At 39.2% G+C, this 288,358-nt stretch overlaps 8 protein-coding genes, 2 long non-coding RNA genes and 1 pseudogene across 21 annotated transcripts in view; 7 read left to right on the forward strand and 4 right to left on the reverse strand.

The window, feature by feature from the left end:
• Positions 1-517: 517 nt before the first annotated feature.
• Positions 518-1,436, forward strand: LOC108430619 (annotated as a pseudogene).
• A 22,996-nt stretch (positions 1,437-24,432) lies between these two features.
• LOC108430633 lies at positions 24,433-30,052 on the reverse strand. The gene is made up of 3 exons (XR_001858089.2): positions 29,973-30,052; positions 24,725-24,812; positions 24,433-24,541 (listed from the first exon to the last, which is right to left on the reverse strand). It is a non-coding gene; the product is annotated as an uncharacterized LOC108430633 (long non-coding RNA).
• Positions 30,053-49,348: 19,296 nt separating this feature from the next.
• On the reverse strand, positions 49,349-59,116 carry LOC108430626. Its single transcript, XR_001858088.2, has 3 exons — positions 59,030-59,116; positions 56,298-56,448; positions 49,349-49,643 (listed from the first exon to the last, which is right to left on the reverse strand). It is a non-coding gene; the product is annotated as an uncharacterized LOC108430626 (long non-coding RNA).
• A 129-nt stretch (positions 59,117-59,245) lies between these two features.
• gchfr (GTP cyclohydrolase I feedback regulator) lies at positions 59,246-65,652 on the forward strand. Of its 2 annotated transcripts, none has more exons than XM_017703270.2 (3): positions 59,246-59,403; positions 62,150-62,244; positions 64,103-65,652. In XM_017703270.2, exons 1-3 carry the CDS (start codon positions 59,368-59,370, stop codon positions 64,236-64,238), a joined length of 267 nt encoding a protein of 88 aa, XP_017558759.1. In that variant the 5' UTR covers positions 59,246-59,367; the 3' UTR covers positions 64,239-65,652. The 2 variants fall into 2 exon arrangements, with proteins under 2 accessions (XP_017558759.1, XP_017558760.1); XM_017703271.2 differs by having other exon boundaries at positions 59,248-59,403; positions 62,153-62,244.
• Positions 65,653-80,833: 15,181 nt separating this feature from the next.
• Positions 80,834-158,597, reverse strand: dnajc17 (DnaJ (Hsp40) homolog, subfamily C, member 17). Its single transcript, XM_017703265.2, has 11 exons — positions 158,433-158,597; positions 147,716-147,785; positions 138,891-138,949; positions 136,575-136,662; positions 136,301-136,383; positions 133,623-133,728; positions 130,793-130,836; positions 123,253-123,330; positions 117,025-117,105; positions 115,462-115,584; positions 80,834-81,067 (listed from the first exon to the last, which is right to left on the reverse strand). The coding sequence occupies exons 1-11, from the start codon at positions 158,508-158,510 to the stop codon at positions 80,942-80,944; spliced, it is 936 nt and encodes a 311-aa protein (XP_017558754.1). The 5' UTR covers positions 158,511-158,597; the 3' UTR covers positions 80,834-80,941.
• LOC108430652 (cdc42 effector protein 3) lies at positions 98,441-104,497 on the forward strand. Of its 3 annotated transcripts, none has more exons than XM_017703269.2 (3): positions 98,441-98,965; positions 101,513-101,910; positions 102,769-104,497. In XM_017703269.2, exons 2-3 carry the CDS (start codon positions 101,616-101,618, stop codon positions 103,065-103,067), a joined length of 594 nt encoding a protein of 197 aa, XP_017558758.1. In that variant the 5' UTR covers positions 98,441-98,965; positions 101,513-101,615; the 3' UTR covers positions 103,068-104,497. The 3 variants fall into 3 exon arrangements, with proteins under 3 accessions (XP_017558758.1, XP_017558756.1, XP_017558757.1); XM_017703267.2 differs by having other exon boundaries at positions 98,541-98,965; positions 101,513-101,916; XM_017703268.2 differs by lacking the exon at positions 98,441-98,965 and adding an exon at positions 99,308-99,446 and having other exon boundaries at positions 101,513-101,916.
• A 6,618-nt stretch (positions 158,598-165,215) lies between the features above and the next one.
• inf2 (inverted formin 2) lies at positions 165,216-212,819 on the forward strand. 6 transcript variants are annotated; one of them, XM_017703260.2, is made up of 23 exons: positions 165,223-165,396; positions 188,700-189,132; positions 191,504-191,623; positions 192,012-192,167; positions 193,467-193,500; positions 193,607-193,748; positions 195,768-195,900; positions 196,257-196,979; positions 197,407-197,549; positions 197,643-197,704; positions 197,814-197,916; positions 198,036-198,121; positions 198,363-198,463; positions 199,292-199,362; positions 199,591-199,698; positions 201,454-201,524; positions 201,601-201,721; positions 201,950-202,114; positions 202,329-202,431; positions 204,922-205,074; positions 208,133-208,939; positions 209,332-209,388; positions 211,830-212,819. In XM_017703260.2, the coding sequence occupies exons 2-22, from the start codon at positions 188,733-188,735 to the stop codon at positions 209,385-209,387; spliced, it is 3,858 nt and encodes a 1,285-aa protein (XP_017558749.1). In that variant the 5' UTR covers positions 165,223-165,396; positions 188,700-188,732; the 3' UTR covers position 209,388; positions 211,830-212,819. The 6 variants fall into 6 exon arrangements, with proteins under 6 accessions (XP_037397593.1, XP_017558752.1, XP_017558753.1 ...); XM_017703261.2 differs by having other exon boundaries at positions 208,136-208,939; XM_017703262.2 differs by lacking the exon at positions 209,332-209,388.
• A 4,681-nt stretch (positions 212,820-217,500) lies between these two features.
• adss1 (adenylosuccinate synthase 1) lies at positions 217,501-227,706 on the forward strand. The gene is made up of 13 exons (XM_017703259.2): positions 217,501-217,730; positions 218,801-218,903; positions 220,416-220,478; positions 220,834-220,884; positions 220,969-221,035; positions 221,138-221,245; positions 221,344-221,425; positions 221,517-221,643; positions 221,729-221,883; positions 223,622-223,746; positions 223,921-224,018; positions 225,419-225,568; positions 226,190-227,706. The coding sequence occupies exons 1-13, from the start codon at positions 217,542-217,544 to the stop codon at positions 226,240-226,242; spliced, it is 1,371 nt and encodes a 456-aa protein (XP_017558748.1). The 5' UTR covers positions 217,501-217,541; the 3' UTR covers positions 226,243-227,706.
• A 4,084-nt stretch (positions 227,707-231,790) lies between these two features.
• On the forward strand, positions 231,791-234,958 carry siva1 (SIVA1, apoptosis-inducing factor). The gene is made up of 4 exons (XM_017703223.2): positions 231,791-232,026; positions 233,162-233,362; positions 233,664-233,817; positions 234,697-234,958. The coding sequence occupies exons 1-4, from the start codon at positions 231,906-231,908 to the stop codon at positions 234,743-234,745; spliced, it is 525 nt and encodes a 174-aa protein (XP_017558712.1). The 5' UTR covers positions 231,791-231,905; the 3' UTR covers positions 234,746-234,958.
• Positions 234,959-250,373: 15,415 nt separating this feature from the next.
• zbtb42 (zinc finger and BTB domain containing 42) lies at positions 250,374-258,326 on the reverse strand. Of its 2 annotated transcripts, XM_017703258.2 has the most exons (3): positions 258,295-258,326; positions 257,716-257,998; positions 250,374-256,318 (listed from the first exon to the last, which is right to left on the reverse strand). In XM_017703258.2, exon 3 carries the CDS (start codon positions 256,302-256,304, stop codon positions 254,670-254,672), a length of 1,635 nt encoding a protein of 544 aa, XP_017558747.1. In that variant the 5' UTR covers positions 256,305-256,318; positions 257,716-257,998; positions 258,295-258,326; the 3' UTR covers positions 250,374-254,669. The 2 variants fall into 2 exon arrangements, with proteins under 2 accessions (XP_017558747.1, XP_037398164.1); XM_037542267.1 differs by lacking the exons at positions 257,716-257,998; positions 258,295-258,326 and adding an exon at positions 256,777-256,945.
• Positions 258,327-271,992: 13,666 nt separating this feature from the next.
• Positions 271,993-288,358, forward strand: part of akt1 (v-akt murine thymoma viral oncogene homolog 1) — a 71,635-nt gene continuing 55,269 nt past the window's right edge. The window contains exons 1-2 of one of the 3 annotated variants that reach the window (XM_017703256.2): positions 271,993-272,156; positions 279,831-279,990. In XM_017703256.2, coding sequence (XP_017558745.1) covers positions 279,945-279,990 — 46 coding nt within the window. In that variant the 5' untranslated portion in view covers positions 271,993-272,156; positions 279,831-279,944. Of the gene's footprint in view, positions 272,157-275,506; positions 275,527-276,546; positions 276,566-279,830; positions 279,991-288,358 lie in introns of those variants that run through there. The other 2 variants (XM_017703257.2, XM_037542116.1) reach the window with 2 other exon arrangements.

Genomic DNA, 288,358 nt, shown 5'->3' on the forward strand with positions numbered 1-288,358 from the left:
TCATAGGCTGCCTCCTTCATTCAAATTATGACATTATTTTTCTAGCGCTAAGTGGGTATTACATGGTGGAAAAAGAGCACATACAGCAATTGCCTCAAATATGTAATTATATCTGATAATATATGGAATAATCATAAAAACTTTGTAAACAAAAGCCTAATATTTTAGCATTTCTAATCAGACTAATAAGCAACTGCTATTTAACAAAATTAATAACAGCATCCATGTAAAAACAAAAATATGAACTATCCTAAAGTGAATCATGCCTCTTCTTTAGCTAATATTGTTTTACATACTGTATCTGATACAAACAAGGACATTCAAATAATCTGCTGTATTTTGAAGTTCAGGCTTTTCTGGGCATTTCATGAATAAGCAAATTCGAAAGTGTTCAAAAGTCATTTATAAATAGCACCAAATAAAGCTATTTTTGTTAATTCAACCTCATTTTAACTCAACAGCCTCTGGCTGACACTGCTGTGGTTTTGATGTATGAAGAGATCCAGATGTTTATGGCATGATAAGTAAGCAATCGTTGGGGGCCACATAGTAGAGAGGCTTTAGATTTGAAAAAAACAATTGAGATACTAAACTCTGAGGGGTAGTGTTTCAATCCTGTGCATGAGCTGATGACCTGGAGTTCAGGACCGTGCTGGGGAGGGTGGTTAAACTTCGCGAAATGCTAGGAGCTTGGTGGATGTCATGTCTTAGCTTCAGTACTTCCCCAGTCCGGCACGAAGCATTATCCAAGCCTTCTTCAGATTTTTCAGCTTTGTGATAAACAAAGTTAAAGAGCACAGAAGGACATACGACCCAGAGGTTATAAGGGACAGGAGCGATGTCTTTATTAGTGTGGTAGGTCATGCAGATGAGGACACAGGTTTGACAGAGGCACATGCTGAAAGCACTGTGGCTGATATCATTGGTGCAGGCATAGATACAGTCTCTACTTCTCTACACTGGACGTTGTTTCTTTTAGTTAAACATCTAGACATGCAGGCCAAGCTCCAGGAGCAGGTCAATAAAGTGGTGGGCCATCACAGACTGCCTTCAATGAAGGACAAGGCCAATCTGGCTTTGTGCTTCGTGGCCATGACCATCCCTCACTCCACCACCTCAGATGTGATCATCGAGGGTCTACTGGTGTTCATCAACCTGTGGTCCATCAACCACAATCTTCAGAAGCAGCAGGATCCACATGTTTTCAATCCATCAAGGTTCCTGGATTAAAATGGAGACTTTAATAAGGATCTGGCCAACAGCATGATGATATTGTCTGTTGGGAACAGGAGGTGCATTGGTGAACAAATTGCTAATGTGGAAGTGTTGCTGTTAGCTATAAAAGTGGTCAAGAGTGCTCGTATGGTTTGATCCTGAATCCATTTAACTGCACAATTGCTGCAAAACCCAGGGGAGAATTACTTAATGCAGCATAAAATCATAAATGAGTTTTAAACCCCATGCCAGTGTCAGGCTTGCCACCCCTTTGAGAGATTAAACTTGCTGCTTGTAGTAGCAGAGTGTGTTATGCACTGTGAAGTGTGTACTTATCTGTAAATGTCTGTTTTCTGTACACAAAAGGGTTTCAAAGAAGAAAAAATGCGACGTAGCAAGCAAGTCATACAAATTATTCCATTATTATCTTTATATTTTAAACAAAAGAGCAGATAATTATGCATTTAACTTACAATAAGCCATAAAAAGAAAATACTTTTATAAGACAAAAGAGAGTGATACTTTCCAAAACTTTGAAGTGGAACCCGTAAACCATAGCAACCAATAAACCTAAACTACATATTGTTGGATATTTTTAGCTATTTCTCTTGACTGCGCCAGATTGGCATCGTAGTGGTCATGAAAACAGACATTTAAGTTGCTGTTATCTCTTGTCTAAGAATAGATATTTGAAACATTAAGTTTATTGTTGTTGGGTCTCTTTTCTGTTTTTTGTTTGTTTGTTAGTTTGTTTTTTGTTCCTGCATATGTTTCACAATATATTTCTTTGAATTATTTGGAAATAAGCAAAATAAACAAAGTTTTTTGAAGGGTATTTCAAAATTTCTGCATAATTACATCATTAAGATGTAAACACAGTATATTATGAGGATGTAAACAAAGCCATTCAGAGTGTTTTGGGGTGAAATGAACTGTGAGACATATTCACTATTCACAGTAGTGGTGATAGGAACCAGACATCTGAGGAGTGAAAAGCCAACTCACTACATGAAATGGTTATGGATATATGTTTTTCTTTACTTATTGTGGTAAGGTTTCCGTCTATAAAATTACACACACACACACACACACACACACACACACACACACACACACACACACACACACACACACACACACACATACATATATATATATATATATATCAACATTGCAATTAAACATGACATGTATGTTCACTGGTCATTGCAGACAAAATGACTGTTTGTATTATAGACATTGCAATATTATTGTTAATAAACCCTTTCAGATCAAACCACCCTTAACTAAATCTTAATGATTGCATTACACAGAAATTTTGAAAAATGAGTAGAATTCCTCTTTAAGATGTAACTCATGGTGTAAGTTAATGCAAGTTATTGTTGTTGAACAGAAAAAAAACAGTCTTTCCATCTGTAAATCTAGGTGCCTCTGGTAAATTTAGATGGGCCAGCATAAAGCAATATAGAGCTGTTTGGCAGAGTTTTAATGAGCAAAGTGCACCGAAGGCTGTTGACTTAGCAATACAGCACTCAAGATTACAATGTTCTTACGTTTTCCTGTAATGCTGCTCTGTAGCTGAATAACTGTGGTAGGGGACAGATTTTCAAGAACGCTACAAACGTCCTGATTGGTGTTCCTCTGTCTCACCGCACATACATTTCCCTGTAAGCTTGCTGCACCGTAGTTTCTAAACTACTGCATTGCCTCCATTTGTAGGAAATATAAAAAATGTTGTAGCAAGTGTTGTAGAACCTTTTAACCCTCCTTATCATGACTACATCTGTAAAGAAATCAGATATTTTGCAAAGTTCTCTACAATGCAATATTTCAAAACTCTCTGAATGACTTTGTTTACAACTGTAACATTGAATTACGCAGAAAAACAAAACAATGGAATTTCCCTCTAAGTCATTGGAACTCACTGTTTTTGGCATGCACTCTGGGTCTAGAATCTAAACAGATATCAAAACTGTTGCTAGAGACCTGCACAGGCAACATCACAACCAGTGGCTCAAAGAAAAGTTCTACTTCAAGCTCTCATATTTCTGACCAGTGGGTAATTAGTAGAGTTGAGTAATAGTGTTCCTGGCCTTTTTATAATGTTATTGTGAGCTAAAGTGTAAATTCATGCACATAAGCACGAGAACGCTCAGACAAACTATAAATGTTACATGCAAGTGTACATCTGCAGTATTTTAGTTAAACCAGCAGCACCCACCTCTAGTCTTGTTCAGTGGCTATAGATCAGATTAAGCTGAAACTTTGTATTATTATTTCCCTTTAAACCTTATTTTTGGGTGCTGGTGTGTAATTGCTGCACTATTTAAAGCAGAATGAAAATTCAAATAAGAAGATAACATCAGCCTCAAGAGATATCAAGAGCATGTCAAATTTAGTGTCATTTTGCACTGACTGCGACAACTTTTTTACAGTTATCATTCACAAATCATGTGAAGTTGGACAGCAGCAGCAAAAACTGCAAGAAACAATAGCTACTAATGCAATAGCAAAATGCAATAGCTACTTTAGGAGGATGAGAACATAGTTGAGCAGGTGGGCAGTGAGAAAAGCTGAATTTAACTTGTTCAGCTGGCATTGGTTTGTAGTATTATGACTGTCATGATCATGATACATATAAAACAAAGGTTTACACCCAGTCTCATGTCATGTGTGTGTGTGTGGCAGAAGAAATATATTAGAGTTTGTTGTGGGTTGGACTGCATCATGTAACTCCCACTCCCACTCCGACACTGTTCCTGACCGCTTCAGAATGGATTAAACAGAGGGGCTGTATTTTCAAATTATATCCAGAATACACAAGCATGTGAAGAACCCGAAGCAACAGCCCTTTCAGTGTCAAAAAGAAGGCAAAGTTTTCCAATAATAACCACTAGACACTTTACAGATCTAAACGAAGCAGTACACAGTTAGCTCTGCACCCATTGTGATATATAGTGCAATTAGAGTTTGTTTAGATTAAAAAGAATGTGGGTTGTACTGATCCAGGTTCTGAAACAGCAGGAGCTAGAGATGTCTGTGTTGTCTGAAAAAGACCAATTGAAAACACTGCCTGTATCAACAGGTCATCCAATAAAATGACATGTTTCAAACTTGTGTCCTGTCAGGCTAACAGACCTCAACTTTCAGGCCAAACCCCCAATATAGTTGTGACCCCACTCCTTGTGAATGTCCCACTGACATGTGAAAACACTATATCAGTGATAGTGTCAGGCTCCAATGTTCTTTCCATTTTCAGCTATAGCAATGGAGCTTGATCATTTTCTTGGCAAACACCTTTGTTTGAAACATCCTTTCACCTTTACCAGAGTAGATAAGTTGTTGTTGATAAGTGCTGTTTTTGGTGTTGGAATAGTAATTGGATATATACAATGAACCGTTTTTAGAAGTTCTTCAAAATAAATGAGTAGTATCATAGAACAACTACTTTTAGTTCCCTAAGGTACCTTTCAATATATGGTTCTTGTGGTGTAAAGTTTTAAGTGTAAAGAACATTTTAAAACAGCCTCTTTCTGCAGGCCCCCTAGTGGCTATTCTCCCGGTGGAATGGAAATAGACTCTGATATATTTAATTAATATAATCATATTTGTAAAAATTCCTGATTACTCTGTTGTCGCTAACTAGTCAGGACACTGTATATGTGTCTGTGTGTGAAATACTGTGACTGTGTTGAGGTGCTAGTGAGCAAAGAGGGTTTGAAAAAGACGGCCATGCCAAGGTAAGACAGCCCCACTATACCTTTCCTAATATAAAAAATTGTATACAACTGTCACAGTAAAAAAAAATAGGATGAGTCTTGACTGGCTTGCCCATGAAGACAAAAATCCAGAGAGAGATAGAAGCCATATATGAAATGTGTGGCTTTAGGAAACATGTATGACAACCAAAACCCTGGACTGTTGAACAGCTGAGGTTTTATATCAAGCAAAAATGAGAAAAAAATGACACTTTTACAACTACAACTGTTGTCCTAAGTTAACTGATTTATTAAAAGGAGGTGATGTAACACAATGACAAACGTGCTTCTGTCCTAACTTTTTGGAACATGTTGCAGGCAATTTAGAATAAATGTAAACGTACAAAAAAATTTGTTAATGAAAACAATAAATGTCTTTGCACTTTTTTTCAGTTGAATACAGGGCCAAATGGATTTGCGGATAATTGCTCTCTGTATTTATTCATATTTTTCTTACAGTATATTCCCTTAAAGTTACAGAAGAAAAATAAAAGAAACATGTTTACTTCAGCTGAGAAACCTCCTACAAAACAGGCAGAAATTTCATTTAGTGGCTTTTGTAAAAAGTGGAAAAAGAATCTCCAAATACTGTAAAAGTATTTAATTGAGTTTTTTTTTTTATATGACCGTACATCCAGGCCAAGAACCATTTTAAACAGTGGGTTACTCTAATTTTGTAACGTAACGCCCTAGCAAAGGGGTACAGTTCATGCTATGTGGTCACTGGCATTCTGCCAGAATAAACACACTGTCAAAATACCGATCAGTATTTATGTGTACATGAATCCTAAATGTACTTACTAAGTTGATATTTCAACCCCCCCAAAACACACACCCTTTATCCTTAACGCACACACACATACATACACACAGAGTCGGCATGTGGTGCAGGCCTCATGCAGAAAGCAGCAGTGATGGGAGACTCTGAGGGAGTCTTGTTTTCACACCAGCTAATTCGGAACAGGCCACACACTGTTATTCCCTCTCTCTCTCTTCCTGTCCTGACACTGCAGCGCTCTGGGGGTCAGGGTGATGATACAGGCCGTTCAGAGAGTGGCTACAGTACACATACAGTTCACAAACCCCTCTGACAAGCCCCTGCTGAAAAATGGTCTTTCTGGCAGCTTTCATCAATGCGTCTGCCATGCGGGATACATTTTATAGATGATACTGAACCTTTTTGGACAAAATAAATATTTATGTCTTCCTCCATTTATGTTTCTATTGATTTCTTTTAACAAAATTTAGTTTAATTAGTTATTATTGCTGGCATATCAAAAACTCATATCTTATATATTTTCTGTTTTTATTAGTCATGCACTGATAAACCAGCCATTAGGGGTGTACTTTGTGTACTTCTGGTGCTGGTCCCAAGCCCGGATAAATGGTGAGGGTTGCGTCAGGAAGGGCATCCGGCGTATCATGCGGATCACAAATATGATTGCCATACCGGATCGGTCGAGGACCGGGTCTCCGGTGCTGTTGACCAGCAGGGTGCCAGTGGAAATTGGACTACTGTAGGTCGAAGACCATCAAAGAGGAGAGGAGGAAGGCGGGTTAGAAGGCAGCGAGAGAGAAGGAAAGGCAGGAGTGTGGAGGTTAGAGTAGGGACTCTGAACATAGGGACAATGACTGGTAAAGGCAGAGAGCTTGCAGACCTGATGGAGAGAAGGAAGGTAGATATTCTGTGTGTCCAGGGGACCAGATGGAAAGGAAGCAAGGCCAGGAACATTGGAGGTGGATTCAAACTGTTCTATCATGGTGTAGAGAAAGAGAAATGGAGTAAGGATAATCCTAAAGGAACAGCTTGGGAAAAGTGTTCTGGATGTAAAGAGACAGACAGACAGTGTCAGACAGGATCGTGAGCCTGAAGTTGGAGGTTGATGGTGTAATTTTGAATGTGGTCAGTTCATATGCACCACAGGTTGGGTGTCAGTTAGAGGAGAAAGAGGAATTTTGGAGTAAGATGGATGAAGTGGTAGATGGTGTCCCTAGAGAGGAGAGATTAGTGATTGGTGCAGACTTCAATGGACATGTTGGTGAAGGGAACAGAGGGGGTGAAGAGGTGCTGGGTATGTATGGTGTGAAAGACAGAAATGCGGAAGGTAAGATTGTTGTAGATTTTGCAAAGAGAATGGAAATGGCTGTGGTGAACACGTATTTTCAGAAGAGGGAAGAACACAGGGTTACATGAGTGGAGGGAGGTGCACATAGGTGGATTATATCCTTAGCAGGAGATGCCACCTAAAGGAGATTGGAGATTGTAAAGTGGTACCAGGGGAAAGTGCAGTAGCAAGGCAGCATAAGGTGGTTGTCTGTAGAATGAGATTAGAAACAAAGAAGAGGAAGAGAGTGAAGACAGAGCCAAATATTAGATGGTGGAAGCTGCAGGAGGAGGATGGTTGCAGGCAGTTCAAGGAAAAATTGCAACAGGCCCTTGGGGGCAGTGAGGAGCTACCTGAGGACTTGGAAACTACAGCTAAGGTGGTGAGAGAAACTAGCAAAAATGTGTTGGGTGTTTCGTCTGGTCAGAGGAAAGAAGACAAGGAAAGTTGGTGATGAATGAGGAAGTCCAGGAGAGTATTCAGAAGAAGAAGGCAGCTAAGAAAAAGTTGGATAACCAGAGAGATGAAGGAAGTAGGCAGGAGTACTGTGAGGCTAGTCGCATAACGAAAAGAATGGTGGCAAAGGCAAAGGCTCAGGCCTATGATGAGCTGTATGAGAGCCTGGACAGTAAAGAAGGAGTAAAGGACTTGAATCGCTTGGCTAAACAGAGAGATAGAGCTGGAAATGATGTACAGCAGGTTACGCTGATAAAGGATAGAGAGGGAAATGTACTAGTGAGTGAATAGAGAGTGATGAGTAGATGGAAGGAATACTTTGAAGAACTAATGAATGAGGAAAACGAGAGAGAGAGGAGGACAACGGGGGGAGAGATAGTGGATCAGGAAGTGCAGAGAATTAGTAAGGTGGAAGTGAGGGCAGCTTTAAAAAGGATGAAGAATGGAATGATGACATACCTGTGGAGGTATGGAGATGTTTAGGAGAGAAGGCAGTGGACTTTTTAACCAGGTTGTTTAACAAAATCCTGGAGAGTGAGAGGATGCCTGATGAGTGGAGAAGCAGTGTACTGGTCCCCATTTTTAAGAACAAGGGTGATGTGCAGAGCTGCAGTAACTACAGAGGTATAAAGTTGATGAGCCACACCATGAAGGTATGGGAAAGAGTTGTTGAAGCAAGGCTAAGGCGAGAGGTTCAGATCAGTGAGCAGCAGCTTGGTTTCATGGCCAGAAAGAGTACCACAGATGCAATTTTTGCGTTGAGAGTGTTGGTAGAGAAGTACAGAGAAGGTCAGAAGGAGCTACATTGTGTCTTTGTGGATCTAGAGAAGGCATATGATAGGGTGCCAAGTGAGGAACTGTGGTACTGTATGAGGAAGTCAGGTGTAGCTGAAAAGTATGTTAGGGTGGTGCAGGACATGTATCAGGATAGTGAGACAGTGGTGAGGTGTGCAGTTGGAGTGACAAATGGTTTCAAGGTGAAGGTAGGGTTACATCAGGGATCAGCTTTGAGCCCCTTCTTGTTTGCAATGGTGATGGAAAGATTGACAGATGAGGTCAGGCAGGAGGCTCCATGGACCATGATGTTTGCAGATGACATTGTAATCTGTGGTGGGAGTAGAGAGCAGGTGGAAGAGAATCTGGAGAGGTGGAGGTTTGCACTGGAGAGGAGAGGAATGAAGGTCAGTAGAGACAAGATGGAATACATGTGTGTGAATGAGAGGGAGGCAGGTGGAAAGGTGAAGATGCAAGGAGTAGAGGTCGTAAAGGTGGATGACTTCAAATATCTTGGGTCAACCATCCAGAGCAATGGACAGTGTAGAAAAGAGGTGAAGAAGAGGGTGCAGGCAGGATGGAGTGGGTGGAGACGGGTAGACCTCAGAGAAGGTTTATGGATGTAGTGAAGGTGGTTGGTGTAAAAGTAGAGGAGGCAGTAGATAGGGCAAGATGGAGGCAGATGATCCGCCGTGGCAACCCCTAAAGGGAGCAGCCGAAAGAAGAAGAAGAAGAAGATTAGTGATGCACTGATCTGATACACTGGATTGATATTGGCCCCCATACTGACCTGGATAAACAGATGAGATATCAGGCACAGTGGTAGACAAGGTACAAAAAACTTGTACCTGAGTGATTTTAAGTATTGATTTATTTATTTTGAACAGAGGAGCCATTATTTATAGTCTGCCACTGGACAAATTTGAGCAATCCACATTTACTGCTATTTCTTAGTCAGTTTAAAAAATATATCACAATCCTAAAAAAGAATGTTGATATATAACTGACTGTCTAAGTATATATGATGATTCTTTGCTACTACAAAAAAAAATGCCTTATTGAGCGCTGACATTGGATTGGTTCTCTGTACTGGCCAGTGAGCTCAGATATCAGAATTGGTCACAGAAGAGAGTGCTGCATTGGAGCATTCCAAAGGGCCAGCCGACTTTTACATTGTGTGAACACTTCATGACAAACTGATCAACAGAAATAGTCTAAAATTATTTGGAATCATTACATGTACACTAAAGTTTTTACATTTTGTTAACACTTTGGAGTTTTTCCACATGACAAGCAAATATACTTAAACATATTCTAAAATGTTGTTACATATATTTCAGACATATCTGTATGCTTAACACCATTAGATATATTTAATCTACATATATTAAATATATTGGCATATATTTAAAGCTTATAAAATGAGGTCCTGTCTGAAGTGGTAGTTACTTTATTTTATTTATTTACTGCATGTATTTAAAGGGGACTGTTAACTTATAAAATCTTTTTTTTTAAATAAAATAAAGGCTCATTTTCTTTAACCTGATGTTTACTTGATAGCTTAATTATGCAGATTATAATTAAACTTGATTAGCATGTTGATGTCTCTGATAACACAAATTAATATTTTGTTGTCACTTATATGGACTTGATACGCCATTTCTTTGTTTGGAGTTTAGTGCTGAGATGTAGTACTGGCATATAATGCACAAATATTTTGGATGTAAAGAAAACCATGTACGTTGGTTTTGTTCCATAAAGGTTATGACACAGCAGCAACATTATACAGGGATATTAAAATTATTTATTCCACTTGTATATCATTACAGAACAACACAGTAAATGGTAAATGTGAGCATAAAGTTTATGATGTAATTTCACAAGTTCTCAATATCACCTCCTCCAGCTGTACGGACAACACCAACGCAATAGTCAAATTCTTTTTCAATGTCATTTTGAAAATCATCCAGTGTCGTGGAAACAAAGGCAAATGCTCTGAGCTGTTTAAGTTTCACTGCTGATGAAAATCATATTGCAGTTATGACAGATTCACTCTCATGGAGTGAAGTGGAGAACACTAAATGCTTTCTGCTCAGGGGTCGCCATCTTCCGGTGACAGTCAGACACTCTATGACCACCTCTTTCAATTGGTTTGTGATTGGTTCCTAGGCACCTCACGGTTGAATCACCTGGTACTTACATACAGTATAAACATTATACAGTATACAATGTGTACCCTATCCAATATTGGGCCTCATTCATCAATATTTTCCTATGTTGTTTTCTTACTTTAGTTCTTGAGAAAGGTCCTAAGTCAGATTCATGGCGCGTTCTTTAACTGCATTAATGTTCTCACCTTTCTACTCTTCAGTGTGTAGATTCTGTTCTTACTTAAGAACATATCCCAAATAAGAAAACATTGGTGAATGTCAGAATCTTCATCAAAACTGCATAAGTTGGTCTATGTAACTTTGACATGCCTTGTATGCTTTTGTAATGGAATAATTTCCCTCTGGAATTAACAAATAACTCAGTCTATCTTTCTTCTCTTGGATGGCCCCTCTGTTCCAGCCCTCCTCAGTTTTCACTCCATCAATTTCCCTGTCCTTTTTTCTACCTCCAACGTAGTTCCTCCTCCAGCTGCTTTAAAGCATGATATTGGGAGTAAATCAGAGGAGGACGTCATGTACATCTCGTTAAGTTATACAAACAAATCGGTGAGTGTGTCTGACTAGAAGGAGACTCTGAAAAGGGGGGAGTGATACATTTCTGGCCCTTGAAGACATTTGTTTCTGACAGAGACCATCCACTAGAAGAAGTCTCCTCCAACTTTCGTCCCACTCTTCACACGCGAACCACTAGCGCAATGTAGTGCTTGGTGTCTGCATGCAGCTTCCTGGGTCTGGGACTCATTTTAGCATTATTACCAACAATCTAGTGCTTGCCACAGTTATACCCTGATGATCGCTATGTACACTAAAGACTTCAGAAGCACTGGCTAACAGAAAGACACGTGAGAAAAAAAAGAAAAAGAAATGGTCTCCAGGCTTGGAGATAAACAATAGCAAACAAATAGACTTGCATATTTAGTCCTGACAAAGAGACAACTGAAACCACATGCCAAGAAGGGATGGATGGTATGCATGCTTCTGTCCTGAACGGCTGTCCACAATTGAATCATCTCATAGCGAATCTTGTTGTGAAGTTAGCGAGCTAGCAACTGTGCTTCTGAGCACACTCTGACGGAACATCTGCTCTGGGCTATAGCCAGGGCCAGCTCTACAAATTAATCTGTGAATGAACCTTTAAGCAATCACACCTCATTATCACTGCCTATTTAGAAACTGTTTGCTTACCAAAAATGTGTGGGTTACAACTTCAATTTGAAGATTAGGAATGAATGGCTTGCCAACAGCAAACAAAAGGACTTCTGTGTATAAACCAGGAACAGTTTCAGAAATCAATTGCACGGTATACTTTTTGACTGGTTTTGATGTGGTAATAATGTAAGTATAGTATACTGTAATTAACAAACTGTGAAAAAATACAGAATATTTGTCCCAAATAATTTCTACTCCTCTGAGATTGTTATGTGGTCTGAACATATCTAGACAATGCCCCCATGTTAGCATTCCAATACATGAGACATGCATAAATACTTCAGTTAAATGAAACCACATAAGATCAGCCAGATCTTTCGACCGCTAAATAGTTCATCAGCCCAAGAACTTAACTGTGCACATTATGAAAGCACAAGTTATTTGAAAGCTAACTTAATTCAATTTAGTAGTTCTGTGAGGGTTCCTCAGCTGCTCTGGTCAACCCAAAAATGTTTTCCCTCTCTCTGAAACCCCTGTGGAATTATGTCATGATCAGAAACATTGCACACGACTTACCATATCATTCCAACTGTCATTACAATAACAGCATAGCCACCTTCTTCACAAATGTCCTTATTACTGTTGTTTATGTTGACGTAAAACAAACTGTTCAGAAGAACAATACTGTGCTTTTAAAAAACTTAAATGAACTTTAAGCAAACACAAATCTTTTCCCATAATTGCTTCAATTACCTAATTTTAGATAACTTTGTTGCAGCATTTGTCATTTTGAGTCTTTTTCATGTAATTTGCCTTTCATGTAATTTGCCTCTAAGAGGTTAGCTAACCAGATGAACCAGACGCTGTAGATTTAGTTATATATTTGCAGTAGGCTAAGTTAGCTCTCCAATTGGTTAGGACATCAAGAGCTAAGTAGAAGGCCTAACATGTTAGATTAACCATCAGCATAATGAGGAAGTGACAGCAGAATTAACCAATCATGTTTTGATTTCCAGGCACAATTCTGTGAGAAAAATATCCCTCTAGAAGTCTTATATATTAAACCAGTGTATGTGTGGGGCAATCTAATCAATGGGTTGTTAGAAATGGAAAACAGCAGTAACTCTATGCAAGACCTCTCTACTGAAAGAGTGACTGTGAAACTGCTACAGGGTAAATTACTAATTTACTAAATTGCTAATTTATCTGTCATTTGTAATCTAGAACTGGCAAATATGTTCATGCAAAGCAGCATTAGCATAGCACTTTAGCTTAGACACTAGAAGAAGGAAGCATTATTGTAGAGGTGTTTTGAACCAGTTTTGACATTTATGGCATGAATTGAAGACCTAGCTCTAACAGTCACGGTTTGCCACTGGATCTGTTTCACACTAATAATATTGTTATATATTGTATTATGTAATATACTTATAATAGTGGAACCCTTTTTGTTGCAATATAAAAGAATTTTAAAAGTGTTTGTTAAAGGAACATATAGTTCTTTTTTCATCCTAGAGAACCATGCAATGACCATTTATGCATTTATTACCTAAAGATTAATTTATTAAAGAGGTTTTGAAGAACCATAATTATGAAAAAAATATAAAACTTTGAAGTGCCATAAATGGTGCTCATTCAACAAATATTAAACAATCCACATTTTCACCAACACCAACACCATGGTTCTCTCCTGTTCTGATTCTACACCTGCTCACTATCACCTATATCTAAATCTTGTTTTTGGACATATTAGGGCCCATAAATAATACTGTTTTTGTGGCAGTTCTTCCTAATGGCTTGCATGTGTTTTCAGTAATACCAGACATATTTCTAGTTTTCTGGATATGTATCTCTGTTCTGATCCAGGATCAGTTTTTGTGACATGTCTGTCATAAATACAGGATGGATCTGATCAGAGATCTGCTTTGTGGATAGCACTGTTTAATTCTGTTCTCTGTTTCCATTTGTTGCCATTCCTAGCCTGTTTTGTAATTTCTGATATGGATTCATTTTCCTGTGATAATTCAGACTCCTGTTAAAGCTCCCAAAAAGCTACTGTATGTATCAAATACTCTTGTTCCCCTTTATTACAAAGACCTGGCATACAACATCCTATGGCATGAGACATTAATGTTGCAAAATCAGCATTTTTAAAAGAATTTGAGAGTATTTGGTAATTAATTTAATAAACGATAAATATTTCTTTTTTAAGGTTATATGATACATATTAATTACAATAAATTATGTTTGATCCATGGTAGTAACTTCAAATTGAACGCTCTTGTGTTTGCACTATAAGGCTTAAGACACAGTAGCCAGGCTAACGTCCTTGATAATCTCAGGGTGCTAGAAATCTGTTTGAGAGATGTATTGCAATTAGGAAAGATGTTGGGTAACTAAATTATAATAAATCCCGCAGAAATACAAAAAAGGATGATTCATACAAAATTGCATATATCTAAAAAGTAAATCTCCAAATTTTGTAAGCTGTAAAATACCCTGCAACCTACATTCATTATATAACCCAAACTGCTCTGCCAAATGACATCTTGTCATATAAATGGGTAAATAAATGACAGAGAAACACATGGGCACTGAGGTTCGTCTGTGGATCTGGGTAGACACACACAAGTGCTGAAACCAGACAAAACAATAACCCAACTGAGCACACAAGATAGGAGTTATGTAAGTCAAACTGACGGGCCACTGCTTCTAATTACCCACTTTCAGCTATCCTTACAATTCCCTGAAAAGAAAAGTTACTTTATATAAGGCATTACTGTGAAACCATAAATAATGTTTTCAATCTGTCAGTTTACCATACTGTATTCAGATTTTTTGTTCTTTTCTGATGAGCGCTACAGGTCTAATGAATAATTCAACAAACTGAGGGGTCATGAATATTTATAATATGCCAGTGGGATTGGTACCTGTACAGTGAGTTCAGTTGCTTGTCATGCTGTGCTCATGATTAATTCATATCTCATTAGCTTTGTGGCAGCACACTGTGTATCAGCAGGCCACCATGCAAAGAGACAAGGAGGTCAGGCCGGGCAAACGCACAGTCTGGAAGTAATGTACATGCTATATGTTATGGTGGGGGTGGTAATGTATAATAAAACACATGGCTATGTGCAACGATACGTGATTGAATAGGACAAAAATGATTACACAACAGTGTGAGTTTGGTGATAATAATTTCACTACACTTTAATTCCCAAGAGCATAAATGCTAACCATACCAGATTCACCATACCAGCAACAATCACTGGTGTCATTTGTTAGATTTGTGATAGTTATTCTGCACCCAACATTTTAAAATTTATTCTTGTCCAGTATTAAAACATTGACCTAGACATGATACTAATATGAGAATATGATTATATTGGGGTTGCATGATGGGGACAACATAGCACATATATCGTATTGCAGTTATAATGTTATAAAAGACAATTCACCTTTTCAAAATAATGACTGACACACATCTCAACCAGTGACAACTATTGTCGAGTAGTTCTTTCCTCGATCAAGCAAAGAAAAAACTCAGACACAACTTCTCAGAACAAACTTGCAGTGAGTATGGCATTGACAGTACATTCATTAGAATTGATAGGCCAAATGTGTTGCTGGGAAATGATTAAGTAATTAATTTTTTTCCACTGAGCAGTCCAGTATAGCAAGGTACAGTTGCTAATCTGAACTCAGAACATAAACTAGAGAAGGTTTTGCTCTACTCTTTGGTCATCTGAAGGGGTAGACCCCCTTATTAGTCATGAAAACCTGCTACTTTAAAGTCCAGAGACTGAAAGATTTCTCTCTTGTCTTGTTTGATTAATGTAAATATAGTTTCAAGAACATTTTTTATGATTTCTTGCTTTGGACAAGTTGGCCAAATTGGCTAAACTGCCACATTTACATAAATGTTTATTAATGTGTATTGCCTCTGCAAATCTAAATGGAATAAACAAAGGTAAATCATATTTTACATGTACAGCTGTGCTGAACCAGTGCTACAGATGCTACCAGATGGCCTAAGCTGAAGGTTTGTTGGACACAACAACTAAAGGAGACAGTCCCAGTGGGGTGGTAGGCACAGTGCTAATATCTGGGTCAAGAGAGGGTGTAAAACTAAATATATAGCATTTACTCTCTTGACTTGCACTCATCTGTGTTCTTAATTCTTTAAAATTCCAGGCTAATTGCATACCAATGCTTATTATTCAGTAACTACAAGAACTTCCGTGCAAAGCAGTTTGGCTGTTATTAGGTTATAGAATTGTATAATAAACCTTTGGGCCTGCTGGCAGGCTGTGGCTTGTTAAGGGGTTAAGACGTCTAAACCTCACAGGCTTTTAAGATGTGGACACATTTCAATGGTTTCTGTTTACAAAAACAACTACCATTGTTACAGGGACATAAACAATTGTAGTCTATTGATTTCAGGTAATAGAGAAGGAAATCAGCTATATTTTGGTATAAGTGATTCAAAAGCCTGTAATAAGCAGTCCTTGTTGGACATCAAGAGTTTGTGTCCAAACATGGCTGGGGGTGGTTGGCACATGTGCCTATATCAAGTCAAATCATCAAATCAAATTCATTTGTGTAGCGCTTTTTACAACTGATGTTGTCACAAAGCAGCTTCACAGAATTCCAGAAAAGTTTTACCATGAATGTAAAAAACCCCAGGTGAGCAAGCCAGGGGCCACAGTGGCAAGGAAAAAGTCCCTCAGAGCTAAGGAAGAAATCTTTGGAGGAACCAAGGCTCACAAGAGGGGACCCATCCTCCTCTGGACAAACTACCTACAAATGATTATAAAACTAATATTAATAGCAGTAGTATTAGTAGTAGTAATAGCTATGAGTCTATAAAAACTTCAATGTAGGGTGGGCAGCTAGTCCAAGGCAGGTGGCGGTAGCTGGGGCATGGGCAGGTGGTCTGAAGTGGGTAGCAGGAGAGCTTGACAGTCAGTCATCCTTCAGTGTCCGGCCAGACATGTGGGCGGTCATTTACTCAGAAAAAGGCAGGGAGATGGAATTAGTATTATTCTTTTTGTTCATAAAACAGGGAATGTGAACCTATATGTATTCTATAAGCAGAGAATGAAAACAGATAAACAAGCATTATATTGTGCATAACCAGTTTATGGCACACATGATGTGATATTTCACAAAATCAATCCCAGAGAGCTGCTTCACCACAAAGATATTCTGGAAAGTTCAGAGAAGGTGCCGGAAGATGTGCTAAGCCATAGCGGAGGAGCGGATCATGAAGAATAACAGTGCAGGGATGAAAGGCATTTAACCAAATTCTCTAACTAACAGAAGGTTGCAGAGACATGGTTTACTCAGCCTGTTGATATTACAGACCTTTGACTGCAGTTCCTACACCAAGCCTAAGGACTTAGGAGACTGGCAATGCAAGACCTTTTTTTTTGTTTTACAGTTTTTAAGTATTACTGAGTTAATGTTCTCCATAGATGCAGAGGTCATTCTATGGCAAAATGAAACACACAAGAAGGGAACAATATGACTAATTAGGATTCCCTGCGGCCTACTGTCCAAATCCTTTGGTATCTAGATATTAAATCACTTTAAAAGAGAAGCAATTCATGGCTTTTATATAGTGCTACACCACAAATATGAGAAAATATGTTTCAGCATGACTTGTAGTTTAATGGGCAACACATCTGTACCACATAATAATATTTTGTTCACATAATACTATATCTGTTTTTATTTCATTTGACTCATACATATCTCAACCAGAGTAAGCATTATGTAACTCTTGCATGCAACACTCTTATTTCTTCTCTTCAGTCTAAGCCAGGGTTTAGAACAAACCAAATTACAGTAAGAGGGTCCAAAAAAGGTCATGTTATCCAAAATAAATCACTGCCATCCTCTGAAGAAAAAACAATAAAAAAATCTTTGATATATTAAATGAAAGATGGAGAACAATAAAACACTTGATTGAATAATACTCAGGCTACATCATGTACACCATAGACTTACATCAGCCTCAGACTTTGTTTATATGCACAATTGTGTATGTTCTGTAATAATGTAATAAGACAGAGCCTGCAGTACAAAAAAACCCTTTATAGCTACCAGAAAACAACCACCAAAAAACACATTTTCAAATATATACATACAAACATTACATTGTTAAGATATACACAAAAGACCTGGATTGGTGGACATGGATAGAGTCTAGTCCTTGACTAAGCTGCAGTGTCAGTGGTGTTTCACCCTTAAATATCCTATTTAAGCCTAGCCTAAGCATAGACTTGAAATCAAACCTGAAATCAAAATGAATCTTGTTAATTCATGCCCTTGTTCATATTAATATAATTTAAAGGGCCTATATAAGGGTCTTTTTTAAGTAAAAGAGTTTGATGTTGTATGTAAACACTGCTAAAAGCATGCTATTATCTCCTTACCATACATATATAGAAACTAAGTTGAAACAACAACCTGTTTTGAATTTATTGCTTCTGTGATATCACAAAAAGCAACACACTTATGTAGAGCCACCTATTCAGCCTATAGCAGTTTAGCTCTGCCAACTCATGTTGAAGTCATAAGGAGTGTTTCAGCCTGGGCATTTGAATGAGGCACAATACAGGACAATCAGAACAGAGCTCATTTACATCAGTGTTACAGGCAAAATGGCTATGTAAAAAGAATTATGACCACCAGTGGACCACAAAGTATAAAATAATGAAATGCAAGAAAAATGTAGAATACAGGCTCTTTTTGTTGTTTTCCCTTAATCTTCATTCACAATGTAATGACATTTGCCCACCTATAAAATGCCTTCGCAGATTTGATTATGTAATAATGTGGTGTCGGGCCACAGGCCCCACTACTGTAGGAGCGTGGGCGGTTTGACCGTGCTAAGTGGAGGTGCAAAGAGGCTTTGTTCTTCAGTCTAAGACGTGCACATGTTATTCGTGCTATTCTGTGCTGGGCTGTGGGGTAGTTGACGTCAGTGTCAGTGCCTACCGTGAAGAGAAAGTGAATAGCTGCTCAATAAAAAAAAAGGCCTTTGCCTGCATGCGCAGTGTTTCCCTCTGGTTCTTCTTCACTCATGTCCCCTGAGTTCTGAACACAACCCAGAAGTGCAATTTCTGTACTCATTTAGATGGGACACTCTGAGTCATCATTGAAGAACAGCAGCAGCTCCTCTACATTCGGCTTCACAGATTGCAGCATCAGATACACAGCAACGCTCAAAGGACATAACCTTAGCAGAGATGACAAAAAAGTAAACGTCTAAGTGCAAAAGAACATTTTGTTTTTCCAACCCAAGCCAATCTAACTTGCAAAACCTACAATGTGGCACTGCCCACACCTACTTCATATTTCAAACTTTTGATTCAGAATTAACTCGTGGTCAAATATGTATGTACAAATGTCCATCAGCCTAAAAAGCAGAAGTAAAGATAGATGTTCTCTATACAACTATAAAAGTCAAAAAACCATAAAAGGTTCTTCAGACGCATGAAGATTGTGTTGTATATGGTTCTGTATTGTATCAAAAAGGGTTCTGCTATTATTATAATATCACACTTGTAACTATATCTTAATATTATATATATTTTGACTGCTTATTCATAATTTGCTGATGCAATGTCAGCAATATGGCAGAGGGATGCCTTTTCTGGGATTTGTGATTATTGTCTAGTAGGTTCCCAGGCTAGAATATTCGCTATGTTAAAGTTAACAGGATACATTAACTAGCAACAGGCTGTATTCGCTAGCTACATTAGCAATGCTTCGATTTTCAAATCAACAAAAGAAAATAGTAAAACAATACAAGAGCTATTTAGCTAAGACTAGTTAGGCAGTGTCCTAGCTAATGAGCTAGTTAAACAGTTGTGCAAACTGAAGACGTTTTACTTTGTAATGAATGTTACAAGAATAAACTCGGGTAAAAGTAAAATAATGCAGTTATATTTAAAAAGTATCATCTGGACAAATGTGGTACTGGGAGTTTCACTTCTGTTGGTGGACAGTGATGCTGTTACAGGTCTACCACTAAGTCTCCTTTTCATCTGCGATGACTTCTTGCAGGTAGCAGCATCTGGTAGCAGTTTCTGCATGACACATGAGGTCACTCAGCTGATGCTGAAAATTCTGAACGGTGCTCATGCACCTCAGAGAAGGGAAGTTTGTAGATGTCTGGGCTTGACTCCAGGCTGTCTGCTACAGGTGACAAACAGCTGGTGCTTGTTGCAGGGCTACTTTGGGCCTGAAGTTTTTGACATGGAGCACCAGCTAAATATAGTGTCCTCAAAACCACTTATACTGCAGCTCTTTCTGTTTACTTCTACCAATTATATACAAACACTTGTGTATGTACAAACACAAAACACAGCACAGTTCAAACATTTAGAATCAGTTTATAAAGTCAAATTGGTCATTTCTGCCATTTTATACATGACAGAAACTTGTATAGTGCTAATTTAAACATTGTACATTTTATTAGATGTTTTATGCAATGTTTAAAGTGTTGTGAAACAAGAAGTGAAAAAAAATACTGTAATGGTGTATTTACAGCAAATTTTATCAAGATATGCTTTGATCACTGCATTTAAAATCCAAGGCATTCTGAATGTTATCATTATTATATTAAAAAGTTGTGAAGTTGTGCTAAGCCAACATATTGAATGATTTTATACATTAATCTGTAACCATGTTATTGAAAACATTGATCCAGTTCAAATTGATTGAAACTGATCATTGATTTCAAACTACATTTTTTTATCAGTGGTTAATATACTTTATTTTAGAGGAGCTAGAATTGTTCATAGTGGTGATAGAAGCCAAACATCTGAAGAGTTTAATGCCTCTAAAGGCTACATCACAGAAAGTGATTATATGAAATACTGTAGTTATGAATATGCTGCCTCGTTTTACAATAACTTTTTTTTTTTTACAAAAGTATTTGGCTTAAAATCTAATTTTTTGTACTTTTTCTGCTTTATTATTATTTTACCTTTATCACCATTACATAAGAAAACTCACAATAGACAAACGTAGGTTGACTGGCAAATAAAATATCTGAGTTGTAGTTTCCTATTGCTAACACTGTAAATAAAATCAGTGAGTAAGATTCTCAACAATTACAGTTTGAATGACACATCTTTGGTTGCATCTCAACAAGTAATTCAAACAGAATGTCTGTCAAAATTATTCCAGTGCACTGGAACTCTCGTTCTCTGAAACTTCCTAAATTGCACAGTAAAAAGTATAGTGAGAATTGTTCACTTTGCTCCTTGACTGGAAATAGCGTCACTTCAGCTTGCCTTTCGGAAACTTTAAAAATGGAGGACTAAAACTGTATGCCATTTCACTTCCCCCGTTTTAAATTAAACTTTTATTTATTTATTTATTTATTTTTATTTTGTATTCCAAAAATAAAAGTTTTGGTTTAGTAAGACACTTCAGACTGTTTCTCATTTCTTTCTCTTCTGTTCACAGCAACCTACCAGCAACACAGTTGCATTTATCCATGATTTAACTTCACTTTTACAAAATAATTTTACACACTATATTTAGCACAATAATACAATACAGCATGATATATTTTACAAGTATTTCACTGTCTTTATTTCATGAACCAAATATGATATTGAAGTAGACTCACCTGCTTACAGGCCCCTTCATAGGTTTTAATCTTTACTGAAAGGATTAGATACAATGATGCTGAAATGTTAAGTGAATGTCTCTTCAGTCATCAGTTGACTGTGTTTTATCTGCAGCTGCTATAAATTGCTGAGGTAAACAATGGGTTAGCCTCGTGCTAGCAATATTAACATAAATTTTCGTTTGTGCTAGTGGTGTTAATTGCATAAAGAAAGGCTTACTTGCTATGTGATTAAACTTTGCTATGTGTGACTGACACAGCTGTGTAAACAAAATAAGAATGTTTCTGAAACAACTGAAATATTCAATCCTATAACAGACAGTATGCCTAAGTACAGCAGTCAGTGCTGTTGGTACTACCTCCACATCCATGGCACATGTAATGGAATTGTCAGTGTCCCAAAGTTTCCACATTTGTATTCACTATGTACTGATTCACTACATGTGGAACTATTGATGAAATCGGGAAAAAAAAACTAGTGTAGAGCACTCTTTAAATTAGTTTATATTAGAATACAATAGTTGTAGAGGTGTAGTTGCTAAAATGGCATTGTTGACGATACCATTGAAGCACAGGTAGCTCATACTGCCTAATGACACCACAGTGTGTGCTGGGGGGACGGAGGTAAAGACACATATGTACACACACTCAGAACTTCTGTTTGCCTTTCATATTAAAGTTGCCACACAGAGTTAGAGCTGCGAGGACAGGAGACAGGGTGTCTGCTGCAATTCTCTGAGCTGGGAGAAAGCAGCAGACGAGGAGCCATTAAAGCAAGCCTGCACTTTGGCTGACTTTCCAGCAGTGAAGGCCCCCTTTTCCCTTCTAAATCCTCCCTTTTTTACTTCCACCTTTTCTCCCCAGCCCCTTCTTCTCCTCCCTCCAGGCTGCCAGGGGGTAAGATATATAGTCCTGAGCACCTCATCACCTCCAAGGTAGCATTAAGCCACAGTGCCAGTAAAAATAAATAGCCCTGCTCCTCTCTGCTGTAACCCAGTGCACCAGCACTACATCACACAGCAGCAGCAGTCTGCCAAATGCAGCATTCAACTTTGTTGGGCCTTTTTATATTTCCTTCAAGTGGAGGTGATACAGTAGTTTAGAAACTACCTCATGAAAATAGAAGTGGTGTGGCAAGCTTACAGGGAAATTTATGTGCGGTTAGACAGAGAGCAGAACACTGGTTAAGACACTTGTAGCAGTTTTATTGTCGATTCTTGAAAATCCCGCCGCAGTTACGCAGTTACAGAGCAGCATTACGGGAAAAAGTATTACAACTTTGAGCTCTGTAGCACTGCATCAATAGCCTTGTGCACTCACTAAAACTCTGCCATACAGTTTTATGCTGTTTTATATAGACTGGTCTATGCACACCTATCTCTTCAAAACATCTTAATAAAATAGCATTTTTTTTCCGTTTTGGGAACTTGGAGACATCTCTGGTGGAAATGTGTAATTGCATGCAGCATGTGGAAGAACATTTCACATTTGCAGTGCTTCAGACCCCTTCCCCAAGCTGATGAATCTGAAGATTGTGAGCAGTGTGCAGGAGTATTCAAAGAAAACTCAGTCAAAGCTTGGTGAAGGACGCATCACCAAGGGAGTAAGTGAATTATCTATTAACTATTGTCTTCATATCTTCATCAGTATAATGTTGATTTTCCATATGAGGCCTAAACATCAAGCAAGACCTTTTTGAGCCTATATGTGAGTTTTATACATAAAGACGTATGATGTGGTCTGAAAAACTCACAGAAATGGTTATAACACTTGTTAATATGTATGGTAAACCTGGGGGTGGGCAATCTGATGATATTGCGTTGTTATCGTGACATTTTTGTTAGTATTACACATAAAATGCAATTCTGAGCATGATGTTAATATCATCATCAGTACTAAAGAAGATTTGTCAACTGTATGTTTCAAAATGAGAGCATTAGACCCATTTAACTGGACTTAGTGCAGTATAATCTGAGAAATGGTGAATAAAAAACAATGCATTCATAGCTTTTGATAGCAGGTTTTAAATGTGACACTGCTGGTGCATTTTGTCCATGTGTCAAGACGTCATGATATGTATTGTGTCTTTCTTTACTTCTTCTTACTGTACTTCTGTAAGTATGGCAATATACTATTTTTCCAAGCAGCCCACCCCTAGGTAAATGAATGCAAAGCAAACATAATTAATTCAAAACAGTTCTATGTTGTTTAAGCCAGTAGAGCTTTTCAAATGAAATACATGAAAATATGTGTATCAAAATAAATGAAAAGAGAATCAAGACTAGCAAATTTATTTTTGGCTTCAAACAAAAGAGTAAATATCAGCATGATAAAAAGTCAGCTAAATCTGTGCATTAAAAAATCATACTTATTTTGCATCAACAAAACTTTTGCAAGTTTTTTTTATTTAATTAAAAAGTAGGTATGGCCAGGTAAACTATAATGGTGCTAAACCAGCTTGGAAATATCAGCACAGTAAAATGCAAGTACAATATACATTTGATAAATCTGAGCATACAAAATCATTTTAAAAAATTAACTGGTTTTGATATAATGATATAGCTCATATCTCATAGTTTATTAGGAGAGGTTTAGTTAGGTTTAGACTCCACTGTATGGAGGCTGTACTTTAGCCTTGCTAGCTCTCACCTGAGCTGATTAAATGCTTCAAAATCTTGCTATAAAAATAACATACAATCATATATGAACGTTTTGGACAAGTTACACAAGTTAACATGTGTTAAATAAGTTGACCTTATTTTTCCAGTATGTAAAAATGAAAAGTTATAGCATAGTTGTATGTTTTAAGGTTTTTTTTTTCAAAATATTTAACTCAACAACTAAATAAAAAATGTGCAGTAAAATTTAATTAAAAATAAAAAAGAAAAATATCATATTTAAGTGTTTTCCTTGTAGAGAGTGTGTTAACTTGTTTTCACTATTTTCACGTTAACTTAATTTCACAAAACATGTCATTTAACAGGGTTTGAAACTTTTGCATATGACTGTAGATGTGAATTCTGTGAAGTAGACAAACAAATCAGTTATTTAAAAAACTGAATGAAAAAAGTTTTTTATTGTCTTCAGTGTGAATCTTAAGAAATATCTGTCAGAATTTTCTAATAATGTTTATCATGATTACCTGAATAAACTACATTCTACTTGGACATGCTTAAATACATGATATATCCATGTTCCTCTTCACCCTTCATTCATTTGTGCCCTGCTCTCCCCCCACAATCTTGGCAATGATGTGAATCCCTGTCAAAAAAGAAAAGAAAAAAACATTATCAAATCTTCATATCAACTTCATACCAAGGAGGACACACTGATGAGTTAGAAAGTGTTAGAAAACAACTGTTTTGCATTAACAAAACATTTGCAGTTTTTTTTCTATTTAACTAAAGGTAAAAGGTAATAAAAGAAAGCAATGTGTCTCCAAACCTGAGGTGTGCAGTTAATATCAACCATACTGAAGAAAGGATGAGCTTGTCAGCCACCTTGGACTACACATCCAATGGCATGGAGCTGTCTGGATGAGATATAATGATAACTAAACCAACTGAATATGTGACAGTAGTCAAATGACAGTTAGGTTGCTTTTAATGAATTTTAGTGTAAGCATTGCTATGCTAGTTGTTTCACTGCAACGATATGAGAATGGCAAACTGTAGATGTATTTAAGTTACAGTAAACACTCGTATGCATGAGTTTGAACACCTCAGTCAAATTACGCTGACTTTCTAAGTGAACACATTCTCTACAGGGAACAAACTTAAATATGATTTTTTTTTGTTTTTTAAATATTAGTGTACAATTTTGTACATATTTGTAGAGTTTAAAATATTGAGGGGAAAAAACATAAAATGTTGCATTACTTTTGCACAGATCACATCTTATGCTTTAACATTTCATTTAAAATCATAAATGTTAAATTTAGCAAGTAAACAGTCATTATTTTCCTTTAGAAAATCAACAAAACATGTCACTTGATGGGTGCCTAAACTTTTGCACATGACCGTACTTCACATTGCAGAAACGGCATATTGTTGCTGTGAAACATATGTAAAGTTTAACATTAATGTCTTTCATTAAAAGATTTCTTAAGTCATTTTTAACCATTTGTATCAATCCTTTAATCATCTCATTAAACATAGTGAAAATCATGAAATTAACGAATGTTAATACAATTTTTTAAAGCAAAGTTTGCTCAAGCGCAAAAATTTCAAAAGTACAGCACCTCAGCAACCCTATGACCAGATGATGCTAGTGGAGAGCATGGTAAACATTCCTTCACAGTTGTGGAGATGCAGCTGTGTGAAGGCTTCACAGCTGCAGAAGCCAAAAATTAGTAAAATTAGTAAAGCCTGTTTAGACAACCAGGAACAAGTTTCAAGAAAGAATTATGCCAAATTATAAATATTTACTAATATTCCTGTGGCCAATGTCATAACAAGACCTTATCTCAAAATGATACGTTTACAGGAGAAGCAAAAAAGATTCTTAAAGGGGAAATCCACTGATTTTCTTTGACATCTCTGCATTACTTCAGTAGCTAAGATGTAAACAGTCTTTGAGAGGGCTTGATGTGAAATAGTTTGTTGTAGAGTAAATTACTGACTTTGATTTCATTAAAGTAGTGGTGATAGGAACCAAAGGTCCTGATGCCTACAACACATCTACAGTGGTAAAATAGTGGCCCTGTGTGTAGCTCTCCACATGAATCCATTTTAAAAAGTTCTATTTTAGGCCAAAACCTTATTAAATCTATAATATACTAATCATAAAAAATGCCCATATGGAAAAATGCACATTTAAGTAATGATTTCTAAAATGGGATTTTGGGGTAAAACACACAGAGACTGATGAAGGAATGTGTTTTAAGTTAGAGGTGCTGACGTTTTAAGCATCCCTAGCATATCCACATATCAGAAGCAGCATATCCACAATATCCCTGCACTCCTTGGTATTTTGAGAGATTTATTGACAGAACTGACAGAAAAGCGTAAAGAGATGACATGTCAAACGTTCATAACGTCCTAACATGAAAGGTGGGAATAGATAAAAATATTGATAATATTTACTGTTGCGATGTTTGAATACTCATGTGCTGATGTTTGAATCAATCAATCTGTCATCTGACACCTGAACCTGGATGAGAGAATCACGAGACTCAATTTATAGCTTACACCAATTATTCACTCTAATGAAGTCATTACACTGAGAGTCAGGTACAGACCGAAAGCCATAAAGCAAGGTTTTTACACAGCAATGTCTAATGTTGAAATCTGATTTTCGTTAATGTTGCTCTTGTATTCACCGTGGTCTGTTAGTGTTAAGGTAGCAGGACTAGCATGGTGCTATAAGTGATTTTGATGTCAGCTTTTCGGTTTAAATCAATATGTTTGAAGCTTGTAAGAGACATGCAAGTGACAATCTTACTTAATATGTAAGTTTAAGTAACTCTTTCTTTAAAAACTTTAACTTCAAGTATGTCTTTTGTTATTGTAGCATTAACCAGTTGGCCTGCTCAGCCTACTGTAGTGAGGGCAGAATATATCCAGTTACAGAGAATATAAAGCACAAACCAGTAAAACAGAGTCTGTCGGCAGCAATTAATGAAGTTCAGCTCGTAGTTTAACAACTAAGTTTTTTCAAGGAGTCATTATGAAGCCACGTTATGCATCTGCTGAAGCTCTGCACTCTTTACACACTCTTAACATTTCTGTTCCTGCTATATTTTCATATCACTCAGCTGTAGTGAGAGCCACAAACTGCACATTGTCCCAGAGCGCATCTGAAACATTTAGGCAAAAAGTAGAATAAAGTAGAATGAAGTAGAATAAAGTAGAATGAAGTAGAATAAAGTAGGCACACATTCTTTAACTTTACAAAAAATGGTGATAAATACTTCCATTCCAACTCTCACTCTAAAACTCCAGAGGGTGCCTTCGAGTGAGTGCTCAATGAACAGGAGTGAACAGAGCTAAATGGCTAAAAACAAAATATTTTAATAGTTTTTAACTATTTATTCAGATCCTTTTTAATTTTGGAAAGTAAAAAGATGCATTCCTTTAAAAATGAAGAAGACGACATGGTGTCTGATTTTCCACAGCAAACATGATTTGGGCTGTAGCACCTAGCATTACTGCTACTGAGTGCTAACAGTTAGCATTACTGCTACTGAGTGCTAACAGTTAGCATTACTGCTACTGAGTCCTGATTGACTGGCGAACAGAGCAGCTCATCCGCTGAGAAAAACAGTTTGTGATCACTGATAGTGCTGTGATCAAGTTCTATATGTAGAATTCAGAAGTGCTAAAATATTTTATGCTGTTCTAAAAAATGTTTAAGACTCTGCACAAAAGCTCATGAATGCATTCATTTTAGACTTGCTCAGGAGCACCTGCTAGTGTCTGACAAAGCAGAAGATACTAATGAGCAATTCTCCTCATTACAAAGGAAGAACACTGATTACTAAAGCTGAAGGCATTTTTAGATTAACATACAAAGCTCTCTCCCAGTATGTGAATGCATCTATAAGCAAATCAATAGATGCTTTTTAGTTTCTTTATGGAAAGATAAGGTTCTGTTGTTATGAATGCGGTAGTGTTGGTCTTAATATTCTCGTTTTCACCTCCTTAAATCATACATTTAACATCACGTGGTTCATATATTTCCTTGGGTTTCACAAAATCTGTGAAGGGAGAGAAAAATAATATTTTTTGACCAACCTTATACGTTCTGAAAAGTTTCAGTTTCTCAAAAGTAAAATTAGCAACAAGCAATCTATTTTTGAACAAGAAATGAAACAATATCTACAGAGTATTTTTGCATCCAGCAAAGCAAAAACATTAAAGATTCGTTGAAAGATTTCCATTAAAGATTGTTTTTAAAGTTTTTACTTATGAATTATTTCAGCCCCAAGAACGTTTTTGTTTGTTTGTGTGCGTGTTTGTGTTTTCATTGTATAACCATATGAGCATTTCATTCTATGCATGAGCAAAAATTTTTTTTTCAATTCTTCTTACTACACATTCTTTGGATATGTGACGTAAATGCTGATGTCATGCAAGATGATGTGTTTCTTTCTTTTTTTGATTATCTACATCCAACAGAATGTGTCATAATGTGCTATAATTTGACGAGAGAGCAATATACACATAAACCTGAGACATGAAACCTTGAATGTTCACCTTTCACTTTGCTCTTTCTTTCTGGATGAGCTTTATGCAAATGAGCTGCAGCAACCAATCAGATTGTTGATATAATCGATTGTGCTCTCTGTAGACAGACTCAAGAGGAGAGCCGCATTTATACCAAGTCATCGAACGTTCACTTCTAGGACACAGATTCATTTTTTCTGTCTTTCATATCATTGTTTGTGCAGCTGTCTGTAGCAGCAGGCGGCAAAAGTAATCAAAGTGAAAGAAGACTTTGTGTGCGCCTCTGCATCAGTTTCACTTTGAATACTTTTGCCAACTGCATTAACATGCACAATAGCAGTAAGTTATGCTGGCCTGGCTACCCTAACATATTTCACTAGATTTACTTTGTAAGAAATCTGGCCTACTTCACTCAAAAGTCAGTTGAAAAATAACTTAGAACACGATAAATGATCATTCATATCAGATAATTCATATCAGATAATTCATATCAAGCAGCTCTGCTGAAGGCATACTGAGCACAGTGGCACTTCCAGCGATGTAGGTCTATATTCTTGTTGACTGTTTTAAGTTATTAGATATTAGATATTGGGACATTACGTTTTCATAGCACCCCAAGTGATGTGGTGATTTTTTTATAAGGTGTGGCCACAAATTAATATTGTATCAGTTTTTCAGAGGAAAAAGCAGAAACCTTGCACAAATGAACAAATGCTCTTTTCTTTCAAACAGGCAGTTCAACAGGCAGCAAGAAACTTAGCTTAGCACTACAACCATAACACGGGAGGGCACAACATCTGAGGAGGGTAGACTCTTCCAAAACACTGTAATCTAACCTCCTCGGTTACAGTTACACTAACTACAAACTAAACCACCCAGTGACAACAATAGCACCAAACTGACCATTTTAACCAGGAGTACGGTGCGTAGAGAGTCACTTTGCATGGCCACACCCCCTAAGCGCCTCTCAGCCATGCTGTGTCTGTGGTGGACACCACAATATATTGAGGCCAAGTTAACTCAGTCAAACAGAGTAGAGTCAGCATATGCAGACTTTGTGAGCAAATGTCGACTTTTTTGCCTCCTTTTTGATAACATGTCTCCACCTGTCTCATTGAAATGGTTGTGATTGCATTTGTGTATTTAAAAAAATCACATTCCCTGTATGCCTGGCAGGAATGGGCCAAGGTACAATTTTAAAAGTAATCAGCTACTTTGAGCTCAGCTGCCATGGAGTCACTTCTCTTTAAGAACAGACCCTCTATCACTCTCAGTTTGATTCAGTTGTTCATTAGCAGGGTAATATACACATGGTATCAGCTGGTATCAGATGTTGATATCATTGAATTTTAAAGCATACGAATGCATGAGCACTGTATCAGACCCATACCAGTATCAGTACTGATGCATCTCCATATGTAACTTAATTAAAACATGGTTTTAACATGGTTTGAAAATCTCATCCTAAATAACAGAATGTAGGCTTCTGGTTCCTTACAATACAAAATAACCATTGCAGATATTACCTGTAGCTGTGTGTGAGTTTGCGCAGTTCTCACAAATTCATGCAGGCTGTTGCAGGGAACTCTCTCTTTCTCCTGTAAAGCAGCTGTGAAAACATTCAGATTGACACACTGTGACTCATATTTGACACATTACACTCCCACTTCTCCTCCGGAGACTGACCTCACACAAACAGCACACATGAGCCACTATTTTACATTACACAATATTATGTCTTCCCACTCAGGATGACCCATCCTCCGCAGCAGACGAGCATGCCTGTCCAATCTCCCCTTCGTAAGGAGAGGGGAATTCTGAACTCAGCCTAAAATAATATTTAGATTCTGTGTGAGTGAGTTTTCACACACACTAATAGCACAGTCATAATTTGACTTTCACAGTTATCTGATTTTTCAAGAATTAATGTAAACGGCTTGCTGCAAATCTATATATTGAATTTAAACTGTAAAGCATCTTGATTTTAGCCCTATAATCAGGCTATTCAGGTTGTGTGTATGGTTAATCTGGTGTCTTAAAGGCAGGACCTGATCCAGAAGCAGTACACAAGCTCCAACAAGTCATTTTAATTCTCATTTATTTGGGTTTTTTTTTATAATTGACTAACAAATAAATATTTCCCAGTAAAATACTGTAAATTGTCTTAGTGTTTTTATTGGCAGGTTGCAAAGCAACTGTAGCAGTGAACATGAAATGTAAAAGTAAAATTCTGCAGTTTTTTCTAAACTTCTGCATAGTTATAGTCAAGGCCAGAAATATTGACAGTTTTTCTTCCAAATAACCCACAAATTGCTATAAAATAACTTAATGCAGTTCAAAAGCAGCTGAAGTTGTCAAAAGTAGCTTTCTGCAATCTTGTAGCAATATTAAAGTACTTTCTTTGTCCACTCAGAATGTAATACATCCATTCAAATAAAACAAATTACTGCCACCTAAATATTTGGTAACACTTCCTTTTGAAAGAATAACAGAAATCAAGAGGTTCCTATAGCCACTTTTGGAATTTCTGTCCACTCTTCTTTTGTAATCTGCTGCAGGTCTCTCAGATTTCCCAGATTGCATTTATATGGGATTGAGGTCTGGACTTCAGAACAATCCAGTGCTTTGTCTTAACCCATTTTTGGGTGCTTTTTGATGTATGCTTTGGACCGTTGTCCTGATGAAAGACCCATAACCTACAACTGAGACCCACCTTACTGACACTGTGCCTTATGTTGCACTCTAAAATTCTTTGATAGTGTTTATATTTCATAATGCTATCAAGGCACGCAGTGACAGAAGGTGCAAAGCAACACCAGAACATGTGTGAACTTCCTCCGTGTTTGACCAGTTATTTTCTTTAAAGGCCTCATTTCATTTTCTGTATACAGAACAATGATGTGATTTTCCAAAAAAGATCTATTTTGGTCACGTCTGTCACCCACAAGGATTATGGCTTCACAAAGTAAGTTTTTTCAGTTTTTTTGTTGCACATGTGAATAACACCTGGATGAATTGGTGCATAATCTGGAAAAAACGCCGGAGTTCAAGTATTTCTGGCCACTCATTCAGGGTGGTCTGATTTGAAATGTGTTGTAGAAATCTTCTGGAGTGGTGATGGTGGTGAGAAGAACCAGACATCCGAAGTGTTTAATGTCTCTAAAAGTTAGCTGATGCCTGAGATATTTTATTATAGTTTGAGAGAAGATCCTGGACTAAAATATACTTACTGTAATAATACCTAGGGCATATATTAAGATATATAGTCTGGAAAACATTTTTTGAAAGACTTAACATTAGATATAAAAACCTAAAAGACACATATAGATTATCCTGTGGTTTTGGATAGTAAATAATATTATAGTAAATATATTTATATATTTGTGTTGTAGACAGCACAAGCCCTGGTTCATATCACCAGCAGTGTAAGAAATACAAGTCAGTAAGTTTCTCTACAATGAATCATGGGGAAAATGTAGAAGCTGGAGGCTGCCATGAGAGAGAGAGGGAATGGCTGCTTGGAGAGAGCACATGGATATGTGGATCCAGAAGCTTCTGGAGAACGAGAACACCATGGAAATGATGAGAGAAGAGAAAGAAAAAATGTACAGAAAGGTGTGCCAGCTGGAGAAGAACGAGAATTTGGAAGTGAAAACTGAACTGAAAAGGACAAAAGGAGAGCAGGACAAAAGTGGAGAAACTTAAAGAAAGCCTTTCAAAGGAAGCAAGAAGCTGAATGGTTCCCCAGACTGAACGGTAAACAGGAGCTCCACATGGAAAAGCTGGAATAAGCCTGAGCCCAGGTGAAAAAGAAAAAAAAAACACAGATCCAGGCTGGAGAGAGAAATAAAAGAAGAGATGGAGGCTTTGGTTTCAGGCTGAAATGGACAGCATGGTCTTGGAGTTTGAGTTTGAGAGAGAGAAAGAGAATGTGGCCAAAGAGAAGCAGATGAGGGATACCATAGTAACCGTTGTCCAGCCAATATCCACTCAATATCCACTCAGATGTTCCTCAAGTTTTTTTTAAATGATACATTTCATGCATTCAAATGTTCTTTTCTCTGTTTGCTCATGATATGAAGAAGAAAGCTGATGTCTAGTACTGGTGATGGACGGACTAATTGGCTATGTATGGGTATTCACCGATTTTTAACCCAAAGATGCAATCTCCGATCAGCTGATATTTCTCTCCCTTAGCTGATTCTGAGAGCTGACCAGTGGCATAAAACATATAAGCCATGTTTCGCTTCAGGCACCAAAATGTAACTGCTGCACCATTAAGGTGGCATAGGAAAATTCAAACAAGACGCAGCCAAATAAGAAGCCATCTCATCATAACTATTTCACTAATGAATATCTTTCCTGATATAATATAGTTGGCCCCTATTTTGTTGTAATTAACACAGTTTGTTCTTAAAGTTGTCAGAGCATGTTGGCATCTGAGCACTAATTACAGCTTATCTTACACTGCATTAGCTTCATTACCGACAGCTTTGGCATGGGATCAAAATAAAAAACAAGAAGCTGATGAAAAAGAAGCTGACTACATAGATGAAAGGCGTGAAAAAGGATGAGGATGTTCTGTTTCTGCCTGACAAGTGGGTAACATTCACTCATTTGGCTTTTTCACAGCGTCAATAGGTCAGTACTGTCTTGTCCCATTTGTTAATGTTTGTGACAGCTAATCACAACTCATTGGCTTTGTAGTAGCAATTGTAGCAACAATTTGCTAACCCACGGCCTAGTTAATTTTACATTACTTACATTACTCTGATGTGTGGTTGTTCATTCTAATGTTATATCAGGCCATTTGTCCATATAACATTTGCAAAAGGTTTTATGGCCACTAGGATCTAAAAAAAGTAGGGCATTTTTGAAGGAGCACTGAAAGGAGGAGTGTATTTGTTTTGCTATTGAGTTGCATGACTAGTCAACAGTCTTTCTCCAGCCCCTCCATCTATCAGTATCAACCTATTGTCCTAAGTTGGTCAGTCCACTTCTATCTAGCATATATGAAAAAATGCCCATAAAGTGACAAATTAAGATAATAGCAGCAAAAATAACATATGCTTATATATGTATATGTATAGTGTAAGCAAAGTATGTTACATTATGGCAGTAGCATTAAAAGACATTCTGAGAGAGGTGTTTTGAGAATGAACAACTGCTTGTTTAGTAGCCTATAGCCTGCAAGCACAACCGGCTCTTAAGCTTATTAGTCTATCAGGTAGTCTATCCAGGCTCAGGTGCCACCTATCAGATGGCAACCAGGTAAACGACCCGCTTGCTGGGTGAATGTGATCCACTGTGACTTTGTGAGCATTACTCAGGCATTGTGACTAGTCAAAGACCCGTAATGCTTAAGCTCTGCTGTTCTCACCACTTTCTGGAGAGCTTTGCAGTCTCTGAGGGAGCAGCTGTTGGACCAGACATTGATGCAGCCAGTCTTGATGCTCTCTATGGTGCTTCTATACAAGCTGGTGAGTATGTTAAGCACCAGGCCAAACGTCTTGAACCTCCACAGGAAGTAGAATTATCCAGGATTAACATAGTGATGATGGCTCTGGAACACCATGAACAGATTTTTCCTGGATGCATTGATGGAACAAAATTTGTCCTGCTCGTAACTTCTACAGCTCTAGAGAGGAAGTAACACAGAAGTAATGAGTAATTGGATTCCTTTTGTTTTTGCAAAGTAATAAGTAACATAATCCCATTACATTTTGAGAGAAGTAATTTGAGAGAACGAACGTTTTTACATTGAGTAATTGAAGCTAGCTAAGAAATGTAAGATGGCAGCACATGCACACACTGCGGCTTCTCTCCCTCCTAACAAAATGAGGTTTACGCTAATGCCAGCATACAGACCACTGGTTAACGTCACCAAACCAGCTTGGAAGCAGGTACAAATGTGGCTGGAAGGGTCTTCAGAGACACTTCAAGACTGTTGAAACAAGCAGCGACCTGCAACAACACCACAGATCTCCAGGAGTATGCTGACACAGTCACTGGCTACATTTCCAAGTGCAGTGAGGTTGTAACTGTTCTCAAGACCATCACGATTCAGGCAAATCAGAAGCCATGGCTGACAGGGGAGGTCTACAGGCTACTGAAGGCTAGGAATGAGCTTCTGAGCAGGAGCAACCTGTCCCATGGCAGAAAGGCAAAGAAGCAATACTCCAGGAGGACAGCCTATTGCTTCAGTGACAGCAGAGATACATGGAGCTTGTCGAAGGGGAAACAGACCATCACAGACCACAAGCCCCCACTGCAGACCTGTGACAACTCCAACTCTCTGAGCTTAACAACTTCTTCGCCCGGTTTGAGGCATACAACATGCCTGCACAGAAGAAATCATTCAGGAAATCATTCAGAAGGATCAAGCTCGAAATGCTCCTGGTCTTGACAACATACCCAGTCGTGTGCTGAGGGACTGTGCTGGGGAGCTCACAGATGTCTTTACAGATATCTTTAACATTTATCTGAGTCAGGCTGTTGTCCCCACATGCCTGAAAGCCACCACCATCATCCCTGTCCCAAAGAAAGCGTCACCCTCCTGTTTCAATGGGACCCCCAAAGACGCGCATGTCACAGAGGACCTCTCCTGTGCCAAAAAAACAGCATCACTGGCCAGAAAGGCTCAGCAGTGCCTCTACTTCCTCCACAAACTGAGAAGAGCCAGAGCCCCAGCCAGCATCATGTGCATACAGAGGCACCATCAAAAGCATCTTGACCAGCTGCATCACCATGTGGTATGGCGCCTGCACTGTGTCCTGCTGCAAGCACTCCAGCGCATCGTGAGAGCTGCTGAAAAGATCATTGCCACCTCCCTCCCCTCTATCCAAGAAATATACAGCTCCAATAGTTCAAAAAGTGAGGGGCACAAATTTTCTCTGAGAAATAGGAGGGATGTCAGGAGGCTAAAACTTACATTCAAATGTAACACTGTGCAAACAAAGTATGCTTACCAAATATCATTAACAGGAAAAAAGATATGCATATTTAGTTTAGACATTCAGTTTTACAATGACATTTTTTCTTTTCATTGTGTCGCTAAAATTCTGAGACTGACCTGCTTTGTGTGTGATCTGCCCATGTCTTCTACTCCCACCCCCCCAAATTTGCACAAGTGCTTAAAGATTATGGAAAAACTGCCTATATTCACTGAGCAAAAACATTCAGCTAGCTCAGAGAGCCTCCCTAATACCAAGTTTCTCTGTAAATAAGTCATTTTACAATGCACGATTTCAGATTCCCTCTAAATGTTCACAAGTTCACAGTGGTGCATTTGGCCTGTCATACATTTTTTTCTGAACATTCTTAAGTCAGCATTAACACCTTGCTGTTGGAAAATGTTTTTGCCTAAAAGGCGTAAAATACAAAGAGAGAGGCCTTTAGAAAAATATACAAAAAACTGTAAATATGTATATATTTGAAGAGCATCGCATAACAGGTAAGAGTGCATCTTTAACATAATAAATCTAAATACAGGGCTCAGCTGATTAAGTGAATCAGGCACTTTAAAATGGAGAAAACACTAAACTGCACATTAATGTGGCCATCAGAACTGGACTTTGACACCTTGATCTAAGCATCTAACAAAGCTTTTTTGGGACTTTTTTTTTTGGACTAGTTCAAAACATGCTTGGTTTTGCAACAACAGCTGAAGGGAACTGATCTACGCTCCAAAATTTCCATTGGAGAGCTGGGAACCTTCTTCATTTGCACAAAGGAGGATTAAATACACAACAAGCTGGACTAAGGACAGAGGATAGAGCCAGCAGAGAGCACGATTCATGATATGCCTCAAGCACAGCCAGAAAAAGACAAAAGGGTTTTACTTATTCTACATTCAGAGTAGTCACGGGTCACGTCTGTTTCCAAAAAATACACAAGCTCCACTCTTACCTAAGAGGTTATATGGATATTAGAAGAATCAGTTTCAGTTCCCAAAATCTCATGCCTTTTGAAAAACCTTTGCAAATGTTGCCATTGTGCACATTATCTGACTTTACAGCAGTTTACTGTGGAAATGTGGCAGAAGATCTGACCTTACACTAAGCTAAACAGCATTTATTTATTGCAGTGTTCAATCACTTGCTCCACTAGTTTCCTTTACCATAAAGGATGCTGTTAAAGGCGCAGGGCTACCAGCCAGTTCAACATGGTTTAAGTTGCTGAGAAAAAGATGAAGGGAAAATAATGATCTGAAATTTATCAGCCTATGGAGCCCAACAAAGCATGGTTAAGTCAGTGACCACCCAAAAAGAACAGTTATAAGCACAATAAAAAAAAATCTTAATTTTTATAGCTTAGAAGTATTTTATCACTAGGCAATACTTTGAGATACATGTCTTGAGATAACCTCTTGACATACAAGCATCATCATATAAGCACTACAGTAGCAGGTTTAGTCTTATTAGAGAAGGCTCTGTAATGTAATTTCTAAGAATTTTGATTGGCAGATTCATCCAGAGTCATATAGTAATTTTCTCAAAGTATCCCAGACAGCCTGGATTTAAATTTCACAGCCCAGATGATAAAGTCAGCATTACTGTGTCAGATGTAACACTGAAGGACAATAACAACATGGTTTACAGCTATTAACATATAATTCACTGTTTAATTATTAGTTCACAGACCTGTAAAAACTACAGTTAGCGAACAATTTGAGCTGGATTAAAATGATGGATTTCAGTAATTATTTAAACTAAAGGAAGATTTAAGTTGGTGACACTTTATTGTTAGTGGTCCTTTCTTAAATGAAACAAACACTCAACAGATTCTGCAGACTCTGCCAAACATTTTTTTTGTTTTTTAGGGGTGATTCCTTACTTTTGAGACACTCTGTACTATTACATCATGGCTGAGTTTTGTTGGTAACATAAGAGTTAAATCCAATCAGAAATGTAATTTTGGTGGTATTTAGGTAGGTATGTGAGGTCTCCCACTGATCAGACTTTTAGGAGGTGGACTGAAGTACGTTCACGTTAGATTACTGATTCATTCCATGCAATCGGACATCTTACTTTGATTTCTTTCTAGTTGGGAACAAACAGAGGAATCAAGTAATCATGTTTTGATTTACAATGGGTGGAACCAATTTTGCGAGAAAAAACATAGTTCCAGACTCTAGACACATCTGGAAGTCAGGTTTGTCAGTGCCTGGGAATACAAGCAGTAGTTTAACCAGAACCTGTCTAAGAGAAGGCTGGCCACTTCCTATTTCTTCTGTTATATCAAAAACATGACTGGAAAATGCCAGAGGGTACTCACAAGCAAGTCTGTAATGAATGGGGACTGAGTGGAGCAAATTGGCTAAAAATGAAAAAAATTAACTTGTTTCTAACAATTTGTGCAGAACCTTCCTTAAACTTTGGAAAGTAGAAGAGTGTATTACATCCTAAAAATTAAAGGAAAGGACTCTGTATTGTAGTAATCAGGTTTTGGGCAGTAGGAGGTGAGCATTAACACTACAGAGATGAGTGTTTGGTAAATGGATCAGCTCATGGGCTGAGTGAAGCAGTTTGAGCTGATCCGTTTACCAAACAATCAATTTTTTAAATGCTAGAGAACACTCCCGAGGGCACTCCCGAGTAAGTCCAAAATCTTTTTGACTCTGTTCATTTTGGACCTGCTCGGGAGTGTCCTGTAGCATTTGACAAACTAATTTTGAGATATTTCTGAGCAACAGTTTCCTTCACTAGACATCCTGTGGTCGAGGCAGGTTTCAGTCAGTTGTTAATAATGGAAAGCAGCAGCGGCAGCTCTAAAACAGGTCTCTTTACTGAAGGACTCACTGTGTGGCTATGTACAAGGTAAAACATATATTAATGTCTTTTCCATGCTTAAAATGTGTGTGAACAACCAAAAACATTTACAGGCATTGATGCTATGTTAATGCTAATGCCCTTCAGTGATTCCAAAAGGTCCGCAACAGAAATTCAGAATTATCCTAAATGTTTTTCCCTCATTTATTGACTGAGTTTTGACATTTATGTCCTAAACTGAAGGCTTAGCTCTGACACAAGCCACACTCACAGCCAGTATAGGGTTAACAGTGCCACACAATTATTTACACAAGTTAATAGAACAGTACAGAGCCTCACAATCCAATTTTCAGGACAATTTTCCTACTGGACCATAGCAACACCAGGAGGTTGGTAAAGGGTCATTTGAACCAAAGGACAGATTTCAGGGGGGCAGGGTATGAACATGTGTTTTGAAACGGCAGGTTTCATTCACTTTCAACCAAACATCCAATTGTACCTGAGGTTGGCAAGATGTAGTCGCTTCCTTCAGAAAAAGCAGTGCGGAGGCAGCTGACCATAACACACGGCATAGGCCGTGAGAGTTCAGCATGAGGCTGGAGAGAGAGCGTTCCCTGTGTAGTTGTGGGCAAGCTGCCAAAGCAAACAGAGCTGGGATTGGGGGGTCAAAGCTTCAGCCACTGGGGCTCTCTTGCTTTGGAAGTATTGGGCTCCTTACATGGAGGGAGGTAAAGAGATGTTGTTACTAGAGCATAATAAGGGGATTGGAGGACAAAAGTAAGGGATAGTTGGGGTAAAGAGTATCCCGCTCCAGAGGCCTGTGACTCCGGTTACACACTGATGTAAGGACACCTGTTTAATAGCTGAACCTCTACACACACACACAGTGGTGCTGTGCAGTTTAGGTGAGCTGCCAAGTTGTACAGCTTGAGCAACATGGAGGTCCAGAAGTCCCCTTAGGGGGAGAGGCATACGTGACAGACTGCAGGCTGCAGCGGAGAGGGGAGGAGAGAGAACACTGGCCCAGAGTGGGGAGGAGATGTCATTACATCACAAAAGTGCAATAATAGAAACATACAAGTAGGGCTGTAGTCAAGACCACCTTTCCAAAGTCCAAGACAAGTCTAAGACCATGACAAGATGAGACTGAGTCAAGAAAGATTTTATCGTCTTCCAGTAAATCACTGGAAAAAAGAAGGACTTGTGTTTCCACAAAACGAAAACTGTATGTAAGTACATCTCCGTCAAATTCAAACCATGATAAAATACCTTCTCTTCTACGAACAAACACACATGTGGTATGGATTGAAAGTTTTTTTGCATTCATTGTTCACTCTGAATGACTCCAACCAATGCCCACTATCGGTTTCCCCATTCAATGGACACATTAAATAAATCCAACCAGTACCCACTCGGAATTCTCGGAATTAATGCAACTAATCCTCACAACAGTCTACTTGTTTTTGTCTTGATGGCTTATTAGGCCAGTTAATTTACTTGGTGATCCTTGTTCGTCAGTTTTGAAATCAAAATTATATCAAGATATTTTCTGATTCCTCTCTGTTTGGATCATCTGGCCCTTGTTTTAAGAGCGTACGAGATAATACAGTAGAACAGAGGTTTTATAAAAAACTTGTGAAATGGTTCACCTCTGTAAAACACAAAAAGAGAGAAGGGTCTGGTTGCAGTAGAATCACAAAGCCCCGTAAATGCACTCTCAAGCCCCCAAACGTCAGTGGCAATTACTTTTTGGGCATGGTCATGCTGGAACATATGACATTTACACTTGATGGTGCAGGTGTGCAGAAGTTTGAACGCTTTATGAGAAGAGTCTTATGTGATTGTAACCAAGTGAAATTAGATGCCACAAATGATTGACATGTTTACAGATATACACTCACGCTAGCTAGCAACTGTAAGTGATGATCATGTAGTTTGTGCACACTGGACAGCGTAAGGGTCATCGGATCTTCAGAAGAGCATTGGAGGTAATAATCCTAATAGACTACACATACATGGTGGTGTGTCTATATTATTAAACACAGCAAAAATGCTTATGTTATTTTCCACCTCGGGCTGATAGTAGAACTTGTATTTTGTATACATTTTGTATAAATGGCTTTTAAAAGACTTAAAGATTTTACTTAAGGATTCTTGTTATCAAATTGAGACATCTAGTAACACGCACACACACACATCTTCTAAGCTGCTTCTTCTTCTGGGTCATGGGAGGAGCTGGAGCCTATCCTAGCGGTCATCGGGCGGAAGGCAGGATACCCCCTGGACAGGTCACGTCTAGTAACATAACCTATTACATTAAATAGATGAAATAAAATAGACAGCTTTCACCTAAACTGACTGAATAACAGGGTAGAAACCTGGGTAACAGGGTTGAATGCAGAGATCATATTCCCAATTCAGTTGATATTAATGCAGTAAAAACATCTAAAGTACCCAACACAGAGGAGAGTGGAAATTTCTATTAAAATCTTAGTTTCAAGCCATTTCCATTTTATTTTCATTTAAATAATTAAAAGTTAAAAGGGGGTTGTGAAATTAGGCTAAAATAAGCATTCAGGAGTGGTTCGTATGACAGGGTGCACTTCTCGCAAGCTAACTACTCACTACTGTTAACCACATAGCTATACACTGATGAGGCTTAACACTGTGACCACCTCCTTGTTTCTATGCTCATTGTCCATTTTATCAGCTCCATTTACTATATAGGTGCACTTTGTAGTTCTACAATTACAGACTGCAGTCCATCTGTTTCTCTGCATAGTTTGTTAGCCCCCTTTTACCCTGTTCTTCAGTGGTCAAGAGCCCCATGGACCCTCACAGAGCAGGTACTATTTGGGTGGTGGATCATTCACACTGCAGTAATGTGGGTATGGTGGTGGTGCTGTGTTAGTGTGTGTTGCACTGGTCTGAGTGAATCAGACAGCACTTTTTTTGTCAAATGAAACAGATGAATAAGGAAAAATAATATTTTAACACTAAATAGCTAGGAACTTGGTGATGAAATTCCTGTTTAAAAAATGGCAGCAGTACCCCTTGAAGTCTGTATTTGGCATATTTCTATTTTTACAGCAGTGTGTTATACAGAGCCAGAAACCACATAAGCAAGTCTATTTGTGATTTCTCAAAAACTCAGTGTGGTTTGAGTGCAATGTTTTTCGCATGTAATTGATTCGGAGTTTTGTAATGTTTTCATTGTAATGTTGTAAAGTACTGGTAAATGGTGATAAAATGGCTAACTGATAGCATATAGGCTTCCATTACTACCTTTAGTATGTTTGCCTTATAGCTCCAGTGCAAAGCTAAAGAAGTGAACTAATGCCAGGATTTCAGTGACATCAGCTACTTGGTAAATATATTAAAAAGTAAAATGAAAATTTACGTCTAGCACCTTCTCTTATAGAACTACTATAGCGTTCTGTTGATCACCATCTATTAAACTTTATCAGTGGATTTTGTCAGTGACCATTAAGGAGTTGTGGCCCTGATTTTCTTGGTGTGTAGAAACACTCAGTTTCACCCTACCAGTTCACCTCCTATCATTGCACACAACACACAACCCACAATAAGTGTTTTGGAATGCACAGCTGTGAAAAAGAGAGGTAGGAGTAATTCTTTGGAACTGTCTAACAGCCTCCCTCAGAACTTCACTCTTTAAGAATTCAAGTTATTCAAGAGTTTTATTGTCATATGCACAGCAGATCAGGCAGTTATACTGTACAATATTCTTACTTTGCTGTTCCTCCATTCACCAAGTATAATATATCTTAATATAATCTTAGAATAGAAAAAATAGAAAATATAAGAATAAAACTAAAAACAACAGTAAAAACAAAAAAAGCTACATCTGCATATGTGCAAGTATGTAGAGCTGCTGTTCATAAAATGCATGTTGCAAGCAACAGATATAAACAGTAGTATTCTGACAACAGTGGTACAGTGTATGTACAGTGTATGTACGGTGTAGTTATTGAGTGCAAGGTTGGCCAAATGTGCACCCTGAGTTTGATAGAGTGTATCTTCCTGTGAACCATAAATTGAATAAGATATTTAAAACGTGTAGTAAGAAATTATTGTGAATGTAGTCATTTAGGAGAAAAGGAGATTCTTTTAATGTTTAAATTAAGTCTTTGGCTCCAACCACACACACACATTTTCTCTTTTTTTTTGATCAATTATTTATTTATTTTCATTATTTTCCACCTATAAGCAATAACATACATTACAGTATAAAATCAAGAATGGGGGTGATTGTGTACACCTCCCACGAACTCCCACCCCCCCTCCCCAAGGCTCACACACACATTTTCTAAACAGCTTGTCCTGCTGGGTCGCAGAGCATGATGGCAGACATACAGATATATACATGGACAGACATATTCAGACCTCGAGGCAATTTAGCATCTCCAATTTGCCCAACTGCATGTCTTTGGACTGCAGAGGGAAGCTGGATTAACTGGAGGTACATGCAGACACAGGGAGAGCATGCAGGCTGAATAGGGTGGGGAAGGGGGTGACCCTGGTCCACCAGCTGGGGAATCAAGCACAGGCCTTTCTTGCTGTGAAGCGACAGTGCTGCCCACTGTGCCCAAATTCCACCCCCTCCAGCCACTAAATTAGTGAAATGACAAAAGTTTAAAAGGGGAATCCATGACATAGTACACTCTGAAATGTGGTGTTTTAGTGATAAGAAATGGAGAAAACTGATCAATTTCTTTACAGTGGTGGTAACAGGAACTAGGGGTCATGATGTCTATGCTGCCGCTAGTGAACCTACACGTCTTCTGAGTTCTTATATGTAATGTTTATGATGGTAGAATAGTGGTACACTTAAAACTGTCCTCCTTACTGCTCGCTACTCTTCTCCTTCAAAGTGTTAGGTCTTATTTCCCTCCCCCTATTTGTAAAGCGCCCTTGAGTTTGTGAAAATCATTTACATTTACAAATATATTTACAGCATTTAGCAGATGCTCTTATCCAGAGCGACTTACAACAAGTGCTTTGTCTATCTAGAGAAGGTATCTTTGCTAGTTGCTAATAGAATAGAGAGGCAGATAGTCCTGAGCTCAGATACTGTTAGAAACAAAAAGTCACTGTTGATACCTACAGAAAAATTACAATCAATACTTAATTCAGTGCTCATTTAAGTGCTGTATAAAGAGATGTGTCTTCAGTCTGCGTTTGAAGACAGCAAGAAACTCTGCTGTACGGACAGCCAGTGGGAGTTTGTTCCACCACCTGGGTGCCAGAACAGAGAACAGTCTCGATGCTTGTCTTCCACGCACCTTGAAGGATGGCAGGTCAAGCTGAGCTGAAATCAAATCTCGAAGGGTCGTGGTACAGTTCGAGATTTCACCATTGCCATCATGTAGGTAGGGGCTGGTCCATTTTTGATTTGTAGGCAAGCATTAGGGTTTTAAATCTGATGCGTGCATCTACAGGAGGCCAGTGAAGGGAGCGCAGCAGTGGGGTGACGTGGCTGAACTTGGGGAGATTGAAGACGAGCTGTGCTGCTACATTCTGGATAAGTTGCAGAGGCTTGATGGCCTGCATGGGAAGACCAGCTAAGAGCGAGCTGCAGTAGTCAAGTCTTGAGATGACAAGAGACTGCACTTGGATTGAGCTTCAGGTGATGAGCTGCCATCCATAAAGAGATGTCAGACAGACATGCCGGGATGCGACTGGAAACCTGTGTGTCAGAGGGTGAGAAAAAAAGCATTAGTTGAGTAATCAGCATAACAATGATAAGAGAAGCCATGGGATGATATAACATCACCAAGAGAACTAGTGTAAAGAGAAAAGGGAAGAGGACCCAGCACCAAGCCTTGTGGGACAACGGGGGAGAGCATGCATGGAGAGGATGTAGACCCTCTCCATGTTACCTGATAAGAGCGATCCTCCAGATAGGACTTGAACACTTCCACGCATAGCCAGAGATTCCAAGGTTGGTGAGGATGTCCAGAAGGATTGTATGGTTGACCATGTCAAAAGCTGCTGGGAGGCCAAGAAGAATCAGGACAGATGACAGTTTGGCTGATCTTGCTGACTGGAGCTTCTCAGTCATTGCTATAAGAGCAGTTTCTGCTGAGTGCGCTGGTTTGAAGACTGGTTGGGGTCCTGGAGCTGGTTCTGTGTGAGAAAGAGAGACAGTTGATTATAGACTGCACGTTCAAGAATTTTTTTAAAGGAAAGAAAGGAGTGATACCGCTCTGTAGTTGTTGACATTAGAGCTGTCAAGCATGGGTTTCTTCAGGATGGGAAGTACTCCTGCAGTCTTGAAAGTTGAAGGAACTTCACCTGATGACAAGGCCTTGTTAATGAGAAAAGTGATGAAGGGCAGTAGGTCCTTGAAGATTGACTGGAATAATGCAGATGGGAAAGGATCCAGTGGGCAGGTGGTTGGGTTACTGAATTTGACCCGTTGAAGTTCAGCATCTGTGGAAAGAGAAGAAAAAAAGTTCGTGATTGAGAATGAGAGGAAGAGGTCTAGAGGAAGGAGTGGGGACAGAGGGAAAAGACTGGTGGATTCTATCAACCTTCTCCTCAAAGAAGGTGACAAAATCCTCAGGGGTGAGAGAAGAGGGTGGAGGGGGAGGATGAAGGTTGAGGAGAAAGGAGAAAATGCTGAAGAGCTTGCATGGATCAGATGCTGACTTTTCCAGTTTCCCTCTCTAGAAAGATGACTTTGCAGCAGTAACTTCGAGTGAGAACTTAGAAAGGAGAAATTGGTAGGAGTGAAGATCGAAGTCGAGCTGAGATTTCCTCCACCTTCTTTCAGCCTTCCTTAGTTCTTGCCGGTTGCTGCACAGGACACCTGTCAGCCAGGAGACACCTGTCAGCCAGGGGGGAGATCTTGCTGGCTTGGAGGAGAGAGGACACACAAAGTTAATTGCAGATGAGAGTGAAGAAAGGAAAGCATCTGTAGCTGTGTTCAGTGAGAGAGAAGAAAATGGATCAGGATGGAGAAGGGTGGTCAGGATACTTGAAGCGAAAGACAGAAACAAGGAAGCAAAATCCGAATCATTTGTCCCGCTCCTGACCGCAACCAAGCTATTAAGTCCCGCTTCCACCTGAGCAGTTCTGTCAAGACAAACTAGCAGCCAAAATCTGACAAAATCTGTCTATTCACGAATGCTGAAATAACATGGCAGTCATGGTCATCAGGCTTACTGTGAAATAATTTCACCAAGCGCCATTTATTTACAGTAAACACAAAGCAGGAATTAAACCTCTGAGCGGTTGTTTTGCTGGGCAGCTGTGGCCATTGGACTGAAGGCTCTGTCGTCTTTGTGCACTATGTGAATTTGTATGTTGTTCACATGATTGGCTGCTTCGCTACTCTTTAGAAAGACTTCATTTATTTGAACTCTTTTACTCTTCATCAATCAGTTTGTATTGTTTATATTTATGATTTAGTGATTGTTCAACTTTTTTAGGAATTTCTCTTCATGTGTGCTTTGGCCTGCTCCCAGCGCACAACACTGAAAATTAGTCTCACACTGGAAGATATTGTGGTGGGTCCTGTATGCTCCACAGTGCAGACCTCTAGTCTAAAACTCTAAAAACTACCCCACTAATCACATTTTACATCTATTACTCTCACAACGCTATTTGTAAAGCGTCCTTGGGTTTGTGAAAGGCACTATAGAAATAAAATGTATTATTATTTTAGAGGCATGGCAGCAGGTCTGGTTGCTATCACCACCACTGAGTTCCTGTAGAACAAAGCATTTCACATCAAATCACTCAGAACAACTTAGTTTACCTCTAAAACATTTATTTATGCAGCCGTGTGGAAAATCAGTACCATTCCCCTATGACATGAAAAAAGAAAGCAATCAGAAAAGACCCAAAGTGCTAAGCTCCCAGAAGGGCTCTGTCTCAATAAGTACACAATGGCTAATACATTTTCACAGTGTATTGTGCAATGACTAGGCAGTATTTGACCAAGAACAAGCTATGCAGAGCATTTTAACCACATTCTGTAGATAAAAAACAGAGACAGATAGCACCCGAGTCTGTGTCGGGACAGCTTTATTCTCACACTTCAATCAGTGAGGCTCTGAGAGCAGCTCCATGGCTGGAAGAAACATAGATCATTGGCTATGAATTGGTTGAGTTGAATGGACTGGAGGGCCATGCGGTGAGTGTGTGGTCTAACACTAGCAGTGAGGGAGAGTTAGGAGATCAACAGGGAGCTCAGAGATTCCATAGTGATTCCAGTATAAACAGATTTTAACACCAGTAGTTGTTTTGGCAAGTCAAGGTCAAGAAAAATTGTGAGTACGTTGTTTAAAGCTGACCAGAGATTAGCAAATATTCAAGGTTATTCAAGGTTAAGCCATATATTACAACATAAAAGGGAAAATGTTATTAATTTGTAAAGTTTTCTCATCTTAATTAGCATTATTACTGGACTGGAATTCTTGTTTTTGTTCTAATCTTACATCAAAATATAATGCCATTTGCCCACCTCTGAATCAACTTTTGATTTTTGGGGCCCCTTATGACATTTGTGTGTTTCTCTACCAAAAACAATAAGAATTCATTTTTACATGGCAGTTTTTGTTACTGTGCTGTTAAATGGGTTCTATTCTGACTTGCTACCCTCTATTTGTTTTTTCATGACATCATAGAAACAGTTTGTTTAAAACAAGCTGTTTTTGAGGCTTAGTGTCCATATATGGACTGTATGAACTGGGGAGCAAACGATAATTTTTTTATGATTTTTGATGATTTTTGATGTTTAGTATAAAACAAGGCAAAACAATAACTTTTCATCAAATTCAAATAACAATAAATTCTCTCTTCTTCCACTTATGACACAGATTTGGAATAGATTTTTTTGGATTGAAAGGTAATGTTTCTATGAATGACTAAGAAATAATTTTAACTTACACCATACTTGTATTGATAACTGTGACTTCTGAAGATTAAAAGAGGTTTAAAAAAAACAAACCACGCTCCATAATACATTTGTGTCATGACCACCTATGAGCACTAGTCCTTTGTTGATATACATCACTCCCAGAGCCTCGGGAGGCCACAACACCACCAACAGATCTCTCTGTCCATGTTCTGCTGAGCTTTAATCGAGTTTTGATTGAGGTAAAGGAGAGATTGGGGGGGGGGGGGGTTTACTGGTCCATTGAGATCCAAGGCATATGGTTCTAATCAAAGTTAGTAGTTCAATTACATCACTGTCACTTAATTGACTTCACCTTGTCTCTCCGCTCCACTTCATGTGTTTGTCTGCATTACTGAAGATAAGTGGCAGTTAAAAGTGAGGTAACTTATCCTATTATTTTTCTTCAGTGCTCCAAACAGGAGTTGCTCTGTTTGTGGCTTCAGGAGGTCACGTATCAAGAATCAGGCTTTAAACAAAACTGTTTTCCTGTGTTTCTTGAAGTGGGCAGTAAATCTGGGTTTTTGAAGACCAGCTGTTTCATTAAGCTGTAGCCCCTAGCCAGCAAGAACACCGTCAGCTTCTTGTATTCAGTTTCCATCCAGTGGTGTGACAGCCAGGTCAGTCCTGACCTCAGTTTTCAGTCAGAGTCCTCCCAGAAGTTAACGTGCCCTGGATCTTCATCTGTTGATGTGAAATTACAGTATGTTCTTAAAGATGAACACTGGGTTAAGTTTAGACTCCTTGGAAACACTATGTCCATCGCCTCCAACAGCCAGAGTGGTTCCAGCTGCTTTCCTCATGATGTGTTGCTGTGTAGCAATCTGAGTGATGCAGATTAACAAAACTAATCTCTGCAGAATAATTTTATGTAGACATGCTCTGCAAAATTATTGTAATATAATTAAATAGCAGCCCCTAGCAGAATTGCTGCCCCTAGTTGGGCCTTTTGTGTATAATATGATGATGCAGCCCTCTTGGCAAATGCCAGATATCCTACAAAATCATTTTAATATGTAACAATAGCACAAAGACATCTGTGTTTTAACTTTTCAGGAATAACTCTAACATGAAGCTTGGGGTGCTTGGATGGACACTTGATGGAAGTGTCTAGTATGTTTATCTGGCACTTCCAATAATTGTCACTAAGGAGTTAGGGTTGTCTACTGTCCGGTTGGTGCCGTCAACCAGATGTTACATGTCACGTCATGTCTCACTCTGAATGCCTTCCACGTGCTGAAGAACAGAAAATGATGTTCCAGCCCTGTCATTGCGTCATATGCACAGGGGTCTCAGATGCAGGGTGGGTGCATTCTGCTGCTGTGTCTCAAGCCACATAAATAGCATGCCACTAATGGTGCTGTTTCTATTTTGAATGATGCTGTATTACCATTTAGTAGGGTAGTATGTGGGTTGAGACACAGCTAAAGTTAGGCAAAGTTAGGCTGTGTCATGACGGGTTTAGAATAATTACTCAAATTTAGCCTACAGAAGACTCACTAGGCTGTTTTATTTGTGTATCAAAATGCCAGAACAAAAGTATTGTAACCTAAAATTTACCTTATAGAAAATGTATATTCATTATAGAAAATACAAAGAACGAGGTAAAAACAAACAAACCAGAAATGACAGAAAAGACAAAATGAAGAACATGATAAAATACGTAGTGTTTGCTTGCTGAACCCACCCTCCCACGACAGGGCCCAGATTATCCAGCTTTACCACAGTTGAAATCTGACAACCCTTGAACAGGATTTTTGTAAATAGTCAGTCAGCATAAAGTTGATAATAATCTTAGTACATCAGTTGAATTTTGTATTAATACTGAAATTTGTTGGATGCTGTTCATGGAATAAGCTTGCCTAGCACTCATAGCCTAAAGTTAGGCAATGTTTGACTAAAGAATTCTTCAATGTGATCATTAATAATATGTTTACCTATGACCTTGCCATGGTAAACTTGCTGTAATGCTAGGTATGGACTGAACTGTACTGTCCAAAACCAAAGACCATTTATTTAATTACTCATTTAATTTCAAGGCATTTAGTAATTTTTCAGCATCAGTAAAAAGACAGAAAACTATATTTCTGAAGTTTCTTTATTTGATTTGCAAATTAGAAGGATGGACAGAAACACTGTGGATTTTTCAGATCCAAAGCAAGAGTGGAGCTTGATTTTCTCTCAACTTCTCTTAAAGATGAAAGCTTTTAGTATCTGATGATGACAGGGTTGGTGGTCTACCAGGTCTTGCACAGTTGTTTAGAGTCCCATTTTCTGTATATCTTTAGCATTTTTTGAACTCCAGTTTGGGAAATGTCTGTTTTTTCACTTAATTTCCTTTAAATCCCCCTTCCTCATGCCAGTGGAGATATACAATATATAAACATTGGATATTTAAAAGATGAGGGACTGCAAGGAACTGTATGTGCCAAACTAGACACCGGTGGAAGCAATCATCAAGGGAGTAGCCAAAGGCTTCCACGTAGGAGAGAAGGCACACGTCCCTGTAATATTAAAATAAAAGCATTATCAGTTCTCCATTGTAGAGCTAAAAATGTCCAAAGTAAACAGCTGTACATAGTCTGCTATACTGAATACTCTACATGAGTGATGTGTACACAGTGCTTAAATGATGTATTGAATACCTGTGCGTTTAGTGGTCAGATGAGAACTTTTAACTCAGTAGATCCATCTATCAACCATTGTTCAAAACATCTTACAGCTTATGTCCCATCACAACAGCAGAAATTGTCTTTACTCAAACCACCTTTACATCCATTAATCCTATTTCTTTACCTCTCCAGTACTGGGTATCACTAAGTATCTTCAGGTTATAGCCTAAAGATGTTCCATTTCCAATAGAGGTGCAAAAACGGAAACCAACCCACTGATCGAATAACAAGCACCTAAATTCATTTTTCCAAAGTGGTTCAGGCCACAAGGAAATGTTTACTTTAAAGTAATTACTCGACCTACTTTTGTTTACTCTTTTTCCTGATCTGTTCAAACTCAGCATGCACAAAGTCTGGTTTGTTTTATAACATGTAATTTCATAGATGATATTCGCCATTTGCAAGGCAACTCCCTCACTGTTCTCTCAGGGGAGCATAAAAAGTAATGAACGTGTCGTGGCAGTGACCAGGGCCACGCTGCAGCGGATAGACCTCTCGGGTGCAGGATATGAGGTGGTGTGTTCTGGTCTCACAAGCATTCAGAAGACCCTGCAGCCAGCAGACTGTTGATAATTAATCAAAGTGAATACAGACAGCCCTCCGCTTCCCTTGGCTTGCCTCCGCCAAGCCAGCCAGGCAGCTCACAGCTGGGTCCACCAGGAACGGAAATGCGAGGCAAGCTTTTTAAAATGAAATAATCTGTTACATTAGTAACCCTGTCATGTAAGTGTGAACTTTTTGTATTACATAACAATTTGCCATGAACAATGGTTAAAGCGAGAAATCAAACTGACAATTTTTCTTTTATCAAACTTGTGGTTACTCAGCCATTTCATGGTTGGTGTCCGAAAATTGGCTTCATTAGTTCTGAACTTGAGCTAAAAGTCTAATGGATCAAACGGAATACCTAGGAAACAATGGTGAAAGTACAGATAAATTTGAGGCTTCAAGATGGCCAAACTGTAACTTTAATGATCCAGAAGTATAAGCTACCACGGAGAAGGGTAATTGCTTCTCAGCGATAGGTGTTTAAATACCCATTTAGTCAGGCCAACCATGACTATAAGAGCTAGGCCTTTGATTTGGGCCTTAATTGTCAAAGCTAGGTCAAAACATGAGTAAAAAACCCACCTCAATGATAATGCTAACTTCTACTAGTGTCCTGGTTTCTAGTGGTTTGTTAGCACTAAGCTAACTGCGATTCACATGAACACTTCCTTGATGAGGATGAATTTATCTTCCCATTCCAATTTTCCTTTCCACCTTTCCACCAAACACACTTAGGCACCAGAATGTAACCAGTGCAGCACTGAAGGTGGAACAGAAAATTTGTTACCACCAAGTTGTAACTGCTGCATCATTTAAGGAGGGATGAAAAATTTAAAAACCCAGTCAGTTCTGGGATTTGAACCTGCAACTTTCTTGTTGTTGGCTCACCTCAGGCTTGATTAAACACACATTTGAAGCTTCTAAAAGAAATTCCATTGTTTATTTGAAGCTTGTGAAAGACATATTAGCATATATTTTATCTTGTAGCACTTTCACATAGAGAGGCTGGTACAGAGCTGCAGGGGCTGTCATCCATTTCAAACAACCCACTGATCAGACTGCTGCTCGTATTCATGGTCAGGGACATATCTGGGATTTTACAAGGCCTAGAGTACCATCCATCCATCCATCCATTTTCCAAGCCACTTCTCTGTCAGGGTCACAGGCGAGTGCTGGAGCCTGGAACACCCCCACCGGGAGGTGTCCAGGGGGCATCCGGATCAGATGCCCGAACCACCTCAGCTAGCTCCTCTCAATGCGTAGGAGTACCGGCTCTACTCTGAGCTCCTTCCGGATGACCGAGCTCCTCACTCTATCGCATAGCGTGTAGCCCGCCACCCGACGAAGAAAGCTCATTTCCGCCGCTTGTATTCGCGATCTCGTTCTTTCGATCATTACCCACAGCTCATGACCATAGGTGAGGGTTGGGATGTAGATCGACCGGTAAACAGAGAGCTTCGCCTTTTGGCTCAACTCCCTCTTCATCACTACAGTCCGGTACAGTGACCGCATTACTGCTGCCGCCTGTCCCAGCCTACGGCCGATCTCACGATCCCTCTTCCCATCACTCGTGAACAAGACCCCAAGATACTTAAACTCCTCCACCTGGAGCAGGTCCTTTCCCCTTACCTGGAGTGGGCATGCCATCCTCAATCAAACCATGATATGTTCATTCCTCAGTCGCTTTGTGAGTATGCTGATAGTTAATCTAATGTGTTAGGCTTTCTCTTCAACTCTTAAAGTCCTAACCAACAGGAGAGCTTGCTTAGCTACATCTACCTAGATACCACTGTTCCTGACTGGCCAATTTTCTGCTGTGCATTTCAAGAATTTAACCCTTTTTGTTTCCATCCAAACCTGACAAAGAAACAAGAGTAGTACTGTAATACTTGCAGAGTTTAAATAAAAGCATAATTCTACTGAATAAAAATGAACTAGTCATGCACTTTTAGTTTCCAGTTATTATGAGGCCTTCTCTGAAGTCCTATAAGGCCCTGAGTGTGACAATCAGTAGATAGTTAACCAAGAAATTAAACAGCAATATTGCTACGAATCTCCTTTAGCTAGTCCACTGTTATGTTATACCTTTACTGATCCTGAGCAATTACGTTTTGCTGCCTAACTATGCCCAGTCTGGGAGCAGCACAACATCGCCAGCAGATCAGAGCTATAGGGAACAGTTGAGGGGTTGAGTGCCAAAGGCACAACGAGAAATACCCTATTTACCCTGTTTACCTAATGATAGATAGATAGAACTTTATTGATACCAGAGGGAAATTGCAGACTCAAAAAGCAGTTAATAAATATAAAGATTTAAATGACATGAAAATATACAAGTTCCTGTTAGGCAGCTAATTCAGCTCGTGTTGTTCACAGTAAAGTAATGGGCTATCACTCGGGGTGAGCGATATGGCAGAAATTTTCTGTGTCTTCAAGTGTAACTATTCACAGAAGGCATGAGTTGACAGCAAGGTGACGATAGACGATCATCACTGGGCTCTGGATAGTGCTATTACTTCAACATCAGCTTTGTTATGGCAGGCATATTTCTCACCATAGGTGATATTAGACCCCCTTCAGTCAGTTCTAAATCAAAAGAATATCTGATCTTCAACCAGTGCTCTAAGGGTCTTAGTGGTTATGGCCAGAGTCTGTTATGAGATGGCAGCATGCCTGTAGCATCTGTTCCTTTTCCTGACTCCCCCATCCTTCCTCTAAGCAACTGCCTGACAGTGTGTTCACGCTTTGAGGTCAGACTAGCCAAAGGCTTTCATCTCCTCTACAGCCTCTATGCAGTACTGTGTCATCTGATTAGCAGCCCATGCGGAACAAGCCTCTTTCTGACTGTAAATATGTATCTGCTGATGTGACTGTCAATGAGCAAAAGGACGGAAAACTCACAATGAAAATGGATCACAAAGGAAAGAAAACAAGCAACTAAGACATGTTTTGGTGTGTTGCTAAAAGCCATGACACACAGCTTCAACTGCAACCAGGTGCCTAAAGATGATGCAAGAGGCAAGTTTATCACAGTTGGTCAAACTTGATGCTTTGCAATACACCAAACTAATGTGGTGTTAGCTGCTCAGTGCTATGCGAACACTGATGAGCTGTCTGGTGTGAACATAACAGCAAAGTGTTTACAGCTTCAGCAAACTGGGCGTGCACACCAAACCAAAGTTGTCAGTGGGTTTGCTGGAATCACGCTGCTTTGTGAAGGGCTTAAGATGCTCATGAAGGCTCCCAAGTGGCGCAACCATGGGTGGCTCACCCATTTAAGCAACTTAAGCGCTGTGTATTAAAATGTAAAATAAAGAAAAATAGTAAAACAAATTCATGTTTGAATTATAACTCATGGACAGTAACTTATTTATAACACGTGTTTTGTCTTTCTCTATATTTGACTGGCCTAAATAATACGGTTTTCTTCCTTGTATGATTTGCACACCATACTGCATCATACATACAAGCATCATGCTTAAATACAGAAAAAAAACTCCTCTTGGATGGCTTACAATGTTTATGTAGATTGATATTCATATTAAATATGTAGAGTTTTCCATTGAAAATTGTGACTTTCTCAGTACATCTGAAAGAAGCAATTCATGGGCCGCTCTAGCAGCTTAGGTTTGTATGTCACGAATGAGCTTGAACCCATCACGGTCCAAAATACTAACATTTGCTAATGAGAGGATTATGATGTGGTGACAGAAAACTTGCTTACAGCTACAGAACATGCCATGCCACTTGTTTGAAATGCCTGGCCTGTGCAGTTAACTGTTAACAAAAATAAAGAAATTATGTTGGTATTTAAAATTACGACAAATTGTATGTCAAATATGTCAAATTTAAATGCCACGTCTATCTAATAAACTGTCAAACGTGGTGTTTAGAGCCAGCAGGCAGCACAGCACAGGTTCACCACAGCTTCATTGATGCTTGTACATCTGAGCGTGTAAACCTGCCTTTTTGTGTGTGCCACTGTTAAATTAAGTTGCTTTTAATTAATATCCTCACTGGCACCAGAGGCTAATGTTAGCTTAGCAAAAAGGCTAAAACCGATACAACCACACAGGTTCATTCTGGCTCATTGACGCAGCACTGATGCATGTTTAGGGGATAAAAGCGCGTGAGTGAAATCGAGTGAAGGTGCTGGGCTGGCAATTTATTGCCTCGTCTCATAAAACATACAAGCTGGGTCCCAATTCAGGGGCTGCATCCTTCGGAGGCTGCATTTGAAGGCTGACGACATCACACCGGTGCACCCAGGCCGCCCCATTTCAAAGGCTCCTTCATATGTAGCCGAGAAATGTGTCCTTCTTTTCCATGGCAACGAAGAATGCTATGGTGTCAGCAGAGGAGCAAAGGGCAGCTGCGGAGTACACTTTTTTAAACGTAAGTATTGGGTTTAAACTAAGCCTGGGTCTAAGCAGCTTTCGAAGGATGCAGACTACAAAGGCATGTGCTTCGAAGGATGCACAACTGCAGACAGCCTACAGGGTTGTGTAGGAAAGGGGTGAGGTTTAGAAATAGGGAGGCAAGTGTGGGATTATTTACTATCTGCACAATCATGCATATTCATAAATCTTCACATCTTAAAGAGTGTTGAGCTTTTTTTTTGCAACCCTATGCCATTTTCAGTGGTTCTTGGGCATAACAATAATAGATAAAATAGTACACAATTTATTATTTAATATACATACAATTCATTATTCTATATACATACAAAACACCTCAGGTCAAGCCTGCAGTGATAAAGGTGGTAGCGGTAAATTAGTCAAAATTATTAGGCCAAGAGATGTGTAAAGGTGTTACTGAGGACATTTCAATTCACACACACACTATCCTGATCATCTGGAGAGTGCTGCTGGTTTTATTTCATTCCTGAAGCTGAAAACTTTGCAGAAGACCACACTACAGCTCAATGTCACTAGAACAAGCAGCCAAACAAGGTAAGTTAAACTTTATTTAGTTCACTACACTTGATAACATTCATTTTAATATCATGATTAATGATGAACAATGTTAAGATCGTTAGCCATGTGTATAAAATTATTCTCCTCAGCATAATGTTGCAATGACTAACTATTGTTAAATTCAGCTTAACTGAAGGAGCAGTTTCTATCACAAAAAGCCTTCTCACCTGATATGATAACCTGGTGTCAACATCTAGTGGCTAAAAGATTTCTGATTTTATTCATGTTAACATGGTTTTCACAATTCTTTTAGATTTAAACTGGCTTATATTTACTGCCTCAATTCTCAGATGTATATATAAGCACTGAAAATGGTCTTTTTTATGTGCCTCCTTGTTGCTGCTGAAGCTTTCCCCCGCCACAGCGCTTAATACCCAAATTTAAACACCAGCTGCCACTAGCGCGCCCGTCTAAGCACTGATCGGGAGTGTCCAACAGAGAATAATAGGTTCTTTTAACAAGAAATGTTCATATGTAAACAGTAAAACAAATTCTGGTCCTGCTTTATGGACAATTATAAACCTCAGAAATACTTGCATCACTTCAGCTTATCATGAAAAGATATGTCACTTCCTCTTTGTCAAAAATTGTTCCTTCACAGCTATCAGGCTATGATAACATCAGACAACAATCTACAGAGAGATAAAACCATGGATATGTGAAAATAGCAAGATGAGCCAGGTTAGCTGGACATACTGAAACAAGAAACTAATTGACAAATCCACACATGCCGGCATGGGGGTATATCTTGTAGTCATGGTTTGTCATGCCAATGTACATGTTTTCCACAATCACTGGCTTCAGTGAACCGAAAGCTACTCCCCACTGAGTACTTGCTCTCTCAAATATTGACTGCTTTACAGTGGAAACATGAAAACTGTTCCACTGAAAGCAGCTGGGAACAGCACCAGCACCAAGTGTGAAATGCCTTCAGAGTAATATTACTTTTATTTCTTTGTACCTCTTAATTGCAGAAACTCATCGTCATCAGCTGAGAAGTCATCGGAACTGAGATAAGATTTTTTGCTTGTTGAACACTCTTATTCTTGGACTTGGTTGTAGTTTTCATGGAAGCAGCATAGCCCAGCAACAAGTACTTCCAGCAGAAAAACCTGGAAATATGGAAAGGACTCTTTGGATGGGTAAGGTCACTCAACACTATGTCAGCCAACACAGGGACTGTTAGCTAACATGAAAGAATTGGCAGTTAACATTCTCTTCCAAGTGCAGTGATCTCTCTAATGATATCGGGTTACTGGCAGTTTGAAAACAAGTGATGTCTGTCTTTATGTGACTCAACAGAAGCACAAGCTAGCCTTCACCAATACCCAGCTTGGAAGCACTGTGTGATAAGGGGAAACCAACTCAGGGATGGAACTGGCCTTAACTAAATTAAAGGAAAAAGAATTAGGCAAAACACTCGTGAAGAGCTCAATCCCACTGAACTTCACTCCCATCAAGCAAATATAAGCTAAAATATGAATTGTGCATTAATTTTATTTCCCATAATGGTGTGAAACGGCATAGAGACAATGAATTATTTCTTCTGGTGTGGATACCAGAGCCATATTGCTGATTTTATCAAGCCCGCTCCCATTGTTCAGACGGCTCTTTTTATTTACCCAGCAGTCCCGAGCTCATGTAAGAGTGATTAGAACAGCTTTGAGAAGGAAATTAACAATTTACCCGAAAGGAAATTAAAAGCCCAGCCACCAAGGCTGAGGATTGAGGATCCTTAAGAAATCAAACACTAAAAACCCTCTATCACATTTCACACCTAAACCAAATCTGTTTTTGCTTTACAGACTCACTTCACATAATATGTGGAACAGAGCATTACATTGTTAGCGTAAAGCCAGGTGAAACTCTAAATACAAGGCTAGAAATCATTTGAATTAATTATTTCAGCTTCAGGTACATGCAATTCTAGACTGACATAAATAAAGCTGCAACCTGATAACTGATCCAAACAATACCCAAGCGCTCATGTCTAATGTTGTATGATCTCTGTCTTTCACAAACCATTTTATATCTGTAATGCATAGAATTGCTGCAGGTGGTTGATTAAACTAAATTTAACTTCACACATTATTAAGCCTATGAATAGAGTGCAAATCACAACTCTACTCTCTCCTAACACTGCTACAATAATTTGCTTTGAGTGTTTGGCAGTGCTCTTAAACAAACAGTTCAAACTGACTGACAGCTACTAAAGGGACCATGCTGTGAGTTTGTGAACTTGTTTATGGCTCACTTAATGCACAGCAAGGCAGAAAGACGTCTAACATTAGCTCCATCTGAAAAGCTGAAGACTCACTCCCATCCTACATCTGTGATCAAAGGCAGTTTAAATGTTTTACTTCCAAACCACAGAATTAGGCCTATAAAAGTCTAAAGTACTTTAGTAAATGTTTACACCTTCTCAATGTAGACTGAAACATGCAGTTATGCATTACACTGAGGCAATGTAATCATATTCTTTCTGCTGTGTGGCTAACCATTCAAAATGACTATCCTCTTTCTTTGTCAAACTAGTTTATATAAATATGGTTCACACTGACCGAGTTTTTTATTCCTTGGACGGAAGCTGGTTTAAGCGACTTTTTGCCACTGACTACTTTGAATAAGCTTAGTATCACTGCCAAATAGCGAGCCTATTCATTCATTAGAACCACACAGTGAGCTATGGTTACTGTATTCATAAGCATTAGCTTAAGAAAAAAAATATGGTTCGACTCCTAGTTCAAGTCAAAATGTATGAGTTGCATTTTTAGACCAGCAGATCCTTTAATTATAGAACATACTGATTTATGGATCCAATACAAAGCACAGTATACCCACCTATATAGTGTCACCAGAATAGCAAACTAATTACACTGCAAGGCAAATCCTCCAGCAGTCGACTATCCATCTGCATCCCACAGACTACGAGACACTTCATGGCTGGTCATTTGTAAGTATATGTACATTGTACATGTCAAATCAATATATCTAAACGGTTCATACATACACTGGGTGTGTTGTGCAGTTTCCTATTCATTAGGCTGAAGCCCGTTTTAGGGGGCATTCCTAATACTGATGTTTAATATTATTTGTTATGTTATATATTATTCTGCAGCAGAACATTATATCCTGCAGCCCTGCATGCTGTAGAACAGCATTACATCCTTCAGCCCATGTTTGACAGAATTCATCATTTTATTTTCTAGTTGTTTTTGTTCATCAGTGTTCTACTACAATACCCAGCATGCATTTGGCAAACACATAGCATTAGCTCGTTGCTCTACTGTAAGATCATTTTAATACTGTCACTGCAGTTATACAGCTGCAATAACATACTAAGCCTTCGTAGAAATAATATTAGCTATCTAGCTTTCTTCTACAGCCACCAGCTAATGGAAAGTTTCTAAACGATACATCACCAGAAGGGGGGGGGGGGTTCCTAGGCTTTAAACAGAGAAATCCAACCTTAAAACTACTGCGGCTCTGCTATAGGTTGTGAGTAGGCATATTCACAAAAGACTTTGCTTAAAATTTCCATTCAGGGCAAAACGTCTCTCTCAGTGTTTCTAGCCTCGCGTTCTGTTCGTTTTCGCCATTCTCTACTTAACATTTGCTCTCGAATCGGTGCATTTTGGTGGGATCATTTCGTCCCCCTCTTTTTGAAAGTCTCCCTGTTTCTGAGGGCTTAACCTGTGCGAGGGCTCGGCGGAGTTCGTCTGGGTGCGTTAATGAATCTCACCGCCGCCTCTCTTTCCTTGAAGAAGTAATGTAGTTACAGTCACGGTCGCGCGCCGGACAGGCTGTGTTTATAGGCTCCGAGGACTCTGATTGGTCCGCAGCGGAGGGTGTTTGTCGTTTACGCGCCTGTGACGATTCTGATTGGTCCGACGCGATGGGTGTTGTTACCGCATTCCGCCGTGAGAGCGAGTGTAGAGCGGGGGGAGGGGGAAGGGCTGTCGCCTCCGAGCAATAGGAACTGCAATCTTCTGGACAGCTGTCGCCCTGTAGGTCAGCGACGACAGTCCAGGATGCCTTACATTCTCATCAGCACACAGATCCGGCTGGTGTGTATTTCTTTTACTCTATCTGAACAAAACTGTTTTTCCCTTTAGGCGTGTTGGGAACCTGACAGCGGTGGCAGTTTGCAGATGGCAGTCCAGCACAGATTATAGCTTTAGGGTTTACTGAGGCATTAGTGTCACTGTAGTCCCGCATCGCTGTGTGGATGGTGCACTAACTTCAGCAGTGGGTTGTAGCCTATATACATTAGCCGATAGCTTGGCGCTGAGGAGAAACCACATGGATTCGTAACTGAAAGCTGTTTCTCTGTAGACTCTTCATTAGCGTGTCATCTTAGTGTGATTGTACATTGGCAGCCTTGCTCAGACTACTGGTCATTAATCAATTCTACTGCTGTTAATCATACGTCATTGCAAGCCAAGAGAGGAGTTTGAGGGGTGAAACAGACTTTGGCCTATTAGGTAGATGTTTGGCCTACAACATGTAAGCTGTGCTTGCTTAAAGGGGAATTTCAGCATTTTTTTTTAGTTTTCGAATAATTCAGTCTGAGACAAAGTCATTCACAGTTGTTTGATGTGGAATGGTTTATTGTAGAGAAACTTTTATTCCTTTACAGAGGTGGTGATGATCGGAGTCAGAGGGCACAATGTCTACAACACATAGCCATTTTGTTTACTATCCAAAAGTACCAGTGATCCTAGACATGCCTTCTGAGTGTTTATATGTAATGTTGATGATGGTAAATTAGTGGTAAAAAAAAAAAGGTTTGTTTGGGGACTGTGTTGCCTTAGGATACCCTGTAATTACCCATCCACCATGAATGTATTAAAATAAATAGATTAAATTCATTTTATGCCAAAAGTTAATAACAGAAACGTGTCGGACATGAGGCAGCATATTTGGAACCAATTCAGTGTAATAGCTTTCTGTGAGGGAGCTTTCAGAGGCACAAAACTCAGATGTCTGGATCGTATCACCACCACTGTGAACAAGTCTGACTTGGCAAGTTTCTCAAGAATAGTGCTTTTCACATCAATCACTCCCCTTTAGCACTGTGCAATAATAAAATTATGAAGAGATGTCAACAAATTCTAAACAAGCAAAACATTCTTGAATAAAGAAAGTAATAGGCCAAGAATGCATAATCTCAGAAGCACTTTTTGAACCTTTAGCATATTGTGAGATGGAGATCTTTTTGCTATTTTGGTGTGTGTGTGTGTGTGTGTGTGAGAGAGAGAGAGAGAGACAGAGACTTTATTAACGTTGGCTTCTTTTCACTACATGGCAATAGATGTACTGTTTACTAGGTCAAATTGATCAATGCCATCTACATTACCAGAACAGTGAGACAATTTATTTTCAAAATAGCTAACATACCTTTTCATTTTCTGGATTATTTGCAATCTAAGCAAGTGTCTCTGAAATGGTAACTTCTCAGGAGAGGGCAAAATGTTCATTTACAAAGGAAGTTAATGGAAAAAGATTTTTTTCCAAGCAGTTTTTGAGAATTAATTTTGATCCATTCATCAAAAATTTCACACAATATAAAAGGCAGGTGCTGAGCAAATGATGTAGACAAATAAAAATCATAAAAAATGGATACCTGGGTATTTTGTTTGTTTGTTTGTTTTCTATGGGGGCATGTATGTATATATATATATATATATATATATATATATATATGTATGTGTGTGTGTGTGTGTGTGTGTGTGTGTGTGTGTGTGTGTGTGTGTTTGTGATTATCTTCCTTTTTACTGACATTTCAGCACAAGAATCCTACAGGATGCATCTTTACACTGATTAAGTTTGGTAGCTGCACATTTGGCCTAACACTTTTCATCATTTAATGTCGTGCACACTAATAGCTCAGCGCGTTCCTTCAGCACTAGCTTCTCATTCACCTGTTACACTAAATTACTCAAGTTAGAAAAAGTTTCATAGTACTTTTTGTACTGTAAAAGTGCATAGTACTAATTTTTATCTAACACAATTTGAGAACTTAGCAAATTACTAGATCAACAACGTAGATCTACCTTCTAGATCAAATTACTAAAAAAAAAAATGCAGTCAAAACAGCATGGCGTTTTGTGTGAAAACTCATAGTTGACAAACTTACAGAGGATTATGGTGATATATGTGGAAGGTGATGCTTGGGACATTGTGCTGCCCAGCACTCCAGTACAGTCTTATTCTTGTGCTTGGAATTCCACTTAATTTTTAAAAATTCTGAATTCTAATTAAATCATTTTGAAGTAAACAAAGACATACAGAATGGTTTGTTTTAAAGTGCTGCATTCTATAAAAACTTAGTCAGAATCGTTTGCAATGGAGATGAATGGAACCAGCTGTTCAAAGCATTTAATCCCTCTTAAAGATATGTTATGGAGTTCTTACATTTACATGGTTAGGGATATGCAGCCTGATGCCTGATGTATTTTATAATAGTACCGAGAGCTTTTGACCTAATACATATTTTTAAAAATCCTTTCATGGTGAAGAGGTACATGCAGAGCATGGTAAGGCAAAATAACAAAGAATAAGTTCTTAAAAAATGTATTTTTGAATTTGTCAGTATTTTACTAGGAGTTGCTTACCTTATAAAAACTCAGAAGACGTGTAGCTGCATTAGTCATTTTGGATAGTAAATAAATGCCTATATTTTTGTTATAGACATCTCAGCCCCTGGTTCCGATCACCACCACTGTAAAGACATTTTTCCGCAATGCTAATGTCAAACAACATATTTGACCAATGAGCGCAGTGCTAGTGGACAAACTGTGTGTTTTTCAGGAGACTGGGCCCACCATGGTAGGAGACGAGTACTCAGATCCTGCCATCATGAGCTATTTGGGAGCCAGGAAAACAACCATGCTGGGGAACAATTTGTAAGTGTTCAGAAGCACCTGACATGACAATTGCCCGTTCAGTGCAGTTACTCTTAGTTGTTCTTATTCTTTAACAATAGCAATCCTCCAAAGAGCATCTGATGATTATAAGCTGCCAAACAGGCCGGCAGACTGCTGAATTTGACAAGAATGTGTGTCACGAGGAAGCTAAAAAAGTTTCCTTAAACAAGGGTTAAGGATTCTTAAACAATAATATCACCAATTAAAAGAGATGATTTACATGCAAATGTTACCACATAATTACTGATTGCACTCAAAACTGATCTAATATGTTGAGGAGAACATGTACTAAGGAGTTTTAGACATTCTTGCATAGGTATACACACATGTACTTATGTCCCCTGAGTTTGTCTTGAGTAATTCTGTACCATTTTTATTAGCCCATGTGTTCACACAATGTAAAGGCCTGCTGAGGTTTTCAAATAGTATTAAAAAGATATTTTAATGGAACTGTTGTCCTTCCACAGTCCAAAGACATGCAGTCAGTCCAATTGTGCTAAATTGCCCCAGGTGTGTCTGCCCTGCAGTAAACTGTCAGTATAGATTATGAGCTTTAATGTGTCATACTTAATTAAAATACTGTATAATTATTGAGTTCATGTGTTTTAGCCACATCATGTTAACAAATAAATCAAGCACATGGCCATGCAGTCACCACAGACAAACACGGGCAGTAAAATGAGTAAAACTGAAGAGCTCAGTGACTTTAAGTGTGATATGCCACCTTTGTCAGAAGTCAGTTTGTGAAATTTCTGCTTGGCTAAATCTGTAGGTCGCAAACTCGCACTGAGTGCTGAAACACAGCACTCAAAATGCATCACACACTACAAAGTTTCAAACTGCATCTGGAAGCAACAGCAACACCAGAATAGTGCATCAGGAGCTTCACGAAAAGGATTTCCATAACCAAACAACTGCACACAAGCCTAGGATCACAATGTGTATGCAGAGCGCTGGCTGTAGTGGTGTACCTAACGGAATACGAAGTATCCACAGTAAAGTTTGGTGGAGGAAGGATAATGCTCTGGGGTTGTTTTTCAGGGCTTGGCCTAGGCCCTTAGTTCCAGTGGAGGGAAATCTTAATGCTTCAACAGACCAAGACATTTTGGACCATTGTATGCTTCCAACTTTGTGGGAACAGTTTGGGGATGGCCCTTTCCTGTTCTGCACAGAGCCCTGACCTCAACCCCACTGTACTCCTTTTTTATGAATTGAAACAACTTTACAAGCCAGGTCTTCTCATCCAACATCAGTGTATGACCTCACAAATGCTCTTTTGACTGAATGGGCACAAATTCCCGCAGACACATTCCAAAATCTTGTGGAAAGTCTTTCCAGAACAGTGGAGGTTGTTATAGCTACAGAAAGGGGCCACCTCCATATTAATGTCCATGGTTTTTAGAATGTGATGTCCAACAGGTGTGACAGTCAGGTCTTCTGTCAGCTCAGGGAATCGAACCAGCGACCTTCCGGCTGGTTCCCTAACCTCCAGCCCATGACTGCCCCACATTTAAACATGTAATCAAAAATATGACCAATGTATAGCTGCCAATTTTCCATGTTATTGATTTCAGGCTTCCTGACGTTAGATCTCCATTAGTGAGCCAACAGATCTGTTCCCATAAGTAATTCTTATAAGGTTTCCGTTCAGCCACCAGCTATCTTTTTTCCTGTCCTGGACAGCTAGCAGGGGCAGAGCTAAACTTTCATTCTTTATAAAGTTACAACATGAGCCTTCATGTTTAGGGAATTATGGGAAGCTTTTGCTTGAAATAAGGTCGTTTTGTCCATCTTTGTGTCTGACTGATACGACTGATACGACGTGTTTTTTTTGCAGTTCAGAATACCACGTGGATGAACCTCCTCGATTGGTCCTAGATAAGCTTGAGAAGCTCGGCTATAAAGTTGTGACCATGACGGGTGTTGGTCAGACTCTGGTGTGGTGCCTTCACAAAGATGCCAATGACCTCTGAACACATCCAGTAGATCACTCATTTTAGCACTTTGTTTTGTAATTAAGGTTACATAGTGTTTACAATTCCAGATGAAGTTATAATGTCATATTCCATGTTTTAGTCCAGTGATTCTCCATCCTGTTCCTGAAGTATCACTGTTCTGCTTGTTTAGTGTTTTCGCTGCTCAAACACACCAGCTTCAATTCAGGAAGTACTTGTTGATGGGGTGTTCCACTGATTTTTAAAAATTTTAGCCTAATTCAAAGATTAAACAAAGTCATTCCGAGTGGTTTGATATGATATGGTACATTGTGGAAAATCTTACTCACTCAGATGTCTTTACAGTGGTGGTGACAGGAACCAGCAATCACAGTGTCTGCAAACCAAATATAGACATTTTATTTACCATTCAAAATGACCTGCAAACGCATGTTCTGAGTTTTTATATGTGATGTTGATGGAAGTAAAATAGTGTTAGATCCAAAAAAACAGAAGGATTTTTTTTGGGTCCTATTTTGCCTCACGACACACTGCATGTCTCTCTCTGCCAATCACAGTTTAAAAAATAGGTTTTACACAAACCTCATCTCCAAACTGGTTTCTATCACCACCAATGTAAACAATTCTGATTCTAGAATGGAACATTTCACATCGCCCTCTGAATGATTGTTTAGGGTTTATCAGGTGTGTTGGGAGCAGGGGAAGCTCTAAAATGTGCATAGCTGTGATACTCCAGGACTAGGATTGTGAACCACTGTTCTAGACTATTATCTGTTCAGTGATCACAAATGAGAAATACTGTCCAAGACAAGCTCTCCTAACAAATCTGCCTCTAGCAGATTCAAGCAGTGTTGGCAGGGGACCTCTTGTGTAAGTGTGATGGTTAATTTCTTTTGTGCAAAACAGTCTTGCAACCAAAACTGAGAACTTTTTTTTTCATGCTAAAGCTGCACATTAAGCCTGCCATATTATATAAATGCCACCAAGAATGATGGAAATCCAGTGTTTCACATTCCATAAGAAGTCAATATCTAAGTCCTGTTTAGATTCTGCATTCTTCTTTTTTTCAAATAAACTATGGCATGAATAACGGCCATAAAGTGGTATTATGAATTCTCATGTTTTATTAATTGCATCATATAAAGTCTCTGTCAATAGATATTTTGCTGCAATTTAAGTGAAAGATTCCTCATTTTATACCAGAGAATTGAAGAAGGTATTGTTGAAAGAGTTAAACTTCTGTTTTATTGAAACGGGTCCATTTAAATAATGTTTAGTTTATTGGTGTTTTTTAAAATGTAGCTTTCTCACTTCTCTGTTGTGTTCATTCTGTTTTTCTGCTAAACTGAAAGAACTATATGTTTGGTTATGACCATGATATTACAGTGAGAATGAAATAAATAAAGGTTTAAATTCAAGAAATTGACTGAAACTGTTGCTGTTTTACTTGGTGGGTATTTGAGTTTCTTCATTTCCACCATGTTGATCATACAGTTGCACACAAACCCCTAGTCAAATGATCTTGTGCAGAGTTTCCAAGCAAAAAAAAAAAAAGGTAACACATCCTCTACAGAGAACACATGTATGCACATTTTAATGTACAATTACTGCTTATTAGCTCAATTTAAGATCTGGTGGAAAAAAAAGAAACATGTGGCCTGTGCAGTTTTTATGGCACTTTTTTATATTTTATATCTTCTTTTTTCCAATATGTTCAAGTGATTTGTGCACCAAAGTTGCAGAAGAATTCCATATTAAAGTTTGCTCCCTGTAGAATGTGTGTTTACTTGATTTCACTTAGAAAACCAACAATGTTCAAACTTTTGCATATGAATGTAGCTCCACTACTGTGTCCTCATCAAAGGGTGCACAGAGGGTGCTCATGAGCAGTGCCTTGAATGCTGAAATAAGATATGAGACACCCCATAGCCTTGTGGTCTCTGTGTGCATCGGTAGTCGAGAACCACAAGTGCCGATTGGGACAGGGCCAAAGCCCTGCAGGTTTTATGGTGGAAAGTGATTATCATTTATATTAGTAGCTAAATTACAATAATAAAATGAAAAGGTTGCACTGCAAAATACTTTAAATATTGTTGGGAGTGGACTTTTTACATCTAAAATATTAATGCTATGTTACAATTAATACTATCTGTATTATTATTTGTTATGCTCAGTGTATGCAGAGCTAACCTACAATTGCTGCCCCAACTCACCCCCATCCAAAAAAGCCTTTTTTGGCTATTCTTTTTTCTTTCAAACACAGCAACTGTCCTGTACAATGTGTGAAAATTTCATGATTACTTGGAATAAAACCTCTTTACATCGACTTACATAAGAGTTTTTGCCTTCTTCAGTAAAATTTCTATTCTGGGAATATATGACTTTCTTTGGACAGTGACAATATGCTGCTAATGTGATTCAGAAATGGTTTGGACTGGTGTATACATTTATTAAAAATTAACATGAGTGCAATTTAAGTTTCATTCTTTCACACAATGTATATCAATTCATGGCAGTTTTGGATATAGTGAGTTTTTGAAAAGAATAACAGCTGATGTACAATAGAACATATTTTATTTCTCTAATAAAGGTGGTATTAATTGTGATATAGCATTAATATATCTGGTATGTATTCCACTCCGAACAGCATATAATGCGTTTTGCAACAAGTCTTCAATTCTAGCAAGCAAGCAAAGTTTGTTTATATAGCACTTTTTACAACAGGTGTTGTCACAAAGCAGCTTTACGGAACAATCAGCAGAAAGAAAATATGGGTCCAAGACCCCATGAGGAAGCCAGTGGCGACAGTGGCAAGGAAAAACTCTCTAGGGTGAGGACTGTGCAGCGTTGTACAACATAAAGCTCAATGGTGGTCAAGAAGGCTGGCAAGCAGTGGGTACCCAATGAAGGCAGAAGAAACAACAGCATCAGACACACAGGATGGGCAGCTTTTCAACCTGACAAAGAAGGGAAAAAACATAGAGTCAGTTCTGTAAAGAGTGACTGATCACAGATTACAGTCTTAACAGACAGCAGAGACTCTGTCAGGTCTAGATCTGACAGGGAAGACTAATTACCAAAGGCCTGATTATACAAGTTTTTAGCCTAGACTTAAAGACTGAGGCTGTGTCTGACTCCCGAACATTAACAGGAAGATTAATCCAAAGCGGCCTGTCCAGGGTGTATCCTGCGTTCTGCCCGATGACAGCTGGCTTCAGCACCCCCACCGTGACCCTGAGGGAGAAGCAGCTTCGAAAATGTGTGTATAAATCATTAAGATGTAAAGAAAGTCAATAAAAGTGTTTTAATTTGAAAAATACTCCGTTCTAGAGAAGCTCAATCGGAATCATACCTTAAAGCTCCCATACCGAAAGTAGTTACATGAAATTACAAATACACTTCCAGATTCCTGAGACACAGGGTGAGAGAACCCATAGAAACTCTTTAGAATTGCTACTATTTTACCATCATCAATGTTACATATTAAAACTCAAAAGATACACTTGGGTTCACTGATTGTTTTGGATAGTAAATGAAATGGCTATATTTTTTGCTATAGACATAGTGACCTCTGGTTCCTATCACCACACCAGGAAGCCTGAGTCGCTACGTTTCTCTACAATAAAGCATTTTACAGCAAACCACCCTGAATGACTTTGTTTACATCTCAATGATTGTATTATGTAGATCAAAAAAATTTAAGTCCCCTTTAAAAGTCAAGTTATTTAATGTCAAACCCATTAGCATTTCAGTGTCTGCATTAATGACATGATGATCATGTGCATTCCTTAATTCCTATCAAAGTCTTCAGTAAATGCAGGAGAGGACCATTCTGCAGCAATGTCAAGACTGAATTATGCTATCATACAATATTTTAAACTGAGGCATTGTAGCTATTGACACAGATTAAATCATTGTGACAGGGCTGTTTAAAAAGAAATGACACATTTCACTTGTCTCCATAGCTATAGCATGATTAGTGAAAAAGCTACTGAGCTCAAGTATGCCAATGAAGCCCCTGCTGAGAAACAAACCTCCACCAAAGCAGAGACCAAAAGAACAGCCAAAAGCAGACAAGCCAGATACCATAATAAGCAGCGGAGAAGAGCTGGTCCTATGGGAGATTTGGTCTGGAGGGCAACTTGTCAACTCTTCAAACATTCCATTAAAGGCTCATTCAGGCTCACATTGGAGCTGTAAGTCACGGTTGAAAACAGGGTTATAATTCATTAAGTGCCTCCCTGAGGAAAGTAAGCCCTACATATTGATTTTAGGCCTGAAGATGCAGATTCATGTGAAGTTACCTATAAGCCACAAAAATAACGTAAGAAAATAGTTTAATAGTTGGAATAGTAGGAATAGTTGGATAAGATGGCTAAATTCAATTCAATTCAATTCAAGTTTATTTGTATAGCGCTTTTTACGACAATGTTGTCACAAAGCAGCTTTACAGAAGTTTGAAAACATACAGTTATAACATATCCCCCAGTGAGCAAGCCAGCGGCGACGGTGGCAAGGAAAAACTCCCTCAGTTTGGAGGAAGAAACCTTGGGAGGAACCAAAATTCACAAGGGGAGACCCATTTTCCTCTGGTCAAACAGTATGTACAATTTAATAAGGTAAATATCAAATAGAAGCTAAGGTGATCTCTGTTTCAAGACTGGATGGTAAAGCTTTAGAAGCTGCACTAGTAGAGGCAGTCTCTGACTGAGTCTTTATGAAAAGTGGGAGTGAGCTGAAACAGTCCCATCCTATCTCAATGCTGGTACATCTGGATGGCACAGTGATGTAATGAGGGTGTTGCAGTTGGCACAAATGAACAGGACAGCGGGTTGGTGATGGTGAGGGGGAGGCCCTGATGGTCAGTCTTCCAACAGTGTTCAGCAGGATGGGAGGGCAGTCATTATCTCAGGAAGAGTAAAGAGACAAAATTAGTTCTGCTCAGAAGTGTGATTGTAATAAATATGATTTCCCCCAGAGTGTGGCTGGTGACTCCGGCAGATCTAACTATAACAGCATCAACTAAAAGGAGAGAACCAGAAGGTAACATAGATATGAGAGTACCCTGAGACACTGGGATCCCCCCACTCCACCGTCAACAAACCTGTGTGATCACATGAAGTGGTGGGTCAACAGCACCAACATCTCAGTTTACCATAGGCCTCTGTGTCCATGAACCCCTGGATCTCCTGCCTTTATCTAAAGGGGAAGGCTAATTATCAAAAGCTAAACTAAACAAATATGTTTTCAGTCTAGACTTAAAGGTTGAGACTGTGTCAGAGGCCCGAACATTAACTGGGAGATTATTCCACAATTTGGGGGCTTTGTAAGAAAAAGCTCTTTCCCCCATTGAAGTCTTTTGAATTTTAGGAACCAGTAGAAAACCAGCATCCTGTGATCTGAGAAAACGAGGCGGTTCATAATGGGAAATAAGATCTTGCAGGTACTCCGGTGAGAGACCATGCAGGGCTTTATATGTCAATAAGAGAATTTTATAGTCAATATGGAATTTGATACAGTGTAATGCTGATAAAACTGGGCTGATGTGATCAAATTTCCTGGTTTTAGTGAGAACTTTAGCTGCACCATTCTGAACTAATTGAAGTTTATTTAGGTTCCAATTGGAGCATCCTGACAACAATGCATTACAGTAATCTAGCCTTGAAGTTATAAAGGCTTGTACCAATGTTTCAGCGTCATGTAGGTATAACGCATTTCTTAACTTTGAAATGTTTCAGAGGTGAAGAAACGCTGTCCTTGTAATATTACCTATGTGTTTATTAAACGTTAGATCTGAATCAGTTGTCACACCAAGATCTAAACCCTTCATGTCAAAGGTTTGGCAATTAGCAGAGTTAAATCAGACATGACAAATTGAGAGTTTTCCTCACTCTGTGTTAAGCAACAGATCTCTAGTGCTGGGATCAGGAATCTAATAAATAGTAAACATAAACATTAGCACATAATTAAGCAAATACAGAGCAAATATGACTCTTGTGCCAGTGTTCAGAGATGGTGGAAGATACGGAAGGATACTGGTACCTATTCTACATAAAATAAAGTAAAATAATATAGTTCCTCGATAGTAGATCACTAAGGTGTTGATATTTTTCATTATTTGGTAGTATTGCAGTATTTCACATGGTACTTAAAACCCAGTCCTGGTCCTATGCATATAGAGCGAGTTGCAATGTGAGGTCTCTTATGAAAAGTGACCAGGTGCCCGGGTTCTCTGTACATTCAAAAAATGAACCAATAGTGTTGTTGAACAGACAACCCTGAAAATATATTGACACTGGATAAATTACTTGTGGGGTCTTTAAATAATTGGTTAATGTAAAATGGACAAAAATGAACAAAAAGTTTATTTCAGGGAATGAAAACTGTATATGTTGAGCCAAATAGAACTTTGTTCCAACTCAAATAAATTCCACTGAAATTACTTTTTTTTGTTTCATCAGCAATTGAATTTTATATGGATGTAACAAATTCCTTCTATATTGTCTTTAGAAACAGAAATCAGTGGCATCTTGAATGTAGTCATTGTCCAGATTGGAGGGTTGTGAAGAGTCCATGTGAAGGATAAGAGATATCCTTATTTATACACCGTTCAATGGTGTATAAACAGGAAATTTTGCACATTTTATATTTGACTTTCCTCCCCTCAGTATATTAAATTCAGCAAACAAACAGTCAGAAGTGCAGTGCAGAAGTGCATGTTCTGTAGAGTTCATATTAATTGATATTGATTTAAAAGAAAAAGGGGACCAGGGGTGGCCAAATTTTGCAAAGTACTGTATCTTGAACCCTTGGTTGATGTTGTCCAGTCATCTTCAATTTAGTCAGTAGAATTAAGCTTTATAATGTTTGAGAGACTAGTCATACATGTATTGACAGTGATCAAACTGTAAAAAAATACATTCAAGAGGGATGGTGGGTTTAAATTATATTGGGATGGTGGGTGCTGTACTCGCTTACTTTTTTATACATGAGAATTTTTTGTTATATTGAGATTAGGATGACCATTTGCTTATATATAAGAAAGTATATATAAGAAAATATGCATATTGTACAAAAGAATAAAATCAAAGCCAACTTTACTGTCATTCTTTCTTACTACAGACAAATAGTAAGGAACACAACATAGTTCCTCTGGAACACAGTGCAGTTTTAACATAGAACAGCAGCAGGCAACAGTACAAACAAACAATGAATTAAATAAATATAAATGGTTGACTGGTTCATGACTCCTCTAATTGTAACCGTCTTGTTGCTGGTTGTTGTCTCTCTCTTTCCAAAAAAGCTGGGATGCTGTGCAAAATGTAAATAAAAACAGAATACAATGATGTGCAAATCATTTACACACTATACTTGACTGTACATAGTACAAAGACAACATATTAAATGTTGAAAATAAGAAAACTTACTGTTTATTGAAAATATATATTTTGAATTTGATGCCAGCAACACATTTAAAAAAGTTGGGACAGGGGCATGTTTACCACTGTGTTGCATCACCTCTTCACACTCCCTAAGCATTTGGGAACTGAGGAGGCCAATTGCTGTAGATTTGAAAGTAAAATGTCTTGCCGTTTTTGATTGATATAGGATTTCAGCTGCTCAACAGTTTGGGGGTTCATTTGTCTTATTTTTCACTTCATAATGCGCCAAATGTTTTCATGGCTGGCAGCTCATACCATCATGGATGCTGACTTTAGAACTGTGCGCTGATCATACACTGGATAGTCCCTCTTTAGCCTGGAGGATGCAGTATGCATGATTTCCAAAAAGAATTTCAAATATTGATTCATCAGACCACAGAACAGTTTTCCAATGTGACTCAGTCCCAGTAAATGAGTTCAGGCCCAGAGAAGGTGGCAGCATTTCTGGATCCTGTTTATGTATGAGTTTTAACTTGTATTTGTGGATGCAGTGACAAACTGTGTTCACAGACAATGCTTTTCTGAAGTGTTCCTTAGCCCATGAAGTGATTTCCACTACAGAATTGTGTTATTAATGCAGTGCCAGGGCTCAAAGATCTCAGAAAGCCAATATTAGTTTTAGGCTTTGTCCTGCATACAAAGATTTCTTCAAATTATCTGAATCTTTTAATGATATTATGTTCTGTAAATGATGAAATCCTCAAGTTCTTTGCTATTTTACTTCGAGTAACCTTTCTTGAATTGTTGCACTCTTTGTCTACAGTTTTTCACAGAGTTGTAAACCCCTCCCCATCTTTACTTCTGACAGACTCCAAGGTTAGGTTGCCAATCATAATGAGTTGTTAGATGTCCCACCAGGTGTTTCTTTTATAAAAAATTTTATCACATATTTTCCAAAAAAGAACAATATCTCTCTGTCTGAACATTTGATATGCTCTATTTGTACTATTTTCAAATAAATATAGGGTTTCTATTTTTTGCACATCATTGCAACTTTTTGGGAAACAGCGTTGTACTTTCAAAAACTTCCAAGCATAATATTCTTTTTCTCTGAACTGGTTCTAGCCAGAAAATATCCAAAATAAGATTCAGTTTGGTTATCTGGGCTTCAAGGGAGAGGCTTGATGAGGTCAAGCATTCATCTGTTGTTTTTTTTTTCTTTGCCATCCAAGGTCCTCTCAAAAATCTTCACCAACACCAAAGTTTAAAGGCATCTGTATTTTTCCTGTCTTCCTTGTTTGTTGTCCAGCTTTCACATTCAGAAAGAAAAACCATAGCCTGAACAGCAAGAAATCGTTTTATTTATGTGTAATTTGCAGCAAAGTGTGAACATTTTTGGGAGTAGAGAGAGAGTGGAGAGTCTGCAGCTGCTATTGAATTTTATTATCTGCTCTTGGTTTTTATCTTTAGGAAAATGTTTTGTTGTAAGATTTCCTCATCATCTTTTTCTCAATCCATTTAAAATCACACTCCGAAAGGATTTTTCAAGCCCAAATTACAATGAATGGGTCTTTTGAATACATTTCTAAATTTTGATCTTAGTGAATTTTGATCTTGATCTTGCTGAAGTAAATTACCCAGTAAAGCTTATTATAGTGATGGAAGAGTGACGGAATTACTAACACAAATAAGGGAGACATTTTTTGAGCCTTAAGACTGATGTGCTGTGGGCTTGGACCACAGTAGGTGCTTCCATTAGGCACTCTTTCCCTTGTTGTAACTTTTCCAAGTCTTTAAGCCAGGCTCTCTTCACTTGGCTCACTTGTACCTGCACCGTGACTTGGCCTCCAGTTTTGTTCCTCAAACATCAAAACAGCTGGTAATTTTCAAGGAGTGTGCCTGGAAGATTCCACTGAGTTCTGTTTCTTAACGTCTAAGGAGCTGGTGGCTTGGCAGAAACATCTGAGGAGGACTGAAAAGCTACAACAACAAAAAAAAAGATCAGTCAAGTGAATGCAGGAAGAATGGAGGTGATGACTGAGGAAGTGGACACATGGAGTTGGTAGCAGCATATGTGTCCTTGTCTGCGATTACAAAACATTTGTGGGATTCCTCTTCCTTCCTTAGCACGCAGCACGTGCTGGCCTGGCTTGTCACTCCGGCAGGATGTAAGTGTCTGGAGGGGCTGGGGCTGTAATTGGGTTTCCTGTGTTGTAATTTGGAAGCTTCTTTCCAGGGATGAGAAAGAGCCGAGCAAGTAAACAGAACCATGTGATTGGAACTAGAGAGCAAGAGAAAGATGGTTCCATGATGGGTATTGCATAACATGGATAGATTGTTGGGGTTTTGGATAAAGTGGTGACCCTGACAGTAGTTAAGAGGCCACAAAACCACAGATTAATATACTATAATAGTTTTGCTGTGTTTTCTTGTAGTTACTTGGAATAAAGAGGATTGCAAAACTTTCCTTTAGAAGAGGGTACCATATTTAAGTGCAAGGCAAGGGAAGCTTAAGAATATATCTAGGACATATAGTGTGTAAGGCTCCTCCTCTTTTGATTCTGCACTCCATTTAGGGTTCCAACATGTCCTAGAAAAACTGGAAGTCTGGTTTTCCAGTCATGGTAAAACCATGGTAAATTTCTAAAATGTTCTGGGGTTATTATTAATGAGGTCTTGGAAAAGCACAAAGCCTAACATTAGTCAACATGATGTCGCTTTCATCAAAGGAAATCCAGTTTATTCAACCTCTTCAGTTCCCAAGACAATTTTTGTTTTCAACCATGTTCTCTGCTACAACTTAAATAACATATTCAGTGTCCGGTATGCTGGATATTTGGAGTTAGGCAGCTGGAATGGGAGAGTTTCTGAAAAATGAACATATTTCTTATCACTAACATAAGAAGACACAATAAGAAGACACAAGTACAGTTACATTGGGTCTGTTATCCCAAAGATGATCAATATGTTTAAGTTTACATTTACATTTACAGCATTTAGCAGACGCTCTTATCCAGAGCGACTTACAAGAAGTGCTTTGTCTATCTAGAGAAAGTATCTTTGCTAGTTACCAATAGGTTAGAGAGAAAGATAGTCCTGAGTTCAGATACTGCTAGAAACAAAAAGTCACTGTAGATACCCAGAAAAAAGGAACAGAGTTGAACACAGAACAGTGAAATGCAATACACTACAATACATAAGTGTAGTGTAATCATTACAATCAATACTTAATTCAGTGCTCATTTAAGTGCTGTATAAAGAGATGTGTCTTCAGTCTGCATTTAAAGAAAGCAAGAGGTTCTGCTGTACGGACAGCCAGTGGGAGATCGTTCCACCACCTGGGTGCCAGAACAGAGAACAGTCTTGATGCTTGTCTTCCATGTGCCTTGAAGGATGGCAGGTCAAGCCAAGTTGTACTTGAAGCTCAAAGGGCTCATAGTACAGTTCAAGATTTCACCATTACCATTAAGTAGCTAGGGGTTGGTCCATTTTTGGCTTTGAAGGCAAGCATTAGGGTTTTAAATCTGATGCATGCAGCTACAGGAGGCCAGTGAAGGGAGCACAGCAGTGGCGTGACGTGGCTGAACTTGGGGAGATTGAAGACGAGCCGTGCTGCTGCATTCTGGAGAAGTTGCAGAGGCTTGATGGCCTGCATGGGAAGACCAGCCAAGAGCGAGTTGCAGTAGTCAAGCCTTGAGATGACAAGAGACTGAACTAGCACTTGGGCGGCCTCTTGAGTGAGAAAAGGTCGGACCCTCCGGATGTTGTACAGGAGGAACCTGCATGACAGAGTCAGGTTCACGATGTGAGTCGAGAACGATAACTGGCCATCCAGAGTCACACCAAGACTTCTTGCCTCTACATGTTCATTTTTCAAAATTTCATTAGCCTAATACTGGAGAGTGAAATCCATTGGAATTGTTAAAAACATTATTATGCCCAAATACATGGATCATCATCTACTGTCCCACAAACACACATTAGAATCTTTCAATCTTTCTTTAAATAAACAAAAATTATGAGTGATTGTATTTTATAATGCAGATGTTTGCTATACTTTTCAAAGCATGATTTCCAAATGGCTAGATTACTAGACATCAAAAAATGGGCCTTCTGGAAGGACATAAATACAGGATCATTCAGAAACTGTGTATAATTTGGTCCTGGAGGCAGTGAGTGTCTCTCACCAGCTGTCATTTTTATTTTGTTCATAACAAGAAATAATTCTACTAAATGATCAACCAATACAAAGATGAAGTTCTGTAGAAACACATAAAAGAGGTGCAATGCTTAAGAACAAAATGTCCAGCATCCTGGATGTTTGAAATGAGGAGGATATAGGATGTCTTAGTTTCTTGGTTATAGACTGGCTTACATCATTTCTAAGCTGGCTTGGACAGAGTAAAATCACCACTAGGGATGAACATTTGGTCTGTTTTATCACATTTCATGTTCTATCATGTTTAACAGCCAGAAAATTGCTCACAAAAGCTGTTAAATTAACAGTCAAATAGTTTATAATGAATAATTCATAAAAGCGTTTCCCATCAGGGGCACTCTGTCCTTCTTGCTATTTGGATATGAATTTCCAAATTAAAACATACTTTTAAACAAACAGTATATAAATACTTTAGTAAATATTTTTAACTCAAAGGCTAACTCATAGTATTGTGTTACAATCAGGTCTGGTTAAATATTTCAAACTCTTATACAAAATGAAATCTTACAAACTGTTGATGTTTGTCTATATATATATATTTGCCTTGAGATTTGATCTCCAGTTTTGAAACATGATGAATTCCAGATATTAATTTAATTAGCTTTTTTAACTTCAGCCCATGAGTTCTATTCTCAGAATGAGACTGAGACTTTACGCTTTTTGGAACTGATCCGAAAGAACAGTAGAGGCAATTATTATATGCAACAACCAAGAGGGGACTTTTACAATCTAAGCTGTGGGGTCTATCTGTTGGATGTGCCTGTCAGTAAGACCTCAGATTAACCACAAGACACACGTTACTGGTGTCAGGAAGAGAAAGGTTGTGTTACACTACCCAAAAGACTTTTAATGCATGGATTCTGAAGTTTAATCTGAAGCAGATATCAGAGCACATGTTTCTTCCTTAACGTTATGTATTTCAGAGTGAAACAGGATATTCAAGTAGGATATAATTGTGGACTCGACAAGATTTTATTCTTCAGGATTTGACTGTATCATGAAAAACAGGCTTTGTATTGGGCGTGAAGTCAGCTTCTGATGGTCAGCAGAATTTGTCAACCTCTTAATTCTACACTTCAAACAAAGATTATGAAAAAACAAGAACTGTGTCTCTTGCATGATTAAGACTCAATGGATTGTGCTGATGAACAAGGACATGACCTACCAAATAAAAAAAGGTCCATTTTGATTTCAGGTTGACTTTAAAGAAGCATCTTAACTGTTCAAATCCAACCCAATGGTGGAAAACTCAACGAATGGTGCTTCACACAGCAGCAAAACAATGAATGACCAAAACTATACTACTAAAGCTGTGGAGGCTGTGTAACACCAGAAAGTGGGCTGGCTTTGAACCCAACTGTGGATGCATTTTATTTGAGAAAGGCAAAAAAACTCACAAAACAAGCAGGAACTGATAATGCTGCAGAACAGCCCTGGCATCATCAGGGGTTGTTTCTGACTCTGTAGTTTCAGTACCACATTTACACATTGTATAGAGTGGCATCTGGTTATGGCTCCCATTGCATGTCTGAGAGGAAAATGCCCACTCAACCAGCCAGTCCATCAAAAAGTGCTAGCAGCAAGAGGTGCCAACCAAACTAGCAACATTTACTGATGTTGATAATATGTAATAGAGAATGAATTTGAGGTTTTTCTTTCCATGGTAGATCAGGTTTGTTTAGTTGACTAAAAAATGATTCAGTGCTATTATGTAAGGTTACTGATTTTCAATCAAAGCGTAACCTACTTGATCTGAAAAGTCCTAAAACAGATCTGGGCCACTTCCAGCAGAAACATGGCAGTATGTTGGTGTACATTTTATTCATTTTATTACCTGAAAAAAAAGGTAGTAATATAATCTATGTCAATACTAGGAACACTACTAAGTATCCTAGTTTTATTTAATTAGTTCAATGATTAATGGTTGACATAAAATTTTATGTTCATTTGACATCAAACAGTTAATGCTCCAGCACCCAGATTCAGATGACGTCCTCGCCGCTGCGATATTTGGACCAGATAAAAATAATAAAATACAACTGGGACACAACGCTTTAGCCATCTGACCAGTTTGACCAAGCTGGTGTATCAACCTAGTCCAGCTGGTCAACCTTAGACCAGCAAGAATCTTGCTAATGACTCTAAGATACTGCTTCAGCAGGGACAGTAGATACATGTTTTTTGGGTGCAGAACGTGCTGTATTGTAGTTGAGGCCTAAGAGTCATAAACTTCAGGCAGTCACTGCCTGGATGCTGCAGCAGCCAATATGCATCTGCATGCCCCCTACCCATCAGGTGCTTGGCAGGGAGTAATAAATGAATCCATGTGTAGATGAATTAAGATGCTTAATTGTCATTATTAAGGCCTTTGTTTTCAAGAAATGCCCTGCGATTTAACAACCTCAGTTTTACAGCTCATCCAATAGAACAGTGCTCCCATCCAAAGCAATCCTACCTGATCCATAATCATCACTTCCTTCAGCAGCAGCCTAGATGTTCTCAGGTTTCCCATCCAAATATGAGCCAGAGCTCAGTCTGCTAAACTTCTGTGGAATGCCACTGCACTTCTACTTTTCAGAAAATGTCACAGAACAAGACTTAAGTGTGGAAAGATAATATACTGCATTTAGATATATCAGCCACCATTTAAATCAACATATGAAATATGTGCCGTCTTCATGACTTTTCGAAGGTCAAACTGAATGTGACACGTTATATGTCCCAAAGTTAGCAGAAACCAAGGGCATTAAAAGGGGGTGTGTCTCTATTCAGCTACAAGAGCATCAGTTAGGTCAGATAGTGATGTTGGATGCTTAGTTCTGGGTCACACACGTCTCTTTAAGTCATCCTAACAGTATTGCTCCATAGCCCAGTGCTGGGGGGATTTATACCTTTAGCCAGCGCTTGATTTTGGGCACGGTGATCTTCAGCTCATGCTGCTCCTCCAGAGTGTCCCATTCTTCCATGCTACTGCAATTTTTTTTTTAGTTTATTCAATCTGTGTGTGCAATCGAACCCCAATGTCAGCAATGTTTGCACCGCAACAGGCACTTTTCAAAATTCAGCATAATTCAGATGTTGAGAAAGTCATTCAGAGCAGCTTGTTGTGAAATGGTTTACTGCAGAGAAATTTACTGACTCGGATAGCTTTACAATAGTGGTCACAGGATCCAGGGGTTGTGATGTCTACAAAGCAAATGCAGGCATGTATTTACTATCCAAAACCACCAGTGAACCTACATGTGCTTTCTGAGTTTTATATGTACTAAGTGTATTTTGGGTACTGTCTTTCCTCACAATGCCCTGCATGTTTCTCTGCCTTGAGCAGATTAAAAAAAATATATTCTCAGGGCTCCTGAGTGGTGCAACCATCTAAGCGATGCCCCTCTCCTCGGGAGGTCGCTAGTTCGATCCCTAGTGATGCTAAAGCCATTTGTAGCTGGGAGTTCAATTGGCCTTGCTCTCTGGGTGGGTAGGATGGCCCCCCCTTCTCAACCATCACTTTACGCGATGTTAATCAGGGCAGTTGTCTGTTAGCTGGTGCTTTCACTTAGCTAGCCTTCAGCTGTCCAGTGACGTTGCATGAGTGGCAGTCTGAAAAGATGCAGTGGCGCCCTCCAAGTGTTGGTAGTATCGTGTGATTGGGGGAGTCCTAACTAGCAACTAAACTGGAGGGAAAATTGGATAAAAATAAAATGTAAAAAATTCTCTCTCTCCATATTATAGATAGATAGATAGATAGATAGATAGATAGATAGATAGATAGATAGATAGATAGATAGATAGATAGATAGATAGATAGACGTCTATCTATCCGAACATTCAGAACACGTGAACATTCAGATAATCTGAAATGTTTAGAAAAGTATGTGGATTTGCCCTTTAAAGTAGCTGAACTCACAAATTAGAATGAGTGTCTGGATATTTTTGGTCATAAATTGTGTGTTCCCTTCTGAGTGAAAAGCTGTGGTTAGAGGTAATTTATTTGCCTTTGCCAAGTTCTTTTCATGTTCTGAATGGCTGTTTTTGTTGTAGCTTGGTTATAAAAAAAAAAAATTCTAAACCGCAATAACAATAAGCAATAAGCATTTTTTAATGCACTTTCACATTCTCTCCTCTGGTTGTAGATAGACAAATGTTTGGTGATGTTATGTAAGTTTTTAATCAACACCAGGAGTTCTCAAACCAGTCCTCTGGGCTCTCCGTTCATATTTTAGTTCTGCTCCAATCACTGATGCACCAGTGGGATGTAATCATTCCGTAGCACTTAATTACCTGGATCAGGTATGTCAGGAATTGAAACAAAACAAAGATGTTAACTGGTTTGAGGCCCCTTAAGAATGAAAGAGAATATCTGGGCTTTGTTAAAGGAACAAATGTTCCAATACACCAACAAACATCTATCAGCATCCAAGGGACAGAATACGAGAGCATACAAGAGATACTTAGAATTAACGCTATTAAAAATGAATTCAAATCCAATAAAGCTAAAAAGTCTTTATTATTCCAGGGAATTAAATGCTGCCAAGAGAAAATTTCTCTGTTGCTAGAAGGTGTAAGAAAACAAGGCCGGGACCCAAAACACAGACTTTCATCATGGACTTTGGCCTTGAAACTCCATGTGTGCCCTCAGCAAGGTTGGCCACAGCCTCCAATACACAAAGTCTGAAGAGCAATCATCATAACCACCACAATTATTACAGAGAGGCTGGAGCCTCCCCTCACCTTTCATCATGTCGACCAGTGCTGTTCCCATGAAAGCCCCATGTTTACTTCACCCCATAGAACCGGCTCATGCCATTGTCTACAAAGCAGCACTAATTGACTTCAGTACTGGACAAGAATGAGTTCTGCGTCCAAAAAGTTACCCTGAGAGACATGGTCAGCGGTTTCGGGCTGTCTGCCGACTGATTGAAGCCATTCACAGGCTAGGCTGCACGCTTCCTTAATGTAAATTATTTTCTCTGCCAAGACACACCCTCGGAGCACATCGAGTTACGTGAGCCCAACTCTCAGCTTTTACCAAAGAAAATACTTTATTGATTTGTGAGGACTTGAATTACTGTCAAAATAAAGACAGAAATTAAAGAGCAGTAATGAAGGATCCTTTAATGATGCGGTCAGGTTTTCGCTGCCTCCTCCTCATCCTCCTTCTGCATTTGCTCAATCAGCCTCTGTCGTTCCGCTGCCTGCCTCATGCGCATCAGCACCAGGCTCTCATAATCCCGCTCGCTGCTCAGAGAGTTCTGCAAAAGCACAAACACAGAAAGTGAATGTGTTTGTAACAAATGGCAAAACATATGACGATGTGAAATCTGGTACCGTTTGTTGGGAAGGGCAGCCACATTCTAAAAAAAATTCTTTTTTTGCTTTGCAATTTAAAGGTACTGGAGCTAAATTGATCATTTTGTTTGCAACTTACACATCTCTGTTACAAATTAAAACATATTACCGCTGTCTGAAGAAAAACAAGTATCTCCAAAATAGCAATAGCAGATAGCAATGTTCTTAACTTTACTGTAAGTTAATGTTAAAAAGATTTAATTTCAAGTGACTTTGATGCATTTCTATTGGTCCATTCATCATGAATTTTTCACACAATGTTTAATGTACAGGACAGCTGCTGTGTTGGAAAAGCTGTGTTGAACGAGGGGGAAAAATGAAACCTGACAAAAATGCTTTTTTGGACAGCAGTGATATACTTATGAACAATACAGCCGAGTACAAATGTAACAGATGGAGTGGCTCATTATAACAATTACTAAAAAGTCTGGTAAAACTGATGCAAAACACAAGGAATTCAGTACCATTTTGTTGCATCTTTCCAACATAAATACATAAAAATTACATTCATATAGATATCAATAAATATTAATTTGCCCTCATTTAGTCCTGACACATCAATGAATGTTAATGAAAAAAGGCTGCTTAATGTGGCAAATGTTTGATCACAAAGTATTTATATAATATCTAAAGCACATTTTTGATTAATCTGTACATAAAAACCTCCAACAATTAAACTATTTCGATTCTATATGGGATGATATGGGCTACTCTCATTGTTTATTTTATTAGCCTGGCTAGTTCTCATTGTGAGGTGTTTGGTGGCTTTAACACACTGTTATGGAAGAGAGTGATTAAAATATAGGTGTGAATTATGTAACTTAAACACAGAACACTGTAATCAAAAAATCATTGGGATTGAAAAAGTTACTTTTATGGTATAAAAACAGTCTGAAGAAACATCTGTCTGATTCCCTCAAACTTCAGAGATGACGCTGCTGTGGAAAAACGAGGACATGACTAGAAGCATGTTCGGTTTTAACCAATTTAACTAGAGAAAATTACAGTTACATTTTACCCTGTGTTAGTCTGCATGGCTACCACCAGACTTTTTGCCCTCTATCTGATGTGTCCACAATAAAAAATAATTCAGCTGTAAGACTTAATCAGAAGTGATGTAAAAGACACCATATCTGAGTAATTTGCCCTCATTTAGCCCCAACACAAAGTATGGCTGTGTCTTTTAAGTCAACAAGCCAACTGATCAATCACAATGTTCAATAAGAAAGAGACCATCCGTTAAAAGGTTTAGAAATTTCACACTCAATTTGTTCCCACCCACATTTAACCCCAAATTTCCCAAGGTTGCCCCCAGATGTTCTTTTACCTTTTACGAGATCATGTCTGTCCCTGCAAGACTACAAGAGTGTGGCTTGCAAGACTGAGAACCAAAAAAAATAAGCCTGGAGGCAACTACAGAACTGTAGTACTACAGTAAAGGAAACTAAACACAACAGAGAAAGAATGAAACAAACCTGAGTCTCAATGAACAGTTCAGGGCTAAAGATGCATCCACTTAACAAGACAGTGAGCTGGGAGGAAGGCGTGGGTTCATCTTGGCGTGTGTGTGTGTGTGTGTGTGTGTGAAGACTTGGAAAGGCAGAAGATACAAAGAGTTTCTGTAAGGTAAACCATCTGGAAGAGATGATTGGGGTCTCCTGCATTCTGCTGAGTGATGTGCAAATGGAGGGAAAAAAATGAAGAGGGAATAAAGAGAAGAGATGGGATAAGAGAAAGAGAAAGAGAGAGAGAGAGAGAGAGAGAGAGAGAGAGAGAGAGAGAGAGAGAAAATAATGTGCTTGGTGCGGGGCAGCATGCAGGAAGGAGTGAGCTGCCATTAGCATTCCTCTCGTGTGAGCTCAAGCCTCTTGTCCACCGCCTAACCACCAAACATCACGCAAGCTCAATTAAGTAAATAAACAACTGTTGCATCTTCAATTAAACCCAACAAAAGCACACATTGCCAACATTTTTCCCCTCTCCACATTTCATCTTCACTATCCTCACAGTTCCGCTGCGCCCTCTTGTGGACATGCAGTGACCTCGATCTTCAGAGATTTACATACAGAACAGGTGTGCATGCTGAAGCCTGATGACACCTTGAGGTGTTTCACACTGACAATGTGTTTGCTCATCATGTTTTGAAACACATGAATCAGAATGGAACCCAATGTCAAATACAGACAAAGGTGGGCAGCCAGAGTCAAGCTGAAAAACCACACGAACACAAACCTCACCGGCCACAGCAGAAAGACAAAACCAGTCCGAGTGGCACGGCTGAGCTCATCAGTCCACGCTGTCATAGGCTTGGGTTATAAACAGCGATGATGTCAGTCATCACCCCCAGGGCTTTCCCCTGCCTTTCTCCCCTAGACTGTAGTTAGCTTCTGCGCTAACTCAGAATGGGTCAAGAGGCAGCATTTTTGCATGTGTTTGTGATATAGAGCTGTGTCTGTATGACTAATTGCTGAATCACTGAATCAATTCTGTTTTATCTCGTTCTTCATTTTTAAACCCTTGCACTGATATTTACGTAATTATCTGTGAGTTCATATCCACTGCTGTATATCAATATATATCCATAGATCAAGGGGGGCCTGGGGTGGGCAGAACAAATTTGTACTGGCCACACCAATAAATCTTGTAGCGAAAAATGAAAAATTTGTGGGCAGAACAATGTTAATCATGTCACTATCCAAAAACAAAGCTCAGCAGTTGTCCTTAACATTGTGCAAAAATTTCATTATGAATGGACCAATAAAAATGCTCCAAAATTGCTTGTAATTAAATTTCTTCAGATTAACTTGCATTAAAAGTTAAGAATGGTTTTGCCTTCTCCTGCAAAGTTCCCATTTTGGAGATGCTTGTTTTTCTTTGGACAGCACCAATACCTACAGGCTATTTAGAATAGCAAATATAATTCAGAAACTAAAACAGTTAAGTGTACCCTAAATAAGTCATCCACATTCACTCCATTTTTCCCCCATTATACCAGTCAAACCAGTGAATGGTGTGAAGAAATCAATGTTTTTAATGATATAGTCAGCCAGTTTAAACATTATTACTGAAACCTGCAGATGCGCCTCAAGTCCCGCTTTTGAATGTTGTGCTCCCTAAACTCCCAGTAAAGAATAAACTTGTGCTTTGTGCCTGTCAGAAACTGATGATACATGCACAACAGAACATCACATGCTTCTCAAAACCATCCTCCAGCCAGACAAATTCATACAATACTTTGTCTGATTTGAGGAAATTAGCTAATTAGTGCCCAAGCAAACACTCAGGCCACAGACTCTGCACTTTTAGTGAGCGAAATGTGAAATACTGTGGTCAAAGGCACCAGGCAATACACAGTGTTCACCCACTGGCAGGAGCTATAAAAACCCATTAAATATTGTAAGGTTTCTTCAACAGCAGTGGTTTGCACAATATACTCCACAGTGGGCACAACTTCGACCTTCATCTGGCAGGCAAGAATGTTATCAGAAATGGATATTGTCTTTTGTTTGTATAACACTGTATTCTGAATGTTTGTGGTAGTGATCTGGAACACAGCCTATATTCTGGCATTTTATAGTGGTTGAACAAAACTTTTTATGAGGCAACACTGTTCATGCTTATAAGCCTACTCAATGTTTGTGTAATACCAGGATAATATAATATAGTGCAAAATAAAACCTCTCCTTTATTCCTGGGTTAATGACTTGCTTTAACTTGATGCTATCAATCTGTTAAAGGTACTACTCACAACTTACTGGGCTAACTAGGCAACTGTTTTCTAGCTAAGCTAAATCTTCAAGGCTCTCAAGGGCACCTAAATTCAGCTTTGGTTTTGGGTCCACAGTACGTGTTCTCCATGTGTTCTCCAACTGTATTCTCTCACTGACACTCTTTAAAAGCCAGTTAAAAGCTTGATTGAAATGGCTGCACTTGCAGATTCTATCAAAGCAATATGCAGCATGTGAGCAGCTGAGCTTTAACCTGGAACTACAGGTGGTCTGAAGGGTTAAACTAGGAAAATGTGTTAGAAGCATTGATAATTTATCACGAATAACAAGCCAAACCAAGTACTGAAGATAACTACAATAAATTACATATGTAAAATAACTTCTTATTATATGAATGTTATTTAAATTAGATGTGTTTTTCCAGCAGAAATAAATGCTTACTGCTCAGATAAACAGTTTTTTTAATTCTCAGGTCCCTAAAGCTTTTGCCAGAGGCTCCAAAATATGAGAACATGCCTGCAGACAACTGTTTTACTGTTCTATACAACAAGCTCCCACAGCATTCAAGATTTATTAAGAAAACCAACTCTTATGGATTCCGTATCAGATATCTTGTTTCCTTTTGAGCTTTAACTATCGTGATAGTAAACTGTCATATTGTGACAATATGGACAAAATCAATTGCAAAAAAAAGTTGGGAGCAGAAAACTGTAAATAAAAACAGACAACAGTGATTTCTATTTTTACCTTTATTATTTATATATATATATATATATATATATATATATATATATATATATATATATATATATATGTGTGTGTATATATATATATATATATATATATTTATTTACTTATATGTACCTATATTATATATTACACACACACACTTACTACCATGTTACATCACAACATTACATCATGAGGCATTTCATCATCATGAGATCATGAGTAATTATATTCATTACTGAACAATGTTAGTTTTAATGCAATGCCACCTGAGTGGGTAAAGGTCAAATAAACAGATTTCTCTAGATTCTCTGAATCTTTTAATAATGTTATGGACTGTCGATGATGAAATAAAATTCTAAAATCCTAAATTCTTTGCCACCGTGTTTTGGTTATGATTGTTCTTAAAATGCTGGACCATTTCCTCATGCAGTTTTTCAAAAGGGAGCCTTTAGTGAATGCTTCTTCTACAGTAAATCTTGATAGCGTCACCTGTTACTTGTAGAAAGTTCCAAAACAGGTGCTTTGATCATTCCACAAACATCCCATACACTGCTCCTGTCCCAACTTTTTGGATAGTGTTGGAGGCATTAAATTTGGAATTAATATATATTTACAAGAAATAATACCACTGACACGGTGAATGATTAAATATGTATTCTTTGTGTTGTTTTCAATTAAATACTTCGGGGAAAAAAAACCCAACAATTCACAAATCACCGCTTTCTGTTTTCCTCTGCATTTTCTCTACAGTGCCAGCTTTTTTGGAATTGCGTTTGTATATTTAAACATGACACATGCGTTGTCATTAGTATCATATCATGAGCTCAGCGGCAAAAACCTAACCCTGGTACAGAGTGTGTTCAGCCTCAGGGTGTTAGTGCTGAAAGTGTGGTGGGTTCCATATGGAAGAGGAACGCTTGTGCCTGAGGCTTGCTTCATAATGCTTACGTCAGACGAAGGATGTTTCAAGGCTGAAACACTCTTCATTCAGACTCAAGTCTCTGTCTCTCTGGATGAGTCACACAGCTTGTTTAGATTAATGATAAAGCAGAGACTGAGGCCTTCTCACACAAACACACATACACATGCACTCTTATCTCCAGACAGCAGCACACAGCTCACACAGAGGATGGACTGGAACCCATCAAACCGCAGCCCTCCGTGCAGCCTCAAATGTGTGCATAGGTGTGTGTACTACAGCTGACAAACTAAGAGCAGCAGAAACTTTGCTTTTAGAGCACGAGGCAATGATTCGAGAAGATGACTACCAGAACATCCTCAGACCTTTCACCATATTTCATCATTTTCTCATCTACTTAAAGTGAGAAAAGGCTAAAGTGCTCCAGAATGAAGAGGGTTATTTTTCTCCTCATAAATAATCACATGTCTGAAGATAACTTCACAGACAGGGCCCCCTACATGAGGCACTCTCATGCACATGTATTTAAATACGGTCACTCTATCATAGCAACTGCTGCTGCTTTTAGAGGTGAAATCTAGGCCACCCTTATTGGCCACACCTTTAAAGTAATATTTCTGCAAACAAATTTTCAGGGGTTGTTAATTTTTTATGCTAAATGAATAAATAAATACATACAATATCACAAGTGCATATTTGTTTGAATAGTTAATACAGAATAATCAGACTGCTATACGTACTCAAATCTGACTCGAAAGACCCCCCCCCCCTCTAAAATCACTCAGTTAAAGTATGAGTGTCTGAGTAGGCAAAATGTATCTGTATGTTTTTCTTTCTTTCAGTAATTCAATAACATTACTTTCATCATGTGAACACAGGGCTCAGATGAAGCTGAACATGAAAATCACATGCAACAGTTTCCAATCACAGACGTCCACTGACAGCAAGAGTGACCTCATGTTTCGAAAATGTAATGTTTGTGGTGGGCAAAGGACAGAACTGAAGTTTTCCACCATGCTGCTGATTTGTCCATAGGTATTTGCCCAATGTAGTCTGACTGCTTTAAAAGACTACTTTAAAAATGTTGCTAAGACTGTTTGTCTTGACATGCAGCGTGCGGTTTTAGCCTGCACTACTACTGATGTTTTAAAGGTATCTTAGTGTTAAAAATGTATTAGTATAAATATTTAGACACATCATTTATCATGATGATGACAGCTATATGACAGCCCCTTACTCCCAACATAGACGAGCTGCCTATTTCACTTCTTTATATTTACATTTGATCTGTGAAGCTAATGTAGCTAATGGGCTGTGGGCTGAATCCACCCCCCAAAATATTACATAGGTAAAAATCTAACAATTAGCATATGATTTCAATTATCGTAAAAGTAAGAAATAATGAAGAAAATTGCTGTGCATTTCCTTCTCTTTCCTGCACCAGTCAGCTCAGACCAAACAAACAATTTAAGACATTAAACAAGCAATTTGTAATCATTGTTCACCCTACATATTAAGAGGCAGTACAACACCTGAGAACTTCTTGAGAGTACCGCATTCTACTCTATATGCAGAACATAGCAAAACAACAGAAGAAGTCCCTAGGGTACGCCAGTGCTATCTATGCCTCAGTTTTTGTAACGATGAAAAAAAAAGTTCCTAAACAAGGGTGTAAAAGTGCAAAGTATAACAAAAAAAAAAAAAATCAAGAAATCCATTTCTTTGGATGACCAACTGTTCTGTTATTGAGGACGCTGGATTTTACACATACTGATGTTATACATACTGTAGTCTACAAACTGTAATAACTTTGCCTTGTAGTTTTTACATTTAGTACATTTATGTCAAAGCATTTTTTAAAATAAACTTCTGGTTTTCAGCTAAGCTAATTTTCATTTTGGTGCACGACTAGATTTTATGATAAAAAAAGGAACTTTTAACCAAAGACACATCTCTGCAAACACAGGTTTCTGCTCCATCAGCTCCACTCCAGCCTGTAGATCTGCTTTCTTCATTTTGTTCTTGGTTTCTCTCATTCTTTAATGTCAGCAGGATGTGGCTGACTTGATTAATGACAGCCAAACACTTATTTAGAGATCATTAAGTGAGAGTGTTATGTACAAGAGAAGTGTGCGCCCCAGTCTCCTCACTAACTCAAACAAACACCAGTTCCAGGCAACCACATGCTGGAGAACAGCACCAACTCAAAGCCTGCAATGAGAGAAATGCAAGCTTTCTAGAATCAGTAAAGACTACAGTGACTATGGGGAGAGACGAGGTGCCTGTGAGCTCTTTTAAAGTGGTGTTCTTCACTATGTGGCTCAAAACACAACTTCCTAATATTGTGTTTGCTTTGCGTTTGTTCGTAGGAGAAGACTAACTTCCTCCACTTTGTTGAGGAACAAAGCCAGAAGCCAAAGCCCGGGAGGCAGGGATTAGCATGTTCTATTCTTGTAAAGCGTCTGATGATGTGAATGAAGAGTGCAACGTATAGAAGGGACCGAGAAAGAAAAAAAAAAAAAAACACTGTACAATACAATATACACTCTGCACAGTGAAGGCTAAAGCTGGATGACCATATGACTGCATTGGTGTTAAGATGGTGTTAAATGGTTATCAGATTTAACTCAAAACTAATTTTAACATGAAAAGAGAATGTCCCTCTTTACTGCTGTAGGTGATAAGACAAGAACCGTTTGATGTCTAAAGTTTTTTTTTTTTATTTAGTTTACCACCAGGATAATGTAGCTAAATAATTTATTCACAGTACTATACATTTTAAAGTGTCACGAAAAAAGCAGAAAAAACAGAACAACTAAATTTAATATACAATTCTCAGCATTTAGTGTTCACTATTTGCCATTATTGCTGCTTCTGCTCTTCTCAGGACAACAGATTTAAGTTTTACAAAGAAATCTGCAGGGAAATTTTTCCACAGCTCCAAAGTTCAGTCTTAGACATTGGTTACATTGTCTGCTTCTCACAATCCTAGTAATCCCAAACACATTCAATAATGTTGAGATCTGGACTGAGGTGGTCAGAGAACATCAGCAGGTTCTTTACTTCATTCACTTTTCCTCAGTAATGGCTTCCTTTCTCACATTCTTTCAATTAATATGTCTGATTCCTAACCTGAGCTAGATGGGGCCTAATAAAATATAGGTGTTCGGGCCAGGTTTGGGTCTGTTTTCTAATGAGTCGTTTTTGTTTTTAGTGTAGAAGATTTGTAAATAAATACACTAAACAAAATTAGTGGTCTGTCTTTCTTACACACGCCTTTAGTTTGCACTTGAATTCATGCATTTGGAACAGCCAAAGTCAGTAATCATCAGTTACAATCACATCACAGATGATATGTTATATATACACATTTTATATAAGTGCTGGAGAGATTTCCAAGTTGCTTGCTAAGCTTGCCGAAGTGTGTTAAGCCTGACAAAGCAGCAATAGGTGCACACTGTTTTCTGCCAGGTATGACTGACAATGCCATTAAATGTACTGACAATCTATACTGTTAGTGTATCACAAATGTGTAAGATACTAGTTTATTCCACCAACTCAAGTGCTCATTAACAAAGCAAATCACTGTAAAACTGTCTTTGTGATTATACATTTGTTTGCATCATTTAAGGACAAATAGAAACCCGCCATTAGGGGTGTACTTTGTGTACTTCTGGTGCCGGTCCCAAGCCCGGATAAATGGTGAGGGTTGCGTCAGGAAGGGCATCCGGCGTAAAACTTGTGCCAAAACTATCATGCGGATCACAAATATGATTGCCCGGGTTCACAACGCCTCCAGTGCTGTTGACCAGCAGGGTGCCGGTGGAAATTGGACTACTGTAGGTCGAAGACCATCAAAGAGGAGAGGAGGAAGGCGGGTTAGAAGGCAGCGAGAGAGAAGGAAAGGCAGGAGTGTGGAGGTTAGAGTAGGAACTCTGAACATAGGTAGAATGACTGGTAAAGGCAGAGAGCTTGCAGACATGATGGAGAGAAGGAAGGTAGATATTCTGTGTGTCCAGGAGACCAGATGGAAAGGAAGCAAGGCCAGGAACATTGGAGGTGGATTCAAACTGTTCTATCATGGTGTAGAGAGGAAGAGAAACAGAGTAGAGATAATCCTAAAGGAACAGCTTATGAAAAGTGTTCTGGATGTAAAAAGAGTGTCGGACAGGATCATGAGCCTGAAGTTGGAGGTTGATGGTGTAATTTTGAATGTGGTCAGTTCATATGCACCACAGGTTGGTTGTAAGTTAGAGGAGAAAGAGGAATTTTAGAGTAAGATGGATGAAGTGGTAGATGGTGTCCCTAGAGAGGAGAGATTGGTGATTGGTGCAGACTTTAATGGGCATGTTGGTGAAGGGAACAGAGAGGATGAAGAGGTGCTGGGTATGTATGGTGTGAAAGACATAAATGCGGAAGGTCAGATGGTTGTAGATTTTGCAAAGAGAATGGAAATGGCTGTGGTGGACACGTATTTTCAGAAGAGGGAAGAACACAGGGTGACATACAAGAGTGGAGGGAGGTGCACACAGGTGGATTATATCCTTAGCAGGAGATGCCACCTAAAGGAAATTGGAGATTGTAAAGTGGTACCAGGGGAAAGTGGTTGTCTGTAGAATGAGATTAGAAACAAAGAAGAGGAAGAGAGTGAAGACAGAGCCAAAGATTAGATGGTGGAAGCTGAAGGAGGAGGATGGTTGCAGGCAGTTCAGGGAAAAACTGCAACAGGCCCTTGGGGGCAGTGAGGAGCTACCTGAGGACTTGGAAACTACAGCTAAGGTGGTGAGAGAAACTGGCAAAAATGTGTTGGGTGTTTCGTCTGGTCAGAGGAAAGAAGACAAGGAAAGTTGGTGGTGGAATGAGGAAGTCCAGGAGAGTATTCAGAAGAAGAAGGCAGCTAAGAAAAAGTTGGATAACCAGAGAGATGAAGGAAGTAGGCAGGAGTACTGTGAGGCTAGTCGCATAACGAAAAGAATGGTGGCAAAGGCAAAGGCTCAGGCCTATGATGAGCTGTATGAGAGGCTGGACAGTAAAGAAGGAGTAAAGGACTTGTATCGTTTGGCTAAACAGAGAGATAGAGCTGGAAAGGACAGCAGGTTACGCTGATAAAGGATAGAGAGGGAAATGTACTAGTGAGTGAACAGAGAGTGATGAGTAGATGGAAGGAGTACTTTGAAGAACTAATGAATGAGGAAAACAAGAGAGAGAGGAGGACAACGGGGGGAGAGATAGTGGATCAGGAAGTGCAGAGAATTAGTAAGGTGGAAGTGAGGGCAGCTTTAAAAAGGATGAAGAATGGAAAGGCAGTTGGTCCAGATGACATACCTGTGGAGGTATGGAGATGTTTAGGAGAGAAGGCAGTGGACTTTTTATCCAGGTTGTTTAACAAAATCCTGGAGAGTGAGAGGATGCCTGATGAGTGGAGAAGCAGTGTACTGGTCCCCATTTTTAAGAACAAGGGTGATGTGCAGAGCTGCAGTAACTACAGAGGTATAAAGTTGATGAGCCACACCAAGAAGGTATGGGAAAGAGTTGTTGAAGCAAGGCTAAGGAGAGAGGTTCAGATCAGTGAGCAACAGTCTGGTTTCATGCCCAGAAAGAGTACCACAGATGCAATTTTTGCGTTGAGAGTGTTGGTAGAGAAGTACAGATAAGGTCAGAAGGAGCTACATTGTGTCTTTGTGGATCTAGGGAAGGCATATGATAGGGTGCCAAGACAGGAACTGTGGTACTGTATGAGGAAGTCAGGTGTAGCTGAAAAGTATGTTAGAGTGGTGCAGGACATGTATGAGGATAGTGAGACAGTGGTGACGTGTGCAGTTGGAGTGACAAATGGTTTCAAGGTGAAGGTAGGGTTACATCAGGGATCATCTTTGAGCCCCTTCTTGCTTGCAATGGTGATGGAAAGGTTGACAGATGAGGTCAGGCAGGAGGCTCCATGGACCATGATGTTTGCAGATGACATTGTAATCTGTGGTGAGAGTAGAGAGCTGGTGGAAGAGAATCTGGAGAGGTGGAGGTTTGCACTGGAGAGGAGAGGAATGAAGGTCAGTAGAGACAAGACGGAATACATGTGTGTGAATGAGAGGGAGGCAGGTGGAAAGGTGAAGATGCAAGGAGTAGAGGTCCATAAAGGTGACTTCAAATATCTTGGGTCAACCATCCAGAGCAATGGACAGTGCAAAAAAGAGGTGAGGAAGAGGATGCAGGCAGGATGGAGTGGGTGGAGACGGATGTCAGGGCTGATGTGTGACAGAAGGATAGCAGCAAGAGTGAAAGGGAAGGTTTACAAGACAGTAGTGCGTCCTGCTATGATGTATGGCTAGAGACTGTGGCTCTCTAAAAGACAGGAGGCTGAGCTGGAGGTGGCAGAGATGAAGATGCTGAGATTTTCATTGGGAGTGACAAGGCTGCATAAGATTAGAAATGAGCAGATCAGAGGGACAGTGAAGATGGAGCAGTTTGGAGATAAAGCCAGAGAGGCCAGGTTGAGATGGTTTGGACATGTGTTGAGGAGGAATAGTGGATATATTGGGCTAAGAATGTTGGAGATGGAGCTGCCGGGTAGAAGGAGAAGAGGTAGACCTCAGAGAAGGTTTATGGATGTAGTGAAGGTGGACATGGAGATGGTTGGTGTGAAAGTAGAGGAGGCAATGGATAGGGCAAGATGGAGGCAGATGATCCGCTATGGCAACCCCTAAAGGGAGCAGCCAAAAGAAGAAGATGTAAGGACAAATAGAAATTTGAATGCAAGCAAATAAGAAGTGTGTCCATGTGAGCCTGGGACTTGTTTAGAGGACCTGATCTGGTCAGGCTTCAAGACTGCAGGAATGAGTCAGGTTTGGGCTTCAACTTCATGTCCTTAGAGACCTCTATTTCCGACCCATATTGCCGAGTTGTGTTCTCACAGTGGACGGATGGACCGAAACTACTGTGGATATTTTAAGATCTGAAGGAGACAAACCTGACTTTCTTTTCCCTCTCAAATGTCAAAGCTTTAAATGCTTGTTATATGATGGTGTCAGTTTTGGTGGTCTACCATGTCTTGCACAGTTGTTTGGAGGCCAATTTTGTTTAAATCTTGAAACTCCTGTTTTGTCACTTATTTTCTTTTGACATTCTTCTTCCTTGTGCAAGTGGATTATCTTATGTGTGATCTCCTCAGAAATATCTTCTGAATAATAAATATTTTATGTTTAATAGCCATTTTGACTGGATATTGAACAGATGAAGGGCGGTCTCTGACTTCTACTGTACTTCACACCTCTAGTGCAAAATAAAAAAAACACCACACAGGTCTTTGCCATTGAACTGCATTTGGAAGGGAAAAATGTACATTTAAGTACATTTAATTTGCCAATATACATCATTAAGATTGAGTTATTGAATGTTTTTAAATCAAAGTGAAGGGGAAGGATTACAGAGCTACCATACCTACAAGTGTACATCCATCACACAAGTGGGTGTGATGGAGACCTTGTTGAGCTTGAAGGCAAAAAAAAAAAAAGAAAATCTCCAGGCAGAGAAGAAAAAGAGAGGGGAGTGAAAAATGGACATTTGGAATGATCCTGAGGATGCTTGGCAAATTCCTCCAAAGATCTATTAAGGGAAGCAAATAAACAATATGAACGAAAGACAGGGCCAAAGCCAGGGACTCCCCATTCCTCCCCTTCTGCTGGATGTGCTCAGTCTCACCCTGACAGAAAAAAGTCAAAATAGCCAAGCTTCTCCTCAGTTTCTTACAGCATATGTAATGTTCAACACATTTCCAAAACAAATCTTCATACATTTATTTTGGGGGTGCAAAGGAGAGGCAGCACTGTTTCTTTTCACTACTGCTTTTTCATACCAACATGCTCCAGATGAAAAGTTGTACAAATACAAAGTGAGCATATTTGGAAAGCTTTTGTGAAGAGCTTACATGGACACCACAATCTACATTCAACAATGTGTGAAGCCTAATTAAGACTGATTTCAATCCTAGACATCTCGGTTATGGGAGCCTTAGGTGTAACCAGTGAACAATACAAAAGAATGCAGTTTAATGTAATTAAAACACTGATATGCATGTTTGCCACCAAGCTATCAGGTATTCGGCCTGTACTTACCATGTCTAAATTTGTCTCAAGAAGTGTAAACAAGCTCGTATTTCATTGATGTGGTTAACAAACACGTAGTGGAATGCAGATTGCCATAAGCATTCAGACCTTTTAACATTTTAACTTTTAACAGCGTGGACTGAACCAGACCTACACACAGTCCCCTTCTAACCCGTAGGGAAGCTTAGTGGTGCTAGTGGGTGGGTCGGGGGGGGTCTTGTCTCCAAATAGTGAAGTAATTGGACAGCTTCCAATTAATATAGCCTCATTTGCTAGCTCTTCACCTCATAGCAATCAATGTCTTGTTTTCTGGGTTTGCATACACAATAAATCGATTATTAATGTTGTCATTTTTGACTTCACTTATGTCAACACTTAAATCAGCCAACAGCAACCTACACTCATGAGGCCATACAGAGACCTGACATAGGCTGATATGTTTAAAATGGCATAAAATTGAAATCTATGAAGGCTTATTAAGACTTACATAAAATAATGTTGTTACATCTATATATTAAATAATGTAATTATATGCCTACATTAATAACATAACAGTTGGAATTCAGCACTTACTGCTGGATTTTTACTAAGAGATCCAAGGTGAAGGTGTGAAAGCTCTACTCTAGACTGTTGCAATAAAATTTGGAAAAAAATCACAAAAATTATGAAGACTATAAAATGCTGTTTTATATCACACTGACATGGCTGACAAAAGTAGTAGTGAAATGTATTAACTCTGTTACACTTCATTTAAACAGTCTTCATAGGGCCAAATGTTATTTCTCAATTTTATATGCGCAAAGACTGCCACACATCTTAGTTTAAGTGCCATTAAACTAGACAATGATTCATGATACTACAGATGGTAGAAGAAAACTGAGCTGTCTTGACATTAACTTACAGAGACATGAAGAAATCAAAGGGAACGCAGAGGATGCAGACGTAAGCAGACAAAGCAGTTGTCATTTTGTTTGTATTTACTAGGCCATTAGAATCAAATCTGCAAGAAACACACGAATGAATATAAACAAAAGGCCCCAACTCAGGACTCAAAGGCTGCCCAAAGCCAGATCTGGAAATACTTTTCCCCAAGCAACTGGGATTCTGTGTCCTGGTGTTTGAGACAAAGCCATACCAAACGTGAAACCAACGACAGCCTGAGCTTGGCAAAGATCTCACTCCACAATCCATGCGCCTCATAAGTAAGGGCCAGAGTAATCAAGCCAGACTCCAAGAGGCATACCAGAAAACACAGGAAAGCAGCTCCACCTTGCCTCCTGGTGAAACCCCAAGCTTGGTGTGGTCACATGGCCCCAGATATAAAAAAAAAAAAGCCTCATCATTTTGTTGATGATCTACTTGCATGAAAAGCAGAGCTTAACAAGGAGAAGGTAGGGAGGGCTGGAGGAAGAGAAACGAGAGCTGTTGAAATGTGCAGTTCCAGTCGTGGGTAAATGTTATGATGAGGGCCGATGTTGTTTCGTTTGCATGAGCAACTGCATCTGGGAAGGAAGACCTACTCCCTTTGAAGGAGATGAGGGAAGGGCAACTGTTTATTGGACAAGTATGAAAGCTCTTTTGGGCTGAAAGACAATCACGGAGACAGTTCAGCTCCCGCACTCCAGAAGACTCCCTTCGAGAAAATCTGGACCATGTCCTCAAACAAGCTATGCAGAACAGAAGAGCTATTTTATGTCATTTCTAAGTTTTGGAAGTACTATATTATTGAGAAGACCTAAGTGGTTCCTCTCATTTGTCCCAGCCCTAGGTCATCCTAGAGTCATTACACTGAGTGGAAGCATGACTAGTGTTTGACAAGCAGCTGACAGATGTCTGGCCCCAGGTTAATGATGGAATGTGTTTTCTTAAAACCTAGCAGCATGCCGTTGCCCTCTTTGTTGATCTTTCATTTAGTATTGCATATGGTGGAACAGTCATCATTACTGACTAGACAGTCCTCGATTGGATTGGGTCAAAAAGCTGAGTTTATTACCGGGACAAGTAATGCACCATTTCTGACGACTGATGGGGTATGACTGTTTCAATTTCAGGAACTATTACTATTATGGAAGAAAGTACTACTGATTGCCAAATAAAGAGTACTGTTGTTCATTTCAATGGGACTCCTTTCATAATAATACTTTAAAAAATATTTCTGGGCTATATCAAACTGGGATTTGGAGAACAAACAAGAGGTTTGTTTCTTCTTTTTTTCTCTCCAACTACTGTCACTGGATGTCTGAGCTGCTGGACAGTCTGCCCAAGTAAAATAAATTCTTTCTGCACAATTTGTTGGTTAAGTTATCTAGGTAACTGTCAAATGCTCACATTGCTTGAATGATTCACATCCATCACACAGCCACAGGGATATACTTTACCAAATTCATACTTGAATTAGTCAGTAACACTACCATGATCACTGTATTTACTCATAGTTTAATGTATCTTTTGCCTCTAATACAGACTGAAAATCTGAACTCAGAATATAAATGCTTAAAAAAAAAAAAAACAGAAAATAAAAGCTTTAAAAAACACAAAAATGACAGCTGCCATTGGGTTTTTTTCACCCCTGTCAATCACCACACAGTCTGAAATGACCACTCAGTCCTAATCAGACAGATAAGTTCAATTTTTCATGTTTTACTTCCATTTAAATTACTATTTTAAATTACTATTATTCAGATTTGGATCATTGCCATCATGTTGACACTCTTAGCCCAATAACTCCTTTCCACAGAGGAATTTAATTCATTTTCTTGTTTTCTTAGACTATTAGACTGACCATCAACAACACACAGTCAAACAATGAAACTGTGCCATCTTTACCACTACCAAGAAATAATGTGATCGTCACAAACACATTTGACTAAAAAAACCCTAGAGAGAACTCCGCATGCCTCTGTGTTAAACTACAGATCTGCCTTAAATCTTTATTTTATAGCTATCACTGAGAAAGTTGTTTTCAATCATCTCAGCATTTTTAAAATTCAAGCAGTTATTCTGACAAATTTCAATCAGGCTTCTGATCTCACCAATATACCAAAACTGCTCTTATAAAAGTGCTGAATTATATAAGGCTGAATACTGACAAAGGCTGGAGTTATTGTCAGCAGGGGCAGTTATGATTCTGAGAAGGTGGCTATGACAAGCGGGGTCTCCCAGGGTTCAGTTCTCAGTCCTCTTTTATTCAAGCTATATGTGCCACCTTTGGGCCAAATTCTACTGAACAACATTGATTCCCACAGTTGTGCAGGCAATATACATTTATATCTGGCTCTCACACCAAATGACAACAGCTCAACAGATTCACTGTGTCAATGTTTGAAGCATATAAATAACTGGATGAGCCAAATTTCCTTCAGTTAAATTACTCACTGGTGAACATTTTGAAAGACAAAAACAAACAAGCTACTCGAGAGATTTACAAAACAAATACATTTTATCAAAATAAATAAATAAATAAAAATTCATCTCTCCGGTACTTTTTAAAGTGCATTTAAAACCAGCAGTTTTCCACAGTAGTAGTTTCCAGTGTTATTTAAATTCCTTTCACTTTAAGTCAGGGAACAGAAAGAAATGGTGAGGTGTACATAAGTGTGTGGGCGTGGGAGTTGGAATAGCAACGTTACTGGAAAAGCTACTTGTGCAACTTCAGCCAGCCCGTACATGTCCCTTTGCCAGTGTCTGCCTTCATTCCAAACCTGTGTGCATCCTCCTCCATTCAGCTAGAAACTGCTGAAGCTCAGGGCAGGGAGGGCTTTAGCAAAGCTCACACAGCACAGGAAATCAGCAGAGACGGACAATGACACAGAGATTAGTAATCGTTTAACCCTCTCAGTCTTTCTCGTGGTTCAGCCAAATGGAGAGAGATGCGGTACTCTTCCCAGCGGCCACAACTTCCACAGGAGTCTGACACAATCACATTAGTTGAGAGGTGGTGGGGGAGAGAGAGAGGGAGAGTGAGAGGGAGAGACAAAGGCTTGGGCAGGCAGACCTAAGGTAAAGGTACAGTCGACAGGGTTTACAGTCTTGGACGGCAGAGGATGTGATGTCATACAGCAAACAAATTCTGACCCAAGAGCTCTGGAAAAAAAGCAGGGAGCAAAGACGAAACAAATCACTCCACCTGCTCTCGCAGACACGCCTTCTATTCAGACCTCACCTTAGTAACTGTCACACAATACAGTCAACCGTCACACCTGACTTTGGACCTTACCACTTCAAATCCAGGGTGGACTATGAACTGTGGAGATATTGTACTGTGTCTAAAGTGCACACGAACTGTAACCCTCATTTCTTGAAAAGATTTCTTTAAGGATCAAGGTAAGAATTTATGCTGTTGTTGCTCTCTCTTACTGCAGTCAGAAACCGCTAGTTTACAAAAATGCTATAATGTTAATGAGCTTGACAACATTGGACTGTGTTAATATTCACTGTTGGGTTGGTGTGGGTATTTGACATTGTTCTAATATTCTGTTAAGGTGTCATTAAAACGAACCAAATGCAGATATGATGGTGGGAAAATCAGGTTCCAGATAGTAGACCAAACATGGAAAGTTCTTCAAGAACACATGCAAAATTCACTCTAAAAGACTGATTCACTGATGTTTTGGTAACGCTTCCTGGGACAGGATATCCATTACAGTCGAAGGATTCTCCCTCTCTGTTTTCCCATGCTTTATAGTTGAACAAGCCCTGTCATGTAATCAGAAACACTTCAAATATCTGCTGGTTTCAGCGTTGTCCAACTTGATCACAAGTGTGGGTGTGGGGAAAATGGCCTAACGCACACAAACTGTTTAAGGTAAGAGTTGGGCTAAATTAGCAAGTTTTTAGCTTGTAAATGGTGACCTTGAGTCTATCAAAGTTTCTGACAGTCAGTTCTAACATTTCTGAAGAAATTCAACATAAAATGCATAAAGTATAAGCAAACACTTCACAAAACTGAGAGAAGAGAGAGAGATTACAGGAAAGTGATGGAATAGTGTGTATTTTTAATTAAAACTGGGAGGTGTCCTGGCAGAGTGTGGTGGGCTCAGGCCTTCATTAATTTAGATATGGAAGATGAGCATTTCCTTAAAGCTTCCTTAAATTGAGCCATACTGCTCCCTCCCTTATTCTTACATGTTTGAAAAGGAATGCTGTTATGTCCACGCTCCCTCATCTCCCGCTGCTGCTAAAGTGCCGATAAAAACCTTTATTGCCAACAAAACATGTTTTCTCTCGTGCCGTACACATTTGCACAGTAAGTGTTTTGACTCACGAAAACGGATCCAATGTGCGCAAGCCAGCAGGAGATCAGTAACACATAAAACCTCAAGCCCACAGAACTGTCCACTGGCTAACCACTGCCAAGTTATTTTCCTGTCACTTAATTTTTCTGTAGCATTTTATTCTGCATACACTAAAGTGACAGAAAAATCTTATGATTTTGATTTAATTTTATTTAGATTGATTTGATTTAGATTGCTTAAAACTATTACAGATCACAAATGATCAATTTGAAATTTAAACAATCTGAAAGCTAATGACAGAGTTGCATGCAAAAGTTTTGGTACTCCTTACAAATGACATGTTTTGTTGATTTTCTAAGTGAAAATAAGTACACATCCTCTACAGAGAACACATATCTGTACATTTTAATACACAAACACTGTTTATTTGTTGAGTTTAACATATTGGGGGAATAATAAAACATAAAATGTGGCCTGTGCAAAAGTCTAGGCAGATTCATTTTATATGCTATATTTTGTTTCATTTTTTCCAGGAAATAAACACAATTACTGCAAAAAAATTGCAGAAAATGTCCTGTTTAAGCTTGTTCTCTATACAGGACATGTTGACTTATTTTTAGAAGATCAACAAAACATGTAATTTACCCAGGGGTGTTCAAACTTTTGCATATGACTGTATGAGGAGGATTCTTAACATGCACCGTGTAACTACCACAGCTCAACTTGTCCCAGAGCTCAGCTCAGGCTGTGACAGCATTTACAGGGAGTGAATATATAAAGTCAGAAAAGCCACAACTCACTTTTTCACTGAAGCCCCAGATGTTTCCCCATAACTGTGCTGTTTTAACCATATCTTCTTTACATTTCAGCACATTTTAATTTGTGACAACTTTGAAAAATTCCAAAAGGAAAAAATATTTAATAATGCTAGAAATAAGCCTAACACACAGTGTCACTGACGCAACGCATCACTCTGCCCATTTGGTCATCTCCAGAACCTAAACATTCACTTTAAAAGCAGCCTTTGTATATCAGATTTCTTCTTTACAACGATGCTAATTGCAGATATTTATATATCCAAATAACCTCCAGCACCACACCCTCCACCCCAACCCCACTGGTGTTTCCCCTGCAGATTTGCTTTTGACCTGTGGAAAACCTTAAACATCTGTCTGACACTTCATTACTGTCTTCATTCAGAGTCAGAATAAAGAAACAGAAATATCACAAGCTACAGTAAGGTGTAGAAACAGGCAGACTGCCATAAATAAGGTGCAAGATAGCTGCTTATCATTGACTACTAGACATACTAGACTCCTTATTCTTCTTTTATTTATATCAGATTTGGAGTGGAGTCTATATGCCTAAAATGACACTGTCAAAATCGAATCGTCAAAACCAAAACCTTGATTATCGTCAAAGACTTGACCTTGAGCGACAAGCTAGGGTGGCTAGGGAAGAATGGAAGCTAATACTTACCAGTTGTTTATAATATTTGTATAATGGTACTTTGTGGATATTTGCTTTCTTCCGTCTTAGGAAGGTTAGCATTTTTAATGATTTTTTTCTATCATAGAAAGATAACATAACATAATTTGTCTGATCTTGTATATTTTGTTTCCACATTCTCTTTCAGAATAAAGCTCTCCATGATGTGTTGGCACTGATAAAACAGTCTCAATCTCATATACTCAACTTCTAGAAGTACGGCACTTCTTCTTTTGACTAAACTCATCAGAATGCCACTAAGGACAACATTTGAAGGCAAGCCTCCGTCAGGAAGATGGCCAAGGAGATCATCAAAGCGGAAGGTTCTTTCCGTCAATATGATCAGCCTTCCACTGGCAGACTTCCGGCACCTCGCTCACATTGGCTCAGATGCACAAACCGACAACTTTGGAGACCTCTCCTTCCTGAAAAAGGGCCACAGTCTGCTCCTGCAGAGCTCTCAAAGTGAGCAGAACCTCTTCCTGGCCTGCGCACCCCCTCCAAAGCCACCCCGCCTCAACCTGGACGAAGTGGATACAGGCCACGGTAGAGGTGCTCAATATGAAGTTATTGTGATAAATGACATCAGAAAACTATTTTTTAAGAATATCCCAGGTATTTTTAGCTCTAATAGAACCCTGAACAGCTGCATGTATAAAAAGATCTATTATAGAGAGCCTCTAAATGTGAACAAGCAGTGTAATTTAACAAGGAAATTTCGGTCTGAACCTAAATGTAACTGCAAGATTTTCTGTTCGTACCAGACCCGCATTTTGAGTCCGAACTTAACCCGACCACATCATGTTTTGAGTCTGAAACTGATCAGAGTATAACAAAATTCTAAAAGAGACTGGCCTAAACCAGCCCATCAGCACAGTGCAGAAACATCTTTGAACAGTTGTACACAAATAAAATCAGAATATTTTTCATTATAACACAAAAAACTTTACTTAAGTCTACAGTAAGTTACTGTAGACAGTGTGTTACAATACTGACCATTCTGAATGTTACACACTGACTTTCAGACTTTGGGACACATTTACTTAACAACTGGTTGTAACTGTTTCACTTGTGATACGAAAACATGGGACAGCATTTAATGAATAAAGGTTTTTAATTAAAAACTAAACTCATAAATCTATACCTTTCAACTTAAAAAAAAAAATCATGCAAATCTTTTAGATCTTTTCCCAAAATAAAGTACCCCATAAATGATGATTTATAGGGTACTTTCTGACGTAATCCTTAGAAATATCTAAGGTGTAAATACTTGTAAATACTAAATACTGGGACTCCAGTTTGAGCTTGGCCTAATTTGGTACTGTGTATACTGTCTGTCTTTCTATCTATAGTACATTAAGTATTGTGATACTTACAAATATATGCCATGTTGCCCACTCTTAGGCCACAGCAATGCTAACTCGCAACGCCAGCCTTCAGTTCAGAGACGGAAAAAATGCAGCTCACTGCCACTTTTGGACACTGAAGAGGTTGAGGAAGAAGCATACGAACTTGATGCCGAAAAGGCACCCATCAGCCAGAGCCCTGGCCGAGGGAGCCTAAGCTCTGGTAGAGATTCTACCCAAACCAGCCCAGAGGAAACACAGGCAGACAACACTGACACAAGTTTTTCTTTCGACCTGGACCTGGGACCCTCTATTCTGGATGATGTACTGCAGGTTATGGACAAACTCAACCAGTAAAGGAGAAACTATGGATATATGCAGTTAACAGGTGACATGATGTTTGGACACAAATGGAGTACAAATGCTTGGCCCATTGAAGGCCTCTTTAGTTTTGTTTTAAAACCCTGCAAGAAGAGTGTCAAATGCTAGGTATTTTCTAGGATGTAGACATCTGCTTGGACATGGATACAATCTTTTCTCTGTTGCGCAACAAGTATTTGACTTCTACCTGGATATAAAGGCATAAGCAATAGTTTGGAACTCCTTCAAGATTTAAAGCTGGATTCCTGCTTAAATCCTGAACTTTGTTCTGCAGTTCATATGGACTATGCGAAAGCAGTGGCACTTAAAGATGCTGAAGACAAACCTTTGAGGAGGCTAACAGGACATTTCCGCATATAACCTTTGTTCCAAAACCTAGTTAATAATTAAGCAGATTAGCGGTTATTCCATTATTTTAAAAGCAAGGCAGACTTCCTTGTTCAGTCATTGTGAAGAAGGCATGGGTTCCACAGGCATAACATTTTCTCATAGGACAACAGTTTCCATTTGCTGGACTTTTTTTTTGCTGTAGTACACCCTATTGACAAGAAAGTAACTTATCTGGAACTGTTAGATTAGGATGAATCTCTGATTTTTTTTTAGAGACCTGCAGAAAGAAAGTGTATATGCTGTTATGGAATATGGAATTCATGTGTGATCTTACCTGAGATTAACAATTCTAGGGACTATAATGTAGGTACTCAAACTCAAAATCCAAAACCAGTTCTCAATATTGTAATCACTGAAAGTTAAGTGTACACTAATGTAAATGTTAGGGCCACTTTATCACACTTTATTCCTAGCTAAAACGAGGGTTGAAAATCTGTAGTATTTGGGCTGTGATCTCAATACCTCTGGTCTATAAAGTACATATAAGACTATATTGTGACTTATAAACTACAGTTTTATAAGATTTCATTCATTTGTGTTAAATAATAAATATGGTTCATAACATACAGCCTGACAAGAGCTGCACTATACGGACATGAAATGTGATATTAAGCTGTTAGATATCATGGTGATGGTATGAGAAGTGATAAACTATTATTAAAATAGTTTATCTCTGTGAACTCTGACTGGATGTGCTGCAAAGTACAGACTTTTTGTGTAAACCTAGAAATCTAATTAGCCTCTCCTTTAAGTAAATTATAAAAATACAAAATTATAAATACATTATTCACTGCTGTGCAAAATAATGAAGTACTAACAGCTACTTGTATCTGAAACAACACAGCATTGCTGACTCAAAGAATTTCTTTTGTGAAGAATCAAAACTATTTGAGTGTTGATGCTGCCCCTTGTGGAGAATCTGTAGCCTGCAAAATGTGAGTGACTTCTTTGGCAAGCTTCAATATAAATTTTTTTTTTTCCTATAAAAAACATTTTTATTTTCAATAAAGGCTTACAAAAACAAATAATGTATATGTCTGACTCATGGAAAGCTTGTTATGATGATGCAAATTTGTTGTGACAGTAGCCGTTGCTACTTCATACATTTTACCATACAGTCTAGCATTTTACAGAGCACTTGGAGTGAGGGGAGTCATCAAGTTTTAAGCATTTCTCAATTTAGCCAAAGCAGGGAATCACTTCTTGGGTTTTTAACTCTACGTTCCTAGCAATCTAATTATGTCACTTGATTGTGCCACACCATCAAGATCCATTCCATCATCACAGTCCATAATGATAAAAATATGATGCATCATACAGCCCTGTTCCTAAGTTGGAACAGTTTTTCTTTGTTACACATAATAGACAAGAGAAAAAAAAATAAGACAGAGAGAGACGGAGACAATGTAAAAAAAATGTACAGCTGCATATAACTTTAAATAAAAATCTACTGCATCTTTTTTTCTTAAAAAAAAAAAAAAAAAAAAAAAAATCACTCATTCAAAAGAAAACACAAAAAAGTGAAAAATCTGCCTGAATCCAGCATAAACTTGATAGTTTGTCGGGCCATGACAAAGTTGGGTCAGATAGCAGACCTATAGAACAGAATGTCCTTTATGTGTGTCCTATAAGGACACACACCCTGATTTTGATAGCTGTCCCTTGCAGTCAGATTTATCCCTCTATTAGTACGTGGTCTCTTTTCCAATTGCACTAAAAAACGAAAAAATAAAAAAGGAGGCCCCCAACAGTGTGCCAACTGTCTTATGCAATGGCACACTCTGCTTTCAATAATGACTATGGGGAACCTGAGCCAGGTTGTGGGTCCAAACTTTATTGCCCCAGTGCTATTTTTATAGCAGTAAACCTCCATTCTCCTGACAGTGGTGTATGCAGTGAAGTGGGGAAATGTGATACTTCCACATATGCTGGGTAGTGGAGCAGTCCATTAGCAGCCTTCTTCCTGATGGAAGTTTAAACACAACCTGCTGAACAAACAGGGTCCTGCACCACCATGGGGGGCCATCAGGAATCAAGAGAGAGCTGCCCAAGTTACACTATGTTCTCATTTGTCTATATTATACACATTTATCACTGTGAAAGAGAGCTACATATATAAGGTAAGGAAAATAAATTACTCATACAAAAGTGAACTTTTAGTTTTAAAAATGTTCTCAAAGATCATCTTTTTAAGCAATTTAGGAATTAAAAAATGAACCAGTTAATCAAATGGTTAAATATTCCCAGGATTCATTTTATGATTCACAAATCAATACGCACCCATGACAGGCTTACAGTCCAAACATTCCAATCAGATTCAGTATTATGTAAACAAAATACCAAACACATTTGAGAAAAAAAAAATTCTTAAAACTGCTTTTGAAATCCAGCTGCATGCAAAAAAATTCCAAATATATATTGAGTGTGGAGTACGTGCTAAATTCGTCACAAACAGAACAAGTACAAATTGTACAAAAACATCCTTAAATAGAACTACAATGTAGATGCACCCAGTTTCTTTTTAACACACTGCTGTTTTAAGACAACCTTGAGAACTGCAGGCAAAATGCTCAATTTAAATGTTGGATTTCTAATGTTTTTTTGTTTGTTTTTTTTTAAAAAAACCTTTAGAGCTCAGTTGCTTTTAGGGAAAAAAAGTATTGGTATACACATCAGTACAGTACAGTGTACAGTCTGAAAAAAGCTATTTAATTGGACATTAAGTATTCTTTTGCCCCCAAAAAGCACAAATGTATATAAATGCAAACAACACTAATACAAAACTACAGATTTCATCTATTTCCAAGTTGTCCATTAACCATTTTAAACCCTCTACTCAAGGAATTATGCTACAGTATAATATCAGATCTTTGTTGAGTGACTAGAGATCAGTAAGATGCCATGCCTGGAGTAATTAGTATGATTTCTAGTGGAATATATCACAGTAATTCAGAACTGGATAAACTGCTGTTGCCAACTGTTTTAACGCTATACGTGTAGAGGTGAAATCACACAGTTTGGAGGCTGTGAGCACAAAGTTTCCAGATTTATGCCTACGCACAGATGAAATCAGTATTACAAACTACCAACGACTCAAGACTATTATACCAAGTCCTTCAGTTGGGCCATAAATGTCACAACTTAGTCAAAGCATGACGAAAAAAACTCACTTCTTTGATATTGTTAACTTCTGCGACCATCAATACAGATTTTACAAGTTTGTTAGCGCTAATGACAATTCCCTTTAACATTCCTTGGCAGTTCTAGATGAAAAAAGATATCTGAAGTTTCTAAAACACATTGCATAATTTAATAAAAGCTTCTGATAGACATATTGGCATATATTTTACCCTGTAGCACTTTCAGTAGAAAGCTCTGGTATAGAGCTGCCTACATCTTCCATTTCGAACAACCCACTCATTCAGGTGTTTCTTGTATTCACAGCCAATGATGTATCTGGGGTTGTTAGAAGGCCTGACATTTTGCTCATGAAATTGGCCTCATTTATTGGAAATTAAAATGTAATGGGTGGCATCCTTAGCCACTTAGTAATTATGCTGATGGCTCACAATCTCTTTAGGTCCTGAAGTCCTAACCAAGAGGAGAGCTCACTTACCTATATCGACATAGATACCAAAAAAATCCTGACTGGATTCAAGAATTTTACCCTTTATTTTCCATCTCAAATTTAACAATGAAACAACAGTAGAATTGAAATGCCTGCAATGCTTAAAGATCATTTATGAATAAAAGTTTATTAAAAATTACAGACGTATTCTTTAGTTCCTAGAAATCATAATGCCTTCTCTGAGGGCCTAGAAGACTCTGAAGGTTCTCCATTGCAAACTACAACCCTAAGTCCAAAAAAGTTGGGACAGAGTAAGAAATGCCAATAAGAACAGAAAGCAGTGATTATTACATCCTGTTTTACAAGGGAAACGTTATAAAAACAACATTTTATATTTTTCATTATGAACTTTGTTTCTTTGTAAATATATTTTACAATTGCTCCCCGGGCGCCATGGATAGGGCTGCCCACTGCTCCGGGTAAGTGTGCTCACTGCCCCCCAGCGTGTGTTCACTAGCGTGCATGTATGTTTCACTGCATGGATGGGTTAAATGCAGAGGTCTAATTCCACAGTGTGCAAACACAGTAACAAATGGTTGTAAATTCTATTCTATATCTTCATGCCAAATTTGATGCCTGCCACATCCTCCAAAAATTGGCACAGGAGCATATTTACCACTATCCTACATCACCTTCCCTTTGAACAACACTGAATAATTGTGAACCGAACACACCAGTTAATCTATTTTTTTTGCCATTATTCTGTTATACAAGTCTTCAGCTAGGCAAGCGTACAGGACCTTTGTTGTCATATTTTGAGCTTAATAAGGCGCATGTTTTCAATGAGAGACAGTTGTAGACGGCAAGCGGGCCAGTCTAGCACTCACGCACCTTCACTCTCTAATTACATCTATGCTGCTGCAGCACATGCAGAAAGTTGCTTGGTGCTGTCATGCTGAATTAAGTATGGATGTTCCTGAAAAAGCATCTAAAAGGCTAACATCTTCAGTCTTAAAGGTGTGCACCCCTATACCACCCCATACCAGAACAGATGCCAGTTTTTGAACTTCATGCTGGACAGCCCTTTTCTTCTTTGGTCTGGAGAACACGACACCTATTTCTATAAACAACCCAAAAGTTTGACCCATTAGACCACAGTGCATGTTTAAACTTTTAATCAGTCTATTTTAGATGAGCTTGAGTCCAGAGAAGTTTCTGAATGCTGTTGACATACGGCCTCCACTGTGCGTAGCACAGCCTTAATTTGCATTTGCAGATGCAGCAATGGACAGTTTATTGACAAAGCTTTCTTAAAGTATTCCAGAGCCCCTGTGATTTCCATTACAGGGTCATAAGGTTTTTTTTTTTTTTTTAATGCAGTGTTGTCTGAGAGGTGGCAGGTTATGGGCATTCATTAGTGGCTTTTGGTCACATAGATTCCCTGAATATTTTGCTATTACACAATATAGAGGGAGAAACCTAAAATCCTCGCAATACCTGCATGAGGAACATTATTTTTAAGCTGTCAAATTTTCTGCTGACGTATTTATGGTAAAGCGGTGAGCCTCAATTCATCTTTCCTCAAAAAGGACCAGTCCTTTCCTGGATGCTTCCATTTAAGATGTTTTTTCTGAACCTTTAACAACATTCCTAGCCTTAAATTGCCCACATTCCAAATTTTTGGAATGTGGTGCAATTTTAGAATGAACATTTATTTATAGAATACAGCGAGGTTGATAAAATAAAATATTATATACTATGTCTTTGTACCATTTCTGTTCAAACAAAGGTCAAAGTAGACATATTTTTAGATTATATTTATTTTCACTTTACCAATTATCCCAATGTTTTTGGATTTGGATTTGTACAAAACAAATTGCCCATATTTATGTTTAGCCATATATTTATAAACATCCTGATATTTCCTTATTCAGACACCAAATAAAACTTTCTAATAACTCAACAGGTAGGCCAATATAAACGTTAATTAATATAACTGCTAGTTTCCAACAATTTGAAGTGCTTTGGGGAACCGACATGGCAACCATACAAAGGATAATGCACTACAGGTACAAACAAGTAGACTTCCCGTGCAGCCTTATTTGACGAGATGAACACAGATAGGATATGCTTTAATGAGATCACTGCTCACAATGGAGCTATAAGTGCACCTAATATGACAGAACAGAGCTGACGGCAGAAAGACAGTGATATTTATTAGTCTTTTACAACACAATATCACATTACTGCATGCTGCATCAGCAGGTCACGTCATCTCTCTAATCAAATTTCACCTCACTACCTCAATTCATCCAATTGAGGTATGGGATCACCTGTACTACACAGGTCCAGCTCAGCTCAAAAATCCCACACATGTTCTTCTAAATCCATAACGTGCAACATGGCATGCAAATACAAACTATGCAGTCATGCAACACAATCTAGCTTGGACTTTGGACCATGACATACCACTATCACAGAGGAAATAAAGTGGAAAGTCCTCCTCCAATTGCAGACTCGCATGAAGTCAAAGAGCCCAAACCTCACACGGCTGATGTGAGAAGAAAGAGACAGTAATTGGAAGACAAATTATCCTGGCGCTGCACAACATGCCAGACGTTTTAAACTGTGAGGTATCCCGACCACATCTGGGAGCACTTACTCTGCAGAAGTTCTCTCTGCTATCACCGCGAATACCAGAAACCTGCCATCTCACACTATCATGAACACACACACACACACACACACACACACACACACACACATTATATATATATATATATATATATATATATATATATATATATATATATATATATATATATATATATATATATATATATATATATATATATACCCACTAAATTCTCCAAAATATTGACAACTGAGGCATTCCTTTCATAGTTGTAATTGTGGCTGGCAGCGTAAGCCGATGCTACTGAAAACATGCAACATTATTTCATGATTTTTCCCCTTACAAATGACCTTTTCTGAATCTGATACCACTTAGGGAGTACTGAATTGTGTCAAAGTACATTTTTGATGCACTAACTCAGTCTCATAAATTTCCTCTCATATTTGCACCATTTCAGGGCCTCCAGCAACAATCCATTTTATCCTAATAATGAAAAAAATACTGTTAACAGTATACCAACACAAGTGAATGATGCATGAGAAAAAGCACTGCAAGAAAACTCCCACTATAAACCACAACACAACATTAACTGATTAAATGTCAATGCCAATTGTCCAATCTGCTACATAAAGCCTTCCACAGCCTTCTGGCCTTTCCAAGAAGCTTGATTCATTTTCAATGGCTGTCTAGGGAAAGCGGAGCAAACTGTTCTTGCCAACACCATAGCAGTGCCCAAACCAGACACAGCACGCATTTATTCTGAGGGAGGAATGGACTTTTCAGTCAAGCCCAATAGATATGGCTGAAAAAGGAAAATTCCCAAAATAGCAGATACATCTGGTTCATGTTGTGTCTGGAGGGAGCCATGATGCGTTTGACAGCGAAGAAAAACAGGAAAGTTTTGAAATGTTCCAAATTAAGACTTTTACCTTTATATAACACTGACAAAAGACACAATAACAAGATACCTTAGCAATTCTGAACCATTTCATTTGGAATTTTCATTCAGCATACTCTTAGATAGGGTCAACTTGATTAAAATGATTACAGAGGAAACAAGGACACAAACTAAACCCAATCATATCAATTTTAAAACACTGACTTTTTTTGGCATTACTGCATTTGTAGCTCTGCAAAAAAAGACATTTTTTTACAATGTTAATCTGCAGTCCATTTGCTTTTACGAATGTTTACGTATTGGCATCGGTATTGTAAAAAGTACAAGAAATGTACAAGAAAAATATCAGCTAAAATGAGATTGTTTGACTGCTCAGTCAGAGCTCTTTAGGGCAATTAATTGGGTATCGCTTACCCCCTCACACAGCACATCAAACGACAGCCAAAAAAGCTTCCTATAAAAGATACCCTTCATATAAAACAAGTAACCTAGTTTGCTGGATTTGAAGAAAAAGTAAGATATTCAGCTCAACTACAGGCACAACCTTCTTTGAGAACAGCAATTCTCAAAGTAGGACAATTTCTCTGTATTTCTTTGTATGTACCAAAAATGGTTAACCTGTATATCCTGCTATGCCTGAAAACTAAAACCACTATGATTAAAAAAAAAAAAAAAATATCAGTCAGTAGTCACAGATTTCTTGGCCCCGGTCATTTAAAAAAAAAACATTAATTCATGAGAATTTATGATGCAGCTGCAACACATTCCGAAAAGTGAGAAGGTGAAACTAAATCCTGTCCAAATTATGAGGATTTATTATGTGACCAGCGGGTTGGGAAAAGGCCATTAATTCTATCACTGCTTTTGCAATATAGACAACTTGAGAGGGAGAGCCAATATAAATCCCACTTGGAACAGATACAGATGACAGATTTTAGAAGAACTGGAAGATAATTAAAAATGCTGCCAACAAATTACAGGTTCACTCTGCAGCTGAGATCAAATGAAGAAGTCAGGAGGAATGCTACTAGTAATGACAATTTATTTTACTTAAACTTTCCATCAACTTCTGTGTGGGCAACATAGCTCCCTCACAGATGGTGCACTGTTTCTCCAATAACAAACCAAGGATCAGTGAGAACATGAAGAACCCTTCTGAACATTTCCAGGATTTCGAGAGAAATGTAAAGAATATAGCATGTTCATTTAGAATGGTAAAGGTAATGCTACAATAAACTAACACAAGTTTTTACAGGTTTAGCGTGGGCTGAGGAACATCACTGGTTAAAAAGAGGCTTATGAACTAAACAGGTTTAGCAACAGATTTGCCTATGGTCCCATTACCTGGACAACACCTTCAAGGTATCCACCCCCCCTCACACTGCATGCATCATGAAGTCCTTTAAACACCAAACTCTTCTGCCAACAAACAGATTTCCACACTTATCTGTGAAGATAAAAAGGCTGCCACTATGGTCGGAATGTTTTTGATTTATTCAATGGTTTTCAGTGAAAAATCATTTTCAGACAATTTCCCCACTTACTCCTAATATATTTGACCCACCAAGACATGTTTGGTGTAGAAAACATGCTTCTTTATTTTTGCACCATAGCTACATGGAAGAAATTAATGCTGCATTGTACAAACTGCATACCTCACACGCTTAAATCTAAAATCACAGCTAATTGTTATAGTGGGAATCCCTGTGTGAGCAGGCATGTTAAGCTACATTATCTTTGTAGCTCCAGTGCAAAACTAAAGAAGCAAATACTGCACATCAGACATGTTTGGGGTGATCAGTTACATCTGAGGGAGGTTTAAAATTGTGTACATATGCTCTCAACCAAGCATTTGCTTTAGCCCCTTTCTGTCTATCTAACTGAAAGTAACCTCACATCTATGCAGGTGGATGCCCCTAGAGTATACTGCCCACTTTGACTGCACCAGTTTTTGACAAAACTCAAATGCAGGAATAAGCTGTACCAGGCCAGCTCCCCTATTACAAGCTAAAGAAAATCCCAGACTGGGTCTCTGTGCTCCAGCACAGAGGGGAATTCATAAGAAAGCGGGGGTGGAGGGGGGAGACAGGGGATGTATGGTACACCATCGCTCCTCTGCAATCAGAGCTGGCGTGAGGAGGCAAAGGAACACAGGCATTATGGGATATGCAGCAGCTCCGGCAGACCTCCAAGGCTGTCAGGGGTGACCTTGGCCCAGTTGCTGGACAGCATTAGTAATGTTCAACCCCCAAGGAACTGGTCCACCCCCTTGTCTCCATACTCTGGCATGGGCCTCAGTGTGAAGTTCCTTCCCCGCGGGCTAATGTGAAAATTGCTGCATTATAATGATGTTTTCCTTTGCTAGCCTCCCGGAACCCAGCGAATGATGAAGCAATCTGCATTCAATATTGACTGGGGAAAACGGTTGCCATAATAATATTAATGAACATTATTCCAGCAAATCCCAGGGCTTGGAACATGACCTCTACATGCTCTCCATCTCCCCCTCTCTCAAAGGAAAGCCAGTGATGTGGCATTACGACAGACTGAAATGAGATAGCTGGTTCATCAACACCTCATAGAAAAAAAATGACTTTGTAAGTTTATAAAAGCTTTGAAGCTAAGCATGCATTCACTGGAGTCCATGTTCTTGCAGTAGGCATAAAGACCTTATTGGAAGCTCTTGCCCTGAAGCTTTTACGTTGGACTATGGACCATACTTAGCAATTAGCAGATGAGTTGAACCAAGTATGTGGTGCTGTGTGAATTGTGTGTCCAAGAAAATGATCAAACTGTGCTGAACACCAGCCTTCCTAGATCATAACTAAAATATCCCTGTTGTATGACATACCACCTACAAAAATGGACAAAGGTGTGTCACATAGTATCCTTTTTTACCGGACATCATGGAGCCTGACTTTTACATTTTTTTAATGCCATTAACGTATTTTCTAAGTTTGACCCCTCAAACCAAAGCCCAGCTGCTCATGCACTGTTGCTATGACTGTGTCTGTAGACTTCTAGTTAAAATACTTTTATATTTTTAAATGGCAATTTTCACTGATGTGTCTTTTGAGCTGTTTCAAGCTACTGCCATGATAAGAGTTTTTATAATGGAAACACACAGAGTCTGAAGTATCATTTAAAAGCAAAATGCACAAGGATACCAGCAATACCAGTAATTCAGCAGACTATGCTGAGAAGTGTTTGCGGGTGAACTATGGGTAAATCAGTGAGCAGCAAACTTACAAAAGCAATAGCAATGTGTAAACCTATAGAATGAGAGGCTACAGTCATGGAGCAGTTGGAACCACTGATACACATGGTACATGGACTCACTGGTCTGCACAAGCTTATTTTGTGCGCTCATAGCTTTAAAAAAATTTACTGCTTTTTAAAGTTGAATATGAGCAAATAAGACGTTATTACTGTTTTTTTTGTTTTGTTTTTTTCAGATAACATTATGCCATGCAGTGTCAAAAACCACATACGCAAGTCTTCTGGAGATTTCTGCACAACTTGATATGCAACGCTAACTAGGGGGGTATAGGCTTCCTTTATTCTTTAATTATCAGCTATATTAGCCTTGTAGCTCTGGTGCAAAACTACAGAATCTCACAACAAACATAGGCATTTTGGCTGATTGAATATATTTGTGGTAAAAGGAAAATTTCTATACATTTCCAATGAACTACCCTTTAAAGTGGCGGACTGTCAACTATCGGGAAGGATCTGCAAAGGTAAAGAATCTCAAAATTCTCAAAGTTTATTAAAGCTGTACCATGGTCTGTGGCTTCCACACTGACTGCTGTTTTACTATCTTGAATATTGGTTGCTAGAGCCATGCTCCAGACCTGCTTGAGCAGCTGAGCCTTCAGCACTGTCTCAGCTCAGCTGGGACTGTACTTAGGCAGGAGTAGGAGCTATGATGTGTGTAGAGAGGGGAGTGTTAAGGGTTAACTCTCGCCTCGGGGGGGTCGATGTGAGGCAGCCTCTCGTGCCAGTTGTCCATTACACACGCCGCGAGTCTCTCCCTCTCACGTTCCACCCGTGTCTGCTGGGTCAGCCTTAATGAGGGACGGGCTGGGGGTCCACGAAAGCTGTTGGAGGCGCACACAGAACGCCTTCCAAACCAAACAAACCCAAGCCCTCTTTCCCTAAACACATTGTTCAGGAGCCCCACAACGAGCGCACGAGTGTGGCAGACACATTTGCCCGCCAATGTGAAAGTAAAATGTCTAAGCTTTACATATTTCATGGGATTGAAGGCCAAAACTACAGGATACTAATTTAGCATTCTTTAGAAACACTATTTGTCTAGGTTGATTTGGCTGGAGGTGGAAGAGACAAGTAAGAGAGAACATATGAAGACAGAAGCAATGGTTCAGGAAAGAAACAAAAGGCAGGACACATGCATAAAGCCCAGAGCACACTGATCCAACATTTTCATCCAAGAAACACCAGCAAACCCAAACTCTGGATTGATGAGCAATACATGCGTGATGGGAGTCTCCGGAATGTCCTCCCCCATTTTAACATTGCTCTAGAATGTTCTTCCTCAACAACTTCACATGGTTTCAATAACGTTCTTGCCCGTTTCACTCTATTCTAGAATGTTCTCGTCCATTGACACTGTTCTAGAATGCTCTTCCACCACTTCACACTTTTTGAGAATGTTCATATGTTTTTACTGTTATTACTAACAGTAAACTAAATGATTCACCTCTCTGTAGCACAATACTAATAAAGAAGTAGGGACACAGTTTGGTCACAGCCTGGTCCTTTTTGCTTCTGTTCTTACTCTGTAAACTGCCAAAATATTGGCGTTAGTTGGAAAATGTTGAGTCAGTGACATGGGACTTGAAGTTGGTTACTGTACCTGTGAAGGAGTGAATGACGTATGATTGGGTGCTGTTGCAGCCACGGATTCAGGTCGTCCTTCCAGCCAGACAATTTTTAAAGGATTTCCCGTCAGGCCACTCTCATTTTTGCATGCCAGTTCCTGAATCAAAGTACAAAATGAGTAAGATCACACAATTCAAACACAGTGATGATTTCCTTTAAATTAGTTTATTTAGATATGAGAAGATAAATTTTTAAATAGTAGTATTATAGAAGTCATTATATTCCATTTTCTATAAACATACCCTTTATGATGAATGATCATTCTTTTTAAACCACCCATATAACACATTTTGTATGCCTTTCCCAATTTCTTTTCTGTCAAGAGCCTTCATAATACTAGTTGCAGTGTAACGTCAGATCAGTCAAGGCTACTTCAGAAAATTGAAGAAACAGGGAGAAAATAAGTTTTTAATAAAGTTAAGGGGGAAAAAAACCTACTGTAAATGCTAATGTCATCAGTCATCACTGTCAAAGTAACATCACGCTGATCGAATGTTTATGTGCGGTGTGACAGAGTGCTGAACTTGTGCTAGCCCCAGGCCTCCAGTCTACCCAGAGACCAGTGAAGTGCCAGACGCAGACAGACTCTGTTCTTACAGCACAGCGGCCATGTTCTCTGAGGAGGTAACCACACAAGCAGGCACAGCCCACAACAGTCTGAGTCCCAGCACGCTAAATCCCAGGATGCAGACAGCCAGACACATCACGGCAATAAATAAAGCTCTGGTCTCCGTTAGAAACACAAGCCCATGCAGACTATGCATACAAACTCTATAAAACTATAAATACTACCTTCAGCCACACCCATGATGCTCAGTGATCTTTAGTGTAAGGTTTAAACAAACTCTAGGATTACAATTAATACTAGTGATGTTGAAGTGGCTAGCTGACTCCTAGGAGTGCTGTCTCTAAGTAATGCATTGTGTGGGAACATGTACTGGAACAATTTTTGAAAGATGACATTACCAGGATGTGGGGCTGATGTAACTGTAACTAAGCTGGGATTTTTTTTCTCCATTATTCAGGTCACGTCCATGATGGCAGATTCTGTCCAATGCCTAGCTACATTATGTTAATACACACACTGTCAGGAAAAAAAAAAGTATTGTGCAAGTACCTTTTAGTTCATCATGGCACAGATAATGTAAATGTACGACCAAAGGTACAACAACGTTTTTAAGGTTCAACTGTGTGCTTCAAATAACTTTTTCTTAGAGGAAGCTACATATCTGTACCTTTTTATTTTTCTTACCTTTTTATTATAAGATTTTAAAACATGTAATGTTTTAAACAATAAGAGGGACTGTCAGAAACAACTGGGTCACTGACTAACCAAATAAAAGTTAACATTATTTTTTAGCATTATAGCCTGTCATGGTTATAATGTCAACATACCCCAATAAACACTTTTACAGTATCAGTGTTGTTAGTATTCTGCGAAGTCCCCTTCACTAGGTTCTACTCAAAATTGGAAGCTGAACATCCTTTGCTATACAGAACTGTTCCTGGAACACCTAGTGAAACTGAGAATACTCACCGCTGCGCGAACTGTTGCAAACTCTACTACAGCACTACCTTTCTTCTTACTGGACATGACAACGTTCAAGACATCTCCATACTGTAAAATAGGAGACAAAACATATTTAGATGGACCTAAATAGCTCCAGACATTTCTGACAAGTCTACAAACAATTCCTCACAACTGCATATTGTTTAGTTAAATTGGATATTGAAGAAAACATGGAATAATAATAATAATAATAATAAAAAAAAAAGAAACATTCTTCAAGACTAAACTGTCTTCAGGCAGGATTCGGGGGGAAATGTCTCTTAATATCACTTTCTGGCTTGGCATTCACTGTAGCACTTACATAAAATTGTACGACACGTCATTAATCACTCTGCCTGTATATCATTAATCACTTTATGTATGTTCAGACCATGAGAACAGTGAACTGGGAGAGATTCACAAGGAAACGGTCCATCTACGACCAGTTTGGGACCATTCTATTTTGCTAACAGTCAGCGCTCTGGATCTCTCTAGCTCTTTTTGCTCCAACGGAAGAAAAGGCTAAGTCAGGACTTTTTTTTTCCGTTGGGGGGGATACAGGGTCTCTAATTAACACAGCTAAGCTCCAAAGGCCTGCCAGTAAGATTTAGACTGGGGAGTAATGGGAAGTTTGGCTTAGTTCACAAAATGACCTCTAACCCCCACAGCAGAGGAGTGGAGGATTGGTTTGGACAGAGTCTTCGATTTGTCTGCTGTCCCTGTTCACTCAGGGTCATGAAAGAGAGACCAAGCAGGGACCCCTTGGCCAATCAGCACAGCGTTGAGATGTCACCTGTCATAGAGAAGGGCTTATTGAGACATTACCCAAAGACTGGACGTCAAGCGGCAGAAAAAAATGTTTTCTGAGAACCTAAAGTCCCTGGGAATCAATGTTCATTTGCTGGGAAAAAGAAAAGGCATGAATGCAATTGGACACTCAGGACGAAAACCTTGCCAATAGTGACAAAAGAAAGGACTCCCAGTGGACCCCTATTTCATATATCTAAACATTTCCAAAGCTTTCTTTGCGGAGGGAGAGCTGGGGAGGGGAGTAAAGTTGATCATGGTTGGACTCTGGCGGTCCAAAACATACAGAGACCCTTTCCAAATGGAGACTAGAGCCTGCTTCTTTGTTACCAGCATTACCTGACTTTCACCCCCTTAAAAAACGTATTCCTTCATTCAAAGTGTGGGTAATACATCAAAGACAATCACAATACCTGAAGCCGTTTTCATGAGAATCGATATGCATTACAATGTTGAGCTTTTCTGAGAACAGGCAAAACAGTAGCTTAAGCACAATTATGAAAAACTGATTACAGTGAGGTTTTTTATTCTAATGATAAAATCAACGCTTAGATGAATGCGGCCCTTGGGAGACCTGTCATCTAGTTTTAATAATGTTCCAGCTTTCACCACAGACTGAATGAATTATAGGGTGATGACATGACTCTAGTTTCAAATCTCATGCTAAATACATTAAATCAGTAAAAGGAAATTGGAACTATAAAAGAATCAAAAACAACTTTTTTGAACATATCACTATTTTTCTGGAAGTGAGGTTTTTTAATCTCCCAATGAGCTGCAGGACACATAAATACTCAGGAAAGCATGCTGTGATGTGATTTAACACCTTGATAGGTCATCATACTGAGCAACCCTGCTTCGTTCAAAGCACCTTCAAATTTAGCTTTCGACAGTTCTTGGAGCCAAGCTCCCATCATGCCTTCCGAGAGACAACCTAGTTCAGTCCTGGGAGTGACATCATAACTACATGCTTGAATTCTGGCCTACTCTAACAAATATGTATCTCTGCCAGAAGGCCTCGGAGCCGATTAGGTGCTGCACCGGGGTGGTACGGAGTTGCTGAGTTGCATGAGAAGAACACATTTTCGAGCAGCTCCCCTGGCAGTGCTAAACATACCAGCGAAGCCGGTGAGCGAGAGTGGCGTGCGGCACTTTAACAGGGCACTGCAGTGCCCTCGGCACTTTTCGCTGCTACAAAACTTAATGATGCTCACACAAGGAGGGCGAAATAAAAAAGTGCTTAAATGGCTGATGTCATGCAGGCCTGAAACCTGGGGCGCTGGACACGGGGCTGGACTCATTAGGAGGAGAAACAGCTCGTTCACACACAAGGACACTTTCTCACACTTCTTAAAAATGTACCATGCAGTCTGGACCCGGACAGGCTGCTGTTTGTTTTAGCTAATAGGGTAAATACTGAAAAGTGAGATTTTCACTCAAAAGCAATCACTATTAATCGATTTCAATTTTCTTTAAAAATTTGCAAATTAAAATTTACTTTTGGCATTGATCAGTGGGCAACTGTATTATGGTAATGCATATTCTAAAGGGAAATTCCACTGATTTTCCCAATTTCTCCTCCACTGGGTCATTCAGATGCACACAAATTAATTCAGAGTTGAGGAAAAGTTCCATTAGTAAACTTTGTCAGAGCAGAGTGATTCACAAGCCTGGTGATAGAAAACAGGCCATTTAATGTCACTAAAAGTTAGTCTTTTCAGATTGATCACTATTTTACAATCATTAACATAGCTGAAGATCAGTGGTGGACAGTAACTAAGTAAATGTAATTCGTTACTTAAGTAGTTTTTTCGTGCATCTGTACTTTAAGTATTTCCATTTTGAGCAACTTTTTACTTTCACTCCACTACATTTCAAAGTCTAATATCTAACTTTTTACTCCACTACATTTTGAGAAATCTGTCGTTCCTTTTGGTTTCTGTGTGTATAAAAACGTAACATGTCAAAACAAAAGAAGTGGAAAGCAAGAACACCAAATCAGGGCACAGCAGTCACTTTGTTCTGAGCTTGTTTTGACCTGTTGGTCATATCAACCCAGTGCAGCACACGGTTCAACGTCAGTGCTGCAGCGTAAAAATTTGGGAGCACATATGTCCCTAAATGATGGAACTAACCTAACTTTGTGTAAATTGACCACAATACAGTAATATGTACACATATGCAGACGTGACTGGCAGGTTTCTTTTTCTGAATTCATACAAACACTTTCATTTTATAGTAAATTAGTTTCAGTTAGTTTATGTTTATGAACAGAGACCTACAGATTAATATAGTAAAGGAAAACTTATTTGTGATCCTGACTTTAAAGCCAGTTTTTATTCAACTTGTAACAAATTTATAAAGTAATCTTAAACTGAAACTTTGCTTGTGTGTAAAAAGTGATTTCAGAGCCACTCGGTTCTCCCTGATGGAAACTGCTTAACTTCAGTGTTTTGTGCTTATGATCATTTTAATAGACGTCAGCGTCACTAATTAATGACGTTCTATTAAAAGACTGTTTTACCCAGAGAGACACTGGAGGATTTTCACCTAAAATGAGGTGAAATGAAGCGAATGATAACAGGACATTAGAGTCATAATTAATCTTTTAGTACTTTTACTTTCGATACTTAAGTACATTTGAAGCCAAATACTTTTGTACTTTTACTCAAGTTGAGGTCTAGAGTAAGGACTTCTGCTTTTACTGGAGTAATATTTTACCTTGGGCATCTCTACTTTAACTCAAGTACATGATTTGTGTACTTCATCCACCTCTGCTGAAGATGTACAGAGGTTCACTGGTCGTTTTAGGGGAGTAATTAAAATGGCCATATTTGTTTTATTCATGTCTTATCATAATTACAATGTCTTACATTATCATGTAAGACTTTGTGATCCCTTATTCTTTTCACCACCAATGTAAACAAATCTGAACTGCTCAACTTTCTCTACAATATACCACACACACGCACACACACACACACACAATCTAAGCCTCTAAGCCTATGCCAGCAGTCTACAATATACCATTTTGCATCAAACCACTCTGAGTGACGGTTCACATCATAGTTGAATTATGCAGATACACTATATTGCCAAAAGTATTCACTCACCCATTTAAACCATTGAATTCAGGTGTTCCAATCACTTCCATGGCCACAGGTGTATAAAACCAAGTACCTAGGCCTGCAGACTGCTTCTACAAACATTTGTGAAAGATTAATTCACTCTCATGAGCGTGGCACTGTGATAGGATGCCACCTGTGCAACAAGTCCAGTCATTAAATTTCCTCGCTACTAAATGTTCCACAGTCAACTGTCAGTGGTATTATAATAAAGTGGAAGCTTTCGGGAACGACAGTAGGAGAACGATAATTGTATGACTGCATTGTGCCAAGTGTAAAGTTTGGTGGAGGGGAGGATTACGGTGTGAGGTTGTTTTTTTTTGGAATTGGGCTTGGCCCTTTAGTTCCACTAAAAGGAACTCTGAATGCTTCAGTAGACCAAGAGATTTTGGACAATTACATGCTCCCAACTTTGTGGGATGAGGGAGTTTGGTGTGGAAGAACTTGACTGGCCTGCACAGAATCCTGACCTCAACCCGACACAACACCTTTGGGATAAATCTGCAAGCCAGGCCTTCTCATCCAACATCTGTGTCTGACCTTGCAAATGCGCTTCTGGAAGAATAGTCAAAAATTCCCACTCTTGTGGAAAGCCTTCCCAGAAGAGTTGAAGCGGTCATAGCTGCAAAGGGTAGGCAGACATCACATTAAACTCTATGGATTAAAAATGGGATTTCACTCAAGTTCATATGCGTGTGAAGGCACATGGCGTATGTTGAAAAATCAGTAGAATGCATTATGTAGTGTGCCCCCTAGCCATCACCAATTGACAATACTAATGGGGGGGGCGCATACTTAGGCAGGTCACTTATATAAAATAAAAATATATATTTAAAAAAAAAAAGAAAAAAAAAGCACACCATCTGAATGCGTTTTCTGTGCACACAGGCACACATGGACTAGAGGCCTACTCTATGCCTGCTTAAACCTGAGATTCATTCATTCATTCATTCAATTCATTGTTAGAAGCTATCTTGCTCTGGTTTGGTAATTTTCGCTGTAAATGTAGTAAATTGTGTGTTTACAGCTAATCTAATATCTACTGTTACTGTAGTTATGCGTTGTCTTCTATGTTTTTAAAATGAGCGAGGTAAAAAGATCATGAGCTCCAAAAACATCATGCTGCTATAAATGGTTCTGAAGCCAGACAACATATCAGGATGAATTCAGGACATGGACTAACATTACATATTAAAAGAACACTTCTTGGGGGGGAAAACAAACATTGTGAGACGGATATAATTGCTGCAACTTAAAGCCTGTTTTTGAACATTAAAATTACCCGTCTTGACAGACAATTGTGATAGATGAAAATTATGGTCAACTGGCTCAAGCTTACCACGTTTTTTTTTTGGTCATATTGTGGTTTTTCCATAGAATAGTTTAGCATAGTTTTTTTCCACAGAGTATTTAAGGGTTCCTAGTCCGTCTTTTTTCTAAGAAAGTACTTTAGAATCTCTGAAAGATTCTTTTATGTGTTATTGTTCAGTAGAGCCTGTTTGTGGCATGCGCCCGACGATGGCAGCTGCAAGAGCTGGCAGGAAGGCGGGGCCTGTACACCCAGCAGCTACGAACCTCGGCGAGGACGCCAGGGAGCGAACTGCGAGTGTGGAGGGAGCTGAGCTGCCACCGACGGACGCAAGTCACAAAAGTGACGGTGTGAGGAGGAGGAGAACGACGGTGCCGACAACAAGAGAGTCCCGAGCTCTGCCGCCTGGGCCCTGCCCCAGGTCACGCAGCAAGGCCGCTTCACTACACCTCATGTTCGCCCCGGGCGGCTGAGCTGTCAACTGGGAGCGGTGACGAGGAGGCGGACAGGCAAGCTCTCATTTCCTCTCAGCTCTCGCACCATTTAAAAAGAGCTGAGAGGGAACAGAGCGAGAGAGAGTAGCAGCTGCTAAGGATGGAAGAGCTGAAAGCTTGAACAAGAGACTGAAAAGTGGCCAGCTTAACATAGCATTGGTTTTGTTTGTGTTTATTTTGTATGAATTAAAGTAATGGATGCTGTAAACCTGAACCCTGCCTGCAGCGTCCTCCTTGAGCCCAGGGTACCACATGCGGTGCTGCGCTGTTATAACTGACCTTTTTAAAAACTCTGATTACTTGACTGATCTTTAATCTTCACGTCTGATCTTCAAATAATCATTAAATTAACTGATTACTAATATAATCAGTGGTGACAGCTCAAATATGGGCTTGAACAACTAATGATCTTAGATGCTTAGGATTTTTAAAGCATGCTGATTGATTTGTTGGACATTGAAGATCATTCATATAGTGTCACCTTCTGAAGTAGGCGCTGAAGAAATTCCTCAGAATATCCGCCGTTTGTGTCATCATCTTTTTTACACTTCCACTTCAGCTGAAAGAGAGACAGAAACACATAGTATGTAAACTAAGCAAATCAAAAAGACATTATAGGACAGCAAACAAAATGAACTCCTCCAAGCTCCATATTGACTCCATAAACTTAATCTCAATTCATTCATAAATTGGTCAACACAAAAAAACGGCATGCCTGAACTGTTTATTTTTAACAGCTGCGGGTGAAGGGGTTAATGCAGCTGTGCATAAACCCATTTGCTGGTAGTGGATGTGGGTCTCCTCCTGATGGTCTGCATAGATAAATGTGGAATGAGCAAACCAAGGTCAGAGAGCAGCGCTCTGAGGCAGAGACTTTACATTTATTTATTTCTTTTTTATAGAGACTGAGCTCACCACACCTGAACCCGCACAATAAACTCCAGTCCTAGAGCCTTACTCTCAGTTTGCAATGGGGAGAGAAAAAGCCAAAAAGGGAGAAATTGATTAAATTAACATAGAAGCCTGCAGCGCTCACAGCACTGACTCACCTGCTAACCACCAGATGTTTTAATGAAGCGCTAACAGTAACCAGACAGATTTACAGAGGCACGTTAAACCACTGCTTATGGAGAGGCGATGTCAGAAGAAATGTGGAGAGCAGCGAGAGAAGTCCTTTACAGACACTTATGTAAGTCACTGTGGCAAATTATATGGCTGTGGATTGGTCAGTCATTATGTTTTGGGGCAACTCTGCTTTTATGCACAATCATTAACTTCAAGTTCCAGATTTTGATGGTGCTAGTTTACCATCTGTTGCTACTGATTAACTTAAATGAGCCCTGTTTTTTCTACATTCTAGTGTAGAATATAAGTTCTACATTTACAGTTTGACAGACATTCTAGCATTCTAGACAATCTGCACACCTATAAATGCCAGTAATAAATATACTACTATTCAGAATATTCATGAGTTTTTTTGGACAAAAAACATCTGGGAATTATGCTGTAGACTTGTGAACTATAATGAACAAATTGCCTATAAGGTCCATAATACCCCAATAGACATTCTAATGTGTTCCTTCTAATATTAACTAAATGTTGTGTCTAATTTCATACGAAATCAGAAGTCAGTCGTTTTAATGATCATTTCTAAACACTGTAGGCCTACAGCATCAGTATTTACATGTATAGCTTGAAATTGAAGCTGCTTACGCTTAGGCTACATTACCTGTTTAAGTTATATACATTACACAATGAGGGGAAACAAATATTTAGACACTTGTTTTTTTGGTATTTGATATACCTCCATTCCACATATCCAGTTCAAATCTGCACCCATATTGTCTTTTGATAGAGAAATTTTGCACAGGGTGTAGGAACAAAGATGACTGCAGTGCAGTTTAATGTTTATTGTTCTCTGCCTGTTGTTCCTGCTGCTTTCAGGTCATCCAGCTATTATTTATAAGCAAATCTCTCTAACTATTCTTAACAGTAGCATGAGAATTTTTTCATGGCACACCTGTCCTCAAACTTTTATAAACTTTCCAATTGCAGATTATCGAACCATCCATCCATTTTCTAAGCCGCTTCTCCGTCAGGGTCGCGGGGGGGTGCTGGAGCCTATCCCAGCAGTCTTCGGGCGGAAGGCAGGATACACCCTGGACAGGTCGCCAGTCCATCGCAGGGCAGACAGACAGACACAGACAATCACTCACACACACTCACACCTAGGGGCAATTTAGCATGTCCAATTGGCCTGACTGCATGTCTTTGGACTGTGGGAGGAAACCGGAGAACCCGGAGGAAACCCACACAGACACGGGGAGAACATGCAGACTCCACACAGAACCAATTGTACTAAAAGGTATGTTAAGGTCTTTGCTATGGGCCTGTAGCTTTTTCCATTTGAGTGTTGTTTAATAATGTCCCTGAGAACTTTAGGCAGCTCCTTCACCTTCACCATGATTGCTACTTGTTGCATGAAATCTTCCCAACCAATGGTTGTCTTAAATTGCAATGTACACAAGAACATTATTTGTGCAGCATTTATATGTAAAACTTACATTTTTATTTTTAAACTTTTTAACCTACATATTTGTATATTATAATAGTATATCTGAATACTTTTTTTTTTACATATCAGCTTGCCTTTCAAATTTATCTGTATGTTTATGAACTGCAAGGCCAAAAACATCATGTGTGTAAATGATACATGCACTAAAAGTATATTAAATAACAAATATAATAGGGTCTGGATCCTCACAGCATGTCCATTAGCAGTCAAACACCCCTTCTAATGAGTAATTCAACGACTCTAAGGTGCACCCATTGCTGATGCAGGTGTTCTATTGCGCACACAGCTGCTATGATCTCCACAGAAGAGCAATGTCGATAGAATGAGACACACTGGAGCAGCCACATATGAAGCTAATGCCACAATGTCCAATGCAAAGCAATGGCTAGAAGTCCTCAGAGCAATGTTCTAACATCTACTGTAAACACTTCTCTGAAAAGTAGTGGCTATTACTGCAGCATGTATACTCTTGATTTCAGAAGAAGAAAAAAAGTGAGCAGGTGTCTACAAATATCTGGACATTCTGGTCACTTCTGAAAGTGTAATTTTTAGATTTCTATGCATATTAAACAACCTCACAGTGATACGTGAATAAAAGTTCATTATTTAAACTGAACTATTTGTTTACTTGCTTTTACAGAACACTAAGAGCTTTATTGTTATTTTTTACAGTGTGGACCAACAGAGTTCATTACAAATTACAGTATTAGAAGGATATGAACGGACACATATGCGAAAGTGGGCAGAAGTGCCCATGAATACGCCATCATGGGGTGGACAATATGATGATATTTATCATCATCATGACAAATTACATCATATTACATCACTTTTCTGAAGATATGGATGTCATCAGTGCTTAAAGTACACTAATCTGCACATTTCGTAACAGAGAAGTCAAAATTAGTCATGTTTAACTGAACTCATTGCAGAGTCATACGTGAATAAAATTATTCTACTTTTTGCTTTGATGATATTTTTTGTGGTTCTCTTCTGATGGTTCCAAATCATCAAAATTCTGACCGAGTAAATATTGTGATAAATATTGTAATTAAATGGTTAAGATGTAAACAAATTCATTCAGAGTGGACTGATATGAAATAAACTTGAAGAGTCAGAATAGTTTGCAGCGGTGGTAATAGGAATTAGATGTCTGAAGAATTAAATGCCTTTAAAAGCTCCTTGATGGACATTTATGTCAATACCTGAGACACTGGTTCATAATAGCTGGACAGAGGGATTTAGCTTTTTTTTTTTTTTAAATCCATTTATAGTGGAGAGGTTGTAAAGCAAAATATGATCACATTAAAACATTCTGAATGACTGTTTACCATGATTTAACTGTATAAATTTCAAAAAGTATTGTGATATCTTTTTGTCATATTTTATGCCACTCTAAATACAGCTTCACCCTAAGTGCTTCTCCTCTACCTGATGATAACCTCTTCCCCCATTAATCTTACAAAAAGTCAGAACAGAGCTTGGATGATGCCTCAAATTTGAGAAGAATCTAGCAGGCTGGGCCAAGACTGCATGCCTCTAGTCTAAACACAATTCTGAGCATTTCTGGGAGTCGTGTCCAGAGATTTTTTGGCACTTTCTTCGCTACATTTCAGTCAATACAACCCTATAGCTACAAATAAGAGTAACCTTTTTTTTTCACCCCTCCAGAACAAAAGCAAAAGCCCTCTCACGAAAAATAACACAACCTCACGCGAGATGGTCAGGCTAGGGGCTTTTGGAGCTCATTTTTCTAAGTCATTGTAAACGGTGGTTTTCATCAGACTTCCCAGCAACTCACCAGAAAGAACCTGCTGGAGAGGGAGCTCAGAGCGCACATAATTTACGTTGGATGTAGCCACATAAATCAAATAAAATACAAGGATTACCGACTCCATATAAAAGAGAAATAAATATTGAGACTCAAGGCAATTCCCAAAATGAACTGAGTGGTCTGGTAAAATAATGACAATGATTTGTTCTAAGAAAAGACAGCACTTCTGACTGACTCTGCAAAGTCTAATTGCTTTCAGAAAATAATAATTGTGCACAAGTATATTTGAAGCACAATGCCTGTACGACGTAAAAAACTGCCCTCTCTCGGGCCTTGAGGCAAGGATGCTCCTGGGAAAATAACTAGAAATAACATTCACCACGAACTGCACGTAATTAAATCACATATGACCCAGAGTTCACTCAAAATTTGACTCTAGTGTTTATTTTTGCTAAATGAGTATGCCAACATCACTAATTCGTTAGGGGAAAGAGTTTGAATGGGCCAGGAATGTATTAATGCGATTATAAATATAAAGACATTAGCTAATGTTGCCCTTAATAAGAGAAACTGAAAGGTTTCCAAATGAAACAGAACAGAACTCCCTTTACACAGCTATGGCTCTCCTGACAAAAGGGTTGCAATGGACAGAGGAATGGATCAAGGGTGAAGCCTTGTGTAGAGGGAGTATTAGGGGAAGTGGGAAAGTGTTCTGGGTCATATATTGCCTGGCAAAGAACAGTCAGTTTCTGTAACAGACTCCTTACACATGGAATATTTTAGAGTTTCTATCTTACTCAGTTTAATTACAGTATCCCATGTAAAACTCCTTCCAGTGCTTTTTAGACTCATTTACTATAAACATTCAAGCTGTAATGTTTAAAGCAAATAACTTGCATGTGAAATATATAAGACATGAAAGAGCCCCATGTATAATGAATGGACACTAGAAATCCAGCATTTAATAGGGAATTATACAGATTATTCAGAATCTTGGCATGTCTCAATTATTGAGATGGAATCTAAGTAATCCAGGTATAATGTGATCCAAAGTTATTGGTATAATGTGAAATGATTAAAGAACATTTAAGATGTGAAGGAACTTAACAACTCGGATTTTCTTTAGTGGTAGTGATACAAACCAGTGGTCTGAATGTTTTATTTACTATTCAAAACTAACAGTGAACCTACATATATTTCTAATATGCAATGCTGATGTTACAACCCCAATTCCAATGAAGTTGGGACGTTGTGTAAAACATAAATAAAAACAGAATAGGATGATTTGCAAATCCTTTTCAACCTATTCAATTGAATACACTACAAAGACAAGATATTTAATGTTCAAACAGATAAACTTTATTGTTTTTTGCAAATATTCACTTATTTTGAATTTGATGCCTGCAACACGTAACAAAGAAGTTGGGACAGGGGCAACAAAAGACTGGGAAAGTTGAGGAATGCTCAAAAAACACCTTTTCGGAACATTCCACAGGTGAACAGGTTAATTGGAAATGGTCATGATGAGTACAGTGATTATGAGTGTCATGAGTGATTAGTATGAGTGTCATGATTGGGTGTAAAGGGAGCATCTCTGAAAGGCTCAGCCGTTCACAAGCAAGGATGGGGTGAGGTTCACCACTTTGTGAACAACTGCTTGAGTAGTTGTCCAACAGATTAAGAACAACGTGCAATTGCAAGGAATTTAGGGATTTCATCATCTACAGTCTATAATATCTTCAAAAGATAAAGAGAATCTGGAGAAATCTCTGCAAGTAAGCAGCAAGGCAGAAAACCAACATTGAATGCCCGTGACCTTAGATCCCTCAGGCAGCACTGCATTAAAACCCGACATCATTCTGTAACGGATATTACCACATGGGCTCAGGAACACTTCAGAAAACCACTGTCAGTGAACACAGTTCGTCGCTCCATCTACAAGTGCAAGTTAAAACTCTGCCATGCAAAGCGAAAGCCACATATCAACAACACCCAGAAACGCCGCCGGCTTCTCTGGGCCCGAGCTCATCTGAGATGGACTGACACAAAGTGGAAAAGTGTCCTGCGCTCTGATGAGTCCACATTTCAAATTGTTTTTGGAAATCATGGACGTCATGTCCTCAAGGCCAAAGAGGAAAAGGACTGTCTGGATTGTTATCAGTGCAAAGTTCAAAAGCCAGCATCTCTGATGGTGTGGGGGTGTGTTAGTGCCCATGGCCTGGGTAACTTACACATCTGTGAAGGCACCATTAATGCTGAAAGGTACATACAGGTTTTGGAGCAACATATGCTGCCATCCAAGCAACGTCTTTTTCAGGGACGTCCCTGCTTATTTCAGCAAGACAATGCCAAGCCACATTTTGCACGTGTTACAACAGCGTGGCTTCGTAGTAAAAGGGTGCGGGTACTAGACTGGCCTGCCTGCAGTCCAGACCTGTCTCCCATTGAAAATGTGTGGCTCATTACGAAGCGCAAAATACGACAACGGAGACTGTTGAGCAACTGAAGTTGTACATCAAGCAAGAATGGGAAAGAATTCCACCTACAAAGCTGCAACAATTAGTGTCCTCAGTTCCCAAACGCTTATTGATCGTTGTTAAAAGGAAAGGTGATGTAACACAGTGGTAAACATGCCCCTGTCCCAACTTCTTTGGAACGTGTTGCAGGCATCAAATTCAACATGAGTGAATATTTGCAAAAAATAATAAAGTTTATCCGTTTGAACATTAAATATCTTGTCTTTGTAGTGTATTCAATTGAATATAAGTTGAAAAGGATTTGTAAATCATCGTATTCTGTTTTTATTTACGTTTTACGCAATGTCCCAGCTTCATTGGAATGGGGGTGTAAGTTGTACATTCGGGGGGGGGGGGGGGGGGGGGGGGGGTTGTTTTTTTGGATATTATTTTCCCTTACCACATGCATCACTATCAAAAAACAATATTTCTATCATCAGGCAAGGTATTTGTTACGATCTCTCATAAGACGCTTTCTGTTAGCCAGTCTTTAGAGGCATTATGGAGAATAGCAATGATTTTTCAAAATAAAACTGCAAAACTAAATCATTATGATATGGGTGCAGTGATTATTCGACTTAGTTGCCTAAAATCGACGACCAAATTAGTTGGCAACTAATCAAAAAACAACCATAAACCTATGCCCCAGGCATCAGGCAGTGAATGCAAAAGGGTCTCGATCTTGTGTAATAGCTTTCTGTGAGCTTGTTTAAGGGTTTAAAATTTGTCAGATGTCTGGTTCCCATCACCACCTCTGTCAACAATTCTGACTCTCTAGACAGAAAGAAGCATTCTGAATGCAGTTTGCAGAGCAAACCACTCTGAATGACTTTGTTTATATCTTATCAATTTAGCCATGCAGACATTTAAAAAAAATACATGGAAATCCCATTTAAACGCTTCAGACATCTGGTTCCCATCACCACTTCTGTGAACAGTTCTGACTTAGTAAGTTTCTCTATAAAACAACACATTTCACATTTGTATGCAACTTAATTGACTACGCAGAAATGTACAGAGAATAAAATCTATTGAATATTGTGCATTTCAATAGATTGAAAAAATACAGCAATCAAGTATCTAATAATAATTGAATCTGTTGTGTTCAGTGCATAGTGAAGACCACATTATGTGCAGAAATATCATTAAGTGTTACCTTTAATTTAGGGGTGGTATTTCTGTTGCCCTGTTCAGATGTATCTATCAAGGAGAACAGAGAGGAAGGGAGAGAGGGAAAATGTGAAAAAGAGAGAGAGGGAGAATCAGTTAGTCCATTTTTTTCCCCACAAATGATATATGCTGCATCATCCTCAGCTTAAGCTTCCATAGCCAAGTTCACATATCACACTGGGGCTAAGCCACTGCAAAACAGAGTGGGTTTTTCTTTTTTTTATATAAATCACGTCTCTTCACTGCAGAGAGCTGAGCAAGCCCGGGAGACCAGCTGGAGGTCCGCTAGCGTGCAAGCGCTACTGTGCGGATGAGCCGAGCTTTATCTTCATCTCTGCACAGGGACACAGTGTGGGTTCAGGTAAAGGCCTCTCCTCTCACATCCAGGTCACGCTCTTAGTTAGAGCTTTAATCAGGCATGAAATTTTGAACCTGAACCCAAATATAGCCTGAGAACATTCCGTCTACACCGGACTCAAGTTTTCCATCCAAATCTGAGTGTGGCCCAACAATTCTGTCGAAACCCACAACCGACAACCAGCAAACAATAACCAACTAAACCTTCACATGCCTAACGACTGTATCTGCTGCTGTGTAGTGAAAATGAAAGCAGTCAATAAACAACAGATTATATATAGCCTAAAATGTTCCAGTTATTTCATTAGCTATGCAAAATTCATTTAAACTGAAACTGTAAAGTCATATTTATATATATCCACAAATTCAGTCTACAGCAGTTTCGCTCCACTCTGTAGGATCATGCTGAAGCTATAAGGACTGTTTCAGCCAAGAGTACTTTTGGATAAGGTGCACCACAGAGCAGCCAAAAAGTATATTTAATCCTAAGGGATAAAGAGAGGTTGGAAAATAGTCATATAAAAATGATGATTGGTACTTAAAACCACATAAAAATCATAAGGGAAAAACAAAACACCAGAAAAATTTAGTACATGGGCCTTTATATCACACAGATTAAGATACTATGTAAACACTGTTAAAGTTGCAAAACATATAATTCACTCCAGTCAATACAGGCCATATATGGAAACTAACTGCAAAAACAGCCTGGTTTGAATACATTTTTTGTGATATCACAAAGCCAACATATATCCACCTATTCAGCCTACTACAATTTAACCATGACCATTTACATTATAGTTATAAGTCAGCCTAACTGCTTTTTGAACAAAGGAAAATACAGGGTAACCAATCAGATCAGATATATATAAGTAGGAAGTTTATATATATGTACATAAAAAATCTAATGTAAGTAGGAAGCAAGGGTAAAGCAGCAAAAAGCACTAAAGAAGAGTTGAATTCATTTGAGAAATGATGTCCGAACCTAACTGAGCCCAGGTCTCAAATGAGTGGATGGTCAGATCCTACAGAGTTCAGACAAATATTTAAAGTTCTCCGTCTCACCATAATAAAGTCTTATATGCTATCTCCATGTTTTGTGTCTGAACCTCAGTAATATCCCCTTCATTTAATGGTCATGTTCCTCTGAATTTCTGAATATAAATTTCAACTAAGGTGAGCATTTTTCTGAAGGCAAGAAGTTAATAAGGAGAAGGGCCCATATCAAACAAAACCAAAATATTTTTGGTTTGGTTTGATGTGGTATATAATGTGGAAATATTTTCTTAAATGTTCAAACTTTCACTCCCCAGTCCATATAGTCCACATATGGAAATGAAGCCGTAAAAATTACATATACATATATTTGCCAATTCAGCCTTCACCAATTTAGCCCCATTCACCATGAAGTTATAAGAAGTGTTTCTGCCCGGACTGCTTTTGGAATGAGAAATTACAGGATGGCCAATCAGAACAGAGACCATTCACAGTAACAAAAATAGCATTTCATTTTAAAGCTGGGCCTACACTACACAGCTTTTATTGCAATTTTAACCCTGATGTGTCCCTTCTAAAAAAAATCTTCAAAACCTGAAGCAATTTTCCAGGCCGGGAGTTGTGGTGTGAATGGAGGCCCTCCGATATTTTCAAACATTTGATTTTTTTTTTTTCTTTTCTTCGATTTCATGGGTCCTGTAGTGTTAGATGTTCAGTGGTGCAACTGAATCAGTGATCCAGACAACAGCCAATGAGAGAGCTTGAAGAGCTCAGGCAAATATAATAAAATAATATATAATAATTCTCTTTAGAGTTTTAGTTAGCTACTAGTTCATAGCAAAACATTTATCCAGCTCACACTGTAATGTCTGCATTTCAATTTAATACTCATCCCCAGGTTTGCATTTTTGCAACGCTTCTTGTATGTGCATTAAAGTACAAACAGGTCTAGTCCAGTTTAGCTTTGTTTGTATCAAATGATAACAATGAGATTTGGGATTTTAAGTACTTTTGCTAGTCTAACCTCAGTGTGTTGTCTCCTTTTTTTGTCTTATTGTCTAGCATGCGCTTCCTTACGACAAAATAAAAAGACAGTTGAATCTGTTAAATCTGTTAAATCTGTTAGGATTTTAAAAGTTGTGTAGAGTATGCATAGCTTAAGGGATAAAGAAAGGTTGGAAAATGACCATGTTAAATGAACTCATTGTATGCCACCTTTAAAAAACAAATCCGCTCAAAACTGAATGACCTTATTATATAGTAACTTTCAGGATACAATATATGTAACGTAAACAGCACATCAATGACAGAAAAAAAGTATGGTAAAAATCAAAATAAGAGGTCATCTATGGGATAACAAAGGCACGGTTAATTCACTGCACATGTGCGATACAAGATACAAGGATGTTTTGCTTGTAAGTTGGATAACAGAAAAGCTCCAAATGCTAATAGTAACTAAATACCTGAGTGTATGTGCAGCCTCCCCTCCCTCTCTCTCTGGATCTGCTCTCGGATCAGCCTCTGCTCTTCCTGCAGCTGTCTCGAGCCTTCTTCTCTCAACCGGGTGATCTGCGCGCACACACACACGCGCACACACACACACACACACACACACACACACACATACACTGAACTCAGTCAAGAGATGTGCTCCATTGCAAGAACACACACATGTAATGTACAGCATGTAAGCACAATGCAAACCAGACCTATATAAGACATGCATGTAAGAATTTCCATAAATCCAAACAGTACCAAAAGTCCAATATGTATTATCCTAAACCATGTGAACTACAGTGACCCTGATCTCTTAATATAGAACACTGCCACCTACCGTCGGTCACTGAATTAGGCCATGTCTGGAATCTCTAAATTCATACCTACTTCAGCCCCATAAAATTTTATTGCATGTATACTTGCAAGCATGTGTGTGTGTGTATTTTATATATATATATATATATATATATATATATATATATATATATATATATATATATATATATTACACTGCTAAAAAAATAAAGGGAACACTGAAATAACACATCCTAGATCTGAATGAATGAAATATTGTCACTGAATTTTTTGAACTGAAAATTTTGTTCTGTACAAAGTTGAATGTGCTGACAACAAAATCACACAAAAATCATCAATGGAAATCAAATTTATTAACCAATGGAGGCCTGGATTTGGAGTCACACACAAAATTAAAGTGGAAAAACGCACTACAGGCTGATCCAACTTTGATGTAATGTCCTTAAAACAAGTCAAAATGAGGCTCAGTATTGTGTGTGGCCTCCACGTGCCTGTATGACCTCCCTACAAGGCCTGGGCATGCTCCTGATGAGGTGGCGGATGGTCTCCTGAGGGATCTCCTCCCAGACCTGGACTAAAGCATCCGCCAACTCCTGGACAGTCTGTGGAGCAACGGGACGTTGGTGGATGGAGCGAGACATGATGTCCCAGATGCGTTCAATCGGATTCAGGTCTGGGGAACGGGTGGCCCAGTCCATAGCTTCAATGCCTTCATCTTGCAGGAACTGCTGACACACTCGAGCCACATGAGGTCTAGCATTGTCCTGCATTAGGAGGAACCCAGGGCCAACCGCACCAGCAAATGGTCTCACAAGGGGTCTGAGGATCTCATCTCGGGAGCTAATGGCAGTCAGGCTACCTCTGGCGAGCACATGGAGGGCTGTGCGGCCCTCCAAAGAAATACCACCCCACACCATTACTGACCCACTGCCAAACCGGTCATGCTGAAGGATGTTGCAGGCAGCAGATCACTCCCCACGGCGTCTCCAGACTCTGTAATGTCTGTCACATGTGCTCAGTGTGAACCTGCTTTCATCTGTGAAGAGCACAGGGCGCCAGTGGCGAATTTGCCAATCCTGGTGTTCTCTGGCAAATGCCAAGCGTCCTGCACGGTGTTGGGCTGTGAGCACAACCCCCATCTCTGGACGTCGGGCCTTCATACCATCCTCATGGAGTCGGTTTCTAACCATTTGTGCAGACACATGCACATTTGTGTCCTGCTGGAGGTTTTTTTTTGCAGGGCTCTGGCAGTGCTCCTCCTGTTCCTCCTTGCACAAAGGCAGAGATAGCAGTCCTGCTGCTGGGTTGTTGCCCTCCTACGGCCTCCTCCACGTCTCCTGGTCTCCTGGGCCAGCCTCTGGACACTACGCTGACAGACACAGCAAACCTTCTTGCCACAGCTCGCATTGATGTGCCATCCTGGATGAGCTGCACTACCTGAGCCACTTGTGTGGGTTGTAGAATCCGTGTCATGCTACCGCGAGTGTGAAAGCACCACCAACATTCAAAAGTCACCAAAACATCAGCCAGAAAGCAGCGGTACTGAGAAGTGGTCCCCACCTGCAGAACCACTCCTTTACTATATATATATATATATATATATATATATATATATATATATATATATATATATATATATATATATATATATATGTGTGTGTGTGTGTGTGTGTGTGTGTGTGTACATATATGTATAGAGAGAGAGAGAGAGAGAGAGGGGGAGAGAGAGCACAACACACACTAACACGCCACCACCATGTCATATATATGTTTTTAAAAATGACAAATCTTATTAAAAAGGACACTACACATTTTTAGATCTGCACGTGTATGTGCATTTTATATCTTGTATATAGTTAGCATTATCAAAACTGTACAGGTCTGGCTGGTTGGCTGGACTTACTGGTTGTGCCACCTGACTTTTCAGACTAATTTCATATTAAACAGCCATATATCTACATATAAAGTAAGGGCCCTGACACACCAAACTGCCTGCTGGCTTTCAGATGCCAACAGGTGGCTGTTTTTTTAACGCAGTTCGTGCAGTGTGTATTGTTTACTTTGTATGTTTTAGTCAGACTATTGCCAGCTTCTGCTACAGAGAGCTGTTCCCTTTTTGCGACTAATTACATACATGTGTTTTGGTTGTCAGCTGTAGGCTTCGTGGCGTGTTCAAGTGCCAGTTCTCAAAGAATACTTGATGCAACAATAAGCTGATGGCTATCATCAGTCAGCCTTTGTTGCCGCTAGTTCTTATTCTTTGCCTAGATGTGTCTCTAAAAATCTGCCTCTCTTCTAAAAATCTTTCAAGAAACAAAATAGTTTGTACCTCTTCTTCTAATGTGCGGGAGATTTTGAATTCCTCTGCTTTTTGTACTTCTGCCTCTGCTTGCCGCTCACGGGCCTCCAAGTCTGAGAAGTAACATACAAAACACAAAAGACACCAAATAGTCCAAATTAATCACAGTTCAAACGCATCCAGCTCTGTAAGGCACTCTGAGCTAATTGTATAATTTTGCCTGATCTTGTCTAATCCCATTAAACAGTACAGAGAGAGATGGCTCTGTGGTTTGGCCATACTGAAGAGACAAAGTATGGTTCACCTAGTTTGATCTTTTTCCTCTTGTCATCTAGTCTCCGTGTTCTCTCCTCAGCTTGTTTCTTGGCAGCGCGGACCTTATCATAGGCAGCCTGTAGCAAATAAAGGACAGTGGAGAGGCAGAGTGAGATAAACTGGCTTTACTAAAACTCTTGCTTTATTAGCAGGCAATATTCCTGGCAGAACTGCCTTTTCCACAAATGATTGCTATGCAACTTAAGTCAAAGCACAGCAAACAAATGATCCATTCCTAGAAAACAAAGTTACAACAATTGTGACTGTTCCTGAAGGTAACCTCTACGTTACTGAACAAGGAGTGTGGTCTAAAGCTGTCAAATGCATGTGTGTGAATGTGTGTGTGTGTGAGAGAATGTGTGCATGTGTGTGTGTGAGTGAGTGAGTGAGTGAGTGAGTGAGTGAGTGAGTGAGTGAGTGAGTGAGTGAGTGAGTGAGTGAGTGAGTGAGTGAGTGAGTGAGTGAGTGAGTGAGAGAGAATGTTTTTTCATTTTTGCATTTTGCATATTTGCATTTTTGTGCATTTTTAGTACATAAATGTGCAAGTGTAAGCTAAAAAGCCTGGACAAAATACTGCTGAATTTCTGAAGTGCTTTTTATAAAAGCTTCACAAAAGGGCACAAACTATTACACAGTGTCTGTCCAAAAAATGAATGTTCTTTACTTTATTATAATTTAATGCAAAGAAATCTTATTCTAAGCAATTTTAGTGCATTTTCTGTTCATCATGACATTTTCCCACTATGTAAAGTGCAGCTGCCATGATGTAGAAACATAAAAACAGGGGAAAATTAAGATGTGTTTCTCTTTGGACAGTAATGACGTATGTATTTATACATGCAGTATTGCAAAAAAGCCTTAGGACATCTGTAAAAATCGTATGTAAGCCATTTCTCTAAATAGTACATATTTATTTGTTTAACAAACACAAGCATTAAAAGACAAATGACCAAATAAACCGTATATTGTGCTCTAGCGTCTAGGCGTGTCAGCTTCGTCAAATCCAAAGCTCTCTTCAAGGAAATTTATGGTCACCATCCAACAGCTGCTTCAGCAACTCAATCAATTCAGTTAAAGCAGGTGCTGCTGATGACATTTACCAACGTCATACAGTGAGAAGTCAGGAACCAAACCTGTGTTCTTTTAACTGTAAGTAATATAGTAATTAATTATCTTAAAAAAAAAAACAACATTTTTTTACATTTGTGCGTTCATGCCTAAAGGCGTAGGGTGTCCTGAGTTTTGCTGACATAGAGGGGTAGGGCGACGTGTGAGGGCTACAAGGAGGCCTAAATGGAGGTTTTTCAGAGGCACACTCCAATGGAGTGTAATATAATAATAATAATAATAATAATAATAATAATTATTAAACATTTTTTAAAAAAACATTAGCAGGATGGCTGCGCAAGCGACCAAAAAAACCTTCATTTTACCAATGAATTATTGGTGAAAAAAATTGTTGCATTCATTCATTAAAGTAAAATCAGGCGTTCTCGACTGGAACAAAATGCAATGGCTGATGGCATCAAGGAGAAATCTAAAACCAATCCTGTGCTCTTCAGACTACCTTAGAAAGTACTTTTTTGAAAACATGAAATTCTTGTAAATTTTTACTGTTTTTTGTGTTCTTTGTTATGCACTCTAATGAAAAAACACCCTTACTGTTGAGATAAATGGCTTCACAGATTTTTTTAGGTTCCTAAGACTTTTGGACAATACTGTGTAGTATATACATGTGGAACATACTGTCAGAGGTCAAATCAAGTCAGTTAAGCCCACATTCAGGTCCAGTGTACGTCCGAATCAAATAGCATGTCCTTTAAAAGGTGTGTCAGAGTAGAGTCCAGAGTCAGTTAAGCACATGTCAGAGTCCAAAGGCATGTCTCAGTGTGCGTCCCAAGTTGAGTGAGTCAGGTCTTTGCGGTGGAGTGGAGCCACAAGTCAGTCTAACATGCGTCTGAGCTGCAAGTCAGTTAAATGTCAAGCCTGAGTCCAGCCACAAATAAGGCGAGTCGCAAATCATTCAAGCACACGTCTGAGTTGTGTCTTGAGTCAGTTAAATGTGAATCTGAGTAAGTAAAGCGGGCGTCCAAGTCAAGCTGCCAATCAGATAAGTTCAAGTCCAAGTCACGTCATGAGTGATTAAAGTTTGAGTCAAGTCAGGAGTTAATGAATCACATGTCCAAGTTGCAGGTCAATATGCGACTCGAGTATAACTTCAAGTCGCTGACTTGAGTCCCCATCTCTGGCCCTAGCATTGTATAAAAATCTGTGTGTGGTGGTTAGTTTGTCAGTGCTGACTTACCCTGGCCGCTGCATCAGTCAGCACCTCGAGGGCCTGTGAGAGCTGGTGGAAGAGCTCGGCTGTGTATGACAGACAACAATGAACAATCACAACTATCAAACACAGACCCGGTTTACGGTGAGGCTCAAGGACAGTCATGCATGTGTGTCTTCTTCGCACGAAAGAAGAAACCATGAAATCTGCATTCAAAGCTCCACATGTTTGACTGAAGGTTACCCAGCAAAAAAATGGTTGCGGGTGGGATTGAGAACAGAGAAATGATTAAATAAATAAATATATATATATATATATATATATATATATATATATATATATATATATATATATATATATATACATACATATATATATATATATATATATATATATATATATATATATATATATATATATATATATATATATATATATATATATATATATATGTATGTAAAGGGAACACAAATGATGATGTCTTAACTGAGGCTTAATAGAGATACCTGCCCAGGATTTTTGCATGCATGTTCATAGCTGAAAGAAGGATATTACATAATTATAATGAGAGGGTTCTGTACTCTAGGCAATGACTGTGTGAGGGGCTCCCATTAACCCACGTTTCCGGTGTTAAAACAAGAGCGCTTGGAGTCTCACGAAAGCTGTTTCCTCTAATGACAGCCTGCCGCTTTTCCCACGTAAACCTGGAGGCCCCCTGCTGCAACTCCTATTAAGCCCTCTGGAGGGGCCGCCGAGACAATCAAGGGTTCCACGCAAACCCCCCCTCTAGATCCCACTCTCTTGCAAGTCCTTAATGACTCACTTCTGGCACAAGCGCCATTTCTCTTACCCACTAACAAGCATCTCCTTTTTCCAGTTTCTCCTGGAGACAAACGGGCAGCACGCACATCTGTCCAGCTGCTGCAGTTTCAAGGGTATCTGCACTGCAAGAATTCTGGGGACTCTGCATCTAAGTTGATTTCCCATGGAATGATGTTTTTGAAAGAAAGAAGAAAAAAAAAAAAAAAAAACAGCTATCGCGTATGTCACTGGGTCCTCTGAATTACAAGGTTGTTAAAGAGTCAAAATACGAATGTTGCTATACGCAACCTAACACTGCTGCACATTAGACTGAAATCAGAAGACTGGAAAGCTCACCAAAACACCCTATGCCAAAAAGCTTGTTTTCTTAAACATGGTACTTAGGTTGCTTTGGCAGTAGCAGCCTACAGTTTGAGTGGCTAGTGTTAGAATATATTAGTGTTTAAGGGCCCTATAACACCTTCCTTGTTTGGTGCAAATGGTCACACCATACTCAGGGCTACACCAAACAACAGAACCATTGTCCAGCAAAAACCATGTATCTTGGTCCGCTTCCAAGTCCAGCCACTTGGAGTTCACTACTGGTGCGAACGCATTTTAAAACGATCTACACAATCTGATCCAATCCTGTAACAAATCTATCCTGAAATAGGTAAGTGATAGTAGTATCACTCACTTAGACTAATGTGAACCGCTGACAGATTCCATCTATCGTGATTGCCAATCAACCCAGACAATTTAGTAATGTTTGTCTCAATCTTTTATTTCTTTTAGAGTGTTTTTTTAATATGTAGTTATATGAGTCTAAATATGTATATTCTGTAGTGCGAGGCAGCGCTTTTTATTGTGTGGATGTGCAGTTGGTTGATTCTGCAGCCCTCCACACATAGAATGACTTCCTTTGCAAAATGAACAAAGGCATATATTATTTCAACATTGTGGTTACATTGAAGTCAACAAAACAAAATAAATGACAAAGCCTATTGTTATTAATAGGCTAAAAACAGTAATAAGAGACTACAGTACAGTACTGTAAAGCTACTATTGCAGTAGCCTATAGGCTGATTTCAAGGCCAGATTTAGCCCTTAATTATTTTTTCGAGAAGCAATTTATTAAACTACTGAGAAAAACTACCGAACCATGAAATGAATCAAGTTAGCTTACAGGTTTCTGAGTAGAACTCACGCATGCTTTCTCTGGTTTAAGCAGACTTAACCTGCTGCTTTGAAATGGATAAAGGAGCCACAGAAATTACTTGTAATAAATTTATTTGTAGAATTATGTGTAGTTTTTTTTATACGCATGTATGTAGAATTTTGTATTTCTAATACTATTAAACAAATCAGTCAATATTTGCAGATCTCTTATCACAAAAACATGCTTACATGGTGTGCTGGCAGAGCAGGAAACAGGTATTTTGGAAGTGTCTCTCACTTACCTGCCAGCATCAGTATTGATCGACATTCAAGGTTAGAATATTGATATCAGTATCAAAAAAATTGTATTGCCACTTCTAATTAAAACATTTTTTGCATGTCTACAAGTTACTCTTCTCTAGAATCAATGCCAGGACAGTGATTATATGTAAACATATCAAGCAAAAAATTACAATGTGTACAATGAAAGTTCAACTGTAGGTCAACTGATATGTATGTAATTTACCATACTAAGTCAAAAAACATTATGCTAGCTACATGCAATACATAAAAGGTTAATTCTTTACCTTTGTCTATTTTATGCCTTAACATAAATGTCATTTATAAAATAGTCTCATTGATACATTCAAATTCTAGCTAATACTTTAAACAGTACTGGCCGGTCAAACAACGAATATGGTTAAAATGCTCAAGTAAACTGCTAAGACCATCAGGGGTTCCATGCAAGCCCCCTCTAGAGCCCACTCTCTGGCAAGCTCTTAATGACTTGCTTCTGGCACAACCACCATTCTTCCCCACTAACAACTTTCTCCAGTTTCCAGGAGATGGAGAGGCAGCACGCACATCTGTCCAGCTGCTGCAGTTTGAAAGGTACTTGCGCTATCAGCACGTGTGCTAGGGGGAAGAATGCGCAGTTAGCATGAGGCTGCACGGGCCAGCCTGGGGCATCAGTTATGTATGGTGTCTACACGCGACGGGAGGTCTCCAGCGCAACGTGACCCTTGCCTCACCCCCTTCTCGGCTTTCTCCCCCCATTCGTGGCTTCCCCTTGTCGTGTGAGAGCGTAAATAGCATGCATGTGAGGCCGCGTACTCCACAGCCTTCTCAGTTTTCGCTTCTAGGAAAGCCAGCCTGTCTCGTTCAGCTCTGAACCCCCCATTACCCCCTCGTTTGCCTCCTTTTCTGACTTAATCAGGATTCAGCCGCAGCATCCAGAGACCACGAAAGCCTCAATCAAAAACATGCCACTTGGCTCTCCTGTCCAAGGTGCAGATTCACTTTTTCTAACACCGAATTATGGTTCCAGACCTATTGTGTACACTCATGGGACGGACTCCGGGGGGTATGAGAGAACAAGCCTGGCTAGATTTGTCTCAACCACTGACCACCGTAGCTCCAGGCCTTTATGAGAACGATGGCTAGGGTCAAAGGCAAGAATAAGGCAGCCTAACTATGCTGGAATAGCTCCATAAGCTTTCAAAACTAACAAGAATTGGAAAAGCAAAGCATCTCAGAGATATGCTTTCTTTATCATTACATAGTGATCAAGCAAACTTTCATGTCTGGATTTTATTATCATTCATTTAATAAAAGATTAACACATTAGTTCTAATTGTCAAAACTGCTACTTAACTTACAAACAGATGTTTTTTTTTATCCTGCAGTTTTAGATTGGCACATTACATACTTCAATTCATCAACTAATGACAGTCCTTTCAATTTTCTCCCAATGTTAGTTGTAGCCAAGACCCATCTGTTGCAAGTTTATCCTATTAACAGTTCTAAGACAACGGCTCCAAAACTGAGAAGAACTTACACAAATTCAGTCCATGACATGTACAGCCATCTAATCAAGTTGGTTTTCATATAATGTTTGCGTGCTCCTCAATTCTGTGAAATCTTGCCATGACTGGCTACTACTGGCTTGGAAAAAAGAACCAAGGCATCTTTCTCACCCAGTGAGAACCCCACCAGTGGTCTCATGGAGTCCTGGATATGGTTAGCTGTGACATCCTAAGTCTCAGCAGTACTTTAATCCACAGGTAGTTAACTGAAGTAGGGAAAATACAATACTCTGCAGTGTTCTCTCAGAATGACTTAGCAGCTTGGGCAATAAGACAGTAGAAATTATCAATGTAAACTTTCTTTAAGATCTTACAAGTTCTATCACAACATAATCGCCTCATTGCTAATGTCTGAGCTGATCGCAATTATTTAAGTGGACCACAATTTATGTTGCAACTAATAGAACGTGAATTTGGGGGGTTTATCCATAGGGTTGGGGCAAACGCATGTAAATGAAAGAAAGCATAAATGGATTTAATGTGATGTCATGGGTCCTATGAAGAAAGAAAAGTTCAAAATTCTGACTGATGCTATAACATATTTAGAAGGCAGTTTCTGATGTCAGTTGGGAGCCATCAACAAGCAATAAAGCAAACCAGCAAATCAGCAAACTAATAAAGACAAATAATTTTAAGTCTTCTTGAAACTTCTAGGGCTAAACAATTTGGGGGAAAAAATTCTAATTGCAAATTTTCTGACCAATATTGTGATTTCAGTGCAATTCTTTCTATAAATCAAGCTTCAGGACATTTGTTCCTTAAGAAGACCAGCATATCTATTTTTTGTGCTTGAAGGTGGAATGCTTAGTACCAAACTGCCAGTTTGTAAGCTCTGCGTTTTTAGATTGAATTTATCCACTAAAGACTTCCTAATGCAACATGAAATAGCAAATCAAAATTGCACTCTTCAAACTGCACAGTGACATCAAAACTGTGACCATGTGCATGAGGCTATTTTTTGTGCTGTAAGCTAAAAAGGTAAACCACAGCTTTAGATTTACTGTGCTGTTAATTAAATAACAAAAGTAGTTAAATTGTACATCCAAATTACACTTCATTACAAATTTAGCAAAATCTCAAAAGTAATAGCCATTTCCTCCTTTTTAAAACGATTTTGCGCTGCGCATGAAGGATGTGGGTGATGGACGCTTTCAATGGACTTTTCTCAGAAGAGAAGGATCTTGGCTACATTCATAGGATGCTACAAATCAGGATCCTTCAGTGACGTAACAGCTGCGAAATGCAGCCTTGCTCTGCAGCCTTGGCTTTGAGACACTGCTATTTTGTCCGACTTGTGTCAAGACTTCCGACATGATGACATGCACAATTATGATCTTGCAGGTGTGAGTAAGCTGCAGTTTTCTGAGCCAGGCACTGCAGATCCTCTCCTCCCAGCAGCACAAGCTGAGAGGTGGCTTGATGAGCTCCAGACAAGCTCTACCGACAGTGTTGTAGACACAAACATATATATATATACACACACACACACACACACACACACACACACACCCACCATGATATACCAAATGTAAGAATTTAAACTTGTACATATTGCAAATTTCTCTTTTTTGTTTTAAATTATTAAAGTGTTTATTCTTTTAAATAAATGCTTGCAACTGTAACAACTGCAATTTCCCTGGGATCAATAAAGTATTCTGATTCTGATTCAGTGTTCTTCGCTTTGGTGTTCCACATTGTTGGAGACTTAATAAAATCCAGAAATTTTCCTCCCATTTTTTCTTATTCAACCACTTCCTCCCCAAAAAACATCTGAACCGATTCCAAAAATTAGGAGAACTGTTACACCCCTAGCATTGAATAGAATGTAGTCTCCTAAAATGCACAGCTTTTTTGGTTATCATTTTCCATCCATCCATCCATCCATCCATCCATTTTCTAAGCCGCTTCTCCGTCAGGGTCGAGGGGGGGTGCTGGAGCCTATCCCAGCAGTCTTCGGGCGGAAGGCAGGATACACCCTGGACAGGTCGCCAGCCCATCGCAGGGCAGACAGACAGACACAGACAGTCACTCACACCCAGGGGTAATTTAGCATGTCCAATTGGCCTGACTGCATGTCTTTGGACTGTGGGAGGAAACCCACGCAGACACGGGGAGAACTCCACACAGGGAGGACCCTGATCACCTGGCCGGGGAATCGAACCTAGGCCCTCCTTGCTGTCAGGCGACAGCGCTACCCACCACGCCACCGTGCCGCCCGGTTATCAGTTTCATAAGTGAAATTTAAATTCTATTCTTCAAAGAAATGTTTTATCTGATTTGTGAATGCTACGGCTGACAGGGGGATCTGCCAGCAGAACTTTTTCAGCCTAATGGCTGAGCCAAAGCACAATTCATCTCAACCAAGCCTGTTTACTCACAGTAGCACAAACTAGCACAACACTAAGGAGAATTTGCAGGGTGCCTATTTTCAGTGTTGAAATTGTGCAGAATAAAACAAGGCCATGAGCTTGAGCAGCAATACAACAAACCTTACACTCCAATTAATTAAAAACATTTTTAAAAATACTCCAGGACTTCCCCTTTGCTTATGCCCTTGAGGGATTCCTTGCTGTCACCAGGACATTTCAATTGTGAAAAGGATCGAGAGACATTACTACTGGCACCTATCAATCTGCAGAAATTAATGAATGGATGTCCGGTGTACTGTGGAGAAGGAAAAAAGCACTTCGGCTGAAATTTACAGGCTTAAGCCTCATTATTTTCTTCATAGAGTGGAGCAAAAGTAAGTGCAAATGGTATTGATGTGGCTTTGGTCCAGTAAACAGTCAGCTATATCTGTTTAACTAGTTTGTTTTTTGTGAACTGTGAGTGACAAGCACATTACGTTGACTGAGCAACACTTCAGTTTTGTTTTTTTCTTGCCCTCATGTCTATCGGCTGATGTTTCCGAGGTTTGCATATTCATGGGGTTAAAGTTTACCTAGATGAACTTGGCACAAAGCATGATTTAAAGCTATCAGAGGCAAATTCATTTTACACATTCTCGCATCCTTTCCTAATGAAGAGAACTGGCTTTTTCACACAGATTTTACCTTGTAATCAGTGTGACTGAAGATTTATAGTTTTAAGGGATTAAGCTAGTGTTAAGCAGAGGAACACATTAAAAACATGTTTTGAAAAATAAGGACACTCGTGAGGAACATTGGTAGTTTTGTGTTGGATGAGTGACGGAGGGTGCCTCTTGTGGGCTACAGCTAACTGGTACAACACTGGATGCTGGACATGTCGTCTTCTATACAAGGATGAAATGGCAATATGTAAATTTTTCACAATCCACAATTTTTTTATTGTCACAACTTTTATAACCAGCTTTCTAGTTAGCAATACTGCCATATTTCCTGTGATTTTTCAGTCTTGGCAACACGTTCACTTTCAGGCACTTTTGTTCTGGCGTGGCAAAATGTCATAATCTCTCACAAATACAAGCAAAAACTTTTAACAGTCCTCTTTTATAAAAAAAAATAAATAAATAATAATAATAATTTTTTTTTTTAAATCAGCATTTCATTGAATTGTTAGTTTTGCATCAAGGATGCAACAGTACTCAACTGTATATAGCCAAACCATTCGGTGCGCCCCCTATGGTTTATTATGCGCATGTAAACCATGGTATTACAATATCCCTGTTATTTCCCTATAATTTCCAGAACTTGCTTATTGCGTTGCAGACTATACATGCATTGTACATTCAGAGCCATTGATCTTCTCTGGAGCCTGTGAGAATTTTTCTGAAGCCTGTCAGCGCTCAGTATGTAAATATAAGCTGGAGAAGAGAAGTGGAACTATAAAGAAATATCTCCTCAGCTCCAGCGTGACAAAGTCGAGCATTAGTGAGTGAAGTTAAAGCCACTGCCCATCAGACACATCATGTCGTGTCACATAGTGTCCAGTGGATGCACTCCGGGTCAATGCGCCAAGGAGCTCAGGACTCCATCAACCAGTCTTTTTGGTAAACAGACAAACTCTAGGGTAAGCTCAGTTAACGTTACTATTGGGGGTGTACTATTCTAGCATTTTCTGCTCATACCTCTCAGCTCAAAAACAGCCAGTTTGTGAAGAGAGTGAAGTGAGGCTGAATGCTTTATTTCATTTAGTTTATATAAGTAGAATGTAACGATTAATTTTAACCTGGATATTATCAGCTCTCCCAGCTGCGTTCTCTATTTTAAATAATTAAAGAATGCCAGATAGGGTTCCTGTGTCAATTCATTTTCAGTTTCTCTCAGTGATGTTCATAAAGTTTGCTTTACTTTGCTGCTGAAATTCTACATTCTAGGGTAGGGCTCCGTGTCTCTGGTGTGTGGCGGCCTTTTCAATGTCCCCTCCTACGCACAAAGCACCTACAGCTTGATCAAAAAGCTTATCACTCCACCGTACACTGATGTCTCAAACTGAAATGGTAAACTGGTTATTACTGAAGCATGGCAGGTCAAGGTACCTTAACCAGCATGCCTAACAATTCAGCAAGTAGCTGTAACAACCTTCTGAAAACCGTGTGCATAGCCCTACATGTCACCACATATCGACAGCAAAGCCTGTTTCAAACATGTTTGAGCAAGGTTATCAATGGCTGCAGAGCTTCCGACCTGGCTTTCTTAGAGGACTCTGAGGAGTGGGTGCAACCCCTGAGCACTAGACTAGACCTGTGCCTTCCACTTTTCTATGATGATTATGAACATAACACAACGGAAATCTAAACCTCCTATTGAAGTTAATTATAACTGGTATTCAGAAGACTTTCCTTGTTTGAATGATAGATGGGGCTGGTGGATGGAGGAGTGAAACATGACATTATGGCTGGTGCACAATGATATAATCAAAATCACAAGAGGTTTTCAAAAGTCAATCAAACATTATAAGAAAAAAAGAATGTATTTTTTTCCAATGATACTGTGTTTAATATGAGCAGGCATGTGATTTTACAAGGCAAAAAAAGTCCATTTAGATTTTACATTGAGTTTAAATAAAAAAAAAGATGCAAATTAAAAAGTAACATCATATACTCACCAGCCTTTGGGTTGTCTGGGTTCTTGTCTGGATGGCAGGTTAAAGCTTTCTGTCTGTATGCTTTTTTGATCTAAAGGAGAAAAAGAAGACAATGTTATTCAGCATGGGGCAAGTGCGCTTACAAAACAGTACTCTTTTGTGCTTGACTCGATCACAAAAACATTAATCATTAATTACTGCCTTAAAGAAGCAGAAGTCCCATTCCACATCCTTCTGCTCTGAATGGCATGTTCATGTCTTATCACAATATCAGAAAACTTACAGACTGCTTTTCTTGAGACCAGTCCAAGCCACTGTATGCTTTTTGGCAAATGAGGTTGTGATAAAAATTCAGTCTCTATTGTTATTCATGCAGTTACTGGCAAGAACAGCAAAGAGCAAAAATCTACACAAGGGGAGTAAGGAGGGAGGGGTGATGGTCCCCTGGAAAACATAACACGCAAGGTTATGCAAGTTTTGAAACAATAGGTGATGGAAAGGGTTCACCACAAGTTGATAATGCCATGAGTCAACTCAGTGTTGGTTTTTTTTTATGCACTTAACATTGCTGTCAAAGGATGCACCTCAAAGTGGGTTTGACAGAGGACACAGTTACACATACTCGCAAAATCGCTGACCACTTTAGCTCCAGCTAACAAAATGAAGGCATAAGCTTTTCAGAAATTGGGCAATAATTTTAGACAAAACTAACCAAGTATTGTAATTGTTAAGCAGGTAATTCTCATACAACCTCAAAACATGTACATAAACACTGAAGCATCATAAGAATACTGCAGATAAATTATATTAATTTCATTTAGTAGATCCATTAGAGCTCTATAGGGAACAGCAAAACGTTTGAGGAGGAAAGTTTTCTATTTTAAAGGCGTTTTTTTAACCAACATTTTGTATATATTTTTTAATTAGAAAAATTAGTTCACATTACTTTTTACAGTTAAATCTCTTCATTGATTTCCTTGTAAACTATAAAGATGTGAAACAAAAAATATGCTGCACAAGTAAAAGGAAAACCTCAGTTGTCAAGCCATGGCCATTTTACAAAGCCTCTGACGGACAGTTCTTGTGCTTATGTTGCTTCTAGAGGCCGTTTGAAACTATGTAGAGCGCGATAGTAAATTTTCATGCTCTATGAACCATTTCGTGGCCCTATTCAGTGAGTTTGCATGGTCTACCGCTTCATAGCCGAGCTGGTGTTGTTCCTAGATGTTCACATTTCACAATAATAGCACTTATAGTTGACCAGGGCAGATCCAGCAAAGCATGAACTGACTTGTGGCAAAAGTAGCATCCTATGACAGTGCCACATTTAAACTCATTGAGCTCTTCAGCTGCCAGTCTCTGTCTAAGGAGACTGCATGACTATACTGAACTCAGTAATAAGGATGTGTCCACATACTTTTGGCCACATCGTGCGTGTTTAAACTATTCAATTGACAATTACAACTACAGTTTCAAGAAAATAATGATTTCCAGATTTATCTTTAAATCTTAATGTGTTGTGGTCATGAGAATTTGGTGACTTAATTTGCTCCTCACCCTCATGATGACACTGCTGTATGCACAGACTGAAACAATTTAATCACAGCTATTGCTTCACCTGCTTTTCCCCCTTTTCTGTATTTTAATATTTTATACTAAGGTAAAACCTTATTCTCTGATCATATTGCTCTTATGTTATTGTTATTCAGTGTCAACAAGTGGAGGATGGGTTCCTCTTTTTAAGTCTTGGCTCCCCTTATGGTCACTGCCTCTTGCTCTTAAGGAGTTTTCCTTGCCACTGTCATCACTGGTTTGCTCAGAGGGGCTTGGACCTGGATTTTTTTGTAAAGCTGTTATGTGGCAACACCTGTTATAAAAAGCACTGTATACTTTGACTTGACTTATTTTGAAATATGTTACTAATACTCCCAGTATTTGAAGGAATTTGGACTATCCCTTATTTGCAATGTTCATAACATGCTTTTGTTTAGAAAATGTCTTCTGCTAGGCAGAAGAGGCAAAGCCCACTGAAAGCCCAGAGTCTGAGTGAAGTAGTTCAGAGAACTGTTCCTTCACTGGTGCCTGTGGTGAGGATGTGCAGTCCTGTGGCTCTGCAATCCTCCGCATGCTTTACCCCTCATGCCTCAATTTCAGAAGCATCAATCAAGAGGACCCGTCAGACCATTCTGGACAATTTACATAAAGTACAGAGCGTCTAGGAACAAAAAGGCACAGCCTAATGCATCTTGTTCGGTGTATTTCGGAACTAAACAAAATTTAAAGTGGAACAGTACATGTATAGTACAGTGCGTCAAGATCACACTTTCATTCATGAAACTTCCAGTCAAAATGGCCATTAAGTACAAGTTAATCATATTTCAGGAGATATTTCTGAGGAGATTTTTGGAAATTATCCCAGAGGGAAAAAAAATGAGTTTGAAAAATTACTAAAAGATCTAGTGAAAACAATCCTGCAAGAGCTGGTCGATCACCAAAACTGTCACCACCAAATAAACAGCACTTAAAGCTTTCACAAAATTAAGCTCAGCTCTTGCTTCAGATCTGAAAAAATCCACAGATGTTTCCATCCATCCTTCCACTGTGAGAAGATAACTCCATGCTATGTACAGTCTGATGTGACTGGTATTCTCAGAACAATGGAGCCTATCCCAGCAGTTATTGGGTCACCAGTCCATAACAGGGCAGACACACACACACATACATTCACACACACACACACTCACGTGTCCAATTGGCCTGACTGCATGTCTTTGATCACAAAGAAAGGACTCTGGTCACCCAGCCAGGAATTCGAACCCAAGCCCTCTTTGCTGTGAGGCGACAGCGCTACCCACTGTACCACCATGCCAACCTGGCTTATGCATGGTAATGTAGTTAAAAGATAATGTAGTTAAAGATAACCCACACTGTACTGTTATATAACAATAACCATTTCACATTAGTGTCTATGCATGGTCCAAGACACTGTGTAGGAGTGTTGTAATGGATCATGATATTAAATACTACATAAAACGAAGTATCAAAGATATTTTACTGTGGCTGTATTCCATGCTGTTTGTTTCATTAATCAATATGCTGTTAAATACACTGTCAAAACTGGATCATAGGTGGGGACAGTTTCGGCTGTAGCTGATGTACAATTAGCTCTGCTGCACGTTATTCCCCGAAGGCACAAGAAGAACCTTCCAGAAGGGATGATGACTCTGCTGCAGAAAGGAGAAAGCAACTCCCTCAAGCTGGAAGGAGAGAAACACACGTGTGCCTTTATCCTAATAATCGCTCCAGTCATGGTTCAGTTGGAGGGTTTTCCGAAACTAAACATCATTAGTGCTTGCCGGCCTGTCCTGCCGCCTGGTACAGGAAAGCTTCCAGCAGAGACACGCGGAGACCTGCTTCCCTCTCTACACTTACTTTCTTTCCTTCTGCTCTATAAACTACTGCTCTGCTGCTGTCTCCTGAGGAAAAACAAAACAAAAATCCACCCTTTTTAAAGCAGATTGAGTTATGATGTGTATCGAACTTCAGAACCATTTTTCTCATTTCTCAGACAAGGTCCAGAAGAGCACGGCCCATAAGTTTACCCTAGGTTCAATTTAACACCCATAAGGCAGGAGAACTAATTAGATTTCCTGTCAGCTTGAGCCTCTGGAGCTGAGCTTTCAACATGAGGTTTCTGAGCACTTGCAGATGGATTTAAATACGACTTGTGTGAAAAGGAAAGGCGATAAGCTCAATGTGTCCTGGCATGTTATCAAGATAAAAGACAATAATTCATAAAAAAAATTGTACAGAGCTCAGGCTCTAAAGTAGCAAGCAAAAAACCTTGACAAAGATATTAAATGTTGCCTCACTCAAGCACTGATCACTAGTATTTGTTACTCCATGTAGTCTTGACAATGCAGGGATAGAAAATAAATAAATAAATGAAAATAATTAGCCCTAAAGGCAAGTACAATAGGTCGCAGCAGTTTATATGGCTAATATCAAGATGCCACACGTTAGTTTTGGGCAATATACCGTCTATACAGCCTATATTATAACACTTTTCAGTTTTAGGATATATTTGATAGATGACAAGCAGGTTTATTCATAGTTATTATTATTTTTGAGTAACTTAAAAAAAGAAGAAACCAGAAAATAACATTCAAAGACAAAGCAAGCTACAGTATGTCAGGTGTGTAAGACATTCTTTAACACATAAGGCTCTAGGGTGGGCGATATGGCAAAAATATTATATTGCGATACTTCAAGACATTTTAACGATACACTATACGCATCATAAAATGTTTTTCTGAGATTTATTAAGTTGGAACAGACCAAATAGAACATGCAGTGGCATATTTAGAAAATACTTTAATAATGATTAACCTACAACTACACAGATTTGTATTCCATGTTTTACAAACTGCAATGCACAAAATCCAATTAACATGCCTAATTATACTCACTTTGTGATTAAGCATATAGTTTCTCTGTTTTTTTTATGTGCTAATGATAAGCACGATAAAGAAAAGCACACTGTTACATTTATCTTAAAAAAATATTGACAATCACATGATACTGCCACCTACCACATGCTTCCTTCCAGTCATGTGAAGCCAGCCACTGCATCTTTTTGAACTGCTGCCAATATATCACTGGGCAGCTCAATACGCTTGGAGGAGAGTGCTAACTGCCGGTTGTGTTATATTAGCTACAGATGCCTGCTTTGGCTGGCACTGCATTGTGAAGGGGGAGGTGGAGGGCTGTCCTACTCACTCAGCTACCAGTCACTGTAGTATCACCAGGGACTGAATTTGCAATCTTCTGATGACAGGGCCAACACTTAGACAGCTGCACCTTTCTAATTCGGCCATCACCAAAAATTATTGTGCGTTACAAATGACGGTGCTTACTGGGCCATACTGGGAATCTTGCAGGCAGTGTATCTGGACATAAATACAATATCGCCACATAGTGTTGCCAAGGTTTTTAAATAGATTTAGACCAAAGTCAGAGGATTGTGAATAAAATGTATTAATCTGACTTACATTCTGCAAAGCAAACACAAAAATAAGTTCCTTCTGGTATTATAGTAATGTAGCCATTAGAGGAAAATGTTGTACAAGCTAAGCTCCAGATTGGGTTAAAACACCCTTAAAACGCTTTCCCATCAATAATAAATTACCAGCAGCTGTTAAGACGAAATAAAAGACTTGCCTTTTTTCTGTGACCACAAACAAATGCAACCAAACAGCCTGGAGAGTTAATATGCCAACATGTGTCTTTTATAGACTGTGTGTCTCTCATAGCAGAGTTCCTAAAACCATCAACAAACCATTCCTCTTGGCTTACTTTCTCTTGGCTATTTAGTGATTTCATTCTTTTTCCCCCTCATGTCCACAAACACCGACAACCACCTTCTTCCAGAGGACATCCTTCAATAAACATGAAGATTTAATTACAAACTGAAAAAAAAAAAAATCAATCTCAACAGGTCACATTACAAAAGGAGACAGATAAAATTAAATCTTTAGGTTTTTTCCCCCATCAAGAAGTGAATTAATGTCCAATAGTTAATACAAAACCCCTGTCTAACACAAACATAATAACTGAGGCATTTATTTCCATTAAACCTAACAATAAAACATAGCCTGCACCATCAACTTAACTGAGCTCATATAGGCTACTGGCAAGAATAAATGTTTACCACAAGCAGTTTCCCTTTCAACCTTTGATTTGTGTATAAAGTGCAAACCACACAAATTCTGACCTCAACACCACTGCAAAGACAGCAGGAAAGGGTCAACTGGATACTGACCGGTTCTGGAAGATTGTCTTCCCTGCTTTCGCCATGCACAGTCTGCATCAAATGAGGTGATAGCAGCTGATCCGAGGTATTGAATTAGGTCTGTCCTTATCAATTATATTAGTAATTAATTAATCTACCCATTATTCCAACAATTAATCAAGTCATTTTTTTTACTTGTTAGTTTTTTTAAATAGGCCAAAGATTAAAAACTGAGGCCTCATAGATTTTAAAATACTTTGTTTTATTCTAGTTTACTACAGATAAACTAGACAGCCTTCACAAAGATTTTAATCAAAAAACATAAATACATTAAAACACAGTGTAGCAAACAAAACTTATAAATGAGTCAATCAGGCTCTGTTTTATACTTTATGAGAGAGACAAATTCTAAAATGTGCAGTATTATGCAAATGATCCACTAATCACTGCAGCCCCATTGAGCAAGTTTTAAATTAATTTATTTGTTTAATTACTCATTTATTTCGCAAAGAAGAAACAGTGGCAGCTCTATCCTGGACATATTAGATGATACTAAGGGACCTGATACAGGCCTACTGGTACTGAGGGTTAGGACTTAGCAGAAAAAAGAAAAAAAAAAAAAAAAGTAAAACTGTCTGACCTGCTCTATTGTGCTCCAACATCCTTATAAATGCTCTTAACAATCTGAGAACTTCATCTCCATCCTTATTCATTTAATCATAGAACACAGTTTTGTGAAACACAATCACTGCGCAGCAGATTTTACATCAGTGGTAGAAGACCGCCACCTGTTGGCCATGCTGTGAGAAATGCATGTTAGCGAGAAATGGATGCTTTACAGCAGGGAGCCTTTTTAACCCCATATAATCCCCTATGTATTATTCTAATGATGTCGCAAAAGCGCTGTCATTTTGGTAGCCAGCGTAAAGTTCATTCATCAGTGCTGTGGCTGCCTATAATGACGCAAATGTATCCAATCCAGAAAATGCAGTAAAACTTTTTTAAAGTTGTATCAACCAATATACAGTATCTCACAAATGTGAGTACACCCCTCACATTTCTGCAAATATTTTATTACATCTTTTCATGGAAGAACACTTTATATCCAAGGTTTATTTCTATAATCAGTGCACAGCTTGTATTGCATATAGATTTACTGTCCTCTGATATAGCTCAACACAGCCATTAATGTCTAATTAGCTGGCAACACAAATGAGTACACTGTACTTGGGTATATTGCTTTATTTTTTTTTTTTATTTGTTGTACTGATAACAAATGAAAGCTGAACTCTAAATGGCTGAGATTTCCCACTGTGTTACTAGTGCTATGTTCCAAACCACAGAGCAGCACATTACATAGTGCAGTACCACTAGAAGTGCACTTATCAGTGTAGTTGGTAGTGTACAGAAGTAAGAGGTTTGGGACGCAGCATTACATCATCCGCTAAGACGCATTCAACAGTCGAGCACTTCCAGTGGTTGATTACAGCTTTGCTGTTCTGCTCTTTAGCTGCTAATAAACATTTCTAAGCAAAAATTTAAGGTATTTGTTGATTAAGGATGCATTTAATGAGGTAAATCAATGTATTAAATGGGGTATGCTGATGTTTGCGTGCTTCTTTTTCAAGATTTGTTCCACATTTAACTACAGCACCATTTAAGGTGGACTACAATAAATTTGAATAAATTGAATAAGTTATGTGGGCTTAACTGTTGATACCATGTTGTTTGTGTGAGTGACTAATCCTAAATTTCTGGGCATCTTTTTCACATCATCATAATTATGCACAAAGATATCAGCTGATATCATGATGCTCAACTCAACAGCAGGATTGAAAGAAAGAAACATTCAAATCGCAAGAGCTGCGTTTTTTATTAGAGCCTACACTGCCAACAACATTTACTTACATTGTAAGTGGAAAACTTTTTACCTGATTACACTGAGCTTGTGAACTGCCTGCAAATGAGCCAGACCAAACAGAAGCAACCAAACACCCATGTGCTCTGTACATGACGACACAACTAAAAACAATCTGGCATGCTTCAATCAGCTTAAAAAAAAAGTCAGAAAAAGAGGACATGCTGGCCATTCTGCCTAAAAAATAAAACAACGGGATCACAATTTTGGGAAAATAATCTCAATTAAAATTTCAGTAACAACATTAGATAGCAGAATGGCAGTTATAATTTGCCCAAATGGTTCAGCCACAGCAGAATTCATCTCTAGGCTTTGGGGACACCCTGTATCATGGTCAAACAAAAATCCTCAACCAGTCATAAAGATCCCAAATGCCCAGACTCTCACACTAAAAGCAATGAGCTTGATGAGTCATTTTCAGCGACTGGAGTACCACTGCCCCACATAATTTAGAGCAAAAGATGCTAATCTTATTTGCAGAGAGCTGGTTTGGCTGCAGGCTTTCACTGCATCCGAGCCATAGCACATTTCATATAATTAACTGACTGTTTGAAGACTGAGACTGTATTAGAACAGTAGTACTTCAGAACCAGTGGTCACTTGCATAAAACATCTTGAGTGAGTTTTGGCCTTAAGTTTTCCTTTTATTTCAGCTGAATAACATTTTATTCAGGGGAATTTTAAGTGGGGGGAAAAAAAACTATCGAAAATAAAGTTCAAACCCCGAGTTTAAGGTTTAACACACATTTTAATTTACAACTTTAAATGTCCTGTAAGCATCCCTTAATCCCTTTAGATAAATACTTGATGTATTGATGATATATGGACCACAAAACTTTACAGTGAATTGTATGGACAGCTGATATCATTGGGGTGTCTTTACCCAGCATCAACACCTCCTACTACAACTGCTGCATCTGCAAGACCCCCAACATTGTGGACTACCCCCACAGCCCTCTTCACCTTGCTTAATCTGGCAGAAGGTACCAGAGCATCCGTTCCACCACCTCCAACTTCCAAAACAGACTGATCACACATGCCTTTACCATTACTGCACACCTGTACTTTAAAATTCTTTAACCTTATTATAAGACCACAATCTTTCTGTTCACTTTACAGTGACAACGTTTGCACTTCACCACTAACATGCTGCGTAATGACAATCCATGTGTATAAACACTATTTCCAAATGTATTCACTCACCCATCCAAATCACTGAATTCAGGTATTCCAATCACTTCCATGGCCACAGATGTACAAAACCAAGCATCATGCACCAAAAACCATGTAGACTGCTTCTACAAACATTTATGAAAGAATGGGTCGCTCTCAGGAGCTCAGTCAATTCCACTGTAAGAGGATGCCACCTGTGCAACAAGTCCAGCTGTGAAATTTCCTCACTAATAAATATTCCACAGTCAACTCTCAGTGGTATTATAACAGAGTAGAAGCAATTGAGAACAACAGCAACTCAGCCATGAAGTGGTAGACCACGTAAAATGACAGAGCGGGGTCACTGGATGCTGAGGTGCATAGTGCACAGAGGTCACCAACTTTCTGCAGAGTCAATCACTACACACCTCCAAACTTCATGTGGCCTTCAGATTAGCTCAAGAACAGCGTAGCGAGATTCATGGAATGAGTTTCCATGGCTGAGCAGCTACATCAAAACCTTACATCACCAAGCACAATGCAAAGCATGAAATGCAGTGGTATAAAGCACCACCACTGGAATCTAGAGCTGCGGAGACGTGTTCTCTGGAGTGACGAATCACGCTTCTCCATCTGGCAATTCAATGGATGACTCTGGGTTTGGTGGTTGCCAGGAGAACAGAACTTGTCTGACTGCATTGTGCCAACTGTAAAGTTTGGTGGAGGAGGGATTATAGTGTGGGGGTGTTTTTCAGGAGTTGGGCTTAGCCCCTTAGTTCCAGTGAAAGGAAATCTTAATGCTTCAGCAGACCAAGAGCTTTTGGACAATTTTGTGCTCCCAACTTTGTGGGAACAGTTTGGAGATGGCCCCTTCCTGTTCCAACATGACTGTGCACCAGTGCACAAAGCAAGGTCCATAAAGACATGGATGAGCGAGTTTGGTGTGGAAGAATTTGACTGGCCTGCACAGAGTCCTGACCTCAACCCGACAGAAAACCTGTGAGATGAATTAGAGCAGAGACTGCGAGCCAGGCCTTCTCATCCAACATCAGTGTCTGACCTCACAAATGCGCTTTTGGAAGAACGGTCAAACATTCCCATAAACACACTTCTAAGCCTTCCCATATTAAACCCTATGAATTAAAAATGGAACGTCACTCAGGTTCATATGCATGTGAAGCCAGACGAGCAAATACTTTTGGAAATACAGTGTATGTACAGGTGTATACATATATATATGATGCCCAACTGCATTTGCTGGTTTGTTGTCCTGTCTAGTTTTTATTGTCTTGTGTACTTAGTGTATTCTGTAGCCGTTTCACACAGTCGTGTACCTGCACTCTGTGTAGTCCTGTGTAATGTACTACTGCTGAGTGCTGCACCATGTGGTCGATATTTCCTCTTAGGACATACAAGTTATAGTGAAGAATGACAAAAAAGACCACTTGATTTGAAATGGTGCAGCTGCTGCACTATTTAAGGTGGGGCGGGAAAATTCGAACAAGAATCTGATGAATAAGAAGGCGACTTCAGTCTTGTACTAACATGATCGCTTCACTTTCTTCATATAAAGTAAGCAAGCTGGCTAGCTTGTGCTTTCCACACACTGACCACGGGCTGCATGTCACCCGGCTCCCTTAAACTCATACATTGTAGGATTTTTGGGTAAAAGTCGTTACTTCGTTATTTCGTGGTCAAAAAACCAAACGGTTATCTTTATATATATTTGCAGACAGACTAGCCTAACTTACATCTCAGAGACCGTAGCGTTCATTCAGTAAGCCAGCTTAGGTTACCGTTAGCTAACCTAGGTTAGTTACAGTGGGTCTTCATATCAACCGTCACAGGGTTTTTTGTTTTTGGCTTTTTTATCGAACCTCTTTCTCCGTCGCTGTTCCTTCAACTCCGAGTAAAGCATACAGGTCCATCTGTAAAATCTCCTTCGCCGAAGCCATGGCTCAGTTTATTTATTACCAAACTCACAAATCCTCAACTGCTTTAAAACGCTGTAGCACTGAAAACACTTCCGAGTTGTCGTCCTTCCATACAAATGACGTCATGGATAAAATAAAAGTCCTTCAACCTGCGAAACGAAAGAGTCCCGCTGTTTAAACGACGGGCAGAATTACAGCCAGCAGCCAACTGAGCTGCTGATTTCGGAATATATCGATACGCATTTAATACGTTTTTCACCGTTTGAAATATTTATTGAGAAAAAAAACTTTAAAGTAGCAATGCTTACAAATTTATCCCACATGTTTTGCGGTAAGTGATGATTTAGTCTTCAGTAGGTGCCTCTTAAAGGGGAATTCCACCAACGTTTCAAATATTCTGAACAGTTCAGTCCTTGAGATGTATGCAGAGTCATTTAGAATAGTTTGATGTGAAATGGTTGATTTTAGAGAAACTTACAAACTGACGCTTAAAGGTGGAACATATGTTTAATTATGTCTACAGCACATACTTTTACTATCCCAACCACCAGTGAACCGTCATCTGAGTTTTTAATATGTAATGTGGATGATAGTAAAATAGTGGGAAATCTGTGGGGAAAAAAACACAGTTTTCTTTGGGGACTATTTTGCTTCACAATGTCCTGCATGTACCGGACATCGTGCCGGACATCAGGCAGCACATATCTAATCACGTAATAACCTTCTGTGAGGAAGCTTTTATAGGCATTAAACTATTCAGACGTCTGGTTCCTATCACCACTATTGGGAAAAAATCGGACTCAGCAAGTTTCTTTAAAATAGAATATTTCACATCAATCCACTCGGAATAACTCATTTTACATCTCAGCTGCTTTGTTACTTTGAATATTTGGGTGGTTGGTTAGTATAGTGGGTAACACCTCTGCCTTCTATGCTGTAGACTGGGGTTTAATCCCCACTTGGGCAACAACCCTATACTATACCAATAAGGGTCCTTGGGCAAGACTCCTAACACCGCCTTCGCCTACCTGTGTAAAAATAATCAAATTGTAAGTCGCTCTGGATAAGAGCGTCTGCCAAATGCCATAAATGTAATGTAAATGAAAAAAAATGGCCTTTAGTCTCATTTTAAGTTCTGGTGATACTGTTTTTAATTGGCACGAACCCTAGGAAATAAATTAGTAAATAAACGAATATTCTCTATCCTATGCATTTTCACTGTTTTAAATGTATTTGAATATGTATTTTGAATAATAAGTGTCAGTTTAGGCCGCGCATAAACGGCAGGTGGCCAGCAGATGGCGGTAGATGATAAATGTGGTTATTTCTGGGCTCAGTTGATTCACAGTCAGCTGTTTCAGACATTTAGGGTGAACGGTCATGTGATTAGCATGTAAGTGAAAAGGTTCATTACTCGAGAAAGTAGGAAGCTTTCCTCCGATACAGACAAGTCCGCTTTAAAACAGAGCTGCAGTGGCAGGGCTGTGATTTTACAACGCTAATACAATCACAATGAAACCTGTTAGGATGCCTGGTTTGCATCATGTCTTCTACAATCACATTTACTGTAATGCTGACTGATGAGATTGGAAGTAGTCTAACAAGGTGTTAGTCAAATGCATTAGTCAGTAAAGGCAACAGACATTTAATGCTCCAGCACTTATATATATATACTATATATATATATATATATATATATATATATATATATATATATATATATACATACTTAACACTATAATAGTAATACTATACAACACGAAGGTGCCTTACACCAAACAAAACATTGCAGCAAGCATGATCTTGCAGCTCTCATATGCTTACCCTTCTGCAAAAAGACCTTTAGGTCCATTAAGATTAAATCCGGATGGTTTTGCTTCTACTTTCCTGTAGGGCATCTTTAGATTACATTAGAAAAAAACATCAAATGCAACTGAACACTTTTTTTAAAACCATTAGAGCCTTTTACACCGTGATGTCAACTCATCAAGGAAACACTGAACCTCATTAGTGGCTATTGGACACCACAGGGAAGCAACAGTCAACGTTTAATGGTAGAGTAGCATGCATCTCTGAAATTCTGTTCAGAGTCGTCATCTATGCAAGTCTTTCAGGTCCTTCCTTGACTCACATGCGTTGTCTTGAGTCACTTTTTTTCCTCTTACTGTGGGAACAGATAAGAATCACATTTTCTCACAAAAAGGGAAAAATGCAGAAATGATGCATGACGTTTAGAGAATGTTTGGCTTGATTTCTTTCTCTCTACCTGCTCAAGGGGCCACTCCTTGATGCCACCCTCAGCTGGTTTTATAACAAACCCTGAGCAGATTCAGAGAGCAGCACGTATTTATGAAATATAAAAGGTGCCAGCAAAGTCTTTTGTTGCTATGGTAATAATACAGACACACAATGGCTGTGTCTGAAACGTAACATGATTTCAGAGACAGAAAGGAAGTGAGTCCTGTCTGAATTAAATCTTTGTATAAAACGCTGCCTGCTGAGGAACCTCCATCTGGCTGATTTTTGAAGGCAGCACAGATCCATTTGGCCTTATGTTTCCCATAATCCTGTCAGCACCAAGACGGCTAAGAACTTGGCTAATAATCTTGTGAAGTGGCTAACTAATCTTAGCGACCAGCTATGTTCTTATTTTCTTTTCATTCCCACATTTTAGAATAACCAGCATGGCAGCTTTTGTATTAAGTCTGTTGTTCCTGTTAACTAATTTAGCTAATGTGGCTAATGTAACGCTAGGCATTCTAGCTCATACATCCAGTGACATTTTGGAGCTTTTTAACCATTAAAGCTTCTTTCTGTGAGGCAAAAACTGTACAGACAGTACCCCAAAGTACTTAAGTATGATCATAAAGCAATTTATTTACTCTTAATTTGGTTATTTTCTTTATTATTCATTAAACAAATTATCACCACAATAGCTAGTTAATAGCAGAAGTACAGTATTACTAAACTTCTGTTTGACACTATATTCAAAGCACTTGTATGTGACATACCATAGTTTTACCAAATGTAGTGCCCTAGCCTTCTTTAAAAATATTTTTTTAATAAATTAAGACTTCTACATAAAAAGTTTGTTTATTAAAGCTTTCAGTCGCTTTTATTATATATTTTTATCAACAGACACAACAGTATAAAATGATGAAAGAATAAAATACTGAGATTGTGGAATAATATTAAATAATAAATAATCATAGAAAAATAATAAAATAAGGACAGAATTCATGTGTTTTTAATGTAATCCATATAACTCTTACCTTCAGTATGAACACATACATTTCATTATTATTTATCTGGGCATTATGCTGGACAAAATTCAATCTGCAATTTAAAATCTCAGCTACAGACTTGGTTGTGTTTGGGAATATTTTTAGAATCTTCAAGGTATCATTTTAACATTTAACACTTGCCAATATATATACAACAATATATATAACAGATAATAGTTAGATAGTTGCTTGTTGGCATGCTAGTGTTTTTATTTTTATTGATTTAGTAAGTAGCCTTCCATTCTGTACAATTTGGCAAAAATGAGAGATTGCAAAATTAGTCTGGTGGCCTTCAGGTCATTCAGTGCTGTTGCTACGCATCAAAGAACAACAGGATGAGGAAGTCCAAGACAGGAAAAGAACTCATACCCCCCCAGTGGGGAAAAGTGCACACCCTGGATTCATGCAATACTATCATACTCATCATCACACCACAGAAAGGGGGATGTTATTGGGTTCATGTTGGGGTTAGTAACAAGATAGACAGCAAGTAAATAGACTAAATGAAACAGTAAAACAATATAAAGGACTGGAAAAAGTTTTAATGTGACAACGCGCCAGAATTGCTGCTTTATCAAAAGTCCGTCTAGCTAACCACTACAAAGATTACAGGGACCAAAAGCCCCTACTAATGGACTAAAAACACATGACACATGTCTGGACATGCCCACTACACTGCCAGACTCCTGCATATTCCAGGAGGGCCCATGGTGCTGGGATTTCCCTTTTTTACATCTGAATGCATTATTGCTCTGTATTGTTTCTGGAATCTGTGAACATTTTTGATATGCTTTTTAAGACCTAGCACCATCAACTATCTGCCATCAGCTGAATCTCAAACATGCTACTTCAGGATGTTTTAACATGATACTCTGTCTAAACCTAATGAGCCTGGCTCCAAAAGATGTGGACTAAGCATGTGCAAAGCCTGGTCATTAGAATAGTTTGAGTGACTATATCGCCAGTGTAATCAACCAGTTAAAAAATGAATAGAAGCTCTTTTGGAGTGGACTGGTCATCTTCTTGGGCTCAAAATCATTTTATAAATGTAACCATACCTTTTCAATGACAACATAGAGATAGACACTATTTAGCATATAGCTGTGGTCAGAATCTCCAAAATGACAACTTTACAGCAGAAGAAGCATACTTTACTTTTAATGTAAGTCAATGGAACCAGACCTTTTCCCAAATCATTTTGGTTCATTTCTTTTAGCTCTGTCATTCTGAAATTTACATACATTGTAAAGGACAACAGGCATTTTCAAATTATGTCAAAACTTTTAAATGACAAAAATGGCTATGCGAGGTTTTGTTCTGACCGCAGCAATATGTTATTCCACAACCCCATGTTATTTTTTTTATAGATTTTGTTAATGCTTTGTTAATATTTTGTTGACCCAGGTCCCCAGTGGTGAGTTCAAAATGCCTGCATGCACCCCCTGCCCACCCTCACTTGCAACACAAGTGTTTTGACTAAAAATCAATGTGAATGATAAATCATAAGACATTTTCCTTCCATATTTCCAAACGTATCAGGGTACTACATTAGGGCTTGGTGTTAGGTGAGAGTTTTGTTTGATGATACGTCAGGTGAGAGGGTGAAATGAAAGGCACACAGTGAGGTAATCCAAAAAAGGATGAGCAAAAGTCGCTACATTTCAGTTAAGGAATACAGGGAAACAGGAATGTTGTGTTTAAATGGTACGGTGTGATGATTCATGCTTAATATCAGTGTCAGATATGAACTAACAAGATAAAAAAGTCAGTTTTGGTTTCAGGTTGGCTACAAGCCTTATTTGTTTTCATAGTCCAGAAAGATCTCTGAATATATGGAAACCTGTTCAATCTTGCCATGTCATTTAATGGGGAATTCCACAGAAATGTTAAAATTTCGCCATAATTCTGTGGTTGAGAAAGTCATTCGTAGTGGTTCGATATGAATTGTATCATCACACAGAAACTTACTGACTCCGATTTCTTTACAATGGTGATCACAATGTCTTCAACACAAATATGTCTATTTAATTGATGTGTAGGTTCACAAATGAATCTACACGTCTATATGTAATGTTGACAAAGGTGAAATAGAGCTAAATCCTAAAATACACTCTTAAAAAGATCTTAAAACACTCTTTAAAAGTAAATGGTTCCATATAGAATCATGAGCACTCAAAGAACCTTTTGCAAAATTACATTAATCATGAAAGGATTCTTCAGATTGATGGAAAATGTGCATAAATGTGCTATAGATGGTTCTATACAGAACGTTTTGAAAAGGTTCTATATAGCACCCAAAAGTTCTTCTATTGTTAGAAGCATGACATCGTAGCAATAGAAGAATCCTTTTCAAACAGCTTCTATATAAAGCCATCCCATAAACACACTTCCCTTCAAACTGAGGAACTCTTATGATGCAGCCAAACCCTTTAATCATGGTTCTATGAGTGTTTATGGTTCTTCTTTACTAAAGAACCCTTAAAGAGCCATCATTTTAAAAGTATGTGTTTTCTTTTGGGAACTTTTTTCCCTTATATCACCCTGCATGTATCTCTGCCATGATTGTATTTTAAAAATGTTTTAAAAGGTTTTTCACAAAACTATCATGAAACAATGGGCCTCATTCACCAATATCTTCCTTTTGTTTTTTTCTTCCTTTTAAATTCAGTTCATGAGAAAGACTGTAAGAAAAAGTCTACGCCAGCTTCTTAAACTGCAGAATTGTGCTCTTGAGTGTGTGTAGATTCTACTTTTACCTAAGATCAAATCCCAAATAAGAAAACATTGGTGAATTTCCTGCTCATGAAGAGTGTGTAATTGGGTTTTAAGAAGAAAGTCTTGTTAAACAATGGTTAGTGAATTAGGCTGCATATTCACCACCACTTCATAGCACAGCTCTGTCAGCGCAGGAGAAGCTTTAAATTCTACAGTTGTTTGGGTCCTAAACTCAGCGCTGTGAACAACTCAGGCCAGATCACTGGTTCCTATCAGCACCACTATAAAACTGAAAACAGTGTTGGTAAGTTTCTCTACAGTGCACATCAAACCACTCGGAATGACTGTGTTAACATCTCAACCATCTAATTATGCAGAAATCATATGAAATCGATTGAATTCTCCTTCAAAACATCACCCAAACCCTTCTAAACCAGCAACAGCGTTTTTACCCTGTCTAAGGGTACGGAAATATCGACAGAGATGGAGATGGAGTTGTGCTTCAACAACACTTTTCAGAATTATTTCACTATTTATTCAGCTTCTAACCTCTACTGCGATAAAATGCAATACAAATGAAGAGAGTCTCCCTGTTTTAACCGTTCACCGCGGTCACTTCTAACACGGTTACCCAAGAGTAAACGGTTATCGGCACAGTCCTTCATCCACCCTGTAGCGCCGAGTCCTCCAATCCTGCGTAAACTCAGGCGAGGGCGGAGTCCCCACTATGCATGAGTGTAAACCCTGTGTGTGAGTGAATCATGCGGGCTGAATCACTTCATCCAGTCAAACCATCACAGCTGAACAGCTGAGTTCCAGCTATCTGACAGCAGCCTGGAAATAAAGCCACAAAATCACCCGCGAGGCTTCAGTGCTGGACATTCCTGCCGGACATTAATGGGATAGAGGTAGGCTTGACCAGAGCTCAGCACATTTCACTGCTCTCGCCGTTTCAGCGTGTTGTAATCGTCTCGAGCGACGCGTGGCAGACTCCGAGTTGGGATCGGAGTTGAGGCGGTTTAAAAGAAGTGCAGCCTTTTAGAAAACACACAGCCTAAATCGCCATGTCTGAGCACTGAGATCTCCCGTTTCGCGGCCACTGCTCGCCATTATTCCTGCAGTAACACTGACCAGGGAGCTCAGGGAGTCAGAGGGACTTTCTCTGCAGATCGCTTGTGTTTGCCCGTTATTGATTTCGGGGAGGCTGTGTGACTGACCTACATCAGCCGGTTTTCCCGGGGACGCTGCGCGGACCTTATGAAATGCAGAAAAGCAGAGCAGATGGTAAAAATGAGAAATGTAAAGGAAGAACATCTGCAGCTGTTAAGCGATTAGCCTCTGTCTAAACACAGTCCGGCCGCCACTTGAACCCTGTCGTGGCTTCTTTAGCGTTTTTGTGGGTTTACTGGAAGCTTATTCAGTCAGACGTGATGGAATTTGTCTCACAAAGACCTTAACAGGTAGTGCCGAGGGCGAAGTAGTCGTAACAGGCATGCAGTGAAAACGTTTATCTCTGGGCGTGTGTGTGTGCGTGTGTGTGTGTGTACGCGCGGGTGGATGTGAAAAGGTGCGTAGCTGGGTTTGATAGATATCAGTACATTCTTGCTCTAAGGTCACGTGAGTACACAGTGCCACATCTCTTATTATTTATCTTGTTGATTCCCTAATCGATGACCGCTGTAAAGTGCTAGAAAAACATCGGTTGTTGTATTAAAAGGGGATTCCTACAAAATTCCTGATTCAATCCTTAAGATGTAAACAAAGTCATTTCGAGTGGTTTGATGTGCACTGTCGAGAAACTTTCCAACACTGTATTCAGTTTTGCAGTGGTGGTGATAGAAACTGGGGTTCTACCACGCAACTATGGGCACTTTATTACCAGTGAACACCCACATCTACTCAGTTCTGATAGGCAATGATGGTGAAATAGTGGCAAATATGAAAAAAAAGTCTTCATTGGCCACTATTTTACCACACAACAGCCTGCATGTACTTCTCCACCATGAATGGATTAAAATGCATTTTAGTCAAAACTTGCACTATTATAATACAGCGTCTCAAACATCAGGCAATATAGTCGTAGCTATTTCATGTAATGGCTTTTTGCGAAGTAAATTTAAAATGAATAGACGTCTGGCTGGTCAATCTGGACTCTGAAAGGTGCATTTCATATCAAATTTAAAACTAAACGGTTTTATTAAAGGGGAGCTGTCATTCCCCTTTTTTCTGTGTTCATAATTTCATTTTGGGGGTCTACTGGTGCAGATTTACCTGCTTCAGTGTTACTGCACATACTGTACATCTCTATTCACCTTCTGTCTGAAACGCTCAGAGCGCCTGTGTCTTTAAGCCCCGCCTTCTGATGAGACCAGTGTGCTCAGCTCGCCCACTCTGTTCTGACCGGTTTCTCCCCTACACCTTCCACCCCTGTCTTGAAAAGTCAATCCTGAAAGTCAGTGTCTTCTCGACATGGCTCCAGAACTTAAACTCTTTCCAGCCTCCAGTAGTTGCTGTGTGTTGTGTGAGGGCGTGCCAAGCTTGACAGTAAGCTGGCAATAAGGATTTTGTTATGAGATCATGTCATCTTGTAATAAGGGAAAAGGGCTAGAATCCCAATGAGGCATTTCAGACAGCTAAGAAAAGTGGTTTCTGTGAGAGACAGTTCTTCCCTCTGGTGTGTATTTTGGTCTTCGTAACTTTGCAGATCGTTTACATACACAAAAAGCTACATATCACACTAAAGGAATGGGAAAAACCTGGAAAAGCATGATCTGTCTATATATACACACAATTATTCTAGCCATTAATCTACACGTGTCCTCTGAGTTTTTATATGTATCATTTTTATATGATGATAGTAAAATAGTGGTGAATTAGAAAAAAATAAAAGTTTTCTTTAAGGAATATTTTGCCAGTTCCCTGCATGTACCTTCCAGCTATGTATGTAATTTAAAACAAATACATTTTAGGCCTTTATCTCTTTATATACACTAAAATTAGAACTATTGCAAAATAATTTCTCATGCAGGAGAGTATATTCGTAACCATTTTATATACTAACTTTCTGTGATATTGCTTTTTGAGGCCTTAGACACTAGGACGTCTGGTTCCTATCACTACCACTGTGAACAGTTTTCAAGTTTCTCTCAAATGGTGCCTTTCACATCAAGCCACTCTGAATGACTTTACAATTTATTGACTTAATTATGCAGAATGTTTGAAAAACTGATGGAATTCCCTTTTAAAAAGGTCACAGTTTTCTCTTTCTTTATAATGAAATCTATAAATGAACAATTTATTTAAAAAGAGCACTTTTGATGCTGGTGGTGTCCATCAAGTTCTTCTGTGAAGCTGGGTATGACATCTAAAGGTTGACTGTATTGATCCTTTTGTAATTAAGTGCTGAACAGTGAAAGAGGAACGCCCCTATTTTAAGAATGGTCTTAGTCAATGCCTCTCATGTGTCACTCTTGTTAAATTTTGTTTTACTTTATTTGCTTTTATTAACCTCTCCTTATTAACTTTGAAACTCCTCCTCAATCATCTTCTTGTTCCCTTGCCTTTTGTTTAATCTCGTTTGCATTTTGCATGTCTCTCTTGGGTGATGTGTGGGGGCTGTGGAGAGCAGTCCCTTTTGTCATGTAACGACTTCCAATGGTTCATGTATTTCACATCTGGTTATCTATAGCAGCATTGGCAAGGGATATCTTGGAGACATCCTGGCTTCTAGATGGGCGAGACTGTAAATTTCTAGGTGGGCCTCAATACCTCTATTTTATTTAAAAAGGTAGCCACCCATCAAGCAGGGTGGTTTCTGGGTAGTTTAAACAAAGAGACAACTAGAGGGTGTGGGTTACCTGGGTGACTATAAGTTCATGTTTTTTGTAAGCTTAGTCAGACTTGCTCGGTTGGGAAGATGCACATTCATTAAACTTCTTTTTCCTTAAGTCTCCACTCCTGTTTTCCTCAAGAACCAAATGCTTGCCAGCAGAAGTCATCACTCTCATATGCTATTTCTTCCAGTGGGGCAGCTCAGAGCTATGTGGATAAATGAACAAGCCGGTCTTGTTTGTGGTAAAAGCTACTTCACATTTTGACACCATGCCACTCAACTTGTCCAGTGTTTTTCACCATATACCCTATGGTTGATGACTACAGACAATAATTTTGATGTTTCCCTGTATTTAGCAAAACAACAACAGCAGTCATTAACTCAAAACATACTTATAATGAAAGTCAATGGGAAATTGCTTCATTTGAAGTGACAGGGCTGAATCAACTGCCCATTGGCCTGTATTATACAGGGAAACATGCTGAAATGATGCTTTGTGGTAACTTTACAAATACAGCAAAAAGAGATTAGGTTGAAAAACACTGGGTTATTCCTTTAATTTGCATAACATCATGCATATTACCATCACATACCTCACATGTGGAATTCACGTTTCCCCCAAATAACAAACATTTTAACTAGAAAGATTTTTCCTTAGTGCACCAAAGCTGATTGTTCCTGAGTTTCAGGATAGTAGATTTTTCAGATTTGCAGAAGCAGATTATGGTCATTCAGTCTGGACATCATATTCTAAAACGTTTGCTTTTAAGTGTGAACTGGTTATATTAGCTTTGGACAGGCATCCCAAATCTGTTTCAGTCTGACATCCTTGCCAGACCACAGTCAGCATTCTCTGTTGAACTATAGGGAGGTTCAATCGATGACAACAATGAAATGTGCAAATACAGGGTGTGGCAATCACAAACTAACATGGGACGATGGAAAAATCCAGTGGCTGATGCCTCTTGAGCTTTGTATCGACATCTGTGTGTCCACTTGACGTAAAGACTTCAATCAATCTTTCGCAAGAATGTCTGCAATGGTCTGTGTTCTGCTGTGTTTTTAGGGCTGGAATCCAGACACTAATCTGAACCAGACAGATGTAGCCATATAGGATCTGATGCAGTAGGATGTAAGCATAGTTGCAAGTGGTTAAATGCAAACTTGACAGTGCTGTAACCGAAAGTGCTCTGTAACAATACACATACACCAACTGGCCACTTCATTACGTACACCTTGTATCCTTACCCACTGTCCATTTTATCAGCTCCATTTACCATATAGGTGCACTTTGAAATTACAGACTTTATTCCATCTGTTTCTGTGCATATTTTATTAGTCCCCTTTCACAATGTTCTGTAATAGTCAGGACCATTCTCAGTACTGCAGTGACACTGAGGTGGTGGTGGCTTGCTAGTGTGTGTTGCGAGGATCAGACACTACGTTTTTAAACATTAGGTCCACTTACTATCGTATAAATATATAGAGATACATTGAAATGGGTTGGTTTTATTTTGCTTTTGTCGCTTTGTTTCCATGTATGGACTCGAATGGCAGCGAATGGCACGTGTCAAAACTAATAATTACATACATTCAGATTATATATTTCAAAAAAGTGAGGAACGTTTTGTGCTATGGGCCCTTTAAAATCAATGGAATAGCTATACCTTTCATCCTGTGACGTCTTTCCAAGTGAAATACTCGATTTCAGAAGGTCCCCTAAGTTACCTGAGCTTATTGTGTTGTACTAGGTGAGGATGGTGGGAGGGGAAGGTGAAACATGATGTAATTGGTTAATATTATTGTTCCCTGCCTACTGGTACATGGTGTTTAATCAAAATTCAGAAGATGTTCTAAGCCCTATTCAAGTTGGATTAATTTTACCTCTAATATCGATGAGATCTGTGATTTTAATCCATTAAGAATCTGCAAAGCTGACATGGTTTTAAAGAGTTGTCCATGGTGACCAGTGTCATCCAAAATTTCTGCCATGTCATTGGTTTCCACCTCACGGTGGGGCAGAATTGTTTTTCTATTGGTAAAACAACTCTCCAACAAGTCCAACAATATAACAATGCATTTTTATCTGAAACAAGTTAGTGGATACTTTTCTCTGCATGTGATATGTTACACAGGAAGCTGCCAAAGCTTGTTCCTCAAGATTATGCTATCGAGACAAGGCAATATATGGAGGAAACATGACAAATGTCCGTGGTCACCTTAATCCAGCTCAGGCTGCATATTCCAGAGAAGGAAAGCAACAAACCAGTACTGGTCCTTCCAAAAACAGTTCACTCACATTACAAAGCAAAACATCCTTCCTGTGTCCATAAAATTCTCCCCTTCATTTCCTTGAGTAGGACAATGACAGTTGTTCTTGAGCGTATTTAATTTCTCCATTGGAACGTCCTGAACTGGCTTGACAAATATTTCGTCCCCTTGGTAATATGAGGTATCAAAATCTATCCATCTACTTTGACTACTTCAGAATTGACTGTTATATTTATAGGCCTTTTCACAAACACAATACGGCTGGATGATACTGGATTGTTGTAATGTAGGCTATCACCCGGGAGAGTTTGCACTCTCATAGACTGGCGCAATGTCAGCTTCACCATGCAGGGGGGCTTTTATCAAGGTCAGGATATTAAAAACGGCTTATACAACGTTCTGGCAGAGCGCAAGCACACCTATGCAGCTGCTTTAGAGGCCATCTGACATGAGGAATCATTGTTTCCACTTGCTAAAGCCATTTTTCAAGATCAAGCAAGGAATGTGGACATGAAGTGAATGCAAGATATGAAGTCAGAAAAAGGAGAAACAATGCAACTTTTTGTTATGGCAACATACTTCCCTTTTCAGGAATGTCCTTCCTTAAAAAAGGAAGCTTGTGTGGAAGTCCCTATTTTGAGGCCTCTGTGAGAAGCCTTTGAATGGTGATGTCTCTTGAAAAGACACCCTTTCTAAGCAGTTCTTATCTTGGAAGTACAGTACTGTGAAAAGAGACCAAACAAGGCATAAAGTTTGACTTTTACATTATGTTCATGTCACGTATTCTTCTGTGAGTTTATTTGCTGGTTCCAAAGCAGAAATGCGATTACTGCCCGGATCATGTAGACCTGGAGTTTTTATATTATCTGATAACTCAAGTGCATGTAAATGCATTGATCGTATTACTGACAAAATCTGATTTTCTGCAGTTATCAGATTATTAACTGCATGTAAATGCACTCAGTGAGATATAAACAAAGTTGTCTGATGTGAAACGCCCTGCACATACCTCTCTGCCATCAGTGTATTTCAACAAATATGAGTGCAAAATCTTATCTGAAAACAATTGTAGAACAGTGTCTCAGGCACCAGTTGATATATTTTTAACAATTTCATGTAATAACTTTGTGATGTTTAGAAGCATTAAACTCTTCAGATGTTCTGATTCCCATCACCAGCACTTTTGACTCTAATGGAGCATTTCCCCACCAAACCGCTCTAAATTACTTTCTTTACCACTTAATTATGCAGAAAATTCTCTGCTTAAGTGAAAGCTTGCAGTTATGAGTGTTGCCAGTGTTGTGTTGTCTATTGTTAGGTGTGAGACAGGAAATTGGATAAGCTGATAAAGTGTAATTCTTTTTGTTCTGTTATTAATTAACTTGCTGTGTTGTTAAGGTGGCTCCTAACTGCTTTTTAAGTCTGAAGAACTAGAAGTACAAGGCAGACTTCATTCAATTAATGACTTTGCTATTGTATTTATCCTGCCATTTATTTGAATCTGAATAAAGCTTTAAATATCAGGGAACACCCAGAATCCTGCACTAGAGCCAGAATCAACATCCAAACCCAAGATTAGAAGCGGGCCTGCATGTTACCAGAGACTGTCATTTTCTATTCTAAAGGGGTATTGTCTCCTAAGAAGCTGCAAAAACACTTTGTGTGGGCATTACCAAGCACTCACTGGCAGCAAGGGAGAAATGGGACGAACAACACTGACAGCTGGCATCTGTCCAATTTTCCCTCAGGAAACAGAAAAGGCTTGTTATGGAGTTAAAAATGAAACATTCCCTTTGGGATTGTCTGTTGACGGATTTTAACGGAAAAAAAGAGAATATCATGGTGTCAACTGCTATTATCCCAACACCAGTGATGATACTGATACTTTTAACAGCCAAGCGGGTCAAAAAATGTCTATACATAGTAGTTGGTAAAAGTCTTAGGCATCGAAGAAAATGATGTGTGAAGCCATTTATCTGAGCAGTAAGTCTAAAAAACCACTACAATTAAACTAAACAGCACATTGTGTTTTGATGGCTGTGAGTGTGTTAACATAACCATTTCAAGCCTTTACAGTTAGCATTCAATACCTGCATTTGCTAATCAGTCCTTCATTCGGTTAAATCAGGTGCTGCTGATGGAATTTAATAAATGGATACAGTGGCTGGAGTGAAGTCAGGAACCAAACCTGTGTTCTTCAAACCAACAAAACAAAAAAAATCTCACGTTTAGTTGTATTTAAATGATGAATATGGTTAATCAGTCCAATTTCTGACTGAAATTGGAGAGAAAATAAACTACCTTTAACTGAAACAGTAAGGTTTTGTCTCAGAAAACAAAATCATATACATATACCTACATTATATATATATATAGAAAGACAACATAACAAAATTATTGGCACCCCTACAAATATTTATGAACAAAATAGTACTGAAGCATTTTCACATTTACATTTCACTATTCTTACATACATCTGACTGTTCATGAGGCCTAAGGTCATCCACAACTTCCTTGGGGTTTCCCTGGGGTAAAAGTCATTAATTGACATGGGGGACAATAGAGAATTCACAAATGAAATGAGATCAAATTGTATTGACCTTCGTAGTTCAGTCTATGGCTATTAAAAAGTTGGATATTTGCAGATGTCACCTCATTTACATTACACTTACATCACAGGTTAGAGAGAAAGCTACTCCTGAGCTCAGATACTGCTAGAAACAAAAGCCCAGAGAAAAAGGAACAGAGTTAAACATAGTGCAGTGCAGTACATTACAATAAAAAACTTAGTGCTCACTCAAGTGCTGTAAAAGAGATGTGTCTTCAGTGTTTGAAAACCATGAGAGACTGTGTTGTTCGGAGAGCCAGTGGGAGCCAGGACAGAGAAAAGTCTAGATGCTTGCTTCCATGCGTCTTAAAGAATGTTGGGTCACGAATTTGATAATTACTACTTAGTATCTCATAATTATGACTGACCACTTCATTAAGTACATCTACCTTGTATCTCCACTCATTGTCCATTTTATCAGCTCCACTCACCATATGCGTGCACTTTGTAGTTCTACAATTACAGACTGTAGTCCATCTGTTTCTCAGCATACTTTGTTAGCCCCTTTTCACCCTATTCTTCAATGGTCTGGATACCCAGAGGACCACCACGGAGCAGGCATTATTTAAGTGGTGGATCATTCTCTGCACTGCAGTAACACCGACGTGGTGGTGTTGTGCTAGTGTGTGTTGTGCTGGTCTGAGTGGATCAGACACAGCAGTGCTAAACACCGTGTCTACTCACTTTCCACTCTATTAGACACCCTTAACTTGCTGGTCCACCTTGTAGATGTAAAGACAGCTGCTCATCTGTTGCTGCAAAATTTGCGTTGGTCATCCTCTAGTCTTTCATCAGCAGTCACATTATGGTGCCCACTGGACTCTGTTGGCTCGATATTTTTGGTGGACTATTCTCAGTCCAGCAGTGACACTGAGGTGTTTACAAACTCCAGCAGCACTGCTGTGTCTGATCCACTCGTACCAGCGCAACACACACTTATTTCTCATGGATTTAGTTAAAACAAGGCTGAACCACACTAAGTCACTTGTAGTAGTTTAAGCCTAGTACAGAGCTCACTTTTCAAAAATGCCCTTTTCTTGGCCTAAGTAATTGTACCACATTTACACGCATGAAATCACTTGTACAGGAAAAAAGTTGGGTTTTCTGATTTGTCCAACAGCTGAATTTTTAGTTATATTTGTTGGTGGTCCATGGTAGTGCCAGGACATCCTCCAAAGCAGCTTTTCCCCTCACTTATCTGGGCAAAACCCCCTCATACATCTACCCTCACTACTTGTTTGTCTACCCTCTGATAATTTGGGTATGGAAATAGGCTACAAAGCTGAACAGCACATCAGATTGCTGTTCTGTTTTGTGAGCTCGTCATGGGTCTGTGTCTGCATGCGTTTAAGCCAGTTTTTTACACTGAGGTTTGCCACAGTGCTTCCCTTCAGCATTTAACATTCAGCTCAATGTGTTTGTGGTCAGATTTTCTGGCACACTTTTTGATCACTTTTATGTAGTTATTAGCTTTTAAATTTTGCTTTAGGTTGTTTTATGCATTTGTTAACTAACAATGAATACAATATCATGAAAAACATTCAAGAATTCACTGTTTTAATACATTTTCCTGCCAATACAAAAGATAAAAAAAAACTCCAATATGTTGTTCCTGTCAAAATTGATCACCAAGGACGTGCAAAGTAGCAACAATAAAATATAAAAAAAAAACAAATCAGTTTTCCTTTAAACCGCGCGGTCTGTGCTGTCTGCTATCTGTCTACACTTTGCTGAAACTCAATTCTACCACCCCAGGTCTCCTGAACCGGAGGAAAGTCGGCACCTCTCTGAGCTCTTGTGAGAGTCTCGCCCCCTCTGAGCGCGGATACTCCCCGCTGCACAGGGGAGAGAGGCTCTGACAGCGGAGGGGGAAGTGGCGAATGTTTGTGGCGAACTTCTCTGTGAACAATTCGGTTTGAACGGTTTTGTTTAAACACTTCATTTCCACGGTGACCCTTAATCCTTCTAACCCGCTTGTTCACGGACTACTACCATAAACCGTTAGCGAGCTGAGCGTCCGCGGAGAGCAGAGGCCTGTTAGTAGTCGCTCTCCTGTGTCCGCCGGGTTTGACCGGCGGCCTCGGCGTTAAGGCGATTGGTGTTTAAGGTGTTTAAACTGTAAGCGTTATCTGGAAAGTGAACAGGGTCGCTGTGAATAATAGGAACTTGCTCCTCTGTTTCAGCTCCATTAGCGATTCCAGAGAACAGCATTTCGAAGCGGAAATTGTTACAGCTCTGCTCAAAACATGAAGTAGGACGGGATTTAACATTAGCACTAGCTAACTAACTAGCTCGTTAGAACAACTATCGCGGTGTCCCAAACCACACACTTCTGCACTTCGCATACTGCACTAATGAGTGCACTTCTAATTGTATACGCGCCACTTTACACACCATTTAGTGAGCTAGTACGCGATTTGGGACGAGGCCTGTCTTACCGCGATTAATCATCTTCACCCAGTGAGCCGCCGTGTTTCTTCTTCAGATGGTCCAACATGGAGGATGAGCTCCCTGAGTTTAGCCCCCGCACTTTTGAGGATTTAGTTTTTCAGGCTGTCGTCGCGCTGTTGTTTACTCTCCAGTGAGCGGCAATGGCAAACATTCGTAGCGAGCGCGAGAAGTACGCCCAGTGACGTTATCAACTAATCGACTAAGTTAGTCGCCAACTAATTTGGTCGTCGATTTTAGTCGACTACATCGAATAATCGTTGCACCTTTAGTTGGCATAGAGGTGGTGTCTGGACATCTCTAACGTTTTTATAGGCACAGCCTGAATTATGAAAGGCAATACCCATTTCTCTCATTTCAATTGTGAATTCTCTTACATTCTCCTGGTTTGTTTCCGCCTCCACCTGAACTCCCAAAGTTATAGCCTAAAGTGACAAAATATTAGTTGTTCTTGGTTTCAATTTTTTAGCTAATCAAATAGTAAATTTACAAAGATGACAACATGACAAAACATCCCTTGTTTTCCATTCTTTTAATTCTCTCCAAAAATAGGAACATCAAACCACTTTGTGTTATACAATTCTGACTTAGTATCTCACAATTATGACTTTCTATATCATAATTGTGACTTAATACCGCTATAATTTAGGACCTCAAAATTATGACTTAGTGTCTCATATTGGTCATTTACTGTCATATTTAAGACTTATGATGATTACTCTTAGTATGACAATTATTTCTCATAATTCTAAACTAGTGTATCATACTGTAACTTAGTGTCTCATAATTGAAAAATCTTTTTAATATGACAGAAGAAGTCTTAATTATGAAATAGTGACTGATGATTAAAAGAAACTTTCTCATTATCATGAGACACCAAGTAATTATTTTTGTCATAATTGTCATAATTGTGGTATACTACTTCTGAGAAACTTTCTTATTATATCAAACTATAGGGCCTTTTTTCAAGTGGCAGAATTGGGCTTCCATGGGAACTTGTTCTATGATCAGATGAGATAAAACTGTACTTTTTGACAACAAACACTTAAGGTAGGTTAGGTGTAAAAAGATGGATGATTATACAGAAAAGAGCCTAATCCCTACTGTTGAATAAGGTGTAGGATCTTCAGTGCTTTGAGTCTCTGGGAATCTTGTTACGGTACATGGCATCATGAACTCCATAAAGTACCAGGAGATTTCAAATAGAAGTCTAGCTGCCTTTGCCCAAAAGCTAAACTTGGATCATGACTGGATCTTACAGCAGGACAGTTATTCAAAACATGCATCAGAGTACACACAAATGATTTAGTGACTACAGAACCAAGCCTTTAACTTGGCTGTCTCAGTTTCCTGAGCCCCACTGAAAACCTATGGGGTGAGCTAAAGAGGAGAGTCCAAAGGAGACGAGCTGAGACCCAAGATGATCTGGTGAAGTATTCTCAGACTTATTGCTCTGTATTCTCCAATCTCATTAAGAACTATATGAGAAAATGCTAAATGCAGGGGAGCCAATAATGAATAATAACTTAGCATTTTTGTTGTTTTCTAAATTTACTTCAGTTAAGAGTTCATTTCTCTCATATTTCCAGTGTGAGTTTGAGCTAATTCACCTCAAAGATATTTTAAAGCCTTTTCTTCCCATCTTTACTAAAGTTGCAGGTGATTCTAAAGTGTTGGGAATGCAATGAGTATTTCATAAAAAAGGTTATTGCTAAAAAATGGAATGTCGAATGGAAATGTCAGGGTTGTACTTCAGCACTACCAATTTCTGTGTTTCATTGGAGTCTGCACTCACTCTAACATAAGTACTCCATTGTCCAGAGGAAATCCAGGGCTGTTGTTGGGGGTAAAGTGCTGCCATGGGACATTGTTTACATATCACAGATTCCGTCGCTGGATGGGGTTTTGTGTTGCAATAGACAGCATGCAGTTCCCTCTACACTCAGCATAATCTATTCAGTGTGATGAACCTTGTTCATGCTTATGGCCTCTGTGCCAGTGTTTACATGCCAGTTTTTGAAAACTCAGTTTCATAAGGCTGTTGGAGTGCTGAGGTGCATGTTAAACTGATCCATTTAAGGATGTAGTATTATTAGGTTCGGTGTAGTTTGATCCCTTTTAAGGCAAAAAGTCCTTTCCATTTTAGCTAATGTTTACTTATGGAGCTGGGAGTGTGCTTGGATCGATGGAAAAGAGCCTTATGCAAGAGTCTCAGTTTGTTGGTTCACCACAAAGGCTGTAGCAAAGCCTGGATGTGTACAGCAGTGCTAAAATAGCTTAAATTTCCACTGTAAACAGGCTTATGGAATGTCTTGTGTCACTGTCTCTAAGTCACAGGGTTATCTTATGTCATACACAGAAGTAAGAAGAGAGGTTACTTACAGCATTATGCATAGCGTATGATTACACAGTTCAGAATTCTGATCTCGACTGGTCTGCATTTATTCCCAGGAATTCCAGCCTAATGATCGTACTTTAACAGTGCTGACTATTGTTTAGGAATGTAAAAATCACAGAACACTAACTTGTTCAGCAACTCATCTCTTTGATGCTGAATCAGCAAACACAAATGTGGTCATGCTCTGTCATGCGTCATGCATCTTCCCTTTTTTCCCTAGAAGAGAGAAAAATGTTGTGGCGTATTTTATTAGGACTAATGTGCTTATAGTAAGGAAAAATGAAGGCAGAAACTCACTTTCAGAAGTTTCCATTTACTCTTAAGCTAAAGCATGTCTGCGAATTTAGAATGTAGTTTATTTAAATTGTTTTGTAAAATTTGTTTTGATGTTTTGGATGTTTTAATACACAATTAATGTTTATTTGCTGAATTTAACATATTGCCTTTGCAAATGGTCTGGCACATTTATGTCTTATTTTAGTTTCCTCCTTTTTTATTTCAAACTCAGCAAAGCTGTGTGCACTTAAAACAGCAGAAAAAAGCCATGTTTAAGTGACAAATTTGACTTACCAATTAGAAAATCGGCAAAATGTCATTTAGCTAGGAAACCTTTGCATACGACTACATATACAGAGAGAAACAGTACCAAAAGCTATTTTAACAAAGAAACAGTGTTCAACATCTAAGCATTCAACATCTAATTAGGACATGTAATTGATTATTAGACATGACAGAACAGACTAGGTGATGACATGACTCTGCCAAACTGTAAAAAGATCATACAAACTCATGAAAAATGTTGCCTATTTCTGGGTAACAATTGCTTTTCAGTGCAGCTCCAGCTCCAACTACAATATTTAAGTAATTGTTATTTCTGGATTAGTGTGCTGAAGAGGGTCTTTTGCCGTGTCTGGGGAGACATCTCTAACATTAGATTGTCACTTCAAGAGAAAAAATATGAAGATCATCCATAACAGAAAATAGATAAACTGGCCCCAAAAATTGAAATTTCAGAACAGATTAGACCACAGCCACTCAGTCAGTGTGTGGAGATTAGAGGATAAGACAGAGCATAAGATTAAATTTTGGTTTGGTGTTCTAGTATTAAACTTGACCTGCAACTAGACCTGGACACAAAAGTGATATTGCAATATTTAAGAGGTTTTCACAACACATGATCAATCCTGTGACTTGTATTCAACACTTCACATACTGTGCTGCACTGAATCCAACAAAGCTTGGTTAATTACACTCGTAGTCAAGCATACAGTTGGAAAGTGTTTAAGTTCTGATGATGTCAGCGATCTGTGCAGAAAAGTACATTGTAATATAATTTATTACTGTAACAATAAAAACGTCATGTTGCCCAGCTCTACCTGAACCACAGGCCGAACTTATAAACCATACTGAGGACTATTTAATTGTCTATTTTACTTTCATATTGGTTTAACTAAAGTAATGTTGGAGGATATATCCTACTTTAATGACTTTTATTCCTGCCACACCTTATAATTGTCCTGTGGGAATAGATAGTGAAAATGGCCTAAGAGAATGTACATATAAAAATGTACATAAAAACAAAGTCATCAAGAAAAAAGGAATACAGAGAATCTGGAAGGATCTGTAACTTAAAAGACAGGAGACTTATCTCAGCTTGATCGAGTGTGAGGAAAAACCTGTTTTCTGTGAAGGCAGTTTCATCAGAGAAACACATTTCCTAAGGAAAGGTTTCATTTGAACTCTCTGACACACCTGGAGCTGAAGCATTTCCTTTTCAGTCTGCATTTTCACTTTTCCAAATGCTACACTTACCACAGAATTCAATTTGAAATGCTTGTTTGAGCACGATTCCTGAGGTATTTCACAATCAAACCACATAAAAACAGAAGTGAGTTTCTCCTGTGGGCGTATTTATGAATGGTTTGGGAACTCCTGCCTTAAAGTAACCATTAAAGAATTCTGAACATTTAGGGGGGCCCAAGCTACATCCTTTTGGGCCCATTCTCACCCACCTCAGTCACATTATTTTGTATGCAGAACTAGAGAAGAATTAATACTTAATTCATTTGAATAAAAACACTAAAGTAAACATTAAATACCCCATGTAGCCATTTCATTAAATACATTGTATTTACACTTGTATCTATAGTCACTGTCAATTGTATGAGCTCCACTTATATAGAAGCACTTGATTGTAGTCCACATTATTTGAATGATGGTTCATTCTCTGTACTGCAGTGACACTGACATGGTAGTGGTGTTTTAGAGTGTGTTGTGATGGTACGAGTGGATCAGACACAGCAGTGCTGCTGGAGATTTTACACCTCACTGTTACTGCTGGATTGAGAAATATCCAGCCAACAGCGTCCTGTAATACAAGATGCGTGTACTTAATGATGTGGCTGGTTAGAGTTTATAATGGTGTCTATTGCATTCAATTATCAGCACCATTAGTATTGCTGATCAATCTGCAGTAACATACAGCTTTGAGATAGGTTGATGTCAGAGAGAGTGATCTGCCAATACAGAAGAGCCATCTGCTGATCTCTACCATCTCTTTGGGCCTATTTCCTTTCTATGTTGGTGACTCACTCAGATTTTTCATTGTTCGTGGGGTGTTGAGCAGAAATCTGCCTTGCAAATTGTTCTTTTCAGTCCTCCACCAGAATTTTGGTCTACAAACTTGCACTACATTAAGGCTCCCATGAGAAAGGGCTCCATGAAAATGCAGCTACATATATGTTGATGTTAAAGAACCTGTTCTGAAATATGCATACTTAAAAATGCATTTATTATTTATTTGATATTTGCTTATTTCCAAATGTAGTGATTATTTTCAGCCCCAGTCCAAAGTCATGGCTGTATAAGACCTTTCCATGCTGTTACATAATGATCCCACCTCACTTGGTTACTGTTACTATGGCTGTCAGATTTTCAGCTCAGGATACCTGGCATCAGTAACACTTATGCTTACAGATTAAACGTTGAGACTCACAAAAGAGAATTCAGAAGCGCACAGAGGAGAACATTGCAAACATTTTATTATTCAAAAATAAACTGGCATTACAGGATGTTCAGTGTAGAAAAACATGTGTGTGAATGTGAATGTATGTCAATTTAATCAAAAAACATAATTCTGGAAACCCATGTTTACAGTAATCAAAAAAGGAATTTTAACTTCAAATTAAAGTTTAACTCTGTGACCCTGGAACATTTAAGGAGGATTCGGACAGAAGAAATGAGTGACACCTCAACAAGTACATTCGAGTGTACAACAGTAACATGGACAAATAAGCAAGGAAGCATGTGAAAAGGGGGGCCATATTCCTGTTTTTTGCCTAGAGCCCCAAAATCACCAAATCCGCCCCGGGACAAACCTGGGAACGTATGATACTAAATTTCTGATCGTACCCATTTTAATCAGTCTTAAAATGATTAACATTTTTTTGATCCAGTCTTTTGAACATAGTGTTTGATATCTGTGGGTATTAAATTGAAAGGCTTGTATTATTATTATTATTATTATTATTTTCAAATTATTGTTACATGTCTATGCCCTCCCTGTCATCAAGTGAAAATGTTTAGCCAGCTCAGATACACTATATTTCCAAATGTATCCACTCACCCATCCAAATCATTGAATTCAGGTGTTCCAATCACTTCCATAGCCACAGGTGTATAAAACCAAGCACCTACGCATGCAGACTTCTTCTACAAACATTGATGAAAGAATGGGCCGGTCTAGGAGCTCAGTGAATTCCAACATGGTACCGTGAAGTCCAGTCGCGAAATTTCCTCGCTACTAAATATTTCACAGTCAACTGTCAGTGTTATAACAAAGTAGAAGCGATTGGGAACGACAGCAACTCGCCCACGAAGTGGTAGGCCATGCAAAATGACAGAGTGGGGTCAGTAGATGCTGAGGCGCATAACGCGCAGAGGTCGCCAACTTTCTGCAGAGTCAATCACTGCAGACCTCCAAACTTCATGTGGCCTTCAGATTAGCTCAAGAACAATGCGTAGAAAGCTTCATGGAATGGGTTTCCATGGCTGAGCAGCTGCATCCAAGCCTTACATCACCAAGCGCAATACAAAGCATGGAATGCAGTGGTGTAAAGCGCCGCCACTGGACTCTAGAGCAGTGGAGACGTGTTCTCTGGAGTGATTAATCATGTTTCTCCGTCTGGCAATCCGATGGAGGAGTCTGGGTTTGCCGGTTGCCAGGAGAACAGTATTAGTCTGACTGCATTGTTCCAAGTGTAAAGTTTGGTGGATGGGGGGATTATGGCTTAATGCTTCAGCAGACCAAGAGAGAATTTTGTGCTCCTGAAGAGAGGGGAAGAATTTTTTTTTTTACCCGATTTTCTCCCCAATTTAGTTGTCTTCAATTCCACCTGCTAGTTAGGACTCCCCCAATCACATGATGCTACCAACACTAGGAGGGTGAAGGCTAGCTTTCTCCGACACCTGTGAAACCAACCACCGCCTCTTTTTGAACTGCCACTTACGCAACGTCGCAGGACAGCTGAACACACTCGGAGGAAAGCGCCAACCAGATCTGTTACGTCAGCTAACAGATGCCTGCACTGACTAGCATCACATTTAGTGATGGGAGGAAAAGGGGGGCCATGCTACCCACCCAGCGAGGCCAAATGTGCTCTCTTGGACTCCCAACTTGCAATATCCTGATGATAGGTCTTAGACGGTTGTGGCACTCGGGAGCCCCTGTGGGAAGAGTTTGGGGATGTCCCCTTCCTGTTCCAACATGACTGTGCACCAGTGCACAAAGCAAGGTCCATAAAGACATGGATGAGCAAGTTTGGTGTGGAACAACTTGACTGGCCTGCACAGAGTCCTGACCTTTGGGATGAATTAGAGCGGAGACTGCGAGCTGGGCCTTCTCATCCAACATCAGGGGCTGACCTCACAAATGCGCTTCTGGAAGAATGGTCAAAAATTCCCATAAACACACTTCTAACCCTTGTAGAAAGCCTACCCAAAGGAGTTGAAGCTGTTATAGCTGCAGCGAGTGGGCTGACATCATATTAAACCCTGTGGATTAAGAATGGGATGTCACTCAAGTTCATATGCGTGTGAAGCCAGACGAGCAAATACTTTTGGCAATATAGTGTACCTTGCTTAATACTGCATTTCACTCTGAAATACCTGACATTACAGAACCAAAATAGCAAATTATGGGTTTTTTTTTGGTTTTTTTTATTTATGTTGACTATTTCACAATGCATTGCTGCATTTTACACGCCATGCATTCAACCAAGTATTTTAAACCAATGTAAACTCTCTGGTGTGTTAGTAGCAACCATCTCCACCAGCCTTCACTCAACCTTCAAGCAGCAATTAAATCTGTCCTCTTATTCAACAAGGATCAACTGATGAAAGACACAACACTGACTGGCAGCCAAGAAATTTTGAAGGCATGCAAATCAAAAGTATCATGCCATGATATATCTGGACCCTCTCCTATTGACTCAGGCAAAGTAAACATAAACTCCTCCAGTTAAAAGTCAAATCAGCCAAGCCCAGTTTAGCCCGTATGATGACTGGTGCTGCATGATAACTTTTTGTGCGTTCACAGACACAGGCGGGGTTGTGCAAGACTGCTCAGTATGTTGTGAAACTGATGAATCGTGTCACTCTCTTAGTGTTAATTCGACTGGAATATTCCTGAGAACATGAGCCTTGTCATGAGTAAGTGGTGGAAAAATGTATCAGCATGTCATGATGGTGATGATGCTAGAATCAAGTCAAAGTTCTTCATTGTCATGTGAATGAAATTCTTACACGTCGTTCATGTACATCATTTCCTGCAGACTTCAGCGATTATAGCAGCAACAATACAATACAAAAAGTAATGACTACTAAACAGGATTTAACACAGGACAGGATGTTACATGCATACATACAGTATGTATGCAGTACACATAATAATCATGTGTGACATGTTAGGATGAAAGCCTGCACCCACAACTGCCCTTTGAAGATAAGATTGGACACACCTGCCCAACATTATATGAAAACTGATTGATGGTAAAAAATAGACTGATGGAAAAGCTCCAAAATTCTTTGTAATAAAATCTCTTGCATTAAAATGATTTGCTAAAACCATCGCCATCAAATCGAATCATTGGGAGGTCAAAGATTTTCACCCTTGTTTGCTCAACAAAGAAACCTAAGTAAAGTTCTCTGAAAAGTTCCATTCATTTTCTTTCTGCTCAAGAAAATATTGTCAAGATGTCCAGCAACAGATGGACAGTCATTGTGCAACACTGTAAGTGAGACTAGGTTTAATTCCAGTGGTCTCCAATAATAATTTGTAGGAATCAGTTTGGTTGGAGGTAATACAACTGCAGGTCTGAAAAAATCTGGATATTGTGATTGTCTAAAACAGGGGTGTCACAACAAATCTGTGGGTGAGAGAACTTCCATGTTTTATTTCATTTTAAATTAACACTTTGCTACGAATCAAACTAACCATTGTATATAACAGTAAAACATAGACACTTGTAGTAAACCTTGAAATATTAGATGAATACTTGATGTTTTCAAAATTTAATTGTCCCCAGGAAGAGGTCTTCTACCTATTTGCTTAAACTAGACACCATGGCATCTTTTCTTTGCTGCAACTTCATTAATCTGTGGGCTTTTTTTGAGCTGCTTAGTTAAAGTTGATTGTTTATATTGGCTGAACTGTATTTAATTGTTAGATAATATGACTGTTGTGGAATTGCATAGAATTGTGTAGAATTGAGGTGTAACCACTATCCTATAGATTTTTGTTGGGGTTTGAGAGTCAGAGCACATGACGTTGCAGTGCATGTTGGGGACTGTAGTGCAGCACATTATGAAATGAGCTAATATTAATAGAAAGTTAAAATACTTTTCCCTGATAGGATTGTGTTGTGGGCCTAACGTGTTTGACACATGGGGTCTAAACATTAACCTTAAAACTCCATTTATCTCTTGATAAATTTAACAATAGTTTAACGTTTTCCTGCAGTTTGAACCAATATTCAGGGAAAGGCCGTCAAAAGCATCCATTCTCTTGTTCCTCTTGATGAAAACAACAGGTTTATGCCCCACAACACTCGAGATAGACTCACTCTCACCATGCAAGGTGTACTTTTGTATGCTTCACTTACACTTGCACAACTTGCGCTGTACAACTTGGCTGAACAGTATCTGTAAATCAAAGAAGCATCAGGTAGAATCTGGTAAGGTGAAACTTGGGAATGTGACCGTTAGTGATGGGGTAAAGGTAATCATCTTTAAAAAGGGATGGAGGGTTGAGAAGAGAACCTTGTGTGATTCTCTATCACACCCGCTGAGTTACACTTGTTCAGGCAGAGATTACAGGATGGCCCAACCTTCTCTTTCCTGGCAGATACTTGGCACATTTTTAAGGCAGTTCAAACCATGTGGCGCCAATTAGGTTTTCTTTAATGGGGTGTTGAAGGGTCGGAATGTGACACTGCGCTTGAGTTACACAACCGTAAGTCTGTACTTGAATCCCCTTGCAACATGTTTTGTCTGCCCCCAAACCCCTCCCTCACTGATCCTGCATTAAATTCTAGTTTACTGTAAGACATGGGAGTTAAGGGATGAACAAAAGAACAAAAACATTAGCCTGAGCCTGCCACAGCCTGTTAAGGTGAATATATGCGAAATGACAGAAACAGCTTTGGACTTTTCAGTGTGGAGAACTTAGGCTTGGACAGTCTTGAGGATATTATCATGCTTACTGTCAGGACCAATTGGTAGTATTCAAATCTGCTCTCTTATTCAAAAAGGATTATACTAATTCTGTACTGAGATGGTGAACAGCAACTTTGCAGCTTGATTGCATGTACTGCATGTATAACCGAGCAGAAGAGGCTGTCCACGAGTGTACAACCAAGCATCACTGGAATACTTGCAAAAAAAACATGTGGAAACCAAGTATAAATATGAGTTTGAAACAGAAGAGAAAAAAAAAACAAATTTTTCTTCATTGTAAAAGAAATGTTTTGTTTTTGCACTGTGGAGAAAATATCTTCAGTGATATTTAAGCAGAACATGCTGCTAAAAATGGATTTTTCATGGGGCTAAATTAGGCCCATATAATGTAATCTATTGGGACATTAACTGATTCTGAAAAATGGCCATCACCCATTTCTAGAGAGAAGTAATCAGCAACTTCAAACCAAGTGAGTTCATGCTTGAAATTTCACAGTACAATATACATGCAGCGTATGTCCAGATGTTTGTAGACACCAGCTCATCCAAAGGGCAATAATATGTAGTTTATCCCCCTTTGTTGGATCATTGCTATCATGATTTGCATTCAGCCACAAGAGCATTCGTTAATGTACTAATGATGGAGGATTAGTTCTGAATTGAAGCAGTGCCAACTAATTCAAAATGTACTGGAACAAAATTCGTCACGCTTGAGAATGCAGTTCCACTGCTCCAAAGTCCAATGCCAGGGAGCTTTACATGCCTGTGCTTGGCACTGGGCTTGGTGACCTTAGGCTCATGTACACATGCACCAGAGCATCCCTTTCTATAGGAAATGCTTTTCGAAGGAGATTATAGAAGCTAGTGGTGCCCAACCAGATTCTTGAATCAGCCATAGGTGCAAATTGTAAAGTTGCTAAAGGGGTGGATGTATATTATACCAACACATTAAACAAATTCCATTGCATTGCCTAGTGTGAATGATGCTCACTGTGTTTTGAGTTGTCAGTTGGAGCTGTTGGTGGATTCAACACTTTTTGTTGTCTTTGGCACTGCCCGTACATCAGTGACTGTTTAGAATGGCTTTAGACGTTTGGCAGGAGGATAGCTGAAAGGCTTGCTGACCCACGCTGTCTCTCACCAAATGCACACAGCTGTCACTTCCTCTGACTGCAGGCCAGTTTAGATTCATTTCATCCCGACTGCATCCTGAACGCAAAGCCAGTCAGCTGGAGTGTGATATTGTCTTCTGCCAATGGAATGTCTGCTCACATAAAGATATGAACCTTTGTTGCTGCTGTAACAGTCCAACTTTAGAACACAGGTTTCACTTACGCAGTCACACTGGTTTATATTTGTTCCCATGGAATACCTGTGTCCCTAAAATGACTAAGTGTTGTGCCAGTGATTAGTGTTTTTACAGCATCATGCGTCAGCCACTGCACTGCTGTAGAGAGTCTGGCACAAAGATGAAAGAGCTATAAGTGTAAAGGTGTAATTATGTTTTCACTATAAAATAACAGTGTTTGATTTCACAGCAACCAGACTGTACAGTGGCCAAAGGCAAAGTGGGTGGCAGTAAAGAGCAATTTGAGCAGTTAGGCATGACTAAAGATGTTTCAAGATATTCAAATACAAGACAATTAAATTGCTGAAAATATTGAGATTAATTTGCAAAAAGAAAGTATTACATAACTCTGCGGGTCTGTTCAGGATTCATCAGTGTGACACACAAATGTTGCGTAAAGTAAACAGCAAAACAATTCTGATCATACACAATTACTCGGCAAAAGTCACTACCCTTCATTTATTTCATTTCCAGTCAAAAGGGCAATTAAGTTGAGGTTTCATTTTTCAGCTTCAGGAAAAAAACTGAAAATATAAACTTAAATGAAAATGACACAGACACCTCACCAACTAAATATAGTATCACCCTTTCAGTATTTAGTGTGCCCACATTTTTTCATTCTTTTCAGGAGACTTGCTTTCAGTTTTTCAAAGAAATCTGCAGGGATATTTTTCTATACCTCCAAAGTTCAGTCTTAGAAGTTGGTTGCATTTTCTGCTTCTCACAATCCAAATATTTCCAAAGACATTCAGTGATGTTGAGGTGTTGACTTTGGGGTGGTCAGTCCATTGTTCTGAAAACACCAGCTTTGTTTGATTTCCTTTTCTTGACCAGTTTCTTGACAGCTACACAGCCTTTCAGACTCATTGCCCTGAGTTGTCTTCTTACAGTGGAAGGATGGATGAATGGTTTTCAGATCTGAAGCAAGAGTGGAGCTTGATTTTCTCCTCTCTGTTAAAGATGAAATCTTTAAGTACGGTTTATTTGATGTTGACAGTTTTAGTGGCCTGCCTGGTCATGATTGCTAGGAGTCTCAGCTTGTTTCTTCATATCTTTTAATCATTTTTGAAAGTTGAGTTTTGGAAACTCATTTTTTTTCTCTTATTTTCCTTTGACCTTCTCTTTCTTCATGCAAGTAGATTATCTTATATCTAATCTTCTCAGAAATATCTCCTGAAAAATGAATGAACTTGGCTGTTTTGCTTGGAAATTAAACAAATAAAGGTTTGTCTCTGAGTTTTGCACAGTATGGTACAACTGAATTGAAAAAAATCTACAAAAAGTACAGAAATGTAGTTAAGAGGCACATTTTATAAAATAGATATTTGAAATAAACAAAAATAATCATGAAATTAGAACAGAATGCATGTCTTAAAGCCTTTGCTGCGTGTGCCAATTGGTACATTCAGGACCACTAAAACCCTATATATTTGAGCAGATGGCATGCAAATCAGATAGTGCTTAACTACACAGAAGGGTATTTACCAAAGCTCTGTGAGTCAGAGTTAAAGCCAGCCTAATTTCAGTCAAATCAGAGCATTCAACTGATCTCTGTTCACTTTGTTTTCACAGTTCCTTCCATTGTCCTTCACCAGCTTCTCCGTCATGTCAGTTAAGTCAGACAGAGTCCAAAAGAAATGGGCAGCTGTGAAGGGTCGCCTGGGATCCTCTCAGGACTCGGACGGCCCTCAGGAGGCCAACCTGGAGAACGCAGACCCAGAGCTGTGCATCCGCCTGCTACAGGTGCCCACCGTGGTCAACTACTCTGGGCTAAAGAAGCGGCTGGAGGGCAGCGACCAGACATGGATGGTGCAGTTCCTGGAGCTGTCAGGGCTGGACCTCCTCCTGGAAGCCCTGGACAGGCTCTCTGGACGTGGCTGCTCACGCATCGCAGATGCCCTGCTGCAGCTGACCTGTGTGAACTGTGTGAAGGCGGTTATGAACTCCTCTGCAGGGATACACTTCATTGTGGAAAATGAGGGATATGTGCGCAAGCTATCACAAGGTAAAGCACTTCATTTCAAGTCCTGCTCATGTGAATATGCATGAGTAAGTTGGTATGTACACTCAGTTGCTGGTTTATTAGCTACACCTACCTTGGACCTATAGTCCTGGTCATTTTATAAGGTATGCTTCGCCTAACAAAGAGCCCATGTAGCAAATTTAACATGGCCTGAACCTGAGGCTCCACTCAAGCACAAGTACAGCTGGGCTATACAACCTCTGAATTTTATAAATGCTTTTATACTGGCATCAGCAGATGTGTGCATGACAAGTATTAGATATTGTCATCAGCCCACAATTCCTATATTGGGGCATCTCCAGTTTGCATGTTGTATGCAATTTGAACACCCCTGGTACATGTTTTGTTGATTTTACAAGTGAAAGTCATGATGAAAAACATCTCCACAGAACACACTGAGATACATTTTTCTGCAAACTTTAGTCAATTGTTTTTATTTATTTGAGTTTAATATATACAAAATCAACATATGATATTTATAAATAAATAAATATAAAATGTGCTTGGAACATGTGACACAGGCAACTCTTGTTATTTTCACTGTAAAAATCATCAAAACATGTCATTTGACCAAGGGTGACCAAACTTTTGCACGCTCACTATAGCCCATCTGTTGCTGCACAATGTGAGCCACCATCTACCACATTCGTCCGTGGAAAGGGTAGTGCTCCTTTCTCAGCACTGACAAAGTAGGGGCAGTGTGTTTTGCTGCTGTCAAGTGTGTATGAGGTGTTGCTAGGATCTTTAAACACATAAGTAGCTGTTTACATCTAAAGGATTTCTGCCAAAAAAATGTTGTAACACTTCAGAAAATTTGTCGATTTATGCTATAGAAAGTAAAATTGTCTGATATTTTATGAAAGTCAACAAAGCATTTTTCCATTCATCTTTAGCTGAAACTGTTTATCGATGCCTGAAATGTAGCAAAAACCTACATTTTTTTCAGGAAGAATAATAATAAAAATAACACACTTATGTATAAATGTAGTGTAACAGATTCCCCTCATGTGCCTCCAACATAATAGAAGTACAGCTGGACTGAGGAGGAGACAAGCATTTTTAAAAGGAATGGTGTCACTTTTAAACTTTTACAGTGAGATGTGATCTATAGCCTTTCTAAACAAAAGCAGAGAAATGTGATCTCTTGTGTAATGGCTCAGATGGGAAATTAATAATAAGAGGAAGAAATAAAATCAACAATATTTCCATATAAGTACATTATGGCAAAATCAGCGTACACAAGTTGCAACACATTTGTTATTAGAGATGAAAACATGCCAGACTTCTTTTTTTTTAACAATAACCAAAATGTATGTGGCAACCATTTTTTTTGCAAAAAATGGCATCATTACATAAAGCATTTTAATGCTTGAAGTCAGTGGAAACGAGCAGCTAAAGGCACGAAAAATATATATATTTTTTTTATTTTAATGCTTGCAATTTGCATGGAAAGTCTGTGAAAACATAACTAATGTCAGTGCTGATGGAAGATACCAGTAAAGCAGTGGTATGTGGATAAGCAGTTACACTGTGCTTTGTAAATTTGTTTATTTGCATCTCGTGCAGAGGTTTGGAATCTTTGTGTCATTTCTTAAAGTAGCAGAAACTAGTATTTAGTTGACTATAAAAGAGCCTCATGTTCAGGGTAGATAATCTGATGTTTTTCCAAATCATATTCCAGGGGGGATTTCAAAAAGGACCAGCAGGAAAGTCCCTTAGCTCTATTACGCTTAGACAGACTTTTTTGAGGATGGATCCAGACCAGAAGTCTCCGTTTTCCAAGTACAACAAAAGTACTTTGCCAGCCTCTTGGCATGTGCTGTACCTTTCTATGCATCACAATCTTGTGGGCATAGGTGGGCGCATCGTACCAAAGATTAACACATAGATACTGGCCAGAATGTCTAGCATTTTTGTTGTAGGAATTTTGGAGAACCATAACACAGACACTACCTACACTGTTTAAAAGCATTTATTTTAAGCACAGTCATATGTCTAGATGTTTTTACTTGCTTTAAATATTTTATCTAGAGAAACTGACTTATTTCAGGAGGTAGTTGTGGTTTTCAGGCAGGTAATTGTGTTGGTTTCAAGAAATAATGCTTAAAACAAGCACCGTTAGAAGAGTTTTGGGGAAAAAAAGTCTTACTGAATGATCCAGTTTCTTCAAGACCAATCATGTTCTTGGCAGTTTTTTTCCTCTCAGAGGTCCAAAGTTCACTTCACATCGCCTAGAAGTGTAGTCAATCAATGCTGTTAGAAACCTATAGTGCACGGGAGATGACACAAGAACAAAAAAAGGACAAATTTATGTCACAAATGTTAAAAGTTTTTGTTACTTGATCATCTACAGCTTTGGATACCTCCAACACTATGGTGAAGAAGCAAGTGTTTGAGTTGCTGGCTGCCCTCAGCATGTTCTCCGTCGAGGGACACAGACTGGCCCTGGATGCCCTGGACCATTACAAGGCAGGTGTAGATCACCAACACTACAATGTTCATATTTATATGTATACTCGTATGTGCCAATTTCTCAGCCTAGAAAATTCAGCAGTTTGATTCATTTGTAACATGAATGTTCAAAATAACATGAAACTAAAAATCCATTTTAGGCTAGGTTTAGGATTGATCTTAGTCTTGGAATCCATCCGAGTGGGTCACTCTCATGACCTGAATCTTTAAAATGAGTAAATATGAAGAGGAGTAGGCCCATACATTTAGATAAGTCTGTAAAGTCTATGGTTTCTTTGAGTCTTCTTAGGGATCATTCACATTTGGCCTGTTAGTTCCAGATTTATAGGTTAGACCATGTAAGAAGAGGAACAATAATATTGTTTTTGTTTTTATTTTCTTGTAGGCAGTAAAGACCCAGCAGTATCGCTTCAGTGTGATCATGAATGAGCTGGAAAGCACAGATAACGTCCCTTACATGGTGACTTTGCTGAGTGTGATCAACGCCCTCATCTTTGGCACAGATGACCTCAGACAAAGGGACAAAATGCGCAAAGAGTTCATCGGTATACACACTGAATCCTCTTTACTTTCAGCTGTGCTGCTGTTTCTCTGTTGTGTGAATCCACTCCCAATACCACAAAATTCCCCAAAAGTCGAGTTAAAGGGAAATTCCACAGATTTTTCAAAATTCTACATAACGTGAAGTGCTCTGTTCTAGAAAAACTTGCTCGAGTCAGAATTGCTCCCAGCGGCGTCTATACGAACCAGACATCTGAGAAGTTTTAAGCTTCCTCACTGAAAGTTATTACATGAAGTGGTTAAGTATTTGCAGCCTGATGTCTGATTGTTTTATCCATTTATTTATTATTATTATAAAGTTTAATCCATTTATTTGAATACATTCATGGCATAGCGAGGCAAAATAGTCACCAAAGAAACGTATGACTATTTTACCATCACAAGCATTACATATAGAAACTCAGAAGACATAGGTAGGTTCACTATGTGGTTCTGGATAGTAAACCTCTAAATTTGTGTTGTGGCCATCACAACTCCTAGTTCCTATCACCACAACTGTGAATAAATCTGAGTATGTATGTTTCAATGAGCCATTTCACATTATTCAGAAGTTTTGAAAAAAAAAGGTGTAATTTCCCTTTAATGAACAGCTCCAATGTCTAACTAGCGTGTATGAATTTATCGAAACTAAAATAAAAACAACATTCCACCATTTGTCTTCTTGCTGATTTTCGGACGGGACTATTTGAACACGCGGAGTAGGATTAATATCGTTTTCGCACATAAGGTCTGTTTATGACCGTTTCACACGCTACATCATGAGAATAACCTGACGCTTTTTTCTGGCTCCCCCATCCACAAAAACACGTTTTCACATGATATTGCTGGAATATTTACCGACGTGGCCGTTCGCACATAGTTAATATAACCCGCGGTCGTTTCTGCAGACGAAGCTGAAGTTGTGTTATTGGTCGAATTTTCCGCTCCACCTTAAATGGTGCAGTGGTTCCATGTTGGCGCCATTTTCAGCTTCGTGTTCTACAGTCGGTTATAGCAGATGAAAGTCGCTTCATTAAAAAAAAAGACGTGTTGATTAGACAGGATCATGTAAACCAGCCCTCCGGAACTTTCCGTGCTCCGCTTTTCTGTTTGTGATCTAATGGCGGCTGTGCTGGACGCCCGGCTGCTTAATCAGGCTTAATTGCGCGCACCTTGGTGAACGTCGTGCATGGAGCTTCAGCCTCTTGGGTTTGTTTGGCGAGTGTGTGGTTGTGTTCGTGAGAGTGTTTGGAGACTCAAAACTGCAGCACGACTCCTGAAAAGTGGTTTGTTTTGTCTCTCAGGGTTACAGTTGCTTGACCTTCTGCCAAAGTTGAGGTGAGTTTCATGTCACTTTATTAAGGTGAATGTCGGTGGTGGTTAACCTCCATCAGATGAACACCTCCTCAGCCCGTCCTCTGCCTGCTTCTGTGTGTTTTTATAGGGATCAGGAGGATGAGGACTTAATTATCCAATGTGAGGCGTTTGAAGAGGCCATGGCGGAGGATGAGGAGGAGCTGCTGAGGCTTTATGGGGGCATTGATATGAGCAGTCACCAAGAGGTCTTCTTCACATTGTTTAACAAAGTGAGCACGACTTGCGTGTCTGATGCTGTGCTGGACATTTTGCTCACATGCGAAAGCCAAAAACAACACAGATCAAGATCTCAGTTCTGTATAGGGGTGCTGCTCTTTATCAGCGTCTAGATGGAGAAGTTCTGTAGATTCAGGCCTGCAGGCCTCGTTTTGATGGAAGATGGCTTTACACTGCGTATTTTGGCAAGTGAAAACGGCTTAAATCTAGTCAGTATATCTAATATTTTACATTATGTGGGTTTGTAAGAACAGTATGAGTTTAGTCAATCTATTTCTAAATAGTTGTACTTGGCAAGTGATTTTGTCTTGTGGGTATTTTTGCTTTTTTTGAGATGTCATATCGCAGATAGTATTGTTTGCAATAAATAATGCTTGAAACAAGCACAATTATCTACCAATAGAATAAGACTGTTCCACTGTACAGGGGGAGTCAAAAGTCACAGGACACGGTTTTCTTTTATTTTTTTATGCTGTCACAAGACTCTGCGATGCGGTGCTGAATGTGCTGTTTGTTGTGGATTTTCTCAGCGTACACAATTTGTTGAGATGACCCCAGAGATAAAAGTGGATAATAAAATAAAAAATAAAATACAACCTGTCCTGTGACATTGGACTCACCCTGTATAAGTGACGTACAGCTAGTAAAACTAAAAAAAATCTAGAAATAGATTAAATGTTACAAGATTACATTATTTTTACAACAGTCCCTAAATGGGAAAGATGTGTATAGAGCACTGTCCAGAAGTCAGAGATCACCCTTTATTTCATTTCCATTCAAAATGGAGGTCAAGTACAAGTGAGTAGTTTTTCTGTGTCAGGAAAAAAAAATTAAAAATTCCAAAAAATACACAGAGGCCTTGACATCGATATGTAATATTAACATTTTCAGTTTTTAATGTATCCACGCTTTGTCTTTATTACAGGTTTTTTTTTCAGGAGCCGTGCTTTCTGTTTTTCAAAGAAATCAGCAGAGGTCTTGGTTTCATTTTCTATTTCTCATGATCCAAGTAACTCCAAACACATTCAGTGATGATGAGGTCTGGACTCTGGCGTGGTCAGTCCATTGTTCTGAGACCATCAGAAGCTTCTTTTTGTTTTGTGGATGGACTTCTTTTTTTGTCTGTCTGTTTTTGAAAAAAATCCACCAGTGAATTATTTCAAGTCTACATCAGAAGTGCCATCCCATTTTCGTTTCTACACATCCTAAAAAATGTTCAGTTTTGGAAACTTTTTTTTTTTTTTTCTTTTCTTTTCTTCACAAACATTAGTCTCTGACCTCTGCACAGTACTGTACCAACTAGATTTAAGATGATTTGGCAATTTTTTTTTTTTTTTTTTTTTTTTTTTGCAGTGTCACTGCTTATAGAAGCTTTTATACTAGTTAAAATTAGTATCTGGACATTAAGCTGGTCTTAGATTGGTGCAGTAAGCAAAGATTGTATTTAGAGCCCATTTCATTATCATGAATACACTATACGTACAGCTGTACCAGGAATAATAATCTAAATATTCTGGATCTGTCCACTACTACTGGTAAAACTATATATTTTATATAAAAATATAAAAGCTGATTACCTGATTGCTATTTTGCAGTTGCTCTCCTGAAACTGTTGAATTTTATTTAATATAATAAAATAATTGAATGTGACCTTTTTAGCTTTCATTCTTGAAAATGAAGAATAATAGGATTTGATCATTGCAGGTCATGTCAGTCATTTGAAAATTTTAATGCTTTCAGTGTTATTTTTTTACTCTACCACTGCACTGATTAAATTCCTGTTTAACTGAGGCCAGTTTGTTCAGATCACTTGCAGTGGATGTTGCAATTGGCAGCTCCTTGCAAAACGGTGTAAGTCATGCTTCAAACCAAGTGTTGAATGAAGCCTGAAATCATGTGTAATTTGGTGTGAAAGACAAATGAACTGTGTGATTTTAGAGGTTGTAAATGTAGATGTGCAAGGAACTGTTATGAACCCAGTGCTTTGTCCCACTCTCTTTGGCACCCTGAAGGTGAGTAGCTCCCCTGCCTCGCTGCAGCTGTTGTCCATCCTGCAGACTTTGTTGCTGTTAGGACCTGAACGTGCTGATATTTGGCAGGCCCTGGAGGCTCTCACTAACCGTGCTGTCCTACTGGCCCAGAACTGTAAGTGAACTGTCAAAACCTATTCAGAATTTGTCATTTGACAGTCTGGACAGTCATGTCTTATTGAATTTTGGGCCAATTTTATGGAGCCATAATTTATAGGTTGCAGTGTTCTCAGTTCACCTCAATACATTTTTTTTTTCTGCCTGAATAGTTTTGTATAGTCTCAAGTGGGATTTACATGCAGATTGTTTACAGTAGTTTTGATTATATACTCTAAATTACCTTGTATTTAGACTTGGCAGATAAGGCATGATAAGAATATGCTACAGGCACCAAAATACAATTGAGCGCATATTTTTGGACCACTGATTTACACCCAGATCACAAGTGTTCTTTATGTAATTGTTTTCTAGCTCAAATGGACTCCTCTGAGAAGATCACACAAAGGCTTGTCTTTTCCAAAGAGCCAGCCACTGGCTCTCATCACGTAGATAGCTATCCACACAAGGACCAAGCAGTTCAGACTGAGCTCATTGACGAGGTGAAAGAACGTTTGAGCAAATTACCCATGACTAACCAGTCTCCACCAATGAGCACCACACAGAAGCCATGCACAACTGCACTGCCGCCTCCTCCACCACCTCCTCCACCTCCACTGCCTGGCATGGCTGCTCTACTGCATGCACCTCCACCACCGCCTCCGGCACCTCCTCTGCCTGGAATGGGAGTCGCACCCCCTCCACCACCAATTCCTGGGATGGGTCCAGGAGGTCCCCCACCGCCACCACCTCCACCTCCTTTACCAGGAATGGGTGTTCCTATGCCTCCACCACCTCCACCTTTACCAGGAATGGGTGTACCTCCACCACCTCCACCTTTACCAGGAATGGGTGTACCTCCACCACCTCCACCTTTACCAGGAATGAGTCCTGGAGGACCTCCACCACCACCTCCCCTTCCTGGTATGCCTGGCCTACCTCCCCCTCCGCCTTTGACAGGAATGGGGGACATAATAGTAGCTCACAATGTTCAGACTCTGGGGAGGTGTTACTCTGCACCAGTGAAGACTGGTCCTTATCCCACGCTCAGGATGAAGAAGCTCAACTGGCAGAAACTAAACTCCAGAGCAGTCACTGGTGAGGATGCTGTATTTGAGTCACTGTGAGCCTATAAATTCACAGCTGACTTTTTTTGTCTTTTTTTTTTTTTGTTTGTTTGTTTGATTTTGATATTTGTTTATGATCGTCTGTGTTAATGTCTTGATTATACAGAGTACACTTTAATGTGTACTATTTTTTTTATCAATGCCTGCCACCACCACTTTGATAGAATGCATTTAGATGATTAACAGTGACTTCATAGAAGATACCCTTGGAATACCCCCAGGAGCATATCAGTGAAGCAGTTTTTGGGCATGTACAAATCACAATTATGTGCAAAATGTTTGTACATGCACAAATGACCATACTTACAGGTGTTTGCAGATGCAAAGATATACTCCAGCCCATTACAGTGGGTCTTTTTACATTGTGTGTCACAAATGTTGTCTCCTTTCTGTTATAGATGGTCGCTGTATATGGGCCTCAAATCAGGCTGACCACCCTCTGGAACCTAATTACACCAGCATTGAGCAGCTCTTCAGTCTCCCAGTGGCTGAGCCCAAAGACAAAAGCCCAGTTGCTCCTGTCAAGAAGGAACCCAAGGAGGTTTGTGAGATCTTTCTCTGCCAGACAGATGGCATTCTAAGAGTAGTAAGTAAATTGATGGTCTACTTAATTTTTATCTTTACTTTTTTGTAGATTTCCTTCATTGATCCCAAGAAGAATTTGAATCTGAATATATATCTCAAGCAGTTCAAATGGTAAGCTAGTCAGGTTTTAAGATGATTAACATGGAGATGGATTCTTGCCAGTGGAATATCTTGCTCATTATTGCTAATCCATTGCTAATCCCCCCAACCCTTCAAACAGCTCTAATGAGGAGTTTGTGGCCATGATTCAGAAAGGAGATCGTTCCAAGTTTGATGTTGAGGTGTTAAAGCAGCTTCTGAAGCTTCTTCCAGAGAAACATGAGGTTGGTCACGCATTGCTGACATAAAACTCTGAAATGAAAATGGGAAACATGGTTGAAGTGGCTAATTATGGTTTGAACAAGTGTTTCCCTGGCAGCCTCTCTTTTCTGTTTCTTTGCAGATCGACAACTTGAACTCGTTCCAGGGAGATCATGAGAAACTTGCCAATGTTGATCGATTTTACCTCTCCCTCCTCGCTGTTCCCTGGTAATGGGTCATATATAATGCAGCATTACGATAAGCAGGAGTTGTAAAGTTAGCAGCAGCACTAAGAGAAAGTGAACATGCTTAAAAAGTCCATTAATGTTGAGTCTCAGTTTCACCTCACTTGGTCTCTCTCTCTCTCTCTCTCTCTCTCTCTCTCTCTCTCTCTCTCTCTCTCTCTCTCTCTCTCTTTCTCTTTCTCTTTCTCTTTCTCTTTTTCTCTTTTTCTCTTTTTCTCTTTCAGCTACCAGCTGAGGATCGAGTGTATGTTGCTATGTGAAGAGACTGCTTCTGTGCTGGAGATGCTAAAGCCTAAAGCGGAGCTGGTGGAGGCGGCATGCGAGAGTGAGTGTGAGCCGTGGCGTTGCGTGGGAGTTTTGGCCTTGGCTGTGTTTCTCCACCATGATTGCTTTTTCCACAGTCGAGGCAACTGACTCACTCAACTCGCTCACTGAAAACATCTGAAGAGTTTAGCCTGAAAGCATTTAGTACAGCTACTCCTTTGTCTCTCCTGCTGCGAATTGTAGCATGGACAACTTCAGGGTCACTGAATTTTTTTTATTTATTTTTTTCCCAAGAAGTTCCTCTCTGGCTTATAGATGTGCTATGTGCAGCGTGATGATAAGCAGCTGCTCTGTTATCAGTCCTGACAAATGCTGCATTCTTTCTCATAGAATTCTCCTTGCCTGCATTGCAAATAGGAGCGCATTGTTAATGGATTAATATCTCAAAAATAATATCTCAAATTTAAAACATTTTTAATTTGTATTTCTTTCATAAGTCATTATTTTAAAATTCTGTGTCAAACTTTTGTGGAAAGTAGTGATTTAGATAAAACTAAGTCAATATTTTGACAGACTACTTCCAGAAACAGAAAAAAACTTGATCTGTCCATCAAATACAGCCCTCCTCCATGAATAGCTCTGAATGCTCATGACCGATATCCAGTTGGTGAAAGCTAAATGGCTGAAATCAAGTCTTGAGTGCTGGAGAGGGAGTTAATTTGATAAGCTGCATGTCTTCAGTAGGGCCTTCCATGCCCAGATTTGACACCCTTGGTGTGCTCCGAACGAGCATGTCTTATTCTTAAAGTTAAATGTTATATAATTGGATCATAGCTTTGCATTTTAGAGTTGATCTTAAGAGGAATTTGGTGTCTGTCGCCCCCTTCAGGTCTCAGAGAGAGCACTCTACTGCCCAGCTTCTGCAAGCTCATTCTTCATGTTGGGAACTTCCTTAACTATGTAAGAACTTTATACATAATGATAAAAATCAGGCTTTAAATGAGAGGGAGGTCTGATCTTCAGGCTACTTAACTACTGGTGTAATATATTTACATTGTGAATCGTAGTGTTACATCAAATTATGTTGTATGAGTAAACATATGTTTATAGGACTATAATATGGCTGTAAGGTTCATACTGATTGTCATGCTAACCAACCAAGTGTTTCGTACCTCCTTATTTGGCTAGGGAAGTCATACTGGAAATGCTGAAGGATTCAAGATTAGCTCGCTCCTGAAGCTGACAGAGACCAAATCCAACAAGGGTCGTATCACACTCTTGCATCACATTCTTGAGGTACTACAGAACAGACATAACATTTGGGCAATCTTAGTCTTTTTTTTTTACGAATCGGTGGAACTGGTTTGTTTTAAAGTGATTGTTGGGTAAACAAAAACATACTCTATTTGCTCATATCCCCAAATATAGTCGGTCAGCCAAAACATCTCAACATGTTATTTTTGCTCTTGAGCTACAAGGCTAAAATCACAAACATGTAAAAGGAACTTGCACCTGACTATACTTGATTCTCTCACGTAAAATGTTGCAGCGGTGCATTATGGGACCTGTACAAGTGCCTGAATTTATTTTTCTGCGCCATTTAAGGTGGATTGAGGGAAAGCCCAGCGATTGATCTGGTGTCCATGTTAGGCTAAGCCTTACCCAAAATGACCAGCTGTTCCTTTACATTTTGAAAGCAAAGTGGACTACTTAAGATGTAACAGACTAGACAGCAGAAGGTGGTTGAATTTAGATTTTTTTTTTTTTTTTAAATATGACTGGAACATACATGAGTCAGTCACTTAGCTGACCTTGTTTACATTTTTTACATTATCTGTGCTTTTTTCTGTGTGTACTGGAATGTTATGACAAACACATTTTAACAAAGAGCTGGTATACCAGCTGAACTAGTACCCTGCCCCCCCTGCTAGTGCCAGTATTCTTTTTAGCTATGTAATGTACTTTTGTTCATTTCTTATAAAGAATGTCATTTGGTGTCAGAAACACAACGTGGTTCTTAACAGCTTAATGCGGTTTGAGTCAAGTTTGTGACGTAGGCGTACACAGTTCTAATTGATGGTATAGTTTCTAATATGTGTAAGCCTGCATTACCCTCGCAGATCCAGGCCAAAACTAAAAGAAACACCAGAAGTGTTTTGGCTGATGGTTACATTTGTAATAGATGAAAAATCTAATGAATTATTTATTTATTGTAATGCACTGCTTCCCAAAAGTCATGGTGGCTTTTTAAAAAATGTATTTATTTATTTGTTCATTCATTCTTTATCCTTACCCCAGATACAGTTAATCAAACTCATTTGGTTTCTTTCTAGCCTCGTAGATCCAAGGCAAAACTAAAGGAAATACACCAAATATGTCTTGGCTGATGGATTATATTTGCAATAAATGAAAAATGTCATTTATTTCTAAATATATTTATTTACTGTTAATTTTACTATAATTGTGTAATACTGAATTATTTTGAAAGCAAGGCAAGTTTATCTGTATAGCACCTTTTATACACATCATACAAAGTGCAAAGTTACAAATAATGAAAAACAAAGATAATTCAAGTTATAATTTATAAAGTAATAAAGGGGAATAGAAATTAGAAACAGTAGATTTTAAAAGAATCACTAAAATTATGATAAATGAGATTAGAATAGTAAGTGCCGTTAAAGGAGAAAAGTGCAGTATTGCAATTAAGAACATTTTTAAGCCTGCATTTAAAATGTGTCTGCTGTCGGGGCTTTTCTAATGCTGTCAATCAACTAGTTCTATTTAAGAGCAGTGTTTCCATGTTTAGTCTAATTGTACACCAAGGTGAAGTCCTAGTCCTTTAGATTTTAGCTAGTCTGTGCCTCCCATTTCTATTCCCAAATAAAGTAATCCCAACATCAGATTAAACTAAATGTAACTGATCTCTGTTGATAGAGGCCTTAGCAAAAGCATGAACTGAGAGAAAGTGTTAGCATGATGATGCAGATCAGTTAGAGATTTATTTGGAGGAATGTGTTTGTCAAGAAATTTGATGGATTTTTTTGATTCCAGGAAGCAGAGCTTAACCACCCTGAACTGCTGAATCTGCCAGATGACATCGAGACCTGTGAAAAAGCAGCAGGGTGAATACAGTACAAGCCTTCTAGCTATTGTCATGTTATTTTGTTTGATCTAAGACTAGTTCTGCTTCTGTTCCAGAATAAACCTGGAATCTGTACAGTCTGAGGCAAGTGCACTGTCCAAGCGTTTAAGGGACACTGAGAAAAAAGTCTCCTCATCTTTTCAAGATGTTAAAGAGCAGTTTTTGAGTGTTATTGAGGTGCGTAACAAGTATAAATGTAATTGAATGTTGACTTTTTTTTCTGAGGAATATTTTTGTTTGTTAAAGTACAAAGAATTAATATCATAAAGTGGGATCATTCAGTCATTGTTGATTATCTTAATAGTCATGTTCCATAAAAGGAAGGTGTGGTGGTGTTTTTTTTTTTTGCCTCAGTATTTCGAGATTTTACCTTTCCATAGTAATTCTTGTTTCATTTTTCAACAGGAGAACCTTCAAGCATGTAAAATTTTGGAGGATCGCCTTGTTGATTTAGATAGGAAGAAGGCGGAACTGGCTGAGTATCTTTGTGAAGATGCAGCCCAACTTTCTATAGAAGAGCTCTTTGGCACCATTAAGACATTCCGAGGGCTCTTCATCAAAGCATTGAAGGTAATTGATCTGCTTGGTCTATTCTATGCAGATCTGATATTCAGCATCCTGTAGGAGATTATGCAGTAATCTGAATCATGTGTAAGTTGAGTGGCAATGCCTGTGGGTTGTTAAATGGGTCATACTTGGTCATTCTTAGTTCATGACAGTTAAAATAGCTTCCTCCTTCCTTCTCTCATGCTGACCTCTCTGCTGGTTTGTTTTTCTCTTGCAGGAGAACAGAATCCGTAAAGAGCAGGCTGCAAAAGCAGAGAAGAGAAAGCAGCAGTTGGCAGAAGAGGAATCCAAGAGACAGAAAGGAGAGAATGGCAAGATCAGTGAGTGTTCACTGAACCTGTCTCTAGTCTGACACTGTCTAGTTTCAAATTAAAATACAGCTTTCAATTTTCTGTAAATGTGGCTAAAAGTACTTTTAATGGAGAAGAGTATAACTTCCCTCATTGTCTTTAGTAAACATGGGGCATTTTATTGAAAAAAGTGGGCTAATTTCTTTATACAGAAGAATTCATTTGATCTGATTTATGGCCCTGGATTTCATATTCACTTCGAGTTATCAAACCATTGACATGACTGGTCATTGCATGGGTTGAATGTCTTGTGTTGAGACAGGACTATAGCTAGGAACTCATGTTCTGTTAAGCAAATGAACCACCAGTGGCTACAAAATCCTGGACCAGAGTCTGGAGTTGATTTGCCTCTGCTTTAACAGGAATATGTGGTAGAAATTGTGTTGACTTTTTAAGCTCATACACGGTTATTAAATTAAATTCAGCAATTATGTGACGATGCAGGTCAGTATCGGTTCCTGGATAATGAATGGTCATTGTACTATAAATTAAGTTTTTAAAAAGTGAAAATTAAATTCCAACAAAGTTTGTTTTAATAGAACATATTGATTTATCATACAGTTGGACCACAACACTGGGATAAAAAAATATATATATGTGTGTGTGTGTGTGTGTGTGTGTGTGTGTGTGTGTGTGTGTGTGTATATGTGTATATACAATGTGTGCAAAATTATTAGGCAAGACTTATTTTTGAGGATTATTTTTATGAATGGCCAACTACAGTGCTCTCGGTTAATCCAAAATATTAATAAACCTCAAACATGAACATTTAAGAAAGTAAAAGTGAAGTTTCGGCCTTTCTTAGGAGAATATCTATATGTGCAGAATTATTACGCAGCTAAATGAAAAACACACATTTTCCCATCTCACTTTTTTATTTTCATCTGTTCAAGTGAGAATTATAAACAAACAACTCAAAGCTTTCCAATGAACATTTCTGAGAAATAAAAAAAAAAAAGTGACCAATACAGCCACCCTTCTTTTCAATAACCGTGATAAGCCTTCCATTCATCTTCTGTCAGTTTCTTGATCTGTTGACTATCAACTTTCTGTGCAGCAGCAACCACAGCCTCCCAGACCCTGTTCAGAGAGGTGTACTGGTTTCCTTCACTGTAAATTTCCCATTTAAGAATTGCCCACAAGTTCTCAGTTGGGTTCAGGTCAGGTGAGGAAGTGGGCCATGTCATAAGTTTTTCATCTTTAATGCCTTTACTGGCGAGCCATGCAGAGGAGTACTTGGATGCATGTGATGGAGCATTAAAAATCATTGTCTTTTTGAAAGATGCAGATTCTTCCTGTACAACTGCTTAAAGAAAGTGTCTTCTAAAAACTGTCAGTAGGCTTGGGAGTTGAATTTGAGCCCATCTTCAACCCGAAAAGGTCCAACCAGCTCATCTTTAATAATACTAGCCCATACCAGTACCCCACCTCCACCTTGCTGGCGTCTGACTCGAAGTGGAGCTCTGTCCCGTTACTGATCCAGCCACGGGCCCATCCATCTGGTCCGTCAAGAGTCACTCTCATTTCATCAGTCCATAAAACCTTTGTCTTCAGATTCTTCTTGGACCAGTCTAGACACTTCAGCTTATGTGTCTTGTTTAGTGGTGGTTGGGTTTCAGCCTTCCTTGTCTTGGCCATGTGTCTGAGCACTGAACATCTTGTACTTCTTGGTACTCCAGGTAGGTTGCAGTTCTGGAATATGACAGAACTGGAAGATAATGGGTTCCTGGTAGCTTCACGTTTGATTCTTCTCAAATTCTTAGGAGTTAATTTGCTTCTTTTTTTTTTTTTTTCTCAGCACGTTTCTTGCAACCCTGTTGACTATTTGCAACAAAACATTTGATGGTTCTGTGATCACGCCACAATATCTTAGCAATTTCAAGAGTTCTGCATCCCTCTGAGAGACTTTTGGTCATTTGTAACTTTTCAGAGTCAGTTCAATCTCTTTTTTTGGCCCATTTTGCCTAAAGAAAAAAGCTGCCTAATAATTATGCACACCTTGATATAGGGTGTTGACCTCCTTAGGCCACACCCTCCCTCATTACACAGATACACATCACCTGCTAAGCTTAAATCCATTAAGCATTCAAGTTTATCCAGCTTGGAGTTTGAAAATATGCCTAAAAATGATAATATGGTCAAAATACTCACTTGCCTAATAATTGTGCACACAGTGTGTGTGTGTGTGTGTGTGTGTGTGTGTGTGTGTGTGTGTGTGTATATATTCATTTTTTTTTTTTTTTATATATATATCTCTGAAGTGTATACGGCTATGAAAGGATAAGACATACATATAAATAAAATCAAAGCGCCTGGTCGCCGCAGCTCTTCAGTGTGTGTGTGTGTGTGTGTGTGTGTATATATAAATCAATCAAAGATGGCTTCACACTAGCAGACTGTAGCATGGATTATAATCCAACATAAACTGACTACACCATTTCATTCATTCTACCCTTTCAGTCAGAAGAGGTGCTGTACCGCAGGAGGACGGCTGTATTATTGACCACCTGCTGGCGGACATCAGAAAGGGTTTTCATCTCAGAAAGACCCGGCCCAGGTGCGAAACGGAAAGTGCCCCCTCTAGTGAAATACGTAAGGATACCGGGCAGCCTGGTAAGGAAAAGACAACTCCGAGCCCTCCTCCATGGCTTTAGTCCAAAAGTCTAGCCGCTTTTTCTTTTCATCTCCTCTACTTGATTATTACTTCTCGTAGTATTAACCAGATGGTGTTCACACACCAAAGCAGCGATTCATGATTTTAAGAAGGGGATGAGGAGCGATGTGGCGTTCGGTCTATGGGATGTCAACTGTCAACATTGTTGCACCAATAGCCTGGTGGTGCTGCTGCTTTCCTCCAGCCACAGCTGCTTTTGCTGCACTTATCTGTGAATGATTTGCTCACGTTTTTGTCTTTTAAAGGATAATGTCATTTAAACGTGTGTTTTTGTTCACATCAGGCAGTTTTTGGCAAGATTTAAAATTTCTTTTTGTATTTGTAGATAGAATATATTTATTAATATATCTGTTTTGTTTATGGTCCTGTATAGTTGTTTTTTTTGTTGTTTGTTTGTTTGTTTGTTTGTTTGTTTGTTTGTTTTGTTTTCTTTTTAATCTGTGAAAAGTAAATATTGCAGTAAATTTATATATTTCAATTACCTTTTCATTTTTTTTCCTTCCAAAATAACATTAAAAGGAGCGTTTCGAATTATTTATTTTATTTTTTTTCTTTACCCCGTCGCCTTTTACATTTTTGCTGTGTGGGCGTGCGTCAAATGTAACTGCCTGGATTAGCAGGTATAAGCAGAATCTAACAGCACCACTGAGAAGCTGCTACAAGCTTGTCATTTTCAGGTTATGGCCAGGTTCTTGCGCAGAATCTTCCTCTTTAGATTCATACAAGTGAGGCTGTGTTTATGATCTACTTTCCAGCCTGCACCACACTGAGGTGCCTACACCTTAGGTTTCTGTTTGATAGCCAGCTAATCAAAAATTTAGCATTTCAACTATGTTAACACAAAGCAGAAGTCAGCCTCTAATTTGCCAGCTTACTGTCAATTTTTGCATTCCGCCCTAATTGGTACAACAGGCTGTATAAGCTGGCAAATTGGAAGCAAACCTCAGCCTCATGTTGTTAATTGTAAAGTAAGTCAGTAAGTGTGAGGAAAGCTGTTCCTTTCAGCTTCAGTCAGCTGGCAGATCTGGAGCTGTTTTGAGCCTAGTTTTTAAGAGTCTGCAGTAAATTACATCACTTCAACACCTGGAAGAAATTTGATTCATTTTGATTTGATTTTGTGATTTGGAATAGAAAGTAGTGACCATTTTCACTCTTGCATCCAAAAACTGCACATTTATGATTGAGTGCCATCTCCTAGTAGCTGTAGCAATACTGAAATTGGAGCACTGTGGAGCATGTGAAGTGTGGGAGGGTCTGTTAATTTCACGTCAAGTCAAGAGGCTTTTATTGTCATTCCATCTATGTACAAGTACACAGTGGAGTGAAATTATGTTCCTTCAGGAACAAAACGGTGCAAGAAGGAACACAAACTACAAAGTGCAAACGTGCAGACATAGTGTCAGACATGGGGTGGGGGGAGGTGGTTAGCTCAGTCCTTGTGAGTTTAAAATCCTTTTTAAAAACAAATCACAGTTTGTGAACATGCAATATAAGGTAGCTTATGATTTGCTGTAGTGAATCTGTGATGTCTAATCATGGCAAATAAAGTGTAATTCATAAATGGTGCTTAGGGGCAGTATACAAAAAAAAGTCTATAATGCTAAGTAAGTGTTGGTCTGAAGCAGAAGTATGAAGATAACTGTAATTCCTGCTAATGTAACATTTTGAATAAGAAGGAAAAATACTTTGGGACTGTTGAGGAAGAAGGACTGGCGCACAGTTGATGTTCCAGTACATCCCAAAGGTGCTCAATGGGGGTTGATGTCAGGACTCTGTGAAGACCAATGGTGCTCTCCACACCAGACTCCTCAAACCATGTCCTTGTGGGCCTTGCTTTGTGCATAGGAGCAAAGTCAATCTGGAGCAGAAAAAGCCCTTCTCGAATTGTGGTCACAAAGTTGGAAGCATGCATTCATTAAATGTCCTTGTATGCTTCATCATGAACATTGCCTTCACTGGAACTAAGAGGCAGAGCCCAAACCATGAAAAACAGCCCCAGACCATCATCCTTCCTCCTCTAAAATTTACTTTGGAGTTTGCCTAGATGCATTCTCCTTGCAGCTGCCACATCCAGATTCATCAAACAGATTACCAGATGATGAAGCAGAACTCATCACTCCAGAGAGCATGTTTCCCAGGTTTCCACTGTTTCAGAGTCCAGTGGTGACATGCTTTACACCATTCCACCTGACGCTTGGTATTGCGCATAGTGATCTTAGCATTATTTGTAACTGATCGGTTATTTCATGGAGCTCCCAATGCACAGTTCTTGTGCTGGTGTTGCTTCCAAAGACACTTTGAAATTCTGTAGTGAGTAATACAACACACGAAGTGATTTTACACGCTTCAGCGCTCAGTGGCTCCACTGAGAGTTTGCATAGTCTACCAATTCATGACTAAGCTGCTGTTGCTCCTAGATGCTTCCAATTCGCAGTAATAGCACTCACACTTAACCAGGGCAGAAAATTCACAAACTGACTCGTGGCAAAGATATGTTGGTGATAAGAGTTCTTCAGTATGACTTATTCTACTGCCAATGTCTTGCAATCTCTATAGATAATGTTCATGATTTTATACACCTGATACACATCATGATACTTCTAGCTATATAGTCTAGCTAATACATCACCAGTTAGCAATGTGCATACTGCATGGCTAAATCACATGCTTCAAATCGCTTCAAATTTTAAGTAATCGTTTGCAATTTCCCTCTGGGATCAATAAAGGATTCTGATTCTGGTAATCGTTTAGGCTTACCTATGTCTTTTCATACTGTACAAAGTATCTGTAAAAGTGGACATAAATACATCGTATAGCTTAAGAATAATTGGCCATCTTCATGACAATATTTTGTCCATTTGTCCTGTTTGTTCCAGAATACTTGATGTGAAATCTTCACATCTCTTATTTTTATGAAGCTGCTTCCAGTTTTCACATCAGCTTCACTCTTCACTGTGTTTTCTCTTAAACTGATTTCTCCTCATTTCCATTCCCTAGCAGCAAGTGTCAGGTCTGCAGAAGGAGTCAAGGTGTCTGTGGCCCAGGACCTCCCTCCTCCTCCTCAGGTAAAGGAGATGGGCGCAGAAGATCCAGCCAGCATTTCCTCCATCAGCCCCCCAGGAGAAGCACCTTTAGGCAGTGAAGCCCAGCTCCAGCCTCAGGGAGTGGAAGAGTCCCAGGCAGGCCTTTCCACAGAGAAACCCCTGCCAAAACATACAGCATCATTAGAGGAGCATCCAGCAGAGCTTCCTCCAGCTCAGGACCACTCAGAAGATGGCATAAAACCACAGTCAGTCACCACTGAAACCATTACTGAGGAAAACGCCTCCTCAGACACACCACAACCACAGATTTCTCAATCTTCTGTGGATGTGCAGAATTCAGCACAAATCCCAGTGCCTCCCCTGAACCCATCTGCAGCAGAAGATGAAGCTGTACCAGCACATAATCATAATGATAACAATAGCCAATTTAAAGACACCAGTGATTCTGTTGATAGATCACTGAAGAACGCAAAAAATATAGATTCTGGCATTTGTATTGATCCCGATGAGAACGGAGAGGGTGCGGTTATTTGTGAAATGTCTCAGAAAAACCAAGATCAGGGTGAACAGAGACATTCAAGCAGTGACCAAGCAGGCACTAACGGAAACACAGCGTCTCCTGGCAGTAAAGAAATTCAGCAGGGATGCAATGTACCTGACGGAGCACAAGCACAGGATATCCCTTCTCCCTTCAGTCCTCCTAAAACTCAGCCTAAACAGCACAAACTTCTCCGTGGAAAAAAGAAAAGCAGTCATGAAGGTAACTTATTCACACATTTTAATTACCTTAATAAAGATGGTGCATTCGAGAATTGCTGTCTGCAATTAAGTGTACATGATATTGTGCTATTTTTCAAAAAGATGTTACAAATATTTAGGGTTGTAGAAACTGAATATAATGGGGCAATTTAGAAAAAGAATCTTTATTTTTTTTTTAAAAATAAATATTTACCCCACCAAGGGAGGATTTCTAAATTTGCCAGGGTTTCACAACTCAGATATTTGTAAAACTAACATTGATATTTGTTTTTGTTGCTTTACTGAAGATTTACATCAAACTAATAATATCCTTAATTTTTTACAAACATGCTGAGGTGTTTGTAAAGACACGAATGTCCTTCAGTGTGTCTCTCTCTCTTTGCCCCTCTAAAGCTGGGGGTAACAGCGAAGGACACAGTAAGCATAAACAGGGCTGTGTGTTACAGTAAGGTAGGTCACATCGCTTGATGTGTAACTAACAGGGACCAAATGGATGAGCGTCCAAACCCATCTTTTTATAACCAACTCCATTCCGTGTCTAACCAAAGGCCTGTCTGTGTACTGATGTTTTTTAACCTGCTGTTGTCTGACTCCATTAACATTGTCTGTGGAAACAAGAGTAATCAAACTGTTGTAACCTTTTCAAAGCCTCTGAAGACCTTTGCCTGCTGACGTGAACTTCATTTATCTGGAGTCGCTGCAAGAGATAGCTCGTGTTTCTGAGTATTGCATTGTTTGCATCATTAAATCAGATGTCTAGTCTACGCGGTGTCTGCGTCACAAATCAATCTGGGTCCTGTGATTGCTTATAACTGTCTGTTTTGACTGTGGGAGATTTATTCTCCTGGGCTTTTATTGAATCAACAGTAACTTCTATTGACGTCATCATTCTACAATGCCTCTTCTAACACCCTGTCGGGCTCTGCAAGGAAAGACTACTGGCAGTTGGAAACAACTGCTCATTTGCATGTATGTCATACTGTTTTTGATGCATCATCCCATTCATTCACTTCTAAAAGCCACAACAAATGAAGGATATTCCAGCAAGACAATGTAAGATTCCACACAGCTCACCAAGTTAAATTCAAGCACCATTTAAAAGGCATTGAGATCTTATGAGTCTATGCTGGGAAATGTGTGAAGAACAATAATCCAGCCACTAAAGCTGGTCTTAGGGCAGCAATGAAGAATGTTTAAATCATTCATGTCAAGACCAGCGATTACAAAGTACAGTACATGCTGACAAATACAATATGTAAACCCTATCATTTAATTGCTGAAAGATTACCAAACAAGCACTGATGCCAAAAAATGAAAGCAAAATAGGAAATATAGGCTGTTTTTGTATAAATCCTCTGATGACAACCTCATAATGCTTTGTCACGCTTTCCTAAAGATCTGAAAAATGTTTTTGATGAACCGCTTCCCATTCATAATGGTTAGGTTGATGTACATAGATGGTGTACATTTACTTCCTGCACAGGGCTTAATACTTGGGCAGTTGTATTTAAACACAGACATGAAGCTTCATCATTTGGCCTATTCTGTGTTACAGTTGTTGCTGTTTTACAGCAGACTAAATTCATATTCTTGGAGTAGTCTGCTGAGCTGCCCACTTAATTTATGACGTTAAACATTTACTTCATATACATGAAATGTGTTACCACAAACAAAAAAAAAAGTGTTTGGGCATTCCTGACTAAATGACATTTTGTCAAAATAAATAAATGTGCATTTACTTTATATGTGACGGTCTTCAAAATAGAGAACTTGTAATTGTGGCATGTGAGAAAGTTTGAAGACCCTGCTAAGTCAGTTTTTGGTTAACATCCTCTCTGGTAGATATCACAGTTTATGCTTTTTGTAGCCAACTAGGAGTCTTTCTGTTGTGGTTTTAAGACGCTTCATTCTCTCTTGTATGCAGAGTGCCTCTAGTTCTGTGATATTCTTGTGCTGTCTTGCATGCACAGCATGTTTTAAGAGCTACCCGTAGATTTTCAAATATAAAATCAGTACTAGTTTTCTTGGTCATCCATCTTTCCACAGCTCCCCTTAATTGCCATTTCTTAGTGACAGTGGGCATCAGTCGGCTCCTTTTTCAGATTGTCAGTCTGTTGCTTAGAAGAGCCCATGGTTGATAAAGGTTAGCACAAGCTTTAAAGAGGATGTGATTTGGTGAAGCTGGAATTTTCATCAGCGGTCAATTCTTGAACTGCTTAAACAGTCCAAACGGTTGGAGTTAATTCAGTTCTGAGCCTTTACAACTGGGAGGGTGTCCAAATTTTTGCACATGCCACTATTGTTATTATAAGTCACTGCATACTGACATTTACAGAATTTTCAAAATCAATTCAATGTGTAGTTTAGCCAGGGTTGGCCAAACCTTTGCATGATACTGTTCTGCAGTTGTGAGAGCAAGTTTCTTCTCTTTCAGTGATTTCTGTGTTAAGAGTGCCCTCTGTCAATGAATGTTCAAAGTTTAATTAATGGTTTTGTTTTTTTCTTTTATTTTATCGAGCAGTCAGTTTTAATAGAGCTGTCATGATAGCCCTAACCAGGATAAATGCATCAAAAACATGAATGACATGCATGGATATGAGCGATGCTTTTCCCTGCCAGTGAATGTTTCCGTGCATTATGTTGGGTAATAGATCTCATCTGAAAATAAGTTGTTTCTTAATGAAATGCCATAATCTGATAAAGTGGTGATGGGTATCTTCATAGATAATGTAAATGAAATTTATTCACTTCTAGACTCTCACCTGCAAAAGCATATTCAAATATTTTACCAAATTTAAATAAAAGCTTTGCATGTTGATGTGTAGATTTTAATCAACAGGCTGCATCCATTGCTTGAGTTTATTTTTTTTTTGTATTCATTACCCTTGCAGGACGACCGAGGAAAAGGAAAACAAGAGGGAAGAGATGAAGCTTTGCTCCTGAGACACTGTAATCAAATTGGCTTTTTTGTGATCAGCTTTTCTAGCTCCCTTTAACAGTTCACACACAGCACTCTGAGCAAGGCTCGAGCTGAGCAACAATAACCAAGATCAGACTGAGCTTTTCTGACAGTTGATGGACCAAGTTAAGACACTTTCTCACAAGAAATTTCTATGAGTTTGGAATAGAAAAAGATTATTTTTGGAAATGCTTACTTTTGCTCTTTAGAGTTGAGATGACCAAATATTACATTCAGTTACCCATTTGTACATGCTATTAATATAAAGACAATAAATGTTTACATATCTTATAGGTATATTTCTAGAAGTTTAGTCATGAAACAAATTTTTAAAAAGTCGTGGATTGCATTGAGTTTATCAGTATCACTGGGATATGACTGAGACACGCACTCCAGCCATGAACTGGAATGTATGTATGTATGTATGTATGTAAGACTTTAACATCATAAACTGTGTATGTTGCTATGATTGATACCACTGTATACAATAATGTATAAATATTGAATAAGGCAGTATTTTGTGAAGAACCTGTTTCGATGTAGTGTCATATTTGAAGTTAAACAGGTACCAGAACAAGAATTTAGAACAACTCTATAGTATTTACAGAAACAGGCTTTTCAGTCATTTATTATTGCAATGTTACTATCAGGAGCCCAGAATCTCATGAACTAATCTTGCATAGAATGTCTAAGAATGTAACATCAGATGGAATTAAACAGTCATTGAGGCTGGACCACCTCAAATGCCCTTTAGCTTTTGTGCTAAACTCCCTGAAAACTTGGTGCCATAATGTTTGTTTGTGTTGTCAATAATGTACGTGTACTATTTATGATGGCAGTGTATGTGACCTAAGAAAAAATATTTTACTTTAAAGGATCCAAAGTGCTTATTGAAATAAAGGCAGCAGTTGATTGTCATAGATGCAGGTGTTGTGGTTATTGTGATGTACATGAACTCCTGTCCTTCCTGTGCTGCTTGTTAAATTTACAGTATGAATAACTGTTGAAAGTATTGTTTTACATACTTATCACACTTCATTTTTATGAAATTATTAAGACCTGACCGATTACAAAACTAGCACTCATCTGACGTAGTGTAGTCTACAACTTGCTCATGAAACAAAGCTAAACATCTTAATGAAGTGACCAGGATAGATTTGAATTTCTTTCCACAAAAATCTGGTCTATAATCGCCACGAAATGGACTGTTCATTCTCAGAATTCCAAAGATAAAGAGGCAGTCTGTCATCTGAACACGGTAGCTACTCTGAGCTGATGATACACTGCGAAAAACGTACTGGAATCATCCTAAATTCTGTCTTTAGACAGTCGTGTGCAATAGTTTTAACACCCCTGATGAAGTTCCATGCTTTTGTTGATTTTCTAAGTGAAAGTAAGTTGACATCCTCTACAGAGAGCACACTTAAATATGGCTTTTTTTCTGCAAATTTTTGTGCATAGTCTATTTAATCATTAAAAAAAGCATTAAATATGACATGTGCTATAACTGTTTTCTGTGCAGAAGTGTGCCCTCTGTAGAAGATTTTACTTATTATTTACTTATTTTTACTCAGGGTCAACAAACACATCATTTGACCAGCAGGTGCTCAAACTTTTGCGTACAGTTGTGTTTCAGCAAGATTTAAGATGGGCTTGCTTGTATCTAGTCATTCTCATTTCTGGGTCATTGTAAAAATACTGATTATTAACTTTAGTTTTTTTTCTTCTTCTACAGAACATGTAGAAAGATAATTCAGCTTGTTGCAGCACTGCATCCTGGAACCTTAAGTGAAATTATGAGTTTCTCTGGGAAAAAATAACATAAAAAAACAGCTTGAAAGAGGTTGAATAACATTCTAACGTTGTTGCACTGATCTCAGAGTGTGAAATACGTTTAAGATGAGCTCATTTGGCAGGATTTTTTTTTGCAGTGTACATTGTTTACTAACATATTACAAATGTTTTGCACAATATGACAAAATACAAGATGATCACAGGAATTCAAAAGTTTGGAGTGGATTGTTCTGTAGTTTGTCCAAAATATTTGCATCTTAGTGTAGATGTGCATGGTCATGTGCTTTACATGTGTATTTGTGTATTCACTCCATAAGACCACGCTAAGCTTGTCTGAATCAATTATAATCCAACGACCCATAACATTAAAACCGCCTCCTTGTTTCTACACTCATTGTCCTTTTTATCAGACAGTCCTACCTAGTCAGTCCACCTTGTAGATGTAAAGTCAGAAACGATTGCTTATCTGCTGCTGCATGGTTTGTGTTGGTCATCTTCTAGTCCTTCATCAGTGGTCACAGGACAATGTTGGCAGGATATTTTGATTGGTGGACAATTCTAAGTCCAGCAGTGTCATTGAGGTGTTTAAAAACTCCAGCTCTTTATATCCCATATTTCAACACGAGGTTCCAGCACATTATTTTGGGAAAACTCTTTAAGACTCTTAAAATCAAAAGACTACCCTATCATGTTCTGCAATGACACAACCCATATCCCCATACTTACGCTCATAAAAGAGGAATTCCCCTGAGTCTTCTGAATATTTCAGGAGTTAAGATGTAAACAAAGTCATTCAGAGTTATTTGATGTGAAACACGCTGTTGTAGAACAACATACAGAGTCAGAATTATTATGATAGTAACCAGTATAATGATAGGAACCAGACATCTGAAGCTATTAATGCCTCTGCAGTCTACATCACAGACTGGCATTACATAAGTGGTTACACAATGTGGTTTTACAATAGCTTTGTGATAAGATTTTGGCCTAAATCATGTTTAAAAGCTATTCATTGCGGAAAGATACATGCAGGCCATCATAAAACCAAACAGTCCTCAAAAGTTTTTCCCCAGCTCTAACATTAATTTACCATTATCAGCATAGCTTACATTTTGGTCTTGTTTCCATACAATAAACCATTTACCATTTTAAATCAAAACTCTCTCAAAGACTTTGTTTATATTGCAACAATTACAACCCCAATTCCAATGAAGATGGGATGTTGTGTAAAAAAATTAATAAAAACAGAATACGATGATTTGCAAATCCTTTTCAACCTATATACAATTGAATACACTACAAAGACATTTAACGTTCAAATGGATAAACTTTATTGTTTTTTGCAAATACAGTGGGGCAAAAAAGTATTTTTTAAAGTATTTTCAATGGGAGACAGGTCTGGACTGCAGGCAGGCCAGTCTAGTACCCGCACTCTTTTACTATGAAGCCATGCTGTTGTAACACGTGCAGAATGTGGCTTGGCATTGTCTTGCTGAAATAAGCAGGACGTCCCTGAATGATGTTGCTTGGATGGCAGCATATGTTGCTCCAAAACCTGTATGTACCTTTCAGCATTAATGGTGCCTTCACAGATGTGCAAGTTACCCATGTCATGGGCACTAACACACCCCCACACCATCAGAGATGCTGGCTTTTGAACTTTGCACTGATAACAATCCAGACAGTCCTTTTCCTCTTTGGCCCGGAGGTCATGGCATCCATGATTTCCAAAAACAATTTGAAATGTGGACTCGTCAGACCACAGGACACTTTTCCACTTTGCGTCAGTCCATCTCAGATGAGCTCGGGCCCAGAGAAGCCGGCTGCGTTTCTGGGTGTTGTTGATATGTGGCTTTCGCTTTGAGTTTTAACTTGCACTTGTAGATGGAGCGACGAACTGTGTTCACTGACAGTGGTTTTCTGAAGTGTTCCTGAGCCCATATGGGAATATCCGTTACAGAATGATGTTGGGTTTTAATGCAGTGCTGCCTGAGGGATCGAAGGTCATGGGCATTCAATGTTGGTTTTCTGCCTTGCCGCTTACTTGCAGAGATTTCTCCAGATTCTCTGAATCTTTTGATGATATTATGGACTGTGGATGATGAAATCCATAAATTCCTTTTTGTACATTGTACATTCAGAAACGTTCTTAAACTGTTGGACTATTTGCTCACGCAGTTGTTCACAAAGTGGTGAACCTCTCCCATCCTTGCTTGTGAATGACTGAGCCTTTCAGGGATGCTCCCTTTATACCCAATCATGACACTCACCTGTTTCCAATTAACCTGTTCACCTGTGGAATGTTCCAAACAGGTGTTTTTTGAGCATTCCTCAACTTTCCCAGTCTTTTGTTGCCCCTGTCCCAACTTTTTTGTTACGTGTTGCAGGCATCAAATTCAAAATGAGTGAATATTTGCAAAAAGAAGTTTATCCGTTGAACATTAAATATTTTGTCTTTGTAGTGTGTTCAATTGAATATAGGTTGAAAAGGATTTGCAAATCATCGTATTCTGTTTTTATTTATGTTTTACACAACGTCCCAACTTCATTGGAATTGTGGTTGTACATGGAGAAATTTAGTATCCAATCCTGGAGACCCCCTGCTCTAAACTGTTTTAGTTACCTCTCCTTCTTCTCAACATGATCATGGAGGAATTATCATGACCTTTAAAGGCAGCATCAGGCGTGTTGGTGTGGGAAGCACTTGAATGGCTGCTTCCAAAAACCATGCACTACCAGACCAATGAGCAGGTCAAAGACAGCACACAACTGCTACAAGTCCATTCAAGAATACAATATGTATTATATATTATAGTAGTATGAAGTTTTAGACGCAGCCCATGTAGGGTGGGGCTATAGCTGAGAACCACCCAGAGGTGGGTAACAAATGACATATACTCACTTACATATTCTGATGTAAAACTCTTTTCACTCATACAGTTACATTTAATTACTAATTCATTTTTTGTGTATATGATTCTGTTGGTCACACCTCTGACCATTGGGTTTTTCATGCAGTAATTCATACACACATACAGTTACAGTAATAAGAGAACATAGCACCTAACAAACTTCAGGTCCTATGCTGACACTGAGCTCCCCTGGAGGCTTGTTGGTACTATGAGTTGCTTAAAAGAGGATTTCACACATTTCTACATATTTCAGTCGTTGAGATCTAAGTGAAGACGTGGAGAGTGTTTAGATGTGAAATGGCTTATTGTGGAGAAACGTAGCCTATAGACTCAGATTTCTCTACAGTGATGATAGGAACCAGGGGTCACGATGTCTACAGCACAAATATAGCCATTTTATGTACCATAAAACTCCAGTCAATCTACACGTGTTTTCTTAGGTTTCATATGTAATGTTGATAATGGTAAAATAACGGTAAATCTGAAAAAAGGTTTTTTGGGAGGACTATGTTGCCTTATAACGCCGTACATGTACCCATCCACCATGAATGGATTGTGAAATGTGTTTAAGGCTAAAACCTTATCTCAACGCCTATCACTGCCACAGTAAACCCCTGACTCAGGGAATTTCTCTGTCACGAAACACTTCGCGTTTTTTAACATCTTAACCATTAAATTATGCAGAAATGTTGAAATAATCCAAGTAAACAGTTTAAGTAGTTTTTGACCTTACTTAAGTATCTTCTGAGTCACTGTTTCGCTGTAATAACACTTTTAACTGAGAATGAGTTCAGCTCGTAGAGGGCCGTTCTTTTTGTGATATCAGCCAATCCCTCAGCAGAAGGCGGGTTTGCCGGAAAACAGGTGGGAAAAAAAACACACCGAAGTGTTGACTGGAGGACGGCTTCACTCTGAGCTTCGACTGCAGACCGGTCAACATGTCTTCGGGCTGGTCAGGGAACGACCACAGGAGTTACACGAACCTCCCCGCAGGTGGAGTGAAGCGACCGAGAGCGGAGTCCATGAACAGGGTGACTGTGGTTCTCGGCGCTCAGTGGGGAGACGAAGGCAAAGGGAAAGTGGTCGATTTACTGGCTACGGAGTCTGACATCGTCTGCAGATGCCAGGTAATGCTGTTGTTCAGCTGAGGGCTGTAAAGTTTAGCGCTTTGCTTTTTTGGCGTTTTGACGATGTATATATCAAACTTGCGCCCTAGTGTCCTCTGAGGAGACGCTGACTGAATTCTGAAGGTCTTAGTAAAGACGTGATGCTGGATTACCCTGAATTTGAGACTGACGCAGTTTTGCTGAAATGAATGTGTACGCATCCTGTATAGACATGTTAACACTTTTATTGCAGTTTGATCCGTGCATGCATTGTTATTATCGATATTTGAAACATGGAGAGCTATAGTAGGCAGTAATGATTTGTAGTATATGGTACATCACTAAGTTCTGTCAGAGCATATTTCCTCCTGCATTTTCCTTCATGTTTGTCACAGATCAATTTCTTTTGCCTTTGTCCCGTTTTAAAAAGGATGGCTAGGGCTAGTTTTCCGTCTGAAGTGTGTCCTCTGAACTTTGTGCTGCCTCTTTTACACTTTCACTATGTTCAGCAGAAGATTCAATTTTGAACTTGGCATGCACACTCCAAAGGGGATGTCCATAGCCTCATTGAATGTCAGTCACAGGATTCGGTCCCACCCCTCCCAGCTGAGGCTGGGTCACATTCTCAGGGCCGCTTGACATATGAGAAGGCCAAGTCACCTACTTAGCTCAGAAAGCAAGTGAGCTCCCTGGCCAAAGCCTGTTCAAAATAGGTGCCGCTGCTTAAGACACTAAGCACTGGTTGGTCTGCTCCGAGTGCTTTGGCGGTGACCCTTTCCCGTTGGGCATGCCTCAGGCTGGAGGAAAGGGCAAACCGCCTGTTTGTCTGCAAAGGAGGTGGGGTGGGATGGGGAGTCACAAGCACAGTCACATTTCCATGTTTATCACAGAAGAAAATACGATCACAAATACAGAGTGCACTGATACTGAATCCATGGGTTTGGAGCGTCTGATTCCTCCCTACACTGTGTTCCCCCTGACACAGGCAAAGCTGCAGACCAGCCCAATGTTTAGAGCTAATTTTGCAGAAGGATTATTGGTGACATTTATGAAGCATCTGAATTAACATGTCCACGTGTGTCACTTTGCAGGGGGGAAACAATGCAGGCCACACAGTGGTGGTGGAAGGGACAGAGTATGACTTCCATCTCCTTCCTAGTGGCATCATCAATACCAAATGCATCTCGCTCATTGGTGAGTGCAGAAATCTAACTGAGTTATTCACATGGAGATTTCGCTGTTTCTATAGATTTAGTTGATTTTCAAGTATGGACCGTGACAATTTATAAAATATGCATTGTATCGGGTGCCCACATGCAGTTCAATACACTGTACATGGTATAGAAATTGATGTTGTGTATTAACCAAAATCCTACACTGTAAAAAAAAACTGTAAAACTGCACTAAAATTACATAGTAATTTGCAGTATCATATTAACAGTAAACAACATAAAATAGCAACTTTTGTACCATGACTTCACATTCACTTGCACCACAAGATTACTGTGACATATCTGTATTCTGCTGTTCACTTACAGTGATAAGCTGTAATAAAAAAATGCAGTACAATTGCCACTCAGTAGCCATTAATTTATATGTAAGGTTACATATTTTAAAAATTAGGGGTGGCACGGTGGCGTGGTGGGTAGCGCTGTCGCCTCACAGCGAGGAGGGCCTGGGTTCGATTCCCTGGCCGGGCGGCCAGGGTTCTCTCTGTGTGGAGTTTGCATGTTCTCCCTGTGTCTGTGTCGGTTTCCTCCCACAGTCCAAAGACATTCAGTCAGGCCAATTGGACATGCTAAATTGCCCCTAGGTGTGACTGTCTGTGTCTGTCTGTCTGCCCTGCGATGGACTGGTGACCTGTCGGAGAAGCGGCTTAGAAAATGGATGGATGGATGGTTACATATTTTAAAAATGACTTTTAATTTTACCAGATTTGTAAATGTTAATAAAAACACAATGTACATATGAACACCTTTAGCTAGTGTTTTGCATTGTGTATTCACGGAATGTCTCAGAATGTCCTATAACGTCCTATAATCAAACTGCAAGTTAAACTGACATTTTAACTTTCAACCCTGTACAAGTGTAACAGTGTAAGCTTTTACACCAAAACATGAATCACCAGAATAAAACATTTATTTTTATTAATATGTTTACGCCGTTTTAACTGTCATATCCCATAATGTCGTGTGACCTTAACATGAATTGACTTCACAATAAAATGATGAATACCGTACTTTACTAAATATTGTGAAATATTGCCAATAATTACAGTGTTGTAAGTTAATTCAAGTTAACATTCTTTCAATGGACTTTTTGTCTTGCAGTAAAAATTGTGCACACATTTCCAGGGAGTTGAAGTGGAAAATCAGAGAAAAAATTGTATTTGTTTTTGACTTTGTGTATTGATAATATATTTCAGTGTTTCTTGATTCTGCTCCTGATGACAGGTTTACTGTCCACTGCCCAGGCTGGATCAGGTGCAGTGGGGCAGAGAATAGCATGAATAACAAAATATGTCAGATTAACTATGAAACATTGTGTCTCTGTGTTGAGCTGCTAGTGAGCAGTGATGGATGAAAGGGGAGAGGTGAGGACTTGCTGTGAAAACAATTCATGCCTCTCCACAAACAGACAAAACTAAAGAACATTTAAAGAACTAAAAGATCAAATACTTATTCCTCTTTCTAATTCCATTCACAGGTAATGGCGTAGTCATTCACCTTCCTGGCCTGTTTGAAGAGATTGACAAAAATGAGAAAAAAGGTAAAGCATAGGCCGTGTTGTGGTGATTTCTGCTGAAGCAAAAGGGCATTTGTCCTCCTGCCTAGCACAAGCATCTGAGAAGTCTAATCAGCCCTGTTCTCAGAGGCATCTGTGAGGCAGGTGTGTTTGACTGGACCTCTGCCTGCATTCTGCAAGTAGAACCAGATGGTGCCCATTTGTGTCAGTTTACACTGCAGATTTTTTTCTTTAAGTCTCTAAAGACAGAAATTAAAAGCTATCAGGAGATAAATGTATAGAACTAGTAGTAGTTTTCCTTACCTTAAATTTTTAGTTTGAGGTTCTGTGTTGAAAGCCAAAGACTACAAATATTGATTATCCTTTATTTCATGGTTAGGCTTGAAAGGATGGGAGAAAAGACTCATCATTTCTGATAGAGCTCACATAGGTATGATTTTTATATATAGTCAATGATATTGGATATCGTGGTGATGAAATGATGAAGTAGAATAAGCTCAGTGTTCTCTGTTAGTGTTTGACTTCCATCAGGCTGTGGATGGAATGCAAGAAGTCCAGAGACAAGCACAGGAAGGCAAAAAGTAAGTAAAGAGGACGAAAAAGATAGCTGAACTGCTTCAAGAACATGCTAGGAATTGTGGTGCCTACTGGTGTTTCCTTAATGGTTTATTTCTTAATAACAGCATAGGAACAACCAAGAAAGGCATTGGACCTGCTTACTCCTGCAAGGCCTCTCGCACTGGACTTCGCATCTGTGACCTGCTGGCAGATTTCAAAGAGTTTTCTGCCAGGTACGGATACAAAATATTTGCAGTAGCATTTACAAGGTCATGCTTAAGATGAGGACAGTGAACCTGATTTCAACCTGTTTCTCCTCTTCCCTTTTCAGGTTCAAAAACCTTGCACAGCAGTTCCAGTCCATGTACCCAGCTCTTAAAATCGATATTGACGGTGAGCTGAAAAAACTGAAGGTCAGTCGGATTAGGACAACTCTGCATTTATGTAGCTAGTACAGTAATAGTCTTTATCTCTCTGACCTAAACTCCCTCATACATTTTGCAGGACTATGCAGACAGAATAAGACCCATGGTGAGGGACGGTGTATATTTCATGTATGATGCAATTAATGGACCCCCGAAGAAGATCCTTGTAGAGGGTGCAAATGCTGCCCTCCTAGACATTGACTTTGGTATGGGCATCATCGAGACCTGTAGTGCAGTATCTGTTTCATCATAACGTCATGCTTAGAGAGCATATGTATGTCTTCTGTCTAGGAACTTATCCATTTGTGACATCATCCAACTGCACCGTTGGTGGAGTGTGTACTGGGCTTGGCATCCCCCCCACAAACATTGGAGATGTGTATGGAGTGTCGAAAGCCTACACGACTAGAGTGGGCATTGGGGCCTTCCCAACAGAACAGCTCAATGTAAGATATTGTGTTTACATCACTACAGTTTGGCATAAAATCATTCCATGGCTAACACTGAATGGACTTGCTAGTTTCCACTCTGGCTTGTCACTTTGTCACTTTGAGAATATATATATATGTGTGTGTGTGTGTGTGTGTGTGTGTGTATATATATATATACACACACACACACTACTGTACAAAAGTTTTGGTATCAGCATTAAGAAGTTGAAGATAAATGTGTAAAAATAAATGTGATTCAGTAACACTTTTCTAAAGGACAGCATTCGTAGCGCTACATGACACCTACATAAACCTTTCATGTTAGCTGACATAAACCTACATTAACATATAGGCTTATTCTAACAAGCATCACCTGACAAAGAGTACTTTGGTCATTTTCACCCCAGAAAATGTTAAAACAACTGACACGTCTTAGAAAAACCCTTTAAATGTTTATATAGCCATATGTGAGTTGTCTTGAAAAGCATGTAGGTTTATGTAGCATTATGAATTGCTGTCATACAGTAGTGTTACCAATGATTTACAGGTTTAAGAGAATTTGTATGATGTTGTAAAACATGAAGAAATGTTGGATGTGTCCAGAATGATGAACAGAGATGTAGATGATTCCAAAATAACTAAGAAAGCTGTACAACATTGAGCTTGATGTTAAAATAACATTAACATCCATAATGCTCCATATTTTAAAAATCAAATCTCAAGGCATGTAACAAGAAATTACTCTAAACAAATAATTACAGTATATTAATAGTCAAACAATGTTTTTTATTTGTATTACTATTGTTGTCATTGTTTATTTCCCCAAAACATTAACTATTGAACAAAACACCTTAAAATGCCTTCTGGTTTCTAGCTACAGTATTTCAATCTACACTGTAAAAGCAGTATTAGTTTCTTAATATGACAAGTGATTCCAAACTTTTGAACTGTAGTGTATGTATATTTAGATATGATGTTGGGTGCACTTGTTGTATACATACTGTATATATACAGTGTGCTTGTATGCATACTTGTGACTTTCACACATCACTAAGAGAAGGGATTATGCTCCTGCAGCAGCTGCTGTCCCATAGAAAGCTCTAATAGCCATCACATGAACAGAAGATATATTTAGACTTAGAGTCTCGGCCAGAGGTTAGATTTCGGAACGTGAAAGCGGCCCTTTTCACCAGGGACAGCCTTGCATGCATTCCTAAAACAGGAGGCCTAGCTGTATATGATTATTTTTTCCTCTCTGAAGGGATTTTTCTAAAACACTCTTAAATACTAAGCTCTAAAATACTAAAGTCCTTTAATTAAACATACAAGTGCTAGCAGTAATTGTCTTAACCTTGGTTTTACACATGATGCTGTGTGTGATCGGAGTTCATATTTATCAAACTTAAGAATTAATCTGGGTCAGTTTTTGTCTCTTACACAACTGAACAGAATGGCATGAGGCCTGAACGTGTATTCATAAAGCTTCTTAAAGTGCTGATTTAAGACCAGACTTCTCTCTTAATCAGCACTCTTACTCAAAGAAGCTTTACAAACACTGGCCCAGGTGTTGGATCGGAAAATCATTTTTACACTTGTACTAGATTCTCATTTATTTAAGCTGTGGATTCTGATGCTAATGTTTCATATTTATACATAGAAAATACAGTGATCCTTGTTCTTATGGCCACTTCAAATACCAAGCTATGTAATGTCTTTTGGTGACCTTTGTCTTAAGACGTTTTCCTCTGTTTAGGCTATAGGGGAGCTGTTACAGACACGAGGTCATGAAGTGGGTGTTACCACTGGGAGGAAGAGACGCTGTGGTTGGCTAGACTTGGTCATCCTCAGATATGCGCACATGATCAATGGATTCACAGCGTGAGTTGTTTAGAACTGAAGTGTCAGCTGTTTAGAAAAGGGTCAGTTTAAATGCTGAACGTGTATATTTCTAGTACTACCATAATGCAAATACTTTAAACTATTGCTTACAGTAAGTTATTTAAACCAGTGAACATTTGCAAATTAGTTATGAGTGTTTTTGTCTTTTTACAGTATTGCTTTAACTAAGCTGGACATCCTTGATGTACTTGATGAGATTAAAGTGGGTGTTGCCTACAAACTGAATGGCAAAAGAATTCCCCATTTCCCAGGTAAAATCTAACAGAATCAGCATCACTATATGTGATGTATATGAGGTGGTACTAGAGACATACAGATCCATTTAACAGTCTAGCAAGGGACCAACTTCACTTTTTTATTTAAAGTTTAGTTTGACAGTTTTATTATTTTGCTTCATGCTGAAAAACTCTACTCTGCTCTCTGACCAAAAAAACTTATCCTCAATGCTTTATCCAATCCTTACCAAACTTGATGGGTGAAGGATGTGGCTCTGGGATGGCAGACTACCTTTGATGGATGTTGGATGAACCTAACTGTAATTCTCTCCAAATTTCACTAAATACTACAGTTCACAGAAGTGTTGGTTTGGAGAAAATCACAGATTACAGATATTTCATGCTATAGTGGCTCCCTGTTGGTCAGTATCCATTAAGTATGGTTACTGACTGAACATATTTCTGAGTCTGTCACGTTGATTCTCTTCAAAACAATGCAAACTCATGAACTTCCAGCTTGATCTTTCCCCCAAACTTGACCTGCATGTCCCTGTTTCATCTTTCTTCAAATAGATGCACACAACATAACATATTTGCTCTCTTTCATTACTATAAAGCCTCTAATGTTTGGAAACATATGTCATATTAATAAATGTTAATCAAAGTTTAAAAGTTAAACTTTAAGATGCAGATTGGAATTTTATAAAATAGATGCCAATGCCTAAATGAGTATGGTCTTAATGGTCTTAAATTATAAACTGTAAGCAGTAATCTATAGTAGTTTCTTGTCACAAAAATACTGTGAATGGCTATTTGATCTGTGAGATGTCACCACTATGAATATGAGGCACTCTGGATGTTCATTAAATTTTAATTAAATTCAAAATTAAATTAAAAAGTTCATTCTAGATGTTTACCAGCTTTATCGATTATTATGGAATCATCTACAGCTCCATTCAAAAACAGAAAATCTCTTCAATTTAACAGTTTCTTACTATTTTTTTAAACCCATAGAATATCATCATCATATTAAAATTGAATTGAATCATTGAATAATGATTACAACTTTTGAGCGGTAGTATACATAGCCAGAGTTCTCTACAAAAGCCATCAATATTGATGCTATACAGTAATCTCATATCCAGTGCAGTCAAAACTCATGCACTCCTAGTTCCATCAAAAACGTCTGCTGGACTGCCCCTTAGCTTTTAACCCTTTCATGGTTGCCTGTACCTCTGCTAAACCATTTCATGTCCTGACCCAAAGTTTTCCCTCAAAGGAACTAGTTTAGTGACAAGAAAGACTAAGGTGTGCCAAAGGCTTGCGCTATAATGTTGATAATTGATGCACAGTAGTATTAGATTAGATGTAAACATAAACAAAAAGTCAGTCTACTCACTGTTTTTGTCTGTGATTCTTGTTTTCTGCTCACTCAGCTAACATGGAGGTCCTACAGAAAGTCGAAGTAGAGTATGAGACTTTCCCTGGCTGGAAAACTGACACCTCAGCAGCCAGGAAATGGAATGACCTCCCTCCCAAAGCCCAGAATTACATCCGCTTTGTGGAGAACCACATTGGTGTTCCTAGTAAGTCAAACACAAATGGCATAGCAGTAACTATGTAAGACAACATATAGTGATGCAAATGAAAACTGGTGGAAAGAACATTCTTAGCTCCAACTGACATTCAGGACACACTTAAGAGGAGCAGCAACATTTTGGCCACTAAAACTTTTCAACCAAAAATGAAAAAAAAAAAGACCTAATAACAAAATGTCAAAATCTAAGACTTTAAAAAAACATGGGAATGATATTGATTATTTTTCAGTTTCAGTTTTTCGCTTTTTGATCAAGATTTGTCATTTTGGTGCATCACTATTCATTTATGTATTGTCCATTGTGTGAACTGTATTAATTCATTGTAATTCATTTTAATTTATGCTACAAAGTAATACAACAAGGTAAAGAAAAACATTTTGTTTTACGTGTATTTAATGTAAAAAGCTACATTTCAGTCAAAATCTCCGAGACCTTCCCTAAAACTTCCCTAAAACCTGAAAGTGTAACGTTCGGACATTTTTGCTTAAAGTTTTTAAGTGGTTAATTTTGGTGCATCCCTAAAAACAATTTCAAACCTTCTTTTCTCTTTTTAAGCACTTTTTTTTGCAGTTTGGTGTAGTTGTAACTCTTGTTTCTATTTCTTTGCAGTTAAGTGGGTGGGCGTTGGCAAGTCTAGAGAATGCATGATACAGATGTTCTAGAGTGTCTGCCTCCACTGACATCAAGAACATCTATCAACGTGCATCACCTCTCAGGAAAATTGCTGGCCATCTCACTAATGTCACAGCCACAGGACTGGCATTCACAAATGCTCTGTGTAGACATGAGACTTACGGTTGAGCATCAGAACAGTGAGATTTTGTCTAAGTAGTTGACATTAATTGACTGAGTTGACATGTTTGACAAGTAAGCTTTCACTTGATAATACACCTTTCTCTTGATAAGGGTTAAGCTATCTGACCTCTAATAGGGGGTTGTGTCCAGGCATTATTTTATTCAAATATTGTGCAATTTTTTTCTTCTTGGATCAAAGTGAAGGCCGTTTACACATTAAATACTTGCGGGTATGTGTGTCTGTGTAACTGTGTGTGTGTGTGTGTGTGTGTGTAAGAGGCTTGGTGCGGAATATCAAACTATTAAAAACTGCAGTATTGTCCACCTCTTCTGAAAATCTTTGAGCTAGAGATACTGTTGACCCTGTTTCATGAAATTTTGCAGTGGTGATCATGTGACATCATACTGGTTTTCATTTGCATTTCATATAAAGTTAAACTACTGACGATTTGTTGTGTTGTATCATGTCAGCTCTGACTTTTGTGAATCACATTTACTCCCCTTTGAGTGCTACTGCATGAAATGGCTTAGTTAAGAGAACATAATACGAGATCATGTATGCTGCCTGTTCTAGTTTTTCTTCATTCATTTTCCTGACATTGTTGCTCTTGAATAAAAGTTTTTTCAGTTTTGTTTCATATCAGATTTTAGGTTAGACAGGACATCAGTGACGCTGCCTCAGAAATAGATACTGACAGAACATTCTGTTCCGCTGTCCTTTGCCAAGATTATCTGAGCTGGTCTGCCACTGGCCCTAAGGATGGCAGTAAAACACCAGACGCAACTTAAGTCTCTGCCGTCTGATCAACAGCAACAAGGTGACCCAAAATAGTGCCACTCGCAGGGAATCTTGTTTGGAGCAAAGCACAGGAAGAAATGGAAGAGTCTTACAAAGGTTTCCCCTGGTTTAACATCGGTGATTGCAGTCTAATAAATCCAGGTCAGGTGTCAGGGGTGATACTTGCTCACGGTTAAGGAATCGTTTGATAATTACCCTATGCAGCTTTTCAAAGCAGCAAGAAATTTGTGCCATGCAGTTTAAAACGTTACAAAAATGAAAAAGTCCAGTGTCCAGTAACAATGGCGTACATAGGCGACACCAGGTAGTGCAAATAGAGAAAAATGCACTCCATTTGCACCACAGATCTGTAAGTCATGTCTTAGGTCGTAACGACTAGCTTAACTAATGCACATGTCGCTTTAACGTGACGGTGACATCAGAAAGCCCCGCCATGGAAACGTGACGGCAGCCTGCTGTGACTTTAAGTGAAGTAACCAGCACAGGAGAGAGCAATGTGTACAAGTTAAACTGAATAAACTAATTATCTACAGACCGTGTGTTTTCATTTTGTAATATTTCCCTAAGACAACCAAATACACACCTTTTCAAACGACGGTGTCTGGCTAACCGACACAACAGCAGCCTCGGTTTAGCGGTTTGGGCAGCTTCTGAGTCTCTGAGCTTAGTTTTTGTGTGGCTTTTGGTCGTTTCACCTAAACCTGCACCTGCTTAAGGTGAGGTGTATATATTTAGTAAAGTCCACGCTCAGTAGTTTGTGAAGTGCTACTCGTTTCGATTTAGTAACGGATAAAGCTGAATTTAGCGACGGGTGTTACGGTAAATTCGGCCCCCTCACTGCGCATGTCGAGATCATGACGTCTTCAGTTGCCGCTGCTCTACGGCGCTTAAGATCGGCTTCACTCGGTTGTGTTTGTACCGCTATTCGGTCCGATTCCTCGCGGTTAACGGATTATCACGTTGTTTGTAAAATGGCTTGTAGTTAAACACGTTTTATAGTGTAAAATGTGATGTTAGCAGATGTTTAATGCTCAAACACTGCAGGGGCTTCATTGCTAATGCTAGCTTTGGCTCCGTTTTTAACTCCTCCGAATAACAAGATTTATTTCTGATTTAATTACCGTCCATGCAGACACATTCTGTTGTTCAGACTTCAGTGATTTTAAGGTGTATTTGACTACGTTTACACAACAGGTAAAAGTGGCCCCAAAAAAACCGCATTGAATCGGACATTTTCAATTTCGAATTGAGAGCTTTCCTATGTGGTACTGAAATCCGATCCGTATACGATCTGCAGAGGTGCTGCTCAGATCGGAGTTCAAGCGCATTTTACGTCAGTACAATCATTATTTCGCGCTGCTGAGACTCATAATGAGGTGTCCTTGTCATGGTGAGCTGGAGCCCATTCTGGGTGATGAGCCCTGCTGTCAGACACCAGAACTTAATCAGTGGCGAAGACAACGCTGAAAGCTTCAGGAGACAGGCCTTCACTGGCCGTCATGACTGTGAAGCGTTACTCTTTAGCTGGAGCTGATCTGTTCAGACTGATGTCGCATACGGATCACTTTTAAAAGAAGGTGTGAACAGGCAAACAAAAAAATCGGATTTGGTGAGAAAATCAGATTCGGGCCACTTTTACCTGCTGTGTAAACGGCATGTATGTCCCGTATCCTCATCAGTCTGGCTAAGCTGTGTGAATAGATTTGAAACATTTGTTGCTGAAATAAATTAACTGCACTGCACAGCGCAGTCATTAGCCTGTTATTACTGTTAGACTGCGCATCTCAGCGCACCGAGGAGGTTAGTTTCCCTGTAGTCTCTGAATGAAGTCTTACTGTTATGGTACTAATGTAACTTGTCTTTACAGTAACTTATTCATATTACATCACCTTTACGCTGAGAAAACAGGGGGAACATCTTTAACTAGAGTCTGAGAAAAGTGGTTTCCCCTTGGACAGATACAGCTGGAGTGGATTTAAAGTACAGCATTGATGGAGATCATCTATATCTGTTTACTTACTTTTTTTTGGCACTGGTTAAATCTGCTCTACCAGTTACTCTGTGTATAAAACAATGTTGATAGAAGAAGCAGGTGGAGTAAAATAATTAAAAAAAAATTAATAGTGCATCAAATCTTTAACAGCTGTAATCGACCAGTAGAATGATGAGACTGAGAATGCTGTTCCATCTGTATTCTCAGTGTGAAAGTGGTGTAGATTAAACAAAACTAAAACTGTAAAATGACAAAACAGATATAGACCTTTTTAGCAACAAAGTTACTGTAAAGACAAGTTACATTAGTACCATAACAGTAAGACTTCATTCAGAGACTACAGGGAAACTAACTTCCTCTGTGCTCTGAGATGCGCAGTCTAACAGTAATAACAGACTAATGACTGCGCTGTGCAAATGTTTCAAATCTATTCACACAGTTTAGCCAGACTGATGAGGACACGGCACATAAATACACCTTAAAAATCACTGAAATCTGAACAACAGAATGTGTCTGCATGCATGGTAATTAAATCAGAAATAAAAATCAGAAAGATAAATCTAACTTAAGTTACTCGGAGTAGTTGAAAACGGAGCCAAAGCATCACATTTTAAACTTTAAAACGTGTTTAACTACAAGCCATTTTACAAACAACGTGATAATCCGCTTACTGCGAGGAATCGGACCGAATAGCCGTACAAACACAAACGAATTAAGCCGATCTAAGCGCCGCAGAGCAGTGGCAACTGAAGATGTCATGATTTTGACATGCGCAATGAGGGGGAACTGAATTTACTGTAACACCGGCCAGCCAAATCATTACGCTCCAAGCCAGGCTCCACCTTCTTTTCTCAGCCCTCCAATCACTGCTTAGCAACCGTTGCTATCTGCACTTGCCTCAAGCTTTCTGTCACGACATGCTGTGCTAATGCTACGATGTTCAGGTATGCACCATATTTACTATAAGTGAACATACAACAAAGCTATGATAAAGTCTGAGAAGTTATGAGGGTGATTAACAGATTATGCTTGTAAAATGAACTTATTCAAATGTGATGCTAGTTCAAAGTTCTGTTGTGTTACCCACTCATAACATACACCACACCAGTGCTATGCCTGGTTAACTGCATGGGCATATTCTTTCCAGTTAACTGGGATTTGGTAAAGACAAATTTTTATTAAGTATCTTTTATGCCTTTTCTTTAAGCTGCAAGAATAAAGACGAAAGAGCAAAAGAGAAAAAATAGCAAGAGGCACAGAAAGTGAGAGACAGAGAGTTAAATAAAATAAAATCAATGTAATTGTGAACTGATTTAGTATACATAAGTCTATACACATCAGCATGCATTTTCAGCTGAAAAGAAATGGGTAAACAAAGTTAAGTGATTTATTTTAAAAATAAATAAACAGGGTAACTGGAGGTTATGGAACAGTAATAGCAGTTGATAGTAGACTGGAAGAGTGGGGAAGGGAATAAATGAAAAGAAAAGGGACATAATCATGGACAGGTAAAAAAAAATGATTTGGTTAAAATAATGATAAATGTGAAGCTAACAATTCGTGTAATACAATTATTCTATAGTTAGTTTAGTCGTTGTGTGACGTAGGCCGCATTTCGGTAAATGGACTGCAAATTTAAAATTTTTAAATTCTATTCTAAAATCTTAGTTACGGCCCTTATTGTGCCCTGTGGTAAACGGAAATGTCCCAAACCTGATTTTTCCTGCTAATATCACTGGATCCTCTGATTTAGAAGATTGCCAAGATGTCAAAATACAAACACTGCAGTCCACTGGGCTGACATCAGAAGACTGGCAACCTCACCAAAATAACCAACACAGACTGGCAAGCTTTGTAAAATGTGGTAGTAAATGTGTCAGTCAGTCTCTTATTGATATGCTTTTGCACTAGCAGGATGTTTTGACTTTGAAACATTATTTTGGATATATACTCCACCACTTTTCCTCTCTACAAAGTCTGCTAACATGGCTCAGCCAAGCAGATCTGAGCTGTGGCAGAGTTTGAGGATGCAGCAGTAGTAGTAGGCAGTATGGGCAAAAATGTGCATTGAGGTATAATTACAATTACTGACAGTTTTGATATTTAACATGGTATAGTATATTTATTTACTTTTATTTTTCAAATAAAAGCATTTTGGATGCTAAAGTAAACCTTTTTTATAGACTGACAATGTTATATTACTCTGGATGTCCCTTATGCTATTTCTTTCCACATGTTTTATTTTGTTAGTTAGTTGGTTTGGGTTTTGTTTGTTTGTCTTTTTGTTTGTTTATTATTTTGGCACGTGTCGTACTTCATAATCGCATTGACTGGCAGAGAAATAACTTATTTAAAAAAGAAAAAAGATGATCAGGACCCAGCAGGACATGTGATTCCTCTGAGACGTGGGCAGAGCTCCGCGGTCTTTTGCTTGCCGTGATTTTGCCCGATCTGTAGCCAGGTGTGCCGTTCAGCTCTGCCAGTGCGTGCGGCGACACCATGAGCTGCAGATCAGGCAAAATCAAAGACGGCAGACAGGAGAGGACATTTCGGTCAACCCTTCGGCCTCCGCCTCTCTGAGGCCGGACCACTAGGTGGCGATAAAGTGTTCTTGTTCAGCCGATTGACTCTCGGGAGAGTCGCCATAAAGCGCGGACTTATTCCGCGCGAAACGGCGCTGCTCACCACGCCGTCTCTTCTGCTTCTCTCCTCTCGGCTTTTCACGTTTCCCCCTGAAAATGCCTAAACGGTCGTGTCCGTTCACCGAGTCGTTCTCGTCGCAGTATAAGATCCATGTTGGACAAAAGGAGCTGAACCTGCACGGTGTTTTCGGCAACAAGTACAGGCAGGAAGTCTATGGTGAGTGTTGTGGGCTGCGTCTGTTTTTAGCCACCACGCTAAAGTAACGCGCCTTTTAACCGCTTTAGCCGGCTCTGGGCTCTCCGTAGCATACGAGAATTGGTGTAAAATATCGTCTAGCGACCGTTAAATCCTCTTATCGGACTCGTTTTTAGTATTTACGAAGCAAACTGACCGAGTAGCTCAGCTTAGCAGGACTTTCCGCGGTTAGGCTCCCGGTGGCGGCGCTGTCGCTGATCTGAGTAAAACGGGGCGGTTTGTTTACTGAATGGGGCTAAACCGACTGAAACAAAGGGGTGAATTAAAACTCACTGTTTAATAGCCGGAGTGGACAGAACTTGATTAAGATGTTAATAAAAGAGCTTAAACTTGAAGTTGCGCAACACACGGAGTAAAACTGCGCTGCGTTCGGCTCAGACGTGCTAACCTGCCTCAGTTCCGCACGAGTAACCGCATCAACACTTCCCAGCAGCGGGTCTTTCACCTTTACTCTCCGTTTTAAACGTTAATGCGTTTCACAGCCAGCCGACGAACACACAGCTGAAGGCAGTTTCTTATTCGCCGACTTGATCAGATTTCCCGGCCCACCTTAACTTCTGCGACAGTTACGCTCAGGCACCAGCGTTTAAGGTGGGAACGGGAAAATTCAAGCAAAAAAGCTGGCGAATAAGAAGCGGGCTTCAGCTTTGTCTAGTGTAGCTTGAGTAAACTTGTGCTTATGTATTATGGTGAGTTATTAAACACGCACGAGTTTTAATTTCGCTGCTGACGTGTGGAAGGTGGATGAAGGCGAGTATAGGCGAAGGCGAGCTATACTGACGCTCCTTATGGCCGAGTGCACATGGCCCGTAGCACATTAATCTGATCGAGGTTGACTTCATCATGAAGCACCTGAACCTACAGAAGATTGTGGCAGGACCGGGAATAGAGTCGATCATGTGTAAAACGTTGGAGCAGCCTGCTGTCTGAAGTTTGTAACAACTAATGCGATGGACTGGCGATCTGTCCAGGGTGTATCCTGCATGTCGCCCGATGACCGCTGGGATGGGCTCCAGCACCCCGCGACACTGAGGGTGAAGCGGCTTAGAAAATGTGTGTGTGTGTGGTAAATAAATGCATTTCCCCCAATCTACAGAAAAGACCAAGAGCCTGCTCTTTAATGGGACCAAAGCAGTAATGGAGCGAATCTGGAAGGTGGATGGAGAGGGAAAGTGCTCTGATGTGGATATGAGCAGTCAGGGTCACGTTCTACAGCCCACTAATGGCCAGATGCTCCTCAAAGGACAGACACTCATTGGCCTGGATGGCAAACTAAAGAAAACAAAGCCTGTTCCAGGTAAATCCTAAGGATTCTTTGCCCTGCGTGACTTTAGCTGGTGTGTAATTGTGACTAATAGAATTCAAGACAGAGAAATGCAGGTTGAAGGGAGGGACTGCTCTTTGGCCTGGTCTGCTACCATTGTTATAAAATTCAGAGGACAAATTCTTAAATGTCAAAAAGTGAAAAGGGCCTATGTTCTCTGACGGATATACAGACGGAGTTTTACTTAAGACTGAAGGTTTTGTTTATTTGTCTGGATGTGAGGATTAACAGTATAAATGTAATTCCCTCATGAGTGTTTCTGATGTTCCCTCAGATGCTGTGAACGCTCCTGCGGTGTGTGGAGTGTGTCAGAGGGCGTCGGGAGTTAGGAGACCGTGCTCACAGTGTGAACGCCCTGTGTGTCTAGCCTGCACCCAGCAGTGCAGCAGCTGCTCCAGCCACTGCTGCTCCATATGCACTGTTACTGAGTAAGTCCTCCAGCAGCAACAGGTCTCATTTATCAGACGTCTTAGATTAAGAATGTTGATTCAGGATCAGTTTATGCCTTATGTAGAATTGACTAGGGCTACATGGACTGCTGAGGTGATCATTGTTCTTACTGTCAGGTGTTTTTTATAAATATGGTCTCTTTTCCTGTGCCGAAACAGTGATGCAGCATCCAAAAATTTGAAACCATTGTTTTTAATGGAGGTGCTCCATGAGGTGCTGAGGAATTGACCAGTGTCACCGTATTAAAGTAAAGCCGTATCAAGACCACAGAAAGCTAAAGTAAATCACGTGGCTTGAAATTTACGCACAGTTAGCCAGTCTTTTATATAAATAGATAGATGCTAATGGTAGTTTACCTCAGCTAACGTTACTGTCCTAGCCCTTTTCAGCTTGTATCTTTCAGTTTGAGAACAGCCGGTCTGTTTTGTATGTATACAGATGCAGAGCGCAACTAGCTAGCTAACGTGAGAATTGATCATCAGTTAAGCAGTTGACATTGATGGTCACAGTTTACTTCACAAAATACTTAAGTTATATCAGAGGTGTTTCATGCGAGTTGGTCTGTTATAACTAACTTTTGGCTGCTGTTCTCACAGATGGCTGTAAATTAGCAAGTTAATGACTTGCTTAATGTGAGATTGTTATACCACAACAAAGTGAATGCTAGAAATAGACAAAAAAAATAGTACCCAAATTTCCATCCACTTTTCTGTTCTTTTTGGACCAATAGGGAGCTGTTTGTGCCGGCCTGAACTGTGTTCATGGCACTTCTTTATTAAAATGAATGCTTACAGGCCTGGAACGTCATAGGATTGTAGTGCCCCCCCCCTTAAGTGACACATCTGTTTTGTCTTCAGTTACACAGACCGCTATGAAAAGACCCTCTGCTGTAGTTGCTCTTCATAAGTTGGATACAAGAAGGATCGAAGAGATGCGTGAATGTGGATGGGTGGAAGCGATTGGGGCTTACACTTGATCTTTTAATTCATTCCACACTGTGTAAATGGATGAGTTTTTTTAAAATAAATAGATATGTATTTTATGCTTTGTATAACCAGTTGTTCATGTGTACATATGTAATTTTTTTTTTCACCAAAATAAATACGTGACCTTTGATAATTCTGCTTTTCTATGGTTTTCTTTACATTGAGAAACACGGTACAACATATTTTGTGGTGCAGTGTTAACTTTTTGTAGTCTGTGTATACTGATGTAGAAAAAATCATGTAAAGTCTAATAAAAGGTGGACAGTTGACTAGAGGTAGTAAAATGAAGGTAAATGGAAATCAAAATCCTGCTGAACATCTTTCCTGTGACATGGCTACTGTTAGGTCTGCACTACTGATATCGGTCATCCAGTGCCTATGTTTATATCCCCCTACCTCAGTGTCCTGCCATAAATTGTGTGGTCTTTTAGAATTAAAGTAAAAGGCTGGTCACTTATTTCATGCTATAGGATTTCTCAGCAAGCTGGGTAACTCAAGTCAAAAGTTGAGGATTGTCAAGCAGGAGTGTTCCTTCCCTCAACTATTGGGCAGCCTTGTTGTTTTGGGGTCCAAGTTATCAGGCTAACTGAAATGGCCACTGGAATTAACACTACCCAGCATGTTGTTTTTCCTTGCTTTAATACACTCGGTTCAGCCTCGGAAGGGTTTGGTCAGTAGTTCATTAGTTGCGTTTGGTGTTTCAGAGCTACACAAACTCGTGATTGTGGAGGGCAGTTGTGCTCCAGGACCGTGACTAAGCCATACCCAACTTGGACGAAAAGGATCTGGGGATTACTCAAGACTTCAATACAAACCTGCTTATCATAGGATTCTTTAATGTTGCAGTAGTTCATGTGATGACACGGTCACTAGAGGGAAGCACTTGTATACATGTAAAGTAAACGTGGCGTGAAAGCTGCGTGCATGCAGTAGAGCCAAGTGTGCAGATCTCAAGAGGTAGTCTAAAGCTCATTTAATCTACACCTTTAGTCCTCAAGAGACCCAAGCTCTGATTTTATTGATGAAATAATGTTTTGTTTTTTTTTAAATATATTTTATATCTGCCTTTAGGGATTTTTATTTAGTTGCTTCATTGGGGGGGGGGGGTTAAGGTTTTGGGAAAACATTTCCTCTTTGATTTTAGCAAAGTTTAGTTTGTATCTAATATTTGTGAATATAATACATGGAAATGTTATTTTACATCTAATTAGTGAATGTTTTATTTTAAACTACATTATGACTGCATGTTAACAAGGAAGCTAACACAGAACCAGAATTTCATAAGTTCCATTTGGTGATTTTGGAGAAGGTGCCCTTGGCTCATACGTCATGCATCAAGTAAAAGATCTAAAGTCTCATCAGTCTACTTGGTTCTGTATAGTGCACTGTATTAAGCAAGAACTGATCCCAGATCAGTGTGGGCTATTGTGTGAATGATGAGAAAAAGTGGTGAACATTAAAGCCTATGGTTCCATTTTTGTAATATTAACCAGTCTTATTTGTGTATATATGTTTATTTGTCATAATTTGTCACTAAACATGTTTAAAAACCAAAGTATCGCAATTCAAACATTCACAAGAAAGAGTAAAGAGAAAAGTGTAGTTACTCCAAAATGCAGAGCGAGGTGCCAATAGGAGGTGGGAAACGTTTGACTTTGGCGCGCTGTCAAATTCTCAACTTCTTTACAAGTGACACTGTGATGCTGTTTAGATTGTGGGCTGTTGGGAGATCTGGTTTTAGTGACATTAAATCAGACATAGGCATGTATTGTGCACTTTAAATAATTGTACTAAGCATGATTACCTAATCCTGGAGTAATCGCAACTTGAGTATCTAAAGCTGGGTCAATTTTCTCCTAGAAAATCAACAAAATGTCATTTGACCAGAAGTCTTCAAACTGTCCACATAATTGTAGATTGGGTGCAGTGTGGATGTGGATGGTGTTTCCTCATCAAAAGTTTTATTTAATCTAGGCTTTGCAGTGTCTGTGAAACTTGGCCCATCACTGTCCAATTCATGTTAATGCTAATTGTCAGTGTCCTGCTCTTAAAAATCAAAATCAATAGTGTTTCTAAAACAGCATAACATGCAGCCAGTTGTAAAACTGCTCGTTGCTTCCCAAATTGTGTTGCTAACAGAAACTGTAAATGTTTTATTTATTTTTTTATTTTTTTTATTGTGTCCAGGGAGAACAGTGTCAAAAATCATGACAGCCTGTGCCTAACCAGGAAAAACTGCTTCAGGACAGGACAACAGCTATCACCAGCCAGAGCCCACTGACAGGCAGAAATGGACACTTAATAAGAGAGCTGCTTTTTTAAAAAGTAAAAACTAAAGGTGTGTGAATTCAGTTTGCACAACTGATGTTTACATAGCAGTCTGCAATAAACACAAACTTATAATGAGCATGAATACCTGCACTTTAGAGTAGTGGAGAAAGTATGTGGTCTGTTTCTCTGCTTTTGAATAGTTTTGTGCAGAGAAAAGCCAAAAAAAAGGGCCAGTTTCTCAACCAACAGATTAACTGGGAAGCCTTATATAATGATCAAAGCATAAACTGCATATAGTTTAATGCAAACCTTGTGTCTTACACAGTATGCAGTAAGACCATGTGCACTGGCAGTACCCTGGCCTTTTGAGGACTGATATACTGTAAAATTAGTGGCTATCTAATAACAATGACTACCACAACCTGTCTAAATTACATACATTTATAACTGGCTAATTATGTATTGCTGATGATTGGATACTTGTTTGGGGTTCTAATAAGTTACAATTTAAATTGTCTGTCTCACCTCGCAGTATTTCTTGTTTACTCAGCTAACTTTAACCTTTGTTTGATCCAGCTCTAGCGGCAAGGGGGACGGTGTTGTTCTTTACTGTCTTTACTGTTATAAATGCTTTACTTTCTATACTATCTATTACTTTCTTACTATATGAATAAAAGCACTGGGGCATCTATATATTACACCTACGGGAGCTTTTATGACATCCCATTCTAAATCCATAGGTATTAATATGGAGTCCGTCCCCCCTTTGCAGCTGTAACAGCGTCTACTCTTCTGGGAAGCTTTCTACAAGATTTTGCAGTGTCTGTGGGTAGTTACGCTCATTCATCCAGAAGAGCATTTGTGAGGATAAAAAGCATAAGACTACCAGATATACAAGTGTGATTCTTCTCTGATATATAGAGACTGATATATAGTGATATATAGTTTCACAGAATGCGTTTTCACTTCTTGGCATTGTGCTTGGAGATGTAAGGCTTGCATACAGCTACTAGGCCATGGAAACTCATGCCATGAAGCTCCTGTTGCAGTTTTGCGCTGTTGTTAATGCCAGAGGATGTTTTAACTCTGCATTTATTGAGTCAGCAGGGGGTGGCTACTTTTGTGCCTCAGCACTCAGTGACCCCACTCTGCGTGGCTCCTAAACACTTCCCATTTCTTTTCTTTTTTTTTTTATTACTTGGTATATTCAATAATACCGCTTCCAGATGATCGTGGAATATCTAAGAGGGAAGAAATTTCACAAACTTATTGTGACATTGGCATCCTATTAGAGTACCACACTTACATTGAGTGAGCTCTTTAGAACAATCCATTCTTTTAGAAATGTTTGTAAAGGCAGACTGCATGGCTATGTGCTTGATTTCATATACCTGTGGCAGCGAGACTGAATGAAACACCTGAACTGAAAGATTAAGAGGTGTGTTCCAATACTTTGTCCACATAGTGTAACCTGTGATTGTCTTAAATCTTATTCCTGAGAATCTAAACCTGAAATGAAACACAGCCTGAGTATTTAAACCTGGATTATTTACAGCCTGGGTATCTAAACATAGATTAATCATAGACTGAGTATTTAAACGTAGATTAATCATAGCCTAAACATTTAACCCTTTAGTAATCACACCCTGAGTAGATAAACCTGGATTAATCACAGCCTGGCTATCTAAACCTGGATTTATCGCAGCCTGAGTATCAAAACTCAGATTAATCACAGACTGAGTATCTAAACCTAGATTAATTGCAGCCTGAGTATCTAAACCTGTATTAATCACAGCCTGGGTATCTAAACCTGGATTAATCACACCCTGAGTATCTGAACCTGGATTAATCACACCCTGGGTATCTAAACCTGGATTTATCGCAGCCTGAGTATCAAAACTCAGATTAATCACAGACTGAGTATCTAAACCTAGATTAATTGCAGCCTGAGTATCTAAACCTGTATTAATCACAGCCTGGGTATCTAAACCTGGATTAATCGCAGCCTGGGTATCTAAACCTGGATTAATCACAGCCTGGGTATCTAAACCTGGATTTATCGCAGCCTGAGTATCAAAACTCAGATTAATCACAGACTGAGTATCTAAACCTAGATTAATTGCAGCCTGAGTATCTAAACCTGTATTAATCACAGCCTGGGTATCTAAACCTGGATTAATCACAGCCTGAGTATCTGAACCTGGATTAATCGCAGCCTGAGTATCTAAACCTGGATTAATCACAGCCTGGGTATCTAAACCTGGATTTATCGCAGCCTGAGTATCAAAACTCAGATTAATCACAGACTGAGTATCTAAACCTGTATTAATCACAGCCTGGGTATCTAAACCTGGATTAATCACAGCCTGAGTATCTGAACCTGGATTAATCGCAGCCTGAGTATCTAAACCTAGATTAATTGCAGCCTAAGTATCTAAACCTGGATTGATCACAGCCTGGGTATCTAAACCTGGATTAATCACAGACTGAGTATCTAAACCTGGATTAATCACAGCCTGAGTATCTAAACCTGGGTTAGTCACAGCTGAGCATCTAAACCTGGATTAATTGCAGCCTGAGTATTTTCAGATTGTGATTGCAAATATGCAAAAACAGTAACTTGAAGTAAGGCCTGGTGGTAAGAGAGTTGAGCCAGTAATCAGCAGGTCGTGGGTTCAATTCGTCGGAGTGACTGGGTACACCTGATTGTGCCCTTTAGCGAGACACTTAACCCCCTACTGCCCCAAATGCCGCTGCTCTGTTATGAACACTGTGCTGCTCCCAAGCAGGGCATAGTTAGGCAGCAAAATGACCAACTTCCCATATAGGACCTACATAACATGTCACGATACATTGTTACACCCCTTCTCAAAAGTTTGGCTTACAGGACATTACAGATTCCCAAGAAAGGGCCCTTATCACGCTTCCATCCCAGTGACAGTACAGCCAATTCTTCCTTTAAGGGAGCAGTTCAGTGAATATCCACCTACACCAAATGTTACTGATCTGCTAATATCTGAAGTTTGCATGTTTAGCTTTTGCACTGGAGTTTTGATGCTGACATTTCGACATTTAAACGAACTTTAAAAGGGCTTCAAGATGACCGGTAATGTTTATACTCAGTTGGGTTAAGATGAAAATTGGGCACATTTGATTTCTCAATAAACTTTCCCTTCAGGATCCAGAGGTGGAGGAAGTGCAGAGCAACTGTACTGTATTTTCATAATTTCAGCGTAATGAAGCGGCTGAGATGTGACACTTCTATGGGTGGATTTATTAAGTACCATTAGGTACCAAAACTACACTTACACAATAATATTTTAAATATAGATGTTACTGAGCTGCTGATGAAAGTCTTGACGGACTGAACAGCTGTGAGCTTCTGTAAAAGCTTACATTTGGTCTTATGAAGAGAAATATGGATCAGCGCAAATGAGAAACCAACAGAACGGAGCCCGTGGCTGTGTGAACGTGGTAGTCACACTTGCTCGGTCTGCGTGCTTCCTTGTGGTTGCAGCAGTTGGCGTCTGCAGGCGGTTCTCTGATTTTCAGGCGAAAGAGCAGTTGGTAGGAGCACTGAAGCATCTGTGGGGCCTCGGCTCAAACCGAAAATCCTACCACAGATAAAGAGACACTTGCAAAATGATGTTTCCTGCTGTTCAGCACATTTGAATTTTGTTCCCTTGGAATTAAAAGGTTTTGCCAAAACTGAGTCACATTCTTATTCTGTGACAAGCTCTTAACACTGCGTGAGGCGTTTTTAAATTGTGTGCATTTTTGGACGTTTTTTGTTTCTCAGCAAAAGGTTCTATCTCCAAGGTCAAACTCTAACTTAGTTCTGTGAGGTTCTATCTGCCAGCCAGTCAGCACTTCAGAAACACACAGGAGGACCAATCAGGTTCTGCTTCTTTGTCATGTTGCCGCACTGCTCTGTGACTGTAGGAAAAGTATATAAAACTTTGTGAGACATGAATACATGTTTCTGATTAAGCCTTAAAGAAGATTAAATAGTATGCATTTGAATTGATGGGGTGTTGGGATGTTGACAACCATGCAAGACCTGGTAGACCACCAGCACTGTCATCATCAAATAAAAGCTTTTCTGTTAAATAAATGTGTGCTGCTTTTTTCTTGGACATGATGGCTTCTTTTTTCACTAATAGTTCATTCATGGGGCTGGCACACCGTACGAATGTGAGTTAGGCTATGTTTATGTTTAGTAAACATTTGGTTCCAGTACATTGTGTCTGAATGTGTCTTTGAAGTCCCCAAACTGTTTGCAACAGGCTGCTGGCATAAATTAGCAACATGTTTTGTTTAAAAATGAGCTGTTGTTAGTATGTCAAACACACAGGTGTGGCTCAGTGAGGTGCGTGGGTTCATTTGTCATTTCTGTCACTTCTGTTTAGTGCAAAAACATCACTCTTTGATTTACGATGATACTACCTTACAAAAATCAGCCCTCTAGATTGTAAACATGTAGTGTGTAGTGTAAGAATGTAGAGCACAGTGTTTAATTAAAACAGAGGGGTATTTTCACTGATGCTGTGGCAACCAGGCCCACTAAAATCTTTATTCGACTCCTTGTGCACCTACCCTACTGACACAGCTGTACACCCCGAATCACATGAAGATCCGATTTCTTAACAGCATACCACTCTAGTCAGCCTCTGTCAACACTACAGAGACAAACCCGACATCTGTTTATCTTCCTCTTATTCGTATTGTGTCCATCATCCACAGTAACTGTTTTCAGACAGATTCCTCCCAACCTGCAACATGATGTAATTATTATTGATAATGCTACAATCTTAAATTAAATATGATTCCATTCAAATGAAACACAGAGATATGTTTTTAATCATATGTATGTGACACAGCAAGGGTTCTTAAGAATAAGCCATGGCACTGATTTGACCTGTGGGGTGTCTGGGAGCTAACTAAATATGACACAGTTATTGTAATTCACGTAGTCTTACATAAACACAAGTTAATGTTTGATGCTAGTGGGTGCAATGTCATGGTTTAAAGAGGAAATTCAACTTATTTTTCAAAATATCTGCATAATTTAATGGATAAGATGTAAATAAAGTTGTCCAGAGTGATTTGATGTGAGTGCTCTGTTTCAGGGAAACTTGTCAAGTCAGAATTGTCCACTGCGGTGGTGATAGGAACCAGATGTCTCAAGAGTTTAATGCTTTTAAAAGCTACATCACAAAGTTATTACATAAAATAGTTATGAATGCAGTGCTTAATGCGGGAGACTTAGTTCATGATAGTTTTGAGATAAGGATTTGGCCTAAACGAATACATATTTTAAACATAGTCATTGTGGAAAGGTTAATGCATGACATTATAAGGCAAAAGAGTACATAAAATAGCTATAGTTGTGTTGTAAACTTGTGTGATTCCTGGTTACTATCAGCTATATCACATATGAAAGTGCACAGGTCGGATTTTAAAGGTCAGATTTGCGTGTTCACACAGCCCTGAAAACATAAGATCTGAGTCACTTTAGGGCAAGAAATTGGATTTGTGCTACTTCAACCTTGTAATGTGAACACAGCCAAAGTGTCTCTACTATGAACCATTTCATCAAAATACTCTCAATGACAATTTATATCCGAACCACTGAATTATGCAGAAATTTTGGCAGAATTCCATTTAACAGCCTGTTTGAGACATAACACTAGCGAGGGAGGAAACATTGTATAATAACATTGTCAGTTTTACTCATTGAAATTCATTTTTGTAATTCAGTCTGTTGCTGCCTAACCAGTATTTGCAAGTTAACTGAAGCTTTTTACAGAGATAAGCTGACGAGAACTCATTTTTACACTCAAACAATCAAAAGAACACAACAGTACCGTTTTGTGTGTTTTGTAACATTTTTCCACTGTTTTTGTTTGCTTCATCTCACTCTTCAAAGCCAAAAGCACTTAGTCCACTCATTACGTTACTGTCCATTACCTTTGTCCCACCTCTCCATGTATATGGTGATGTTCCAGTTCACTTGTAGGTTCTTTTGTGAAGGCTCTGCCGCAGCTGCTGGGGCTTTCATCGCGGCCTCCTCTCAGTCTGACGTTTTACTGAAAAAGGTCACGCTCGTAACTTCCGAGCCAGCTCTTCTTACTCTCTGCCACATGCCAGGGACCCCTTAAGGCCCGACCCGCCCCGCTGGCTGCTGGATGGACTTAAGTCCAGGCGTGCGGCTTTGTGCCCCCCCCACCCCAGTCACACAGGGACCAGCTGTGCCCGAAGAGACAGAACGAGGGAGAGAGGTAGGCCTGCCTCGGTGATGTTGATGCTATAAATACGGGTTAGGCTCAGTTGAAGAAGGGACAGCTGTGCTCTGGAGCAAGGACACTCCTCAGCAATGTCCTTTCCCGACCATCAAGAGGTCACAAGTAAGAGAATGGGAGTGAATGAGTTATATAACTGCCCAATAGTTGTGACCAGAATGGAATTTACATACAGTCAGAGGCTTCTTATAATGCTAAAGCACCAGTTAGTGAAAAGTCACATTTTTGACTTTTTCCTCTACCCTGAGTGTAATTATTTAGCCAACACATGTTGGTGTCCAAAGTTTGCTTCTTTACTTTTTTTACCGGAGCTTCAGAACCGATGTAGCTAACAAGTAATGGACGTTTATACCCCACCAATTAGGACTGAGTACATTGTACACTTATTTGAAACCATATCAAACTGTTAAGCAATCTCAAAAAAGTCTTGCTTAGGACTGTACCAATCCATAATCTGTGTTTGCTGATATATTCTTTCTGCAGTAGATATTTTTCCTGTAACTGTTGTCAAATTACACAGTACACTGTTGGTTCCGTGTCTGAAATGTTTGCAAGGACGGGTGAAAAAGGAGGCATGAGAACCCCTTGCTTTAAAAACATCACAGACATATTTTCACAAAGATGGGTGTGCACAACTGTAACTTTCACAATATAAACACAATAAATAAAATAAAAACATCTTGGCTTGCGTGATCATCAACGACAATCTAGTTTCCTTCAATGTAAATCATCCACTATCTCCACGGAAATATGTCACATCAGTGTTATTGAAGAAAATTTTCCAAAAACAGGCAGAAGTTGCTTCTTATGGCTACTGTAAAAAGGTTAAGAACCTGCAGCTTATCTAATTGAGAGATAATTGAGAGCATTGTTTGATCTGTGCCTGTTGTAAGTGGATGGATGGTATTTAAGTAATATTAGATCCCCAAATGGATATTTTAGCAACATTTGTCCTAGAGTACTATACTCCCCGACCCCCACTGTGAAGGCTTAAGGCCATCCATCTCTAGTGATGACCGGTCCATTGTTTTGTTTTGAACTGTCATTATAAATCGTGTTGTGCTGGCATTTTACTGTGATTTATATATGGATCATTCTGCTGAAGTCAGTGTCAGAACTGAAATCACTTTTCATACTTATAACTGACCTGGTCTTAGGCTGAAATCATTTTGCTTTGAATGACATATGCATATGTATATAAATCTGTGTATATTTTACTAAAACAAATGATTGAACATTTAATTTTGTCACTCCCAAAACAAATGTTACCAAATGGTTTGGTATTTTAGCTCATTTTGAGTGGAACTCAAAAATGCTAGTCAGCAAACACAACTTTGAATAGCTGTATCCACCTAAAATCTAAATATTTTCCTTAAAAACACACAAAAAAGTTTATTTAATTTAATTAATATCTGTTTTAGAAGTGACAAATCTGAATGTTACACACTGATTTTCAGACTTTGGAACAGATTCACTCAAAACTATGGCATCTAACTGCTCACCATGTGGCCACGTGGACAGGGATGCAGTTTCCGCTTCCTGCTCTAGGATGCAGGTGTGTGGCTAAAATAAGGCTCCGCAAATGGAATAAAAATGTCTCGGCACAATCACCATGCCAGCAGTATGTAATTGAACACAGCCATTGTGTTTCAGCTGTGACATGAAAACATTGAACAGCATTTTTTAAACCAAACTCATGATTAATTCAAATCTTTCAACCCACTTTAAAAGCAATAAAAAAAATCGTAATTCAAATATTCACTCATTTAGAATTTGATGCCTGCAACACGTTCCAAAGAAGTGTGTTACACTGTGTTACATCACTTTTCCTTTTAACAACACTCAATAAGCGTTTGGGAACTGAGGACACTAATTGTTGCAGCTTTGTAGGTGGAATTCTTTCCCATTCTTGCTTGATGTACAACTTCAGTTGCTCAACAGTCCGAGGTCTCCGTTGTTGTATTTTGCACTTCGTAATGCGCCACACATTTTCAATGAGAGACAGGTCTGGACTGCAGGCAGGCCAGTCTAGTACTCGCACTCTTTTACTATAAAGCCACGCTGTTGTAACACGTGCAGAATGTGGCTTGTCATTGTCTTGCTGAAATAAGCAGGACGTCCCTGAATGATGTTGCTTGGATGGCAGCATATGTTGCTCCAAAACCTGTATGTACCTTTCAGCATTAATGGTGCCTTCACAGATGTGCAAGTTACCCATGCCATGGGCACTAACACACCCTCACACCATCAGAGATGCTGGCTTTTGAACTTTGCGCTGATAACAATCCAGACAGTCCTTTTCCTCTTTGGCCCAGAGGACACGACGTCCATGATTTCCAAAAACAATTTGAAATGTGGACTCGTCAGACCACAGGACACTTTTCCACTTTGCGTCAGTCCATCTCAGATGAGCTCGGGCCCAGAGAAGCCGGCAGCATTTCTGGGTGTTGTTGATATATGGCTTTCGCTTTGAGTTTTAACTTGCACTTGTAGATGGAGCGACGAACTGTGTTCACTGACAGTGGTTTTCTGAAGTGTTCCTGAGCCCATGTGGTAATATCCATTACAGAATGATGTCGGTTTTTAATGCAGTGCCGCCTGAGGGATCGAAGGTCACGGACATTCAATGTTGGTTTTCTGCCTTGCCGCTTACTTGCAGAGATATCTCCAGATTCTCTGAATCTTTTGATGATATTATGGACTGTAGATGATGAAGTCCCTAAATTCCTTGCAATTGCACGTTGAGAAACGTTGTTCTTAAACTGTTGGACTATTTGCTCACACAGTTGTTCACAAAGTGGTGAATCTCGCTCCATCCTTGCTTGTCAATGAGCCTTTCAGGGATGCTCCCTTTATACCCAATCATTACACTCACCTGTTTCCAATTAACCTGTTCACCTGTGGAATGTTCCAAACAGGTTTTTTTTTTTAGCATTCCTCACCTTTCCCAGTCTTTTGTTGCCCCTGTCCCAACTTCTTTGGAACGTGTTACAGGCATCAAATTCAAAATGAGTGAATATTTGCAAAAAACAATAAAGTTTATCTGTTTGAACAGTAAATATCTTGTCTTTGTAGTGTATTCAGTTGAATATAGGTTGAAAAGGATCATTGTATTCTGTTTTTATTTATGTTTCACACAGCGTCCCAACTTCATTGAAATTGGTATTATTTTCACAAGTTGAAATTTAAGGGTTAGGGTTTGGGACGGCCACCTCCAAACAGAAAATACCTTATAAATGATGATTGTATATAATCAGTTTATTGCTGTCTCTGTTTATGCATTGGCTTTAAAAAGTCAAATCATAGCACAGTCTTTGTAGTGAGAGGATATCACTGATGCTGGAAGAAAACCTTGTATCTCCATTTTTACTATTGTTCAACTTTTGGCATAATTTGAAAATATCTGTTGTTCTTTAAATTTCATGAAGAATAGACCAAAATGATATGGAAAAAAGTCTGGTTCCCTTGACTTACATTAAAAGTAAAGTAGGTTTTTTCCTTCTGCTGTAAAGTTGTCATTTTGGAGATATGAGGTATTGTTCTGACAACAGCGATATACTGTATAGAAAGGAATTATGTTTGATGAGATTTAAAATAAAAAAAGCACTTGACAGTATGCCTGGGGTTTGACAGTACCTGGGTCACTTTCTTTGCATGTGTTTTCGTTTCAGGGTTGTGCTTAGGAGTGTGTGTGTGTATGTGTGTGTGTGTGTGTTTGTGCGTGTTGGGGAGCATCACTTCTTCTCGAGTGTGACCACCTGTCTTTTGTTGTGAGGTAAATAAATAAATAAGCACGGCCGTGCACCAGCTGTCCCTGGCAGTCCGTTCAGAGGTCAAGGGCTCCCACCGCTGGCCTCGCGAGGTGAAGACGTCCAAGTTTCGACTTCACTTCCTCTCCAAAGACTTCCCGCCGCTCGGGGAATACATGCAAATGGGCCGACTCTGGCTAAATGGAAATTACATGAGAATTTTTGATCAGCGAGGGCAAAAACATAACTCATTAAGTCAAAGCGCTGCGAGATGAGGCTGGAATACATAAGCATCAGAAGTGCATCTAAGTCTGCTTTTCCTCTGTGAAGTTGATATTGATCTCTAGGAGAGTTTAAACACGCCAGAGCAGATTAGAGATCCTCTTGAACCTCCTCAAAGCTCCTTTGAGCTCTGGAATTGTCTAGAAGGCCTCCCCACACCCCTTATTTACAGTCAAGTGGCGACCCCAGTGTCTTCAGGCACTGTTGAGTGCGGTTTTGTTTTTTTTTCTCAGGCTGCTGGTTTCAGTTTCCTGATGAGCTGGTTAGGATTTGGTTGCACCACAGTAGTTTCCGGTGCTCTGAGGGACAACCTAAGAGCTGTGGAGGACAATAGGGAGGCCGAACCACCAACTCCAGACAAAGAAGGCAGTAGGATGAGGCTGAGGCTGCTCGGGGGATGTGTGCTTGTATATGTATCGGGTTGGAGGGGGGGGGTTCCCAGGCTGCCTTATCCATGGCCCTCCCTGAACGTGTGGTCCCAGTGGGGGCAGGGCTATGGGAATCTCATAGCCCAGCAACTGCATTTCTTTAGATGTGCAGCCAGAGAATAATTAGGAGCTCACACCCCAAGAAAATGACCACTGAATTGGCTTTGAGATTCCAAATTAGCTACGCATTCCTTCCTTTACTCCTTCTCTCCCTCTTTCCTTCCCCCTCCTAGCCAAAATTGTTTGTTTGTTTGTTTGTTTGTGAGAATGCTAATGAGGTGACAGAGGCTGGCATTTTCAGGGAGGAAGGACTTCGGACGAGGGACGTGTGAGGCTTAAGAATATGTGTTTGTCGTTGTTCTGCTAATAATAGAAAGACATTGCCAGGTTTAAAATAACTCTTACTCTTGATGGTGTTTTCCTTCAAGGAAAAACCAAACTGTTGGATTAAAACAGTTACACTACAGGCCTATTCATTTAATATGTGAGGGAAAAACATGACCTGCAGCATCAGAAAGATACAAACAGCAGCTGTAGCTAGTTCTTCAACGGTGTAGGATATGTTTGTTGATGGAGAAAGAAACATCAATGACCTACACAATAATGACTGTGTTGTCTGTATACAGTAGCACTTATTTCAAACAGTTGACCATATTTATGAATAGACAACTGTAGAGATCCTCCTTGGCTGTCAGGTTAAGGTCATTGAGAAGACGTTCTGGGCCACCTTAGTGGAGCCAACTTAAGTAGAGACCATGGAAAAAAATATTTACATTCTGTGATGTCACTTAACAGTAAGTGCATTGTAGAGATGTTATGATACTTATTTTTCCTTGAGTACTGATACGTTTTCTTTAAAAGCTGCAAAGTCTTGAAATGAGCTATATTTGATGGAAGCGCTTGACCACTGATTTTAAGCATTTCTTCACAATTAAATGGATAACATGTGAATAAAGTCATTCAGAGCACAGTTTGATGTGAAATACTCCATTCTAAAGAAATGTACTGACTCAGAATTGTTCACAGTGACAGAGATAAGAACCAGACGTCTGGCACCTTTAACGTGTCTAAAAGCTACCTGACATAAAGCTATTATATGAAATGGTTATGAATACACTTTTACGATGATTTTGAGATACGCTCTTGGCCTAAAAAGTATTTTTTAAATTCATTCCTGGCAGGGAGGAACATGCAGAGTGTTGTGAGGCAGAATAGTTGCAAAAATGTAGTTTTTTGTGATTTTGTGGGTTTTTTTTTTTTTTTTTTTTTTACTCTTATCAAATTACATATAGCAACTCAGAATACAGGTAGAGGTTAAAGGGTTTTGGATAATAAATAAAATGGCCTTAGGTGGGTTGTGGGCATTGTTGCAGACACCCCTGGTTCCTATCGCCTATTGCGCTGTAGTAATTTAGCAGAAATCAGAAAAAAAGAATTGGAATTCCTTTTTAGGAAGAGTATCTAAAAGTAAGCCATCAGCCTTAAACAACTCAAACACAACCTTCTGAAAGGAAGAATTACACACAATAGCAATAGTTACATTTCCATCCATTGTTTTCTATGAAATTTTTTTTTAATGCTTCTAAATGTTTGCCAGTGTGACTATGAAAACAGAAATGTGGATAATATTTTATTAATGCTGAAAAAATGGTAAAAATCTACAATGGAAATTTTTGTTTTTTGGAGGGGTGCATAGCTAGGGATTTAGCAATAAGGCAATTGTGAGCAGATGCTGTTTTTCATGTACATATGAATACAATATAATACAAATTGTAAAACTGGGACTACATCTACCTGAGGTAACAGTAAAATTAATAAATTGCAGTTATTTTAGTACAGTAGCCCAGCATTGCTTAAACATTCTGTTATTCTAGAGTGCAATTAATACATGAAAAAATATCCGTTTGAGACACTGGGCAGATCTAAACATCTGTCTGATATTTTTTTAAGCAAGTGTCTGCCAGGACTGATATTAAACCAATGTTATTGTGCATCCCTAAAAATACCATTTACCAATAAATTCAGTGACATGACAGATTTCCCTCACAGGTAAACACAAACATGGTGAAGACGTGTAGTCAGACTGAGGTGTAGCGTTTCCAAAGGAATGCTGCTGCTTTTCAGCTCTTACAGAAATGTTCAGTAAAGGCTAAATGGAAAGTGCTCAACCAGCTCTTTAGGGCGTGACCTCTCCTGTAATGGTTCAGATGAAAAATAAAATAAACAAAATGTACTTATTAGTGGGATATGGGGATGTCAAGGTGTGATGTTCAGGAAATGAAGAGCTGTAAACATTTTTGATAACACTTTATATGGACAGCCCACTCCAGATGCTTTGTAGATGCTTAACTTGAATTTAACTTGCATTCAAATAAGTATCTTATAAATTCTCCTTAATTATTCCGTTATCGGCACAATATGGATGCGTTGTAACAGACCGGTGTCATCTCTACCAGAGTGTATTAATAATCAATCAACAAGAACAAGTGTCTGTACCTCAAGAAATACACGTCACGTTTTCACATAAAATGTTCTATTTAATCTATACATAATCGAAATAAAATTCTAGCTCAAGATTGTCACTTTTTCACAGCACACACACGAGTACACGTCAAAAGCGGCAAATAAAAACCACACAAGTTCCAGATCAAGAAAATAAAACTGCCCCCAAAACAAATCCAACCAGTGTTTCAAATCAAACAGATTGTCACCTACATTCACTAAAGCACTAATATTGAAGCATTTCTTTCCTATAAAATATATGTTTCTTATCAAAAAATTATATTAAATCTAATGGCACTTCTACAAAGTCTATTAAAAACGTTCTCCATTTAGTAGCATCTTTCATTACTCAAGTCAAATTCGGAGATACAGTAAAATCTTTGCACAAGAAAGAAATCAATAAATATTTCTTATGATTATACAATTTCACAGTCTGAACCTTAGAAGACAATATTCCAGTATTAAAGTTTACATGTGTTTTGACAGTTTTGCTGAGTTGTACTGAGGAAAGAAAAAAACACCCACACTCGTTCCTTCAAGCCATGGCTTGATTTTTTTTGAGTATGTTATGGAAGCATGCTCATAATAAAGGATTAGTGTCGTTGTACTTCTCGACATTTACTGGCTTTCTGCTGGTCGCACGGGATTGACAAATGTTTCTGCTTCACTGTTGGTTACATCGCATCAAAACCTGGCCTCAACTGTTGTTTTGACCACTACAGAAAAGAAAATGTTCGTTCAGTGACTGCCCAGACAAGCCTTCGTTTCTCATCTCCATGTACCATCCCAGTCCTACTACCATGTCATTGCTGTCAACAACAAAACCTCTATCTCCATGTTGTTTTAAAGTTTTTACAGAATTTGAAAATTTCAAAATGGACCCATAGAAATAGTCAAGAATACGATTCCATTAACTTCCATTCAAAATTATGATTGCACTATAAAAAACTGCTGCAAATTTACAGTATTTTACATTAAAGTAATGGTTTGTTATTTTACAGAAACCTACTGTAAAAGACTGGGCAGGATTGACAGTAAAGCACTGTATTTTTATGGTAAATAGTTGTAAATGTAATGTACAGTAAAATACTGTAATTAATTTACCATGAATATGCAGGATTTTGCTGGCAATTCTGCTGCGAGTTAAGTACTGCAACCTTTTTTTTTTTTTACAGTGATTCTATTTTGGAGACACAAGGTTTTGTCACAACAGCAACGATGTACAATAAAAAAAAATCATGGAAAAACATATTTGATGTGCCTTTAAGTAATTCAACAGAAAAACTAACTGCTGCCAATGTTACCAGCTGTACCTTTTTGTCGTTAAAGACACCTAAAACAGAACTTGTGTAAAATGACCATTTTTCTAGGCCTGTAATAATGCCCAATATTTAATTTGTTGTTGGATTAATTGTTGTGTCAACAAGGCACATACTGTGTAGAGCAATCCAGTAAATACATACGACTTCAGCAACTAATGAATCTCCAGTGTATTCGGAGTCTCCCCATCAACAGTTAAATGTACATTTTAAAGAGAGCACCTACAATCTTTTAGTAATAGCTGCATCAAAAGAGCATCCAGGCTTAAGGGAAATAAAAATAGCTACATTCCAATCCTACTTGGAGAAAACAAAATTCTAACATTCTGGAATTATTAAATTCAGAAAGAAGCATTGTTCGCATAATGGCAAATATCTGTTGGTGCAACCTACAAGTTCCAGTGTTCCATTGAGCATTTTACAAAAGATTCTTAAACATACAGAGCTTGAATAATTTAAATAAATTCAAATATGCTTCCTTTTCTGACAGTTGTCCAACAAATGTGCAACAAACATGAAATGGTTTGAGAGAGTAGTCCAGTCACTGAGAGTGGAGTAATAAACCATAAGCATCTGTCCTTTGACACAAACTCTATGCTTCTCTTAGCAGTCTCCGAATTTCCTCTTCATTTTGTACGTTTTGCAGGAAACGTATCGCACATTATGTGAATGGTGAGAGAAATGTAAGGGGTTTCGAACCCCTTAGTAGCTTAGGGTGGGATATGATGCTTAGCTTCCTTTGAGGAATACCTGGGAGTAAGGAAACTTTTTAATGGAGGACTTGCGCAGGCGTTCAGCAGTTGATGAGGTTGTGCTTAGGGTCTGCTACGTCTTGTGCTCAGAGGCGAGAGCTGTTACGATGCTCTTTTGTGCTGTTCTGGAGCAGAGCTGGCTTTAAAACTGACCGATCTCAGTTAAACCCAGGGAAGACTTCAACTCTGAAAGTTGACATGGAGAACTGCAGCTTTTACAAGAGATTTTAGACATTCTTGACTCAAACAAAGAGAAAGAAAAAAAAACAAACAGATAAATAAAATACATATTTACAATAAATATACAGTTAGAAATAGCAGCCTACAGCATATCAGTGTCGTATCTACAGTCTATGTATGCACAGAGCAAGTGCTTCTTAGCATTTCTGAAGTCAAATCTTGACAAACTGTGATTAAGATGGCTTATCTACACAAGATACAATGAAACGATAAACCGATATACAGCAACTGATTTTACAATCAATTGTCCCAGTAAAACTGAAAAAGTACCGTTAAACAAGATATTAGGACCCAATAGAGTTATCTATACTTCAGATGTCAAGACTAGTAAACCCTGAACCAACAGAACTAATAAATAATTCTAATCAAGTTTTCTCAGGAAAAATGAAAAATATAGTAGTACATGGACTTTTAGTGCTACTTGCCATCACAACTAAACAACCACACGTGTCACGTGAGCTTAAACCAAAACAAGCAACTGAAAACATTAAGAACTGAAGAAAAACTAAAGGTGAGGGCAAAAAAAAATTAGTCAAACTGCTCCAACATTCTGCCGTTTAACCAAAATGCATGCTGGAACGTTAGTGTCTAGAAAAAAAACTAACTAGAAAAAAATGCATGTTCCTAATAAAGGCCCACTGGGAGTTGAGATCTGTAGTATCCCACCCAATGAGGATACTTCCATTCCCAAGCCTGTCCCTGCTCTGTCTGTTTAAGGGGTCTTACCAATAGCCATTAAATTAGTATTTCAAAGTACAAGTACATTGTAGGGCCACCAAAACCACAGTGTCATCCAAGTTACCCAAAAAAAGAAACAATTTCTGCATTAGTTATTACAGAACTAGTGGATATTAGCTTTAAGTGTTCATGATACAGATTATCTGTGCATTTCTTTTGTTCCTACACATGCTGTTTTCTTTTGATGACAGACTTTGATGACCAGAGGACATATGACCCTGATTCTCAAGAGCTGAAGAAGAAAAAAACATGACCAAATAATTACCAACCTCTCTTCTACAAACAGGGCACTGATTAGAGAGAAAATTATGGGATTTTAAAAAGGCTAAATTACAAACTTGTGTTCTCTGTTAATCTTTTTGTAACTGAAGTATGTTGGATACCAGCTAAAAGTTCTCATTTAAATCCTTCAGTAAGAAGCAATCATTTCAAAACTATTGTTGAGGCCATAGCCTATATTACAAAACTCAGGTATTTAACATTGACTTTAGAAGACTGCTGCCAATGACTGACCAAGTGCATCAAATGCCTTCACTTCACAATCTTCAATGAGTAGACGGACCATTAGGTGACCCTAGTGCTTCACACAATGCTTAGCTCTGCGTCAAGACACAGCAAAATACTGGATATTATTACAGACAATAACACATCTGTGCCCAGTCATGTGCATATTCACAAAATTCCACTGTGGCTTGGGCTTTAGAAAAAGATGCCCCTCTAGGCTTAAAGTGATAGATCTGAAAGAAAATTTCATTTACAGTCTCCTATTACCCCAAACGTAATCGATCAAGCTAAGATAACTGGTGCCAGACATTAATCTTATTTAGTTCTGCACTGAACCTAACAAGCTAAGAAATCATGGAAACATATGTACAACAAGTAGCATCATGCAAACTGCCTAAAATCATCATACACTTGCATTAAATCATGTCAAGTTCTCAAACAGACTTCTCTGTGTTTTTGACACTGTATAACATTATATTATCTATAAAAGGGGCATAATTGCAGCCAAAGGCTTCAAGATGACTCAAGGTCTAGTTAAGATTACCATAGACTACTTATACAAGTATATGATGAGGGTTGAGGCAAGTTATGTTTTTGGCATTCTGTTACTTGTCACCTATGCCAAATACATTGACTGATACGTTGACATTTGGGGTAATGGGAAATTTGTGTAAATCTGATTTGATTTTAAATACTTCATATGCAGCTCTACTTGGTAATGGGAGTACAAAGGCAGCACAGAGAGGCACAGCGGCTCTTATCCGATAGCAAGCGTCTTTACGAGGGCGCAGTGGAACTTGCGGATGTGGCGATAGAGGTCGCCGGACTGTGTGAAGCGGCGCTCGCACCACTTGCAGGCGTGCGGTTTCTCGCGCGTATGCACTACGGCATGCCGGCTCAGGTTGTGTGAGTACTGGAAGCTCTTTCCACACTGGCCACATGTGTAGGGCTTCTCGCCTGTGTGTGTGCGCTCGTGCCTCTTTAGCGTATACATACAGGAAAAGGTCTTTCCACACTGAGAACAGGTGGGCGCCGAGCCGTCGGGCGACAGCTTGGAGCGCGAGTGAGAGTCCCTGTCACGGAAGTGTGAGCTGAGGTGCAGTTGCAGCGTGTGTGGGCTGGGGAAGGCCTTACTGCACAATGGGCAAACGCAAACTGGTGGGCCGCCGACTGGAAGGAGTGCCCCACTGGACGTGGAGATGTCAGAAGAGGCCAGCTCATCTTCGTCATCATCCTCGCTGTCGCCCAGAAGCCTCCCTCCTCCTCGTCTGGGCTCTCCTCGACTCTCCTCGCTCTCCTCTCGGCCGTGGCTACGGACACACCCTCCCACACCAACTCCCACCCCAACACCAACCACCAAAGCCCCCACCCTTCCACCTCCCATCCTCTCTTCCTGTTCCTCCTCCTCCCCCATCTCCTCCTCCTCCTCCTCCTGCATCATCAGGTGCTCCTCCAAGGCTGGGCCGCCGTTGCCAGGGAAGAGGGCGGTGAACCCTGTCACTAAATTCCCAAAGCGCCGGCTCTCGGGGCCTCCTGCTCTGTCCTCTCGCTCTGACAGCGCGTCGTGTTCGTTGCGAACAAGCGGCTCCGTGCCCTGCTGCTGGCTGTCGAGGGCCAGCTGTCCCGTGCCGTCTCGGCCCGACGCCGGCTTGAAAGACAAGTCCAGAGCGCAGTCCGTGTCGTCCGCCGCCCGGGACCTCTGGGACGGCGTGCCGGCCGGACCGCTGACACCAGCTTTTGTTTTTCCAGCTGTTTGGATGCGGGGCTCGGCCTGGGCTGACACATAATTGACACCTACAAGGTCCGGGGACCCGGCGGGGTGACCGTTTGCCTTCTGCCTTGCCAACGCAGGCCCATCACAATCTGTGACAGCCAGGCCGCCGTCGCTGGTGTCCATGTCATCTGCTGGGGGGGCCCTCTGGGGGATCTGCTGCACTTTGCTGGGCTGCAGTTCCCCGTCAGACGAGCTCTCTCTGTCCAGGCAGCTCAGGCCCATTCCGCCAACAAGCTTCTCATCCAGGGAGCACAGCTCCTTGTCTTTGAGCCGGCCTTTGCACACCTTAACGATGTCGTACATGTGGAGGTAGCTGGCAGCGGCCAGCACGTCCTCCACAGGCAGGGTGCTGAATTCCAGCTTCCCCTCATACATAAATTCAAGGAGCAGGCCGAAAGCCGGGGCTGTCACAATGTCACTGTTCAGATGCACAACGTCCCTTTTGTCTAGCTGGTCCCTGTAGAAGAGGTGGAAGTACATGCTGCAAGAGGCCAGCACGGCTCTGTGCGCTTTGAATCGCGCCTCGCCGACAAGAACAGTGCAGTCACAGAGGAAACCTTGGTGACGCTGCTGACTCAGACACTGCAGCAACTGGCGGCTATGGTCTGGGAACTCCATTCTTCTCTCATAACCTGGCGGAAAACAGGAAAAACTGGATATTAAATAAACGCAGGGCAGCCATTCACAGCGTGACAAACAGGCTTAGCGACGGGTATGGTGCTAGAGGCCACAGGAGACAAACAAGAGTAAACTCAACCCCATTACCTACAACAGTTAATGAAAAAAAAACTTTGATTAAACGGTTGCTTTAATTAACGTAAAACTATTTCAACACTAGAATTTCCTAAATTAATGTGGCATGTTACACATATATAAATGATATATATGCACTATACACAAAGTATGTACTTGTACAGTTTACATATAAACTTTTAGGTATGGTTTATTTATAAACTTAAGTTAATGAGCATGTGTCATTAACTTAAGTGTATCGAGAAACCAAAAGACACTAAAAACGACATACAGGAGAAAAACAACACATTTTAGCTTTTCTTCCTCAGCATAAAAACTGACCTAAGCATCTCAGTACCTTCGTTCCAGCGCTTAGCTGACTTCATCCCTCCGCTCGCGCTCGTCGTGGTTCGTGCGCGCGCGCCACGAAACGAGTCAACTCCGCGTTCGCGGTTCAAACCCCGCGTGTCGGTTGCTAGCGCAAAACTAACCGCGCGCGCTCCCGAGCTCTCTCCTCTGTCCAGCTCTGCGAGGAAAAAGCCGAGGACAGCGCGAGGGAGTGAACCGGCGCCCCGCGCGCTAATTATCCCGCAAGCTGTGGAGTCAGCTGCTCTGACATCAGCGCGGTGGAAACGCTCCCTCCAGCTGTGCTCGCCTTCACGCCATATGTTACTGCACGCCGAGCGGAGAGAGAGAGACAGAGACAGAGCCGCTGTTTCAGGCTTCATGTCAGACGGTTACAAACGCCAACATCGCCACTGTTAGCACGTTAATCCACTCCGAGAGGGAGTCTTGAAACCCCCTCACACCGACCGAACTCCCCGAAAAGTCCCAGTAAACAAACACCAGCCTGTGCTAAGCTACGTTTCAGAAAACTGAACTTCGGCGAAAGTTTGTTCTAAATGTCTGAGCCCACCGGGAGCGTTTTAATAACCAAAAATGCGAAGTGGGGGTACTTTTAAAACTGCGCCGTAAACACATTTACACTTTAAACGCTCTGTTCGTAGCCGAAGCCTGTCGTCTGTAGCCAAACTAACTCTGTTTTACTAAATCTGGCAGAATGCTGCCCGCTGTGACACGGCTGGCCAGAGAAAGCGAACCACAGCGCGATACAACCGTCTAAACTGGACCAAGTGACCGACAAAAATGGACAGAAGCAGGCTGCTGCTGCACCGACCGAGCAGCAGCTTTCTTTCTGTGGAGCCTTTAACAGCGAAGGAACTCGACAACTGCAGGTCGAGGTAGCCGAGTCCAACTTTAAACACTCGCCCCGCCGTCTTTAAAACGCAGTACTCACAGGAATAGCGGCTCTCGGTGTCTCATCGGACGTCCCGTCGTCATTTCATGGTGTGTGTCCAGATGTTGGCGTCTCGTTTCTGTTTCTTCAGCTCGGTTCGACCCCGCCGAGCGAGCAGCACTCATAGCAGCAGCAGCAGCAGCAGCAGCAGCACTGCGCTTGTGTCGAGCAGGTTGTTAGTGGTCCAGTCTCGCGATAACGCCGAGCTCCACAGGACTGTACTGCTGCTACGACTCGCACTGTGGCAGCAGCTAGCAGTGCTGCCCCTCCACAGCTGTGCTAGCTCATCAATAACAGCTTTACTGGTCCTCTTTCCGTTTTATAACGGAATATATAAGATGTATATAAGATATATATACGTATCATATGAGGTATGTAAGATGTTATTTTGCTGTAAAGGGTCTGGGTGTCTAACTTTATCAGTAGCTTTAGTTGGCCGTGTTGAAGATGAATTGCAATTTTTAACGTTTTTTTTTTTTTTTTTTTTACAAAAAATGTATGTGTAATTCAGTCATTCAGATGTAAGCAAAGTCGTTCAGAGTGGTTTCATTTGAAATGGTGCATTGTTGAACAACTTACCATCTATCATTTCTTTACAGCGGTGATGATAGGAACCAGGGGTCGCCATGTCTGCTATGCAAGTACAGCCCATTTATGTGGTATCCAAAACAGTCAGTGAAGCTACACAAACCTGCATATGAAGTGTGAGTACATGGTGGTAAACTCAAAATAATACGTTTTCTTTGGATACTATTTCGCCTTACAACACCTGTGTCTCCCACTGCTATTAATCAATTCAAAAAAATAAGTTTGAGACAACAGGCTTATCTCAAAACTATTTTAAAACAGCATCAGCTGGCAGGTTCATAGCCATGTCATGTATTAGCTTTCTGTGAGGTGGCTTCTATGGGCACAGAACGCTTTGGACGCCTGGCTCCTTTCACCACCATTGTGAGTAGTTCTGATCCTAGAATGGCACATTTCACATCACTCCCCTATAAATGGCCACGTGTTAAAAAATGAATACACCTAATGTTACTGCGTTCAGCTAACCGTTATCGCTGTGAGGATTCTACTGTGTCTCTCAAGAACATTTCTGGCCTTAGGCCTCTGTGAAGAAGGAATGAGACACATCGGCCATGTAAATCTATTATGAATGTTTCTAAGACCACCAATTCTGTACACTTCAAAAGCCCCTGGGTGTAACACATGCTAACAAACCAACTAGACCTAAAGCCAGGTGCCTCCAGTAGTTGCTGAGCACAGCCTTGCGTAAAAATCTTCAAGGTCACAAACCGGAGGATTTTAGACAGAGGCGTATTCTCACTTGGACCACTCCAACAAGACTGAGGGGGAGCTCAAATGTAGCCGAGAGTGTCAAAGTAAGAGCAGTCCCTTTCTCAAGAAAATCAAGTGCCCACTTAGAGGGCGTTCTAGACGTTTAGCAGTGAAGAACCTGGCTAAGTTGTTTTTTACATTCTAAATTGTAGCTATCCCATCAAGCAAGCCGAGCCAAATGCATTCCTCCCTTTTCAGTAGATTTAAGTGTATAATTAGAGGCCTTTGGAGACACTTCCCGCCTTCTTTTCTGTGCATTGTTGTGGGGGACTGATGTGCTGTGTGTGCGGGGAATGGAGGGCTATGGGGCTAATCCTGCTCAGGGCTGGAATGCCTTGGCACTGACTCACCCCTTAGCCATGCTAATGTTGCCCCACAGTACAGCATTCAGAAGCAGCCAATTCATATCAACAGTTCATATTTCTAAAGAAGCTTATGGTATGATGTATGTAGCGATATGTAATCTACAGTACCTCACTGTGTGCTGATTGGCTTTCTGCCTATTTGTTTAATATGGCTGTGGGCCCTGAAATGTCACAGCCAGGCCTTTACTCTTAAACCGCTGCCAGAGGAACCCTCCTTAAATGCCCGTGTCTGAAAAGAGCTTCAATAGAGATTCATTCATTCCAAGCCATTTTCAACAATGGAGCACGAAGTAGTGGATTCATGCTCTATAGAGGTTAAATTTCTTGTGATCCATGTAAACCATAAACATCAAAGGAAGTCAGTGACAGTAACAATACCATTACTGTGCCCAACATCAAACTCGTGTTTGGTGATTTCAAGCAACAAGTGCTATGTGTATCATCTAAAAGCGTGAAGAGGCGTGCATGTGAAGCAGGAGGTTGTAGACTCAATAGGCAGTATGAATATTAATGAGACCACTGGCAGTTCTCCATGGACAAATGTTATTCAGGAAATACTATGTGGTTTAGAAAATACATTATTTTAGAATTTGTGATGGTTTGGGAAATTAATCTTTGGTGATTATCCTTTGGCAATCTTGAGGTGAATGTTCTGTCACGCTGAACGTTGGTGTACTAGACTTTTATTATAAATAAAATTTCAAGTTGAGGTCCAAAAATGCTAATCACAGGCTTCAGGCACAGCCTTTTTTTTATCAGACTGCAGTACATACAGTTTGTGTATAGCAGTTTGTTGTTTAGTAATTTCAGTAATGTGATGTATTCAAGGTAGCTGTTTCTATTCTGAATGTTCTAATTGTTGTTAAGGCACAGTGAAGACAAGAGCTTAGAAGTGCAGCTGCTGAGCTTGTGCCCTCCACAACTGCTTGGGTCACCTTTGGCCCGAGCCCCAGCTGTCAAATGCTTTTGAAAAGCCCATTTGCAGCTTCTCCCTGGGGTGCCGGGAGATTGTTGCTTTTACACTGATTCAAGACCAGTTGTGCTACCTTTCTTACAATGGTGGAGGTTCTGATTACGGTAGGGGGAACTTATCCTTTATCAGTATGAAAGGATTCCTAGCTTTGGGGAGACAGGGGGCTGGTGGGTAATATGATGGAAGAGCCCTGCTACTGCTCAGATGAGTCCCTCGGCAGAGATGTTTAGCCATATTCTATTGTAACTGCTACTGGGATCACACTGGAAATTAATATACATTTTAACAGCGTGCAGATGTGTAAAAGACATTTATTTTTAATTTATAATTTACAGCCCGTTTTTCATTTGATTCGTTTGTGAATTTTTTAGTTGACTGTATGTATGTTTACGAACTTTATCTCAAAACTATTTTACAATGAGGCTTTAGGCTTCAGGAGACCTTGCATTTGTAAATTGTATTTTTATACTGTGAGGCAGCCTTCAAAGGCATTAAAGGGTAATTCCGCCAATTTCAGAATCCTTGCATAACTCAATCATTGATATTTAAATGGTCATTCAGAGTAGTTTGATGTGAAACAGTTTGTTGAAGACAGCCATACCTACTTGGCTTTCTTTAAACTGGCGATGATAGGAACCAGAGGTTGTGTTGTCTATAATGCAAATATATCCATTTTATCCACAATGATGAGTGAACCTATTGTGTCTTCTGAGTTGTTTATAATGTTGTTAATGCCAAAATTGTTACAAATCTGAAAAAAAAAACAGATTTTCATTAGGGACTATATTACATATAGCCCTTAATGAACAAAATCTGATTTCAAAACTGTCATAAAACAAATTATCAGACATTTGGCAGCATATTGGTAAGTATTTCACTTTTTATCAGGGAGCTTTAAGAGGTATTGGCGTCTTCAGATGTCTGGTTTCCATCGCCACCATTGTGAACGTTTCTTACTCAGTAAGTTTCAGTAGAACAGAGCATTTCACATCAAACCTGAATCTGAATGACTTTCATTGCATCTTAACCATTTACTTACAGAGAAATTTTTAATCAGAATCAGAGGAATTTCCCGCTAAAATGCTTTGGACATCTGGTTCCTGTCACTGCTGCTGTGAACAATTCTGACTTGGTAGATTTTTCTAGAATGACGCATTTCACATCAAACCACTTTGAATGACTTTGTTTATGTCTTAATTTAATTATGCAGAAAATCAGAAATATCTGTGGAATTTTTATTTTAATCCTTTTTCAAGGAACCGGCCCCACATGTGTCACACTAATTTTAGATAATGCATTATAAGAAAAGACAGCAGTGAATTTGTCACAGTTACTCAACTTCACTATCAAAAACAGCGATGTACTGATTGTTTTATCATGGTGATCAACATGGGTGTGACCTAAGGACAACGTCATGCATTGGGATGTAAATGGCAGCAGTGTTGGAGCGGCATGCCCTGCGCTTCCCTCGTTTAGCCCGAGAGAGGGAGGTTGATTGCGGTTTGGTGGGGTGTGTGTTTATGGGTGAGACAAAGCAGTTGTTGTGCACCCTGGGACTAGAGCCTCAGTGAGCTGACGACTACGAGAGGTTCTCACAGGAGAGAGAGAGACAGAGAGAGCTTCCAGGAGGCTCACTCTTTCTCTGTGCACTCATCAATGGCATTCCCCCCTGACCCTCTCTTCACTCAGACAATGGCAGCACATTCCTTTGAGGACCTTCCCTCAGCCCAGCCAGAGTTTCACCATGTCCTCCATTCACAGCTCCAGTTCACATAACAGGCCCATAAGGTGCTCACTGCCTTACAATCTGCATCTGTTCACTACTGAATATTCTAATATATCACTGGTGTCATTTGAAAAAGTCTGTCATTTCAAAGCAGAAAACATTTTCACATTTCATGAAGAATGGACCCATCAAAATGATCCAATCATCCAAAATGGTCCTGGCCACCAGGGCCACCAAGCCAACTGCAGTGTTAGCCTTTTAATGTAACACCAACATACACCAAAACACATTTATAGATAGTAAAAGCCATTGTGTCATGTGAATTTTTAATTTTTTTTTGTAAATATATGCTCATTCCAAATTTGATGTCTGCAACACATTCCAAAATGAGCACGATTACCACTGTATTACATCACCTTTCCATTTAACAACAAATAATAACAATTACAATAATAACAATAACAATTAATAATCAATAATCATTTGGTGACTGGGTACACAAATTGATCCATTTTGAAAGCAGAATTTTTTGTCATTCTTATACAAGTCTTCAGCAGTACAACTGCCCAGGGCCTTTGTTGTGGTATTTTACACTTCATAATGAACATCATATTTGGGAAACTGAGAAACAGTTGTGAACTGCAGGCAGGCCAGCCAAGCACCCACACTCTCTGATTACGCAGCCATATTACTAGTGCAGAATGGTGCTGTCATGCGGAAATAAGCAGAGGTACACACGAAAAAGACATTGTCTAAAAGCAGCATATCTTGCTCCAAAATGGGTATATATCTTTCAGTGTTAATGGTACCTTCATAGATGTGCAAAGTACCCATGCCACTGGCATTAATACACTCCCATACCATGACAGACCCTGGATTTTGAACTTTGCGCTGGTAACAATCTGCATAGTCATTTACTTCTTTGGTCAAGAGAACATCGTCCACTTTTATCAAACAGTCTGAAAGGTTGAGTCATTGGACCACAGTACATGTTTCCAATATGTCCATTTCATAGGACCTCGTGCTTAGAGAAGATGGCAGAGTTTGTGGATGTTTTTTCGACATATGGCTTCTGCTGTGCACAGTACAGTCTTAACTTGGCTTTGTGGATGCAGTGATGAATGGTGTTTGTGGACAGTGGTGTTCCAGAGATTGTGTGGCGATGTTCGTTACAGAATTAAGCCAGTTTTAGTGCACCGCTGTTTGAGGGGTCAAGGTTCACAGGCATTAAGTTGGGGTTTTCAGCTATGACCTTGATGTACAGCATCTTTTGAAGATATTATACACTCTACTATAAAGCACAAAAATGGCAAAAGAATACATAAATAGAAGTAGCAGAAAAGTAAATGTAGTGCAGTTAAGCTTGATAACAGACAAATTAGACAGTGGACAACTGGACAATGACTGTTCTGTTTTGGGTAGAGGGATTAAGTGCAGATTTAGGAAAGCTGAGGCGTAGATGCGTCAGACCCTTCAAGATTTTGCCCACTAACTTCAACATGAGTCTGTGTCAGAGGTGGCAGACAGACATTTTATGAAACTGTGCTCTAAATATCATTATTTATCATTAAAAACCAACCACTGACTGAGTGTGTGGACATGGCCAGGTGGATTCTGAGCTGTAGAGTCTGACTGGGCAGATGTGGAGGCTGCAGGGACAGATAGCTAGTTCAGGACACTTGTAGGTCATTTTTCATGAAACTTAAATTTTAAGATTATGCTGAATAATTGCATTTAGCAGAAACAAAAGAACAGAAGGAGCCAGTGGTTGTGGAGCTGGTCCGTGATTTCAGAAAATCTGAGAAAGTCTTCAATTCAGCATGTTGGAATTTTCTTCTAATTCAGATTGATTTTATTGACGTGCTATTTAGTAAATATCTGACCAATAGGTTGTTAGAAATTCTAAGGTGTTTCTAACGTCATTAGCATAGACAGGAAGAAGAAATACAGAAATAACTGTAGCCAAAGCTTACAGCTGATTTGTAATTTGTTTTGCTCTTATTCGTAAATATCCTGCAATGTTTTGTTGCAGCTTTAATCATTTCCACCCGATTCTCATATTCAGCTCCTGAAGCTTTAATGAACTGAGTCAGGTGTGTTGTATTTAAAGACTTTGGAGAAACAAGCTTTGTAGGTTAAACTAACTCCATTGGCCAAACTTTAAAAATTCAAATCTTGTATTTATACTTTTGGCCTTTAGCATATTAAGATAACGTACACTTTAAAAATAAAAAGAAAGAAGTTCTGCCCTGCAGTTCACCAAAGTAGTTGATGCTGTTAAATGGAATTCCACCAAAATGTCTGCATTATTCAGTATTTAAGATGTAAACAAGGTCATTCAGAGTGGTTAAAAGTCAAATGGCAACAAAAAAAACGTGGAGAAATACATCAAAGACTATATTGGTCTCACATTTATTTTTGTTTTGTTACTGAGACACTTATTTATTTGTTTATTCATTTATTTACAGTTTTAGGTCCCAGATTTATTTGTTTGTTTCTTTAATATTTTGCCACATGTCTTCCACTGTACCACAGAGGTGAAATATCTCAAATTCTTGCATTCACTCTTCAAAAAAAACATTGTTCTTAAACTGATGGATTTCTTTGCTGATGCATTTTTGGCAATGCGGCGAGCCTCAACCCATCCTCACTCATAACGGACTAAACCTTTCCTGGATTCTCTCTTTTACACCCAAGCATGACTGCACCAGCTCTTTATGATGATAGTCTTAAACTGCCCCGTGCCATTTCCTAACGTGTTGTAGGCATCAGTGTCGGATATGTAAAAATTTTTGTTTGAAATTTGTCAAGGTAAAACATTGTTAAGTATATATTTAGTACTGTTTTCATTTAAATATAGGTTAAAGTGGATTTACAAATCACTGCTGCACTTTTGTTTTTGTTTGCATTACACATGCTGCTTCAGGTTTTTAGGAATTGAGATTTATACAACAAATCAGGTTGAATAAATGTCTGTGGCAAATTGTTTAGCTGATTTATAATTTGTTTGGCTCTTCTTTGTGAAAATCGTGCAAAGATTTATTGGAGATTTAATCATATCCATTCCAGCTCCAGAAGCTTTAATGATCTGAATCAGGTGTGTTAAATAAAAAATTCACAAATGAGAAATTTGCTAAATAATTAAAAACGGTCAGTCTGAGGGTCTCTCATCAGGGTCTTAAAGTCCTTTCCCATTTAATATGACAGAGTAAGAGCACAACAAAACAATGGAACATTGTTTTATTCATTAAATTAAATAATAATAAATGTGTTGAATTTGAATCTTAAAGAAGTCACACCTTCTTTATATACATATGGCCTTTATATTAAGTGTAGATTAAATAATCTGAATAATATTTGAGAAGTTCTGCCCTACAGTTCTCCAAAGGGGTTGATGATGTTTAATAAAATTCCACCAAAGTTTATGCAAATTTCAGTGTTTAAGATGTAAATGAGGTCATTCCGAGGGGTTAAAGGGCAAATGCTCCATTCTAGAGAAACTGTCTCAGATTTCTTTACAGTGGTGGTGAGGGGAATCAGGGGTCTTTGTGTCTAGAACACAAGTATAACCATTTTATTTACTATCCTAAACAATCAGTGAACCTACTGTGTTTTATATGTAATGTTGACAATGGTGAAATGGTGGTAAATCTGAAAAACAAAAGGTTTTGTTCTTCTGGTATTATTGTGCTGTAACGCTCTGCTTGTGCTTCTCCTCCATGAATGTGTTTTTAATTTCAACACCAAAACCTTACATCAAAACTATCATAAAACAATGCCTCTGACATCATTCAGCATCGTCACTGTCCAAAGAAAAACATGCATTTCCTTTTTTGTTGATTTTTTTGCATCATGTGAACATGGTAGCTGTCCTTAACATCATGTGAAAATTTCATGATGAATGGACATTGACTTACATTAAAAGTAAATAAAGTTGTTGCCCTCTCCTGTAAACTTTGCATTTTGGAGATACTTGTTTTTATTTGGACAGCAGTGATATTTATAATAATTTCCTAGAGGTATTCATTAGAGCTATTAATCACTTGGGATGTCTGGTTCCTATCACCACCACTGTGAACATCTCTGACTCGCTAAATTTACCTAGAATGGAAGACTTCACATCAAAACACATGACTTTATTTATAATATGAACATGCAGAAAATTTGAAAAATGATGGAATTCCCCTTTAAACTTTAGTAGTCTTGCAGCGCTACATCTCTACATGCAGTAGAATGGACTCGGTTCACGGTCTAGGTTCACGGTCTTACAGAAACGTGTGTGGATTGCTGCTATACTTGTGAAGAAGACATCAACCCCGAGTTGCTTAAGGATGCTGTAACATGGCACTTCTCTCTTTTCTATTCCTTGCTTCAGTGTGTCTGTTTTGAAACCATAATGAAGTAAAGGCTGAATTTACACAAACACAGTCAGTCAGCCAGGACACTTTAGATGCGTCAATGTAACAAGTAATGGAGGCTAATACCCCACCAGTTAGCACAGTGCAAACTGCTCTAAATCATCACACACTTACCTCAAACCATGTGCAGTTGTTTGGTAATCTTAAAACGCTTGCTTAAGTAATTTCTGACACTGTATAACATCCATCCATCCATCCATCCATAGACTAACACACACACACACACACTGTATAACATATCATTTAAAAAAAAATTAAAATAATCTATTTTTATAGGCAACCATATGTCACACAGTGAATGGAAACAGTATCAGAAGCTTTTATATTAAATCGGAGCATCTGGCAATCTGTTGTAAAACAGATGTAGAAACCAATAAGAGAATAATCACCAGAAATGTAATAGGATTTTGCACAAAATATGGTCAACAATGTAAAAACATTACATATTAATACCTTTACATTATAATGTAATGTACTTTGTTACATGTAGAACAGTAGCTACAGACTTAAAAAGAGGGTTTCTCAAGGGTTTTTAATGACAATGGTTCTATTTAGAGTCATGCGTTCTATATTTCATGCTTAAATGGCTCTTTGCATGTTGAAATTGTTATTCAGATTGAAGAATCATTTCTGAAAATGGTTCAATATGGCATTAAAAAGGGTCCTGCTACTGTTACAAGCTTGACATTGTAACCGTAGAAGAACACTTTTTGGTGCTGTTTAGAACCATTTTTTCAAGAAGGTTCTATGTAGAACCAAGTACGACATCCATCAATCTGAAGAACGATTTAGCCATGTATAGAGCCATTTAAGCATGAAACGATTCTATACAGAACTCATGCCTTTATTAAAGAAAAACCGAAGAACCATCTTTCTAAGTGTGTACCACTTTCAGCCATCTGGTTGTGTTGACTGTGGACTGATTTTACTGTTTTTCTCTTTCATAAGTATAATTTAATTCATCTGATTTTCATAAAACTTTATTACTTTGTCCTGATTAGGCAAGTTACAGTTAAACCAGAAGCAGTTTCACAAGAAGTCTTAAACCTGGAGGCTCTTTCTGAGAGAAGAATGAACTCTTCTAAGACTTTATCTCTGCTCCCCTCATTCCAGGCTGAGTTGATTCCCAGGTATAGCACAAAAGCATTGTAGGAGACCTTTGGCAACTGCTCCTGAAAGTGTAACATCATCCATTTTGAAAACAGCAAAAATCAATTTGAGCGAAAATCATCAGCTTACAAATATTATACATTCCCTGTGATGTAATAAGGTATTACATGCGGTCAACCTATTGGTAAAAGTATGAATACGTTTACATGGAAAGATTTTTGCCAATCCGACTGAAAACAATCGGATTCCAGACTCAGACTGAGGTGTTTATTCTCCCTCTGTTCAACAATCTGATGAAAAGCTTCGTTTACACGCTCGCTACAAGTAATCCGATGCAAAATGACGCGCATGCGTGGAGCAGCGCTGAGAGTAAACGTTACCATGACAGCGAACATCACGTGAGGTCCAGTCGGCGCGAGATGAGTTTCCAGTTTACTCGCTTGTGGTTTTAATGGCTTTAAACTGACGTCAGACTCAGAAAAACGTCCTTCACACGTACTTATAAAGGAAGACGTCGTGCTCTGAGACACATAAGCTGGACGTCCGTCCCACCGCCGTCTTTTATAGCTCAGAGTATGAACCTCGTCTCCTCTGCAGGCCCGTTTCTGCTCCGCCGTGTTGACCGGTATAAACCTCTCGCTATGACGCGCCGCGCGTGCGCAGAACGTACTTACACCGATTGGCGTGTAATCGGATTCAGGCGTTTACACGGATATTATTCTTCTATTGAACGGATTATTTAGAGGTTTACCCACCTCCTTCAATCGGATAGAAATTGTATTCCGAATGGACTAGACTATTCAGATTGAGGTGTTTACATGGACGCGTTCTATTCCGATTGAGCTATTAGTCGGATTATTAACAGATTATTAGGTTGCATGTAAACATGAATGTCAGTTAAGACAGTGTATTACATTATTGGATACGCTATTACATTATTGGGTTTTGTTGCATTTTTGACAAAGTGCAAATTTTTGAGTTTATTACACTATTAGGACATTTTGAGTTCACTACACTATCAGGAAATTATTACAATATTTGGTTCTATATACCTACTTTTACCACTGACCTACAGCACTGATAGAACTGCAGAGAGTGAGAGAGAGAGAGAGACTGGCTGATGTACTAATTATACCTGTTGATAATGGACTTACAACTTGAACAAATGTCACCCGAGTTGCTCGTCATCATTCGCTGAAGCTCTGGCCGCGGGCCAGGAAGACAGCTATTGTCAGTTCCTACTTCAAAAAATGCATGCATGGGAAACTGACACATAAAGATAGACAATGCAGATCGCAAGGCCCAGAGACGACTGCGACTGAAGGAAGATGTTAGACCTAACGGCCCTGTGTTTGGACAGACTTACTATACATAGCTTAAAAGGGAAATGGCAGAGAGTACAGGTTTCAATACAAGGGCTACTAAAGTAGGAACGTCAGTACCTCCTATACGGAATTTAAAAGATATTTTACAACCACAGTTGCGTGATTTATTCAGCAACGTGTTTGTCTAGTAACTAAGTTAGACAGGTAAGGTGGCTTTGAGGGGTTTGCTCCATAAATGTCGGTTTATAAGGTCAGTGGTAATGTGCTCAAATTTTTCATTATTTCATTGTGAGTGCAGATCAGTCACATTAATTATTCTGTGGTGAATTAAACTAATGAACTGAGCTAGTCAGAATCAGAGATGATTTTCTAAGTGAGAATAAGCTCATCCTCTACAGAGAACACACTTCTGCACACTTTAATGTATTAATTACTGCTTATGTGCTGAATTAAACATATTGGGAAAACAAAAAAAAATAAAAACATGGCAAAAACTGTGCAAAATTATAGCATATCTCAATATGTTCAACTCAGCAAATACATATAAATTGTGCTCTAAAATTAGCAGAAAATGCTATATTTATGTTTCTTCCCTGTAGTTGTTGTATAAGTGTTGATTTATTCTCACTTAGAAAATCAGCAAAACATCATTTGAATTGGAAAATGGTGGACAACCTGTTTATCCAGACAGTGTTTGTTTGCTCAGAGACACGTTAATATTAGAATAAAAACACAACATTCATTCAATAAGTAGTGATTTATTTATGTTGATTTTTCAATTTCAATTTGCTCCAGGAAGCACATTATTACTTATAGTTACCCTTCAGTACCTGGGTTGGTTAATTAGTACTTCATTTTGGTCATTTTATCAGGTGTCGAATGAATTTATCCATGCAACATCTGGGGCGTCTTTCATAGGATTTCATATCATGTTTTTTTCTTTTTGATTTCTTATTTTTACACATCATTTGAGCACAGCAACTTTCCTTAACATTGTGTAAAAAACATGATATATGACTTATGCTCAGAAGTGAAAGGAGCCACTGAGCCCAATCAGATACTAGTTTACTCAGTTCTATTTTATTCAGTTCCAATTTCCTGTCACCAGACGTCCTTGCAGAACTAAAGAGAAGAGTCCAGCTGCAGCCGCCCATTCTGGACCTGGGATGGGCTGTGAACCAGTGAGATACAAGGAATACCAGCATTAGGTCCCAGTTAGATGGGTCCTGGTGAGTTAAGGTTTGCTAGATTTTGCTGAGTAGCTAAAGGAAAAAGGTAAGCAGTAGCAAAAAGGAGCCAGCGGTGGAGGGGCCTAGAAAAGAGGTCTCTGTTGGGGCCCACAGTAGGGCTGCAGTTGGTTCCTATTGGAGCTCAAGATGTCTGGTATCAAGACTACATGGTAGGAGACACTGGCTTGAAACAAATTTAAGTCTATAAAAATTGATCATTTTAGAGTTAGCTGAGTAAATGTCTACTTACTAATAGCAGTAGAATTAAAAAATTAGCATCAGAAAAATGTGATAAAAATTTGAGAAGACAGACTAAATGCAATGCTTTCCTATATTTAAAAGTACAGTAGCTTTTCATGTAGCATAATGTAGCATCATGTTCACAATTTCATGTTATAGGACTTTTGATCTAAATGAAAACTGTGAGCTCACAGGTTTTTATTAATAATCGTCACTTTTTGTCCACATTTTTCTTTCATTAAGATGTTTACTTCATCAGGCCATGAATATGGTGTAGAATATAGTGTATGTTTTTTTTTTTTTTTTTTTTTAATTGCTGCTGTGGCTCTTCCCTGACGGAGAAGCGGCTTAGAAAATGGATGGATGGATGCTGTGGCTCTCTGTAGTAAAAGTGTTTCAAAGTAAATACATTTTGTCCACTGAATGTCATTGGATCTTCTAAATTATGAGGTCATTAAGTAGTTGAAAGATAAATATCACAACATGCAAAGTAACACAGCACATTGAACAGAAATCAGAAGACTGGCAAAGTAGAGCTGGCCAATATGACAATATTTATCATTATCGAGATAAGTTATGTCACAGTTTGTCAGAATAAGCTTTTCTGAGTGTATCATGGATATCTTCATTACTTAAAAACATTTGTCAACTGCATGTTTTATTACAAAGAGCTTTAATTGGACTTGGTGCAGTGCAGTATGAGAAATGTTAAATACAAACTATTGGATTCATAGTCTTGGATAGTAGTTTTTACTTCGTCTGTTACAACCAGCCAGATGTGAGGAAAAATTAATATTGTGACTTATTGTATATTTTAAACATTTCTTAAAGTATCATGATGTCGCATTTGTGCAGTATAGCCCAGCTCCATGACCACCTCAACCCCGTATATTATATTTTGAGTCCTTAATGACTTCATAATTTGGAGAATCCAGAGATACATTCTGGTGAAAATGTCCACTCTGTTAGACACTTCCACTCCTTTTTGGTCCCCCATGTAGATGTAAAATCAGAGGCAAGAGCTCATCTGCTGCTGCAAAGTTTGTATTCGTCACCTTCTAGTGCTTCATCAATGGCCATAGGACGCTGCCCACAGGATGATGATGGCTGGATATTTTTTGGATGTTCAGTCCAGCAATGGATACTCCGAAACTCCAGCAGCACTGCTGTTTCTGATCCACTCATACCAGCACAACACACACTAACACACCACCACTGCGGTGTCATTTCAGTGCTGAGAATGATCCACCACCCAAAGAAGACTTGCTCTGTGGTGGTACTCAGAGGGTCCCGACCACTTAAGAACAGGGTGAAAGGGGTGCTAACACAGTATGCAGAGAAATAGATGGACTACAGTCTGTAATTACAGAATTACAGTGCGCGTATATGGTAAGTGGAGCTGATAAACTGGACGATGAGTGTAGAAACAGTGAGGTGGCTTTAAAGTTTAGGCTGATCGGTGTATTTTTCTTCTCACCTCTCTGTTTACTTCAACACACCTTGCTGTTTTCAGCTGGTAACCCAGCGGGCGTTAGGACCGCGCGGAAGGCGAGCAGGAGGAGCGCAGCAGCCACAACGGTTGGGAGGAAAGGCGAAGGGGAACGGGGGCTAAATGAAAACACTTTTACCTGCTTTTTTCTGTGGGATTTCGCTGCCAGTATTACCGCGGACGCCACCCAGAGCGATGTTCCGGAGGCATTTGTGATCCATTCTTCAGGTAAAGTGTCATTTTTCCCCCTCCCCTTCTTTTCCGTGTGGACTAGCTACGTCCGACTGTTAACTAAGAGGGAAGGTCTCATTGTATTGAATAGGATGCGGTTACTCTCACCCAGTCTGCCCTGACTAGGCCCACACTCCTGCCTGTTCCTCAGGTTTCTACTCGTTTACTGGTACTACATGAACAAAGGGCACCTTTACACCTCTGTGCGTGTTGAAATTAAGTGTAAAACCGTGTAAAAGCCGTTCGTCTGTGAGCAGGAGCGCCGTATGTGTGGTGAAGATAACCCAGTCCAAATGTTTTAGTGATCTGTCATGTCTCTACATTGTGTCCTCTTGTCTTGAGTTGACCGCCGCGTGGACGGATGGGCCTGCTGCTTTTTGTTCGTGACTTCACCGAGACCATTCACCTTAGACCTTATTATTTGGAAAGAATTAGTATCTGAGCCAAAAAATGTGTAGATGTAAGAAACGTAAACGTTCTTGTCAGTCTGCCAAGCTTTTCTCATTCACCCGCTGCGAAGAAGTGGCTGAGGTGATTTTACAGGGTGTGTATCGTCCAGTGCTGTGTTTTACTCCCACGTTGCTGCTCTCTTGAACCTTGGATGTAGGACATGAAGAGCACCATGAACATTAAGGGAGAATACAGGACAGTTTTCCCCGGTGTTTTTTTTTTTTTTTGTCTTTTTACACGTAGCCATCACACGTAGCCATCAGCCTTGCTGAAACGACAGGCTTTAGCAAGCACACTCCTCCTCTTTCTTCTTCTTCTTCTTTTACTTCTATTACTACTAGAGTCATGAGACTTTAGTAAGGGCTGTTTGTGGCCCTGTGTTGAAAAACTGGCATGTGACACAGGCTGGTGTAGTTGCTGGTCGCCTCGTTTTGTGGTTGTTTGAAGATGCTGAGGGTATTCATTTCTCCACCCCTGCACTCTTGATTCCCTCTTCTTGTCCATTAGTGTCTAAAAGGACTTGGAGTTCCTCCGGGTCCTGTTGACGCAGTAACATGCAGAATGTCAGGAATGCTGTTTGAAATTTGCTTAGACACACTTGGGCTTATTGTGTGCGTCTGCTTGGTAGGCGAGCCTTAGGAGCCAAGATGAGTCAGGATGAGGGGACCAGGCCTGAAAATATAGACAAGCAGAAGGAGATCCTGATGGTTGTTGTACGACTGGTCCTTCTGTTGCTTTCAGCCTTGGTATTTTTTGGAGGTAACCTCTTGATCTGTTTGAGTTTTCCATTGAGCCACATTCCGTTGTATGTCTATTGCATAGGAGTGGTTGTGCTAAGGCTCCAAGTTGCTGTTCTGAGCTGTCTGTATAGTTTATAGCCTATAACAGATGAAGGAATTGCCAAGAAATTACTTGCACAGTAATCTAATGATGCAGTGTATTAGTCATTTGTTATGAACAGTGCAAAAGATAAATTATAGAATAGATTGACCTCCTAGTGCCACATGTGAGTTGGATAACTAGCCTAAGAGTTCATGAAAAAATGGAATAAATTGCTTGATCACCATAAATAAACCAAGAATCCCCTGCAAGCTCAAGCTTGCATCAAATCGATGCAGTACAGTATCTTATTAAGAATATTCGTAAACCAAAATTTTACCATTTTTATAGATAGATAGATACTTTATTGATCCCGAAGGAAATTTAGGCATCCAGCAGCAACAACATTTCCACTTGATCACACTCCTTCAATGCAGTAGTTCTGGTCAGAGGTGAGCAAACTACACAAAAATTCATGTCATGAAGTCATGTAAATTGGGGGTAGTAGGAGTATGCTGTGTTCTTCTGACAGTCAAAAGCTCTTTTTGGAACTTGATAAATGGGGAAATCCCATCTGGCTCTTGCTTCCCAATATTTATACACTCATCTTCTCAATATAGAAATCGTGTTTGCTTCTGTAGATTGTGGGCTGTGTCACCCCTGTTCTCCGAAAGACTACACAAACATCACTGCGTCCAGACTAGTTAATGATGTTGTAATGGCAGTGCATGGTTCAGCGCCCCTTGTGTAAACACAAAACTAATTTTATGGTTATGGAGATGAACCCGCTTCCGGAATAAATACTATGATCTAATCCGACACTGCTTGCATGAGTAAAGCCACAGCACAGCACTGTTCAGGATTTTAGGAGCTCTCTTAATAGGAGTCTAATCTATACTTTAAGATGGCTTGATGGTTTTATCATCGTAATGTCAAGTCCTTCCCCTGGTATGATGCATCTGTACCTAATGGGTGGGGGTGGGAGGGTAGCTTGAGGTGGGTGATATAAACACAATTTTGCATCACAGTATTTTCCATTGTATGGACGAGAATGATGTCACAGTTCTCGTCTTTCCCCTAGAGGTTAAGGATATGCCAGTATTTATCATTGTCATGATAACTGTGGCGTAACATGACGATTTTTCCTTTTTGAGTGTATGAAGAGAGCATGATTAGTCCTGATAATCACATTCAGTGCTGCGCAGTATGTGAAACATTTCATTAAAATCACGATATTCGTAGTTTTTGATAAAGATTTTGAAACATGGCTTATGGCTATATTCTGTTCCAACTCAGTCAAACCTCAGAAAAACTAAAAATCATGATACATATTATGTATTTTGAAAATGTCTTGAGGTACCCATACTTCACCCAGTTTTTTCAGATCTTTGTCCATCCTAAGTTCTGTCTTGCACTTTGCAGCATCACTCTTTGTTGTATCTGACAGTGTGTGATATTCCAGGTTTGTGAAAATGTATGGGTTAGGCATGTATGTTTGCCCAGTAGAGCATTTCAAAAGAGAAGAAAAAGGAAGCATGTTCCTGCAAAGTTTCCTTTTTTGTGTGTTTAAGAATTGTTTCAAGTTCATGTTTAATTCATATTGAATCTGGCTTTGCATTTTTGGGTTTATCACACTATAAAATGTCCCACTAATATTCACTTTTATACCAGAGCACAACCCCAAGTGATGATGTGTTCTGCCTTAAAGGCCTGCCGTGTTTGCATTGTGATCACACGAGACTGACCACGTTCCTATGGAACAGTCTCTCAACCACGAGGCATGGAGACCCCATCGTCTTGCCCTGCCACATGACACTGATTTGCATTGAATGGGGCTGGCCCCTGCAGCCAGAACCAGAATGATGAATGATTGAAGAGAGAGAGAGAGCGAGAGCGTGCGCGCGAGCATGAGTGAGTGAGTGGGTGGAGGCCCCAGGGCCCAGTAGACCATGTGACCCCCAGTCAGGGTATTGGGTTCATTCAGTTGCCGCTGGCTGGCTGGCTGCCAGCTATGCAGGCATTTACCCCCCCCCCCCCCCCCCCCCCCCCCGAGTAGCATGGAGTCCACTCGTAACGCAGAGGCTGCTCGTGTTTAAGGGTAGGTCAGTGTTTTGGTTTCAAGTCCGTCATGCATTGTTACTGCCTCTCGTTCTCACTACATCTTGCTTTCTCTTTCCATTTCTCTCCATTCCGCTCTCTCCATCTCTGCATTCCTGTCTCTAGCAGCCGCCTGGCGTGCTCTCTTTCCGAGAGAGACTCTTTTCGATTGTGGCTAAATGTTTGTGTGTGCGTGCTTATGACAGCTGAAGTTGCGGGCTGGTGCGAGTGAGACTAGGTTGTGGTGTTAGATTGCATGCAGAGAGTTGAGAGGCTCCTCAGGGTGTCCTGACATTGCATTTCCTGTTTAGTCGCCTTTTGTTTACGCTTAAAAGTAATGGTTCTCGGCTTGGACGTGTGGTTATATGAAAAGCCTTTTATTGGGATAGCACCTTTACATTGTCTTCTACAGTCCCCAAGACCCTGCAGACTTTTAACAGTTTGTCTGTGTTCTGAATAGAATTTTCTGCTTAAATTTTGTGGGTTTCACAAGCACACTGTCAGTGTCATGCAGTCTCTGCCCATTCCAAACTAATGACTTCCTGTGAGGGAGCAGCCACTCAACACATTTGTGTTTATTTATGTTTGTGCCAGCCATTGAAGTCTTCCTCTTCAGTTAAGGAAATGGTGTGCTCTGGAGTACAGGCTCTATTTAGCCTCACTACTAAACTACCAACCGCCAAAAACGACATAAACCCATCATCAGTAAACAGAGTGATGCAGGATTTGTGAGTCAGCACTCTGTTGTTTTTTATTTTTTATTTTTCCCCCCAGCAGTACCCCACCACTCCATTTTGTGGTGGGAAGTTGAAGGCCGGCACATGCTTTCTCCAAGACATGTAAAGCCAGCCAACACAGTTTTAAGCTGCAGCTAACGAAATTGACAGCTCATCGAAGTTGGAGGAGAAAACTAACTGCTAATTCTGTTATCTCTGCCTTGGCTAGCATCATGCTTGGTGATGGGAGGAGGGAGGGCCATCCAGAGATAGAGAAGCCTATCACATTTCCGAGATCTTGCTTCCATTGATTTCTTTTAGCAGGTAATTTTGTTTCCGGTCGAACCAAGACAAGCGGTGCAGTCCAGTTTTCAGGCATTTTGTTTGTGTGTTCCTCATTCCTCAGTGCCACAACTGCAAACCAGAACACCCATAATTGGGATTTTATACATTTCTGACCAAGCACAAGTTAAAAATCTGCTCCATCCCATCTAAAGGGTAGAGAGTTAAAACCTTAGAGTAAATGCTGATGTTCATGTCTGACGTTCATGTCAACTCCTTCGGGTGATTCATGCTCTAAGGTGGTGCTGTACTCTGCCCTTTTGGAACAGCTTTCAAAAGCCCAAAATCTCTTTATTCAGGAACATCCATACAGCTTGGAACAGATCTTAACAGCCAGGATAAAAAGGAGAAATCTCTCATTCAGATTTCCTTTCCACCTCCAAGATGCAGCAGTCACCTTAAATGACGTGCAGGCACCAGAATGTAGCTGCAGCACCATTTAAGGTGGAACAGATTATTTGAATAAGAAGTTCAAAGTCTATCAGTTTGCTGATATTGCAAAAGCAGCCTGACCTAGCAAAGCACTGCAGCTGCAGATTTAAACTCATTTGTTGGTTAGTGCTAGTAGCTGGCATCTTTGATTAGTCAACTTAGTACAGTAACGCTGTAGGTGCAGCTCTCTCTTCCTTCCCTACCCTAACTGTGTCAAACCTGTACTTCGTGTGGTTTGTCATTCTTCCTCATTGATTGGAATGATGTGGATCTCACTATGACCTCCTCATTCACAACCTTTGAATCTACATGTACATACAGAACATTTAAATATATGTAAATGTTACAACAAGCCAACAATTTCTAGTAAGCTTAGCTCAGTTAGTTCGCTAGGTTGGCTAAGTTAGTTGTCTATGTTAAAATAACATTCCTTGAAAGTCAAAAATGTCAGATGGCTTTGGCATCCCTGATGATCAGAATGGCTATTTTATGAATAATGTGTATGCATACATTTTACAATTGATAGTTCTATATAGCAAAAAGATTTTAAAAATTGTATTTGTTTATTTATTTAGTTTCTGACCACCACCTTTATGCACTAGGCACTCTTATATTTGACTGATTCATTTCTTCTTCCTTAGTATATTGAGGTTTTGTTTGCATTTGTTCCTCTTCTAATATTTTTACACTTTGTCATAGACATTTCATGCTATATATCCTTTTCTTAAAGGCATGTAGGTTTATGCTTTGGTTTGTATTTAAGCTTTTTCCACATTTTCAAATTTTTTTTTTTTTTTTTTTTTTTTAATTTACACATTCACAGGTTAGTATTAAATGTGTCTGATTGAAAAAGCCTTTACCAATAAAAGTAGTAATTACTTATAATAATGACTAAATGTTTTACTTACATATATTGTATGTAAATGGGGTTGGAGATGGCACCAACCTGCAGCTCACTTTTCACCATCTTATGCACACCTTCTATTACAGCAGGAGGATTATAATGAAGGCCAGCCTGTAATTGAAAGCATTTAAAAATAACCAGGTTCAGTATTTTGACAGAATGTGAACCAGCACAACAGTGATTTGTCTGCATACACAACAGGGCTACAGACACCACTGTGTCCGGTTTAATGGGAAACATGACAAGCCTTAGGCTATCTTTATATGTCACTAATTTTCTGCCTGTCAATAACGCCGCTGCTTCCTGTTGCTGGTGAGCACGGATGCAAGCAGGGGGCTTGTGAGCTGTTTCCTGGACTGGACGTTGTGACATTGATTTCTGTTTAAACTGTGAAATTGGTTGTATAACAATCTAATCTTGAGTCCTTGTAGTGTGTGTGTGTATGTATGTATATATATATACGTGTGTGTGTGTGTGTATGTATGTATGTATGTGTGTGTGTGTATATATATATATATATATATATATATATATATATATATATATATATATATATATATATATATATATGTATGTATGTATGTATGTGTATATATATATATATATATATATATATATATATATATATATAATGTGTGTGTGTGTGTGTGTGTGTGTATGTATGTATATATGTATGTGTGTGTGTGTGTGTGTGTGTGTGTGTATATGCTGACTTATGATTGGTACTACCATTATTACAAAAATAAAAGTGTGTTTTCCATTATGTCAGCTGTTATTCTTCTCAAAAAAACAAAATTGTTATAAATGGAAAGTCATTTTAAATCAAAACTTTTTAAAATGTATTTTTGCTTCCAACACTGTCTTTTCTCACAAATCTGCCACAACCATCACATCAGTCTAGAAGGCCCAGTGCTTCCATGGAGAAGGTTGCTTTGTGATCTTTATGATGAACCAATGTTTTAACATACACTGCTCACAAAAAGTTAGGGATATTTGGCATTTGGGTGAAATTTATGGGAAACGTGAAAATTCACACTACAGTTATATTATATCATGAAAGTAGGGCATTTAAGTAGAAGCATACTATGGTGATTTCCTCATCTCAAGCAATTTATTGAAACAAAAGCCAACAACAGTGGTGGGTATACCCCAACAAAAAATGTCAGTCTCTCAATAACTTGGCATGTGCCCTTGAGCATCAATTACAGCTTGACAACGACGTCTCATGCTGTTCACAAGTCGACTTATTGTCTGCTGAGGGATGGCATCCCACTCTTCTTGAAGTGTGGCTCTCAGGTCATTGAGGTTCTGGGGTACAGAGTTACGAGCCTCTACATGGCGACTCAGCTGATCCCATAGGTTTTCTATGGGATTCAGGTCTAGAGAAAGTGCAGGTCACTCTGTTTGAAGTACCCCAGTCTCCAGCAGCCATTCCCTAATGGTGCGACCTCAATGAGCTGGAGCATTGTTATCCATGAAGATGAAATTAGGGCTGTGTTGTTCATGCAGAGGCACAATGACTGGATTTAATGATGTTATTCAAGTAGTATGGGCTTGTCACTGTACCGTTCACAAAGTGTAGGGCAGTTCTGTATTGACTAGACACACCTGCCGACACTAACACCACCACCACCTGGCCATTGAGCTCCTTGTTAGAGAACAGCAAGTTGTGCAAAAAGTACTGAAACCTTGAACAGTTGGACATGACCATTCAAAAGTTTAGAGATCACATTAAGTTCACCTGTAAAGGTTATCCTGAAATATCACCTGAAAGCCAAATATCCCTAACTTTTTGTGAGTAATGTATTTTTTGAAATAATGTAATGAAATGGAAAAAATATTTCAGGATACGGCCAGGAATTTTGTAATAAGTGAGTAGTAATGCTTATCTTCTGGGCTGTCCTTCCACAGGTAACCTTTGAGAAGAGGCTCCTTGCCCTGGCACAAGTTAAGGAGACTGTGGGGTCGGAGCTGCTGCTCTCCCTCTGAGACGCCGGCTAGACAGAGCTTGTCCCTCTGGCCAGCATGACGGACGTGGTGATCGTGAAGGAAGGATGGCTCCACAAACGAGGTGTGCCTCTTTTTTGGCTAGCTTTGCAGAGGATACTGATAGGTCTCACTGTGGCGCTGGTTTTCTCTTGAGTTTGGTTACAAGCCAGTGTCTCAAACATGTCTTCAAGGCTCACCAGCTAGTCCACGTTTTTACTTTGACCTAGCTCCCAGGACAAGTGTTCAGTGGTTTCATGGCTTGGCTCAGGTGTGTTGGTAACCAGAGTAGGCTAAAAGTGTGGACTGCCTGGTGGGACCCAACAACTGGTTGGGAACCACTGAAATGGTCAGGCATTTGCCCACTGAAGGTAACGTATCAGTTAAACTCTGAGGTATATTTCACCTAAACCGAAGCGTTCGTGTTCTCGAGTGTTCTCCTTTGTTCCAACCTTTGCTGTTTTTGCGGTCACCTTACATCCGTTTTTATGCTGGCGGCTTTATAATTTGCATCTCAGCTAAATGAATGCCTGTTCACTTTCCACCCACTCAACAATTGACTGTTGGCAAAATTCTGACAAGTCCCACCTTGCAAAGTTACTGTTACTATGTTCATTAACCTTTAGCTCTTTTCTTCTAGCACTTGTGCTAACAGACCTAAACATTTGTGCAGCACTAGGGCTGTACGATATTGGCCTAAAGTATGACATTAAAAAAAGCTGTCAGATGTCACGCTGGAGATATGAGAAGTGCTAAATCATTACTTAAAACAGCGTGCCTCTAACTGGATGTGATGCAAAAGGAATGAAATACTTACAGCTACTTGTATTAGAAATGCAGGCACATTATTGTGCACTGAGAAGCTAAGAAACAGTCAGTATTACCTTAACAGCATTTTCAAAAAATAAATAAATAAGCATGCGCACAGGAACATGTTATTCATTTATTAACTATTAGTTATTAAACATGTTTGTTGTGACAGTAGTCGTTACTATCTTGCACACTTAAAACACAATTTTGGGTGTGAGAACAATGCGTTTTTACAGGCTGTAGTTCAGGTTGCAGTAGTATTTGAGCTGGGCATGTGGGTGTTTTGGCCATTTAGCCGAATGGGTACCTGTCATCCATGCAGGAGAGCAGGGTTCAATCCCAGCACAGATAGGCACTCATTAGTGTTCTGATTATTTGTGCTGGCAATGTAATGACGTCACTCTGACGCTACATGTGTCAACCAGTTTGGTCTGTTCTGTCATCACAGCTCTTAACAATGTGGAACCTCGTATCACAATAACAGTCCAAAGCAGCACAAAGATTAAGAAGCACAATGAAATATATTAGAAAACAATTTATTGAGTAATATACTGGCTGTTCGGTGCAGACATACATGTTTGACAACTAAAAGATACGAATGCAAAACAAAAAAAGGATTCTGGAAACCATGTTTATAATAATCAAGCTAAGAAAATCTTTTAAGCACAGGGTGTTAAAGCAGCAGGTTTCTGCTTTAATAAGGAGGAGGTTTAAGCGATGGAGGCTGCCCCTTCAAATGAGGTAATACTCTAGGTAATGTTGGATACTGAGGAGGGTTTGTTGTATTGCACACAAAGCTTTTTGGCAAACTTGATTGAAACAAGAGAAATGATTTCATATGTACAAGTGAATTAACATTTATTTTTAGCCAATGTTCTCAAAAAATGTGAGTACTGTACAGTCCTATTTAATCTGACTAATTTATTAAGATAAGCAGCCACTTTAGAGAAAAGCTAATTTAGTCAACTGAAGTTTTAAGACACGTTTCTTCCGTCTCTTAGCCTAACAATTCTGACTCGTTTACTGCCAGCACCATTCTTGCTTTAAGTTAGTTTTGGAGGAGTTTTTTGACAGAAAAGGTAGTGCTTAGAGATGACTGTGATAGGCTAAAAGATGTGCCAGTCTTGGTTTTGCAAGCTATACCTTACTTAATTTGACTTTATTCATTAGATGGAAAGCCCCGCTAGGGGTATCTGGTATCAGGAGACAGAACACAGATTGTTGTTGGAGATTGACTATACAAAGTCATTCAGAGTGTTTTGATGTGAAATGGTTGATTACTTTACAGTGGATGTGAAAGGAAACAGGAACAAGGATGGTGGCAATACAGATATATTTATTGTCCAAAATGACCATTAAACCTATATGTGTGTGTTTTTATATGCAACTTTGATAATGGTAAAATTGTGGTGAATCTGAAAGATGCATTTTTAGGGACTATTTGCTTTCTCCGTCTCTTAAAACAGTATCTCGGACATCAGACAGAGTATTCTTAACCATTCTGTGTTATAGCTTTCTGTGAGGTAGGTTTAATATTCATGATGTCTGGTTTGAAGACGTTAATGCATATTAACGGCTTTGGACGTCTGGTTCCCACCACTGCTGTGAACAGTTCTGACTCAAAGTTTCTATAGAACAGAGCATTTCACATTAGACCATTCTGAGTGACTTTGATTGCATCTGTATGGTTGAATTAAGCAGAAATGTTGAGAAATTAGAATTCCCCATAAAGAAGTGTGTTGAGGTTCTGTTTCCTTTGTTCACACTTTCATTGAGATATTCTGTGGTGATGGATTGCAAAAGTTGCAGCACACTTGTTGCAAGTGAATTTGTCACATACATAGACAATATATTGTAGCTGAAGATTAATTACCATATAAATAATTAGGACTAATGCTCCATTTGTCTTTTTTTGTTTATTACTGCCATATATCTAAGTATGGTTTTAAATAGACCTGACTGACTGAGTAGTTCTCTTTTCTTACAGCTGTTCATACTTGGTAGTTCCCAACTAAGAACAGGCAGAGCTGTAGCTCAAATAAACAAACATTACTCAACACTGACTTATAAAGCTGTCATTTTGAGGTGCCTCAAGAAATGTGCTTTCTGCTGGCTTTTATTGACGTCCATTTGGTGCGACACACAAGATGAACACAACGAATTCACATTCTGTATGTTGTGACGTAAACTTCTGATTGTGAAAGCGAACAACTGCAGAAAATAATTAGTCATCTTAAATAATTGCCATCAGCTCCTGTAATTGCAATCAGGCGATAATATAAGAATTACCACAGGCCTGCATGTGTCCGTCTCTTTTACTTGTGTTCATTTATTTTACCCGCATCAGAGAAGGCCAGGAATGAATAGATATGTTGGCTGCAGCTGGGCAGTCTAAGACCTATTCATCCTAGTTAATGAGTGGTGATTTAGCCATACAGTATACCATGCAATGATTCTCCTTGCGATATTCAACTCAATACAAAGTAAATTATTTCTCATATTTCTCTGTTGTCTAAAATTAGTCTTAGCAAAGAATTTGCACATAAGTAAATAATCACAGACATTTCCATTCGCATCTTATTTCCTGATTCTTACACAGTTACTGATCTCAGGCTCGAGAAGGTAGCAATGTAGAAATAAAATGCCAGTAGGACATTTTTTGTCTGTATTGTGCAGACCTAACTGTTTACCTGTGTTTCTGTAACTCTAGTGGACTGCTGGACTGTTGAATTCTTCCCACAGTTGGGTAATTTGAGTTATTGGCTGGGACTGTTTCAGTTAAATTATGACCAAACGTAAAAGAGGTGAAAAGCAGGGCAAGTATGTTTAAGTTCTACAAATGTTGCAATATTCAAGTAATTCATTTTAAAGGGAAACTGAATCATTAAGATGGAAAAAAGCCTACCAAGTCAGAATTGGTCACAGTGGTGGTGACAAATGGCTATATTTGCTACATTTGCCTTGTAGACCACTGTAAAGAAATCAGTCACATCTGCACACTCTGAACGACTGAATTATGTAGATTTTCTGGGAATTTTCCTTTAAAATGATTCTTTTTGGTCATTGATTTTTATTCTGCCTATTCATATTTTCTGACGTATTGCTTGGTTTGCTGAAATGAGTAATGGAATGGTTAACATGAAATTGCAGTAATATGATCAGTAAAAAAAATATATAAGCCGTATTGATCACTACATTATGGAAGACTATTTGCCAAGTCAGTGATTGCTTTCTTGGGTTGCCTTAGGAAATTAGCCACCGATTGTGCTGAACCACTGTGCATTTCCTTTGGTTTTTATGCAACAAGCACTTTTTGTTTACCTCTTCTGTTAATTGATTGACTTAGATTACATGAGTCAGATGTGTAGTGTTTAATTCTATAGAGAGAGAAGGAGGGAGGGAGGGAGGGAGGAGGGGAGGAAGTGGCTGGTGTGTCAGAGGGTAGTGGAGAATAGAACAGCTCAGTAGGCCTCTCTCTCTCTCTCTCTCTCTCTCTCTCTCTCTCTCTCTCTCTCTCTCTCTCTCTCTCTCTCTCTCTCTCTCTCTCTCTCTCTCTCTCTCTCTCTCTCTCTCACACAGTGTCAGGACGCTGATACAGTTTACAGAGAAGGGTAGATCGTTCTATTGATAGCATCCGATGTCAGAGCTTCCTTTAGCATTCTATATATGCTTAGCTAACCTTACTTTATCCTGCTGAATAATTTGTAGAATATGTTAGTCTTACGCAAATCAGTCTAAGCTGGGTTATTTTAAATTGGAAAACATGGCACTAACACAACATTGTCTTAACCACATGAACCAGTGTGTCTGGTACTGGGCCCAAAAAAAGAGAGCCACTAGTTTAAATCTGCTGCCAGAGGTGTTACGTTGTGTGCATGTCCGCAACATCCAAATCATGTCACCATTTCAGCGTGCAGAACCAGAGCTTTCTGTGTGCGACTGTGTTTTCTGTCACTATATAAAATAAGCACAAGACTTCTTTGAGTTGTGTAGATTTTTTTCCTGCAAGCTCATTCAGAACAGAAATGAGACTGATAAGCTCTTGTTGATGTGTTTAATCAGTTTACTGATAAATCATGACTAGGGGCCGAGCAGTTTGACAATATGTATCATTATTTTGATGAATGATGTCACAAGCATATTACATATATTGTCAGTACTTAGAGAATAGCTCCCACCTTCATGTTTAGTAAGAAAGAGAGCATTATTAATCATGTTTAACTGTATTTAGTGCAAAGCAGTGAATACAAGTAGTTGGATTCATAGTTTTTGTTTGTGTTTTATGAACGTGGCGCTGCTTTATCTGTTCCAACTTATCAGATTGTGACATCTAAAATCATTAAAATGTCTTGAAGTACAGTAATGTTACATTTTTGCCATATCATCCACTTCTAATCACAACTGATGTGTGATGTATATTCCTAATGACATGTTTTCTTGTTCATAAAAGTAGCTTGAGACAGAAACTTTAAGTATTGTAGGATAGATTGTTAGATATTGTTAGCCACTCTTTACAAATAAATGCAGCAGTAGCATCTGTCAGTTGTGTTATCATTGGGGAAAAAGTAGATAAAACAGCATAAATAGCAACATTTTTACATGGGGTGAAAAAAATATAGCCTAATATTATCCTTTTGATTTTCCTCTTTTTTAAGATCATCAAAGTAGCAGGATTCATGAGATATTACTGGCAACAGTGGCCCCTTTCACAAGAAGTAGAAGTAGTGCATTCTCAGTGATGGCTGCTTCTACGTAATGCTGATTGCATGCCTGTTCTTGAAACAATGCTCTGGGTTTGTCAGTTTGGCTTGTTCTCTCTGCCACTACACACCACTTTTGTGGCATAGTTGAGCAGAAGAGGAAAACCTGGCGTGACGTCAGCCAGCCGTGGTTAAGCAGAGCAGGAAGTAGCAGGCTGGGGGGTGGGGTTTGGCCTTTGGTGAGGAGGAGACAGTTGTTTAGATCTGTGTCGCTGATAGTCAGCAGACCTTTCCATTCACATTTTTCGCTCAGTCTGAGGAGCCGACCGGGTCACAGGAAGTGAGTTTGTTCACTTGTGCAGTTGTTCAGCTTGTTGACTGCATGGACATTTGACAGACTTGCTGACAAGGCTGCAGAAGGAGACCATAATTAACTTTTAGACCTTTGCTAATACATTTCAGGGCTTTCCAGCAATCTTCTTATGTAAGTGTTAATTTCTTTATCACGCTGGTGTGATGCGTGTGGAAAAGAAATGTTTCCTTGCAGGCATGGGAAACTTGGAATTTTCCAGTTTATGCTGCTTTTCAGAGTTTTTGGAGACATTAGAGCACAGGCCATCACTAGGTTCGTGTTTATTTTATTGTGTAGTTTGACCAGAATAGCTTCTGAGAAGTCGACACACCACTGTTGAAATCGCCACAGATGATGTACTGATCTCCCATCAGGACAACCAGCACAACATACACATGCACACACATTCTCACATGCATGTCTCTCTCTGTCCCTGCTCCCTCCCCAAACAACCCTTATTGAATGTTTTGCTGTCATGAAGCCAGCAGCTGTTCCCAGCGAAATGTCAACGGGACGTCTCTGTGTTTTGATTGGAGGGCAAACGTTCCTTTCAGCCAGAGCAAAAGGCCTCGCGGTGAGCTGGCTTTAGTGTCACGTCACTGTCAAGTCACCTTTGCCTCAGTCTGCCATTGCGCAGAAGGCAAGTTTAACATGACATTGTTTCTCCGTGGTCACTTTGCCCTAGTCATAAACAATAGCAACACACTCTCTTCTGAAGAGCTCATTTATAGGTCATGTTAAAAAGCCTTTACCTTTTTGCAGATTTTGCATCTGTGTTTGGCTTTATGAACACTAGCATTTGTAAGGCCACATCATTACAGCTGTCATAATCCATAAAGCACATTGGTCATGTTCATATTACCAGGCACACAGACGTTTTTTGCTTGATGTGTCACATCTGATTTTTTTTTTTCCCAGTGGATGTGCAAATCTGATCTTTTGAACTCAGATCTGTGCCACTTTCGTTTGCAGCCCTAGATCAGATTTGTTTGTGGCCATGCTACATTAGAGCTGTTAGATTTATACTGTGCACACAATGCATCGCACCCTAATGGTGAGCAGCTGAGAGCCGTTCAGAGCAGATAGCCACAGATAGTGACAAGGGCTCGTTCTGCTAGTAGTTTTTTTGTTGTTCGTAAGGCAGGTAGTTAATTTATTTCACATTAGTGACAGATTTGAGTCACTTACCTATACCTTGTAATGTAAACAACAGTTTACTGCATTTTGGCAGTGTGTTTTTGCTTGTAAAGCATTTAGATAAATATGAATAAAATGCTTTAAAAAGTAACAAGAATATCTCTTTTTTTAAAGTAGCTAATATCTTATGAGCTGGCTAGAAGAGCAAAGTCATGTTCATGTGGTGTTATGTGCCAGAAATGGTCATAATCCATTTTTGCATTTTCTATTTTCCAACATCTTCTTATGTTTTGGTTGCTGTGCCTTTAAGGTTGATACATGTAAATTACCTCTATTCTGATTGGCTGCCCTGTGTTGGACCACATTCAAAAAAGCAGTCAGGGGCTCAATTCCTTGTAACTTCATTGTGAATGGGCAGGGTTCGAATTATTGTAGCCTTAATATGCGTTTATATGTGAATGAGTTGGTTTTCATGACATCACAAAAACAGTAAATAAAAACTGGGTTGTTTCTGCAGCTAATTTCCATATATGGCCAGGGGGGTGAATAGAAACTAACATTCAGCAATGTTTATATTCTGCGTTAGATGGTGTTATTAAAAAAAAAAAAAAAAACAAGGAATATTAGGTTTTCCATGACAAGGGCCTTTTAACATAATGAAGTATTAACCAAAGCAGGTGTTGGTTGATAACAGTTTATGCTGGGCTGTGATGAGGACAGGTTATTGACAGATATAAATCACTTTTTATGTTGTTATTGTACATTTTTATTATTTGTATATATGCTAAGATTATTTTTTCCTCAGAAAATAAATGTTTATTGTCCACATAAATAGCTTTTTAATTCTGATTTTCTCAGGTGACAAAACTTTGTAAACTGTACTGTTCCTAAACACTTATAAAGGCTTATTCTCAGAAGCATCATTTGTCGTAAAGGCTGCTTTTGTCGATTTTAATGTGTTGATGCAGTCATGAAAGGCTTATGCAGGCATCGCGTCGCGTTATGAATGCTGCCCTTTTAGTGTTACTGTCCTTATCTGATACAAATGTGCTCACGTGCTCACAGGAAATTCAGTGGTGTTTGGGTTTAACTTGCTTTCTTTGCAGCCACACCTAAAGGCAACTGTGTGCAGAAGAAAGGGAGCAGCTGTGTCCCAACATTGTAACTGTGCTGATGTCTCAGAAGAACGACTGCCTGTGTCATAAAGACCACTTATGCTTTGTGAAAATGGGCTTCCTGTGTGCCATGTCCTTCTTTGAGCCACAAACTACGTCAGCCTTGCATTCCATGACTTAGACACCGTCACATGCTACCCCTAGTTCCTCAGGCCCAGAACATCTCTGGCACATTCCCCCGTCTTTTACCCATACATCACAAGCTCTCTGGTTAGGCATGTTTGACTATTTTTTTAAATGTGATTTTAATGATCTTTAACCTGTGCTTGTGCAGAGTTT

This window comes from Pygocentrus nattereri, chromosome 10 (assembly GCF_015220715.1).
Source record: "Pygocentrus nattereri isolate fPygNat1 chromosome 10, fPygNat1.pri, whole genome shotgun sequence".
Taxonomy (NCBI): domain Eukaryota; kingdom Metazoa; phylum Chordata; class Actinopteri; order Characiformes; family Serrasalmidae; genus Pygocentrus; species Pygocentrus nattereri.

Bases quoted from the DNA above. Each gene is read 5' to 3' on its own strand.
- LOC108430652 (XM_017703267.2), top strand. From the start codon at position 101,616: ATGCCACTAAGGACAACATTTGAAGGCAAGCCTCCGTCAGGAAGATGG. The intron at 101,917-102,768 runs GTGCTCAATATG...GCCCACTCTTAG, and splicing joins GGATACAGGCCACGGTAGAG to GCCACAGCAATGCTAACTCG.
- inf2 (XM_017703260.2), top strand. From the start codon at position 188,733: ATGTCAGTTAAGTCAGACAGAGTCCAAAAGAAATGGGCAGCTGTGAAG. The intron at 197,705-197,813 runs GTAAGCTAGTCA...CCCTTCAAACAG, and splicing joins TATCTCAAGCAGTTCAAATG to CTCTAATGAGGAGTTTGTGG. The intron at 208,940-209,331 runs GTAACTTATTCA...GCCCCTCTAAAG, and splicing joins AAAGAAAAGCAGTCATGAAG to CTGGGGGTAACAGCGAAGGA.
- dnajc17 (XM_017703265.2), bottom strand. From the start codon at position 158,510: ATGGCTTCGGCGAAGGAGATTTTACAGATGGACCTGTATGCTTTACTC. The intron at 133,729-136,300 runs GTACAAACTATT...GTGTGCGCGCAG, and splicing joins CCCGCACATTAGAAGAAGAG to ATCACCCGGTTGAGAGAAGA. The intron at 81,068-115,461 runs GTACAGTAACCA...GTGCTTTTGCAG, and splicing joins CGTCATTCACTCCTTCACAG to AACTCTCTGAGCAGCGAGCG.
- adss1 (XM_017703259.2), top strand. From the start codon at position 217,542: ATGTCTTCGGGCTGGTCAGGGAACGACCACAGGAGTTACACGAACCTC. The intron at 218,904-220,415 runs GTGAGTGCAGAA...TTCCATTCACAG, and splicing joins CAAATGCATCTCGCTCATTG to GTAATGGCGTAGTCATTCAC. The intron at 223,747-223,920 runs GTGAGTTGTTTA...GTCTTTTTACAG, and splicing joins ATGATCAATGGATTCACAGC to TATTGCTTTAACTAAGCTGG.
- siva1 (XM_017703223.2), top strand. From the start codon at position 231,906: ATGCCTAAACGGTCGTGTCCGTTCACCGAGTCGTTCTCGTCGCAGTAT. The intron at 233,363-233,663 runs GTAAATCCTAAG...ATGTTCCCTCAG, and splicing joins GAAAACAAAGCCTGTTCCAG to ATGCTGTGAACGCTCCTGCG. The intron at 233,818-234,696 runs GTAAGTCCTCCA...TTTTGTCTTCAG, and splicing joins TCCATATGCACTGTTACTGA to TTACACAGACCGCTATGAAA.
- zbtb42 (XM_037542267.1), bottom strand. From the start codon at position 256,804: ATGAAGTCAGCTAAGCGCTGGAACGAAG. The intron at 256,319-256,776 runs GTACTGAGATGC...GTTTTCCGCCAG, and splicing joins AGCTAAGCGCTGGAACGAAG to GTTATGAGAGAAGAATGGAG.
- gchfr (XM_017703270.2), top strand. From the start codon at position 59,368: ATGCCTTACATTCTCATCAGCACACAGATCCGGCTG. The intron at 59,404-62,149 runs GTGTGTATTTCT...TGTGTTTTTCAG, and splicing joins TCAGCACACAGATCCGGCTG to GAGACTGGGCCCACCATGGT. The intron at 62,245-64,102 runs GTAAGTGTTCAG...TTTTTTTTGCAG, and splicing joins ACCATGCTGGGGAACAATTT to TTCAGAATACCACGTGGATG.